The sequence below is a fragment of the Mirounga angustirostris genome, unplaced genomic scaffold (genome assembly GCF_029215605.1).
Source record: "Mirounga angustirostris isolate CCGP_5_RB_7025 unplaced genomic scaffold, mMirAng1.0.hap1 SCAF_12, whole genome shotgun sequence".
NCBI classification, from domain to species: Eukaryota; Metazoa; Chordata; class Mammalia; order Carnivora; family Phocidae; genus Mirounga; species Mirounga angustirostris.
The window spans coordinates 69745372-69989164 of NW_026991720.1; the positions used below are offsets into that span (position 1 = coordinate 69745372).

At 37.4% G+C, this 243793-nt stretch overlaps 1 protein-coding gene and 1 long non-coding RNA gene across 2 annotated transcripts; one reads left to right on the forward strand and one right to left on the reverse strand.

The window, feature by feature from the left end:
* Positions 1-122495: 122495 nt before the first annotated feature.
* LOC135362113 (uncharacterized) lies at positions 122496-174223 on the reverse strand. The gene is made up of 8 exons (XR_010406537.1): positions 173776-174223; positions 171635-171688; positions 167629-167711; positions 165382-165578; positions 151172-151286; positions 145728-145796; positions 138281-138334; positions 122496-122590 (listed from the first exon to the last, which is right to left on the reverse strand). It is a non-coding gene; the product is annotated as an uncharacterized LOC135362113 (long non-coding RNA).
* Positions 174224-174245: 22 nt separating this feature from the next.
* Positions 174246-239115, forward strand: CALCR (calcitonin receptor). The gene is given in 13 exon segments (XM_054505292.2): positions 174246-174296; positions 182052-182208; positions 184534-184644; positions 190661-190773; positions 193913-194008; positions 200460-200500; positions 201610-201736; positions 219904-220057; positions 225226-225286; positions 225372-225438; positions 227782-228000; positions 228706-228747; positions 238879-239115. Coding segments are annotated over 13 exon segments (1476 nt in total).
* Positions 239116-243793: the final 4678 nt, after the last annotated feature.

Sequence of the window (243793 nt, forward strand, 5' to 3'; positions counted from 1 at the left end):
ATGGACCTTAATGATCCCAATTCTTCATCTCTGGAATAGAATTGGACAGCTGTACCCTTGCCATCCATGGACTCAAGGTGTGCAGAGTGAACTTCCTCACCTCCTTATGAAAGTATATGATACTTCAAAAGCATGGGCCAATCACTACTCAGGCCACAGTGGTTTTGTGGGTTACATGTTCATAATCTTAGATCAAAGCTACCAGTATCACAGATCCTGCATATCCCTCAAGGTTCAGGAGGTCTTTTAATCTCTATGAGACTTTAGCCAACAAAACCACTAGTCTTAGATATCAATTCAATAAAGCAAGAATTTTAAAAATTAAATAACTGTCTTTGTTCTTTGTGGAGAGTATCTAAGTACACAAAACAAGATGAAATTTTCCAATGGTCAATTATGTAGAAAAAAGTGAGTGACATTTTCCTGATAATGAGAAGAGAGGGATGTGAAGTGGGGAGGAGCCTAAAATCGGGCATAATGTCAACTTTGTTACAATCCTCACATTTATATTTAATATAAATTCTATTGGGCAAATCACTTAATTTCTGTCAATTTAAAGTGAGAATTTAAAGAACCTCTAAGTTTGCTTCTACCTTGTACATTTCAAATCTCTAAGACAGTTCTTAGTTCTTTTTGAAATTTTGGCTTTCTCAGTAAAGAGGTCTTCCAAAGCCTTAGAAACTTGGTGAAGTCAATCAGGACTTGAAACACAGAGTTTCAGGTAGGAAATGGAATATAAACACAAGCTGAGTATCTCAGTGACCTTTCAAATAGTGGCACCATGCTGGTTGCAAAGTAATATCATATCACAGCACTGTCAGGACCATGAAACAAGACATTTAAGCTAAATACCAACAAATGAAAAAAATAATAAATTAAAAAAGGAAGTGCACCACTGAATCATCTCTTGCACTGCATTCAACTCAGAATCCAAATAGCAAGTTTTGGTAGTCACAAACTTGTCACAGGCAATTTCAACCTCATGTACAGTCTATTGCAGGACTGGAGAAAAACAAAATATTTCCTCTAGCACACAAGTAGCTCCCAACATTGTTGGGGAATTCTCTGGGCTAAAAGAGAAAAGGCTGCAAAAAACATAGGCTAATAGCCTTCATTTGCTACAGAATGTGCCAACCTCCCATAATAGGAAGACGGTTTGATTAGGGCAAGTGTGCTGACCATCTGAGATCCCTTAAGGCCAATCCTGGGTTGGATGCTTTCTTCCCCAAAGTTAAAATGAATGGAGTTGGGCTACCAAATGGGTTCTAATGGGAATGGGGGCTTGAAATGCTTACCAAGTGCCAAGATATAGACAAAAATGGAATAGAGAACCAGGAATATAGGCTCAAGGAATGTTAGATTAAAATGGAAAAAGAAAAGGGAATGTGAACAAATTCTAGAACTAGAAGGTCATTGTATGTGATAGACACTGCCCTCATATGTGTGCAGAACTCTGGGGGTAAAGGGAAGGGATAAAGCAGTAAATATCGCATCTCTTCACTATCCAGGTTTTGAAAAAGTTGAGAAATAAACTAATTCTGGAGGGCAAATTATCATTTGTGTTAACCAGTGGCTAAGTTCCTAGGAGGACCGTTAGATGGGATAATGAAGTAGGATTGCCAATATTGGACACTTGAATTAGCAGACAGGTACCCAGTTGTGAGTAATGCTAGGCCACTGAGGGCCTCCCTGCATTGTGAAGATTTGCCCAAGTAGCACTCACAGTGTAGAGAAGTAGAAGAACTTGTCTTGTTATAAGTAGGCTTGGTCTCAGAGAGAGACAGATGGAGCTGAGCCAAGCCTGTCTAGTTATCCTACCCAAATTTGCCACTCAGATAAATTTTTCCAATCCCTCAGGGCAGAGTAAGTAAAGCAGAGGAGAGAGATCTAGGTTATACTGATGGAGTTCCATCTACAGGAAGGAAACATTAGGGATAGCGGTGGTACCATTGCCAAAGGTATGAAGTGGCTGAGTTTGAATGAACTGGCTGGGGCCAAGGTGGAAAGAGTTCAGAAAATACAAGTATCAGCTAGGGAAGGTAGAAGTCACAGTACTGTGCTCCCAAACCTGGAAGGAAACAGTATCCATCTCAATCCAACATCCATGTAACTGACACATTTTTAAGAGCCTTGAAAACTGAGCCAAGGATGAAAAATATTAATCAACCCCAGCACTTTCATCATTGTCTTCTCATATCTACTGGGGCACCAACACTTCCCCAACTGTTGGGTACTTTATACTTTTCAAAATACTTCCACATATTGTCATTTTGTTTATAACCATAGTCATCCTTTTTGAAGAGGCAAGACTATCATTATTATATACATTTTACAGAAAGGTACAGAGAGCTAAAATATTTTCTTGGGAGATATTTTAGAAGAACTAAAACAAGAACTTAGGTTTCCTAAAATTCTTATAACTAGAATATGAAACTTTTTATTGATTTGATGGTACAAGTAGAAGCTAACAAAGAAAATGAAGATATGTTTCTTAACATATTGGTCTTAATCTCAAAATATGGAAATTCAGATACCTGGAGCTTCAGGTCAGGTCAAAGTTAGCATTAACCATCTTGTGTGAAAATCTTTGACCCATTCAGTCCATGAGGTAAAATTTTACACAGTATCATAGAGAGGAAAATCAGTTTTGTTTTGTTTTTTTTTTTTACACAAACCTATTAAAGATAGGTTTACAAATATTTTGTTTCAGGTTTCTTTTTTGCTAAACTCATGGTAATATAGAAAAACCTATATAACCATTCTTTTTCAAGGAAAAAGTACATTTGTGTGTCAGTCACTTACTCACTATGCTGCATGAACTTAAATAAGTACCAGGCTCTATACTAGGTGCTTATTTATACAAAGAAGGAAAAGGCTTGTCTTTAGTTGAGCATATTCAAGTCAGAGAAATGGGAACATTAATCAATGTAATAAATTACTGCAGCTGAAATGATAGGGGGATATATAGCCTGCAATGGAAGCACAAAGAATTAAGTAAAGAGAATTTATTTTAAAGTCTAAACTTTTAGAACTTTTCTTGGAGATTTTATATAATATATAAATTCTTTTCTACTGAATTTTACTTTACAAATCTTATGGGAGCTGGGTTTACACTATTTAGCTTGTAAATAAGAATTTATCTTTGCCAACCATACATATTTTTGAAAAAAAAAAGTATAAATGATCAATATTAATTATAATTGCATGAATGATCACTTCAGCATTTTCCTGGTTATCACAGTATCATGAAGTTAGGGACTAAGAGAGAAATGCAGTCAGATCACAGAGCAATTAGAATAATATAAGGATGGAATGATATGCTTCTGAAAGACACATGTTCCATTACCTTAGCTGAGAAAGAGTGACAAGTCCCTACAGTATCTCTGCACTGACCTGGCAATAAGCTAATAGTTTTATGAAAGAACCTACTTTTAAGATTTTTCTCTGTGCCTTCTGGGGTATTTTCACTGAAATACAGGATGTCCCTAATCACACAGAATCCTGTGGAAATGACTGATACCATGACTGAAATATTGAGTCATCTTTCAAAAAACATAAAATTTTTCTGGTAGTATCCACTCTTGCAAGACTCTTTATCTGTGAAAACTTCTTTATAAAGGCTTATTCTGGATAGGAAAATGAGTCTCTGTTAGTTTGTTTAATGAAGCATTCAAAATCTCCCGTCAATTGAATAATTTATTCCATTCAAGCAGAGAAGATCCCATGGGGTCTTGTTTATCTTGTGATGGGAACATAAGCCATAGATAGTTATGACACAACTGTCCAGTTCTGAAGAACTCAGTTCTAAAAATATTCATCTCTGTCAATAGAGGACCCACCTTAGGGCACAATTATCCACAGTTTTATAAGGGCACTTTCATCATGATTTACTTTCTTTGTCCAAATGGGTTTAAACCCCACCTTTTTCTTTTTGAAATGAATAACCTGTCCAATTTGTGTTTCTTAGAAACAACTGAGATATAAGCAGCAAGTAATTCATCTATTTGATTTCCTGAGTTTGGTAAAATGCCTGAGACAATCACTGGCCTTAGCACTAACAAATGTACTGCAATATAGGGCATGAGATTGGAGCAAGCTCCAGTGAGGTCATGGGTGGCCCCACAAAGCCTGGTAGGGGAATAACTGTGGTACAAAGCATTCCTAGAAATGACAGGCCACTTGTCATATAGTTAGGACTAAACAGCATCAGGCTGTAGGTATAAAACTGGTGGTAGAAATGATTAGAAGCCTCAGCAAGAGCAGACAGAGAAGTAAGAATGAATTAAGTCACAGGTTTGATTTGGGGCATTCATTAACAGTCAGTCTGATAAGGTCAAGCTTCACAGTACCCAAATAAAGGAATTTAATAAGTAGATAATCAGTGTTAGTTGATGATAATAGGCTTTGAGGATAGAACAAGCCAAAGGTAAAATTATTATAGGTAGTACTGAGTATAGAGGTAGTATTGAGGTTAGTAGTGAGGGTTCCAGGAATGAAATCTCTGGGACAGGAGAGAGGAAGTAGGAGATCAGCAAGCGTTATGGACTGAATATATGTTTCCCCCAAAATTCATATGTTGAAGCCATAATCCCTAGTGTGGCTGTATTGGGATAAGAAAGTAATTAAGTTAAATGAGGTCACAGGGTAGGATACTGATCCTATTGGGTCTTATCTCTTATTAGAAGAGACACCAGAGCTCACTCGTGCTTGCACTCACTCTTTCTCTCTCTTAACTTGTGCACACACAGCTTAAGGGGAAAGCACACACCAGACACCACCCCAGCTGGCACATTGATCTTGGACTTCTAGTCTCCAGAATTGTGAGAAAACAAATTCCTGTTTCTGTTTAAGCCACCCAGCCTGTGGTATTTCATTATGGCAGCCCAAGCAGACTAATGCAGGAAGCATTAGTAGGCCAAGAACTTTAGAAGGGGAGCTACATGATTTTAGGTTTTAGTGAAACCTGCAAGCTAAAGAATTTGATATTACAGCTTTAGATTTTATATTTCCCAATAGGATGTAAGCTGCAGGAGAGCAGGGACTTAGTCATTCACTCTATCCTCAATTCATAGAACACAGCAGGCATTTAATAAATATTGGTTGAATGAATTTTACCTTACCAAAATCGGCCAAACCTATAATAAGGGCAACTGGAAACAAAAGCAGAGAATAAAATAGCTCTGAGTACAGCATTTTGCACACAAAAGACACTGGACTGATGTTGTACCCCAAACAGAGACAGTTACAGAAGCCATTACACCTTTTCTAAAGTTTCAGAATGAAAGTAATTCTCTAGACTACAGAACAAATGCCTCTGGGCCAATTTGGTTGTGTTTTGAAAGGCAAGAGGTAGAAAAGGCTGTTGATGAAAGGCAGGATGAACATAATGAATTTCATTTTTCCATGAAAACAGCCACTGAGTGATCATGACCCAACACTGAAAAAAAAAAAAAAATGTGTGTGGTGTGTGTGTGTTTACATAATGTGTTTACGGGGGCAGCGGGTTGGCTCAGTCAGTTAAGCTTCTGCCTTCGGCTCAGGTCATGATCCTGGACTCTGCTGGGACCAAGCCCCGAGGGGGGCTCCCTGCTCAGCGGGGAGTCTGCTTCTCCCTCTGCCCCTTCCCCAACTCGAGCTCGCGCTCCCTCTCTCTCTCTCTCTCTCTCTCAAATAAAATCTTTAAAAAAATAATGTGTTTATTAAACATCTCAAAATTCACAGATTGTTCATTGACAAAGCAAATCCATTCAAAATACAGATTATTGTGAATTTGATATGCTATATGTACATATAAATTAATTTTATAGGGAACTACAAGAGCTTAAGGAGCAAGCTCCACAGTATAAACACAACTTAAACCACTATTTATGTCCTGTATACATACATTCCATTAGTCAAAGCAAATCCTAAACAACAAGCCCAGAGTGAAGGCCCAAGGACATTTTATACACTAAGAAGCCATGGGAAGAAGGCACATGTACAATTATATTATGGGGCAATAAAATGTTGGAACCAATAATTCAAACTAACACAACTGGTATTTTCTGACTTAAATTTTTTAAAAATCTTTATGATTAGTAGTGTTATGCTAATACAGTGTTATTTTGTTTATCCTTGATTATTAAAGAGATTAAACACATTTTAATAGTTTTTTGGGGGGCCAAATGGATTTCATTTTTAAAAAATATGTGGGAGTGTTATGTGTATATTCCCAAACAAGTCAATTGTCCATTATATGTTTTGTACATTTCTTTTCTTGCATCTCCCAAAGTAGCTTTTCTTCACCTTCTTCTGATACTTTGGAGACTAAAAGATTACATTTCTATGTAATTGATTTATCACTTATGGTGAATGCTTTTTCTACTCTTTTTTTTTTATTATGTTATGTTAATCACCATACATTTCATCATTAGTTTTTGATGTAGTGTTCCATGATTCATTGTTTGCGTATAACACCCAGTGCTCCATGCAGTATGTGCCCTCTTTAATACCCATCACCAGGCTAACCCATTTCCCCCACCCCCCTCCCCTCTAGTACCCTCAGTTTGTTTCTCAGAGTCCATAGTCTCTCATAGTTTGTGTCCCCCTTCGATTTCCCACCCTTCATTTTTTTTTTAAGATTTTATTTATTCATTGAGAGAGAGAGAGAGAAGAGCATGAACGGGGGATAGGGAGGGAAGAGACAGAGGCAGAAGCAGAGTCCCCACTGAGCAGCAAGCCCAACGCCAGACCAATCCCAGGACCCTGAGATCATGACCTGAGCCAAAGGCAGCCATTGACTGAGGCACCCCGGCGCCCCACGCTTTTTCTACTTTTTTAAAGAAGTTGTTCGCTACTTCAAAAATCACAAAAACATTCTTCTATATTGATTTCCTTAAAATAGCAACTTTGCCTTTAACAAAGAAGATCTTAAATTCATTCACATGGGAATTTTGGGGGGATATGATACAAGGAGGTGATGATCAGATTTTATTCCTCCATATGGATTTCAATTGCACCAACACCTTTTGTTGAAAAATATGCATTTCTCCACGAATTTGTTATGCCACCTCTCCCATAGATCAAGTGTCCATTTACGTGTGATTTTTTTTTCTGAGCTATTTGTTTTGCCCATTGTTCTATTTCTTAAAAATAATAATTTTTATATATAGTAAGAGAAGTCCACCTACATTGGGGATAGGGCAAGTTAAAGATTTTATTTATTTATTTATTTAATTGACAGAGAGAGAGAGAGAGAGACAACGTGAGAGGGAACACAAGCAGGGGGAGTGGGAGAGGGAGAAGCAGGCTTCCGGCCGAGCAGGGAGCCCAATGTGGGGCTCAATCCCAGGACCCTGGGATCATGACCTGAGCTGAAGGTAGACGCTTAATGACTGAGCCACCCAGGTGCCCTGGGGATAGGGCAAGTTAAAGTGTCACAAAATTCATTGTTCTTACTGAGATTCAACTGTTTTTCTTGAATACATGCCCCTCCAGGTTGTTGCAATCCTTCAGTTAATTTCCAGAGTTCTGGTAAAGTGGATCATGAAAATTTTTGCCAGTGTTCTATTGTTTTTATAGATAAGAGGATTTCTGGATGTCCTTACTCTGCCATTTCTGCTGACATCACTCTGATAAATAAATTTTTAAGTACTAAATTTATATCCAACAATTTTGAACTCACCTACTAATTCTAATAATTTATCTATCAATATATTTGAAATGCCTATATGTATAATCATCATTGATATCATTATATCATTGACATAATCATATCAATCAAGTGAATAGTGATGATATTATTTCTTCTTTTGCATTCCTTATGTTTATTTTTTATCTTATTAGAACCTCTAATAAAATGCTTAATAGAAGTAATAAAAGCAAGCTTCCTTGTCTTGCTGACAATCTCAAAACAAAACTTTGTGCTACTAAGTATAATGTTGTTGCTATTGATATTTTTATTTACATTAAAACCTCTACCAGATTAAGGAACAGCTCTTTTTCTGTTACGTAAGATTTCTATCTTATATTAATATTGGATTGTTTTGCAAATATAGAAATGAAACTATAATTATTATCCTTTAAACTTTTAATGTGGTAAATTACACGGATTTTCTAATATTACACCAAACTTTGATTCCTTAGATAAATTCAACATGGCTGTAATTTTTTATTTATGTTTCTGGAGTATTTTTGCTAATATTTTGTGTAGGATTTTGCATCTCTTACGACTGAAATTGGCCTGCAATTTTCCATCATCATTTTAGCCTTTTCAGGTAGTGGTGGCATTGGTATTATACCAGATGCAACAAATAACTTGAGAAGTTTTGTCACGTTATCTGGAAGATTTTAGGTAAATTGGAACACTTTCCTCCCCGTGAATTTGGCAATACTCACCCGAGAAATCACTGAATCTTGGACTCCCTTTGTAAAACAAGTTTTTATTTCAAGTCCAATTCTTTAATTCAATTCAAATTCTTTATTTCCTCTTAGTTGGTTATGGTAGCTTATATTTTTCTAGGAATTTATCCACTCGGTCCAAAATTTTAAATTTATTAGCATAAAGATTTCCGTAGAACGCTGTCACAATTCTTTGAAGTTGGTATCATTTATAATGATGTCACCTTTTTTATTCCTGATATTTGTGCCTCTTTTCTATCAGTGTCACTGGAATTTCATCAGTTATCTTAGTTTTTTCCCCCAGGAATCAACTTCTGTTCTTGCTGACCTTTTCACTTGCAGGTTTATTTTTTATTTTATTAATGTGTATTAATTTCCTTAACTTTATTAATTTTTAGTTATTCTAACATCATGAGGAATATTTTAGTTCTTTAATATTCAGCTATTCTTTTTTTAATACTATATGCATTAAAGGTTATTTTTCTTTTCCTTTTTTTAAAAAGGTTTTATCTATTTATTTGAGACAGAGAAAACACAAGCAGGGAAGAGGGTCAGAGGGAGAGGGAGAAGCAGGCTCCCCACTCAGGACCCTGAGATCATGATCTGAGCCGAAGGCAGCTGCTTAACCAACTGAGCCACTCAAGCACCCCAAAGGTTATTTTTCTTTTAAATACTACCTCTCGATGCATTTGAAAACATATATTTATATTTTATCCAAAATTTTGAGTAATTTTCAAGCAGAGATTTAATTTGAATCACTTGGCCCACCATTTTTGCCTAAAGAAGAAATCAATACTCATATTGATGAAACACCACCTTCTGACTTATTCCATTCTTAAAATTGTTTAAAAATATAGCATTCTCTTTCTCCAGCTTGTCTTTGTTTTTCCTAATTCCTCTTTGATTTCAATAACTTATTATATTCTATCTCCACTAAGTAAGCCCATTATAACTTCTCTCATCCTATATAGTAGACTTCCCTTCTGATCAATTCTATCCAGCAGCATGATCTTTTGGGATCATTTGCATAAAGCTCAGAAAATAATTCTGGATTTCCTTGTACATACAAATCTCTTTAATATGTACAAATATTTTTGAATCCTAACATCTTGAAATTCACTAATTCTCATTATCTTTACTGTGAGATTTGATGTATTTAATTTTAAATATAGAGCTTCCTAGGTTTTTCTTCTTATTCAGATTTTTCAAAGTCACAAGCCATCATGCTTATCCAAACACCCAAAACAAAGTAATTTGAACAAGTTTCAAAATCATTCTAGGCTAAAGACACAATGAAATACAAATGAGTTAAGCTACAGGAAGCAACAGGACATTCATACTCTTATAGTGAGAGGAAGAAGAATATGCCATATAAAAGGCAAGGAGAAAAAGCCAAATTTTTAAAAGGCCAATGTGACATACTAACATCCTAAGGAATCTCAGCTACAGATTGAACCTGCCAATTATTCTCCTCAGATCTTCACCAATACAATACCAAATCCTGGGAACAGGGAAGGGGAGCTCAGGGAAATCCTAAGGTGTGAGGTGCTTCCCACATGTTCAAGGCAGCAACCTTCACAGGTGGGAGGTCAGGAAAAGAAAGATTAGAAAAAAATTATCAGTGGCACCTCACACTTTCAAACGTCAGAGACTGGGGACACACCAGTAGAAATGAGAGAAATATGTCCAGGGCAATCTAGGTCTTCACAGTGTTGAGAGCAGCTGCTCTCTGCATGCCATGATGAAACCTCAGGGCTCAATAAGATCTACCAAGGCCCAGAGAGCAAATGGGGTGATACTATAAAGCTAAAACAAAAACTCCACAGCTGCTCTAAACCCTAGCAGCTGGGATGTAAAGCAGAAAAAATTCCCACATTTACAAAAACTGGTAGCTCAATTGTAAAACAGGCAGATTTCCAGAATGTCACCAGTCCTAGTATCCCAGATCTCACCAAAAGGAATGTCCTGATCTTAGCCTCAGATGTTTAAAGTCAACGGTGAAATAAATCAAAGCTACGACAAAGCTCATCTACAGATTTGAATGATTTAGCCACCTCTCTAGAAGTCCGAAAGAAAGGATATGCCTGTTCTAGAAGTAAATATTACTTACTTCAGTCTCTACTTATATTCTACACAAAATTATCGGTATAGAATAAAAAAAGTATAGGGCACATGAAAAAGAAATTTTGAAAATGAGACCCATGTTCAAGAGAAGAAATAGTTAATAAATACAGACACAGAATTCCCAAGATGATGGAATTAATTGATAGGGATTTTTTTTTAAGATTTATTTATTTATTTATTTATTTGAGAGAGAGAGAATGAGAGAGAGAGAGAGCATGAGGGGGGGAGGGTCAGAGGGAGAAGCAGACTCCCTGCTGAGCAGGGAGCCCGATGCGGGACTCGATCCCAGGACTCCAGGATCATGACCTGAGCCAAAGGCAGTCGCTTAACCAACTGAGCCACCCAGGTGCCCAATTGATAGGGATTTTAAAAATAATTTTGATTAAAGTGCTACAGGATCTAGTAAAAAATGTGGACAGGATGTGTAAAGAGGTGGATAAATTAATCAAAGAGATGAGAGGTATAATCAGAGCTAAATGGAAATACGGTGAAAATTACCATGTCTAAAATGAAACATTTGATGGACTTAACAGCAGAAAAGATCAGAAAACTTGAACAAAGATTACATAAAAAGAATCCCAACTAAAACTCAAAGATTTTCTTTAAAGGGAACATAACAAAACAATTATGTATGATTGTGATCCCAAAATAAGTGAAAGGATGAGGCAGAATACAAACAGTTGAGATAATGTGAAAACTCCCCAAAACTGGTGACAGACGTCAACCCATTCATCCAAAATTCTCAGTGAGGCAAACAGGATAAATACAAAGAAAAATAGCATGATCAAATTCCTAAAAATCAAAGATAAAGAACAATTCTTGAAAGTAGCCAGAGAATGAAAGTTGCAATTATAAAAGAAGAAAAGAAAAGAATATAAATGATGGCTACCATTTTACCAGAAATGATAAAGGTCAGATGACAATGGAATAATGTCTTTAAAGTACTAAAAGAAAAAAAAAAGATAAAATTGCCAAATCTAGAATTCTATCTTCTATTAAAATATACTTTAACTATGAAAACAGTATAAAGATGTTATCAAGTTATCCAAGAACTAAGAGAATTTGTCTCCAGGAAATCCATATTCTACAGAAAAAAAAATATATTAGAAAAAATTTAAAAAGTGATTTAGGCTGAAAAGAATACCAGAGGAAATGCAAGATCTTCAGGAAGGGATGAAAAGTATCCGAAAGAATAGCTTAAGTAAACATAAAACACCTTTTAAATTACCTTTCTTATATTTATACATTTTTTTAAGTAGGCCCCACACCCAGCATGGAGTCCAATGTGGGGCTTGAACTCACAACCCTGAGATTAAGACCTGAGCTAAGATCAAGAGTTGGATGCTTAACCAACTGAACCACCCAGGTGTCCCTATTTATACATTTTTAAAAGACTCAGTGTTTATTCAAAAATTGTGACAAAGATTTTTGGAAGTTAGAGTATATGTAGAAGTAAATTATAATAATCCAGAAAAGAAAAAATGGGGAAAATAAATGGAATCATACTATTATCATTTTTATAAGGTTCTTATTCATATTCTGATGTGATACACTATTATTATTTAAAGGTAGGCTGTTACACTGAATGATTCTTTTTGTAATTCCTAGAGCAACCACTAAAAAATAAAACACACATAGCTAAAAATGTCAATACAACAGATAAAGTGAGTAAAAAAATGTTATTTGCCAAAAGAAGGCAAGAAAGGAGAAACAGAAATAAAGCACAAATGAGACAAACAGGATACTTATCCCAACCATACTAATAATATTAAATGTAAATGGAATCACAATTCCAATTAAACGACAGACATTACTACACTAAGGAGAAAAAAACAAGACCCCACTATATGCTGTTTACAAGAAATAAACTTTAAGTATAAGGCACACACAGGTTGAAACTAAAAGTATGAAAACTACTCTCATGCAAACATTAGACATAAGAAAGCTCGTAATTTCAGACAAAGCTGACTTCAAGACAAGAAAATTACTAGAAACAAAAATGGGTATTTGATAACAAATAAATAATTTATCAAGAAAACATAAAATCCCAAATATATCTGCACCAAATTCTAGCAGAGCTCCAAAATACATTAATCACATTTGACAAACCTAATGGAAGAAAGAGATATATTCATAATCAAAGTTCAGAATTTCAGCAACCCTTTCTATTAGAATAAGTAGACAAGAAACTCAGTTAAAATATAGAAGATTGCCAGGGCGCCTGGATGGCTCAGTTGGTTAAGCGACTGCCTTCAGCTCAGTTCATGATCCCAGGGTCCTGGGATCGAGCCCCACATCGGGTTCTCTGCTCGGCGGGAAGCCTGCTTCTCCCTCTCCCACTCCCCCTGCTTGTGTTACCTCTCTCGCTGTCTCTCTCTCTGCCAAGTAAATAAATAAAATCTTTAAAAATATATATATAGAGAGAGAAGATTGCCAAAAAATTGTAAAACAATCTGACACAGATTTGACAAATGCAGAATACCACTCCCAACTGCAAACTATACCTTCAAGTGCATCTGGAACCTTCACTAAGACCATACAGTGGGTCTTAAAAAAATTGCAGTAAATATTAAGTAACTGTAATCTCACAGGATGTATTCTTAGACTGCAACAGCTTTAAATTAGAATTCAATAAATATATCTAGAAATATATTTATAATATATAGAAATTACACAAATTTTAATACATAGAAAATTTAACAAATATGTATTTAAGTAACACATATTACTTAGAGTAATAAGAATAAAGGTCTAAAAGCTAATATTCTACCTGAAGAGGCTAGAAAAAGAAGAATAAATTATATGCAAAGTAAAAGAAAAAATTAAAAATGACTGGAAACCATTGAAATAGAAAATGAGCAAAAAATAGAGAAAATCAAGAAGGTGAAAATTTGGTTTGCTGAAAAGATTAATCTAGGTAGAATGGTTAAGAGAAAATAAGAGAAAATTCAAATTACTATCAGAAATAAAAAGATTAAAATGATAAAGACATATTGTGGACAATAAAATAAAATGCAGCTAAGTAAGCTATAGCATCCAGCAAATGGATGGATTTTAAAACACCATGATAATTTAAAAAGACAGGCATGGAAGAATACTTTCCAATAATTCCATTTAAATGAATTCCAAAACCAGATAAATTAATAGTGACAGATATTAGAAAGTTATGGGGGTGATTGAAAAGGTGTATGAGAGAAATTTCTGGTGTGCTGGAAATGGCCTATATCTTGTTTTCGTTGGTGTTTACACAGGAGTATAGATTATTAAAACTGAGCAATTAAGATATGTGCATTTTATGCCTTATTAACTATACCTCAATTAAAAAAAAAAAACCCAAACTTAAAAGGTAGACCTTCTTTACTTACATCCTGTTTTAGAAGAGAGATTGAACTCTGTCATTGCCTTACTTTTGACATCTTTATGATCCAATATTCCTCCTTTGCTTAGCTTTCTCTCAAGCCACTAGCTCTATATAGCCTCCCTAAATATGATTTTCCCTCTACAGAAGCTTTTCCCAAAGTTATTTGTACATTCTCGAATACTGTCCTCCTTGACCTATATGAATTCTTCTGATTCCTCAAAAGTCACTTCTAACCCCCCTTGAGTTGTGCCCATCTATTCCTTCTGTTATTATTATTATGACTACTAATTATTAGCACTTACTAAGCATTTTATATGCTGCGCCGTGTGCCATTTCACGTTTAGTTACTTCTCCTAGCAAACAAGAGAGATGTAATATTATGCCCATTCCTATAGAGTAAGCTAATGGCCAAAAACAATTTGCAAAATATTGCACAACAAGAAAAAAGCAGAGCCAAGAATATCTGACTATGAAGACTTGTGTTCTTAAGCCTATTGTACTACATTCAATTTTGTGCTTTCTTTTGTTTAGTACAGTAAGCACTTGAATATAGTGGGGCTTTTTTGTTGTTATAGCTGTACTTAAGAAGAAACTAGGGCTATTGTTTCTCTTACTTCTCCTAAAATACTTAACATATTTGTAGTCACACGCCAACTAGGGAAATTGTTGCTGACTGACTGAAAATGAGGTTATTGTCTCCAAGGCTCTGGGGCTAGATCTTTGCCTAAGTAAATAAAGGAAACAGCCACACTAATTATGACTGAAATAAGGGGAGTTTTGTTGATTTATAATTAAATTGCTGCCAATACTATCACTTGGCAGGCATATCCTGCATAGGATATACCATGGTAATGATTAAAGCCAATCTCTTAAACATTAACATGAATATAGGATCATAGTTATTATCTGTACAAATACTCGGTATTTATTAGAGCTATAATGAAAGCAAGGCTAAATCATCTGGGTTAGAAGCTTTTAACACAAAATTAAAGCTGGGGGTGTTTTATTATACTTCCTTGTATTAAAAAACAAAGCAAAACAAAACAAAAAGTGACAAATGTTTCTTGTTGTAATTAGAGTTGGCTCTTGCCAAATTGGTTGTGTGGAAATTCCCGGTCATCCTTTTTTTCTTTGCTTAAAAGATAAATATTGTCTTTCTGAATATCTCAAAGTGTTCTTATTTTATGTATCAGTGAATACTCATTGTGTGCAAGTTTTCTTCATCCGCCACTCCTGATGTTCTCAATATCAGGTAACTGCATTTATTTGTCTTTCCCTTGCACTCCCTGGCCAAGCAGGCATGGCCAGAGAGGCTTACCAAAAGACTGGAGGGCAGACCCAGAGTAAAGTCCAGAGTATTTCTATTCTTCTTCTCTCTCTACTTCTGGTGACATCTCCAGCAGGAGTCACATACTCTGCTGGCTCCAACTTCCATCGCGCAGCCTTCCACTTGCCCCCATGACTTTAATTCCCATAGAAAGATCTAGCTTCTAGTCTCTGGTGGTATCACCTCTTCATCTTGTGTCTGTAGCTCTGGGGTGGTGGCACTATCCTGCTGTTGTTAACCTCTCCATAACTTCACCTTATGCTTTTTGGTGTCTTGGTTTCTCTCTCTAGTAAAAAATAGTAGGTAACCAGGTTCCACTAATTGTTCCCTGCTTTAAATCTCCCCTCTTGAAAGACCTGGAGAGGTGTCTATTTTCTTACTTGAACTTTGACTGATACACACATTAACCAATGTCTTTAAAATTTGTATTAACCCAGTGCCCATATGTTACAGTAATACATTTTCAAAAACTTCAAATGCAAGAGGAAAAACTTCTCAGAAAACAAGTAAACAATTTGTGACAATCTTTTTATTTCCTGTCTTGTTCATTCCAGGTGTGATGACAGCATTAATAACAACACGGAAGTCTCATTGTCCCATTCTTATTGGTAATACAAAGCTAAAAGTCATACTGATGAACATAATAACACTAATTTCTCTGTTTTGGTGCTTCCTCTTCATAGGAATTTGTTAGAAACACTTCAATTTCTGATTGGATTTGTCAGGAACTTTAATTGATATGCTTAACATAATAAATTATCAATTAATTAGTAGCCAGTAGAAGTCTTTCCTTAAATAAAATGAAATAGACATATGTTTTTTTTTTACTTTTTTTATTATGTTATTCACCATACATTACACCATTAGTTTTTGATGTAGTGTTCCATGATTCATTGTTTGCTTATAACACGCAGTGCTCCATGTAGTATGTGCCCTCTTTAATACTCATCACCAGGCTAACCCATCCCCCCACTCCCCTCCCCTCTAGAATCCTCAATTTGAAATTTCTCAGAGTCCATAGTCTCTCATGGTTCGTCTCCCCCTCCGATTTCCCCCCCTTCATTCTTCCCTTCCTGTTATCTTCTTCTTTTTTTTTTAAACATATAATGTATTATTTGTTTCAGAGGTACATGTCTGTGATTCAACAGTCTTACACAATTCAGAGTGTTCACCATAGCACATACCCTTCCCAATGTCCATCACCCAGCCACCCCATCCCTCCCACCCCCCACCACTCCAGCAACCCTCAGTTTGTTTCCTGAGATTAAGAATTCCTCATATCAGTGAGGTCATGTGATACATGTCTTTCTCTGATTGACTTATTTCGCTTAGCATAATACCCTCCAGTTGCAATGACATGGATGGAACTAGACATACGTTCTTAAGTAGAGATGACAACCAAAATAGTGCTTCAAAAGAGAAGTAGCCATACTTTTGAAAGATGAATCAGCCTAAAACAGCACCTTTTTTCCCCCTATGGATTTATTAATAAATTGGCAAACTCTGTTAATTTATCTAATTTTTTACAGCATGAATCTATATTATTAAAAAATTGTGCTCTTCTAAAATAATGCATCATTGCTCTGTCTTGAGATAAGTCAAAATATATTTTGTTAAACTAACTGAAATTCAGGACTCAGTAGGTCAACTGTGCCCCTGACACAGATACCTGGGGCTACATTGAGTGATGTCACTGTGTCATAGATAGGTGGCAATTCCAGTAAAGCCAAAACTGAAGCATCCTATTATCAGCAATAGCAAACTTAAAAGTGTTCTTTGTTTCTACTCTGGTATGAAGAGATTAGAGTAGCCACATTTCACACCAAGGCCAGTGCATTCTCTGATAATCTGCCTGATGTATAGCAGCATTGTTAGCCCAAAGCAAGTTAAATGTCCAGGAAGTGGGTCAGTGAAAAAAAGGCCTGAACCCACTGCTGCTATCTTTTACTTGAATAACTCCATCAGTGTCCTCTATCCACAACCAAATAAAGGAAAGATAGCCTAACATGGACATAAGTGATGACTTGGAAAAAAGATTTAATGTCACTTAGGTAATGTGTGATCTTGGAAAATGTACTTCATCCTTTGGACCTGAGTTTACTCATCTATAAAGCAAAAAGTCTAAAGCAGCTGATTTCCAAGTCTCTTTTACCTCTAATATCCCCTGTTCTAGAATCTTCCATCTCCCTTTTTTGACAATATTTTCTCCTTATTAACTGGCTAGACATGTACAAAGGAAAATAAGAATAAGACTCTCAAAGACTTGTGATATGGAAAAAATAAAATTGTGGGTATTTTAAGGAGCCAGAACTAATATTAGTGGAAACCCTAAAGAGAAAAAATGTTAAACTATGCGAAAGGAAGGAAGGAAGGAAGGAAGGAAGGAAGGAAGGAAGGAAGGAAGGAAGGAAGGAAGGAGGAAGGAAGGAAGGAAGGAAAAAAGGATAATATCAGGAAGTAAGGCTGAGTGGGGCAAGAATCAAAGTTGGTACTCAGGGCACAAGCAAAAAGAAAAGCACCAAAGAGAACAACCCAGCAAAAAAAAAATAATAATTTTCTTGTGTTCTTCCTTAAGCATAAGGGTCAGGAAAGCCACCCCCTTCATGTTCAGTCTTCTGAGATAATGACAAGTAAATGCACAGAAGGCAATGACCTTTTTGTTTCTTTTATATCTCTTTATATTTTTTAAGTTTTTATTTAAATTCCAGTTACTATACAATATAATATTAGTTTCAGGTATACAATATAGTGATTCCACATTTCCATACAACACCCATAGTGCTCATCACAACAAATGCATGCCTTTATCTCCATTACTTATTTATTTTGTTAACTAACTGGAATTTAAATAGAAACTTTAAAAAATTTCTTTAAAAAGACAATCTTTTAAACCAGAACCGACAGTGGAACAAATGTGGAATAGCTCCTTTTCCTATTTAATAAGTATATACTCTCATCCAGGGAGCAAATTCTTTTCTTTCCAGTCTAGCAGAAAGGAATTGCTTGAGCATCTCACAGTCACTCTCTAAAATATTTCCAGCCTCTTTTCCCCTCATTTTTCATTTTACCTCATTCCCAGGTAACTGGAAGTTAACCAGGAGGAAAATCCAATCTCTTACGTAGTTTCATTTAAAAACAGAAAACAGTTTATCAAGTTGAGTAGGTTCCTTTGTACATTTTTACTCTACAAACAATTAACTCCTGAAGAATAATTGAGAAGTAACTTGTGGGAAAGAATGTCATACAATAAGGAAATCTCTATTTGGAGAGAAATTTACTTTGCAGTAGTGAGGGAAAATTAAGTTGCTCAGTATTTTGGTCAATGCATACAATTATAAAAAGTGTTATGAAAAAGCCAAATAGCTTCCAAATTTCCCAGTACTAGCTCACTGTTTAATCTGTAAAGTCTTCTGTGTAACCTCAGAACTTTGGGGGTCTTACCTTTTTAACATAGGATGGGGCAAGATACCCAGTTATTTTGTACATAAATGGAGGACTCAAGGCATTGAAAATAAAGTGGAGCTCCAAGATTCCAGTGGTAAAATGTCACTCACAGCATGTGACCACAATGACCATAGTAACATTATAGTGAATAATTTGTTATTTCCTCCCAAACCTCCCCCATCTCTTGACCAGTCTACCACCCTGAATGTAGAAAAGAAAGTATCTGATCACTTAGAATCTGTCCCAGGAAGTATGGACTAGTAATTAGTCCTATATGATCAGGGATTGTCAATGCTAGATATGATCATCAAAATAACAATTAAATATTTTATATCAAATACATAAAATATAAAAATAACAAAAAAGCAACAATAGTGGTTGTCAGAACATCTAATACTTGAGGACTTACATGCATTACCTAATTTAATTTTCACAATTTTTTGAAGTAGGTATTATTATGGTACACATTTTATAAATGAGGAAGACAAGACTTGGAGAAGTAATAACAGCTACGAGTATGGTTTACTTCTTTCAGGTCTCACCCACTGGTAATGAGTATGGTTTACTTCTTTCAGGTCTCATCCACTGGTATTGCTAGATATTTTACCAATTATACTATACTGCAAATCATTTCATGTGTTTAATTTAATGTTGTCTTTCAGAAGAAAAGTTTCTGAGACTGTGGAAGCAAGTTCTTCATTATTTCATTATTCACTACTTTCAGAACAGTTCACAAAAATTTCTAGAGGCGCTTAGAGTGTTCAAATAATGCAGTATTTCCATTTCTATTTTTTCAGTATACGTAATAAGTATTTAGATTTTGTTTGAAAAGAGTTTGTGAGCTGTGTTGAGAGTATATGAATAGAGATAAGCTGAATATATTCATGGCTTAATCACTCAGTTTATAACACAACTGAACGATACCAGCCATCATAGTGATTGATTTTTTTTTTTAAAGATTTTATTTATTTATTTGAGAGAGAGAATGAGATAGAGCATGAGAGGGGGGAGGGTCAGAGGGAGAAGCAGACTCCCTGCTGAGCAGGGAGCCCGATTCGGGATTCGATCCTGGGACTCCAGGATCATGACCTGAGCCGAAGGCAGTCGCCTAACCAACTGAGCCACCCAGGCGCCCGTGATTGATTTTTTTTAAAGATTTTATTTATTTATTTGACAGAGAGAGAGAGAGCACAAGCAGGCAGAGCAGCAGGCAGAGGGAGAAGCAGACTCCCCACTGAGGAGGGAGCCCAATGCAGGGCTCAATCCCAGGACCCTGAGATCATGACCTGAGCTGAAGGCAGTCGCTTAACTGACAGAGCCACCCAGGCGCCCTGTTAGTGATTGATTTTTAAACAGCTTTGACATGTAACTCATATACCATACAATTCACCTATTTAAAGTGTATATTTCAACATTTTTAATAAATTCACAGGGTTATGCAAAGGTCATCTCAATCTACTTTAAAATATTTTGTCTTCCCTAAAAGGAATCCCATGCCCATTAACAGTAAATACCCATTCCTCTCCAACCTCCCTCCCCCACCTCCACCAGCCCTGAGCAACCACTATTTTATTTTATGTCTCTATATATTTTCCTATCCTGTACATCTCATACAAATGTAAATATATAATCCAGTCTTTTGTGACTGCCTTTGTCTACTAAGAATATTGTTGTAAAGATTCACCTATGTTGAATTGTTGAATCATTACATTGTATACATGAAACTAATATAACACTGTTAATTATATTAAATTTTTAAAATAATAAATAAATATTCATCTGTTGTAATCTGTATCAATACTTTGTTTCTTTTTATTGCAGAATAATATTCCATTGAATATACAACATTATATTTACCCACTCATCAATTAACGGATATTTCAGTTGTTTCCACTTTTGACTATTATGAATTATGCTTTTATAAACATTGTGTACAAAGTGACATGGGTTTTCATTTCTCTTGGGTATATATCCAGGAGCAGAATTGCTGTGCTATATGGTAACTCTATTTTTAACTTTTTGAGGGCCTGCCAAACTGACTTCCACAGCAACTGTACCATTTTACATTCCCATCAGCAGTGTATGAGAATTTCAAGTTCTTTATAGCCTTGCCAAGAGTTATTATCTATCTTTTTTATTGTAGCTATTGAAAATTTTTTCGTGTGCTTAATAGTCATTTATATGTCTTCTTTGGAGAAATGTCTATTTAAACCTTTTGCCCATTTTAATAATTGCTATTTTTTTTTGAGGTAAAACTGACACAACATAAAATTAACCATTTTAAAGTGTATAGTTCAGTGGCATTTAGTATATTCATAATGTAGTACAAGAACTGTTTCTATCTAACTCCCCCTCAAAAGCAAGTATGCAACATAAATCCTATTATTTGTATAAACTATGTAGACAAACTGGTATAGTATGGCTCAAGGCCCTAAGTGTGCAAAATATCCTTACCAGTCAGAGCATTTCATGAACTCACTTGAGAGCTGGCCAAAGGCCAGTAATGAAAATAGGTCCTTCATGGGAACATCTAAGATTTGAACAACTCAGCCCTGCTGGATTAATTCTTTCTCACACAATTTATATCCAAAATATATAAATAACTCTTAAAACTCAATGATAAGGCAAACAAACTAATGGAAAGGGTAAAAAGCCCTAAACAAGCATTCAGTAAAGAAGATATATAAATGGCCAATAAGAGTGGAAAAGATTCTCAGTATCTTTACTCATGATAGAAATGCAAATCAGATATGAGATACCACTAGACATGAAGAAAATAAAATAGAATTGAACAGACTGACAATACCAAGCACCAGCTTTAAGAAAGAACACTTGAAGTCTCATATATTGTTGGTGGGATTGTAAAATGGTGTAAGCACTTTGGAAAAGAGTTAACATACACTTAACATAAAATTCAGTCAACATACACTTAACATAAAATTCAGCAATTCCTCTTTTAGTATTTACCTAAGAAAATTGAAAATATACGTCAACACAAAGACTCAATTGTTCCTAACAGGTTGTATAATAGGCCCAAACTGTCAATTATCCAAATGTCCATCAACAGGTGAACGGGTTTACAAATTGTGGTATATTCCCACAATGTAATCCTACTCAGAAATTAAAAAGCTTTACTTTTATACAATACTGATACATACATCATAAATGAATATCAAAAACATGCTGAGCAAAAAAATCCAGCCATGTCTGATAGCTTATGAAATTCTACAAGAGGCAAACCAGTTGAAATGTCAGAAATACGATCAGTGGTAGCCTATAAGGCTGGAAATGGTAGAGAGAGGTTGATTGAAAATACCAAAGAAGAATTTTGAGAAGTAAAGAAAATGTTCTATCTTGATTAGGGTTGTGGTTGTATACATTTGTCAAAACTTACCGAACAGAACCTTTAAAATGATTGTATTTGACGGTATGCAAATACATATACAAGTACCTCACACAAAAGTAGATTTGTAAAAAATGAAGCTGGACCACTAGATTAATGCTTAATTGCTTTTTGCCACTTGTCTTCCAATTGTATGACTAAATAAATCTCTTTACTTTTAAACCAATTAGAGTTGATTTTCTGTTACTTGTTTCTAATAGCATCTTTACCAATACATCTCATCAATCATAAAAAATATATAAATATATGCGTATAATCCAGTTGATTATTTTATGTACAAAGCTCATGTATATCAAACAATTAGGTTTTAAAAATAGTTTTCATATATTTTCACAGTTTCAACCACAATTACACTTTAATCTACATATTCAGTTCCTAAACAAAAATGATACCTTCTTTTAAAATTTATTCATTGCCAAATTATGCACTTTCTCTAAAAAATGGAATTTAAGCTAAATTAAAATCTTTAATTGTTAAATGGTATATATGTGAAATTTTCCTTTAAGTACATATTAGATACTTAACTAAAAAATATATACATAGAATTTCTGATCTGAAATTCTATAATATATTTTCACTTAAATATAAATAACCAAAAATACTAATTTTTTAAAAATTTCTAATATGTAAAAAAATATTTTACATAGATAATGATGGATAGATGGATACCTTTTTCTAAAAAATGATAAACTTTTTTCTAAATTTGAAAAATGTTGATTTGTGGTATTAAAGAATGTAAGTATTACGGAAAAAAATTATAGTCACAGGTTATAAACATCACAGGTTAGTACATTTAGGGTTTTTTTCCCCTTCCTTGATTGTTAGTGACAAAATGAAATGACTGGAGCTCTCTCTTCTCTCTTTCATCTAGTGCTCTTTGCTATCAATGAATTGCTTAAAGAAATAAGTAAAATGACACCTAAAATATAGATTGCATAATCAACCCAGTAATGATTCACATATAAGGAGTTTTCATTTATTCCTAAATTGTGTTCTTTATCTTTGAGTCTTTTTTCCTCTGTATTTTTCCCCTAAAAACAGTACACTGGAGAATAGCAACAAGGCTGCCATTTTGTCACTTCATTTGGATTGGGTACTTACTTACATTTCAGTAATGTGTTAAACCACTTTCCAAACAAATCTTAGAAACTGCTTCTAAAGTGATCCAATTTTTATCTGACTAACCATGGGATCATGTTATGCCCTGGAATAAGAGTTGACTTCTTTTTCCTTTTTCATTCATTAATTAAGCAGACAGTCATGCCTTGCCAAACTAAGTTGTTTTATATTCTTCTTGTATGATGTAGTAATGGCGATACTGAGTTTTAATTCAGTTGATTAGTGCTATGAATTGAATTGTTTGTGTCTTCCCCAAATTCATATGTTGAAAACATAATGCCCAAGGTGACAATATTAGGAAGTGGGGCCTTTGGGAGGAGACTAAGTCCTCTAAGAATGTAATAAAAGAGGCCTGACAGAGCTCCCTAAACCTTCCAGCAGGTGAGGACACAGCCAGAAGTCAGCAGTATGCAATCCAGAAGAGGGCCTTCACCAGAAGCTGACCATGCCAGCACTCTGATCTCAAAATTTCCAGCCTCCAGAATGGTGAGAAATAAATTTCTGTTGTTTATAAGCTACCCAGTCTGTGGTATTTTGTTACCAAACTCAGACAGCATATTCCTACATCAATTCTCTCTTGCAGTAGTTTTGCAATAGAGCTCTCTCTATATAAAGTCCATCTATAGAAAATAAATAAATGAATTTGTCTTTTTTCCCTTCAACAGGTTAAGGAAGAAAATTTTCTAAATATTCAGTAAAAACATGTCCTGAAATATAAGAAACTTACTAAATAAATATCCAATAAGTATTACAGAAAAATAAGAGAAAATAGTGGTCAAAGTGTGGGATTCTGAATCAGGCAGATCTGAGCTCAAAAGGGTTTTCCACTTAATAGCAATATTACCATGGAGACACTTAACCTCTCTAAGCTTTATCTTCCTTATCTATTAAATAGACAAATGAGAGAAACTGTAAGGATAAAATTAAATTACAAATAAGAAAATGAAAATCTACTTAAGCAAACTGAATGAAGTGACACATGTTAGTGTTCAATAAAGGGTAACTTTTATTATTAAAAATTACTGTTATTGCTTGTATTATTTTTTCTAGGCCCTAATAATACTATTTTATTTTCATTACTTGCTAAACCACAGAAGTTCAAAGATGAGGCATCAGAAATGGTCTTATGTGCATCACAGTCTATTGCAGGAATAAGACATGTTAATGGGTGGTTAGAATACAGTAAGATTATCTCTATCACGGTATGAAAAATGTACCATGGTATTTCAAGGGAAAAAGATATTATAGGTGAGTTCTACCTCAGAGTGAGGGAAGGTAAAGGGTGACAGATGTGGCAAAGATGACAGAAAAATCCTCAATTCCGTTAGGACATTCAAGCTTACTCGTAAACTACCTATATGAGTCTGTTCAGTTGAGTCCCCCATTTTCCACAATCACTACTTTAAACTTTATCCATCCCTCTTCACATTTATAGTGCCTCCTCTCCACCCCACATTCTCAACAGACAACAGTGATTCATGGGTTTGGAGGAAAGGGAAGCCATCGGGTTAGAACCAATTAATTTCATTTTTCCTAATATGTGAATCTGTATATACTAGAACCTATCAATATCCCTTCATTTCTGTCACACTGAAGGAACTTAACTTCCATGTATACTCTGGATCTCATCTCCCCAACACTTTCAGGAAACTACCGTCTATTCCTCCTTCTCTCAACAGCTCTGTTCAACTGGATCCTTCTAGTTGGCTTTTAAAGGTTAAATGTCTCCCATAGAGAAAATAAAATAAACCAACATCTCCAGACACTTTCTGACTTTCTTCCCTTTACAAGCAAACTTTAGAGTTTTCTATGCTGAGTGATTTCTTTCTTTTTTTTTTTTTTAAGATTTTATTTATTTATTTGAAAGAGAGAGAGAGAGCACGAGCAGGGGAAGAGGGAGAAGCAGGCCCCCCACCGAACAGGGAGCCTGATGTGGGGCCTGATCCCAGGACCCCGGGATCATGACCCAAACCGAAGGCAGACGCTCAACCAACTGAGCCACCCAGGCACCCCTATGCTTAGTGATTTCTCTTCCTCACTCTCACTCATCGTATTCTAGTCTGGTTTATGTACCCATCACTACAAGAAAATAGCTCTTTTAAAGGTAGCCAATAAACTTCATTTGACTAACCCAAGAGAAATATTTCTTACTTGACATCTGGGGAGCATTTGTCACGTGGACAATGCTCTTTTCCTTGAAACACTTGTTTTCTTGGCTTCCAGGATACAATATTGCTTTTGTTTTTACAACTGATTACCTGTCTCCTGTGTGGGCTTACTGACATCCACTTGGCCATTAAATTATTAGGATTCTGAAGTTCCATCCTCTTCTCATGTCATAGTCTAAATAAGTGATGTCATCCATGTCTATGACTTTAATTATCACCAATATAACAATGACTCATATCCAACTGTACACTTGGCATCTCCTATTAATTGCCTTAAAGACACATCAAATTCTACACATCTAAAACCCAGTATATCTCCTGTAGTCATTTTCTATTACCAAGTAACAAGTTATCATAAACTTAGTGTCTTATAACAACATCAATCTAGTAGTTCATAACTGTGTAGGTTAAAAGTCCAGCATGGGGTAAGCATAGATAAGTTCTCTGTCCATGGCATCAAAAAACTGAAATCAAGGTATCAGGTAGGCTGAGTTCTTATCTGTGGGCTCTGAGGGGAAACCTACTTTGAAGCTCATTCTTGTCATTGGCAGAATTAAGTTCCTTGCAGTTGTAGGACTGAGGTTCCTATTTCCTTGCTGCCTGTCAGTCAGGGACTGCTCTCTGCTCCGAGAGACTTACTTTATTCCTGTCCTTCCATCTTTATGCCATCAATGACACATAAAATCCTTCTTGTGCTCTGCATCTCTGACCTCCTTTTCTGCAAACTGCTAAAGAAAATTCCCTACTTTTAAGGTGATTTTAAGTTGAAATAAGATCTACACAGATAATCTACCTATTTTAAGGTTAACAGATTTGAGGACTTAATTTATCTGTAAAATATCTTCACAGGAAAATATCAAGATTAGTATTTGACTGAACAACTGGGAGAAGGTATATGGACACCAGAGAACAAGAATCTTGAAGGCCATCTAAAAATTCTGCCTACCACAGTCTCTATAGTTATTCTCATTCCCTCTTACAGTTCATTCATGCTTCAGCCAAAGTCATCACTCTACATTCTATCCTTGACACTGAATACATTCCATGGGGTTTTGTTTGTTTGTTTTTTGGTGAGAGCATCTATGTAAGATAAAATGGAAAGTAAATATCTGAGTCTTTGTATAATTTTGATCAAAAAAGCATAATATAATTTGTGTACACACGGTGCATAATCATCTAGCCTAAGAGTCATCAGCAAGGAAGAACTGCATCAGGCCCAAACACAATAGCCTCAAATATTAGACCATTCATTTTAGAATGACATGATAGTTCAATGATCCAAATTATAAATCTAATTTGAGTGTGTAAGTAGACGGTTTCGGGAACCACCTTAGAGAACAGTTTGTATAGACAACCCAGTGAAAGCTGAGTGGAAATGTGGTAAAATAAAAAATATATATTGAACAAAAAGAGGGTTGGAGTTTGGCAAAAATAAAAAAATTCAAACATGCATATTTAGAACTCTGTGATACTAGAGACCTATTACTTTTCCCACTGACACAGTTGCTTATGTCAATGTGAGCAAATCATATTTTCATTAGCTAAACCATCAACCAATTGGTATGCTTACAAAGACAGTTTTTAAGATGAGGAGAAAAAATGGTTTGCTTCCTTGAAAGGACAATTAATTGAAATGGGATTTTCACGTTGTAGACAGCCAGTAGCTACATGCAACAGTTCTGTTTAATTGTTATGGTGACCAAGGACAGTAAGGCTGCCCGGCAAATGAGCTAGAAAATTTACTGTCAACGGAAGTAATGAAGTATGGATGTGCAGAATATGGGAGGAACAGCAAACAGCTTGGGATAAAACAGAAAAACAACATGAAACTTGGGAGGTTACAAAAGCATATTTGAAGTATATGGTGAAGAATCTCATCTTCCTTGAGTACCTCAAAGGCTTTAGTATAGGCTGAAACTTGGGCAGAAGTGCAATGATTTCAAAGATCCTCCATCTCTCAGCATGCTATGACATTGTTTGCAGAGCTCCCTGGGTGCAGGACACGCCATGTGGCTATGCTTTAGCAGAGAAACCACACCACTCCTTCTCTGCCCCACTCCCACATTGCTTTTCTTTTTTTATGGGGGCAAGCTGAGCTAGTCTTTGTAGAATTGGGTCAAAATGAACTGCTCTAACATCAAAAAGTCTGAGCTTAAATGCCGGCTGCTCAGAAGAGTAGTAGAAAAGCCAGGTGCCTACCACCTGGAGACATTGGCACTCTCTCCCACTAGGAACAGGAGACCTTCGCCCCTTAGTTGGGCAACCCAGAAAAGCCATCTAAGATGTTATCAGAGAAATTCTGACTCCATCTCTTCATACCATGCTAACGGAAGTTCACTTTATTCTCCAGGCTGGGAGAACCATTGGAAGTTTCCAAACACGGGACAGACATGATTAAGTCTGCAATTAAAAGAATTACCAGCAACAACATGAGAGATGGATTTGGTAAGAGAAGATACATGAGAGGTACAGACACTACAAAATAAGCCAGACCATGAAGTAGGCAGATATCCTAGAAAAAGGGGATGGATTCTAGAGATCTATACTGAGTATCTGACAAAACTTTAACTCAGTCATCCTAATTTTCATTAAGACACTACTCAATCATCCAATCAATATTTCCATATAAACTCTTCTTGGATCTACAATTAGGCTTGTTGCTAGGACATTAATAGCATTAAAGACCCAAGTAATCTTCTGCAACTTTTCCATACTTAATTCTTTAGACATCAATCTAGCCATGAAGTATATAAATAGAATCTAGGTTTTATATAAAATCAACACCTAAACAAAATATATATTAGTTAAAGCATTTTGAAAGCTGTACATCATTAAACAAATGTAACAAATTCCTGATGCTTTATCTGTCCTAGGCAGACTCAACCCCACTTCCATCTGATCACCTAAACATGCAAACCCCAGAGAATAAGATTAATCTACCCATGGTCCTTTGACTTCTCTGAGTATCAGGATGGTCCTTGAGGTAGCCCAGAATACTGACCTTTATTGAATGATACTCTAATCCACAGTATTGTCCTTTGGTCATTTCTATTTTCTCAGTAACAGGGGACTGTTCACTCTTTCTGATCTATTGGCAGCTTCCTAATCTGCTGATAGAATCACAGAATCATTCAATTCAATCCAAAGAATTTTTATTGAGCATTTACTATCTATGCAACATGACATAGTAGACACAGTGGGAGAAGCCATTGGTAAGTAAGCAACTAGTACTATCCTCAAGTAATCCCTAATCCAGTTAGGAAGATAGAATCAATTAAATGTAGTGTCAAAAGTGAAAAAAAAAATGAAAGTATATATAAAGTGCTATGGGGTATAGAGTAGATATCAAATTGTTATGCCTTCTTTTTCCTATAGCAGTTTTCCAGACAGCCTTACCAAAAACTGACAACTGAATTTATTTCAGAGGCAATTCATATTGCAATAAAATAAACTGAAGGAAACAGTGTAAGTTATTCCTAACATTATCAAAAACCAAAATTTCCAAGTATCTCTATATGAGAGTAGTTTTAATTTAATTTTACATTGTTTGGAAAACTAAGAATGACAAAAAAGTTGCCTTTAGTTTGGTCAATAATTTACAAATTAAATTTTACATGTATCTATTAGGAAAAATACACTGTAAAAAATCTTCTTAATCATTAAGGTATTTTCCTTAAATTAATAGATATTTGAAATTAATTATTTTAACTTTAGTAATCACAGGAACATCCATTTATATTTGAAAAATCAAAGTACATGTATAAGAGCCACTTTCAATCTATAGAAACTATTTGATGCATTCAAAGATTTACATTTTCTTTATAACTCCAATGACTTTACAGGCTTCCAAAGATTTGAGGTATATAATTGGAGAGTCACTGGTCCAGGTGGCCTATAGTTCAGAAAAGGAATCAGAACCATTTGGATCTCTGGGGCACTGAGAAAGAATTAGAAAGTGTGTGGGAAGCTAGAATTGAATTAAGAATAATCATAGGTGTTTTACACTCAGGAAGTCTGTGTGACTTACTAAGATGTTTTTTTCTCATCTAAAGTAAATAAGTCCCTTACATAAAATGTTAAAATTAGTGGAGCCATTAATGATTTTCTTTCTTGGTCCTTCTTATTTTACAATGAAGAAACTCAGAGAAGTTAAAATACTGCTAAGAGTTACTAGCAATATAGCCAAAAGTATGACCTAGGTTTTTTGAATCTAAATATACTGTTTTATCCAATTGATTAAATTAAAAGAAAATACTTTAATGATTAAAAAGATTGGTTGTGGGATGCCTGGGTGGCTCCTTCAGCTCAGGTCATGATCTCAGAGTCCTGGGATCGAGTCCGCATCGGGCTCCCTCCTCAGAAGGGAGTCTGCTTCTCCCTCTCCCTCTGCTGCTCCCCCTGCTTGTGCTCATTCTCTCTTTCTTTGACAAATAAATAAATAAAATCTTAAAAAAAAATTGGTTGTAGTGCATTTTTTCCAGTAAATGATGTAAAATTTAATTTGTGACTTATTGACCAAGCTAAATTTTAATGTTATTTGTACAGAAAAAAGACAAGTTATAAAGAATATAAAATCTATATTGATAGCAATTTGTATACACGTAAGTTTGTCTGGAAGCACAAATTGATATATTATCCTTTCCAAGAATGGGAACCCCAAATAAACCACAAATTAAAGCTTGTTTCCTCCAAGAAATTTGTGTCTGAAGGATTCGTGAGTTCACTAAGCATTTTAGCTCAGCATAATTATTTAGGAGAAGAAATATTGGACAATACAGGGACTGACACTTCATCCTTATTTCTACAATAATTACTTGGCTTCATTTCCTAAAGTCTTGGATGAGGAGCTAATTTCCTTTCTCTTGTTCTGACTATAAATGAGATTGTCATTTGTTTCTGTTTAACTCTGATTAAAAGTAATAACCACTTAACTATAACTATTTAATCAAGTTTTGATCAAAATCACCTGTCACTCTGGGGAGGGTATGTGCTCTGGTAAGCGCTGCGAATTGTGCAAGACTGTTGAATCTCAGATCTGTACCTCTGAAACAAATAATGCAATATGTGTTAAGAAAAAAAAAAAGAAGAAGAAGAAGAAGAAGAAGCTAGCGGGAGGGGAAGAATGAAGCGGGGGAAATCGGAGGGGTAGACGAACCATGAGAGACGATGGACTCTGAAAAACAAACAGGGTTCTAGAGGGGAGGGGGGTGGGAGGATGGGTTAGCCTGGTGGTGGGTATTGAGGAGGGCACATTCTGCATGGAGCACTGGGTGTTGTGCACAAACAATGAATCATGGAACACTTCATCTAAAACTAATGATGTAATGTATGGGGATTAACATAAGAATAAAAAATAAAAAATAAATAAAAATAAAAAATCACCTGTCACTGACAATAACAGAATTCAAAATATGTATTATATGATATATTTATCCAGGATTCTATGTTGTGTTTCAAACAAGAAAACAAGTCCTACATTGCATGTCTTTAAAGAGCACTCATATTCTTTTACAGAATTAACCAATGCTGGGTTTTGTCACCAAGGGTCTAGTAGTTCAAAGTTCAGGAGAGAGAAGGCTTTTGCATCATGCAAAAGAAAAAGCTGGGGCTGAGGGCCCTGTACAAAGATGTGTCACTCATTACAACACTGGGATAAGACTCCCTTCCAAAGCCACCAGACATTGTAACTATTGAATCAAGACTACAAAATAAATATTTAAAATAAAGGCATAACAATTTGAAATAGAACAGGAAAAAATACAACAAAATTACAAACATAATGAAAAGTTAAATCACAAATAGATAAAGCTGAAATGATAGTTTTAAATTAGAAGCTAGATAGTGAATTAGTGAGGTATAGAAAATACTTTAAAAATTAGGAAATACAGACTGTATAAAGACAAAACCTATTATAAGTTAGTAGGAGTCCCAAAAGGACTTGTCAGAGGGAGAAAATAACAGTGGGAAACAAAATTTAAAAAAACAAAGTACAGCTTTATTAGGTAAAGTTCTAGAAATCTTGAGTTCAGACCTGGGAAAGAAGATTAAATAAAGGGGAAATCTTGGCAGTATAAAAACCAAAGGAAAGAAAAAGCAAAATTCAGAGTATAAACTTCCCAAATCACTGCTAAGAATGACACTACGAGCAATGGGGTAGATCTCAAGGGACACAGAGGAAAATCTAACAGAGACCACAAAGGACATCTACTCTTGACTTAGAGCTACATCCAAGAATGTCAAACAACTCCAAGCAAAATTTAAAAATAAAAATAAAAGCTCTTTTAGACACATACTCAAACTGCCAACAGCCAAAAATAAAGAGAAAATCTTAAAAACAGAGAAAAGTGGCATATTTTATGCAGAAAAATAATAATCATATAACATATGACTTATCAGAAACTCTTGAAGTCAAAAGACATTGAAATAACATATTTATAGGCCTGAAGGAAAAAAGTTGTCAATCAAGAATTTCATATCCAGAAAAGATTAAACTCTAAAGATGAAAATGAACAAATTTTCATATAAATAAAAACAGATTTTATAGCTCACAGATCTGTACTACAAGATATACTAAAGGAAAATAGTCTAGAAAGCAACTTGAGTCTACAGAAAAAAAAAATTTTAAACCCAAAATGGTGAAGGTGTGAATATGTATCAGTAAAGATACAGAAGATCAAATGACACTAATAACCACATTTACTAAATAGTAGCTATGTGAGGTCATGGATATGTTAACTAACCTTATTGTGGTAATCATTTTGCAATACATATGTATCAAATTATCATGTTGTACACCTTAAACCTACACAATGTTATTTGTCAATTATATTTCAATAAAACTGGGGGAAAAAATAACCACATTAACCTAATTGTCAGTTATATACCACTATATTCAACAACTGAAAATACATATTCTTTTCAAGTCCTCATAAAATATACATGAAGATAGACCATGAGGGCTCATAAAATAAATCTTAAAAATAGTTTAAAGGATTAAAAGTTTATACAATGTGTTCCCTGACCAAAATGGAATTAAATTACAAATCAAAAAAATAATACATATAGAAAAGCCCCAGATATCTGGAAATTGAACAACTTACATTTAAACAACTCAGGGGTCAAGAATTCACAAAGAAAATTAGAAAATATTTGAACCACTGATAAAAGCACAACACATCAACATCTTTGGGATGTAGCTAAAGCAGTACTTAGAGAAAATTTTAGTCATTAAATGCTGAAAAGAAGGTCTCAAATCAATGATTTAATCTTTTCCACTATAAACTAGAAAAAGAACAGCCAACTATACCCAAAGCAAGAAGGAAGAAAATAATAAATACAAAGGAAACTGAAAACAGAAAACCAATCAATAGAATCAATGAAACCAAAGTTGGTTCTTTAAAAAGATAATAAGAGGTGCACCTGGGTGACTCAGTAGGTTAAGCGTCCAACTCTTGATTTCAGCTTGGGCCATGATCTCAGGATTGTTAGATCAAGTCCGACGAGCGCAGCATGGAAACTGCTTGGGATTCTCTCCCTCTCCCTCTGCTCCTCCCCGCCCACCAAAAATAAAAGATAAAAAGATCAATAAGATTGAAGACCTCTATTAAAGCTCATCAGCAAAAAAGAAAACACAAATTATCAATACCGGGCATAAAATAAAAAGGAAATCACTACAGAGCTTGAGATACTGTGAACAACTTTATACCAATAAATTAGAAAATTTAGATGAAATGAACAAATCCTTTGAAAGACACAAATTGTAAGAGCTCAATCAAGAAAAAATACATAACCTTATAACCTGAATAAGTCTATACACATTAAAGAATGGAATCCATACTTGAAAACCTCAGGCCCAAATAGGTTTACTGGTGAATTCTACAAAATATTTAAGGAAGAAATACCAACTTTACACACTATCTTTATCTATCAGAAAATTGAAGAGAAAGATATATAGTTTAATTTATTTTATGGGGTAAGACTTCATTGTGATATCAAAAATCAGACAAAGATATTATAAGAAAAAAGAACTATGGGGCGCCTGGGTGGCTCAGTTGGTTAAGCGACTGCTTTCGGCTCGGGTCATGATCCTGGAGTCCCGGGATCGAGTCCCACATCGGGCTCCCTGCTTGGCAGGGAGCCTGCTTCTCCCTCTGACCCTTCCCCCTCTCATGTGCTCTCTCTCTCTCATTCTCTCTGTCTCAAATAAATAAATAAAATCTTTAAAAAAAAAGAAAAGAAAAAAGAACTATGGAACAATATCTCTCAAAAAATATAAATGCAAAAAAATAAATATAAAACACAAAAGTTTTTAAGAAAATTACAAAGGAACAGAAAGAATACAAATGAAAGGAAGCTTTTGGATGCCCAATTTCTACTGGAAAGAAGCAGGCTGGTACAATTACTCAGATATATGCACATGCTACCTTTCATAGAAAAGGGAATATGACTAAGACGGTGAAACCAAGAGTGGATAGAACACAGCCAACACCCTCCAGCCACAAATGAGAACTCAGGGGGTAGATCAGAAAGCTGTGAAGGATTATCTCCAAATCCTGAAACCTGATCAAGGAACTCAGGCTAAAAAGTTGTCCTGGCCAAATTTCAGAACTGCGCTGGACCAATGATTCCTTTTTACTTTCCATGTTGCCCTCTTTGAATTGGAATGCCTGTACTGTTAACAGTATTAATCCTACAGTTGTATGTAGGGAGTGTTGGGGTCATATAAGTTCTCTCTTTAGTTTTACAGGTCCACAGACAAGGATTAATTATGCCCCAGGAGTTACACTTAATGGATTATGCTCAAGAGCCTCATTTGCATATGATTTAGATGACTTAAATGTTGAGAGTTTAGCCTTTGGAGCTAATGAGATTTAGAGGAGATTCTGGATGTGAGCCAATGCTGTAATGGTGTGAGACTCGCAATCCTCAGGAGGCACTGAATGTGTTGTGCACTTGGCAGGGGCTTGAATCTTTGGGGGCCAGATGGCAGACTGCGGTAAGCAGAATTCTAGGATACCCCTCAAGAATTTCTACCCCCCTGGTGTACATGCCCTGCATAATACTTGGGACCTTGAATATGATAGATTTTACTCCAGTGGTTACATTATAGGCAGAGTTGACCTTAAGATACGAAGATTATCCAGGTGGGTCTGGCCAAATCATATGAGCCATTAGTAGAAGCAGCGAGTTTTTTCAACTGGTCACAGAAGAGACCTGCAGATTGTCAAAGCGTGAGAAGGATTTGATATGTCATTGCTGGCTTGAAAATCAAGGTTATTAACGTGCCTTACCTGGAGTGACAGAATATGGAAATGTGGAAAAAGTAGCAGAATATGGAAATGGAGGACAGAATAAGGCAGGAAGAGAAAGAAGGACAATTATATGATCCAATTACATGTAAAAGTATGTGTCTAGGAATGTGGGTGAATGCACAAAAGATGCATTAGGAGATTAACTAAAATATTAGCAGTTTTATATAGGGATGGTGAGATTTCAGGAGATCTTAACTTTCTTATATTTATGTGTATCATTTGAATACTTTAATGTAAAGATATATTATTTATTTAATACTGAAGAAAATGTAACTGTTTTTAACATGAGGGAAATAAAATTTAAATATAATTGTTTAAAAAATAACCTACAAAACCATGGGATACTACAAATAACAAAATAAGATTGGAAGTTGAGGGAGTTAAGATGGGAGACAGATATTCTGTAAATCAATAAGAATAAAGTCAAACAACCAAAAAAAAAAATTACAAAGGGTATGAACAAAAAATTTTCAGAAAAACAAAAACTAATAGCAAATAAACATAGGGCAACATGGTGGTGATCACATAAATGCAAAATAAAACCATAGTAAGATACAATTTCATACCTGGCAAAAAATAAATAAAAATAAAGTCTAATAATACCAAATAGTTGATGAGATCGTACAATACGAAGAACACTTTTATACATGGCTAGAGAAACTATAAGTTTAAGAGTAATTTGGGGATATCTGATAAATTTGAAGATGCATTTCCTATGATGTAACAATTCTCTGTTAGAGACCCTCTCACACATGTACACAAGGGGACATGTACACAAATGCTCATAGCAGTACTACTTGTAAGAGAGACCAATTATAAACCACCTAAATGTTCTTCAGTTGAAGGCTGGATAAATAAATAGCACTCTACTCATCTATGTAAGAGTTGTATCAATATGGATGAATCTTATAAAATTTAATTTGAATTAAAAAACAAGCTATCAGAGAAAATACTGACTATGAGACCATTTATTATAAAACAGGCAGAATAACAACAAATGTAGTAAAAACTTACATGAGAAGGTAAACACTAAACTCTGGAGAATGATTGGAGAAGGATAAATAGGAATGACATCAGGATGATATACATAGGGATTTCCAGCAATAGTTTCTTTAAAAAAAAAAAATATATATATATATATATATATACACACACACATATATATATTTATATCTCTATATATTTTATAGATATGACAAAATGTTATGATTAACAAACGTGAATGAAGGATGAATGATGATGAAGACAGCTCAAATTTTTCATAATGTAGAAAATCTTATATTATGAAAATAGGGCGCCTGGGTGGCTCAGTTGGTTAAGCGACTGCCTTTGGCTCAGGTCATGATCCTAGAGTCCCGGGATCGAGTCCCACGTCGGGCTCCCTGCTCAGCAGGGAGTCTGCCTCTCTCTCTGACCCTCCCCACTCTCATGCTCTCTATCCCATTCTCTCTCTCAAATAAATAAATAAAATCTTTAAAAATAATAATAATAATATTATGAAAATATATTTTCTAAACTTCTACTAATTTTTAAAATGGAAGTATTTTTAGAATTACCTGGCACTTACTGGTTGATAAAGCCTCACTTTATTTTACTAATTGAGGATAATCTATTAAGCTGTCAAAGCTCTATTAGGGGTCATTTATTTGATCATAATTTCATGAAGAACAGAACTCTTAGCACTAGGTCTATACTTAACAATTGACCAAACCAAGGCATGGTTGAGCCAGTCATTTCAACTCTTCAAGATCAATACCAATCACTACAATATTGATTGGAATACAAGACCAGATAAATTGTGAAGCTGGAGGAAATGATTGGCTCAATTTGATTCCATAGCAAGTACAGAAGTGACCCAAGGGAAGGGAAACCACAAAATCCTTCCAATGTGTCAGATGAATTAAATTAATTTAGACTCCTACTCTTCAACTTTTTTTTTTTAATCCTCTACTTCCAGGAAAAGTTTTGTTTTTAATTCCACCTTTTGGGGCTCAAAAATGACTACATTATTTCTGAAGTTTTCCTGTACCCATTTTCCAAAGAGCAGGTCCAATCTATTTAGACTATACAATAATAGGGATGTAGGTTCCCCTATGCTGAATTAAGAACCAGAACGTAAAATCCAGAGAAGAAAAATTTGATAGACTCAGATAGCTGCATGCAAAGGGAAAAGATTGTAATATATTGAAATTTTATAACACAAACCATAATATTATTATCTAATATATATCTTCTTGAAATCTGAAAGCTTTTGTAATGAATAGATACCTTTAAATACCCCCTGACATATGAAAATGTTTATTTATTTCCATATGATTATGATTCATTACTAGAACTGAAATGCATCAACATTATGACTGTAATATATGAAGAGGAGATGATGCGCTTTTATGGGCATTTAAAATGCAGAAGATAAAGATATTACTATTCGGGCTTCTTTTATTATCCTCTTAAGCCAATCCCCATATTGCCACGTGTAATTGTGGAATGCAATAATTGGTGGTCAGTTAAGAAGAGTGAAATAACATAATCTGGGTATTCAAAGTAGCAGAGGGCGCCTGGGTGGCTCAGTCGTTAAGCGTCTGCCTTTGGCTCAGGTCATGATCCCAGGACCCTGGGATCGAGTCCCACATCAGGCTCCCTGCTCAGCGGGAAGCCTGCTTCTCCCTCTCCCACTCCCCCTGCTTGTGTTCCTGTTCTCGCTGTCTCTGTCATATAAATAAATAAAATCTTTAAAAAAAAAAAAACAAAAAAACCCCAAAGTAGCAGAATTCTGACTATCCAGCAAAGCAAATGAATGCCTCTATTATTCTGCTAACAAGTAATGCCATCCAACTCAAATAGTAGAGTTATACGTAATATCTGCTGTTACATAAAATGTAGCAAGCAGCCCTCCGAAAGTCTTTTTGAAAACATCGTCCCACCCCCCAAGTTAGGGGAAAGAAAGAGAATATTCCTACAGAGCTCTCGCCATTAAGCCTCCGCACAGCAGTGTGGGGAGAGGTAATCTGATCACGCCTGCAAAGGCAAAGATGTAGATCACATTACTCATGGATACCACCTGCTGGTAGACATGCGGCGTTGCTACACAGAGAAAGGCACAGAGGGGAAATACACACAGAAATGGAAAGACCAGAGCATACTGAATAGAGAATTAATATTTAGGAAAAAAAAGCAATGAAACTGAGTAGACTATATAGCAAGCTGGTGACAACATCTTACTCCTTAAAAAACTTTTGGAACAAATTTCTATGTTTTAACTTTGAAACGTCTGTAGTAGTAGTGACATGTAGCAACGGGCTCCACTTTATAACTTTTAACTGCTAATAATTATACATAAAGATCTACAGACTATTAATTCTTCCATCAAGAGCAATGATTCTCAAAGGGGACAATTTTTGTTCCCTCGCCCCCATTGGGAAATATGTCAATGTCTGGAGAAAATTATTGTTGTCACAAAGGTGGGGGGGTGGAGCTCTGCTAATGACATCTAGTGAGTAGAGGCCAGGGATGCTACTAAACAGGACAGCCCCCACAACAAGATATAATCCAGCCCAAAACGAAAACACCGCCAAATCCTGACCTACAGGAACCAATTCAAAAACTAAAATACAAAAAAAAAAAAAAAAAAGAGTTTCTGATTTTTTCTTTATTTAATAAACATTTACGTAGTGCTTACTATGCAACCAGTGCTCTTCTAAAAGCTTTACAAGCATTAATGAATGTTATTATCATAACAATCCTAAGAGGTATATATTAATAGCCCCATTTCTAAAATGGGGAGACCATGGGCGCCTGGGTGGCTCAGTTGGTTAAGCGACTGCCTTCGGCTCAGGTCATGATCCTGGAGTCCCGGGATCGAGTCCCGCATCGGGCTACCTGCTCAGCAGGGAGTCTGCTTCTCCCTCTCCCGCTCCCCTCTCTTGTGCTCTTTCTCTCACTCTCTCTCTCAAATAAATAAATAAATAAATCTTTTAAAAATTAAATAAATAAATAAAATGGGGAGACCAAAACACAAAGGGGTTACATAGCTTGTGCAAGAGGTAACAACTAGCAAGTGCTGCAGTCATAATTGGAATCCAGGGACCCTGGCTCCATAGTCCATTTCCTAAACTATGAAACTATGCTGATCACCTTTCTGTGGCCATATTCTTTCAGCCCAAGAAGATATCCAAAAATAGGATTGCCATTTCAGTGATTTTTCCTGCCCATCTTGGGGTCTTCTGATAAAACCTGATGATTGTCAGTCACTGCACCCTTTGGTGTCCCTGTTTCAAGGGAGTAGGGTGGTAGAGTGGCAGGGAGGGAAGTCCTTTCGGTTTTGAAATTTAAAAGATTTGAGTTCAAACTTTACCCCTATGCCTTAACTCTATAGCCTTTACCAACTTCTAAGCCTTAGTTTCCTTCTTATAAAATAGAATTATTAATACTTGCAGTCTTTTTGCAAGGAATAGAACTATGTGCTGTGCATGCACATAGACAGCACTGAGAGCCATAATAGCCAATAAAAATGATTATCATTTTTTCTACTTAATAGACCAGAATTCCTTACTAGTATCTGACTGATTCCACATTCCTTCATTCTTATACTTCTCTATCTTCCTGCCCATCCAAATTTGATTATCTTGTTTTAGAAAGATTTTGACTCTCCTAGGATACCCCATTAAATGAAGTTAATACTTGCATTCCCTTAGCTATGTAATAATTGAAGTCACTAGGAAAAAGCATACAGGAATACTGGTTTTGTGGCTATAGTTCCAGTCTCTTGAAAGAATATTTCTTTATTCACCTCGTTGCTATGTTGATTTCTTTACTTTAGCCAGTTCAGATACAAGTGCACGTCTCCTATAGTATTCCTTTATCTGAAGTAAGACAACTCCCTGGTCTCAGATAGTAAATAACATGATAAGTGGTTCAATTTGTATTTACAATGTCAAATAGGACTCATTAGATTGCCAGTAGCAGAAGACCCACTCAAGCTAGCTTGGGAAGAAAAGGAGCTTATGCATGAATTCTTATCACTGGAAAGTTCAGAAATGTAGGTAGGTCCTGAGGTTTCAAGCATGGTTAGACAGGGGACACTGCCCCTCTGGCCATCTCTCAGAACCTTCTGTCTCTGTTGGCTTTTTCTTCGGTTTCTTTAGAATGGACAAGATTATCAATGGCTACCCTTATCAGTGTTACCCACTTACAAGCTAGTAGCTTTTGTTTTGTTTTGTTTTGTTTTGTTTTGATAGACTTCCTTACTATTTCTGGCTGGAACTTCCCTGAGAGTCTCTAATCAGCCTGAAGACGTTGTCATTGAACATCGGTGGCCAGGGAGATAGGTTACTTTGATTTGCCTGCCCTATGCCATGTTCCCTGTCCCTCCATAGCCAGAAAGGAGAGAACTAGCCTCATATAATTAAAAAAAAAAAAAAAAAAGAGTTTCCAACAAGAAATAAAAGTTTCATCACCAGAGGAGATTGAAAACACGTGCTGTCCACTACAGTCACCAAAGAGCTCAAGCTTGGTTTGTAAGGAAACAAGGTTTGGTTCTGTATTTTCATGGACTAGATTCCTAAATCAGGGTTCTCATTGTCTTGAGAATTTGTCTTGATCCAAAAGACTAAATGTTGTACAAGTACTTAACATTACTGAGAAAAATATATTTAACTGCTAAAACAGGGCTAACACTGATGGCAGGAATGGGAATGGATGAGAACTTTATTGTCAAGAACAGCATAGGATTTAAAAAATACGGTGACAGGTAAAAAATTGTGTCCAGTTAAGCAGTTGCCATATGAGAAGTTAGATAAGCCCAGCAAACTGAAATATGTGTGTCGGCAGGCATCTGTAGCAATACTAAACAAGTCCAAACACCCACCCCACCTCCACTTGACTGTTTTCTAAAACCTGGCACCCACAATGGCTGGAGTACTAGAGGAAAACCTATAGTACAGGGAGCAAGGTTATAAAAGGAGGATATAGAAGGAACCTTTCACAATGCAACCCAGAGTGGATTAGGAGACATTCTTTCAAAATAAAAACAGAAAAGAATAGCTCCTAAAGGGCAGATGTATTTGTAATGCTGTATCACCAGCTCTTTGATTAACATAATAAAGAAGTGAATGACAATCCCTATCTGCAAAAGTAAAGGAATACTAGTCTTTCAAATTCCCCACTTTGGCAATGTCCTTACAGAGGCTTCTGTGCCTCCCCACCCTACTTTCAAGATCTGAAAACCCTCTCTCCCACTCCCTACCCAATGACTGAATTAGAAGTGACTGAGGAGGACAAACAACCCAGCCTCTAGGACAGACTTTTCAGGAGGAAACCAAAAAGTTAAAAATCACAGAGCAGCTCTAGGGGCTGACAGAAAGAAAGGATGATAAGGAGAATATAAAACTAATCATGAAAGCCAGATGACAAAAGCATGGGGATAAGCTAAATGTGTGAGGGAAACCACTTTTGAATATCCATCACCCTGTATGTGTGGAATATGACATCTGAACCTGAAGTAGAAGACTATTCTACTTAGACATTCTTCAGGATGCCTTGCATAGGCTTAGCTAAGAGTAAGATGGTTTTGTGATGGATTTAGTTACTCTTGTCTTCTATAATAAAGGAGCAGAAATCTAGGGTGACACGTTCACTTGAGACAAGTTTATTGAAAACCTGATATATATGTATGTATATATATATATACATACACACACACATATATATATGCTAGCGCGTGTCAGCACTAGGAATATACAAATAGTACAATACATTCCTGACAAGATAGTGATAGCTTCGTAACAGAAGGGAAAAAGAGAAAGGGGATGAGACAATAGAGAGAAAGAGCTTGGAGAACAGCATTTGGACACGGACCCTATATTTTAGGAGCTGGGAAACTAGGAAGATGTTAGGACTCAAGTAATTAAAAAAAATAAGAAGAAGAATTTGTTATAAATAGGTGTTTAAAATCTAAGAACAGAGCAGAAGCCCGGGTACTAGAACTAAGGAGCCAGGGTCACATCAAGACTAACAAAATTGACTTGATCTTTAGTGTCCCAGGCATAGATCTGTATTTCCTGAAATCTCTTCCCTGATAAGATGGGGCAGATCTCAGAACCTGAAGATGGAGATGGACCCACAGGGTGATGATGGTATCATATGCAGTAGGAATAAAGTTGTAGAGACAGTTACTAAGTAGTCTATTATGACTAGACAATGAATAGCTACTTACTCATTTGGGTTCTTCTTTGATACTTTTTATCTAGGCTACCAACAGTTTTTAAATATTAGCCCTGGTGATCACAGGGGTGAAAATACTGAAATTCTTAATCAAATTCCTATTTTTCTTAGAGCATTACCTCTAAAGCATTTCAATGCAATTAACACAAATGGCAGAGAATATGTATACATGCCTTTTGTTGTTCTGACGGCCCAGCTCAAAGTGATTCTCCTTAAGCGTGAGAATTTTGCATTGCCGTTATTATTTATCCATATTTGTATAATTTGTGTTGTTATAAAAATGTTTGCCCCCAAAATATTTTAGCAAGAGCTATACACTGTTTATCAAGCAGCTCTGGGTACTATTGAAATCCTGCCGTATGTCACCAAGGAAACAGACTCAATTTGAAAACCTCAGTTTTAGAGCAAAAGAAAATTATGTTTTGATCTCCAGGGGAATTGGTACAATGGCTACATTTGGATAACAGTACTACATAATGCTCCCCCTCTCCCCTTCACCCACCACATGATATAAACATTTTAAATATTCCTCAGAAGTTCATGTCACATACAGTTGTATAGAACATTGATTCTACGGGTTTAAACAAACTCCTTCTCAAGAGGCTTTTCAATCTATTCTGATAATAAGTAAACTCATTCCTGTTAGAGTTACACTGCAAATTTAAAGCGTAACTTCCAGGAAAACAAACAAACAAGCAAAAACTATCTTGTAATCTTGAAGGACACCTGGTTCTACTGAGATAAATTTTTTGATGAACCCTTCGAGGAAAAAAATCTCATATGTGTTTTGTCAATTATTAATTTATAAGGTTGACTTCGATCTTGCATGCCAGACTGCTGAAAGACTCTGATACTATGTAAGCTCAAGGCACTTTGCCTTCAGCCTCTAAACATACCATAATGCTTGGATCTCACCATTGTGTTTTTTATAATTATGATTCCTTAAAGCCAAGAGATGAGAACCATTTTAACAGATGTTGGGATTTGTTATAACAAATATTGAATGGAATGGTCTCTCAAAGTGGCGATCTTGCAAAATTTGCCCTTCACTTTCTTGACTCTTTAAGTTGGAGGCTAAGAGATAATAATAGATCATAAATAATTTCCACAAATCCAAGTTGAAAAATTATGAAAATATCTCATGCATGTAGCCATATTTTCAGCCCCTTACTTATTTCCATTATGAGACACATCGCTGAGTAAAGATTTCATGGAGTCAGTGTAACAGACTCCTTTAATAACGCAATCATTTTATTTTGAGTCTCGGTCATGAAAAAGTAGGGACATGATACCCATAATATAAGAACTTCTCAGCCTGTCACAACATTTTCTTTAACCTATTTGCTTCAGAAATAAAGACGACCCTTCTGTCACAGATTCACAAGAAGCAAAGATTAAAATTACAATTTTTTTTTTATCAATAGACACTCAAGTTTCTGTTAAGGTCTCGATTCAATGTACAGATTTACGAGTTTCCGGTTCAAGATGGCGACGGAAAAGGATGCGAACTCACCTCCTCCTAGGAACACACTGAATCTGCTGTTACAGAAAGAACTACTCTCTCTGCAAAACCTACTGTCTGAGCCACCCTAGCCTGCGGCAAAAGAGAGAAGGTCGAGGCGAAGCACGTCGGGGAGGCTGAGACCCAGTCTCGCCAAAAGCCCCATCACCACCCCGAGGATCCTCCGCAGCTCCCTGGCGGACACCCACGGTGAGGAGAGAATTCAAACGCCGCAACCTCTCACTGAAGCGCAGAGGGTTTCAACCCCACATCAGACACCCCCAACTTTTACAACCGGCACCTGAGAGACAAGCCCCCAAACATCTAGCTTTGAACGCCAACTCGGGCTGGCGTCCACAAGACCCACGCGGCTACAGTGACCGGGGCCCTTAAAGGGCCCGCGCTCGGACTCACCAGCTTCAGGACCGGTGTGGGAGCTGCCGACCCCGGGGTGCCCAGCCTCGACGTGGGAGAGGCGCACATGCTTGCCTGGGAGCGTTGGCCCGAGGGACAGACACCTGATTCGACACACTTCTGGGGGCCTGTTCAGATGCTTTCCAGGGACAGAGACTGGAGGCTGCCACCTTCGAGTTTTCCCTCTGCCTTGCTCCAACCGGCAGGCACTTTTTAATTTTTTTTAACTCAAGATTTGTTTCTTGTTTTTTCTTTTGTCTCTGTCTCTGTCTCGTGTTTTTTTTTTCCTTTCCGTGCGGGTGCCATCTCTAAGGTTCCCTCTGCCTCAGTCCAGCCGCTGCGCGCCATTTTCATGCTCGCCGGCTCGCCCTCTGCCACGCTCTCTGCCACACTCCAGAGTGCCACTGTCCCCTGGAGGGGAGCTTTTACACATGTCTGGTGTCCTGGTCTTTTTATGACTGCCACCCAGGAGATGCCCCTTGCTGTCCCTGGCTCTGATGCCCAGGGGGCTTGTATTCCGGGGTCCCACGGGACGGTAACCCTCAGAGACTTAGGGTGCTGCACAGGCTGGAACGCGTACCCCGACCCCCGCCCCGCTTCTGAGAAGAAGGCCTGTCTCCACTTCCCGGAGCTTTGGCCTGAGGGGCAGGCTTCTGGTGTGGCAACACCCCCACGAGCCTACGAGCAACGTGAGCGTGGGCTGGTGCGCACTGCGTTTTCACGCCCTCTCTCTTTGCCTCCCAGCCGGAAGCTTATACACGGGTCTGGAGACACGATTTGGGCAACTACCGCCCAGGGAACACCTCTAGATCACCAGGCACATCTGCTTGCAGTTGCACAGGACTGTATGCGCTTGTCTAATTCAAAAGCTGCTGCCTGAGGGTCTGGCTTTCAACCACATGTCACAATATAGCATATTTAAAAAATCTCTAAATAAGAAAAATAATCTTCCGCACTCTCAGTAGCAATCCTTGACTTTTTCATTTATGCCACCCTCCAGTCCTTGTCCACATTCATTTTCAGAATATGTATTGGCTTTAATCTTCTAACATTGTACTTTTAAAATACAATATTTGCCTTAGAAAAGATCTCTCTTAAAGAATCATAAGATTCTTAAAGAATCTTAAAAAAATCATACAGCATTACTTTCTAATATACATGTCATGAATAACTATGAATATCATAGGTTACCCTCCTTATGTTTCTTGTGCTCTCCTGCAATATTTCATGGACTGACTTTGCTAATCAGTGCCCGTCAAAATAAATATCTTATATTTATTCCTTCAATTGCTGCTTATCAAACTTAACAGATATAGTCAGTGGTTCCCCATGTTATATTAAAACCAAACAATTGTCATTTTATTTAAAAACAAATTTCTGACTTCAGAACCTCTGCATGCATTTCCCATAATCATGTGAGGATTTTTAAAAATCTCCTTTTCAATCTTTCGATGAAAACTTCCAAATATAGTATTAATACATACCCATAATAATTAATTTTAAACAACTTTGCTTTTTAAAACATACCACTACCTCTTCCATTACCGTAAGACTTAATGATTATGGTCTTAAGGTAACATTCAAGATTTCTTTTAGTAAGCCGTACCAGATTATCTTTGTGAACATTTAATTTTTTTTACTTGGAGGCAGGGTGAGGGATTGGTGACTTATGTGATTATTTACATCAGATTAATTCTAGCATGTGTCCTTCTTTTAAGTAAATGAATTACCCTTATTACACCTTATTTTGTTTTAAATGCACTTTGTGGTCTTGACTATTTCAATTACACATACCACATTATAGCACATTAGAAAACTCTAAATAAGAAAAATAATCTTCCACACTTTCGCCAGCAATCCTTGACTTTATCATTTACGCCCTTCTCCAGTCCTTGTCCATATTCATTTTAAGAAGTTGTCACAGAATGGTGAACATTCCAGGCTCTATGGCTGGAATGTAAGGAAGTTATTTTTCATCAGACGTCTTTGCATCATTCTGCTGAAATTTCATGAATACATCTTTTAAAGACCTCTTTTCTTCTGATACTGCTTTTATTTAAAGAAATCAATTCCCATTACTGAGGCTTACTTAGGACAGGTCTTCACCATTGGTTAACATCCATCTCCCCATCCAATGGCGTCTCGTTTTTCCTGGTCCTGCATTTAATAACCTACTTAGATTTTTTTTTTAAAAAAAAAAACATGGTTTTGGGACAGAACACAAGGACAAACAGGCCCAATGTCTTTTTAGTGATTGTCATTTTTTCCCACTTTGTTGTGAAGAAAAGGTTTATGTTTAAAGGAAACTAATTTCATCTCTCCTGCTCTAGCCTATATGGGAAAGGGAGAGTTATGAAGGAAGACAGTTATTGCTATATCTATTAGAGTAACCGTAATATCTGCTAATCCTTTTTAATTATAAGTTGAAAATCTATTTATATTTTAAACAAGTTCTACTACAACTCTTTATGCCATCCTTAAAAAAATCATACAGCAGAAGTAAATATCCCCTCAAAATTATTCAGACAAGATATAAACCCAAGACTTGGTCACTATAAAAACCCATTTTCCTGGTATCTTAACTTCATTTCTTAACCAGATAGGACACAAAACAGAAAATATTATTAAGTACTATTCTAATTGCTTTTCACATGTTTTAACTTTTTTAATATTCACAACAATCCAATGATGTAGATACTATTATTAATCCCATTTGCAAATAATGAGGCAGAGAGGTTAGGCAATTTTCCCAATGCAAGCAATCTGGCTCCACGGTCTTTGGATTTAATCATTGCACATAATTCTTCTTTATATGGTTAACATTATCTACCTTGTCTTCACATTCCCACTTACCACATCCACAGGACTTACTTGTATTTGAGCGTAGCTAAATATACATAAGCAATACCACCTTAGAATTTTCTAAAAATTTTGAGCTAAAAAAAATCAAAGATTACATTTTCAATATTCTAGACTTTAAAAAGAATTTCAGGCAATTGTGATTCAACTTCAAACTTTTTGAGAAAAGATCAAGGAGACTGATGATGTATAGAATAGTGTTTTTCATCTAATTATAGTACTATACATGGTACAGCAGACAAGGAATTAAACAAGAAGTGGGAAGACCCAGCTCTAGTCTTGGTGCTGCCCCTAGACATCTGTGTTAGTTTAGATAAGTCACTTTCTTTTTAAATTAGTTTCTTAATCGTATAAAAAAAAGTTCTGAACAAAAATAAATGTTTTGCAGCGTTAGTTGGATCCAATTCACCACTGGATTCAGATATTTTGATGATGAGCTCAGGTATTTCCTGAACACAGAAAGATGCCAAAGATGTTTCTTTACAACCCAACTGCTAGTATTATGTAGTGCTGGGGAATTTTCTTTGCCTTCTGACTTTCTACATGGCTTCCCTGGCCCGAATTTTCCATGGTCTTATGCTTGGTAAAGGTTACATCCACCTCAGAGTCATGTCTCTGAACTCTCCTGCTCTGCCCTCAGCCTCTAGCAGCCTGCATCCTTGCACCTGATGAGGGCTCTATGCACCTTGGGGCTGTATCTCTTAGTCTTCTTTCCCTGTACCTAGCATTCACACACTGTTGCTGTGTTTCACCGAAGGCCCCATGGGAAATAATTTGTGGCTATGTGTGGACTTGTTTTGTGACTCATTTGGATTTCTTTACATCCTCAGCTCTCTGAAGAGCTTCTGAAAGACTATAATCTTATAGTAGCTTACATGACATGTTTTTGTTGTTAAGGATAGGAATGATGGTCTCTATCAATGCTCTACATCAGGAACTGATTTTGGATGGGAAAATTTTTCCTGCTATATATAGCATGACCTTACTCCACAATGTTAAGGGGCTGCGATGCAATTCTTCTATTGAGGCTCACTAGAGACTCCACACACTACATAGTTTGACAATATATCCCTGATTCAAGGCTATAAATTCTTGTTCATCCCAAGTGAATGTGAATGCTTCCAATCCTCTTTCTTGATTGAAGAAACACTCCCGTCAGATCATCAGTCTCAAACAATGTGCCAGAAACTGTATTGCTCTGATTTAATAAATACATCATATCTGCCATAGCAGCTATAATTGGGGCTACCACTTTATTAAGTTTTTGGAAGCGTAACATTATTCACCATGGTCCATTTTGGTTTTTGCAGAGGCAATTATCTGCATTCTTTAGTTTTTGAAAGTGGCACTAATCTCTGCTCTTCCACCTAGGATGCTTCTGGTTTATTATCTTGCACGGTGAGATGAAATTTCAGGGGCTTGTATGTGGCCTTTCCCACTCTAATGGATATTATTCCAAAGGTCAAGGATTCAATAGGGAAGTTCTATCAACTGCTAAATATATCCATCCTTTTAAGCACACAAATATTAGGTAAATAACTACAGGTTATCCATGGACCCATTGAATCCAATGTCAGATGGACTTAGGCCATGTTTCTATTTTCTATTTTGCACATGGCCTCAGTACATTTTACTCAAACAAGAGAGTTGTTACAGCTTTGATGTATCCCAGATGCAATCTCTGAGACAAGGTAAATTAGTTATTTATTGCTGTGCAACAAAATATTAGCAGTTTAAAACAACAAGCTATTTTACATAATTTCTGAGAATCAGGAATCCCAAAGTGGCTTAGCTATATGATTCTGTGTTAGGACCTCTCAAAAGGTTGCAGTCAAGATGTTGACTGGGACTGAAGTTATCTGAAGGCATGATTGGGCCAGGAGATCTGCTTCTGTGATGGCTGACTCACATGGCTGTTTGCAGGAGACCCCAGTTCCTTATCATATGGACCTCTCTATAGAACTATGTGAACATTCACATAACGTGGTAGCTAGCTTCCTCCAGAACAAGTGATTCAAGGGAAATAGTAAGGAGTACTTTTATCCCTACATTTTCACCATACCTTATTAGTTAGAAACAAGTTAATAAGTCTAGGTGAATTAAGGGAGGGAATTTGGTTCCACCTCTTAGAAGGGGTACTTAAGGGTTATGAAAATATTTTAAAACTGCTCCAAAATGATTTTAGTGCAAATAATTTAGTGGAAGACAACCCTAGGAAATACCAAAAGGAGAGAAGAAAGCAAGACAGAGATAGAAAAGGAAAAGATCCAATAAAGGGTATATTTCCAAGTAAGTTACCATTATAAGCAACTGAAGTGTAATAGCACTGAGAAACTTGGGAAAACATATCTCAGAGTTTTCTTACCCAAGGTGTGAGAGAACAGATTATTTATGCAACAACATCTCTTCAGTCATTGGTTGACATACATCGTGTATGTTCACAATTCATATCCAGAACTAGTTACTGGCCCCAACCAACTTTAAGGAAACAAGGTTGCTAAGAAGTTCATTTCTGCCATCTACCAAGAAGAAGAGAAAGATCTGTCTGAAACAGAGGGTAACTAGATATTGGTGAACCTAACTGGTGATGACCACAGCTCTTAAGATCAAACCTAATCCTAAAGAAAGCAAGGCCTAGAGTTTTTGCCACATTGAAAGATGGAAGAGATAATGGCATTGTAGGGTTGGTCCTGAGGGAAAGGGGATGATAACGTTTAAAATTTGAGTTCACAGGGCCTGAGGGGAAGACATCAGATCTGGCGGTTTTCCTATCCCTCTGTCACCTTTACCGGTGAGTCAGAGAAGGCCTGATCTAACACCTAGAGATTGACTCTTATCATCCTAGCATTCACTACATGTTTCCCTTACAATTAGCCATATTATCTATTCATACCATTATGTTATAGGGCCCTTAATCCACAGCTGCCTTCATTGCCAACAGAAGAAGCAATGCCTGCAACTGTGCTGAGCCTCTTCTAAACTCCCCAGGAGTATACCTATTTTCTGTTATCAAGTGTACATCCTTGATAATTAAACAGGAAATGAAAATAAGGAAAGGAAGAGTTCCCAGCCATTGCACATGGGAAGGATCAAAGAGTGATGAAAACCATCTCCATTATTCGCTACCTTTCTGCTAACCAAAACATCTGGCTAATGTGATTCCCCATTTCCCACACCATGCTAGATATCTAAAAATGTATTATATCAAGGAAGTACATGTGTTAAGCTTCTAATAATCCCATTCATTTCCACCAATACTAGTAGAGTATCTTCCAAATGAAATGTGAAGTGAAGATCCAGACCTTCAGTGATCATCAGAGATTTCATTATACTTCCCATGAGATTGACATTGCTAACCCCAGTGACTTGCTCAAGTCAAAGGAAAGTAATTATATTTTGTCTCAGTCCACCTTTTTGAATTTGTAATCTTAGAGGGAAAATGATTTCTTCTTTTCCATACATTGGGCAATGGTTTTGTGCATTTTAGAGAGTTCCTATGTTTGTCGATCACTTCAAGTTTCACATAGAAGTCTTGACTTTTAACCAAGAGAAGAAAAAAAAAAAAAGATGGAGGGCATTTCTTTAAAGAAGCCATAATTTAGCAGTGTTGCCAAATTACATCAACATATTCAGCATTCAGTTTTTGTGTGGATAGATGGATATTACTAGCCTCCACATTACCATAGAAATAATCATCAAAATATAGTAAAAGATAGCACGTTTCTCTAATATGGGAAACAGGGTATATTAGCCAAAGATCTAGCAGGTTCAGAGCATATATTCCTCTAATCAAAACAGAATTAAATCTTTGAAACAAAGTAATGGGGCTAGACAGAAAATAGATCGTTTTTAACTGACAACTTCATGACTTAACCTCAGTTTTTAGGTTTTGTCCAACTAGAAGTTTCCTAGAGAAACTTCTGAGAAAGCAGAATTCATATTAGTCCCTACTCTCTCATACCTCATACCATTGTTTCATTTTTAAATATTGCTCATCACATTTTGGGACGATAATTCAGTGTCATAGTTTATGACATATGGCATAGAAAGGGGAGATAAATAAGGTTTGAAGATTGGATATTAACCACAGAGATTTTGCTTTCATTCATTATTAAATTCATCTTTTGTTTACATTATATTGATAGGTCATCTCTTTTCTCTTTCCTGAAAACCTTCTCAAGACCTAGGGCGCCTGGGTGGCTCAGTTGTTAAGCGTCTGCCTTCGGCTCAGGTCATGATCCCAGGGTCCTGGGATCGAGTCCCACATCGGGTTCCCTCCTTGGCGGGAAGCCTGCTCTCCCTCTCCCACTCCCGCTGCTTGTGTTCCTGCTCTCGCTATCTCTGTCTCTGTCAAATAAATAAATAAAATCTTTAAAAAAAAAAAAAACCTTCTCAAGACCAGAACTGTTTAGAAATATGATTTGGTGATGTGTTTCTAAAATTGGCTCTATTGTAAATATTCCTTTCATGGATCAATTTTTTTTTTAATAGGTTTGTAGTGAGAATGAGAACATAGAAAGGGGAGATGTTGGGGGATGCGCCTGGCTGGCTTGGTCAGTAGAACATGTGACTCTAGATCTCAGAGTTGTGAGTTCCAGCCCCACATTGGGCATGGAGCCTACTTAAAATTAAAAAAAGTAAAATAAAAAAAGGGGGGCAGATATTGGAAATATATGATAAACATCACAGCCTGGGCTCTGACCAATTAGAATGCTGTTACGACCAATGTTGTAATCAGTGCATCTATATTTGTACCATCTGCATGACTATGCAGTCTGAAGATGGGGCCACCAGTATAAATTGTTAGGATGTAGGAATAATGAAGAAGGCATGTAGACATATTTTTTAACATCTCAGCAAAGCTCTAAACATGTAGGATTAAAAAGTATAGTAACATATTAAAATCCATATTCTCTTGCAAAAAAAACAGTGAAAGAAAAAAATGGTTTATAATTATTAACATGGAATGATGGTCCTCATTTCTAGTTCTCTTTAAATTTATGTTAAAAGATTTTATTTTGGGGGCACCTGGGTGGCTCAGTCGGTTGAGTGTCCAACTCTTGATTTCAGCTCAGGTCATGATCTCAGGATTGTGAGATCAAGCCCCTTGTCAGGCTCCACACTGGCCTTGGAGCCTGCTTCAGACTCTCTCTCTCCCTCTCTCTTGGCCCCTCCCCCTCAACTCAAGTACTCTTCTGTCTCTTAAAAAAAAAAAAGCTTCAAAAGATTTTATTTGGTATGCAATACATATCCACTGTGTAGATGGTCCCATATCAGTAATCATTTCTCTCTCACATAGCAGGATTTACATAGAAATGAGTTCCATGTAAAAACTGACTTTGGTTTATTGCTAGCAATAGATAATTTGGTGAAGTCTCCAATTACGCAAAGGGGCCACCCATGATGAAAAGGACTCATTAATGCCCCCTGAACAGTGCCTGAGATGCTTAGTACTTCCAAGAAACTAACCAAATTTCAAAATAGAAAAAATAAGGTGACGACGGAGGAATAAGATACATTTTGAAGTTATTTCAAAAGAGTAAATGCCCTAATCTTTCTTTTGTGTACTCAAAATAAAAAGAATTTATAGAATTTTTTAAGCTTTACATTGGCTAAAAATAGGTCAGAAGATTGCAAAGAAAAAATGAACAAGAAATGAAAATGGTCACTCAGTAAACTCTAGGCAGTTTAAATTTTTATTTGAGAAAGTAACCACAATTTCTCACTTGACCTTCCATCAATCCCAGTCACTCACCAGACACATATGTGAAGAGAATATGCTTTGTCTGAAAGAGAATTTCACTTTGTGAGATCCTGAACAACTTGTGCTATATCCGATAGGCATGGAGAAGACAGAATGTGTGTATTCTGAGATAATGGCATATTTCATTTTCTTTCCTTCTTGGTAACTTTGATAGAACTCTGGTGTATCAAACTCTTTACAAACAGGAAACTAATATATACAACACTCTCGGCACTTGGCTGTGTGTCTATCCGGTTACAGTGACAATTTTTTTGAGTTGAATCACTGAACCTTTGTAAAGCATAACATTTATAGAATCATATTGCCATAAAACACTTTTTCAAGACTTTTTTTTTTTACTACAACTCAGTAAAAAAATACATTTTTCACCATGGCCCTGTAAACATATTCATATGCATATATTTATGTATGTATAAATAAAATCAAAACAAAGACCCTTACTATACAGTTAATATTCTCTATTCTGTTGTAGTTGGGTCACTCTTAAGCTGCTATATTTTATGTTTCAATTTTAATTGCTTGTCTCCACCTTACTAAATTGATATTACAACCCATCCATAGCTTGGGTTCTTCAATTTGGGAAACATTGCTCTGAAGATCTCAAATTATTATCTAGGACTTTTTTCTGAATGGGAAGAAATCAAGAAAAGGAGCTATCTCGTAGGGATGATGAATTCTCTTAAAAAAAAAAAAGTGCTCTTTCCTCTAAGATAACCTACTAAGCCAAGTGAATAGGTATGTTTCGGGCACCAGGACATGTCTAATTCCATACCATTTGACAATCTCTAAAGCTTGATGGCAAAAGTCCAGAACATCACAATGTTGTGGGAACTCTACAGTATTACACTTGAATTAACCATGCAGTTCCTCTTTATTGCTTCCAGAAATGAAGTTCTGCATTAAATATAGAAGGACCAAAAGAGGCAATTGCCTCTGCCTGGAATAAGGGCTTGAGGAAGAACAAAGGAAATCTTAAGGCCTGGGAAATGCCAGTGTGAACCGGATGTGGTGACGTTATTATCAACGGTGTGACGTTAATATCAATGTCAAATAGGATGGGTGTTACTGTAGGTGGTTGATGGAGGCAAGATGATCTCATAGTTCTATAAACCTACCAGGATGTACTTAGGACTATCTTTATGACAAAAAAAGCATATTTGGAGCACCATCCTAGTGCCTAAAATTGGCTAGTATTTATCTCATTTGAATTTGCCTTTGCTTTTTTCTAATGTTCCACTCTATTCTTACACCACAAGTTCCCAGGCATGCTGCCTCTGTTTTAATCATATATATATATGCATATATATTCTTTTTAATTACAATTTAAGTTTTATGGCCTCTGAAGCCCTTCAAAAGAAAAAATATGCACAGAAGACAATGTTTTTCTTCTCTTCCTAAAGAAAAGACAACAAAACAGCATGACTAGAAGATTTTCCCCTCATGTGAAATGTTTTTTTTTTCTGGGAAAAATATTATTTGCAGGGTCAGTGTAAGGATTTGGTGGCATTGTTTACTTGATATGGTACATTGTCCAGCATTACACATTATCTGACTATGGGTTATATTCTAGTGAAAAGGGAGTAAAGGGATCAACTTTTTAGAACTACATTATCTTATTCAGGCTTTTGAAGTTTTCATGCATATTGAAGAGAGAGCTTTAGATTCCCAAAGGTTTAATGCACCCATATTAAATAAAGAGAGTCTCTTCTTCCTAGTAGGGCTGATGCAGAGAGAAGAAAGACCAAGAGTCAAGAAAATGCAATAACATAAGCTATACTGAATTTAATACAAATATGTCCAGTCATTCCAAACAAATATGCTTGATACACACTAAAATTCTAATAAACTGAAAACAGTTATGTGAACACCGAGGTCATCTTGTTGCACAACTTTATGCTCTCTTTGGGATAAACTAGGAAAGTATAAAAAAGAAGACACATATAGATGGATAGGATATGAATGTACCCTCATCTCTCAATAAGATACACAAACCACATCATCTTGCTGTTTTTTAAAACTTTTAGTAGACTACCTCTGTTTGAAATATGATTTATTTGCAATTAAAATTTTTATATCTAAAAGGGTATAATTTGGTCAAATCAACTAAGCATATTTTTTTTAAAGATTTTATTTATTTATTTATTTGCGAGAGAGAGAATGAAAGACAGAGAGCATGAGAGGGAGGAGGGTCAGAAGAAGAAGCAGACTCCCCGCTGAGCAGGGAGCCCGATGCGGGGCTCGATCCCGGGACTCCAGGATCATGACCTGAGCCGAAGGCAGTCGCTTAACCAACTGAGCCACCCAGGCGCCCTACTAAGCACATTGTAAATAATCACTTATTCAACAAGTAACTTGAGATTTATCTTATATCCTTTCACAACCAAATTTTTATTATACATTTGAGTGAAAGCTACTTGTTACTGTAATAATACTGGAATTAATCTGGATAAGAAAAATATGTATTTGATGTGAATTTATACTTTAAATATATATATTCTATGGTGTGTGTGTGTGACTATTACTTTTTAATGTAAAATGAGAAATCTTTAAAGATATCCTTGGCAATTCTAATATTGCTGAAGTTAAATCTTCTCAGTAGTAATACTGAGAGTCTTAGCGTTAACTGGATATTGAAAACAAACTTAATTACATTAGTCTTAAAAGAGTCCCTACATCATTTCTCACAAAGACATTTCAAGTCATGTGTGACTTGGCTCCAAATACTATAGGTCTGTATTATTAATCTTTGAATGCCAGACCAAAAATTAAAATTAAAAATCTCCCAACTACAAACCTTTATCTTTAATCATTAACAAATATTTATGATATAAGCTTGGTAGAATATCTAAGTTTGCTACCTGTTAAAGTAGTTTGCTTAAATTAGAGAGGCTTTGCTCATTTTCTTAGACTATATAAGCCATATTGTTTATTAGTATCATAAAAAGGCACCCATTGAATGGACAGGAAACATTAATATACATGTGCCATTTGCCATAAATGATCCATGACCAAGGAGCTCTGTTCAGGCATTTCCATGTGACCTCTAAGAAGACCTGTTTGAAGTCTAAGCAAATCCAAATCAGTAGGTATTAGAGTAAAATCTAAAATCCTACCTTTACTGGCTTGTCTTTCCTTGGGGCTAAGAACGGCATTTCAATGCATTGGAGTGGCAGATTCTGGGAAGATGGAGGAATTGAGCAAATCAGGACGCATAGCCTCCTTTGGCTTGAAGCTATTTGGGTTCATGGGGTTAAGAAAAAGGACTCCTTCACACAAAGCAGCCTAGAACTCTTGGATTTTGAGACAAAACCCTAGTTATTATAAACTATTTTGCCTATTGCCTACTTTGTCTCCTTTGTGCTTGGATTTCTTTTGGGAGCTCATGGGGGACTAGGGGTGTTTGGCCTAATACCACGTTTAGCACTGGGCCCAAAAATTATGCATCTGGCATTGTTTCAGTAAGCCAGCAAGAACATGCCTAGGAATGGACTTTTGGAGAACAAGTTACAATGTAGACAGATTCCTATACCAGAAGTGGCTTCTTTTTAAATTTCAAAATGCAAGTGCACTTTTCTAATATTAATAGCCTTGGGGATCCAGAAAATTCTGGGATTTTAAGGTGTTAGACCATTTAAAAACTTGTGATTGAGAATCACTTGGAGGGAACAGGCATCTGGCCATGGCCAGAACTAAGATTTGCTTAGGAGGAATACAGAGGACTTATTCTTAAGCCTCAGACCAAAGGGGAAGCTCTTGTTCTTGTAGCCCAAATCCCAAAAGGAGTCAGCAGAACTCATGCTAAATCATCAGTGGGTACTGAAGGCTGGACTTTGTTTCTAGGGTCAGGGCAGCTTCAATCCAAATGAGGGACATGGGCATTCACCGGTGTTCAGGATTTTGCTAACCTGCCTTATTTTGTTTTTGTTTTCCCTATTTGTTGATTAAAAAAAAAATTAGTACTATGAACTTTCATATTTCCATATGGGAAGTCAGGTTGTGTTCCAGTTAGAAAAGAAGATGTGGTAGAAAAAGAATATTGTATTCTAATAAAAATGTTTTTTTTATTCATTCAACAAATACTAATTGAGCACCTAGTATCTGCTAAAGTTGGAAATTCATTCATAGTCCAAGAGAGTTGAGATGAGTTCAGGAAATGAGAAGATTGGAATTCAGGAGATGTGAAGGAGTAGGGTTTCAACATGAGGCAGAGGATATATTGCTTTTCATTTGGCCCTGAGGAACCAGTCTCCTGAGGGAAGTATGTAGGAGCACAGATTTTTGGCAACAGAGACTTGACAAGCTTCTTCAGGCTTCCAAAAGATTGTAGGGAAGGGCAGACAATAGTACACTTAACCTCTTATTATGAGATTTCTCTCAAATCTCAACATCTGGAAGATTGACAGCTGGAAAAGCTGAAGCTGAGGGACTCTGTATATTTTCTACATATTTTTGCTGTCTACTTTATTTCTTAAAATGATGTTAATGCTCTTTTAGCTATCAACTTCAGTCTGGACCTAGATTTTAATATGTACTAATTTGGGGAGATTCCTTTGCTTGGGGATTATTATTGTATAAGAGAATCAGTAACTTAAAGTATAAGTTACTACTTTTAGATTTTGGGGTCTTGTTGGCTTCTGGGAATATTTATAGTTAAATCAATGCTATAGTCCTGGGTTGTGTTGACATTTGGGAACCTAAAAAAGTTAGACTATATGAGAAACTGGTCATGTTAGTTAACTATTGCTATACAACAATCCCAAACAACTTTTATTTGCTCATGATTCTGGTTTGGGAATTTAGGCAGGCTATCTGGGATAGCTTGTTTCTATTCCATGTGGTGGCAGCTGGGCTCATTCATGTGTCCATGGTCAGTTGGCAGCTGGGCCAGACTCTGGCTGGTCCTGGATGGCCTCACTCTCAAGTATAGTTGTTGGCTTGGGCTTTCAGCAGAGGCACTTCAGTTCTTTCCCACATGGCCTCTTCATATGGCTAATTCAGACTTCCTTACCCAGTGGCTAGATTTCAAGATGTGATGGCCCAATGCACAAATGCTCATCAAGCCTCTGCTTGCACCACATATGCTGGTGTTTAATGGAACAAAGTAAGTCATGAGGACAACTCCAGAGTCAATATGGAAAAGAAGACACAAGGGCATGAATGGTTAGAGGCATGACTCATTGGGGGGCATTAAAATAACAAGATAGTTATCATAGTTGTGGTGGGAAAAATCCCTCTTCAGTGATAGCAAAGAACCCAGTATAGTTTTGTGCAAAATGACATGAGCTAAACACACACACACACACACACACACACACACACACACACACTCATTCACTTGAGCAAGACTCTTTTTAGGTAGGGCCAAATAGAATAAGAAGAAATGTTAAAGGGTAAAACTTTGAATTATCATTCCATTGTGAGGAAAAGAGGGATCCATTTGTGAGCAAATTTCTCCTTAGCAGAAAAAAAATAAGAAAGTTAATTTGTCCTTCCCTGTGGAAATAAGCATTTTCTTAATAATTAAAGAAGTTTGATTGCATTATTTGGCCTATATATCTGTATCACAATGTATACCACTGTCTGGTGAGTGTGACCAGACAGCAAGGAGAATTATTCAAAGTAGGAAAGAGAAAAGATGACAAATTCCTGATTTGATGTCACCTTAGAGTTAACCTAATGTTTTATCTTGACTGATGGCAGAAACTTCTGAAAGGATTACAAAAGATTTGAGGGTGTGGTAGTTTAGAATATGTCCACAAATTCTTTGATAGCCCTTCCTTCAAGTGGCAGAATTTTATTTCCCTCCTCTTTAGTCTGGGCTGGATTTAGCGACTCACTTCTGATGAATAATGTATGGCAGAAGTGATGGTTTATGCTGTGCAAGATTAGGACATAAAAGACATTTTGGTTTTCTACTCCTGGATCACACACTCTGGAGGAAGCAGCTGCCATGTCATAAGAACTCTCAAGGAGCTCTATAGAAAGGTCCATGTGGTGAGAGACTGGGCCTACCACTAACAGCTAGGTGAGGATGCCATTATGGAAGTGGATATTCCAACTCCAGCCAAGCCTTCAAATGACTGTCATGCCACCTGATAAGATTGAGTGCAACCTTGTAAGAAACTCTGAACCCAAACCCTCCAGCTTAGACATTTCCAGATTGCTATCTCCCAGAAACTGTGTGAGATAATAAATGTTTGTTGTTTTAAAGCTGGTAAATTTGGGGATAATTTGTTATACAACAATAGAGTACAGAGGAGTTGAACTGCCTCTATCATTAACCCTGGATGCACAAAATAAAGTACTTGAAAGTGCTCAAGAAAATAACTCCATGATGAAGGTAGGACTTACTGATGTTGGTTGACATCATCCCCCATGAGAGACAGCCTCACCCTTAGCTAATCATAGACTTAATCTTTAACCCCAGGAATTAACAGAACAAATACACAGGCAGCATTTTTGGCTTATAGAGAAAGAAACTCTTCCTCAACCCCTCTTTTCCTTACTAAGTCTCAACGATGAATCAAACACTGGTAAAAAGTACTCTTCCACCAAGAAAGTTCATGTACTATACTGAATTTTGGGGGGGAGGAAATACTGGTTAACAAATCTGGCACAGAGAGGGGTGGCCCCATTTAGATAATTCCTATGAAGCCTAGATGGTGACAGTCTTGAGGTTACTGCCACAGAACAGGGCCACACACTGTTTTTCTCACTACTCTTTCTCTTCTATCCCCAAGTTTGAGAGAATCCCAGAACTTAATCTCCTTCAAAAAACAAATAAACACACTCTAGTTATCTCTTTCTCTCTCCTCCCTCTGTTCTTCCTGCAAACTGGAGTTGGCCTCTTGTTCCACCAGGAGAACAGCTAGAGTGGACTTCTTGGTACAGCTCCATTCTAGGCAATGGAAGCAAATATCAATCTCTAATCTCTCGTTCGCTCATGCTCTCACACTCTTGCTCTCTCTCTTGCTCTCTCTCTGAGCTTCTCTGCTTTTTCTTAAATATAAGCACAGGTGTTGCCATCAGTGGGAAGATGCTAGATTCCAATGGGGATCTTGAGAGGAAGTAGCCTACCATGCATAAGGAAAAGAGCTTTTCTGTGAAGCTCAAGCTACCTATTACAGCTTTACACTGGGTTCTAAAGCAAAAACCCTAGCCAAGAACGAAATATCACCTTGTCTTCTTTCTGCACATATATATCTTTGGGACTTTCAAGGAAAGAGGCAGAAGCAGGGTTCAGATGTTAGTTGGTTCTAAGTGACCAGGTTTTTTAAAATTCATATACAACTAAATGAAGTGTGTAACTGTTTGTTTGCATTAATTGGGATATCAAGTTAAAAAACAGAAACAGTGTCATCAGCCTAGACAATCTGGTTGTCAAATAGGCTAATGCTCTGTGAAATGTGAGGAAATACAGAATTATTCAAGCAGGAATTGGGCATTGTAATAGCAGACAGTGTCAAGTTTAAAGTAAGGTACATTGGAAATAGCAATTTAACATCCTTTGTCCCAATTTTGTAGTTTCCGTACCCAACTCCCATTATTTGCGGAGGCAGTTTTGCCTGAGTATGAACTGTAGAATTGGATCACAGCTGATAAGCTGTGAAATAATTTAACCACTTGGAGAAAGAAGAATAAAAAAAGACCCAAAAGTTATCACTGTCATGACAGCTTAACAAAATCTTCTGTTTGGTGTGAAAAGAACTTTTAAAAAAGCAAAACTCTAGTCAGTCTAAAGTGAATATTATATATTAAACGTATGCTTTGAGCATCTGGTATATGCCAAATTCATTACATGATTATCTCATCTAATTTTCATTAAAAATGACTGTCAGGGTAGCACTATTATCATTCCTGTTTTACAGATAAGGAAACCAAGGCTTAAAGAATTTAAATGTGGGGCGCCTGGGTGGCTCAGTCGGTTAAGCAACTGCCTTCGGCTCAGGTCATGATCCCAGGGTCCTGGGATCGAGTCCCACATCGGGCTCCCTGCTCTGCGTGGAGCCTGCTTCTCCCTCTCCCACTCCCCCTGCTTGTGTTCCCTCTCTCGCTGTGTCTCTGTCAAATAAATAAATAAAATTTTTAAAAAAATTATTTTCAAAAAAAAAAAAGAATTTAAATGTGTTAGTGATGATCACACCAAGAGTCAGGAGGCAAATCTAGGTAGGCTGATCCCAGAATGTCCATTCCTAACCACCTCACTGTAGTATCTTGAACAGGAAAGAACCCTGAAAATACTGAAGTACTATTAAATACAGTTAGATTTCACTCATGAGAATACTTAAGACCTAGTGATTTCAAAGGAGAAAAATGAAGAATATTTATTTACTAAGTCTTTTCCTGGCTACCAGCCTGGTAATATAATATTCATCTGTCTGTCTCTCCCTCTCTTACTCTAACATCATGGCTTATAGGAACTCCCATCCTTTCTCTCTGACTCAAAGCTGGGTATCCAGTAGATATTCTTTGTGTAAGTCAAAACTGCCACCTTCTTCCACATTCAAAACACAGTCTCAGGTCACTGTGGTCATTGTCCTGACTAATAGTTCCCAGCGACCAAGAGAAAATCTATACTCTGTACCCATCATTGTTGTCCAGTGAAGCCATTGTAAAATGTTCTTCCCTTACCTTCATCATTGAACAGATGGTTTTCCTGTCCACATCAACTGTTGTGGTATTGAATCCACAAGATAACATTGCTCTGAGCCCTCAGCTCTGAGCAGGAATATCAGCGACATCTGCTGTTTGACTCTGTGTTATTTCCTTCTTGCTTTAGAACTCTAGCATTGAGCCTGAGGGAGCTAGCTAGACAATGTGAGTATCACCTCACCATGACAAAATGAGAGTGTGCTCTCTTCATGTCATGAAGATATTTCTTCCCCAGGCCTTATGACAACCAGGGAAAGTGGAGCAGGGCTGGCTGTCAGCCCCCAGAATGGGTACTGGTTTTCTCAGGAACCGGGCTCCTTGGAACCTCATGGAAATAGCCCCTGGCAGGTCCACTAATCAACCCTCAGAACATGTCCAGATAAAACTGAATCTGCAAGAGATAGAGTTGGGGTATTATTCTGGCATTCTGGATATGTTGTCAGAGACCCATCATCGCTCAGTCAGAGGATGGCCAGTATATTATAACCTATTCAAGTGTCCACCTGCATGCTCTAGGGGCGTCTGTGTGGCTCAGTCGATTAAGCGTCTGACTTGATTTCGGCTCAGGTCATAATCTCAGAGTTGTGAGCTCAAGCCCTGCATCAGGGCTCTCAAGGAGCCTGCTTAAGATTCTCTCCCTTGGGCGCCTGGGTGGCTCAGTCGTTAAGAGTCTGCATTCAGCTCAGGTCATGATCGCAGGGTCCTGGGATCGAGTCCCACATCGGGCTCCCTGCTCGGTGGGAAGCCTGCTTCTCCCCCTCCCACTCCCCCTGCTTGTGTTCCTGCTCTATCTCTCTCTCTGTCAAATAAATAAAATAAAATCTTTAAAAAAAAAAAAGATTCTCTCCCTCTCCCTCTGCCCCTCCCTGCCCTCCTCCTGTCTCCCTCTCTAAATAAATAAATAAATAGATAGATAAATAAATAAATAGATAAAATGCATGTTCTAGCTTGGTATCAAATAGTTTATAATAATATTGTTAAGTATTTTATTTATGATTAAAGCTCAACAATTCTGTATAAATTACAATCTTTATATTTAAGATATCTTCCAATTTCATTTCACTATAAAAATATTGTAGAAAACTATAATATTGCCAATGTATTTATGTGTCGATTAAGGCATAAATATCAAGCCAGTAGAGGACATGTCTAATCATAGAGGCAGCACTGATAAGATCTTGGTTCAGAAAGAAGCCACTAGAATAAGCCTTCTTTGTTAATGCAAATAAGAGGTAAGAGTTAAACATATATTTGCAAGGCAAGTTTGTGTGGGAAGGATGTAAAATAACCCTTTTTTGACTCAATTTGGGCTGTTTTTTCTGACATCCCCAGTATGCAAACTCACCAAGTGGGAAGAATAGACAATATGCATAAGAAATAAAACACCCTTTGGGAAAGAAGAATTTGAGAACCTAACCTCTGCTCTCCAAGACTCAAATTAAGGAAAATTGGCAGAACAGACCGAGTTGCCCTCTCTGAGGTCCACTGGCAGAAATGGATTCTGAAGATCCCCAAAAGAAGTGAACCAAGTGGGAAAGGGCAGTTTGGACTGTCAACATGGAACCTTTGGGTTCACAGGAAACAGGCCAGGACTGGTTATAGCAAAATGAGTTTGGAGCTGGAAGTCCTTTGGGACCGAGCCAGCTTGCTTTGGGAAAGAAATTGTTGAGCATGCAGTTATTCTAAATCAGAACCTCTTGGTCCTGTGGTCACCACAGGGCTGGCAAGGGCATCTCTACAGAGTGGAACTAGCATTCTAGGTCTTGTATGTGACCTATCATGTACAGTGTCACTAGGTACAAGAAGCAAGAACAAGAGTAGACTCAAACTTCCAGTTGTCTCTCAGTCTGGCATTTGGATATAGGATTAAAATTTCATGCTATTAGAATTAAGTAAATCCTAGGGTTCTTGGGCAAATGTAATGTAAAAGGATGCAAGAAACATTTAGTGGCTTTCTCGCAATTAAGAACATTTGGAAGCATTAGCTATTCAATTTATAATAGAATTATTTATACATATATCCCCCCAAAATGATGAAGCGTCCTTATATTGGCTTTTTTGCTTACACATCTTCCTGTCCCAGCTGCCTTACTCTTGTTCCTCAGGATTATCTCCCAGATGAACCACCTATACCCAAGTCCTTGTCTCAAGTTCTGCTTTGGCGGGGGGGGGGGGGGGGGGGGGGGGGGCACAAATTAAGACAAGGACTTTGAGAAGCAACAGTGAAATAACCAAATTCCAAGTGGGGATAAAAGCTTGAGCAAGAGCACAAAAGTGGAATAGGGGGTGTTATCTAGACCATCTAAGTAGACTAGCATGGCTCTAACGCAGGCTTCAAAGTAAGGCAATGATGAATAGTACACTAGATAGAAAAATTTTATGAGAACTCAAACTAGAAAATTCCAAACTAGAGTGATTTGTATGTCAAGCTGAAGAGTTTGGACTCTATTTTTTTTTTAACATGTAATGATTCATAGAAGGTTTTTGAGCAGTGAAATAGCATGTTCAGATATGTATTTCAAGAAGACAGCTCCAACAGAGATATGGAGGACAGAGAAAACTGGGGAAATAGACAAGTTAAGACTATCGTGTCCCAGGTGAGAAAAAAAAATAAGGCCTTGAACTAAGGTAGTGGCAGTAGAAGTGGAGAGGAGGGTAAATATTGAGATATTTAAGAGAGAGAATCAACTGGAAGTCATTATAATGTGATGGCTAATAGTGCAAACTCTGGAGTCAGAGTGCCTAAATTTCAATCCCGTCTCCCAACACTGCTCAGATATTGCTTGGGGCAGGATCTTAAACTTTCCAAGGCCTGGTTTCCTCATATGTAGTATAGGGATATTAATAGTAAATTTCTTATAGGGGTATTGAGAATTAATTGAAATAATGTTGAGTTCTGGGCACAGTGTCTGGCAGATCATCATCATCATCATCATTGACTGAGTATAGAAAGTTTAAAAAAATAGTTGAAGATAAATAATATTTCTATTGGTCAAAGAGTACCAGATTTTTTTTTTCAGAATGCTTTTTCAGAGTACTACATCACCATAGTAAAATATAAAATGATTTCTGTCTATATCTCCTCCCAGAAAAAGTGAAGTCAAGTGTTATTATTCCAGTTGAGATTCATGTAGAAATAACGATTTGCCTAAGGTCAAACCGACTGCAAGTTGCAGGACCAAGATTTGAACCATGATCTTTTAAGATCGACTAACCCCGATATGCCTCTGAGTACTAGCAGGTGCATGTTCTGTGGGGTATGTGAAGATAGGAGTTTCCCCTTCTACAGCAGTCATTTATGAACAGCCTATTCTGTTACCAGAAAATCTCCTAGAGGGTCATTACATAAGACATTGTACTTGCTCTGATGACTACCACAGAGATGATTGGGATGGGAAGGATATTGGACAGCTACAGTATCCTGGGGGTGTCTTGGTTAATTCTCTCTGCAATTCAGTGAGGTGAAGTTGTTCATCATTGTTTTCCAGAATGAGGAAATGTATGCTGAGAGAAATTGATCTACTTACCTATAATCACAAGAGCAAAATGATAAGATGTGGACCTTGAGTTGCATAATTCTAAATCTTAAGATGTGGTGTTTCCAGGAAAATGCAAATTCTAAAGATGCATTTAGATGAACACAGACCAAAGTGGAGTGGAGACTGAGAACCTTAGAATCAAAGATACCAAAAATTGTTGAAAGTAGATCAGAAAATAGATGATGAAAATCCAGAGGACAAAGGCAGAAGTTGTCATGGAAGTCAACAGACCTGGGTCAAGCACTGGTTATTGAAAATGTGGGGGCAGGGTTTGTGTGAGAGAGGGTGGGGTATTCAATTAGAAGGTAGACAAGTTTGGCAATGGGTTTTATAAGTGGATAGTGGGATTTGAAAGAGGAATTCTTTTTCTTGATGGCACTTCCCAAAGAGTTAGGGATTTCTTGCCATACTATATTCTTGCCATACTACAATCAATGCCTTTTTTTCTGAATTAAGTAATCTTACAGATTATACTGCACTGAGTTTCTGCCATTGGGAAACAAGAACCTACATTATTTTGTAAACTGAATTATTTTCTGAAAACACTAATTTGGAGAACCGGATACTATAAATTCCCATCATTGGCTTGGAAATTAACTTCGTGATTTTCTTATATTTTCTATTAATATAACAGTGTGCTGATATATTGACTGTGAAAGCATTGCTAATTGTCTTCCTTCAAATCTGTTCTTTCCATTCACCCTTAGCAAAAATAACCCAATTTTATTTGGGTGATGATGTTACTAGCTAAAAGGTGACATGTTGCACATTTTCTTGTGAAAAGATATAGCTCAAGTCAATGAGATGTGAGCAGAAGACCTGTGTGAGACTCCTGAGAAACTGTAGGTTGCCTCTGAAGACTCCTAAGGATGACAGAGTGGCAAGATAAAGGGAGATTAGATCCTTAATAATCCTGGAGCCATCACACACCAGGGGCTGCCTGCCTCTAACCACCACCACTGTGAGTGAACTAGGACTTTCTTGTGTGTTAAGCTCCTATTACTTTAGGTTTTCCCATTTTATATGACCAAATCTGATTCTAACCAATATAGGACTAATTAGATTGAACCATCATTGACTTAGTTATTGTCAAATGTTAGGTAATCTCACGTTAAAACAGAAGTAAATAGCGATAAGTAGATGATTCAAGTAATTAAAATTTATAAATGGAATTTATAGCTGAGTTTGGTCCATGAAGATGAATATAATAATTGTTTGAAAGCTGATCTAGGAGGAATGAGTCAAAGTTAGGAAATAATAGATAAACACTGTCTTGAATTTCTTCTACATTTCCAGTATTACACACACAGAGCATAAGGAACAAAGACAACAAAGTGTTTGGACTATCTCCATACATAATTACCATTCTTAGGATAAAAGGGAAATGCTTAAATAAAACAGAAATGCAGGAATTCATTTTAATCTCCATTATGCACTGAAGTATCTATACTTTTCTTTTTTTATACTTTTTTATTATTTTGTTGAAGAAAATGTGCCATTTCTAAAGGTAATATGAATCTTAAATATAAATCTTATGATAATTTACTATACATTTGATTAATAATAAAAGAAATACCAGATTGTGAAAAAGTCATGAATATGCTTACTAAAATCTCTTCCCAAAATTTTGCTATAATTTGGCTATAATTTTTCTGTTTTATCATCTGTGTGGGGTTCCTCACCTGACTGCATAATTCCAGACTGAAAAAATACATCAAGAGGTTTTGATCACACAACATGGTACTTCCAGAAGGAAAGAGAGAAGGTAAGAAAGGGCTGTGGACAATACTAAGTGGGACAGCAGGCATAGTTTTAAAGTCTTCTTGTTAATTGGGAGAATGAAACATAATTAATGAGAGATCAGATAAAGATAATCAGACTCAATTTCTGTCAGGAAATGGAGAAGGGAACTCCAAATAGCAAGTTTCTTGGCAAAAAGAAACAGATCCATTGAAAGTGTCACACTAATCAGAAAGTATCACTTGTATCTTCATTTTATCTTGCTTTATGCTTTATTACAGAGTAATTTGTCTAACCCCACAACCTCAAATCATCACTTGCTTACAAATGAGTCTCAAATGTCTATCTCCAGGCATCACTCCTGCCCTAAATTCTCGACCTGAACACCATTATCTTCACGTGAATGTCAAATAGGCCTCAGTAACCCAAAGACGTTAAAAATGGAAAGTAACTTCTCCCCCCACCCTACTCCCAACTTACATACTCTCTACCTTGGTTAATGTCATCACCTTTACTATCAATTTCTACCTACTGTCTCTCTCATCCCCAGATGGACTTCCCCCTGCAAGGTTCCTCCTTTTCATTGTCATTGCTAATGATCTAAATTACCCACCATTGCCCCAATCTCTTGGACCACTGGACATCCTTATAACTGGTCTCCATCCTTCCTGTCTTTTTCCCCTTCAAGTGAAGACAATTTATTTTCTAAAACTCATATTTAACCTCCTTAAAAAGCCTTCAATGACAATCCATCCCTTACCACCGTTATATTTTTACCTACTGTCACTTATTTCCCATGACCTTATGCTGCGATGACATGAAGCAATTCGTGTTTCCTCAAAAAAGATAATGCACTTGGGGCCTTTACGACTTGCCTGGTGCTCTTTCCTCTGCCTGAGATGCCTTTACATCCCTTCTCTGCTGTTCATATTGCCTGTATACATACATCTGTGGCACCTTCTTTGTGCTTCCCTGTCAGAATGAATTGTTCTCTCTTCTTTGTGCTCTTAACGCATTTAGTAAACACATCTATTAAGACACTTATATCCTGTGTGGTGCATAACTTTTTACTTCCCTTTCCACCACTGGGCTGTGAGCTCTTTGAGAGCAGAGACCTTATTTTATTCATTTTTATATCCTTAACATATAACTCCCTATCTTGTACATAGTAGGTATTTGGTTTTTCCAAATTGATATAAAATATACTGCCATGTTACCCAAATAAAGGTTTTTTGTTTTATACATATTCCTCTCTCTCTGAAAAAAAAGTTATCCATGACTTTAGTCGTATTCTCAAAAGGTAATGACTTGAAATGAGCAGGGACTCAAACCTGGGAGATACTCGTACTATTATTGCATTTACAGAGCACATTTTAAGTTCACCACAGTGCTTAATAATCACCCTAATTATTTATTAAAATTTAACTCTCTTTTCCAGTTAATTAAACTTGCATTTGGTAAAGCTATCCAATTTTGGCAGATAAGCAGCTTTTCTATGTGTATGTATATGTGTTAAAGGCTGACTGGATACAATTTTAATAGCAGTAGAAGTTTTCAAATTCCTCTCTCTTCTTAAATACATTGCAACACCACTTCTTTAATATAGGAAGGCTCTCCCAAGGAAACAATGAGACCTATTGCCTCTAAAGGGGTAAATCTTAAATAATTTAGAGAATTGTTATTTTCTTCCTTTATGTATCCACATGCTTATAGAAGTACCTTTAAAAAAACACACACACATAAATATTAAAAGTCTATAGCATGGGTTTTGGTCCTCCTAAATAATTTATCCTACTATGAGTAAATGACCTGGATTTTATCCTAACAACAAAAAAATGCAGAGCCCTTGTTACTTCAGACATTCCCATCTCAGAAATATACTAATTCCAACACAGTGTGTTCCTTTTCTAGGAAAAATTTGCCTTCCTCTCTGTTTTTGGATGTAGGTGCTATTTTTGGAGTCCACAAGCAGAGGCAGACACATCTTACAGATGTGCAGAGTCTCTGGAACTGCTGATATGATTCTGGAGCTTCAATCACAAAAATATCACACTCCAGTAGGAGTCAATCTGCTTGTGCACCATTCTGTAAGTGGCTTCCTCTGGACATCCAAATTGGAATGGCATTGAAAGTCGATTACAGGTTCTCCTTTTCTTAAGAGGGCTGTGATTTTTTTTTTCTTTTTTAAACAGTTTGTATTATGTAATTATAGAATATTTTAAACATAACACAGAAATACAGAAAATAACTTAGCCTTTTACATAACCATCATCTAGATTTGACAGGTGTTAATATTTTGTCACAATTTACTTCAGATTTGTTTAAGAAATCAAACTGTTTGATATTCTAACTCCCACTCCCCATCCTTTCTCCCTCTCTCTCATCTAAGTGGAAATACACTAAATAGTGGTATATCTAATTTATGGATGGTACCTTAACATAATAAAAATATAAAGGGCTTCTTTTAACTAGGAACTTGACGATTACAAGAAAGAATGGATTCATTTAAATTTGCGAATCCATATGCTAGAGTCTAGAGCAGGAACTGGCAAACTTTTTGGGTAAACAGGCAAGTTAGTAAATATTTCAGGTCTTTGTTGCAACTGCTCAACTCTGCTTTTGTAGTGCAAAAGCAGCCATGGACAATAGACAAATGAATGAGCATGGCTGTATTCCCATATAAATTTATTTACAAAAACAGATGGCAGACCAGATTTGACCCACAGCCTATTGTTTGCTGACCCCTGCACTAGACAGTCTAGATTGAACCATTTAATTTTATTAAAGTTACCTAAAACACAATTATATTTAGAATAAGCTGCAAGTAATTTTCACTGCTGTTCTTGTAATAACTTCTCCAAAAGAGATAAAAATTGCCTCCAATATCCATTCTCCCCTTCTTTTATAGTGATACAATCTTTAGTCCATGGTGGTCTGGAATAAAGAGTGATTTCCCCGTGTGATTTTCCCATACTTCTTTGTAATTTGTGGCCATATGACTAACTTGTACCCAATAAGCTCTCAGTACAGGAGTCACATGACAGCATCTGTGAATTTCCCTTAAAAGAAAGCTGGCATATACCCTTTGATACTTTTTCCTATGCCCCCTGTATCCTGCTGCTTGAAATGTGGTTGCAATCACTGGAACTCTATCTTAGCTCAAGAGGACATGAGCCTCACCCTAGGAATGAGAGAGCAACAAACTGGAAGGTCCTTGGGAACTTGATAGGAACAGATCCTATTAGCCATGTTATCCTTCAGATGCCCACCTCAATATACCTTTTGATGAGAGAAATAAACTTTAATATTATTAATCATAGTAATTTGAGGTTCATGCAGCCATACCTAATTCCCACTGATTTAACTTTCAGGCCTCCTCTGTAGGCAATAGGCCTCCTCAGGTCCACCCAACATCAATACTCCTGTCTAACAGAGTCTCCTCCCTACACATCCAGATTCTGCATTGTTCACTTCTCTTCACCATGGAACCGGCCTAGGGCTTGATCATACTTACTTTAGGAAGTTACACAAAATGTAAAAAGAAGTTATCAATCTCCTCTCCACAACTGTTCAAAAGCATAGAACTCAAATGCTATACGGACACTTTAGCCCTTTTATTTCCCTAATTCTGATTAATACTAATACCGATAGTAGACTCAAATAGTAAAAATTTCAGTGTGCTTTTTCTAAATGCTTGAGCCTATTACCCTGAACAACAAACTTCCTTTAGCTATGTTGTTAAGTGTTGTTTCTACACTATAATGGCAGTTGATGTTGTTACTTAGGCTGCCACAGTTGGAGCTGGAAAAAAACAGATTCCAGACTGGGCAAAACCTGAAAAGAGTTACCCCAATGCACAAAAACCATGTAATCTGTACTTTGAACTTCCTATCACATGTCACCCTAAATATAACACCCTGGGCTTGGAGGAATTCACTTCATTCCTATTTTTATATAAAACACTTTTACTCATCAGATCCTAGACGATGACTGGAGGAGGTAAGTTGTAAAGAGAATTACAATCCCAATTTAAATGTAATTTAAAATAAGAGAAAGATAAGCAGATACAATTAATATTTCAAACATGGAAAAACTACTGGGGAGAAAAGAGCCAGAATGTTAATGTTGCTTATCTCTGACTGGTGAAGTTATAGGTGATTTATTTCTTCCTTTTGATTTTCTAAGTATTCTACAACAAACATTTATTACTTTTGAAAACAGAAAAAAATGTATAATTCAAGTTCCTGAAAAACTCGATTAAATAAAGAAAACACGTAGAATGAAAAATATGAGGAAAATCAACGTGGCACGGCAATTAAGAGCAAATAATAGATCAACAGTTCTCATTTATCCGCATTAAAAGAAGACAACAAAGACGTAGCTCCCCTGGAGAGCAAATGACCCAATGTTCAATTTCGCTTTGGTTAGTTTTGAAACACCTGTGCAATTAACTGTCCAATCTTCTCTTCTCTGAGCCTTTGAACCTCAGTTTCCTGCTCTGTGAAATTGTACCCATCACTCAGAGCTGCTGGGAGGACTGAAAATTGATGTGAAAGCACGTGGATTTCAATTTCTAGCAGATGAATAATCAGTTCCTATCACTGTAATAGCAGATTTTCAATCAATTCCTGAAATGCTATGTAAGTGCACACTGAGCATCAGTGCTGTGTGGGAAACAAAGATAAATGGGAAAGTCTCCCTGCACCCAAGAACATCACAATTGAGTTAGAAGGATAAGACATATACCCAAATAGTTACAATGCAATGTTCCTCATAAGAGAAGAACACAGCACAATGAAGTTCAGGGGCAAATTAAGAAAGGTTTTATGTGGCAGAGTATTCCAGTGTAAAATAAAGAAACATTCTGGTAACAGAAATGCAAATTATGAATTCGAGAGTTGGCTGTCCCAGCAACTCTGTGACCCAGGACAGGGTTACAAACCCTTTCTGAGTTTCAGATTCATCATTTTTCCAATTAGGAGGATTTTCCCAGATGATCTCTAGGGTAACTTCTGCTTTTATAACAAACCCTGATACAGTATTTCATGTAAGAACTGATCTAATTTCTTCATAGCTACAGATATATATAAAGATAGCATGTGTGTGTGTGTACGCGCACATGATATATAGAATAAGGGCATATATATGTTTAATCCTCTCATATTAACCTTAAAATACAAATGCAGTTATTATCAGTCTCATTTTTCTGCTGAGGAGCTGAAGCTCAAAAAGATAAACCGCTTAAAGTGACATGACTAGGATTCAAATCCAGGCACTCTCCAGTCAGTACCATCTGAGTGAAGCCTCGAAAGATTTTTAGGATTCTATAAGTAGTAATGAAAAAAGGAGTACTTTCTAGAATGGAAACTCAGCATGTTGCAAAGGCAGAGAAGTAGGCGGGCAAGAGGGCTCTAGGGAGGCAGCATGTGATCCCAGAAAGAGTACACCCTTGGACCTGAATACAGGAGTTGGAATATTTATTCATTTTGTGTCAGTAATAAGTTTGCGTCAGTACTCTAAGCTTTAATTATCTGTAAATTAAGGATAACAGCATGTACCTTGTAGGGTTAAAATGAAGATCAAATAAGAGCATGTAGAATGCTAAACCCAGTATCTGACACATGGTGGGTAACTGAAGCTATTACTACTAATGGATGAATAGCCTAGTTTGGCCAAAACATGTCAGGATAGTGTGAGAAGTGGACAATGATTAGCAACAGAAGTAGTGAAGATAAACTTGGGAAGATCTTAAATGTCTGGCCGGAAAATTTGGATTTTTTTATGACTTAATTCAAGGAAGGAATTTTGTATGTCTGAAGTCAGTATTAAACTTGTATGAGTTTCATGAGCACTCTTGTGGTGGTGAGGAGGAAGATGGTACTGAGAGAGGATTCCTGGGCTAAATAATAAAGATGTATGGAAAATAATCCAAATCCATTTACGAGGACACTGACTCTGACCTCCCACTTTACAGGACTGTTGACTTTTCTGGATAAAAAGATACATTATTGTGTTCTGGAAGTGTCGATTTCTTAAAGGCTGAAATTATAGAAAGGAATTTTTAAATAGGAAATGATTGAACTGCCTTTATTCATTTATCATCTAAAGGTCAATGTCAAATCTACGACTTCTCGTTTTGAGCAAATAAGGATGTGTCCAGGAAAAAAAAGACAGAAGAAAAAAAAAAAAAACCCATAAACTAAAAAAAAGAAAACTGTCTGAATTCAACCTAGTTGGATGGTCACAAATTAAGAATGAATGTGGAGTTAGGCAACTCCACCGGTAAATAATCAACACGTTTATTGAATATGGACTATATGCCTTACGCTTTGCTGAAGGTGTCACCTACTTTATTTTGATTAAGCCTCACAGCATACTCATAGCTAAGTATTTTTTTTTTTTAAGATTTTATTTATTTATTTGAGAGAGAGAGAGAGCACATGAGAGGGGGGAGGGTCGGGAGGGTCAGAGGGAGAAGCAGACTCCCCACCAAGCAGGGAGCCCGATGTGGGACTCGATCCAGGGACTCCAGGATCATGACCTGAGCCGAAGGCAGTCGTTTAACCAACTGAGCCACCCAGGCGCTCGCTAAGTATTTTATTTATCACCATTTTTCAAATGAGAAAACTGAGGCTCAGAAACAGTAATTGGTCAAGCATACAGAGATGTTATATAGCTTGAACCAGGACTGAAAACCAATCTTTGCTGCTTTGCTAGTTAGTGCAAACTGATAACACCACTCTCAGTGCCACTTCTACCCACATCTTCACCACCACCACCACCATTACAACCACTAGGAATACGGCCATCACCATTTTGGCTACCACAACCACCTCCTCCTACATTATTACTACTATAATGACTATCACCACTGTGCCCACAACCACCATCACCACCCATACCACCACTAACTAGTTAATACCAAGCACCTTCACCACCAACACTCCCTTCTTCTCTAAGAAAGACTAGTTTCTTCAGACCAAATATCTTTCCAGAAAAAATAATTGATATTCATAACATCTCCTAAGAGTAAGTTTCTTTCCCAAATTTCTCCTACATGAGGGGTATGTCCTCATCAACAACATTCCCTTCCCAGGACAACTGTCTTACAAATAGTTGCTAAGATATTTTTGAGATCAAGAAGATTGAATTAATCCTATTTTCAAAGCCATATGGTAATGTATTTTATAGATAAAGAATATTTCTAAATTTTAAAAGAAAAAGTTTATAAGATAAAGGGCATATTTAAGGGAAATGATTCTAAAGCCTTACTACTCAAAGGACGATCCATAAACCGCATCATGGGCATGGGAGCATGTTAGAAAGGCAGGGTCTCAGGCCCTTGATCTGATAAATCAGAATCTGCATTTTTAACAAGAGCCCCAGGTGATCTGTAACACATTAAAATTTGAGAAGCCCTGCCCTAAATCCCTTTAATCAAATCTATCATTCTGCATATAACAGTGGGTGATTTTTATTTGTCCATTTTTTTGAAGAGCTCACTCGGACTCATAGGAACATAAAAACATTTACTTTTAAATAATAGTATACCGCTGTTTTTAAAAAGCTAAGAATCTAGCCGGCTGATCACTGAGTGATGGAAGTGAAAACATGTATTCTTTCTTAGAAAGGGGAAGGCAGGCTGCTCTAAGAGGAGAAATTTTGAGTATATGGGAAAGCAATATCAGAAAAGGGTTAAAAAAACAAGGTAAAATATGAACAGTTATTTGAAAGAAACAATAACAGAGAAAACATTCTTTAATAGAGCAGAAATAAAGAGGACATGGGAAAATGCTGCCCCCCTTTGAAGTAGAGAAGGGAAAGCTGGTAAAAGCTGACGCTAAAGTGGCAGAGGCTGTTAACGAGGTTCTAAAGACATGTTTTTCACTCCCGCCCCGCTGTATCTAGTGATCTGTAATCAAATTAGTACTCTGTAGTCCATTTTTAAGAACAACAACCTCGGTGACTAGGGTAGCTTAAGAATCACCCCAGGGATGAAAATACCTGATCTCATAGCCCCTTCGTCTCTGTTAATCCTTGCTCCTGGTCATGCTCTTTCTCTTTATGTGGAAACTCTCCTTTATCTTTTTAGTTTCCACCTTTGAAACATGTGTGCACCCTCACTATCATCTTCCTCTCTGAATAACATATGCACTTAAAATCAGATTTTGAAATTTGTATAGGTGCCTACCATGGGCCTGTCCTTCAATGAATCAGGATTTTAGGAAATTAGAGAGGCCTACCTGACGTAAAAAGGTCCATCAGGTTTTTCATCCCATAGAAAGCGGTGTCTCCGTCGTCTACCCCTATCTTCTCCTGCCACCCAGGATTGGTGCTGGTGGGGCAGCAGATTCCAAATTCTATAAAAACATTGTCCTGCGTTTAAGTCCTCAACTTTAGCAATTGGGTCAATTGTTTCTCTGCCTATTTTTATTTTGCCTTTAAGTATCTTCTTCTCCGTGTTTTATCCTGATTTCATTTTATTTTCTACCCTTTACGTGCCCTGGCCATGCAAATTATCATCAAAATAACATTTTTGTTTAAACTGTGAACTGGAAAGAATCTGTTATAAATGGTTAAACACAATAACCAAAGAAAAGTTGTGTGGACAATATATTCTACTGTTACATGATTTCATTCATGTATATTTACCATGTAATTTAAGATGTCACCTCTTATTTTATACTAAGAAAGGAAAATTCTATTTCCGGGGCACGTAAAGCTCCGTTTTTCTAACACTTGCCTACCCACACCAGTCTTTTAGTGCCAGAGTATTAGATTTCAGAGAGACGATAACTAGTAAAAACAAATCTCTTCCCAGGCAGAATTAATCCCTTCTCTTCTGAGCTCCCAGGGCACTGGAACATACTTCTGCTGCAGATCTTTGTATTATTATTAATTGTTTAAATGATTTGACTCCTCTATTAGGCTATACTGTGCCTAGAAGGCAAAAATCCACTGTAATTCAGATGGCTAGGTGTTCAGTCTGTGGTTGGCTGAAACAGAAAATTATTTATTGAAAGATTTTTTTTGGTTGTCATTTAAAAATATGTGAATCCGTATAGAATTGCCTATTAAAATAATCTTATGCCTCACTATTTTTAATTGATAAATAAATATATATATATATATATATCTGTGCTGAGTACTGAATCAAGGCTGTCAAATATATATTAGTATATATATAACTAGTATATATGCTGCCTGTGTTAGAATCATTTAATAGAATCAAATCATTTAACCCATTGAACATCAGTCTCTGCATCTGTACAATAGGGATAATAACTATACCTACTTCACAGAATTACAATGAGATAATGCATTAAAATGATTAATACAATGCTTAGCATATAGTAGGTGGTACGTGTTCAATAAAGCAAAAATCAATAAAGCTATTGATTTTTAATCAGAAAATGGAAATCTAAAAATAGTAGATATTAAAGAGAAGTCAAATTTTGTTTTAGTTCTGAGGCAAATTGTATATTGTCTCGTATTTTAGCACTCTGCCAATATATCCTGAGACAATCCAAACCAAAAGGCTACTGCCATGTGAGGGTCCTCTGCTAATTTAATTCATATGGACCAGCCCCCAAAATACTGAAATTACCACTACTTGTCCCACTTAGTGCAAGCCAAAAACCTCCCATGTCTCAGAATCCTGGTCACAGGCTAAATACGACTACATTACAGAGAACACTTGACAAAGGCACACACAAACACACACACACACACGCACACACACGCACAGACAATTTCAAAAAGAGTAGATTCCAGACCCCAGTGGTATTTATTTTCATTTAATGGCGGGGGGGAGGTGAAACAGCACTATGAGAATTTTACAAGGGTGCTCAGAATGACTGACTCCTCATTCACATTGCAGCTCAGGGAAAGCCTTCCCTGAGCATCCTAGGCCATCACTAACCCATGCCTGCCTCTCAGTCATCTGTCTGTGATCTGTATAGCATTGTCAGTATCTGAAATCAACAACTTATTCTTACTTTGTTTATTATCTATTTCCATCCTTCAACTAGAACGTAAACTTTTAAAAAACTCAATTGTTCATTATTTATGAAGTGAATTAATGAATGGGTATATGCATTGATACACTTCTGCAGTTTTTCTCCTGGTTCCTGAGTTTCCCTCTAGAATTCTCTCTAGAAGCTAGAAAATACCTGGATATTTTCAGTTAGTGTCCATTGTTACTACTGAATGCTGTATGCCCCTGCCATCCCCTTCTACCTAAAGTTAACAGTTAACCCAAGTGAGGTTTATGTAAGTAGAATCTAGAAAGACACTTCCTAGGTTAAGAATTTTTTTTTCCTGGGGCGCCTGGGTGGCTCAGTGGTTGGGCAACTGCCTTCGGCTCAGGTCATGATCCCAGGGTCCTGGGATCGAGTCCCGCATCGGGCTCCCTGCTCCGCGGGAAGCCTGCTTCTCCCTCTCCCACTCCCCCTGCTTGTGTTCCTGCTCTCGCTGTCTCTGTCTCTGTCAAATAAATAAATAAAAATCTTTAAAAAAAAAAATTTTTTTTTTCCTGCCAAGAGACATATTCTGTAGAGAAACACAACTGTGTTACACCTTCGAAAGATGAAAAGGGAAGAGAGACTTATAAGTGCATCAGCTCCTCTTTCTGGAAAAGAGGCGGAAAATCGAAGCAGGAGACTACCCTCAAGAGAGCTTGATCTATCCGGGGGAAGTTCAAATGGTTTCAAAAGGAAAATATTTATTTTTCACGAAGGTAAATTATTATGCTCTCTGTCAGGGTGAGGTCGGTAAATCTGTGAAGGGTAATATATAAAAGATAATCACCAGCTGCTGTCTATTTGGAAAGAGGCTACAAGAGGAAGAAACGAATGCCCTCAAACAGATTGTGGGTTCCTTGCGAGTAGGGGCTGCAGTTTATATATATTTTTGGGTCCCCCTTGAATGACGACCCCAAGGTGTTGTGACATAAGATAATAATTAAGCATGCATTGAATTGCCTGCATATACATGTGAGGAACTGGGCTGTATTTCAATGCAAGGAAAAATTCCTGATTAGGGAGTTACCTAAAGCTAGAAATCGGGTTCCTGAGAGAGGCCAGAAATTTCTTGTTTGAATTTCTTTTCAGAAGAGGAGAAACTCCTAATTCAGTTATCCTGATAAGTGATTCCCCCCCCAAATATAACAAAATGAATACATTTTTCTATGCACGACTTTTCTCAGTCCCTCCAAAATATGACCTTCCCACACATTACCATAGTTAACAAAAACAAGTTGTAGTAGAGTTCGTTTTTAACAAAAAAAAGGGCAGTCTTCCTTCTACTCACTGCAATTCAAAAACAGCATGATTTTATAGAAAAGTCCCTGGATTCAAGACCCATAAATGGCACTAAAGTGATACGAACCCTGGCTTTCCAGGTGAGAAACCTTTGTTTTGGAGAGCCAGAGTTGAGAGGTCACACAATCTTTCTACAGTTAGCGGGAGGACTTCACTTCCTCAGCAATGAGAATGGAGGGTTCGAGGATCCAAGTGGAGTCTGCATCTAAAGCCTGTTCTTTTGTATCCAAACATGAAACACAAGATCTACAACAGGATCCTCCCTAAATTAATATCTGCTGAAAGGGGAAAAATTTTAAAAAGAAGAGGGACAGAAGGGGCAAAGTCTCATTAAGACAGAGAATTTTATTTTATTTTTTTAAAAGGTTTTATTTATTTATTTGACAGAGAAAGACACAGCGATAGAGGGAACATAAGCAGGGGGAAGTGGGAGAGGGAGAAGCGGGCTTCCCGCCAAGCGGGGAGCCCGATGCGGGGCTCGATCCCAGGACCCTGAGATCATGACCTGAGCTGAAGGCAGATGCTTAACGACTGAGCCACCCAGGCGCCCCAAGACAGAGAATTTTAAAGTCCTAAGGGATCAGTGAAAATACCAGAAATGTGTGTTACCACATTTTAAGATGCTTATTCCCTCAATGTCCCTTTGATGAACTAAATTCATCTAGAGGCTTATCTGCAAATATAAGGTATTCTATTTGAAGAGTGGCTTATAACCAAGAATCTGAAGATACTTTTGATTGTGAGTCACAGAAATATATTCTGCTGTGCATGTGTGTACACAAATACATATTTAGTACAAAACTAAGTTTCAAGAAACTACTCACACTTGTCACAGGAAATAAACTCTATTATTTTCTATTCCACTTCATTTTTAAGATATAGCTTGTGCCCACTACATTGATTTCAGAATCCATGAATAGGTCTCATGGCATTTCCAAAAATGCTAATTACTCTTACTAGACCATCCCCAGGTTAATATTTACCTTCCAAGGATCTATAACAGTGTTTCTACATAGAAAACATTTTGATGGTGGTAAGACAGCTGTAGAGTTAAATTTCTGTAAATCCTAAGTGCTTCTAACAGGTGTAGACCCTTTTGGTGTCAATAAACATCTGATGCTGATAAAGTTAATTTTGGCTTCTTGAAAGACAGGAGGGTCTCATCTTTGATCCCACTTGTACCATGTCACCTTCCCTGAAATCTCCTGCCTACAGAAAAACTCTCCTTTTCCTCCTATTATTATCTCTAATAAAATTAGCACTTTGATCAGTCCAGGTCTTGCTTGGATGCTTATACAACACCCAGCTTAGGGTTTGTAACATACTTATGCCGTTTTTCTCACTGGTTTTTAGACTTTGTCTCTTAGTTGAGGGCTGTGTCCCACACATCTTCAGTAGCTTTACCAAAGCAAGCCCATCTTGCGCTCGGAATACTGATTGTCAATCAGTGATGTAGGATGCCCTAGCATTAACTTGCAGCAGCAGAATCTCTGTGCTTGCTCTGTGTCCCAATGCAGAGGTCAGCAGCACCCTCCCCTCGACAAAAATCTCTCTGATGCAATGTTATTTCCATGATTTGGGTTACAGTGAGGAAATTCTCAATGGTTGGCCCCCAGCAATTGACCATAGTAGATACACAAACTACTTTAATAATGTTCTGCTTGTTTTCAACAGAAAAAGGGTAATTAATGTTCTGAAAGAATTCTTAAGGGAGGGTATGGTCAGGTGTAGGCTGGTTAGTAGCAGCTGGGATGCAGGAATCTACTGAACCCCGGACAGATGTCAAAGCACAGAATGAATGTTCTTATTAAATCCTGAATTCAGAAGGTTTCTTGTGTTTTATTTTGTGTCACTATGTGTGTGTATGTGTGTGTTTCTTTGCAAGATATTTCTCCCATTGCCTGGGTTCCTTTCCTAGTCTCATTTTTTACTACTAACATCATTCCCATCTAGATCACAGGAATGAAGGGACTGTCGAATATTCCCCTGCAGTGGGGCTGTGCTGTAGGGTTTGAATACATGGTGAGTCACACAGCCCTCTGGGTCACCAGACTGGAGGTGGCAGGGAAGAAGTGGGGGGGGGGGGCTATGGAGGGAAGAGAGAGCCTGAAAAAACAAAACTCCTAGAAGGTAGTGAGAGAGCTGATCTGCCCCAAACTCTGTCTTCTGTTGGGTCCCCTGAAGACCCCCATACACAAAAAGTGGGGTCCTTGAAGTCCCCCTGGGATGCAGAGTGGAAGGTCAAAAACTAGGACAGAGACACACACACCTCTTTGCCTATAGTGACTAACCTCTCCAGGGAAGGGATTGGAGAACAGATGGGTGCAGGTTGCAGTCCTACTCACAGAACACTTCTGTCTCCTAAGTGCTTAGGAGAAACTCGGACTACCAGGAAAGGGTGCTGTCAGGTTGCCGTCTGGCTTTCTTCCCGTCCTATTATGTTGTTACCATCACTTCTTTTGCCGAGCACCTGGTAACCTGGACGGTGTATGGCCACCTTGCAGTCCCGGGACGCGCGAGATGCCGCTTTCTTAGCCCAACACCCCTTCAACAGAGTTAGGAAAAAAAGTGTCCGCAGCTGCCTTGCTCTATCCAGAGGTGGGCTAAAGGATGTTAAGGGCTGTGAGTCCTTGGAACCAACTTGCCCGCCTCCCAGGGCGCTCCAGCCAGCCTGGTTTGCGCTTTGCCTGGAATCGGATTGCCCCGGGCTCCTCCTGGTATCCAGGGCTTTAGGAGGGAAGAGAGAGGAGTCGCAGTCCCCAGTACCAAGTCTCGCACTCCAGACCCCCGTCTTCCAACGCCGTCCTCACTGCGCTCACTCACCCTAGGTTACTGTGCCCACCATCAGTCCCCTGTGTGGAGGGCGCTGTTCCCCCAAATGCAGCCTGCGCCCCCAGCTCCGGACAGCTATCCAACTCCGAACGCTCTCCCAGGGTTTGCCGGACCCCCATGGTTCCTCTTCTTACCTCCTGTCTCCCCGCTCCTTTTCTTGCCTCCTCTCATCACCCCAGCTCCTAGCCAACCGTTTTCGCACCCATCCTCATCCCATTTTCACTACCTCGCCCACTACCCACAGGCTCTCAGGTGGTGCTGTCCCCCGAGTAGTGGCTGAAGGAGCCAGGGTGGCACGGTTTCTGGGTGTGGGTTCTTTTGGAAACTCACCTCCCTTCGGAATTTGCATCCACCGGGGAAGGGATAGGGCTCCCAGAAAGCTGCCTCCGGGGACTGGCTACGAATCTCCCATCCCAGACTGTCGCCCCCCCCCCCCCCCATTCCTCCCTACCCAAGGTCTAACAAGAGTCCCTCTCCCGCTCCCCATGTTTACGCCGCGTTTTGGTCTCTGGACTCGGGGGGGATCCCCAGCCGGGACCGGAGCAGGGCAGCTGCCGGGGGCGTAGCCCCACTTGCGGGCCGGGGCTAGAGGGGCTGGCACCCAGGCGCTCGGAGCTCTCCTGCTCGCCCCTCCCTCTCCAGGGACCGGAGGGGGCTGGCGGGGGCGGGAGGGCTCGGGGGCGGGGGGGCTGGCGCTCATCAATTCCGCTGCCACCTCCTCTGCAGCCCGGGGGGAGGCGGCCGGGGGTGGGGCGGGAGCGCGGGCGAGGATTAAGACTCTTAAGTCAGGAGAAGTTTGCGCACAGCTCACAGCTGGGCGAGGGAAGGAAGGCGCCCGGAAGGTGAGCCTCGTGGACTTTGGGGAGGTGGAAATAACGCATGGGGGAAAAGCAGTTACCTTTTAGCCTCTAATACAAGCTGGGTCTAGGTTTAAACCATCACTTAAAGCAGAAGTAAAGTGTCAGGAAACAGGGAGGGGGGCAGGAGAGGGAGGGCTCTGGACTAACGCAGTTTGCTCTCAACGTCAAACTAGGAAAGCCAGCCCCCCAGACACTGGGTGGGCTGCGCCGCGCGGCTCGCGGACCTTCCTGGGTCGGAGGGGTGCGCACGGTCTGCACCTCACCCTGCGGCTGGCATCTCCTGCTCAGGAGATGGGCGCTGTCGCTTGAGTTCCTGAGTCTCTGGAGCCACCACCTGCGAATGTCCTTCGCTTCTACTGAGCTGTGCCCAGCCGCCCTGTGAGACTATTCCAGGTAAGGAGGGTCTGGGAATGAACGGAACTTAAAGCTCTGGGATGTTCCCCGGGATGGTTAACAGTGGAGGGGCACAAGGTACCTTGTTTTTTTATTGCAAAACTGCAGTTTGATTGTGGTGCTTGAGGTTCAGATGTAGGGTCAGCTGAGTCTCAGTCGCCTCACTTTACCCTTGATTAGAGAAAAGATAGTTGTGCTGGGAAGGTGCTACAACTTAGGATTTCATATTGAAGACTCCTGATTTTTTTGTGACTTTCTCTATGTTACTAATATCAGTTTTCTCTCAAAAGTTTTATTTTCCAACTTATTGGGCATGAAAATTACGGGGCTGAGAGTTGTGGATTTTTTCCAAGGTGTTTATTAGCTAACAAACAGATAATATCGGCATCTATGTGATATGTCATGGTTGTTCTGGATATTGGAAATGAGTACAGTGGTGAATGGCGTTGCTTGTTAAGTCATGTTTTACAGAGAATTATTTTTCCAACAATCATTTATGCATAGCAGCCATTCTTCACACCTATTAGGAAAAATATGTTGTGTGCGTAGTTTCCAAAAGGGTACTCTTTTTTCATGATGCTTTTTCCAAGCCTGGGTGAAAGACATCAGGAAAAGCTCTACCAAATTAATTCTTCTTCCGAAAACAGTCATTCTCCTTGAGGTGCAAGGAAATCCAATCAAAGTCAAAAACCAAGAATCCAGTTAGATTTTTAACCCATTATTCAGGCTTTACTTTGCAAATCTACCTAAGTTCTATCTGAAAGCTTTACCTAACATTATATGGTATATGCAAGCCTAGAAGGCAGGGTTCCATTTGCCGATCTTCAGGAGACCCCCAACGATTTGGTGGCTCTAGTTAGCCTAAACCAAGATATCTGTTCAAGGCTATTTGTTGAAATTATTAGGTGATGGAAAGTGAAATGTTCAAAAGAAATCAAAGTGTGACCATGTATTTACTGAAACTAATCTTTAAACAGCAGAGTGTCCCAAGTTTGAGTGTGTCTTAAATGATGAAAAAGTAAATATTTTATACATTTGGGCCACTTTGGCTTACCAGTAAAGACAAAGTAGGAATGCTTTTTAGTATTGTGGGATTTATAATAGCATGTTGCTAGCCTACTATGTGTTCAGTTAAAGAACTCAGCTTTTAAAAGTGGAAATTGCTGGTTTTCTACACTAGCATTATGAAGGGAACTAAGGTGATTGGATTTGCAAACATCTTTGCAGTTTAAGTCAGTATTCTCAGTGGGCACTCATTTCTACTCAATATTTTAACATAGCCGAAAACATCCGTCAGCTGGCATTTGTTTTGGTTCAATGCCTCTAATCTACAGTTAATTTTAGGAACTATAGCCACAAGAATAATATTCAGTCATATTGTAAAATGCTCTAAGATTGTTTATTGACCACACCAATACACTGAGTAAACATGAAATCCTTATTATAACTTATTCACAAGAACATATAAATAATCTTAGAGTTGTATTGTTTTCATGATGCTTGGAGTTGAAGAAAATTAGCTGATATAAATACGGCTTCTGTTTACCATTTTGTTATGTTTTTGAATTCCAGATAATGAGTGATGATGGATGGATAACATTTGCCTCAGTCAGTTAAAGAGATGGAGCTAAATCTTAGTTAGCATAGTAGTGTTGTGGCAACTCTGTTCTTGGTGAACTTCTTAGACTCTTTAAATGTTGACATGAATGAAGATATTATCTAACTGTTGGTTTTTATTACAGTAAAAATAAATTGGAAGTAAGAGACATGATATTTTCAATGATAAGCTAAACCAGTGTTCTCAACTCAGGCTACAAATTAGAATCAATGGGAGAGCTTTCAAAAAAATAAGTCTATCCAGACCCTTCCCTAAACCAGTTAAATCAGAATATCTGAGGAAGGGGGTCCACATTTTTATTTTAATTTTTGTTTACATGATTTAATGTGCAGCCACGATTTGGAACCATTGATTGAGATGGTTCCCATTGGATTTGGTAGAGCCTGTTAATTTTGGGGGGACTTGGTGAAAATAAATGCCATATGTTCTACTGTCGGTCTAATCTTTTTTTCTTTAAAAAAAAAAATATATCTCATTTGATTTCCCAATTAGAAGAAAAAGAAGTTTATTTTCCCTGATGGTAGATGTTTAAACCATAATAGCTTCCGGGAAAAACATTTTTTTTTTTCCTCCAGAAAGCAAGCTATTGAGTTTGAAGCTTACCTGACCATCCAGAAAATGCTTTAGTAAATTAGCTCTAGCTTTAAGAGATGCTGGAAATAATGCTTTATAAAACATAGAATTTGATTTCATTTTTTCTAAGACCCAAATGATGTGTAATGTGTAAATATGTACCCTTTTGAAGGATAGAAGGAGGAAAATACTACCATCCTTTTTGGCACACCAACTAACATACCCCGGATGCCAACTATGTTCTAGCATTTTCACATAAATTATTTTATTTAAGGCTCACAATAGCTTTGTGAGGTACCGGCTATTATTTTGATTTTACATATGAGGAAATTAAGGACCCATTAGGTTAATGAACTTGTTCGAAGCCACAAACCAAATAAATTTAGCATGTATTTGAACCCAGGTCTTCTTATACTATGTATTTATATAAATTTTTTTAATTTAAAGGTGGCATTTTTTAAAAAGCAGTATTGGTTAAGAGCACAGATTCTAGAATGGCTCTGCTTGTGTTTTAAGCCTGGCTCCATAATTTTCTAAGAAGCTGTATGATTTGGGGCAAGTAATCCAACCTCCCCGTTCCTTAATTCCCTTTGTAAAAGGAGGTTTCTCTAATGAGAATTAAATGAGCTAATATTTGCAAGTCACTGTGGGTAGGTGCCTGGTGCATAGTAAGTTCCATGTAAGTGTTATATTTTTAAAATGCCATTCATTAAAAATATTTTTTATTGTTTATTATATGCCAAGCATTGCATTAAGCCTGAAGATAACATAAACAAATAAGTCATGCCCCTATACTCAAGGATTTTGTGTCTAATAGAGAATGACCAATACATAAATAATTGTTCCACTCTGGTGTGAGATTTTCTTCCAGTTTAATTATAATCAAAAGCATTATTTTGTGTGACAACTGTGTGCTTTTCAATGTTAATATGATCTTTCAGGGCTCCATATAATGAGTATTATGAAACCAATTGATAATATGTTGTATTGTCACGATGGTATTCATTTGTTTTCAATTCTATCAAAACACAGGAACCAACAGTAATTAATGTCTGTTTCTGGTTTTACTTTATCAGTTTAGAAAACTGGTATGGAAAGGTTTGGGGTCTCTAGAATTTTATTTTAGAGGTTAACAATTAGAGGCAAAGAATTGGTAGAAAATGTCCTCGGAACCCATTCCTCAATACTTCTAAGTGCCATTTTCTTGAATTGGTTTTCTGAAAAGAATGTTATCTGATTGGAATGTAGTTTGGGGTTCTTGGGGGTTGTTTTGTTTTGTTTTTGGAAAATCATTTTAGGGTAGGAAATGTTGATCAGGGAGTCCAGTGAAAGGTCTCTAACACCGGGCTGGCTGGGCAAGAGTATCTCATTGGAGCTGGCTATGCTTTTCTTACCACTGTGCCTTGGGCTTCATGCCCCTGCCCTGTGCCACATGATAGCTCCAGGGTATCTGTGAATACCTGCAGTCTAAGAGTCTTTGTTCAAATGAAAAACCTCTCTTTATTAAAAATAGTATATATATTGGTATTCTTTGTAAAAGAAAAACACAATACTCTAAACCTAAGGAGCTAGTTCTCAAAGAAATGGAGTACCTAGCTCGGTGAAATATTTTCTGTTTTTGCAATCAGTATTTAACCATTCTATCTCATTGAAATTTCTGTTGCAAATGTCTGTCTGTCTTCTCTTCTTATCAAGTCTCAAGGCTATTCCCGGTTTTTCCCATGGATGCTGCATGGGGTCTTCCTCCTACTTTTACTGCCATCCCTTTATTTTGATCTTTTCTTATTATTTTTAACAAAATAATTAGATATTCTCCTAATATTTGGTCACATTCAGCCTCTGTGACACATTCAGTGCTACACAACAGAGTCGGACTTATTTTCTATTCTAAGCTCCTGTTTTGTCACCCTTGACTCATATTTATTCAGTAATTGCTGAGGGACCATAAGACTTAGAGCGCCCCTCGTTAGCCTGACATTTTAAGATGTTTCCTGATATAATTCCATTTTCTCTTTCCATCCAAGTCAAGTGGGAAACCACAACCACTCCCTGACTCCTGTTTGAAAGCCATAATGACGCTGCAAAAATTGACTTCCGGTTTGGAGTCCATGCTTCACTTACAACCATTGTGCCCTTGCCTGTCAACCTCCGTTTATATTCTATTGCCTCAGAATTGAGGTGGGTAGCGGGGGGAGCCCTTTCCATCCGTGGTTCAGTGGTGAAGCTGCGTTGCTTTGATTTTTGCTTCTTCCCACAGCTCTAGTCCCCCTCCCTGCCTCCTCCTTGTCTGCTAGTTCAAAAGTCAGCATTTCAAATCTTACCTTCCTCCATCCTGCAAAATGTCTTACTCATTCTCCCATAACACATCCAACAAATTTCCATCCTTAGAGCTTTGTTCGTACTTTTAAGCTCAGTACATATTTACTAAATGCTTATTATGTCCTAGTCAGGGGATATTGTGACAAGTTACAGTTCCTGGCTTCCTGGGGACTGCAGGACATAGACCAAGAGAAAGTTACACAACCGTGTGGTAAGTACACCAATAAATGTCATGAATGTTCTGGAAGTAGGGAGGAACAGCACCCAGCGGGGCATCTAGGAAGCTTTCTGAGGGAGGTTGACCCTAAAGGGGACATGATTCGGCATTGATGTAACAAGGCAGAATGAGCCGAATAAGCAGGGGAAGAGATGAAGTGTGTTAGAGGCAGGACATGAGACTCTAAAAGTCCTGGAAGTTTGAAACAACATGGTGATTTTGGGAAACCATGGGCATTTGGGCTGGTGCTGGTGAGGTCAGCAGGGCACGGGTCACCAAGAGGCTCACGAGCCTGTCTCGCTAAAGGATTTGCATTTTATCATGAAGACAGTGGGGCTTCTTGAAGGAGTTAAAGTAGGGGACTGAAATAATCAGATCTGCCGTTCTGGTAGATCACTGCAGCAGGAAGATAGGAGGGATATTAGATTGAAAGAGCAATGGATACAAATTAACTGGAAGCCCGGAGCCTTATTGCACTAACAGAGGGGAGAAACAGTTAGGGTCACCTTGTGGGAGATAGAAAAGGAAAAAAACAATCAGGAGATTATTGTAGGGATAGCTTTGGTGGAAGTGGGTAAATGATAGAAATTGGAGGGGGCATGAATGGGGGAAATAGCCGATAGTATGATCAATTCTAGGTTTCCTTCTCAAATAATAGGAGAGATGGACGTCATTCACATGGACAAGGAAAATCTTAGGGATGGAAGGTAAATAATTTAATTTGGAACATGATGCATTCAACTTATTCATGCATGATGTGCAGTAAAAATAGATACAAAAATTTGTGGCTGGAGACAGAATTCTGTATTAGAGATATGGATTTGGGAGGCATAAGTCTGTCTCTCTATTTCAGCCGATGGTATAAGAATGGAAGATTTCACCTTTGGAGAAGTAAAAACTGAAAAGAAAGAAAAAGGAAGGGGGGGGGGAAACAAAGCCAGGGACTTTTTTAAAAAAGATAAACATCTAAGACAGAATCCCAGGAACACCAGTTTTGTTTTGTTTTAAGGGACTAGAGTCTGCAAAAAAGATGGAGATAAAAGGCTAGATGAAAGGAAGAAACACAGGAGCAAGTGGTTTTGTGGAAGCCAAGGAGAAAAAAAAGTGGGCATCTAAGCAGGACGTCACAAGTAAATCAAGTGGGATAAGAAGTGAGAGATTGCAGTTGGATTGAATTAAGAGCAATTTCAGTAGTGGGTTGAGGAATAAAGGAGAAGGGAGGAAACGGAGACACTGAGTGTCCACAATAATTTCAGTCACTTTGACATGGACTCTTTACTTTGTCTCCCTTCTTTGAAATTTTACAGTCCGCTAGAGCTTAACTTAAATGCTGCTTCCTTCTTTTAGCTTTACCTAGATGGTCAGTGACACCCCCCCACCCCACCCCAGGCAAGATGTAATATCACGTCCTGAGATCTCTTTCCCTAGAGCTTCTAGAGGTACCATGCATGCACACCTCTGTGTGTGTGCATGTGTGTGTATAAAGTATTCTTCCCTTTTGTCATTCATTCACTGAAATAAACTCTCTTAATCTCTTTATTATAATAGTGTACTGGGGGGAAAAGATGGGTTTCATAAACCCCTACCTTCCGGGATTACAATTTAGAAATCCCAGTATTTCAACATCCAAATATTTCTTAGAATGTTTGTCCAATTTCTGTTGCATGGGTGAATTTTTCAGGGAAAAATATTACCTTTGAATCACAAATTATACCATTTTATACTTGTCTTCTGGCACTTTATTCTCCCTTTTCTGTTGTAGAGATCTGTTAATTTTTCTTCTTTCCTTGCTAGATTAAGAAGGACAGAGTCATCCTCTTATCCCGTATTCCACAGCAAATAGAGGAGACTCTCTTCTCTGAGTGAAATGAGTTAAACTTACCTAAATGTTGCCCTAGATATGGTGCTTTTGTTTTCCTGAAATTATTTTTGTCACGTTAAGCCTTAAATTTTTCCTCTTTTAAGGTATCAACTACCTGTTAATCCAGAGATTTCAGCCCCTTCTCTCTGGCATCCTCCAAATCAGTAACCCATCCACATTTCTCACCCTGGTACTGTTATTTCTGGCTTGAGTCATTGTTGACTTGAAGAGCCATCTGTTTTCTTCAGCAAGCCTTACCTGGATGGTCAGTGACGCCCCCCCCCCGCCCCCGGGCAAGATGTAATATCACATATTACATTAAATTAAATATCACATATTACATTAAAACATAGCTTACATATTCAGAACATTGCATTCATCTTAAGCATGCAGATCTGTTTTCCAACTGCCCCCCTTACACTTGCTTAGGCACAAAGTATATACCTCTATGTCTCCCATCCCTCTTGCACTAGACTGAAGCTAGTTAGCTAGTATTTTTACCTCTGTAGGCAGGGGAAAAGAAATGGGACTTTCCTTCTCATATTCCCTGTATGGACCAAAGCCCTGGAAGCAATTAATCTTAAATTGTTTGGATAACTGATCGTCAGCAAGTTAATGTCTCCGAGACTTTAGGAATACAACTAAAATAATAACAAAAATAGCTACAGTTCATTGAGCCCCAACTGTGTGCTGGATACAGAGATGCTCAGTCATTATCATGACAATCATGTGAGGAATTATCCGGCCCATTCCATGAGGAGACAGCCTCAGAAAGCTTACGTGACGCACATTTACACCTCTCCAAAGCACCAGGGCATGAATTTAAACCAAAGTTTACCCAATGCCAGAAGACTGTGCTCAACTACTGCAGTCAGATGACATTTTGATGGTGATTTGGGGATCTTTTTGTTACAATTTGTATATATTAATGGTCTGGAATGATCAGAGCCTTCAGTAACAGAAATAGGAGCCCCCCCTCCACACACCATGGACTTTTTTTTTTTAAAGATTTTATTTATTTGTTTGAGAGAGAGAGAATGAGAGAGAGAAAGCACATGAGAGGGGGGAGGGTCAGAGGGAGAAGCAGACTCCCCACCGAGCAGGGAGCCCGATGCGGGACTCCATCCCGGGACTCTGGGATCATGACCTGAGCCGAAGGCAGTCGCTCAACCGACTGAGCCACCCAGGCGTCCCACACCATGGACCTTTAATTCAATCTCTCTGGAAGCTTTAAGCTCAGCTTTCCAACCCAGTGGGGCTGCGGGAGCTGTGGCCATAATACTGACCATCACGACCCAGCCTTTTGGAATACCCTGCAGTAGTCCAGGCTCATGCTCTGTAACAAGGGGACATTCTAGAAGGCTACACACATGAGCAGGAACGTGCTGCACCACAATAAAATCGCGGAAAGTGATATAGTTCTAGAAGTTTAGGCTTTCTCGCCCGACCCCAACCTAGTTTTATGAAGTAGACCTTAAATTAATTGATTATAAACACAGATGAATTTGGTGTCAGCCAAATATGAAAGCTATATTTATCCTTTCCTGGAGCCCAAAAGTAATGGCACTTATTGCAGGACTATCATAGGGGGAAAAAAACTCTTTGATAATAGTCATTGTTAAAGGAAAGCTCTGCTGTTTGAGGAAATTTCCTCTCTAACGGGGTGTTCATAAAGTCAACTGGGGCAGCAAGGGAAAAAGGAAAGGCAGATTGCACTGCCACCAAATTTAAATTTCAAATGGACATGACTCATATATTAATTAACCCAAACTTCAGCATAATTATTTGTTTCTAACCTTAAGTCTGACAGATTTCTTGCAAGCAGGAAGGGTGTTTTGTAGGAAACGTCGATGTTTACAGACATTGAGATGGGATCTCTTTAGCCCAAGATTCAAAGAAATTCATGACCCAGAGAACACAATAATGCAAATTGCTTTAGCACCTCATTCCCTGGGCCTACTACAGGGCTAAAAGGTCAGGATGATATTAGAACACTTTTTCATTCCTAACATCATATAGACTGCAAAGATGGCATTAAGGCAAAATCCCAGCAAAGTGGTGAGTGATCATCGTTGCTTGAGGGCCAATTCAGGAAAAACAAGAATTTACTGGGTTGCTTTTCTTCCCATTCAAAACGAAAATAATTTCATTGCATCCTATGAGGAAAATGTATATTCTTGCAAATTAGATATATTATTTTAGTAAATAGAAGGTCAATGAGAAACTTGGCATTTCTTCTTAACTACTAAAATATTAATAATCTGGGCAAATTTGAGGAGTAGCAACTTGGAGTCAGCAAATATCAAAACTGGAAGTTATAGCCTCATTGAGCTGCATTTTAATTTGTTAAAGAGGCATTCCTCGTATATGGGGTAATGTCATACATCTTCTTGGTAACTAGTATTTTATCCTTATTATTGATCTGGAGTCCATTGCTTTCTTGAAAGAGGACCTGAGGTAGAGACGACATATTTCTCATTGGTAGGTGACAGTGCTGCCTTGAGAACTCCAGCTTTTGGACTCCATGTCCAGTGCACTCTTTGAAAAGCCTGCAGAATTGCAGGGAGTCGCAAACATTCGCAAAAAAAATATTCGCATGAATGTCCTCATGCATAACCACAAGGAAAGTTGAACACATAAATAAGAGAGGCCCCCCACTATATTGTATAAGAGGCAGAGCCTGTCTCTAGTGTCCCTTCTCTTCTCTTAGCTTCCCGAGCACCTCCCACTCATTGTATTCCCATTTATTCCAGAAGCCTGCTTTCCTAAGGAAAAACCCCACTGCTTGAGTCTTTCCACAACCTCCCTCTCAGCTCCTTTTGGCTTGCCAAAATCAATTGCTTTTCTTTTACTCTATTCCTATAAACACTGCTCCCTGCGGGTAATATAGTAGTGGAATAAACCTTTATTCCCTTTAGGGAAAAAAAAAAATTTGCATTATCAATGATTTAGTAGCTAATTCTTGAACCTGGCTTTTCCTGCTGTGTGTTCTTCGGTCAAATCAGTTTGGATCTTTATTCCCAAACTTGAAACATTATACCACACATCAGCCTATTGAAAACCATGAGAAGTGGGCTTTGCTGCATATCCACCATTTGTAATGTAGACCCCATGCTCTCATCTCTTGCCCAGGCCACCCCAGCAGCTTCCTATGTGGCCTGCTCAGGAGCCGTTGTGCCTCTCCCCTACATGTTCTCTGCTCAGCACCCAAAGTGAATCCTCAGATGTAACCCAGATCAGGTTTCCCCTCTGTCCACAACCATATAACAGCTTCCAAGGACACCTGAACCCATGCTCACACTCATCACCGTGGCCTCGGGTTCTTCTTTGACCCGGCAGCCTCAGCCTCATCTACCTGGACCACTCACTCCACCACACTGATCTTGATCCAACCAGTGGGAGACACCACGTCCTTCCCCCACACACACACACCCTCCTCTGTGCCCTTCCCTCCATCAGGAATGTTCTTTCACCCATTTTCACGTGGCTAGCTGCGTCTCTTACTTCAGGCCTTAGCTTAACTGTCACTCCCTCGAAGAAGCCCGCCACAGTCCCTGCACTTTCTGAAGTATGTGTTGCCCTACTAATCTCTATCTCAGCAACTTCCTTATTTCCTTCTTAATAGTCAATACAGTTTGTAAGCGTTTTATTTTTGTGTCTGTTTCTTTTATTTTTCTATTACCTGCATTAGACTATAAATTCCATGAGGTCTGTCTTGACTCTTTTAATTTCCAGCAGTCTAAATATCTATTCAACAAATTGAAGTAATACGTCCATTTAATTTTGTCCTATCCACAGCATTTCTCAATTTATGTGACCTAAGACCCTTTTATGGTACACCAACTCTTGATATCCGGCTGAAAATCTTTGGAAAATCTGCCTTTTTGAGAGAAAGTAAAGATAATAGCAGGCATTTTAAGTGCTGATGCAAGTGTGACTTGGGGGCAGGTGAGCCTTTTTGGTAAAATTCAAATCTCTGTGAAGCTTTTCATATATTGACCATCTGGTGTCATATCCACACGATTAAAGGGGGCCAGTACCTGCTAAGGCAAAACCATACCCAAGCTTATAAGAGTTAATTTTAATCTATATCACCCTTGGAGGATATGGAGTTTTTAAAAACCAAATCACTTTTATGAGTTATTGTAACTATATCTACTGTTCATGGCCTTTATTGAATCTGAAGTTTTTACCAACTATGTATTTCACCTGGCTGCCTTCTTGCCTGTATATAAAGGTAGACATTTCTAAGTAAGAACTTTTCACAAATTATTTGGTTCAAATGAGATTTTTTTTATAAGTATTTCAAGTTATAGTATGCAAAAGTAGCTGGAAAGAGGACACCCCTTCATAAATGACCAATTTATACGTGGTAGAGTCTTAGAAAGTAAGTTATGACGTTGGGGTTGACCAGACCATAATCTAAATAGAGCCCAATGTGAAATTTTGATCAATATCAGATTCCCAACAGCGTAATTTCCAGTTTTTAAGAAAAGTATCTTTTAAAAACCTCCTAGGAAACTTGGACAAAAAATAGATTTATTGAAATATTTTAATAATGGTGATAATGGTAATAGTAACACTTACATAGAACTTCCTATGAGCCAGTGATGATCTTATATGTATTACATAAATATACTATGGATATTAATATACTTGATCTTCACAGCAGCCCTCTCAGGTAGGTACTATTATTATCTTCTTTACACAATGAAGAAACTAAAGCGCAGAGAGGTCAGTAACCTATGGAAGAACACACAGCTAATCCATGACAGCTTTGGAAATGAAATCAAGGAGGTCTGGCTCCAGAGGGTAAGTAAATGCAAAAGGGGGAATGTGCTTATTGTAAATTAATGTTAAAAGCTCAACAGACAAAGTTTGTTATTATGATGTAAAATGTCTTCAGTTTTGCATTTTTGTGTCTTTCAACAGCAGATCCATGGATTTCTCACTTTTTCATAGAAAATTAAAAGCATTAAATAGTGGTTTTCCTAATTTGTTCTAAATATGAATCTCTACAGCAGTCATGAGATGTACCCATGCTAATAATATTCCACTCTGCCCTGTGGTTTACAAGAAGAGGAAATTGTACTTTGCCAAGTTGACACCTCATTCATAAGAAGCAGAGTCAAATTTAAAAACTCAATCTGTTTTTATTATTTTAAAGGTACAATTTCTGCTGCAAAAATGCAAAACACACCTCTTAACAAAATATGGCTTTAAATAGAATTTCCAAACTATATTTTTATTACTTCCATGAAAATTAGTCAGAAACCCATGATATATATGGTCTTAATGATGTGGGGGGAAAACGTGGTCTAAAAATGGCAAGTACAAATACATTGAATTTTAATTAGTCTAAAAATGGTCAAGTTTCCTATTCACTCACTTGGAGATGATAAACTTTCCAAGATCTATTTTGGAGCATGCCAATTCTTTTCCATGTGTTCTAAGTGGTCTCATTTCCCTATGTGATGACTATGTTGGCACTCGGAGTACTTGTGCAAGGGGAGAGATCTGATCAGATACTCAAAGGAAAATCTGTGTGTACTTCCATGTTCAAGATGCTCAGCCATTTGCAAGTGATTTTTATTTACCATCTCCAATACGTTTTAATTTATTTGCCATATCCAAGGTTATTTTATTTTCTAATATTATAGTTCTTATTTACTGCTCTTAAATTTTTCATGCGTTCTATTGTGTAATGTGTTTTACTCTAAAGCTTCCCCCCTCCCGCCCCCCTTCACTGTTACAGCTCATTTTAAGAATAATGAAAGAAAGAATGGGAAAACATGTGTCAGGGATATTTCACAGAATATTGCTCTAGAACCTAACTGCTTTACATTAGATTATCCAATTTCCCTGTGAATCAAGTCATTTTTCCAGCAGTAGATTATCATTTTAGAGGCCAGGAAATGAATGCACCAGAAAGTGAGAGGCTTTTATCCTCCAAAGTTGCAAGAAAGTGTAATCAAATTCATGGAGAAAAAAGAATAGAAGAAAAAATGTGTATACGGTACAAGGAGATACTTTTATATGTTTTACTTCAATGTGGTTGGAAGAGAAAATCTACTCTTAACATTTCTTCTGTCAATTTGACATGATGCTGTATTCTAAGCACTAAAGAAAAAAACACTTCAGGATCTTTGCCCTTTCTCAACCTCAGAATATTACAGAATAATATTTATATTGCCCTCACTAATGCAAAATATCCCCTTAGGATAGGAAAAAAAATAAAATAAAAACATTTGGTCTTTAACACAGAAATTCATCTTGAATGCTTTTGAAGATTGATCAGTGTCCCTAATAGAAGAGGACAGTCATCATTCCATTCAGTTTAGGTAACCCTCAAACAAGTAAATTAGTCAAATCAATTTAGCAGAAGCCCAAAGGTTCATAAACATTGCATTATAGAATTCATTTATACCCTGCCTAAATTTTTCCCTTCCAGAAATCCAAAGTTGACAAACTTAGAAAGGTTATGATTCAGAGCAGACTGACTGGTGATAGCATGTTGATCCTCGAAAGATGAGACACAGCCTACTTTCTTTGCTATTTCTCTCTTGATTTAACAGTCATGGATTTTTCTGAGCTCCACCCCCCCCCCCCCACTGTGCCACCTCTTAGCATAACAAGAACAATACATTTGCGCTCTTCTTCATATTTGTTAAAAGAGCCCACCTCAAAAGTTCAGGATAAAACCTCTAGTTTTAATACACCAGGGTTTGCCAATAAAAGTTCTCTCTCACCATCAGCTTTACATATGTATACCCATTCCCAGGCTTCATTTGGATTTTTAAGTTCTACTCATGTTAATTTATGTTAGTCCATGATTTAATTGTGTATTTGAGGAATTTTCAAAAGAACATAATACCTCCCTATCATGTTTCCTCTTCTCACTTACTTGTAGTCTTCTAAAATAACCTTGTACCATTCCCTACTCCTTAGTACACATGTTCTTAAGGATGATTAGAGCAGATCTTAGAGGTCCTAATCCAACTCCATCATATAAATGAAGAAATAAAAGAGACAGGACTTCTCCAGTATCACACAGGTATATCAGTTCCATCCCATGGTGGATTCAACAATTTTAGATTTGAATAGGGAGATGTGTGTTGGAAAGAAAATAAGACATTCTTCATTGAGGAGCCACGATTATATCAATATAACAATATAGGCTGTTTATCCCTCCTTTTGACTCTGTCACTGTCCAGAATCTCAGACTACACCCTAAAGTGGAGGGTCAGGACCCCGGTGACTAGTGGGTGAGAGGTATGGGAGATACCTAGCATCTCGGGTGACTTCCTGAGTTGCCCAGGTTGACGAATACCTAAAAATATAGATTTAGGTAGGAAAGAAAGCAAGCTTATGGTCTTACCATTACTCATTGTGTTCAAGCTGGAGATTTTTTTATTGTAAAGCTTTCATCTTGTTTTCTTTCCTCTTCATAATACTTTCAAGCAGAGCTCCAAAATAGACAACACCGAGTTTTTTAAGTGATCATCATGCATGTGTTTTGCTTTTAGGATTTTTCAGTGTGCTTGTTTAAGACTTTCCCAAGGTGATATGCTGATGAAATTGCCTTCATTGCATTCAGGACTTTAAGGGACAAATAAATGGAACAGGTAACATGACAGAGAGACTGGGTGGAGCCTGGGACAGAATTACAAGTAGGGCACCAAAGAGGGGTTGGGAGGAGCCAAAGGCAGTCTGACAACTGTGAATGCTCTATGGGAGTAAGGAGGGGAAATGTCACAAGAAATAGCAATGACTACCACTTTTTGGGATTCTGATATATGCCCGTCTGTGTGAACACATGCATCATCTCATTTAGGCTCCACAACAATCCTGCAAGCTAGTTATTTTTATCTCCATTTTACAGATGGGAAAACTGAAAATCAAAGAAGCTAAATAAATTAATAATAAGAAATAAGAATAAAATAACAATAATTGTTAATAATAATATGTTAACAATAAGTTAATTTTGAAACTAAAATTTTTGAGGGTTAATTATGTTGGTTCCTGGACAAATTATCCCATTTAATTTTCACAATAATCACAGGCATTATAATTATACCCATTTTACCTGCAGAGAATGGTGAGATTTAGGAACTTAAAGAGAGCGGTATGTCTTGAAGAAGAGGGAGGATTTAAGCCTGGACAGCCTAACTTTGGAGCCCATGGTTTGAATCGCTATTCTGAATAACTAAAAGCAAGCATGCATTCTCACCTAGGTCTGTTTGCTTCCCTTCCATAATTTTTCAGCATCCTTCATGGCTTTTAAAATGATGGTCTTCAAATTTGGTCTGATGACCCATGCTGATCCATGATGGAGTTTCCCTGTCTGGCAGCAAAGTAAAAAGATCAAAGACAATGTCAAGAGTTTCTCCTACCACTAAGTGTGTTCAGTGTCAAGGATGACACTTTGTTCTGAGATTACATTCTTCCCTTTCTGGAGCAAAAATACCCCTTCTTTTTATCTAATGATGATGATAATTGATAATCTTTTTAAAAAACATTCTTTATTTTAAAATTATAAATTGATCAACCCTATGCCCCTGCTCCCTCACATCAGGGACAAAGGGCAAGGAATTGTATGTATTCATAAAGTTTAAAATTTGGGGCTCTTTTAAAAAAGGAAAAGCCTGCTTTTAGGGAATGAAGGGCGGTGCACGAAGCAAACTACAAATTTGCCCAAGACTAACCCTTACGTTTGTGAGTGCCACTTGATAGTTTTTAAAGAATTTACAAAGAAGCATGTTACCCTTAAATTTATCAGTGTATAAATATATTTTCCTAGAATAGCACACTCCATACACAAAACACCTGAGCTTTGGTGGACTAGTGTGTACACAGTCTAGGAAATGCTTTCATATTCAGTATCTCAACTGCCCTGTACACAAACTTCCCGGCCCCAGTGCCACTTTAACAGGAAGGGTATTGTCTTTAGAGAACACAACAGGATATATTCCTTATTAGTATTGTTTGGCCTCTCTTAGCCTCAGTTTCTTCTAGGAAAGGAATTATTTCTATCTCACAGGACTATTTCACGGATTTTTAATAAAGTAGGAAAAGTGCCGCACGTGGTATAAGGCATAGAGCAGTCGGTACTTGCTCTTTATTCTTATAACTATTATAATATTCATTTTATAGAGAAGAAAACTATAGTTCAGGTTAAAATGAGCCAAAATAGCTCATCTAGTTAAGTAGTCCAGTGATGGAGTTGGGCTTGGACCCACTTCTATCCATATCCCAGAGCTGCTTTGGCTTATTTCTCAGCTGGAATTCTGTGTGAATCCCAAACGCTCTTCTCGCTATCCCACACCACAGGTCCAGGAATGGTAAAAACCCGAGAAGTGCCTTTGATTTAAATGTGCCTCCGTCACTCCGTAGATGATGCTGTCCATAGGGACACAGCACGTAAACTCAGAAGGAGAATCAGATGAGATTTAAAATGATATATTGTATATATCAGTCCAATAAAACTAACATTAAAACGAATACAAGTCGGAATGGAAATTGTAAAGATCACCAGATGATATGAAAAGTAAGACCCCGCGGTGAATAAAGGAGGCAGTAGCTAAAGGTCATCAGTTTAATGGGAAGATAAAATTTGAAAGTGGACCCATAATTTTTATATCTATAAAAAGGGCTCATTGTGTGACTAGTGCATACCAGCAGATATATTTTCCTAAATTACAAGACACTGGTAGTCAGTGTGTTGTTTGTTTTTTTATTTAAATTACCTGAAGAGTGGCTTGATCTCCCTGGGATAGAGAGTGGCTTTAATTGTCAATGGCAGATTAGGAAAAGTGGGCATCTCACTGATTCCGTAGTCAAAAAAGCTTTGTTTTCATCACAATCCTAAAGAATAAGAAGTTTCTGTCTTTTTAAAGAGAAAGGAGAAGTATGACATATTTCAGCCCTCAGAGGCCAGCAAATGAGGAAGGAAAGCCAATTCCTTTTCTTTTCTTTCAGAGGGATTTTCTCTTAATATAGCACACTCTAATTTAGAGTTCCATCTCTTGTTTTTTTTTTTTTTTTAAGATTTTATTTATTTGAGACAGAGAGAATGAGAGACAGAGAACATGAGAGGGAGGAGGGTCAGAGGGAGAAGCAGACTCCCTGCCGAGCAGGGAGCCCGATGCGGGACTCGATCCCGGGACTCCAGGATCATGACCTGAGCCGAAGGCAGTCGCTTAACCAACTGAGCCACCCAGGCGCCCCCATCTCTTGTTTTGAGTTCATCAGAAATCTGGATCTTAAATAGCTGCTTCTAATATATTCAGAGACAAGTGTAGACTGAATATACACTGTGTTGTGAGAATGCATATCTTGAACTTAAAGAATGTAGCAGTTATTAATTGAGTTTCATATCTTCCTGTGATTTAGGGTGTAAATTTGCAGCAGAGAGCTTGTCACATGGTGTGTGAGCGACCAGATGGGGACAATAACAAGGCTGGATCTCCAAAGGGGAAGTCAAGAGTTATACAAGAGATAGGGACACCAGTGAGAGTGAGAGACAGCAGGAGATAATGTTTGAGACTCTTACCTGCTGCACCAATTTATGAAAATGGATTGAAAATATTTATATTCAAAGTCCAACATATTTCTTTAAAGATTAACTTTCCTCCATTATTTTTTTAAGATTTTATTTATTTATTTGACAGAGAGAGAGAGAGCATAAGTAGGCAGAGTGTCAGGCAGAGGGAGAGGGAGAAGCAGGCTCTCTGCGGAGCAGGGAGCCGGACGTGGGGTTCGATCCCAGGACCCCAGGATCATGACCTGAGCTGAAGGCAGCCGCTTAACCGACTGAGCCACCCAGGCGCCCCTAAAGATTAACTTTCCTCCATTAAAAGGAATGAGTAGAAATATTCAAACTTTTTTTTCAGGTACCTGAGTATCTTGCCAGCAACTCACCACCACTCCTAAAGTGACAAGGTGGAGAGAGTCAGAGCATATCGTTTTGGGCCTTGCAAGTTTATTTCAGGTAATGGAAATATTTTAGATGAAATAGTCAACTTGACTTATAATACCAATAAATCATTTTGCTAAGCCACAAAAGGGCAGTGGCCTCGGTATATAATCCATGTGGATGGGGAAGGCACTTCTTTTTTGTCTCTACTCTACATCTTTACTTTTTTTTTTTTTTTTTTTTTTTGAGAGAGAGAAAGAGTGAGCAAGCATGGGAGCAGGGAGAGGCAGAGGAAGAGGGAGAGAGAATCCCAAGCAGGCTCCACTCCCAGAGCAGAGACTGACTCAGGGCTAAATCTAATGATTCTGAGATCATGACCTGAGCCGAAATCAAGAGCAGGATGCTTAACTGACTGAGCCACTCAGGTGCCCCTACCTTTTTTTTTTTTTGTAAAGAGAATGCTGAAGATCCACTTCCTTTGCAAATTTCAACTACACAATACAGTATTATTAACTATAGTCATCATGCTGTATGTTAGAAGGCACATCTCAATAGGCAAGCTATGGAAAACCATGACAGCCTAGTTTTGCTGAACAGCAATCATGGGAATGGTTTGTTGTCTTGGGGTCTGGGACTGGAAGCAGAAACGTTTCGGCTTATTAGAATCCAATTAAACAGTTCTGCCCTATGGACTGTGTATGTGAATCTTGCTCAGAAGGAGGCACTGTAGAAAGTACCTAACTTGCCTACCAATTATTAAAGTGACAGTTTACTGCCAGTCTTACAATATTTTCTCAAATAATTTGTCTCAACTTCTCTTTTATCCTCATGACATGGAAGTTGATGAGGGGGACAAGGATTTTATTAGTTGTCAGATTTTGTAACTCCCCATCTCCCCTTCTTTTGCACTGAAACGGTAGTTCTCCAACTTCAGCCCCCAACAGAGTTACTTGGAGGGCTTGTTAAAACATGGATTGCTGTTCCCACCCCTGAGTCTCTGATTCAGTCTAGGGTGGGGCACCAAAATTTGCATTTCTAGTAAGTTCGCAGGTGATGCAGGTGATTTTAGTCCAGCTATCAAGCTCACAGACACCTCTCAACAGGCTCTCTTCCCCATCCCTTCCATAGTTCAAGGGTTTTCAGTTTGACTACTTCATGCCCATGTCTATCCAGCCTTACATCAGCCTGAGCATTTCCCTGGCCAGTGTCAGCAAAGCATCAACAACATAAAGCTGTATTTTGAGTGAAGCATTTCAGAGGCTTTGCCTCTTCACTGCCCATGTCTCTGATATTTTCTTTCCTTCCAATATTTCCAGTACTTTCTTTCCAATATTTCCAAATTGATATCAGAAATAGCCGGATGAATAGGAAAAATGAATGGTTTTCCTCCCTTGTTTTTCTTCATTCCAGTTAAATGTTAATATAATAAAACTTATTATTAAAATAAACTTTTATTTAAAAGATTATCAAGAACAGAAAGACATATGAAATCTTCCCTCTGCTCTAAACATCTCACCAGTCTTTGAGAGATACAGAAGGAACCTGAAGCTCTATTTATTTCAAATGGCATTCGTCTAGCCCACTAAAGGTGGAAGTTCCAGGAAGTAGCTATTTGTTCTTCCTAAAACAAATAGCAGAGTAAATAATATCCTTTTAACTAGTCAGTACAAATAAATACACAATTGCCAAACCTTCATATACAAAGAAATAAAGATCTTACCAATATCACTGTTTTTAAAACTACTAGAGCTGGTACAGTAATTATATAGAAGGCAAGGATTGCTTTATTTTTTTTCTAAAGATTAGATATAGGATAGTAGTTACAAGGGTGTTTATATTTTCGTTTTATGTTGTTTTTTGTGTTTACTTAACAGTAAAGTTTTAAAGGCAAAAAAATGTATGGGTGTAAAAAAAAAAAAAAGACTACTAGATCTAAGTTTGTTTATTCAAATCACATATATTGAGTGCCTACTCTGGGCTAGGTGTTGTCTTAGTCAATGGAGATGCAACAATGAAAGAAAAACAAAGCCAAGCTTCTCTGGAAGCATTCTAATGTAGAAGATAGGTGATGAATAAATATAACCAAAAGATTAAATGGAGTTAGGGTCTTGCCTTATTGAGGTCAAAACATACCATGAGACAAGTAACTAAAATGCAACGGTATTGACCCAGAAAAGGATAAATAGGTAAATGGAATAGGATAAAGAGTGCAGAAATACCTTGGAATCTGGTAGATGATGACATCTGCATTTCAAATCAGTGGTGAAATGATGGGAAATTCAAAATACAGAACTACCTGGCACCATGCTCAGAAACAAATACTGGTCTAAGTGTAAAAAATTCGAACTGTAAATGTACTTCGAGGAATTTAAGAGAATATATTTGTTCATAATCTAGGTATTGTTATTCTAAGCATTACACAAAACCCAAAAGCCCAAAAGGAGGGGAGGGGTAGTGAAAGATTTGACTGTATCTAAATGCAAAATTTCTATAAAGTGGTAATTTCTGCAAATAAATTTATAAGTCAACTAACAACATGAGAAAAGTAATTGCAACATAAAGAACAACTAATATTTATTGCATATATACTCTGTACCAAGCACCATCTTAAAAATTAACAAACACTGTATTATTTTTAAAACTCAAGAAAAACCTATCATGTATGTAGTCTTATTATCCTTGTTTTATATATAAACAGTCTGAGGATTAGAGACTTTAGACAAAATGCCAATGTCATCTAGTAAGAAAGAAGCAAAACTGGGACTTAAACTCAGATCTCCCTGACTCCAGAGTCTCTTACAAAACATTGAGATACAAAGAGCTCCTATAAATCCAAAAGAAAAAAGAAAGATAACTCATTTTTTAAAAAGTGACAAAAGGTTATAAATCCATGGAAGATGAACCAAATGGCCAAGGTCATTATAATAAGGCATTCAGCCTCACTAACAATCAAGGAAAAGCAGGCGATTTAGTATTACTTGTCAAAATTACAAATGCTCATATGCTTTGGTCCAGCATTTCTATTTATTATCTACTGTAGAGAAATGGTCTTTCTGTATGTATCCTTCAGTATCTATAATGTTCCTTGCAATATTATTTGTAATACTTCGAAGATCGGTATTCCCTAAACACTAATCAATAGGGAATAGCTCAATGTATTACGGCATCCCTGTACTGTGCGATCCTATATAGCCATTAAAAACAATGAAGTAGATCTGTATGCACTAATAGGGAAAAGTGTTCATCGTATACTAAGAAAAAAGGAAGTTTCGGGAGAATATATCTAGATAGATAAATAGATCCTGTTTTGTAAAATTATACATTTTACTCACATCTATGTGCACAGAAAAGTATCCAGAATGGTAAACTTCAAATTGTTAATGGTTCTTACTTCTGAGCAAGTAATACTGGAAAAGTAGGATTGTTATGAGGGAGAACTTTAACTTATATATTTTAAAAACAAATTTTATTTTATTTTATTTTATTTTTTAAGATTTTATTTATTTATTTGCGAGAGAGAGAATGAGAGACAGAGAGCATGAGAGGGGGGAGGGTCAGAGGGAGAAGCAGACTCCCCGCTGAGCAGGGAGCCCGACGCGGGGCTCGATCCCAGGACTCCAGGATCATGACCTGAGCCGAAGGCAGTCGCCTAACCAACTGAGCCACCCAGGCGCTCCTAAAAACAAATTTTAATAAAAAGTAAAAACATATCAAAGACATTCTAAGTAAAACAGCATAGACCCTTTCCTTTTGAACAAGATCTCTGAATGCAAGGAAAATACTTCCCATTTATATCTGACTGAAGGATTTCAATACCCTTGAGTGCCTCGCTTTGCTTTCATACTTTTCCAAGCCACTGATAATAAAAGCCATCCAAATTCCATTTCCATGTTCATCCTCCATCCCTACTCTGCTGCTACAAAACAAAAGCTTGCCCTGAAAAAAAAAAAAAAACCCACGAATTTAACTATCCCCAAATATCTTGAAGACATAAGGATAACCTTAATGGATTCAGAAAGAATTACATGCCCATGTTAATTTTCATTTTTTGTTTGCAGGATGTAAAGTATTTGGTTAAGGTAAGCCATGCAGTATGAACTATCGGCTCCTAGCATTTGGCCACTCACCTCTGTTTTACAGATCAGTTTCATTCTTTTCACGATTAGTGAAAAGGACCTCAGTGAATATGGGCCGTTTTAATTAGATTAAAATTGAGCAGAAATATTTGTTCATTCGTTAATGAATAAGATAAACCTTGTCTGTCTACCACTCAGCCTCTAGTTTCGCTTCTTCATTGTCAAGTTCTTATTTATCAAGACCTGTTTTTAAAGATAAGATTTCAGATTAGATGTTAGCTTGATATTTCTACCTGTTTTAATAAACCTGTGATAAACTCAGTGCTGTGCTTAATCTGTGCCCCTTTGGTAGAGTCACTGACCTGTATCAAACTATTTAACAAGTTTGGAATACAGTATTTCCCCTTTGATAAATTCCTATCCCTTCAAAACTACTTGAAGGGAGACATTATTCTAAATGCTTGCATTTAATGTGCTCCATAAGTGATTTTTGCTGTTAAAACCACTATCAAATTTATTCGGGGCTACCAGCCCTAGTCCCATCTGGGCTATTGCAGATGATCCCAAGGGTATACAGGCCTGTCATTTCTTCTTTACAGCCAGTTTGAGGATAATAAGTCCATCTTTCTCTAGCCCACCCACAGTCCCTAAGGGCCCTGAGTTAACAATAGCTGCTTTGCTTTGGAGCACGGAGGGCATGGAGCATTGCTGAAGCCTAATCAGATCAAAATCCTCTCTGACTGTCAAGTTCCTGACCTTCTGTTCATCCAGAAGTTTCTCCAGCCCCATGCAGAGTATTGACACCTGAGTAATAGTTGTGTTTGACATTCTCTGTCATCTGGCTAGGACCTGCCTGCGTAGAAATTCCCACTAGCCATTGAGACCTAGCAAGATGGGACCTGGCAGTTATCCCATAACCACAAGGACCCTCAGTGTAGCTAAGAGCAGAGACTCTGGAGTCAAGGATTCTAAGTCAAGGATCAAGTCCTAACCTTGCCTGTTACGGGCAACATGGCCTGAGGCAGGCAATTTAATCTTCCTATGCCTCAGTTTTTTCATTCATTCAACAGGAATACTAGTTCCTACCTCTCAGAGTTATTGCGTCAGTAAAGATTGAATGAGTAAGACTCTTAGCACAGTGTCTGGTACAGAATAAGTGCTCAAATATTAATGATATTATGTATTTTATAAAATGACATATACTTATGTTTGGCCTGGCAGTTGGACTGTTCACTAGCTCTACCTTTAGAATTCTGCCATTTGTCCCATCCCTGCAGCTGAGACTTCCCTTTGGAATAGACTGCTTAGCTTACACTAGAAATAGCCTGCTGCTACTTGGTCTTAAACCTTCTGCTTTTCCATCAAGTATGTCTTAGCTGTGCTTTTTAACCATTGCGGAGGAATGGGACCCCTAGGGGCTTATTACTCTCAGGGCAGAGAAGACAGAATGGCTAGATTTTCTGCTCTTCCCAACAGACTATAGTTCTCTTACACCCCTCACTCCCCTAGGTTTAGCCAAATTGTTCTTAGCAAAGGCCAGTGATAAAGATCAATCTCTTTGTGGAAACAAATTATGACCAGATCATCTTTAATAATTTAGATCGCTCCTGCCATCTAAGTTTTATTTCTTGATCTCTGTGCATGTAGATTCCTTTCTTTGAGAAAAGTGTGCATCTGTAAGATGGTTTTTCATTTATAAGGAATAGGGACAGATCTCTTCTAGCAAGTGTTGAAAACCTTTCTTTCCAATCCCTAAAAAATAGAATATCATGAGAAATGAATATACTGTCAAACAGATGACTTCTAATAGAATTTGCCTCTAACAAAGCACAAAAGCACATTTCCACACACCAGTATTCATAATGGCTCATTAAAAATGCACATCTTTGCATATGAAAAAAATAAACAGATAAAACCAAAATCTTGTGGCAATTTACCAAAGCCACCATGAAAAATACTACACTAAAGCAACAAGTGGAGTGAATGTGTCAGTCTTAAGTTTGTCTTTGGATCCTGACAAAGTTTAGATTCAAACGTCGTGAATACTTGAACAGAATGGGTTTCTTCTCACTTGTCTACTCTAGAGCTCTGTGTTGAGAAGGATGCTGAGGTACCATCTAAAACACAGTGGCATTGAATGCCATGCTAGAAGATTAATATCTATCGTGGCTATAGGAGTGCAAAGTGATGGGATTTGGACCACACAGTTGCCACGTTTGAATCTCATAGTTACCTGCTTGATTTTGGATCACACGTATATTCCCTTAGTGTAGTCAAAGTATGATGTGCATTTTGTAGAAAGAGAGGCTGCACCGACATTTGGGGAGGGGGACAAGGACTATTCTGAATCAGGCAATATTCAAAGCACTTCACATTGTATTCACTCATTGAGTCAATAACCCTAAAAAGTAACACGCTATTATTAACCCCATCCTACAAATGGGGACATTCAAGCATAGAAAAACATCAGTGATTTGCCCAAAGCAACACAGCTAATAATGAGCAAAACTCATTGGCAGCACTGTCAGGAAGTCTGGTTCCCCACTCTGTCCTTACTACTATACTAATATGCCTCCAAAGTTTTTTTGTGCAAAAAAAACCCAATAGAGAGTACATTTTCATAAATGCTTTTCTACAGCATGAATTTTGTAAATCTAGTATCATAGAATCTTAGTGTAGGAAGGGATTTTACTGGTTATCTGGACTAAACTCCCACCTGTTAAAAAATCCAGTCCCTAGTACCCAGTCCCATCTCAGTATCTCCAGGTTCTCCCCTTATTGAACAGCTCCCAAAACCCTTTGCCATTTTGAGCCCAGACCTACTTCCCTGTGAGTCACACCTTTGACCCTACGTGTGTTCTCTATGGAGCAAACCAGGCTACACCCTCCTCCACGGAATGGCAGTCAACATCTTGTCAGTGAAGTCTCTCCACCATGAGTGAAATTTGATAAAGAGGCAGATTTTAAAAATAACCGATCATTTAGTGAAAGGCCATTTTATTTAAAAACTTTTTCCTTCTAAACCAATACTATACATTTCAAAAGAAGAAGAAGGTGGTTAGGGTTTATATTTCTATTCAGTAGCTAAAAAAGTGGGCACTTTTTGCTATTACCATAGAAACAGATTCTCTATCCCACCCAATGAGGAAGAACTTCTTTGGTTTTTCCCAAGGTTGTCATACTCCACTGAATATGATTCACCATGTCCAACTGGACAAAAGTAATCCCCTTTTCATTGGAGATGGGCTGCTATATAGGGAGGGGAGCCCTACTTGAACATTTCTTCTTATGATGTCCCTCAATTGCTTGTTGTTTGAGATTCACAAATTCTCCTTGATATAACAATCTATTAATGTGCTGTACTACATATTTGAAGATAATGCTAATTATCAAAGAGTAACTTTGGGAAATTAATCTGGTTATGTCCTCCTAAGAGGATGGAAATAGAATTACAAAGATGTCGTTTAATGTAAAGAATTAATATCAAACCTGATTGACCCATACTTCAGTCTATGAAAAGTGACTTTCCAAAGATGGGACTGAATGAAATATAGCAAATCAATTGATTCACAAAGGGCAAGCCTTGACCTTGGTTTAGTTGAAGTCATACTTACATGCCTATTCACATACATACCAATGAAGCCGAATCTTAGTTGTTGTTGTTGTTGTTGTTTTTTAATATTTTATTTATTTACTTGACAGAGAGAGACACAGCGAGAGAGGGAATACAAGCAGGGGAATGGGAGAGGGAGAAGCAGGCTTCCCACGGAGCAGGGAGCCCTATGCGGGGCTCCATCCCAGGACCCTGGGATCATGACCTGAGCCGAAGGCAGACGCTTAATGACTGAGCCACCCAGGCACCCCCTGAATCTTAGTTTTAAAATTCCTTAAGTGTAAGCCCTGAAACAGTGCAGCCTTGCAAAAGGCATCTAATCAACTGTCAGGACACCTGGGTTCTAGCTCCAGTTCTGCCAATAGGTTTTGTGACTTTGGGTAACATGTTTATTGAGCACCTGTTTGGCTTTGAGAAATCGAGCTGGGTATTTTATCTCATTTAGTCTTTATAGCCATTTTGTAAGTTGGATGATACATTTACCTTGTACAAGTGAGGGAATTAAAACTCCCGAGAGGCTAATTAACAACGGCCAAGATCATCCAGCTGGAAAATGACAAAGCTAGGGTTTGACACAGTCATTTTCTGCATTGAACTGTTTCCATCACTTAATATCTGGAGTCTTAGTTTCCTTCTTTGTAGAAGTGAGGCCACAGGCTCTCTATATCCTATGTAACTTTGATGTTCTTTGATTTCAGTGTAAATATTTAAATATGAGGTCCTATTCTATTATTAGTAGTACCCACTTCACTGCTGGCTGGCCTTTTTCTTAATTTGTACTATCTGTATTAAACATTTATTTCAGTCAGACTTGCCAACTTATGTAATTTCTACTTGGGTTGGCTACATATACCATATCATCATGATTTAATTTTATATTTGTTGTATCTGTGAAATAAAGTTAGATATTATAGAATTTGACACCTGAAGCTTCCAGCTATAGGTGCACTTTGCTGAAAGCGAGGTGCTGGCATCTTCTGTCCCCCTCCTCCAGGAGATGCCACTCCACCAGGACGGTCCTCTATTTGTTTTCCCAAAGGGTGAGGGGATAGAAGTGCCTACAACCTTTTGCCAAACTCCTCTTCACTTTCGCTGTCACTTTTGGCCGGATAAAGTTGTTATTGATGCTAAACTAGCTGGCACCAAAAACTCACTGCAGGAGGTTATTGTTGTTGTGTTGTTGTTGTTACTGTTTGAATGTTAAAAGGCTGAATCTGAACACAGGAATCACGTTAGCAAACAGCCTTTAGCAACAAATGGGGAAGTAGCTTGTTATCAAACGAGCTGGACAAGTTTGCCTGCGTATATCCCAGAGCTTTATTTCCTACCTAAGGCTTTCAGAAGCTTCGCTGTTGAAACACGCATTTCAAGTTCTTGGGCACATTTTTGGGAATTGACAAGTTGTCCAGTAGGTGGCAGAGTGTTAACACTCTGTTAATGGCTTTTCGTGTTGAAAGAAATTTTCTTAAATTTGATTGAGAAACAATCTCAGGAAGGACTTGCTGTATATTTATGGTGTTTAAACATACAAGCATAATACTTATTTCATTTTGGGGAATCCGTTTCAAGATAAAATACTTTTTGAGCTTATGTATCATGTTTGGGTTGCGTTTGTTAACTTTATATGCATTCGTTATGCCCTCTTCCTCCAAATATTTATATTATACACTTCTAATTATTTTTCCCATAGAATTAAGTAGAAGCAGATATAGACTGAAAGTGGATTTTTGAATATTTCAAGTAGCTGTTTTGCCATTTTAATCCACCCAGATACTGTACTTACCTAAATACCCTTTCCCGATTGTCCCAGGTCCCACATCTCATTTTCTCATGTGTATTTAGCCCAAATGGAAGTTCTCGTTTACAGTAAATATAAATTCTAAAGATACTAAAACCTGCCAACCTTGATCAAATTGGCAAATTTCTCCACTAATTTGTCTTTAAAGAGAAAATGAAACCACATAGTGCACTATTTAGTAAACACTGTCTAACCAAGTCATTATTTTGAGAAACAGAGCTGATTAAATATTCTGTACTGGGAAAAATAAAAAAGATTCCACCTCACATTTTGACACAGTGTTGTATTTAGCTAAAGTGCAACAAATGATGAACTCTATAATTGTGTTCTGAAGCAAATCATTGCACTTAATTATGTTGCCAGTCTGATCTCTCCAGAAGATAAGATCTTTAGTGATTGAAACCGAATTGCCTATTTGCCCTATTTGAAACACTGGTCCATCAGCAGCATGTGGAAGTCTGGGACAGATGAGCTCCTGCATAGGCCCTCTGGAATGTACTTGTCATTGTAATAATATTTAAACGCTGCTCATGGTCTTTACATCTCAACTGAGTTACAAAGATAAAGAACTGCGTTAACTTTGCATTTCCCATTAACTTGACTTAATAAGATCTTGAGCAAGGCTTCAATCTGCAGAGGGTTTATCTAGTCAGACGGTCTGAATGAATTCTAAGATCAACCTCTTAATTTTTTTTTCCTTTGATCTTTTCATATTAATACCCTAACCACAAATCTTAACCTAAAATTATTCTCCCGGGAAACTTTCTATGACAAACAGTGAATATCTTTAGCCTCCAGAGCTGTCTTCATATTATCTAATGTCCATTTCCTAAACTGGGTATTTTTTTTTATTATGTTATGTTAATCACCATACATTACATCATTGGTTTTTGATGTAGTGTTCAATGATTCATTGTTTGCGTATAACACCCAGTCTCTTCAAAGGTTACCGTGGCAGTCAGAGAGTGGCGGGGCCTTAGCTATGACCAACTTCCACTGAAGCATGCCCTCTTTAATACCCATCACCAGGCTAACCCATCCCCCCACCCCCCTCCCCTCTGGAACCCTCAGTTTGTTTCTCGGAGTCCATAGTCTCTCATGGTTCGTCTCCCCCTCCGATTTCCCCCCCTTCATTTTTCCCTTCCTACTTTTTTTTTTCTTAACATATAATGTATTATTTGTTTCAGAGATACAGGTCTGTGATTCAACCTAAACTGGGTATTTTAAATGGTCCACAAGCTGAGAATCTCAAGAAACACACTGGAAAATTCAGTCGTTGAGATTTCATTCTTTCTTTTCTACCAGATTTCCCATTTTCTCTCTCCACCTTCCCTAGTTGAAAGGGGCATAGAATTGAGAATTATGAAAATCACCTACAAAATGTTATTGCCCTTCAATATAGAAAACAGGAGGCCTAAGAGTACTTTATCATCATTCAGTCTCTAATGCGGACGTAAATCTTCCGGAGCCTCCTAGCGCTCATGCGGTATGTGGTCGTGTCTCATCGTACACTGGAGACAGAGTGGCAAGTGCTTTAATTAAAGTCAGAATATTAAAAATAACTCTTTCGCTGGTGTTTTAGACAAATTAAATCGAGTACATCAAACTGCACATTTCTTGTAATGAATCATTGGCAAATCCAGGAAGGTTTACCAAAAGCAAGCCCTGTGTTCCCTAGATGTAAGTAGAAGACCAACATAGTCAACATTTAGAATATCTGCTGTCACCCAGAGCAAAACTTCCCACCCCAGAGTCTACTAAATCCTACTTCTCGTCCTTGCATATCAAACAAAAGGGCCCATCACACCACCAATTAATACATGAACACATTCTGATTTAAGACTGCAGCACCACATGAGCTTGAAGGCTAGAAATATTCATTTCTTTCTTTCTTTTTTTTTTTTTCTTTGAGTCAGGAAGGGCCTTGTTGAACCCCTGGCCTCCAAATGGAGTCCCTTTCCATAGGAATTCTTCACTGCTCTTCAAAGGTTACCGTGGCAGTGAGAGAGTGGCGGGGGGCCTTAGCTATGACCAACTTCCACTGAAGCAACTCAGCTTTTTAGTCTCCACCTAAAATTCCGTCTTAATAATGAGCTAAGCAGCTAAAAGAATAAATGAATTTCATCCAACCCCTTCATTGTAAACATGAGAAAATGAAGGCACAAAAAGACCACATGATCAGCCAGACATCCTTCCATGAATAATAGGTAGAAATTTAACAATTGGAAATTCTACATCATTTATTTTTGTCATATGCTTTAACTCATATTTCCATTTCACTTTCTGAAAATAAGGAAATAACTTAAACCCAATGTAACGCTTTCTTTTTACTTGAAAATAATCTTTACTTGAAAATTGTGATAATCACATCATTATGATTCTCTGAAGGAAAAAAAAAATGTACAAATTTAAATCTTAATAAGAATCCCAGGGAATAAAAATTTAAATATACACACATGAAAATAATTTCTTCTGGATTGAATTGCCATTACAAGTATTATCAATTTATAGTTGTGCAAGACAACATAAATATATCATGAATTTTAATAATTACTGAATATCTAAAGTAAAGCTCTATTGCAGTTGCCTCTCTGACTGAGATGATTGAAGTATTTTGTTTGTGGGGTCTCATTTTTCTGTTTTTCTTGTTCTTATTAGTTCATATATCCATAGGACATATGGATATCATAATATATATCATATATATCATAATATATAAAGGTTATATATTGATAGAAGTATACAGATTTCAGCATCAATTCTATTCATATTTTTGGTTTTTCCAACTGAAGTGCTGAGAAAATTTATTTACATTAGAAAGTAGGATAGAGGAGTTTTATTACAGTTATATCCCTTGGTTCTTTGAATTCTTCCCTTGTTAAAAGTAAAAAATCACATAATTGATCCTTAAATAAGAATTATGTCTAATCATTTTTCAGCTTAACTTATTTAGATCCTCCTACAATTTTGTGAAAAGCAAAGGACTCCACCTGACTTGCAGAAAGATTTGTTAGTCAATGATTATAGTCATTCACTCTACCAACACCACCCCAATATTTGGAGCTAGGAAGGTTCTTTACATCCCAAAGGATGTGCTAGGGATGGGTGACAGGTGGGCTTTTGTGCTTTGTTTGTTCATTTGTTCTTTTGTAAAATGGGAGAAGGTGTTTGTGAAAAGCAGTTAGAGAAGAACTTGGTACAAGTAAGACAAATTCGAAGGCCTATCAGTCTTAGGAAAGAGGATGTATAGACACTGAAAATGTAGAAATTTACAGTCAGAGTTACTCGTAGGCGCTCCACCTTAGAAAGTGTTCATGTTGCCAGGTTGTATGTATACCCATTTGAGGACTACTTAGAGAAGCCTCAGGGTGAGCAACATTCTAGAGCCAGCCAGAGGAGTATGCCCATGGAAATAGCCATTTGTTGTCATACTTAGCAATCAGGGCAATCCCACAAACTCCTTTTTTAGAAGATTTTTCCTCACACAGTGTGTAAGGCCTTAATAAGATAACACACCTGAGAACCTATAGGACAGGGGTCAAATAGATCCAGCAATGGCTAATGCCAGCACATTAGTTATTGGGACCAATTACTTGCTTTGACTATTCAGGTGTGACTTTTCAAATATAATGAAACATAATTGCATGGGATTCGCCAGTGGTGTAATTGGGAGAAGAGCATTCACATTCTAATTCAAATTCCACATGATTGATCTGTGTGACTTCTAGTAGCTCACTAAACTTCTTAATTTTCCTGTCCATAAAACAGAGGAGTTAATTAATTATGGCCTACTTCAAATTCTTTGTTGAGTGAGGAATAATACAAATGTAGTTGTCATGGGCAAAAACGTACAAAATGAAAACTATTACAATAAAATATTATGCTACTCATTTTTAAGGCACTGGAAATTTTAAGGATCAATAAAGTAAGCTAGTTAACATAATAATAACTGACATTTTTTAAAATGCAATTTACTTAGTACTCTCCATTTTTTCTTCCTATACTCAAAAGAGTTTTCTGTATTCAGGAGTCAGATACAGCAACAAGAAGTAGCAGTATCCGTCCTGCTGTGTAAAATGTAAACTTCCAAAGAAAACGTGTTCTAGAAATTAACACACATTGTCCTCACACTGCACTAGCTGGGTGCCCGAACTACCAGCCAGAGTGTGCAAACTCTACCTTTTAATCCAAGTCAGCCTGCTCATGCCTCAAGAGTAGAGTTCTGGTACGCCACATAACCATTCCTGAGGGCTCTGTAGCATGAGATCAGGGTCTTTTCCCTTGCATCCTGCAAGTTGCTAGGGTCAAATGGGAGAATTTCCATTCCCGTTCTTCACTTTCTTCTCCAGGGGCAAGAGGACTTGAGCTCCTGAGAGCTTGTCCTCTCATTTTACCTCTGAGAGAAGAGCATGAAAGCACACCCAGAAGCTTATCCTGGTGAAGAGAACCCCAAATCTGAATCCAGATTCTTCTCCACTCTAGGAATGCACTGTAAATTAGAAGTCACTGCGCTTCAGGACAAATCTTGGGGACCCACCCTGATGAGCTCTGAGGCCAGACTGCCTGGGTTTGATTTCCAGCTGCTGCCATTTACAAACTGTGTGGCTTCAGATAAATTACTTAACTTTTCTATAAATCAGGAACTCATCTGCAAAATGGAGATCATAATAATAGCATCTTTCTCACGGTTCTCACTAAGAGAAAAGATAAGTCACATAGAAAATATGGCTATATAAATTATCGCTCAAACTGGTACACCTTTGTGAGTGAACAGGGATGTTATTAATCATTACGTCAGGACAACAGGAATAAGCCAGGACTTTCCTGGGAAATATAGGATGTCTAGGCCTATCGTACGGCACCTGGCATGATGCCTGGCATCTTCCTAGAATGAGCTATTAATATATACTACTAAATTGCCTGAGGGATTGTGGTCAAAATGTTTCTGAGAATAGGGCATTCCCTTCCATTATTAGTAGTTTCAGAGTTTGTTCTTTTGCAGCAGGGTCTTTTTGGAAACAAGGGGAAAGAAAGTGTGCTCACTTATTTAGCCCCTACCTACTCTCACTTTTTGCAAGACAAATGCAAGCATGGAGTGAAGCAAGGAGCCTCCTTGTGTTTGTTCCAATCCCCACCCTTGTCTGATGATGAAAGAGGGGTGACACGAGGTCGGTCTCACACTAGCAGGAGGACTAAGGCTTAACTTCAGGAAGTGGACAGTTATTTTTATTTAGACTTTAAAAATTAAAAACACTGTGTCAAAAATCTAGCAAAAATAATTGGTAATAGAAGCAAAAAAATTCCAGACTCAGAAGTCCCATGAAGTCATCTCTATATCTCCTGCCAGCATAGGGTCTTTTAAAAACATGTTCTCAAGGTCCTGGCCAGCCTCGCATCAGCTGCCCCAAAGATGGGGCTTCCATCATTTCTTTGGCAAAACAGCATCGAAATCCGGCAGGCAAGACCTTCAGACCTGGATTTCTCAGTTTGGTATAGTCCCAGTACTAGGAGATACCACACTAAGTTTCCGGTAAATGCCGTTTCTTTGCCAGTGTTTGCTTTGTTTGAGCCTGTGCATCCAGAAGCAGAATTTACAGTGCATAGTTCAAATTCTTTTAATATTTACCATCAAAATTACCTCACCCTTCCAAGTCTAAATTTAATGAACTAGCGCTCTACACTTGGCAAGAGGACAGGATTTGGGGGCTCTGTGACATAAAAAGCAACAGTATACACCAAAGTCACATTTTACTGAAGGGCCTAAGAGGTGTCTTTTTTCCTGATCATAATTTCAGGGCCTCTCAGTTTACAAAGTAAGCCAAGATACATTATCTCATGAGCATTTTATTCTTTCAGTTCCACCAATTTAACACGCAGCAGGTCCAGCCTCGTGCACGAGGCAGCCTACAAAGGACACCCAGACAGCAGGACCATGCAGCATGTTTTCAGCCCTTCTCTGGCAGGCCGGGGAGAGCGTGGGACAGCTCAGGAGAAGATGAGTTCATGCTCAGCCCTGGGAAAGCTGCACAGCAGCCTTTCCTGCTGCTCTGCATGAAATGAGCCATGAGCAGCATGAAATCACTGACCACAGGTGTAGAGATTCGCAGTGACATAAATATCTTTGCTGTTTCGCAGTTGGAAGAAGGCTGTGGGAAGAGCTGACAAGCCCCTCTTGGCCAAGTCGGCCTTTATAACGAAATGGTCATTTAGGCCACACCGTCGCCGGGGAGCTTGATGAGTCTCATCCCAACTTCCAATTAAAAGACTCATGAGAAAGAATTAGAGAAAGGTGAACATGTATCTCAGGCCATTCTAAGGAAAAGAACAAAAGAAAAAAAAAATCACAAAGCGCAAAACTGGTAGATGTGTTGGACCACAAACTCTTGAGATCTTCTATGTGTTGAAAAAAAAAACAATTCCATAAACAAAAATTTACACAAATAAAGGCAAAATTGTAATCTGTATGACAAATTATTAACAACACAACTATATAGTGTTTTAAAATTCTTTCTGAAAGTGAGTTAAACTGGTATGAAACTATGCAAAGAAAATGGAAAGCAAATCGTCAAAAGGGTGGAAAAAGTCTTAAAATATGTGAAATTCACTAATACTGAGAGATATGTAAATTAATATAAAAAATATATGTGCCCTACTTGCCCATAAAACTGAAGACATTTTTTTCTTTTTAAATTATAACATCCAACCTCAACTCGGATGTGGAAAGAGGAGACTCTATACCATTTGATTTCAATTTTCAACTTTTTCCATTTTATTTGGTATCAGACCATATTTTATCTGTTTTATTTATTCATTTCTGCATTTTATTTAGTTTCAATGTACAATTATCAATGTAAGCAAGATATAGTCGGATTTTATAACCAAACTCTGTTAATGGAGAAATATATTCCAACTATGTTTATTGTCATAATTGGCATGATTGATCGTAAGTTTCGCTGTTTATTTTCCAATTTCTCTCTACTCTGCTGTTTCTTTTTGTTGTTGTTGTTATGCAATCTATGTTTTGTTTAGTTTTAATTTCTACTGAAATGTAAAATTTGGAAGTCCTATAGTAATTGTTATCACATGTGGATATTACTAATTACTAGTTGTAATAATGATAGGTCATTACCAGAAAAAAATACAAATAACCAATAACAAAAAAGACTAAACATAGGAGGTTTAACAATTTGATATAATGTTTTGTAATTATTAACATTTTATTTTAAAAAATTTTTAGGACGCAAAAAATCTCATAGTATAATCAAAACTTGACCAAAAAAAAAAAAAAAACTAGTACAGTATGATCCCAAATGTATGTGTGTGTGTATATATTATAGTATTTATATAAGAAAGACTGAGAGGTAACTACATCAAAATGGCAACAGTGATTGTTACCTATTTATCAGTTATGGGTAGTTTTTTCTCTACCGCATTTTTCAAAATTTTCCAAATTTATGTAATGACTTCATACTATTTTTATAATCCCAAATCAACCACTAAAGTGACTTTCAACATGCTTATCAATGAACTCAGAAAGCAATGAGTTTCTCAGAAAGCAAAAACAGCCAAAACTCTTCTGACGCCATGTAGCAGATTATAGGGATTAATTAGAAGTCCAGGGACCCAGTTTACAATGGATGGTCACAGGCCAAGCCCTTTAAGAAGGGTGGCTAGTTCCAGCCACACAGTAAGCTTGGTATTTGTGGATGGACAAATGGATGGAATGGAACTTGACCTGCACTCTGCCAAACTGTTTTCATATGTTATTATATAGATCACAACCTTGAGATGCCCTCTCGCTCACAGATTGTTCAACATATACCAAAAGAACATAAAACAAAATACTCCAGCAACTGATTTTTTAATTATATAACTATGCGACATATTATTCTAAACTCAATTTTCAATGCAAATGCAGCAGGGAAAGTATATTCTCCCAGTTTCTATCACTTAGTTTCAATTCTATTGCTTTTTTATCTTAAAAAGAATTCAGTGCTGAGTTTCATGTTTCATTTATAAAGCCATAATTTGATTTTGTTACTTTGGAGTTTATAATCCAATTTATATCTATTGTTTAGCCCAGTGGAGTGAATTTGCATGGCAATCATAGGTACAAATTATAAACTCAAAACACATCTGAAATTTTACACTCTTTATAAGGCTACAGTGAGTTTTAGTACCAAATCACTTGTCATTTTTTTTAATGAAATAGATTTTTTGCTACCAATATTGAACTATTTTTTATTGAATCCTACCTTATTGATTATAAATGGAGAGAGATGTTGAACTAAGGTGATTTATAGAGGAATGCTAATATTTATATATTCCCATTCTCTGTTATACCACTTAAATATAATGAATACATACATCTTTAGAGCTGTCTTAAAGTTTGAGCATATTTTAAAAACAGGACAATTGGGGATAAAACAATATAATTGTTTAAAAGGAATAAAAGGTGGAGTTCACTAGGCATTTAAAATAAATTATCATTGGGTACTAAGTTTGCATCCAATTTTCCTGTAGTTAAATACAAATAAACACATTGAATTACATAAGAGATCAAAATAGGAAATATATCAGCAAAGATAAACTTTTTGCCAAATCTCAATTCAAACAAAATTTGATCATGTTTCTATTTATGAAAAATGTTGAGCATCAGCACAAAATATTTTCAACCAACTTTACCGAAGACTGCATTTAAGTAGAACCTTTGTACAAGAAAACCGTATCTTAACAGTTGACTCCTGTCTTCGTAGTTAATGTACTCATGCAAGTTTTTCACAAGTACCGAAAACTCACCAAGTCCAAATTGAGCTACCTGCCCCTCAAATCCTGTTGAATTAATCAGTGTTTTTTATTTCACACCAACAGAAACTAATTTGCAGTCACCTTAGCCCCTGGTGTTTAGTTGGAAGGATCATAGGGCAGCTTACAGAAACTACTCTCTAATCCCCCTGTGGCCCCCCACCCTAGGGAATGGAACTAGACATTGAAAGCTTTGAGGAAGCCTGGCACTACTCTCTAGCTCTCATCTCTGCTGCTCTCTGCTCATCGGCTTCATTCCACTGCAAACCTGTGATGTCCATGGCAGGAGACAATTGTCCCACAGATCCTTCTTTGACATGGGTCTTCCAGTTCAGGCCATAAAAGGATATGGACTGCCTCTTCCTTCTTACTCTCTGGAATCTTGTCATAGGAGGGCTTCTTTCAATTCCCAGAGCATACCATGCTCTCTTCCCATTGTAGCCTTTGCTATGGAATGCTCCCCTTTTCCCCTCCCCCGCTCAGCGTCCCTTTGCCTTGCTAACTCTTAAGGATCCTTGGGTTTTCAACTTAAAAGTCATTTCCTCCACATTCCCTTAATTCTTAGACAATTCATTCATTCATTCATTCCACAAATATTTACTGAGTAGCTACTATGTGTCACACACAGTGCTGGGTACTGGATGAACATTTGTCCCTTCCTTCATGGAGCTGTGGTCTATGAGGAATATGTAAGTATGCATTATGACAAATACAAGAGAGGAAAGTGATAGGATAAAGAATAATAGGAGGAGCTCAGGTGGTCAGAGAAGGTCTACCTGAGAAGGTGTTATTTCAGCTGAGCTCTCTGAAGGGCAAGGAGTCAGGGTTCTGATCCAAAGGAATCAGAATGTGTACCAGCTCCATAGTACATCTGAAGAACTGAAAGAAGGCCAGTGTCCCCCAAAACACTTAGAACATGAACTAGAAGAGTGCCTATGACAAAAAATGAGATCACCCTCCCCCCTCAAAAAAGGTGGTAGAACAGAGTAATCTGCACACCAGATTTGGCAATTTTGACTGATGGAGTTTTTAATTATTTTTTTTTTAATGTTAATACATTAGGCAGGGCAGCACTCTGCACTTCACACTTACATCAGGCCAGATTCAGACTTTCATGCTACTTTGCCGGTCCCCGGGATTCAATTCGGTAGGTGCTGGAAACAACTGAACTAGCTGTTGCACATTCTGTTTCTGTGGATATGCAGAAATCCCTAATGCAATGTTTAAAATCTTTGAGGTTCTAATATAGTGGAATGAGCTGAATGGAATCCTGGAGCTACAACAGAATTCAGCTCAAGATGGTAATGAGAACTGCAATGGACTTCTTGCAGGCTGGCCATTTTATTTCTCTGGATAGTAAATGCTCCCAAATGATTTATAAAGGAGATAACTTAAAGGAAGTGTTTTTAAAAGTTTTCTTTCAATCTCATACATATGTTCTCAGGATTGATTACTGATTTTTTCCTTCTTATTATACAAGGTTTCTGTATCACTGTGATTAACCACATCTGCCTTTACTTGTTTTAGTAAAATTCTAATTCAATATGTAGTCTCTGCATCTAATCTAGACAAATAATATATTTAAAAAACTACCTGAACTGGAGCACCTGAGTGGCTCAGTCGGTTAAGCGTCTGCCTTCAGCTCAGGTCATGATCCCAGGGTCCTGGGATCGAGCCCCATGTCTGTCTCCCTGCTCAGCAGGGAGCCTGCTTCTCCCTCTCCTTCTGCTCCTCCCCCCCTCCACCCTCGTGCACGCTCTCTCTCAAATAAATAAATCTTTAAAAATGAAAAAACTACCTGAACCAATGTCCATCAAAATTTTAAAGCTAAGTCTAACACATCTCAACTAAGTGATAATCTTATAGAACACTTAAATACAAATAATAATATTGCTTTCAAGATTATAGCTAGTTACACTTTTACTTTTTAAATATATTATTCATAGCTCTCTTTTTGTGTGTATGCTGTGTAATATTTTTCCTTATCGATGAAATTCCCATCATTATTTTCCCCTTATTTGTTCCTCCATGAGATTTTAGTGACACCTGGGATTATTTATGACCATTTTTTTTTATCAATGATAAGGTGCATTTTTTGGATAACAATATTGCCTGATGATAAAAAAGGAAAAACAGCCCACAGTGTTTTGTTATGTCTGTTAATTAAATCTTAGCAAAAATATTTGAGAAATACCCTGAAATGACAGTTGTCAGTTACAATGTGAAAACAAACAAAGAAAATAATACCCACTCAGACACTTAAAATGGTCAGAATTGAAACTGAGCTAAATTGGCAACTCTTTAAAAAACTAGTTCTAGCTCAATTTTTCTATGATATTTTGTCACATGATAGGGAACTATTAGCAGCCTCTAAGAGCTAAGAGAGGTCCCTGGCCTATAGCTAGCAAGAAAGTTGGGAGTTCAGTCCTACAAACTATCATGTGACCCTTGTCTTAGGCCCTTTTATTCTTTACTCTTTACTCTTGTTATATAGCACAGTTTAATCATGGGACTGAATTAGAATATATTCACAATCCAGCTCACACTCAAGGGGCATGTATTATACTGGAACAGTACACCAGTGGGGAAAGAATCTTGGGGGTCATCTTAGAATTTTGTCTACCACATGCTACAAAAGGCCAACATTGGGGCACCTGCGTGTCTCAGTCATTAAGCATCTGCCTTCGGGTCAGGTCATGACCCTGAGTCCTGGGATCAAGCCCTGCATCTGGCTCTCTGCTTAGCAGGGAGCCTGCTTCTCCCTCTCCCTCTGCCTGCCCCCAGCTCATACTCGAACTCTCTCGCTCTATCTCAAATAAATAAAATCTTTAAAAAAAAAAAAAAAAGGCCAACATCACCAAGAAATCAAATAATTAACTCTGAGTACCTTCCATATTCCAGCACTATTCTGTGCATTTCATTTCTATTAATTCGTTTTGATACAACAATTCTATGAAGGAAATTCTCTTATTATCCCTGTTTTACATATGGGAAAACTGAGCCTCTTTGAGGCATTCACTAACTTGCCCAAGAACACACAACAGGCGAGTATCACAGCTGAGATATAATCCTAGGTCAGATACGTCTGACTCCAGAGACCTGTGCCGTAAGAAATGACTCACTGGATGTCACTGGCCAAAGAATACATTGTCATAGACTTTTAAGGGGAATTACTGATCTCAGAAGAACATTTCTTCCCTTAATCATGCGCTTATCAACTAGAAAGATTTATTAAGTTCCTCACTTCCTGGGACACTGGGCTGAGCAAACAGTAGTTATACAGATCTATACTAGATCCTTGTCCTCGAAAGTTCATCATCAAAATATGAAAAATAATATACAATACAGTATTATTAACTATAATCACCGTGTTGCCAAGAGGGGAGATCCTAAAAGGTTTTTTTTTTAAGATTTTATTTATTTATTTGAGAGAGAGAGAGAGAGATAGTGAGAGAGAGCACAAGAGGGGAGGAAAGGGAGAAGCAGGCTCCCTGCTGAGCAGGGAGCCCCATATGGGGCTCAATCCCAGGACCCTGAGATCATGACCTGAGCCGAAGGCAGACGCTTAACCGACTGAGTCACCCAGGTGCCCAGATCTTAAGAGTTCTCATCAGAAGAAAAAAAATTGGTAACTATGAATGATAAGAGATATTAACTAGACATTATGGTGATTATTTTGCAGCGTATACAAATATCAACTCATTATGCTGTTGAAGCTAATATGTTATATATCAATTATATCTCAGTTTAAAAAATGGGCGAAATAAGATAATCATATGCTTCCCCTAAATAGCAATTAAGATCTTGAATGCCTAAAACATAATACACTTGCCAAACAAGTGGTGCAGTCAATAAATGTAGACCATTATGAGCTAAAAATTTCACAGAAAACTTCAGAAAGGAAATGGGACTTTGATGTAAGTGATTGGGTTTTCATAAATCCTTATGCTGGGGATTTGAATGAACTTTTTACATATAAAAGAAAATTATCTGGGGAGCCTTTGAAACACAACATGTTTTAGCGTGCTGTAAACTATATAGGTCCTCTAAGTTTAAATCTTCTAGGAGCTAAGAAACACAAAACCTGGAGAGGGCAGACAGTGGAGATTCTTTTTTTTTTTTAAAGATTTTATTTATTTGAGAGAGAGAGAGAGAGCACAAGAGGGGGGAGCGGGAGAGGGAGAAGTAGACTCCCCGCTGAGCAGGGAGCCTGATGCGGGACTGGATCCCAGGACTCCAGGATCATGACCAGAGCTGAAGGCAGTCGCTTAACCAATGGAGCCACCCAGGCATCCCGACAGTGGAGATTCTTCATCTGAGGCTCCTCAGTTCTAGAGGAGTCTTTCTCAGAGTGTGATGCAGTCTTCAAACATCATGTTTGTTAACATGCAGATGCTAAGTCCCTCTGCTGCTGTACTCAGTTAATATCTCAGAGAGTTGGTCTGAGGAACCCACTATTTTAACAACCACTTGAGGACATTCTTATCTCAATAACCGCTTTCCTGAAGGGTACATATACAGGCTACAAGGTAGAGCAGATCCTGAAACAGCATACAAAGTCTTGAACACATGTGCCCATCTGCCTGGAGGGAAGCTCCATGGCTTCCATCAGATTCTCAAAAGGGAGGCGCCTGGGTGGCTCAGTTGGGTAGCGTCTGCCTTAGGCTCAGGTCATGATCCCAGGGTCCTGGGATCAAGTCCCACATAGGACTTCTTGCTCAGCGGGGAGCCTGCTTCTCCCTCTCCCTCTGCCTGCCGCTCCCCCTGCTTGTGCATGCTCTCTCTCTGACGAATAAAAGCTTTAAAAAAAAAAAAAAAGATTCTTAAAAAGGTGTGCAATCAAAAAAAAAAATTATTAAGAATCACTAGAATACAGGAAAGAAGGCTAAGGCATTTTAAAGAAAGAGAAACAGGATGTTCTCAATGTTAAGGGGACCAGAACTATCTAGCCCAGGCTAGAACACTAACCTGAAGGTGGATCTGAGCACACAGTGATGTTAAATGGATGATGCTGCTGACCACATGTTCACCACCTCTACTGAAGAAGAATAAGTATCATAAAACTGTAACGGGAAGAATTGAGACAGGAAATAAATACTTTTTCACACAAAACTGCTGGGACTACCCCAGAGGGTGGGAATAAACTAGATAATCACCCATCCAGAAAGTCAGACGCACTAAAAGATTGATGATTCAGGTCTGTCTGCTTTTTCAGCAGAAAATAGAATTATGCATTTTTGGCTATTTTTTGTTATGACAGTAACCACAATGGTCCTAATAAAGGAAGAGACTTTATGACATTTAAGGTATTTTGAATGTTTAGGTTTATTAAAAATTAAATTTTAAGTCAGTCCCTTATTATGTTTTCTATGTCCTTCATTAATTATCCATTATCATAGCAAAATGATCACTGCTACAGTTTAGTGGATCAGTTAGTGATATTTTAAAAGGCATGTGTGAGCATATATTGCCTGGTTAATTTCCTACTAGAAAAAGATGTGAAAAGTTTTATATTTCATAGTACCCATTCTAAATAAAGTAAATTTACATTTATCAGTGGAATAGTATAAATTGTCTTGAGCTTTGGCTAAAACAATCCCATAACAACCAGTCAACTTCATTAATTTGGTGAGGAAAAAAAAAATCTATCAAACATGTTGTTGACCTTATGTAAGAGAACAAAAATGTTGATTTTTTCATTCAAATGGTTTGAGTATATATATTTGAAGAAAGTGATTCATTGAAAGAATTGTAAAGAGCTGGTTACATGACTGATAGAATTTTTTTTTAAAGATTTTATTTATTTATTTGCGAGAGAGAGAATGAGAGAGAGCACATGAGAGGGGGGAGGGTCAGAGGGAGAAGCAGACTCCCTGCCGAGCAGGGAGCCCGATGCGGGACTCGATCCAGGGACCCCAGGATCATGACCTGAGCCGAAGGCAGTCGCTTAACCAACTGAGCCACCCAGGTGCCCTAGAATTATTTTTTTTTAATTCTTAAAATAAAATTACAAAAAAAAGATCAAATAAGAAGCTAATCACATAGACTAACCTTAAACTAGTAGTAGGAAAAAAATGGAGAGAATATTTTCATTGTTACATTGAAAACCTATGGGATTCTATGAAGCTTAAGAAAAGGATGAGATGGATAGTTATATCTGTAAGTTTTCATTTATGTTTTAGAATGTTTGAAATATAATTTCATTTAATTATATTAATATCAAAGAGAAAGGTTGAAAAGTGGAATGGTGGAATGAAAAGTGGAAAATGTATGATATAGAATTAGACTAACAAAACTCTATACCATATGATACACAAAGGACCTTGTCCATTGCAGCATAGTAAAAGGGCAATAATAACCTGTTCCAAAACCTGAACTCTATTCTGACTTCTACCACCAGCTTTTCTTAATTTTTTCTGATACACCATGGTTCTATGGAGTAACCTAATGAGCACTTTCTCCCTCAAAGTGCTGAATCTCCCTAAAGCACTAAACATATTAGAAAATGCTGTCAATGAGAGAATTTCACTTTAGCCTGAAACCTGGAACAGAGTTTGAGAGAAAAAAAGTCTTTCTATTCATTCACTAAACTTTGCATTACTTATGGCTTAATAAATGTTTTACAAATGCTCATTTGAAATGAAGAAAACTGTTTCACAACTTTTTCTTAATATCAGTGTATTTCTTTCATTCATTTTCATAGAACCTCAAACTTAGAAAAAAGTCACAAGAATAATAAAAGGAACTCCTATATATATCCTTTACCCAGATTTACCAATCTATTTTCTTTATCTCCATTTTACAAGTGCTTTTGGGCCATTTGTGAATAAACTGGAAACACTGTGCTCCTTTACCCTTAAATACTTCAGTGTGTATTTTCTAAAAATAAGTATATCCTCTTACATAGCCACACATCAGTTCTCAAAATCAGGACATTTATCAGTGGTGTTTATTTAACAATACAATTATTTAATCCACAGTCCATATTTAAATTCCATCACTAATTCTTTATAACAAAAATGACCCAAAAGAAACTTTCTGAAAATATACAAGAAAATAAGGAAGTCACTAAACATGTTTAAAAAAAAAAAAAAAGCTTTACTCTTAGAGGGGGGAATGGTGCCTTCTTCTATTCCCTGTGATTTTTAGAGATTTGGGTTTTTTTTTTTAAATGTAATAAGAGTTCAGAGTTTTCTATAAGATTTCTGGTTTTTCTTTCCAAAACCAGTTAACCAGGAAACATTAACCTTTCTTAAACAGAAGTGCATGGCACAATAAGACAGATCTCTTTAAGCTGATCAATAGAGCAGGAACAAAATTAATGCCCAGGACTGGTGACAAAGTGCCACTCACTTCCATGAAATAGCATGTGTCCTGTCTGGAGGCAAAAAGCATTTAGCGTAGAAAACAACTATCAGGATTTATTTTGTACTTTTAAAATGCTCTTATACTTCTTCCATGCACTCACCACTTAAAATCGATGACTAGAAGCAAGAAAACTTCTGGACAGCCTTGCCAATTAACTTATTCCGTCTTAGACAGAATAGCAAAATGCTGACCTGAAGGAATTTTCTATCTTGGTACATGCACAAAAACATATATGGTATTAAACAAATAGGTAAAATTATTCAGCTCAACAAAGGTTAAGAAGATCGAGATTTGAGAAGATACAAATAACAAGTTTAAAATTGAAAATCCTGTTTCTAACCAGAGAACTTTAAATATCATGGCATTAGCTAAGAGAGTTCAGTCTGGTTTGGTATTCCAGGAGTCCCACACTATGGCTCAGTCTGCATCCAACTTCATAATTAGGTCAGAGAAGTCATCACACCGCCTCTTAGGCCAAGAGCAAGTGCTTAAAGAGTATTTACAGCCCTGAGTAGATAAGCCAAGGTTATTTACTTTGGGGTTTCAATATGAAATTCTTCCAATTTTGAAATTCCTTGGCAGTTCCCTGTATATCTCAAGTGAAAACTACTCAACCAAGGAGAGATAACTTTTGGTCTCTGTGAGAACATTAATTCATTCATTCACTCATTCAAAAGCTGTAAACTTGAGCTTATTGATGGAAGCAGCAAGATAATAATCATTATCTGTATACTAGTTTTCAGTTTATAAAAGACTTTAACATACATAATGTCATGTAATCCTCATACTTAACTCCTGTAAGACAGAGGTTCTCAATGTCTCCACTTTACAAGTGCTTATAAGAATAATATGTTTAAAAAGACAGCCCTGTGCACTTGAGGAAGTTAAGGTTGCATGGTAAAATACCTAGTTAGGTGGAATTTTTGTTAAAGATGAAGAATGAAATTTGCATTTCAGCTTGTTTGGTATGAATTATCTAGTAGATTTCAGTTATACAATTACCAGGGTCTCATATAAGCCATATATTGTGATTAGAAGAAGGGTTGATCATACTTGGAAAAATAGAGCGTAAGTATAGAGTTAAAGATTATAGGTCAGCAAGATTTAATGACAGTGATTTTACACTCATTTTTTGTATATTCACATGAATAATTACAGAATTATTGTGAATAGCCATAAAATAATCTGTAAATAATGTTGAGAGGCAATATACTGAATTAAGATTAGCATTACAAATCTATCATTGACTAAATTGGCAATGTTGGGCAAATTTTTAATTCTCTGAATCTGTTTTCTCATTTGTAAGATGAGGGTAGTAATAAGTCTCTCACTTGGTTTTTATATAGATTGACCCTATGCATAAAATACCTAGTATAACTCAGTAAATCTTATCTCTTTTGTATGAGTATATAAATAGCTCTATATGGGGTTATTTATACATTTCTAAATACCGTATGCTCTCTGGACTTGTGTAAAGGTGAATATTTTTTATAGTGTCTGTGTTTCTCTTCAGGATAGCCTTCTGATATAATTTTACTGAAAAATGAGGGAGGAAGAAACAATGTAATGAAACTTGTTTCACAAAAACATTCTCAGTTCTGCAACCACTGTTACATGTGAATTTAATAATCCCTCATTATTACTCTAAGAAATGCAAATTCTTCATAAGAATGGTTTCTTTTTATACCATACTTTGTAAAACTTTGGAATTTTGTTGGAAGGGGTGCTAACATGGATAGAAACAGAAATAATGTCTACCTACATTTGCATCTTTATTCAAAAGAAAGATAGTTTGGGTTTTTTTTTGCAATCTCTGAGCAAATATTTATTCTTTGCAATCTCTGAGCAAATCTGTGCACTTGGGACCAAAGAGATCATATCGTAAGAGGCAGCCTAGTACAGTGGGAAGCAAATGGGCTTTGAAGGCAAATTCCTCTAGTTTACAAATCCCAGCCCCTCCATTTACTCCCTGTGCAGTTTGGACCATGCTTCTTAACCTTGCTCAGCTCTACTTTCAACTGTTTCAATAGAAACTACTAGTTCATACTTTTTAGGGCGGTGGAAAATATTACAGGTAATATGCAATACTTGCCAAACATTTGATAGGTGTGTAATAAAATCATGTTTCTTGGTTTTACTTTTAGCTATTTTGATATAAAACTTTATGACATTGACAAAAATGTTCATAGTTAGTTTTCTTTTTTATATCATTCTTTTAAAAGTAGCATCTTCAAAATCATCCCTCTGTTAGATAAAGGGATCTTTTGTTAACCAGTGGTGCTTGGTTTGTTGTCCACTTTGAAATGTGGGATAGACAGTAGGTGTCTAAGATGATAAGAGTATGCCAACTGCTAAATAAACATCAGGAAGGTCAAAGCAGACTGCTACGAAACTCGTGAGCAATGACCCCCAGACTTATTTCTCAAAGAAATAACATAGGGGCGCCTGGGTGGCTCAGTTGGTTAAGCGACTGCCTTCGGCTCAGGTCATGATCCTGGAGTCCCGAGATCGAGTCCCGCATCGGGCTCCCTGCTCAGCAGGGAGTCTGCTTCTCCCTCTGACCCTCCTCCCTCTCATGCTCTGTCTCTCATTCTCTCTCTCTCAAATAAATAAATAAAATCTTAAAAAAAAAAAAAAGAAATAACATAGCAAAAAAAAGAGTACTTTCTGACTTTACTGGGCAAGGGGGGAAAAGACTCATAAAATTTTAATAGCTTATCTCTGTACATTTTAGATCTACTTAGCTACTAAACCTGTGAGCAAAGGACTCGTTTCCACTTTTCTTCAATCAGGGTAAACCCACAGTAAAAGAATGAAATGAGCAGCTTTTTATTACAGTGTCTCCCCACCCTCACTTCTCCGCATCCAACAGTGCCAAGTCTTTTTGATCTTTCCTTCAATATCCTCCCCCATTGAAACCTCTCCTCTGATGTTTCATTACCACAAAAAAAACCCCCCACAAAAACCAATAGCAGCTTAGTGCTTTATCCCTCCCACTGGTCTTTGCATTTCAACGGAGGTCAAAGGCCGATATTTCAATTGAAAACATGAAGCATAATTTGTTTAAGAAAAAAATGTCAGGCTTTTGGAGGAAAGATTGCCAGATTAGGAAGATGATTAAAACTTCCTGCAAAAATAAAGTCATATTGGATAATTGGTGCTGAGCCATCTCTTGGGCATTTTGGTTAATTCAAGGAAAAATCAAAGTGTCTATCAGACACACTTTTGGCTTATTCAAAATGAAAATCACATAACTGAATCCCATGGGAAAGAAATATTCTTCAATTTAGATTACCTATTTTATTGAATAAAACAGGAATAAAAATGAGAAAATCAGCACCACTTTTATCCTCTAAAATATTAGTTCCTGGGTTTAAAGAAGTATCATCATTAATCCCTCAGACTTCATAAGATGTGTTTCTAGGTATTGTCCCACTTCATATTTGTCCTGGGAGGTAAGCACCATTATCATCCTTGTTTTGTGAAAGCTCAGAAAAGTAGTTAAGGTTGAATAGGTAGTTATCAACAGAACTGAGGCTAGAATTAATTTATCATGTTCAGTGGACTGTTTACTGAATGCCTATTGTGAGCCAGGTCACCTACCATCCAGTGCCACTGGGCTTTCCTCATTATTATTGCAGGCTTTCCTCTCTGCTTGGCCTTGGTGTGGCAGAGCAAAAGGGGGTGTGCAACCATTCATTACACTAAAGCCATGAGTTGACCAAGGCGGAACAGGGAGGGCTTTGGTTCCTCCAATTTGCATTGCACCATAAAGCTCAGAAGCCCCAGCCTATACTGGGTGAGATCCCCCCTGAGCTATGTTCCCTGGGTTGGACTGCATATGCCTAAGAAACAATCAAACAAACAAAAAATTTAAAAAATCAAAGCTCTTCTCTTTGATATGGAACTGTAGATCCTTTGGAGGCTTCTATTCCATAATCTTTCTTTGAGCAGAAAGGTACTATTTGAAATTGGCAAAACTAACTAAAGGAGTTGATAGTTAACCAACTGGAACATATGATCATGTTCTTCCTGAATTTAAGACCAGCCCTAATTTTAACCATGATCCGAACAAGTCTTGGTTCTCTGTGGCTCTTGTGTGTACCAGAATCATATGAAGGAAAGCCAGAGTGCCATATTTTTCCCACTGGTTTGGCAGTATGTTGATCTTTTGTAAAGCATACCAGCCAAATAAATTGATCCCATATCTACTTTGCCAAGCATTTCTGCATTTACCAGGAAATGGGAAATTATCTTTCACACCAATGACATTGAATACTCATGTGTTTCCTGAGATTTTTCTGCTCTGGATGTAAGCAATCAAGGCTCTATGATGTAGATGTGTTTTAAATCCCTGCAAAATCCTCTCGGTCTTTTGGCAAAGGAGCACCTCTCCTGTTTGTTTTTATTCTAAAGAATTGCATCCGTAGGCCACAATCTGTCTACCATTCCAAAACCTAGCCAGATGGACTGTTAGCGGGTCTGTTCTAATTTGGGAACCATTCCAACTCTGAAATAAAGTGCCTTAATAATTTTGTTCCATGTGTATCAGCCACTGACTGAGGTTTTGGCCCACCACAAAGAGCAATTATGCAGCTTTCTCATTCCTAGCATTATCCATCTGTAAAGCATCCTGTCAATAAACTACATTTTCTGCTGCTTGGGGTCTTTTTTAACCTAGCCTCCTGAATATTACTCTATGCTGCCTAAGGTAAAAGGCGATGCAGCAAACACACTCAACAGAAGGATGTATAAAGATAGATTAGTGACCAGTGGATAGAGGAGCAGACTGTGAAAGACTGACAAGCGTTTTCTTCCTGTCTTTAGCAACATCCCACCCTTGGAGCTACACCCTTCCAACAACAGACATAACCTCTTCAGGGCTTGGAGGAATAGCTATTTATTATTACAGCCTGTACTTGCCTTTAGATAGAATTAATCATGCAGTATCTTTCCCCAAATTGAGAAAGGTGGAAGTTCTGAAGTAGTGAGAATATTGATTATTTTACCACTACTTTCTTTTATTCACACCACACAGTTATGATCGTGATTTCTGCGTGGCCATCTGTAGACAGTATTTGAGAGTACTCAGTAGTGACTATAGCAGTAAAACTCATACCCTTCCTACAGCTTGTATAAGTGGTTTTTTAAAATCTCAGAAAGAGTGACCTTTTTAATTTCGTGTGAATATTAATAGCATTGAGTTTTGTTGATTTATTTATTCAGTATATTAAATATTCTTCAGCTATAATTTAAAAACAACTTCTGATAATTTGTTGATGATGATTTCATCATATTAAAAGTTAAGCTAGGGGCGCCTGGGTGGCTCAGTCGGTTAAGCGACTGCCTTCGGCTCAGGTCATGATCCTGGAGTCCTGGGATCGAGTCCCGCATCGGACTCCCTGCTCAGCGGGGAGTCTGCTTCTCCCTCTGACCCTCCCCCCTCTCATGTGCGCGCTCTCTCTCTCTCTCAAATAAATAAACAAAATCTTTAAAAAAAAAAAAAAGTTAAGCTACACACTGAATTTTGATTAACACTTTGGCCACCATATTTTGGGGTTGTTTCAATTATCCTAAAACTAGAGGAGTCCTTTGTTTGTTTGTTCTTAAACTTCCAATAGCGGTGGCTTCCATAATTGGCACTGTTGATCTGGAAACCAGTACAAAGAATGAACAGAATAAAAGAAATAAGGATTAAAAGGTGAATATAATTGTATGGCCACATATATTCATATTGCCATGAAGTTCTGGAATTGCTTTGAAGAGTATGTAAAAATAAACTCAAGGAAAAGAAATATTTTTTCATACTGGTTCCCTAGATTGGTAATTTGCTAATTTTTCCATCTTCCAAGATGTTTTTTTTTTTAATTTTCACCTCTGTTTTGTGGTATGTAAAGGCAATGTATGATTGAAGGAAATATTCCTGAAGCCATAGGGTATGCAGGAGGGACACATGGAACACCAAAAGTGATAATTTAGCCATCTCAGGTCCCTGCCAATGTGCAAAGACTTTAACAGCAACTCAGTCTAGGTTCCCACACTCACTGACTTCCATCCTACCATTGCCTAAAGCAGATTCTTTGCATAGTGAAGTCACATTACTATCCATATAGTACTATGTATATCAATTATTAATTCAAATACATTAATCCTAATGAATTCAAAATGAAGAAATTAAAGATAAGAATTAAACATCTCGTCATGACCAAATAATGTTTTATAATTTAAATGTAATATAAATTGTAAGAATACTTTAATTTTTACATTCCTGTGTTCTCTCTGGAGAGCCCTTTTTCCAGACACCTCTAACCAGCTTACAGCAGGGGTTCTCGAATTTTCGCTTGCATGGGAATCATCTGGAGGGTTTGTAAAAGCACTGATTGCTGGGCCTCATCACCAGTTTCTGGCTCAGTAGGCCTGGGGTGGGGCCAGAGAATTTGCATTTCTAACCAGCTCCCAAGTGATGAAGATAATGCTGGTCCAGGGACTACACTTGGAGAACCACTGGCTTAAAGGACCATCCATCCTGCCAGGATTGGATTTTCCATCAATCAGCCATTTTGAAAACTCTAAAATGAATACTTTTTTTTCTCCACATTATTGAGATATAATTGACATATAACATTGCATAAGTTTAAGGTGTACAACGTGTGGATTTTAATAAGCAAAGAATTTATATAAGAATCTAGGAAAGTTAGAGTACCGATAGGAGATGCTTTGAATAGCATCTAATACTATGACTGTTTCTGGAGATTCAGAGGTTCTTTTCATGGATGGTGCTGCTCTCTTCAATCAAAGAAGTTAACCACCAAACACCTGTGTGACTAATTGCCATCTGTGCTCTCTGGAACCTTGCTAATAGAAGAACATGTCAGAGATCTTTAATGAATTTTAAAACACACCACTTGTGGATGATCTTAAGCACTTTTTATGTAAGGGAAATTATGGACCTCCTGTCTAATATATTACACTAATCCAAATAAATGAAATTGAGCCAACTCTTTTGTATGATGTGGTTAATTAAAAGGTGGGAATAAAGTCTATAGTTACATAATCTATATAGTTTCTAGAATGAAAAACCTGGTCTACCTGCTGAGTCCCCAGTTCAGCCTAGCACTCAGGGACTAGGGAGTATTCTCCACTGGCAGGAGAGCACATATCTAATGTTTCTAAGAAAATGGAATTGGTCATAGCTTAAACTAAGCAAAAATGTGAATATTTTTATTTATAAATTTACTACCTCTGTCTGCCACTGATTTCCTAATGAGGATCACCTAACCTCTCAAACACTGTATTTCCCCAGTTACATACAAGGGACAGTTATGTTCACCTGCCCATAATTTTGTGAGAACACGTTTAATAGAACAGAGCTCCTTTCAGAACTTAACTTTCTAGAATAAATAATGGTCAGAGCACTTATTACTATATCTTTGCTCAATTTGATAAATCAATTTACCTGAGAGTTCATGCTCTCAGGTAAAACTGCATGCTCTCAGTAAAACTGCATGAGTACTGATAGAGAGTAGTGAAAAAAAAAAAAAAGAACTGTTTCACATGTAGAAATAGTGACATTTGTGAGGCTTTTGCTATTTTAAAGGGAGTACAAATTGAACCATTAATCTAAACACAGAGGAAAATTTTGCCTTCACATATATTAATTTTATTGTACTATCCTTCCAATGGCCACTCTAAGTATTTTTAGAGTGGTAATTACTGACTTTGCCCAAACCTTAGTCATTTTTTCATTCATCCATTCATTGAATAAATACTAATACTTAGTGTTCTATCTGAACTGTGGTTGGAACTGTGCCATGACCCTACATTTTAATCGAAGTTATTATATAAGTCCCCGATACAAGATATTCAAACATGAAATTAAAAAGGAATAAAGAAGACAAATGAAAAGATATCTGTCACTTATGGGATGATTTAAAATAAGTGATGGGTATTAAGGAGGGCACATATTGAGTGGAGCACTGGGTGTTATACGCAAACAATGAATCATGGAACACTACATCAAAAACTAATGATGTAATGAATGGTGACTAACATAACATAATCAAATAAAATCTAAAAAATTTTAAAAAAATAAGTGAAAAATCAGATCAAATAAACGGTTTTGTGGTTCTTCAAATTGTTGCTTTCCTTTGATACTATGTGAAATACACAGTTATATCTTTATCATATATCTGCTTGTCAAATTTCATTCACTTAATAGAGTTATCCATGCATGCAATAGGCATTAAAATAAACTAATTTGCCTATGATCATATTTCAGGCCAGTGCCTACGGCCATAGAACACAACATCCCTCAAAGAGAATTTGAAGATCCTCATTTCCCACAGAAATAAAGCCAAACATTCCTCTTTCACAAAATCTCCAATAAAGTTGGTTAAATATTATATACATCAGTTTCAGGCTAAGTTAGCAATGTATGTGAGGGTAAATCAGAAGCTTTTTTCAGGGCAAGTATTTTAGGGTAAAATAGGTATTATGGAACTCTGACTTGAATGTTTCAGTGTGGCTTTTCCTTAGGGTTTAATTTGTTCTTTAAGGGCTAAATATGAGTAAGATAGGTTTCTAATTCTTTTCCCATTAAAGTCTATTCAAATTATCTTTTCAAAGAAAATAATTTTGATATATTTAAATGAAGAATACTGTTTTAGAAGCCATTTATATTACATCATAAAATTTAAAATTTCACAGCAACTTCCCAAACATTATTGAGGGTGTACTTTGGACCAAGTACTGAGCAAGGTGCTGGTAATGCAGAAATGATTGGAGTCTGGAGGTGTGCCTGAAAGTGTTAGGCTAGTGCTAATCTTTGTTAGTAACCTACAGAATTTATTTGAACAAAGACTTAATTTTTGGACTAATCACAGGTGTCAGGGTATTTCCTGAGCAGTTCTAGACTTTTTGAACAAAAAAAGACCAATATTTCACCTTAAATAAGCCAGCAGACCACTATGCTTTTTTAATAAGCCTACTAAGTTAAATTTAAAATGTTCATTTTAGGAAATGAACAACAAAAACTCCATATCTGTCATTAAAACTGAGCGGGTCTGTTTCCTGTGAAGATACATCACCTTTAATCATTTTGACTCTGTTATTTCCTTCCCCACTAGAGCAAACCAGTGTGAAGTACAGAATTCTGCCCCCTTGAGGTGAGCTTCTGTTTAGTGAAGTGCTTCTGTTGTTTATGTTTATCTTTTATAATGGCTGTGGGCCATTGTTTTGTCTCAGAAGCGTATATACAGAGCTAACCCTAGACGATGTTTTGAAGCGGGTATACTTTGTTGTGGATGCTTTTTTTCAAGAATCAGTCATTTTCTGAAGATGTCTACCTACTTCAGTTGTTTGTCATCTTTAATCAGAGGATATAAAAAAACTTTTTTAGGTAAAAAATTTATTACTTGAATAATAATAAGTACACAGTACTAAATAAGTGTAAAATAAATGTAAGTAATTAAATTTTCAAATGTTATTTTCATAAGTTTATAGCATTTATAGTTTAGAAGTGATTAATGTTTAAAACTATATGAAGACTTGGGACACCCTTTAAATAGAGAGATAAACAATATTTAGATAAAAAATTTAAATATAAATATATGCTTTTCAATGAATAGTATATAATACAAATTAACATAAAAATTATATATAAATTTGCATAAATTTATAAATTGATGTAAATATGTATTTATTTGAATTTGTATAAGTGTAGACTTATATGAATAGTTATTTTACTGTATATAAATATATATAAATATGAAATACAAATCAATATTTTGTATTTATATATATTCTTGATATTCACTCATTTGCCAAGCCACCTATTTGACAGAGAATGAGGAAGATATGTTATTGAGTGAATCTGAAGTTCTGCTAAAAGCTTTAGAGCTACTTTTGTATATGATCACTCCTTATAAATAAAAATACATTCCATAATACAAATCAAAATTTGGGAAAAAGAGAGCAGTCATGAAGAATAGATTCTTTTTCTCAAAACGATTTTATTTTGATTCATAGCTTTATGATTTTGGAACAATTTAGTTCATCTTGTATCAAAAGAATGGCTAACCTACTGTCATGTATTCTGAGAATGAATGACACAAAGATAGAATTTTGGTATCTTATGTTTGCTCATAAATTTACACCATCAAACAGAGACACTCTCTCTTTAGAAAAAATTTTGTTTAAGTCATAAGGAGCTATGCTGTTGAATAAACTTCTAAAACTTACATAGTTATAAAAACTAACATCGTGTATTCTCTCTGTATTGACAAATACATGGAGTCATTTTGTTTCTTTTTGCAATAATATAAACTACGATCTGCCTAATTGAAATAAAATTTCACAAGTTATCATCTTACATTATTTTATATTCTCTACATATCCTTAAAGTCTTATTAACATTCTTTATGACCATACTTCAATATAACCCATATACAAATCTAAGTGATTCAAAATATTCATTATAAATCGCAATCTAATTTTTTTCTTTGTCTTGTCTCTGAATCAGTATCAGTAATGCTTTATTTTTCCCCCTTCTTTACACTGTTCTATAGAGTGTATTGACCATTTATCTCTAAAGGACAATAACAGTATGTTGAATTGATACAAACAAAAGAATAAATGCCAAAGGAGGTGGTGTCTCTACCATGCCTTGCTACTGTATAACAGTGTCATCTTGGGGAAAATTGCTTCATCACTCAGGGTCCAAGTTTTTTCACCTACACAAACAAAAAACAATCCAATTCTCATAGATAGGAGCTAAAGGCTCTTTCTGTGTTTTACTACCAATGAATCCTTTTGAAATAGTGGTTTCTAACCTTTATATTGACTCCTCATCAAATTAGTTCATTGAGAAATGTCCATTGATTCCAATCACATTTCATCTGCCTTAGTTCATTTCCTATGTCTAGAAGTGACAATGAAAGCAAAAATGTGAATTCCAAGTTTGCTAACATGTTCCGCTAAGATTAAACACTGATGTTTCCCTACACAGAATAATTCTTTTCCAAAGAGCACTCACTGTTAAATTAACTTAATATGAAACAAGTTTCTAAACTCAGAAAGAACATTAACCAAAAGAAATACTGAAACCGTTACTGAAATATTCCATAGTCAAAGAAATAATCTGACAGGACGTTAATACACATTCTGCAATGCATGTAAAGAAGTGTTTAAGAACACTTGTAATAAAGATGTTTCTGAGAAAGCTAGGAAAGGAGGGAGGGAGGAAAACAACCTAAGGATCAACACCGATTAACTATTGTCAATCTAATTCCTAACTGGCCTAAATTCCTAAACTTTCAAATTGATAAACTTACTGACTTAAATCCCTATAGTAAAATCTCCAGCCTTGATATCAATGACTATACTGTGATACTGATGCAGAAGGGATAGATTGCCATGTGGCAAAGCAGACACAACTTGAGTTCCTGGCTCCTGGTTCCCTTTGCATTGTATCTAGCATATGCACTGTGATCTGCTCTGTATCGTCTTCTGCTCTCAACCTTAATTTGAAAGGCTCTCTACCTTTGGTGGGATAGTTATTTCATGTTATTAGTGTGAACATAGTTCTGAGAACTCCCACCAGGTACCTTCTGAGATAGCTTACAAATCCCTACTAGCCTAGCAACTTCTGTTATACTAAATCCAGATTCTGTAAGAAATGCAAATAATGGGAGAAAAGTACAGCAGAGAGTCAGTGTTAAAGGTCATGTTTTTGAATATTTTTTAAATTGGTCAAATTGGGAAGATAGGAAAGTATAGAACATGAAAGACAGGAATATTTAAGTGATTTCTAAAAGAGCATTATGACAAAAAAAAATTGTAATTTTCTACTTAATTGAAGCCAGGAAAAGAAAAAAATTCAGCCTCAAGATCTGAGATTACTATTTGACCACAAAACTTGCCCAGGAATGATAATTATAACTGACGTTTATGAAGCACTTTCTATGTATTCAGACACTTCTCTAAGTACATTGTAAGCATTAATTACTTTAATTCTCCAAACAAACCTATAAGGTGAATGTTTATATTATCCTTTAATTTTTAAAGATGAAGAGACTGATGCTTGCAGAGGTAATGACTTGACCTAAAAATTTCAGTTTTATAGTAAAAACCAACAGGTACACAAAATTCACTTCTTTAAAAGATACTTTATTGTGAGTACCTTTGGAATTAGTTTTCTGAAAAAGTTTGTGGTCTCATTATCTACTTAGGAACAAAGAGTTAGAGATACAGCTATCTATAAAAATTATACATACTCTCTGACACACATACATTATTTTCATATTTATTTCATTTTTCCAATATTTTGATAAATTCTTTGAGATCAATTGCATATATGAGCTCCTTGGGAGAGGAGAACACAATCAGTAAGTTTTGGGAATAATTTGGAATTAAATTTGCTTACTTAGTACTAGAAAGCACTTTTTTTCCCTTAAGCAGAAATAAACTTAATAAATAAAATATGAGATATAAGATTATAATTTGATTATAACTTAGAAGAGAAAATTATAAATATGTGTACAAAAAAAATTGGAAAAAATAGACCAAAATATTGGAGGTGGTTGTGTTGGGGTGGTGGGACTCTAGCCAATTTTCTTCATTCTACATATTTCTTCCATTTTATTTAATGAGTGGTTGTTATCTCTATGATGACAAATATTTAAGTATGGAAATAGGAAATGTAATTACAGAGTGCTATAATCAGAGAGTCTTAGAGTTATAAATATATTATCTAAAATAAATTTCTATAAAGTATGAGCATGCATTATAGAAATTTCTAAGCATTAATATGAATATTTGTTAGATTTGAGATCTTAGAAACAAATGACTTCAAAAGGAAATCTACATTATTAAAATATTAGATATTGGAGCTTGATATTGGATTTTTAATATCTATTTATTGAAAACTTCTTTATGTTGACCTAAATTTTATTTCACTATTATGGTTTAGACTTAAAAATATAGGAACTATCTCTAGGTTAAAAAAACAATCAAAGGGGGGCACCTGGGTGGCTCAGTTGGTTAAGCGACTGCCTTCGGCTCAGGTCATGATCCTGGAGTCCCGGGATCGAGTCCCGCATCGGGCTCCCTGCTCGGCAGGGAGTCTGCTTCTCCCTCTGACCCTCCCCCCTCTCATGTGCTCTCTCTCATTCTCTCTCAAATAAATAAATAAATAAAATCTTAAAAAAAAAAAAAAACAATCAAAGGGAATGTTTTGCATTCCTTCTTGCATTCATTTTGTTTGTTTGTTTGTTCTGGAGTGTTTTGCATTCTTTTTTGCATTCATTTGCATGAATGTTTTGCATTTTAGAAGTGTTGCTTTATTCAAGGCACTCTGCTAGCACAAGACAATAAAAAATGAGTCTTACCCTCAAAAAGCTCCTGGTGTAGTTGAAGACATGAGACACATAGCCAAATAAAAGCTGAAAAAAATTGAAGACATAAAAGTGAGAGACTTGATTCATTGGTTCATTCAGCACACATTATTGAATACCTACTAGATGATGGGAACACAGTGGTCAACAGGAAGCAGTCTCTGCTGTAGATAACATCATAGTCAAGTAGAATAGCTAGATAGGAAATCCAGTGATGAGGGGACAAATATACTCATTTATCCATCCTTTTATCTCTAGTTCATTTTTAAAGCTTTCACTAAGCATCCTTTGTGCAGCTACCAAAAACACCACCAGAAACAAAAGTGAGGGCTGAAGAAGCATGTCAAAATTAGGTCCTTATGGAGAGGAATTAGGCAAGTAGAATGAAGTAGGCAACTGTTTGTATTTGAAATTATTAGAGAAAAAGATTCAAAGCAATTTTTCTAGGTTTTGAGTGATAAAGGAGATAAATGAAGAACCTCATTGAGCCAGGGACACATTCATGGATGAAGTATTCTCTAGCGTTCATTTTAAGGGGTAACTTTTAAATTACTATATTCTATTACATTTCAAAGAGATCCCTATTGTGAAGCAACATTTTTAGTAATGCTAATTTAAAGCATTAATATTAATAATGGAATGGCTGAGTCATCTCAACTTTCTTAGCCTATTTTACACAAACAAACAAACAAAACAGGAATAAGCTAATTAAAAATAAGTTGATGATGCTCTAGCCTTTGTTTTTTGCCTCCAAAAGGTTTCTAAGTGGTCTAAGAAAACACACTTTTTAAAAATTTTGCTGACATTTACTTAAATACTGGTCTTTTTTCCTAATCACTTGCATCTTCGTAACCACAAGAGAGAAACTGTACAAAACAAGCTAGGATGACGGAGTTAAAGGAAGCACTGGCCTCAGACCACATCAGGTCCCCTCCTGCCTCGGCCTCCCATCAGCTTGGGATCTGTGCACACCTTTGACTCAGTTCAGTCAGCTTCAAACTGGGTAAAGCTGAAGGAAATTGTAAAAAGAAGTACGCTTCTATTTAAAATACTTTACTTTCATAAGGTACATCTTTGACTTCCATCCTTGCCTCTCTCCTTTTCTCTTTATCTTTCTTTTTAAACTAATTAATGATTTATTTATTTTTTGAGAGAACGTGTGTGTAAGTGGGGGGACAGGCAGAGTGAGAGAGACAGAATCTCCAGCTGACTCCCCACTGAGTGTGGAGCCCTCCCCGGGGATGGATCTCAGGACCCTGAGGTCATGACCTGAGCCACAATCAAGAGTCGGACACTCAACCGAGTCACCCAGCCCCCCCCCCTTATCTTTCAAACTCTGTCACTCTCTCTTTCTGCCTCTCAATCTCAAACATGCACACACATACATGTATTATGTATAAATACACACATGTACATATGTGTATATGTATGTACAAACACACACACATATCAAAAAAACAAAGCCATAAACAGATATTTGAGGTTTATTTCTGACACATGTTCTACTTTCTCATTTCCTATAATGCTTAGAATAACTCATCAAAGAAAATTGAAGCCATACTTTCACTTCTGATGTCAATTTTTAAATGCTTTCAGTGAACACCACCATCTTCAGTTAACACCTCCAAAGTTTTAATAATTCCTCAAAGTGCACATACCTAGTGGTATTATTTCCTCAAGGTCCCTAGGTATATATCCATGTCAATTTAATAATCAATAATCCGTCTTGACTCTTTTTAATGACTCTGGACTTGATGAGATCTGTTTTTGAATCGTTAGAAGCACAGTTTGAAATGTTTCTGATGAATTTTGAGAATGACTTATAGTATGTCATCCCAGAAAACTGCACTTTTGTTTGCATGGGCAGACTGAAATTTTCTGTTTGAAAATCATTAACATTTTATCAATACTTTAGGTCTTGAAATTAAAAGAACAGCAGGTATTTACAGATATCCTTGCTAGCTCAGAGAATAATGTGTGGTGTGTGTATTCACACAAACACTCCCAATCTTCAGTTCTGATAGTCCTTGAAGGACCCAGAGGAACAAAAACTGAAGGAGATAAAGAAAAACTTGGTATTCATACATTACCTAAACCAGTACAATGAAAGAGAATAAATCTTGTATAGTTTCAAATGCTTCACAAATCAATAAATGAATAGCAGCACTGAGAGGTTTAAAATTGTTTTCTTTTATTTTGCTAGATTTACCACCTAGAGAATGATAATACTCAATTTTTCAGTTGATGAGGTATCTGACTCCCTCCATGATATGAATGTTATGCTTTGTACTACTTAAAAAAAAAAAATCCCTGTTCAGGTACTACAAACATACACACAATGTCTCATTAATATACTTATATTTGGGATATTATCTTGGAACTGTTGTTTAAAAATTAAAAAAAAAAAAAAGACTATTGAGGGAAGAGAGGCAGAATTCACTGAAAATTAACAACTCCGGGAAGGTATGTATGGCTTTCTGATTTCTCCAAGTGGAATCAAGCAACATATTCCATTGAATGATTAATTATAATGTCAGTGAAATGTAAGGAAAATATCTGGGTAATGCGATACACATTGTTTGCACTTTACATCTAGATAGAGTAAAAAATACCTAATTTAACTGAGTCCTCACATACATCTGTAATCTCACTGACCCATCAGGTTGAATGACATTATTTCCTTTTTTTTTTGTGAACCCTCTTTGGCAATTTTGATTTAGGATTGATCTTCATCTCATTTTCTATCTTTATTTTTGGCATATTCGGTAATTTCTGCTTGAGAAATTAAAGGTAATATTCACAACTCTGATAGTTTTCAACAAATGAGAAACAGTTGCTTCATCTTCAGCATTAATAACAATTTGTTCTATCTTTATAAACATACTTAGGAGGTTGTTTGTACTTGAAGACCAGACTATATTGTAACAACTGAATTTGAAAATCTCTTTCAAAGTATTTTAATAATAATATAAATTATGATAATCTCAGCACATTAATTGAATATTTACTAAGTGTCAGGAACTGTTAAATCTTCTATATGCATTTACCTAATCCTCCAACTGCCCTATAATATAAAGACCACCATTCACCTCATTGTACAAGTGAGAAAACTGAGCAGTTAGGTAACTTTCCTAGGGTCACACTGCTAACAAATGAAGGAGCTGGAAAATGAATCCAGAAAGTCTAATTCTAGAATCATTGCCCTATTAAATCATTTTATTTAAAATTATTATATTGATGGTAGATATCCATTTTTATTTAGGCTAATTTATGTTATAGCAGATAATTATGACAATATAAAGAATTCTAAATAAAATGACAACCAAATTTATAAAGATTAAATTCATAGAGTAGATAAAGCAGAGGAAAAGATTGGTATGTATAAGTGAAGACTACAAATCTTTAAAGTCTATAGAAAAGGTCTTCACATAAGACTCGAAGACATCTAGAAGATTATGAATAGCAGTTAATGAGCGTAACTCACATTGATTTAGCATGGTTTAAACTTTTTATTATAAAATCAACATGGTCATTATCTAAAAGTAAATGATACAAAAGATTTACATAAAAATAAAAGTATTTTTCCTCTCAATTCTACAACTCAACTCCCCAGAAGAACCCACTATATATAATTTCTTTTGTACCTTTCTGGATGCTTTTTTGGTAAATGCAAATATATGTTTATGTTAAACATAAATGAGATCAAATATAAATACTGTTATATAGTTTTTTTTTTTTTAACTTAGTGCATCAGGAAGATCTTTCCATATTATCCCATAGAGATTGAGCTCGTCCTTTTTATTAGTCAATGCTCCATTTCACGGATTAAAAATAACTATTCTAAACTGTTTCTTAACTTTGCCTGTTTCAAAAACCACTGTAACCAAACATCCTCGATGCTCTACACATGCTGGTACTAGTTAACCCTACAGAAAAATTCCTGGAACTAGATGGGTTAAATTTTTATAGTTCTTGCCCATCAAGAAGATTGTACCCCTACACTCCCACCGACAGGGAAAAGTGCTGGATAAAACCAATGCTGGATAATAAGACATTTTAGTCTTTGCTGAACTAACAGGTGGGAAAGTTCCTCACATTAATTTGTACTTATTTAATTATGAATAGAGTTAATTAATTATTAATGAGTTAAGTATTTCTTTAATTATAAATGGAGTTTTCCCATATTTGAATTGGTCATTTGTATTTTATTTTGTCCATTTTTTATTGAGTTTTTCATCTTACTGATTTTGTTCTTCGTTTTGTTAAAAGTTTTAGACTATTTTCTGTCATATATGTTGTGAATGTTTTCCCTAGTTCTAATTTATGTTTTGCTTATTTATGTTTTGCTGTATGTGGTGTAAAGAAATTTTAAATTTCTATTTTGTCTGAATTACCAATCTTGTTTTTTATGCCTCCTGAGTTTGACATGCCTGGAAGGATTTTTTCTATTCCATCATTATAAAAACATTCATATATTTGCTATTTTTAATGTTTCATGTTTTACATTTACTTATTTTACTTATCTAAAATATATTTACATGTAGGGAATGAAGAAGAACCCAGTTTTTCCCCAAATGGCTTTGCAGTTGTTCTAGCACCATTTATTAAATAATCCATCTTTTCCCTACCAACATCATATGCCACCTTTACCCAATAATAAATTCCCATGTGGAGCTGGACTTATTTCTGGATTTTCTATATAGTTATATTGAAATAATCCCTTTTAAAGTTCTCCCTGGGTCAGTATTTTACTCAACAAGATTTCCTTATCTTGGATAGAAAATATATCCTCATTATAGCTATAAGATAGAAAGTAATCCTAAGGGGTCGATGAGTCAGGCTGCCTTCACAGTAACTATATACAGAGAAGTGTGTGCGTGTGTGTGTATTTAATATCTTAGATCTTTAAAGTTTTAGTAGCTTGAATATAAGAATAATTTAAAGTTTTCTTTTCTCTATATATAGTTCCATCTGCTCTTAGTTCTTTGTCTTGTAATCTTTCAGAATTCTAAAAAGGTGGCAGCACTGTTATGAATTACTATGCTATATTTAAAAAGTCTTTTTGAAAAATAGAAATAGTAATAATTTATGTACACTAATCATTCATAGTTTATCATATATAATTATTTAATCTTCCCAACTATGTGAAGAGGCATGATAATTATTAATATCATCTAAATTTTATAGGATTGATATCTGTCTCAGAGATACAGGTCATTAATCCAGGACCATGGATTTGGCTAGCAAATAACAAAAAGAGATCCCAAATCAAACCCAGATCTTTTCAGAGTAATAATGCAAAGCTCTTTCCAGTACTTCAAATTTCCTAAGTTTAGAAGCATTTTCAGAGTTTGGGCTATGTACTGGTACTATGATAAGACACTGGGTTATAGAAAAAAAAATCTTCAGTTCTAGCTCCCTATGTTAAGGTGGAATGACTCGTGAAGCCCCTTATAGTTTAGGCAGAGACAAAGCTGTAAATAATGGCTTATCTTGATACCCTGTTTGCAAGTTTATTGTCTCCTCTTCTCAAACACCAGCCATTTCATGTTTTCCTGGTTCTAATGGGCAAAAAACATCCCAATGTCCTGCCCAAGCCTGTCCTCCTTGGACTTACTCTCATGGTCTGATTCATAATTCCTTTTTACTCTCAATGCTATGACTTTACAGCTCTGCATCTTAAAGTGGTCTGCAGAAATCCATGATAATTTAAGAGTGATGCAACACAACACTCTCTTTGGGGCCATTTGTATTTTATGAAAGACTTTTAGTAACTGATTGTTACTTTTTTGTTATAAAAGAAATATATAGGGGCACCTGGGTGGCTCAGTCGTTAAGCGTCTGCCTTTGGCTCAGGTCATGATCCCAGGGTCCTGGGATCGAGCCCCAAATCGGGCTCCCTGCTTGGCGGGAAGCCTGCTTCTCCCTCTCCCACTCCCCCTGCTTGTGTTCCCTCTCTCGCTGTGTCTCTGTCTGTCAAATAAATAAATCTTAAAAAAAAAAAAAAGAAATATATAGTTCCTTTTGGAAAATAGGTAGCATTAGGGGAAACATCACCTATTACCTTTCAAAAAGAGATAAACAATCTTAATCTGTGTGTGTGTATATACACACACACACACACATATATATACATACACAAATATACACATACAATAGAACAAAAGAAAATGGGCCTTCAAATGGGAAGATCTAGGTTCTAGTCCTGTCTTTACCACTTACAAGTTGGGTAATAATGGCTATATCTAGCCTTTATGCATATGGTAAAACATGAGCAACTTCCATTTATCTAAGCCTCATTTCCTTATCTATAAAATGAATATATTTCTATTTGCTGTCCCCTTTAAGTGTTGTTGTGAGGTACAGTTAATAGATCATGTATGTAGTAATCAATTGCAAAATATAATGTAGCATAAGATTCAAAGATTCAGAGCAATGCACTCTTAGGGACGCTAATCTTCATATGAATCCTGCTTGTACCTTTCTGATCTCTGTTGGTGTGAGGGATCTACTCTTGGTATGTAGAAAGATGGAGATTGACACAAGCAAATGTGCTAATTATTCTGCAGAAATATTGGACCTTTAAAATAAAAATTCCATCATAACATATAATAACAAAGAAGTTTTCCATCTCTTCCCTTGCACTATGAGTTATAGTTTATTCTGATTATGTCAAAGGTGGGTATAATTCCCCTAAGTTAGGTCCTCTTTGTCTTGGCCACAACTGGAACTTACTAATTTTTTTATTAGGCCAGTATCACAGCAGAAATAACCCAGTCAGCAGACAGAGAGGAGCAGATTAGATCTATAGGATGTCAGTATCATTTTTTCCGTTTTCAAGGCAAATGAAATCTCTCATGCCTTAGTTTCAATGACTAAGACAAGAAGCTGGCCTTGTGGGTAGAGGTCAAGTACAATTTGATAAGGACCTTGGTCTCAAAATATATTAAAGACCAGAACATCATATAAAGATTAGGATGAAGTTTCCTGAGCTGTTATAAGAACTAGAGAATGTCAAGTTTCAAGGGACCTTAGATAGCAGCTAATAAAGCCCTTTCATTTTATAGATGGGGAACTAGAGCAGTGCATTGATTAGCCTGAGATGATATAGGTACAGTAAGTGGTAAAACCAGGACAAAAGTATGGATCAGTAATATCACTTGAATATTAATGTTTGTAACTCTAGTAGTTATTTACATTTTTTAAGTTTCCTTCTAGTTTTACTTATAAACACTACTTCATGAATACTTAGGGCCCTCCCTAAAATGCCTTCTCCATCTGCCCAGGATACAGAACTGGTTCTACATATGGATTATATACTCAAAGGAAGGAGGAAGAAGAAAGATAGGAATGCTGTATTCTATTGTTTTCATTGTCACTCTCCTTATTTAATTTGAAAGGTCTTTGCTCCTTTGCTTCCAGGATGTCTAGAGCAACATACCTTAATATTGATGTTCTCAGGACATATTTCAATTACTCCTTGTCTTCTTAATCTGTCTCATTTTTGAATCTGTAAAATGGAAGAAACAGTAGTACCTATCCCATCCATTACTGTGAGAGTTAAATGAGACAAGATATGGAAAGCACTTTGAACATTGCTAATACATAGCAAATGCTAATAACATCAGCTATTATTACCACCATTGTTACTTGCTAAATCCTTTCTTCAGACAGTGTCATTGAGATACCACTTTTTTAAAAGATTTTATTTAGTTATTTGAGAGGGAGAGAGAGCGCGCATGAGCACGTGCAAGAGCACAAGAGCTGGGGGAGGGAGAAGCAGGCTCCCCGCTGAGCAGGGAGCCTGACACAGGGCTGGATCCCAGGACCCTGGGATCATGACCTGAGCCGAAGGCAGATGCTTAATTGAGCTGCCCAGCTGCCCCAAGATACCACTTTTTAAGGTATAAGGCTATTCACAGGGCACATGGAAAAATCTGGCTAAATAGCCTCAAAAGAATATTTGAGATTATTTTAAAAGGCTGGTTTAACAGCAGAATAATTTTACGATCCCATTGAACTTTGTTCCTTATCATTATAATGATATAAGATGGTATAGAGGATAGTATGTGTATGAATAGAACCTTTCTTCTTAATGTGTAAAATTTTATTTGGTTATGAAAGGAAAAAATTTACCAGGAATATGCAAAAACAATCCCATAAATGTGTGACTCTCTCCTAATAATCTTACTGCACAAAGAGATAAAGTTTATTATCTCAATTCTATACGCTAAGGACTTTTCTACTTCTCTGACTGTATCTGGGCCTTCTCTCCCTGACTTATTAGGCTTTCTAGAGGCTACAGTCTTAAATTATAGTTTATTCTCAAAGAGAAATGGAACAGGCTCAGGTCACAATAAAAATGTGTCTATATATTGAATGCTTATTGCATGTCAAATGTTTTATGGACCCACCTCCTTGCAGTTCACATTAACACTGCAAGACAGGCATTATGATCCCCATTTTTCTTTCTTTTTTTTTTTTAAATTTTATTCTTATGTTAATCCCCATACATTACATCATTAGTTTTAGATGAAGTGTTCCATGATTCATTGTTTGTGCACAACACCCAGTGCTCCATGCAGAATGTGCCCTCCTCAATACCCACCACCAGGCTAACCCATCCTCCCACCCCCCTCCCCTCTAGAACCCTCAGTTTGTTTTTCAGAGTCTATCGTCTCTCATGGTTCGTCTACCCCTCCGATTTCCCCCGCTTCATTCTTCCCCTCCCGCTACCTTCTTCTTCTTCTTTTTTTTTCTTAACATATATTGCATTATTTGTTTCAGAGGTACAGATCTGAGATTCAACAGTCTTGCACAATTCACAGCGCTTACCAGAGCACACACCCTCCCCAGTGTCCATCACCCAGTCACCCCATCCCTCCCACCCCACCCCCCACTCCAACAACACTCAGTTTGTTTCCTGCGATTAAGAATTCCTCATATCAGTGAGATCATATGATACATGTCTTTCTCTGTTTGACTTATTTCACTCAACATGGTACCCTCCAGTTCCATCCACGTCGTTGCAAATGGCAAGATCTCATTCCTTTTGATGGCTGCATAATATTCCATTGTATATATATACCACATCTTCTTTATCCATTCATCTGTCGATGGACATCTTGGCTCTTTCCACAGTTTGGCTATTGTGGACATTGCTGCTATAAACATCAGGGTGCACATAGCCCTTCGGATCCCTACTTTTGTATCTTTGGGGTAAATACCCAGTAGTGCAATTGCTGGATGATCCCCATTTTTCAAATAAGAAAATGGAGCCTCAGAGAGATTGACTGATTTTCCCAAGGTTACACAGCTCATAAATGCCATAGCAGGGATTCAAACCTTGTTGGTCATTACATGATGCCATGAGGAAACTTTAAGAGGTTTTACTAAAAACAACATTCTAGGGGCGCCTGGGTGGCTCAGTCGTTAAGCATGTGCGTTTGGCTCAGGTCATGATCCCAGGGTCCTGGGATCAAGCCCCACATCGGGCTCCCTGCTTGGCGGGAAGTCTGCTTCTCCCTCTCCCACTCCCTCTGCTTGTGTTCCCTCTCTTGCTATGTCTCTCTCTGTCAAATAAATAAATAAAATCTTTAAAAAAAAATAAAACAACATTCTAGAAAATATTACCTTTTAAAACATATATAGAAATATTAAGAATAAACATAAGACAACAATTCAAATGAATGGAAATATAAAAACAGAAGAAATATCTTTTAAACCAGCTGTTCTCTCTCTCTCTCAGATAAAATCTTTAAAAAAAAATAAAATAAACCAGCTGTTCTCTAAGAAACCTGTGGTTCTTTATTGCAATATTCAGCAGAGTATCCCAGCAAATAAAAACATATATACTTTTACTCTGAGCAGATGTTGTTAGAAAGATTTTTTTTTCCATTTTAACTTGTATTAACATGAATGATCAGTTTGATCTTCTGTGAAAATAAATTTTTTTTCACATCCTCTGTGGAATATTTGAGACTTCTAATTGTCTTTTGGGATTACACATACCCCAGTTTCCTTTGAAAGCAGTATTACTTTAAGACCATCCCAGAAGCCCATGTGAGGAGGGGAGTCAGGATCCACATGCAGGTGAAGGCAAGTCTTGGCTTTCAGGGTGCACAGAGCACTGGGGAGGGGCAGCCTCCTGCAGCACCTCTGTGTCAGGATTTGGGAGTGGACATGTATTTGGAGAGTGTTAATGGTCACTCCTGGCCTTCATGGAGCCTCTGGTTTGCCCTAATATTTTGTTTGTTACATGGCAGGCTTACTGCCTGATTAGTGAGATGCCACTTCCTAAGTACAAAAATCATATGTTGGAAGGAAAGTAGTTATCATAATTTATGTCAGTGTTGCCATTTATTGAGGAAAAAAATTTTATGAGTGCTATTTAGAACCAGATCATTTTCCATGGAATCATATGATACTCTTGTGTATGTAAGGGGCAGCTGTTGCCAAATGCATAGAGCTCTTTAAAGAGTTGCTGAAGAGTCTCTTCCACGCTGAGAGTTGCTTTTTAATTAGACTTTTCAGGTTGTCTGTATAAGTCATAGTAATTCATAATATCAAAAATATAATTATCTTAAATATTTTAGGATATCCAGCTGGATTTAATTAAGCAAGAGGATACCCCCATGTTTATACTCACCAAATGATTGTTGATCCCATGTACATTGCACAAAAAGTCTCATGTATACTTTTAAGGCTCTGAATTACTTTTATTACAAATTGTGGGTACCATAAACCAAAAGAAATACTTTTCTAAAATGAGGAAACCATCATGAGGTACTGGGACAATGAAAATATGGGCTGTAGAGTCAGAAAAACTTGAGTTTGAATTTAGACTCTGCCTCTTCCTAAATGGAAGACTTTGAATAAATCTCTTAATCTCTCTGGGATGCAGTGTCTTCCTCAATAAAATGAAGATGCCATGTCTCACACTGGATTGTTGAGAAGATAAATAGCATGATGCGTGGCCATACCAGGTCTCCAACAGTTTTGAGTTTAAGAAGATCATGAGCACTACCCTATGACTCCCCGCCCCCGATCTCACTTCATTCCCTTCCCTCTTGGAAGCAACTATTATTTGTTCTTCTAAAATGTCTACTTATGATCTCCATGATTTTCTTAATTGCATGTGTTTTTGTCCTTAAGCAATAAATATTTTTTTTGCCCATCTCGCATATTTTTGCACTTAACTTTCTCTTCTCAGCTTAAGGTCACCTCCTCCGTGAAGTCTTCCCCAGCCCCCCAGGCTCCAGCTCCCTGACTGTCCCTGCCACTAGAATTGCTTTTCCCCAACCCATTCCCTGAAATAGAATCCTACCACTCTCCCAATTAACACTCTAGTGGCTCCCCAGTTCTCTTGGTCCAGGCTTAGAGATGAAGGTTTGAAGCAACCTTTGCAAACTGCAGTGTTATTCCTACCTTTTCTGAAAAGACTGACTGAAGCTCCCTTGGGAAAGCCCTGTTACTCCTGCTGGATGCCTCCTCCTGGAAGGTCTTAGCTCATGTTACTCTGAACAAGGAAAATGTGGAGCAGAGAAATGCTGACCTGCTCTGACTTCAAAATATAGTTTGTAAGGGAAGACACATTTCTGTATCATCCATGTAAATAACCATAGAGTAATCATGACTCTACTCTGAGTTCCACTCTGATGAGGGAAATAATATAAATAAATGCCCTTGCTTATGACAGGGAAATTGATTGGGAGAAAAAAACAACTCAAATCCTTTAGAAAAGACTTTTGGTTTTGCTTTTGTTTTTTTTAAGTTATAGACCATTCCAAATCAGCTCTGAAAATCCCTTCTATATTAAAAAATTAGTAAAAGTATTATAAATATAATGCCTAATTTATATGATTATAGGGAAGCTTTAAGTCAAACTAATGATGTAGGGAAACTATATGTTTTCAGACTATACGTATTCACATGTTCTAAATAGAATTAAATATTACTACTTTTACCATAGAGATTTTTTAGTTTTTTATTTAAACTTTCATGATATACTGATGCTATATATGTAATTTATTTGATGCTAAGTCCTTAGGGACGTAGTCTACAAATGCAACACTGTTCCTGGAATAAATAAGATTCACTTGATGGGATGATTTCCACTGAGGAAATAAACTAGGAACTTCTGTGTTTGGCAGAAAGTTAATCTCCAAATGTGAGTATTCCAAACGTTGCTTTGGCCAAAATCTTTAGAAAGAAAATAAAGCCAGTTTCTGCTTTGAAAGCAGTTGACCTCCAAAGTTTTATATTGATTCTAAATTGGAATTTTTTGCTGAGTTGTCTTGAAAGTTTTTTCATTTTGTTTTGTTTTTGTCATACGTACTAAAAGGTCCAAAAGGACCTAGGGCATTAGTTTATTTATACGATATGAGGTTAGGAAGCCTGTTAGCTCTTAAATACCCTATTAGGATCTTCTCTTATCCTGATAACAATATCACATTTCTAATAACGCGAGTCCCAGAGTTGCCAGCAACTCGAGAGAATGGCTCCCCAAATTAGATTTTCAGAAATGTGCAGGATAAGACTTATTATTTCCTGCCTAAAAATGAATATCACTGGGGACAATTTAAGAAATTTGGGGAAAAGAATTTTGCCTACGAATCTATAGGCAAAATTCTTTTCCCCAAGTCTGTGGGATTCCTCTTTGCCCTGCTTTCTTTCATCTGAACCAACACAGTACCACTGTGCCTTGTTCTGCCCTTAGCTCAGTCTCAGATCTCCCACAGGCAGAGTCTAACTCCTAGAACCAAAACTTTATGCTCTTTCACTAAAACCAGGTCATCTTTTAAGCAAAAACATTCAGTCTGATTTGCTGAAGGTCATATTTCCTAGGCTGGTGGTTCTGAGAATGATAAATTGATGCCCACTTACCTGGTGTAGATCTTCATTCTGGTCCAGCTGAGTCACAGCCTCACAGTGTGGTCTTTTCCTTTGTGTCCTACTCCGTTTCTGCCACATGGGATTTTTAACATAGAAGTTGGGTTTTCTGTGATCAAGAAAGAGGAATCATAGGATTTTAATATAATTTTGTTCCCTTAAAATAACTAGGTCCTTCATTTCAGTTAAGGATCATTTTGTTTCTGGGGCTCAGTTGGTAAAGCATCTGCCTTCGACTCTGGTCATGATCCTGGGGTCCTAGGATTGAGTCCCATGTCAGGCTCCCTGCTCAGCAGGGAGTCTGCTTCTCTCTCTCTTCCTCCCCCTGCTTGTGCTCTCTCTCTCTCTCTATCTATCCCGTCAAATAAATAAATAAAATCTTTAAAAAAAATTTTTTTAGGATCATTTTGTTTCTAAAAATAAAAAAGATACCAAATGCCTCCTCTGACAGAGAAGTTCCCTTTTCCTCTCTTCTCTGTTTCTCTTCAGGTAGAGATCTCAGGAGAAGTGAAAGGCAAGAGTAAAATGAAGAGCTAAAAGTTACTTTTAGCTCTAGCCAGACTTCTCCCTGGGAACTCAAGAGGATGTTTCCTTACCAACACCTGGGCCACACCCCGTGAGTCAGAGCCTCGAATGAGAGGCCAGGAAACCAGCGTGCTTTGAAAGTTCCCCAGGTGATTCTAACCTGTATCCAGGTTTGAGAAGCCCTGGAGTTTCCAATCACGACACAATACTGAATTGTGTCCTCAGCTTGCACTTGCTACTACATATTACCTGTGTGCCTTTTAATATTGTCTATCCTTTTTGTACCTATAAAAGGGAGGTGGTACGTAATGACAACTGGTCTATCTTTCTTTCATCATGAAAACCACAAGCAAAAACATTTATCTTCCATATAGCATTTCATTCTGTTTCAAATGTTGTAAATGTGCATCACTGTGTTTAGGACAATCAATATATTGATTCCACTCCATTCACTCTAAAGTATTTAGTTAATGGCTATTATATTATCTTATTTTTAAATTGTTCCTTCATTCAACAAATACCCATTGGGTACATCTCTTGATATTCCCTTATTTAGAATGCCCCATCACAGAATCTTGGATCCTAGGGCTGAAAGGGACATGTTCCGATTTTCTCAACTAGAAGATGAAAAAACTGAGACCCAGAGGGTATTGCGGCTTATGCAAGACTAGTTACAGTAGATTAAAACATCTAGTTAGTGGCAAAGCTAGAAATAGACCCAAATACTCTTTTTTTTTTTTTAAGATTTTATTTATTTGACAGAGAGAGACACAGCGAGAGAGGGAACACAAGCAGAGGGAGTGGGAGAGGGAGAAGCAGGCCTCCCGCTGAGCAGGGAGCCCGATGTGGGGCTCGATCCCAGGACCCTGGGATCATGACCTGAGCCGAAGGCAGACGCTTAACGACTGAGCCACCCAGGCGCCCCTAGACCCAAATACTCTTACTTAATCTTTTACCTGAAGTCCTTGAGCCGTATTTTAATATGGCTACCTATTGTTGCATAAAAAATTCCCCTAACATTTAGTAGCTTCAAACAATAAAAATCATTTATTATATCTCACCATTTCTGTGGGCCAGGAATTTAGACAGGGCATAGTGGGACAACTTGACTTCGTTCCTTGATGTCTGGGGCTTCAGCTAGAAGACTCATAGGTAGGGGACTAGAATCATCTGAAGGCTATTTCATTACATGTGTGGCAGCTGATGCTCATACTAATGATCACAACACCCATACTTGGCTCTTCCATGTGTTATGGTCTTGTCTTCCTTAGAGCATGGTGGCTGAGTCCAGAGCAAGTGTCTCAAGAAAAAGAGAGAGCCAAGGAAAAATAGATGAGCTTAGAAAGTCATGAAGAGTTACTTTTGCCACACTCTGAGGGCCAGGTCAGTTATTAGAGTACCCAGATTCAAGAGGAGGGACCATAGCCCCCACCTCTTGGAAGAGTGTCCACATCACATTGTAAGAGGATAATGTGGGATGATATATCTATCCTACTGGAGCCACCATCTTTGGGAGAATACAATCTGCCACAAGTCAGAGGTTATTTATGGGAGCCTGGTACAAGTTGAAAACCATGTCCCTCACTGTTTTATATAAATGAGGCAAGAGAGCACAACTCCCTCGAGAATATATCTCTGAAAAGCCTAAAGCCAATCATGCTTAAGCAATATATCCCCTCAAAAAACCCCACATATACACAATATTTACCCTCCACATTTAGTGTTCTGATTTTATGCTCTAGCTTCATGCTCTGGCTTATTAATGCTATATAAATGATGGTTAGGTAAGACTCTTGAAAAAAAAAAAAACCAATTTTCTCTTTATTATTTTCCATAGCATTTAGAAAATGAGAGGGACCTTAGCTTCATCATATGGACTCTCAAGAAGTCAGGAAATAATTACAATATATCTTGGGCAATTGAGTGGAGTAAGGCTACTAAATGTCTCCTGGACCCTAGAGCTTACCCCTCCCAAGCATATATTTTACAACTGCCTCTCTTCTTCTCTGTATCTTTATATAGAATGTAGCTCTCAGAGGGAATTGCTGTGCCTTTCTTACTCAGAGTGGCATTTCTAGTGCCAGCATAGTCCTTAGCACAATATGTATGTATGTTAATATATGTCAATATATATACTGAACCATTTTATCTTTCAGAAACATTGCAGAGTACATACATGCTGAAAAATATCAAAAGACTTCCTTTTATTATCATTGTAATTTTTTCTTCCTATTTATTCATGGGAGAGAAGTAGAATTTTATTGGCTTTATTTCCAATATGAATAAGCAGGTTCATAGTCCAAACCCACAAAAAACTTATTATATAAAGGTATATTAGAAAATATCTCTCTCTGGGGCGCCTGGATGGCTCAGTTGGTTAGGCGACTGCCTTCAGCTCAGGTCATGATCCTGGAGTCCCGGGATCGAGTCCCGCATCGGGCTCCCTGCTCAGCAGGGAGTCTGCTTCTCCCTCTGACCCTCCCCCCCTCATGCTCTCTCTCTCTCATTCTCTCTCTCAAATAAATAAATAAAATCTTAAAAAAATCTCTCATTATTTTAAAATATTAAAAAATATATATATATGAACATTGAAAGACAGGAATCATCGACAAACTTTAAACCCAACAGGATATTATTTTCCACTGTGATTAATGCAAAATAACCAGAAAAGTTAAAACATTTTAAATCATCTACCTAATTTGATTTCATGATGGAAAACCTTAGTTTTAGTTTTTATTTTCCAAACTTACTACAATGACATCTTGTTTTGGAAAATAGTCTGTTTTCTTCAGCCTTACTGTTGCTGGTATAGTTGGGCAAATACCAACATAATTTAGTAGATTCAAATGGTTTTGACACGCTGTTACCAATTTGGCTACTGACACAAGGAGCCACTGTTGTTACCTTATTCAACCATCTCTCATTATATTGCATATGATAACTTAAATACATGCATAAAGACACAGTATTAAAAAATAAGATGAAAAATCTTTCTAATCCTTTCAATTTGATGTCAGTTATTTTGTTGTATAGGTCCCAGAAGAACATCCTTATTAATTCATCCTTTCTAACCCCTAAACAAGTAGATGTTCCAAGTCCTTTTTGACACTTCTATCAATTTATTTTGGAAATCATTTTCTAATATTTTTAGAATGTAAAACATAGTCCTCAAATTAAAAATGTAGCTGGGACAGAGTCCTTGATTCAAGCATCATTAATTGAATGACCCTTAAGTCAAACCTCAACTGAAGAGTCCTTTAAAACTAACTTAATTCTAAAATACATTCCTAAAGAAGTACATGTATAAAATTTTCCTTGATGTTATAATATAAAGACAATGTTGAAAGCTTTATACATTACTCAATCATGATAACTATTATATATTATATCCTATAAAAATGAAAATCTTGGATCATATTAAATGTTTCTTATCACCTATTTATCAGAGTCCCTATAATTATGGTATATTTAAAATTTAATGACCTGTTTGGGAAAATATCTAGTGTTGTTCATCTATAAATGAAGGTCACAAGGCTTTTTTGATGGCTCATGAACTTCTTTCTTGTAGCATTGATGTTTATGCAATTTTGGTCTATAATCACTGTCCACACTTTCATTCTTAGCATGAACTAATAACATCTTTTTCCTGTCAATTCCAAAAAAGAATATGTATATAATGAGTACACATTTGTGTACACACACATGCAGTGGAAGACATAAATGGTGGGACAAATTATTCTTGAATTCCTTTGCCACTCAAGTCACCCATAAACTGAAAATGTGAGAACCACGTATCTAATATATAATTCCTAGTTTGTCTGAAATTTTCACTTCATTAATTGATTTACTCTCTCCTGGCACTTATTTGGGTATAATACAAGTGCAATCTATTTGAAGTTAATTCTCCAAATATTCCTGACTGCTGAGTGCACAGGTATGTCAGTCATTTCCTGACTAGTGAGAAGTAGAAAACTCATAGCCAATTTTTTCTGTATTGAGTACCTAGTTTGTTTAATTTTGAACAAGGGAGCAGAAAAGAGGAACCCAAATTCCCAACTTTTAACCCAGCTCTGTGGAAATTAATATCAGGGAGAGTTTACTACATATTTACTGGGTCCCTGGACTGCAAGATCTTAAGATCTGATACTGAATCCCAGATTCCTACTTTCTCACCACAAACCTCGCCTCTTATGGTTGTTGAGTTAATTAATCCAGGTGATGAGAGTAAAGGCCTTAAGCACTGCTCTAGGCACACAGTTATTAGCATACAAATAGCTCAATACAAGGGCAGCACTCTACCTGTGATGCCCTTGATGGATTTTCATTTCAGATTGGGTTAATTAAAAATATTTGAATGACCCTACCCACCAGACCATTCAACTACTATTCACAGTTACTACGACTTTCATTTTGTTTATTGCTACATGAGAATTCAATGCCAGTAGAAGCAGAACTAAGGAAAATAATTGCATTTAATGCTTTAATTGGAGTGTATTAAAAAAAAGCCCACCCTCCTTTGTCAGTCCACATGCCTTCTGGTAGCCACACTTCCAATATATCCAACTGGAAAATATACATTTTGCTTTGACTCATTCCTCTCTTTTGTTGACTAAGTACATTGGAGATTTGCTTTTGGTAAAATCCCCAATATATATAACTCTCATATCAGTATCTGTGCAGTAAATGTACACCTATCTTTCTTTGTGTATATGCCAAATGGCAATAGAGGTTTTAACTGTATGTAGAACTATGCTTCCATAAGATTTCTGAGGGTATCCTATGACATATTGTAGAACTTGATCCCGGAAATTATAAGTTAGTCAAAAATTTAAGTTTTGTGAGATTGGGAGCATCAATTCTTAACAGATGAAAATTGAGAAGAAGTAGTCAGCTTCGTCTTACCTATGTGAACCATTGCACAAGGGAATGCAGACTCCATCAGCCTATACAATGAGTAGGGTATGGTTTTTTGGTTTCTTCCACTTTTCTTTCTCATTGTTCCTTTCCTCGGCATCTGACTGAACTTGTAGGCTGTCTCAAACACCCAGTATTAAGGCCCCATATGCGCCCGCCTTACCTGACCATGCCGCTGTCCCTTTCAGTCCTGGCTTACTACCTGCCACCCCCTGTTCTTCATTGCTCTGCCCGCTGCCAACTCTTTGGCTAAATGATTCAACAAACAACTGAGCCAGCTAGATATTTAGTAGCATGTAGTAGTGACAACAGTGTCCTGTTTCTTTCCTACAGGGCCGTTTAGCAATCTTCTTCTGTAGTATCGATATATATATTTTTTACAGACATTTAAGGAAACACACTAAGGTATATTAACCACCGCCTCTGTGACTGCTCTTAAAGTCACAATGAGTTGGTAATATAGCCCTAAGTGTGCCCACAAGAAACCCATGTCTCTAGGAGAATGTGGCTAAGAAATTGTGAAATTGGTCTTTAATAAAAACCACTTCAGGTCCTAAACTAAACTTATGAGCCTTCTGACAAAACCTGATCAGCCTCCAGTGTACCCTATCTCAGTTAAGTGACACCCCCATCAGTCATGCTATAAAAGTCAGAAACCTAGGATTTATCCTGCACACCTTCCTCACCCTCACGTTCCCCAATATTTAATCCACAATATTTAGTCAATTTTACCTCCTAAATCATTTCCGAATAGGCAATGTCTCTCCTCTAGAAAATTGCAACCACTTCCTTAACTGGTCTCTTTGCTTCCATTCCCACCCCCTTCCAAATTTTCCTCCAAGTTACCAAGTTGCCGCCAAGTCACCACCCCTCCCTCTGCCCCCATTAAAACATGTTAAAGTCTTTTCCATGGATCTTAGATTATAGAGTCAAAGTTTTCAAGGGACCTGTATGGCATATTAGTTTGCTAGGGCCACCATAACAAAGTACCACAGACTGGGTGGCTTAAACAACCGAGATGTATTTGCTCACAGTTCTGGAGGCTGAAAATCTGAGATCAAGGTGTTGACAGGATCCATTTCCTTCTGAGGCCTCTCTCCTCAGCTTGTAGATGACCATCTTTTCCCAGTGTCTTCACATGCTCCTCCCCCTGGGTGTGTCTGTGTCCTCATTGTCTCTTCTTATAAGGACATCAGTCACATTAGATTAGGGCCTACCCTAAGGAAATTTTAATTACTTTTTTAAAGGGCCTTGCTCCAAATATAGTCACATTCAGGGCACCTGGGTGGCTCAGTCATTAAGCGTCTGCCTTCGGCTCAGGTCATGATCCCAGGTTCCTGGATTCGAGCCCTGCATGGGGCTCCCTGCTCTGCAGGAAGCCTGCTTCTCCCTCTCCCACTCCCCTTGCTTGTGTTCCTGCTCTCGCTATCTCTTTCTTTGTCAAATAAATAAATAAAATCTTTAAAATATATATATAGTCACATTCTGGAGTACTAGGAGTTAGAACTTCAACATATGCATTTTAGGGGGACATGGTTCAGACCCACAACACGTGGGCTTTGTGTAATCCGATCCCAACTCACTGTTTCAGCCTCGTGTCTCCCCTTAGCTCACAGGAGTCAAATTCATTACATTCTCCCACAGTGTAGCACTTTAAATATTGTTTCAGCCTGACTGAGGGCTCTTTCTCCACTTTGTAGTACTTATTATGATCTTGCATTTATTCTCCCAATTCTTTTGTTATCTGTCTTCTCAACTTCACTCTAAGTGCCATGTTGGTGAGGATCTCATATATTTTTGTTCACTGTATTTCCAAGATCTAGCACACTATATGGCACAAAATAAAAGATCAACAAATATAATTTTTTGTTTGAATAAATGAAATGACTCCAGAAGTTTACTGTGTTCATGTACACGTATAACCAAGCAAACAGGATTTAGCATAAGGAAATGATGCACATTTTGAGGTTTCTACAACCCTGAGTAAGAAATCAGAGACTTAACATAGAAATGTCTAGTTGTGGCCAAAATCTGTTATCTGTCCCATAATGATAGACTTTATTTAGTTCCCACACAGGCAATCCATCTGTAATAATTATTAGTAGGGTGATTGGGGACCTCTGGCCATTTGACTAGCTTCTGTTGAAAATCTTACTATCTGTCTGTCTTAGTTTGTGATTCAGTTTTGCTTTATGCTTTTTTTTTTTTTTTTTTGCTTTTTGCTTTTTGCTTTTTTCTGATGATTTCAGCACCCACCACCGATATGTTTATTGACTGGGCAAAACCACCCTGCTGAGGCATTTTGATGGCAACACAGCCCTCTGTTTTTGATGGTAGTGCAAGGCACCTGTGTCACTGCGTGTCCCTAGGGATTGCGCAATGCCCACAAGCGGAAGAGAAGAGCTATTAAAATAGCTAACAGCCCTGACTGAATGTCTTCTCTTTCTTGGCCACAGGCTGGAGCTATCCAGGAATGGATGTCCTCATGATTCTTTCCAAACCATTCCCTGCTGAAGCAAGGCATCTGCTCCTCTCTAAGCAGTGTCATGGAAGTGAGTTTTCAGTGTCTGGCACGCTGCCCTCCGGAGGGGAGAAGGGGACCTTGCCCCATAGGGAGAGAGAAGAGTACACAATGTATCCTCTAGGTCCTAAGATCCTGGCTACTGTTGGGAACGCCGGAGTTTTCTTCCCTGAGGAAATCTCTCTCTCTCCTCCTTCCTTTGTCCCCGATCACGGAGTATTGCAGTGCTTACTACTCAATTCTCTATTCATCATTCTCCATCTTCATACATTTGTAGAGTTCCTGGAAGTTAGAGAGCTTACAGTCCGATTTCTCACTGTACACATCCATAGTCCTCATCTTGCCCCAATTCCCACAAGTAGCAGATTGCAGGGCTGGGTCTTGAATCCCTGTCTCTAAACTGGCACTTGCAAGTACCCCTCAGCCCCACCCCAGCCAATTACTTAATCCTTTCCCATCATGTCAGTGATGAACTCGAAATGATACCAGTCATTCGGAGCTGCTGCTTTTTTTCTTCTGTTGTCTTTCTTTTTATTATTTTTATTTTTCACTGTGGTAAAATACACAGAACATAAATTTACCATCTTAAGCATTTTTAAGTACACAGTTCTGTGGCATTAAGTACATTCATCCTGCTGTGTAACTATCACCACCGTCCATCTCCAGAACTTTTTTTATCCTGCAAAACTGAAACTTTGTACCCATTAAACAGTAACCTCTCCTCCCATTCCCACTGAGGTAGTATCTCAACTGTGCTCTTGATTTGCATTTCCCTCATGATTAGTGATGTTGAACATCTTTTCGTGTGCTTATTGGCCATTTGTATTTCTTCTTTGGAGACATTTCTATTCATGTGCTTTGCTTATTTTTTTAATGTAGTTTTTTGATGGTGTTGTTGAGGGCTGTTTTGTTTAGTTTCGTTTTTTGAACATTTATATAACACCTCTCTCTTCCTGAGAAATGTCATGCTAAAAAAATACCATTGCAAGATATACCATGGGTATAATTTACACAGAGCTGCCAATGGGGCACTTTTTTTTTTTTTTGTCCAATATATATCACAAGCCTACTCATTGAACACTTTGAATATTTATCTTTTTGATCTTTTAAAACCTTAAGGACTGTGAGAGATATAGAGGCTTATCTTATTTACAAGTATTATTTGAGTGTCTGCCCAAGATGGCAGATCACAGATTTCACATACAGTGAGAGAAAGGAAAAGATACTGCTGAACAGAGAAAATAATACATGGTTAAAGAATTCCTGCTGGCCTTCTTTGAGTACCAGATATTGCTGAGGTTAGATATTGTAACTATCTTGTGGTCTATTGTTTCGCAGTCAGGCGTTGCCTTTATTTCAAGCACAGATGTTGCAAAATTTGACTATTTTTAGCTACATTTAAGTAATGTTACCATAGCGTTCATTAGGAAAGGCAAATATGAAATGTAAGATAGGATATGTTGTTTTTTCCTCCTGCTGGTGGGAATTTCCAAAGAAGCAAAACAGTGTTAAGAGGTAAAATGGAAAACTTGGGCAATTTTCTATAATATCACTGAATGTGTTCCACCTTCGTTTGCTGTTGTTTTTATGGGTGTATTATGACTATTCCTCATTGGCCACTGAGATTCATTTCCCTTAATAGTTTAGTAATTACATTTGTGAAATATCTTTTTAACAGCTAATCACCATCAGGGCACTCTTAAGAGATGTACTTAGAAAGACCAGCAGACATTCTGTCTTAAACGTATTGCTAATTTAGTACTAACTCATTGTTTTTTATTGCAACTTGCTGTTGGCATCATGAATGAAGCTTTAATTATAGAGACTGGACCTCTCTGAAATGGCACTCCCACTTGGTTTAAGTGTCCTCTTTTAATCTGTGGGGTATTCCTTATCAGAGATTATTGTCAAACATTTTTTTAAGTATTCTTCCAGTTACCAGAACACAGACTAAAGGCAGGGCCAAACAAGGTGAGATGATTATAACTTTCCCTTCCCCCCTGTAAAGCTGTCTTATTCTCAGCTCCAAAACTACACCACAGGGAACATCCCTATTAGCAACACCAAATAAAACCCAGAACAAATACAAGTTAGTTTATTTTGTCTTTTCTTTTTTTCCCTTTTCTATATTTCAAAAGCAATTCCTACATGTTATAAAAGTTAGAAAATGCAGATAAGCAAAAGAAAATCACCTGCAAACCCACCTCCTGGAGAGGTTTTAGTATCATCTTTGCGATGACTCTGCTGTGAAAATTTGTGCAGTTGTACTGGGTGTGTGTGTGTGTGTGTTTCTAATTATTCACTTTCTCTTTACTCAGACAAGGATTATTTGTTCCTGATACATTGACTTTGGGCTTCATGTTGTGACTTGCTTAGGTCAACGGGAGGTGACTGAGTAGCTGTTCTTACCCCAGCTGAGCAAAGTTTGAAATGCCATTTTGTAGTTTGGCTCCTCTGGCCTGACAACCCCCTGCCAGGAGAGCAACACCCTCAAGATCAGTGCTGCTCCTTCAGCCTTGGTCACAGAAAAAAAGCAATAGGAAGCAGACACACAGAGGGAGCTTTAGCTGTCCCGTAGCTCCATGTCACTTGAGCAAAAAAAAAAAAAAAAAAGAAATCTGTTCTTTTAAGCCACTGAGACTTGGGGGTGGGGGTTGTTTGTTACACAACCAACCTGACTAATATTTTACCTAGCCCCCTAGACTTCGTTTCCACAGCTACAAAATTACAGTAACAATAATGGTATCTACATAGAAAGGCTACTGAAAGGACTAGGGAAGATAGTATATTGAGAGTGCCTGTTGCATAATAAGAGCTCAGAAAATTCATTTTATTTTATTCTTCAAGCCTTTCTTATATGTATATTTACAAAAACAGTGCATTCAATTTGTAGACCTTTTAAAAAGTGTTAATGTAATAAATATCTATATAATAAGGTAATTAAATATGCTAATACAATTTTTAATGGCCGCACAGTGTTCCATGGTGTAGATGTACCAAAGTTTATTTAACAAATCCATTATTTTGAGCATTTAGATTATTTCCAAATTCCACCATAGTAGACAATATTATAATTAATATTTCTATAATTAAATATCAACCAATTTATGATTATATCTGTAGGAAAAAAATCACTGTCAAAGGGTCTCTATGTTTTAAGGATTTTGACACATATCGTAAAATTGTTTATAGTTTAAAAACTTAGGCAATTAATAAAGCAAAACTTTGCCGGAATATAGTTATATATCCCCATTAGTATAATGCTTATAATAGTTAAGATTTCCTGTGGTAAAATCCCATCAAGCAATTATGTTAAAATGCATGAATCCTTATGTTACAGTATTTGTTCCTGCTTCCACTAAATTATTTTAGCCAAAAGAGACATATTCTGTCTTGTTCTCTAAGCATCTAATATTTATGTTGATACAAGGAAAAATGTGCTGTCTGAGCATGATATTTTCATTGCTCTTAAATGGGGTGCTGTTGAATTTTGTGTCTTTGATAGTATTGTGTGAAAACAGCAAAGCACATTTTACCATAGGACTCATCTATACGACAATCAAATTCTTATTGTCTTCTTATAATAAAATAGGACTTTTATTACTTTATTTTTCAAGAAACACTGAGTTTTAATTAAAAATAACTTTAAAGGGACGCCTGGGTGGCTCAGTCGTTAAGCGTCTGCCTTCGGCTCAGGTCATGATCCCAGGGTCCTGGGATCGAGTCCCACATCGGGCTCCCTGCTCCGCGGGGAGCCTGCTTCTCCCTCTGCCTCTGTCTCTCTCTCTCTGTCTCTCATGAATAAATAAATAAAATCTTTAAAAAATAATAACTTTAAAGACATTTCTGAATGACTATGATAAATATCTTAGTCTTAAAAATAAATCAAGGAAACAGCTTCAAGACTATGTTTCCAATTGTGCTATTGATTTTGTTTCCTGTTCTAGTAAATACTATCAACAGCACCCCATTTAAGAGCAATGATAATATCATGCTCAGACAGCACATCTAGTAAATATTATCAGCCAACTTTTTAAAAGGACTACAGATTGAATGCACTATTTTTGTAAATATACATATGTGCACAGAGAAAGTTTACCTTTCCGTCAACTGGGGGTGTATATGTATATATATATGGGGTGGGTGGGCTTGTGCACTCTACAGTGATGTTTGCTGCCCGTTTCAAGTCTTGAATTTGTATATACACAGAGCTCCAAGAGAAACATCTCTGTTCTAGGGAGACAAATTAGAATTGAACTGCAATTAATCCAGTGCCATGAACTATGAAACTCCGTGGCATTTAACAAAGTATTAACTGATGGCAGTATAGCAAACCACTCCTAAAAGTGTTGCTTTTTATATTTGAAAGTTCACTTGTTATGTATTTGTTTTAATGGGCTTCTCTTTACACCTTTCTAAATTATTTCAGCATTTTTCTTGCCAATGCTTAATTAAGCTGACTCTAAAACAGCAGTTGATATGGACCAGATGGAAACATTTGGCTGGCTCTATTTCCCACAGTTCTTTGGTTTAGGAGAGCCCTGGGATCAACATTAGCCTCACCACTGATACTACGCTAAGAAGATCCTTGATGAATTGAGTATTTTGATTTTTATCTTAATTATCTCTGGTTGTATAGACTCTGCATTTAATTCTGATAGAAGGAGAGAATATAGTACTGCATTTCTAAATTACATATTTTAAGAATATTGAAGCAGTTAATCAAGGAGTATTAGTGGTAATCTAGTCCAATATTTACCTTGGTGGCCAACTCTAGAATTAGCATGATTCCACAGAGAGCAACTTTGAAACTGACACTGAAGCACTTGTGAATAATTGCTTCAATACAGTTAAGTTAGAAAAAAGAGCATAAATAATTTACATCTGTCTTTAAGCAATAATCATTCCAAAGTGTGATTATTAGTTTACTTGTATGATTTAGATAAAAGTCAATATAGCCAATATAGTTGACCTAGGAAAATAATATTTGTCTAATGGTTTTGTTTTGTTGGGGGGGGAGGGGCAGAGGGAGAGGGTTGGAGAGAATCTTAAGCAGGCTTCACACCCAGTATGGAGCCCAGTGCTGCACTCAATCTCACAACCCTGAGATCGTGACTGGAGCCAAAATTAAGAGTTGGACGCTTAAGTGACTGAGCCACCCAGGTGTCCCGTCTAACGATTTTAAAATGAGTAGTCATAAATCTCTTACTGCCTTTCAGATTTGGTTCTTGTGGTTATAATAGATTACTAATGAAAACTAAGAATCCTTATGGGCCTATAACCCTTCAACAAGGAATGTTCATGAAGAGACTCTAAAGGGAAATATATTGTCATTATTTGTAATTAATTATTAAACATGTATGACAAACTAGAATTCTATAACAATATAAAGTAAAATATCTATTAACCAAGAGAAAGAATGAAATGTGCTTAACATATTTAACAGTCTTCAAATTGTCAATTTAAGAGACAATAAATGTTTACCAAACTTCTATTTATTTTCCAAAGCAAAATTTCACATACTTTTTAAAGCACAATTATTTTTTAAAAAGAAAAATTATTGACAACTTATTCTCAAACTGTCATTACTTAATATTGATTTTAAATGTATGTATTTCTAGAATCAGTGTGAAATATGAGAAGAGCATGGTTTTGAAGAACTGTTTTCAAATTTTATCTCTGCCCCTCAGTGACTGTGAGGACTTAGTACTAAGTCACTTAACATCTGCAAACTTTTGTTTCCTTATGCCTAAAGTGGGGATAATGTTTATTTGCATTTGATGTGAGGATAATGTAATAAATATAATTACCTGGCTCTTGGTATGCACTCAGTTCATTTTAGTTTCCTTCTTTCCTTTCCCATCAGTTCTTTTTTAAAAAGTCCATTTTTTTAAATTTTATTTTATTATGTTATGTTAGTCACCATACAATACATAAGTCCATTTTAATACATATTTTAATTTGGTTAAAGACTACTATATATTCCTGTGTATCAATCAGCCATGATAATAATAGGTTTTCTTGATAAACATTAGGTTCCATCTGTATCTTTCCAAAGAATATCAAAACTTTCCTGAGCCTAAAGCCTTAAGTTCAAAGGTGTGTTGTATTTCACTCCTACAACAGAGCTCTGTTACCTGACTGCTTCCTACCAGCGGTTAGTTCAGGTCCCAGGAAGCCCTGCCCATTAGCTACCTTGCCCAATAGCAACAGCAGAGCAGTGAACTTACGTTAGTCAACTTACATTAGGGAAGAAATTGCCAGTCAAGGTTCCTTTGGAAAGAGTCACAGGTTCTGTTAGAGTAAACTCTTGGTCAACTCAGTTATTCCAATTCACTTCATTGGTATGACATGAATCCTAGCGCTTACTTCTCCAGTGTTTCCTTTAGCTACTATCACTGAATGCAAACCACCAGAGGGAGGCAGGGGAAGTACAAAGAGCTGTCATAGAAATTCAGTCAGAGATTGGGAAAATATGAATAAAGATTACTTATGGATGGAGATTATCTAGATGCCTTCCAGACACATTCTGAATTCACTGAACTTGGTTGCATGCTTCTCAGTCATTATCCCATCTACATCCCCAAACCAAATCACATGCATTAAGATTACTTCTTTGGTATTTCTAATTAAATGTAGGATTGGCTAAGTCTTATTTTAGGGACCAAAACTTCTTTACATATATAATTTTTAAAAATTGAATTGATAAAGTGAGTCACATGCAAGTTTTCTTTTAATAAAGAAAGTATTGGGGCTCCTGAGTCGGTTAAGTGTCTGCCTTCGGCTCAGGTCATGATGCCCCGCATCAGGTTCCTGCTCAGCAAGGAGCCTGCTTCTCTCTCTCTCTCTCTCCCTCTGCTCCTCCCCACTACTTATTCTCTCTCTCTCTCTTTCTTAAATCAATAAATAAAATCTTAAAAAAAAAAAAAAGGAAGTACCAAGCTTTCTTTAATAAAGCAAGTTGCAAAATGTTGGCTTCACCTGAAATATTAAATTGCCACATTGACATTGACTTTGACACCATCATTTTAGACAAGTTCCTTAGATCACCATCTTGAATATTAGCTGTTAGGTCATGGTGGGAAACAACTGCTATGATGAAAACTATTTGCATCATCATGGCTGACATTGAAGGTTGCAGCTTGGCTAGCCATCCCTGACGTCATTAATCTCACTTAATCTCTGTTTTTCAAGGGAATCCAGCTAATTTTACAGAAACTTTTGAACTGCTTGCACAGCCATGCAAAAAGGATAATTTCCAAGGTACTCAAATTTCAGGGAAATGGACCCTTAAATAATTTAATAGGAAGAAAAGGAAAGCTTTGTAATGATTAAATTATATTTGATAGTACTTTTCTCTATTAGTAAATATATGCTACTACAACTGGAAAAACAGGAACAGCCTTGTCCCTGGTAAGGTTCTCTGTGAAATATCTTTGTGTAGAACGCCAGAAATGGTGACGGGATTGGGAAGCATGTATAAATAAAGGGGGTACATAAGAGTGGCTTCCACTCAGGCATTCTCTGTAGTACCTAATGGCTCATAAGGGCAAAAAGTGCATCTGACTCAGTAAATACTTGATGAGTGAATTTATAAATACAGTAAGAGCTCTCTGCCTCATTCCACTCCACCTTCATTTCTGCAAACACAAACATACAGAGATACATGCACAGTGAACACCGGGGTTACGGGAGAGAGGAAGGAACTGGAGAACTCCGGGGCTGGCTTACAGCTGGTGAGCACCAGAGCCTGTGGTTTATAGCCAGCAATTGTTCTGATTGGTGGGTGTGGAAGTAGCAGCCACTGTTCTGATTGGTGGGTGTGGAAGGAGCAGCCACTGTTCTGATTGGTGGGTGTGGAAGGAGCAGCCACTGTTCTGATTGGTGGGTGTGGAAGGAGCAGCCACTGTTAAGCATTTTGAATGACACCACAGGATATTCCTTTATTTAATCCACTTTATTCAGGCCTGAGCATCTTCCACCCTAAGATATCCTTGAAATCAGAACCAAATGGAATTCCTGAAGGTGATTAAGAGGAACCAGACTGGGCAAAAGGATGAACTGCGGTTGTGGTTGACTTCTATCCCAACTAGACAAGACCTTACAGGCTTTACTAGCAGAAGATTGAAGCCAGCTAGAAAAAAACTTTTTTTTTTTTTAAAGATTTTATTTATTTATTTGACAGAGAGAGACACAGCGAGAGAGGAAACATAAGCAGGGAGAGTGGGAGAGGGAGAAGCAGGCTTCCCGCAGAGCAGGAGCCCGATGCGGGGCTCGATCCCAGGACCCTGGGATCATGACCTGAGCTGAAGGCAGACGCTCAACCACTGAGCCACCCAGGCGCCCCGAATAAAACCTTTGGTGTGAGGCATCCTAGGAGTTTATGGTGTACACTCATTTTGGGAATATAATAGGGGTTTAACTGGAGCTCTTCCACTAACCTTCTAACCAATTTGAGGGAAATCATTTCAGTAGGTTTTCATTAACTCACCTGTATAGTGAGAGGTTTGGGGAAATGTGAATTCTAGAGTCTCTTCCAGTTCCATCATCCAATGAAATCAGGCATATCTTTTTCTGAAAGAAGAAGTTTGTCAAAGGTGTATAAGGACACAATAATGTGTATATAAGGACTAAATCATAAACCCATAATTTTGAATTCCTGTATTTATAGAATGGTTTGATGTGCATCGGGCAGTGAATTCTACATAAATATTTTAAAGTTTGACTTAAAAGAGTTTATCATTTGAATTAACCAGTATAGCACCTCACAGGAAGTCTCCTGGGTAAGAGAGAAGGACACTTTTCATGTATCAGTATTTGTGAACGTGGACTTTCAAAACAAAGCACCAACATATTTTTTTTTTAACTGGCTGTATTCCCTATGCTGTAATAGCACCAACATATTTAACTCAGTCATCTATTCATCAGAGTTGCAGTAATCTAGGTAAGTTGTGGCAAAGTCCTGTCATATAATAAAGAAATGCTAATAAATCTGCAACATTTGCCTGTAACTACAGTCTTTTCTGCTAATAAGGAGAGAGCAACATACCTTTCATTCACTGAAATCAGTGGAAGTCAACTATTAGCTAAACTTGCCTGTCCCTTCCTTGAGTGTTAATTGCACATTATTATTGGTAAAATAATTGATAACAAGAGCTAACTTAAATGAATTTAGTTAAAGGATCCATTGTTGCAGGACTTCTCAGAACCTTTAGTATCCTAACATAAACATAATTTTTTTTTCCAGGAAAGAGCACATAGTATTCCACATTTCTCAAACCTTATCCTGGTGAACTACCCTTTCCCTTTTTTCATTATTAAATGAGTAGTCACAAGGATCATATTTTGGAGAACACAATGTGGAAAATGCTGTCTTTGTTTATTTTCTATTGGAGGATCACGAAGACCCAATATTTATCTAATTGCTCTGCTTTCTCTTTCTCCAAAATGTATTTTTTATATTTTATTGCAATTCAACTTAGAACCAATGTTGGAGTGAGAAGAACCCCTAATTATAGTCCAATTGTCTAATTTATAGATAATGAAATTGATGTCCAGAAAGGGGCAGTAACATGCTTAAGAGTCACATGATGAATTTGAGGTTGTTTTGGGGTTAGAATATGGATTCCTTATTCCTTAGCCCAAGATTTTTTTTTTCCATTACACTGCAATGACTCCTCTTCCCATATTCACCATAGCTGATCACAACAGAAACCATGAGCTTTAAAGTTATGAGCTTATACAGAAGCAGTAAACATGTTATTTACAATGAGGTGCATTTTGGGATGCCTGTGTGGCTCAGTCGGTTAAACGGCTGCCTTCGGCTCAGAGCAGGATCCCAGGGTCCTGGGATCAAGCACCGCATCAAGCTCCCTGCTCAGCAGAGAGACTGCTTCTCCCTCTCCCTCTGTCTGCCACTCCCCCTTGCTTGTGCTCTCTCTCTATCTCTCTAACAAATAAATAAATAAAATCTTAAAAAAAAAAACCAATTAGGTGCATTTTAGGTTCTCCATATAGATGACCCTGTTGACAACTCAAATTCCATTTGTCCAAAGCTGAGTATTCCTTTCATGTCAGATGGTAGTATATATGTAATGACTAAGAACATGAACTTCAAAATCAGCCCAGAGTTTCTTCAACATATTCAGTGATTCCCACATCCTCATCTTTGCTTATGCTGACCCTTTAGACTGGACTATTTTTCTCCCAACCTCTCACATATTGAAGCTAAACTTTATCTTGAGATGGTATTAAAACACACATAATAAGTGCATGATGTGTTTTTAATTAAATTGATTTGAAGCAAATAGTTTCTATCTCTCCTTTCTCTATCATGGCTGCTATTGCAGGTCCAGTACTAGAAAGTATTGATGAGGTCACAATGCCTTTTCCTCAAATTAGTCTAAATTAACGAAATCCTATCTAATTATTCATTAATAGTATCCATTTGAGTAATGTCACACTTTTGAACTACACATGATCCTGAACCACTTCTCCAAGATTTCCCACTGATTAATGTTGCCTAGCCAGCTGCTTAGAGGCAATCTATCTTTTTCATTCGATAAATGTTTATTGAACACTTACTATGTCAGGTCCTTGACAAGAGTCAAAGAAAAAGTCACTTTCTCCCAATATGACATCATTTTTATTCCACTACCCTTCTCATCTAGAGTCTTTTACATGATGTGCCAACCTGTTTACCAAAAACAGCTCCCCAATGCAGAAATACCAGTTTTCACTAACTAAACTTGGAGCTTGGAGTTAGATGAGCATTTTAAACTCACAATGAGGAGCAAGGTTATTCTGCTTTGCTCAATATCTCAACATAGATTGGGTTTATGACAACATTATGTCTTGGCAAGTGAGTTCCTGTAGAAATCAAGAACGATTTTCTAATAGATTGTGTAATCAAGGAGTTATCCAAACAGAAGGCATTGTTAAGGCAACAAACCAGCAGACCCTGTGGTTCCACACAGTGTATTTACCTGTTCACTTGGACTATATCTACAGAAGCTTACTGGATAGATCTGTCTTTAAACAAATGTCAAATTTCAAATTTGAAACAGATTCCAGGCCTTGGGTGACAAAAGGCTATATAGCTCTTCTGAGATAAGCAGTGCCTGCCTCTTCTCTTTCCTGCTCTTTGCCCCTACCCTCATCCCACTCCTGTTCTCATAGCCAGGGTATTAGGGGAGAGGTTCTTAACGAATAATGCTCCAAAGGAGCAATTGCCTCTGAGATGCCTTTTATAGCTTTGGGCTTTGTACCAAGGCTGGGGAATATTTAAGACCTCAGAAATTCCACTTTTGCTCCATGGAGAAGAAAAAAAGAAATTTTTAAGTAAAAGGGCAGCTCTTTCTCATGACTTGCAAACTTAATAGACTATGGTGGGTTAGAAATTGCCATTGAGCCAAAAGAGCATTTTCCAAAGTATATTCTGTAGATGGGTTAATAATTGTGACTGCAAAAAAAAAAATTTTTTTTTGTTTTTCATAGTCAAACAGGTTTGGAGAATGAAGATTTAAAGTCAAACTAGTGCTTTTGGTATAGGAAAATTAGGTACTTTAAAGTGCTAATGTCTATGGTAGATCTCTAAGAAGAATATAGGAAATGCTTAATTTCCTAAACATTTTTGGCCATGGAAACTTTATTTTATGCTGCTTCTCATGGGATTACTGCTATTCTATGGAATACACTTTTGGAAATGCTGATCTATGAGAATAGACACATTATTTTCAGACATTGACATTTCATATTCTTTCCACAAAAAAACAAATAAATAAAAATAATGTAACTTTACATGTCAAGGAAATTTGTTCTCCTTAAATGAAGATTATTCTATTCAATCATCATCACTGAATTAGTGATTTAGTCTGTGTGTATTAATAGAAGTGGTTTCCACTGACCAACTCATCCCTGCAACAAAGGAATACAATTTTCTAGAGATGAGATTAGTGATGAGTGCTCATTTGTGGATTCAGAGCAGTGCAGATTCTCTTGTCCCATCCAGTAATTGAACCACTGTCCAAGGTTATTTCATTTACATGTTCTGAATCACGCTCCACAATCAAGTTCTTAGATTCCACATTCATCTGGTTTATATATGGGGCTCCCATAAGAGCTTTTGTTTTGTTTTTTTTGTTTTGTTTTGTTTTTTAAAGGTGGCTAAAAGACATCTTGGAAACCACTCCCCTAGTAACTAGACTGCTGGACAGATCCAGGGGGATCAATATGCTTCACATATGGAAGTGTGTTCCTCTCCTAGTCAAGAAGGATTGGCTAAGGAGTCTTTCTATAGACAGGAAAATGGCATAGAGGTGAAGCTCCTTGCCCAAAATAAAAGAAATCATGAAAGTAAATGCAGAAATTAGAATCTCTTGGCTCTATTAGGGCTCTAATTAGGGCTCTTTAGGAAAAGAATAATGCATGCTGCCTTACCAAATTTTGACCCAACATCATCCCTTGAACTAAGCAACCAATATTTACTGAGCACTTACTGTGTCCCAGATTTCTTTCTAGGTTCTTGGGTGACAAAACTGAATAAGTCCTTCCTGTAGAGAAAGAATAGGGAAAACAACAGGAAGTAAACAAATAAATAATCTAATGTCAAAATTAAGCTTTGTTCTGGTTTTCTCGGAGTCATCTTCCAGGTATTCCAGATGACTGTCTGATCACAGGCTACCTGTCTCATCTGTACCCAATCCAAATTGAACATTTCCAAATTCCATTTTTATCTCCATTAGCTGCTATTTGCCTGACTTTGTCCTTTCCTGTTTGGGTGCAGGTTTAACTCCCTAAACCTAAGTCAAAACTGTTCTCCTCAGGGTCATTGAATTCTAAACCTTGCCTATTGGAAATTCCATGTTAGTCTTTCCATGTTAGTCTTTCCCGAGATTCCACCCTGCAATCTATCCATTCTTTAATCATCCATTCAACTAAGCTATAGGTCTCTGTTAGTTCATTTTGGGTTCTCCACGTCTGTCATTCTTTTTAACTTTCTTCATTCTTTTTTTTCTCTTTCCTTGGAAGAATCTTAGCAAAGGTGAATTACTTCATTCTCCATTCTGATTCTACTCTTCTTTGCCATGTTTTTCTCCCTTAAATTCATAAAGACCCGTCTTCCTTCACAATTCTACTTACATGTTCTTTCTGTCCTCTTCACAGATCACCACGAAATACTTCTCTCAAAGAGAGGCATATCTGCAAAGTACTATTTAACCCTGGAGAATTATAACTGAACTTTTCTAACTAGAGGCAGGTTTAGTACAGCCCCGATCTGCTATAAAGTTGCACATGAGAAATTTGTTATAGTTCAAAATAATGCAAGATTATTTAAAATTATTGACCTCTCCACTTAATAGGAAAAAGGAAAGGACTTTGTTTCTTGACTAAACCCCTCTGTCATTTCCAAATGTTCACTCTCAGATCCATGTTCATACTATTTTCATTCCCCTTAGTTGTTCATGGTACAATCATAAAAGCAGTGTGTGGGGCTTTGAAACCATGGGGCTCTCCTTTCCTACAGTAAAATGACTGTGCAGCCTCATTCACCTTCAGCAGGACAATTCTGCCAAAGCCTCTCATGTTCCCCATGGTAATGATACTGTTGAGCCAAAACCTAGCAACTCATACTTTATAAAATTTCAAATGACATCAAATATATTACATAGATAGAAAGAGCCAATTAACTGCCTAATCACCCATATTCACCTTCATAGAGAAACTGACTTCTCACTGTGCTTAGCCCTTACATTTGAAATTAATGAGTAGGACTTTCATCTGAAGAAGAGATCTGGCTTTTAATTCTGGCGCCTGTAATGTTCCATACATCCTGCTTCTCTCAGAGGCTAAATCATAGGACCACCATAAGCAGCAGACCTTTAGAAATTCAATGTATGTCTATATTTTCCTTCTTAAAAAAAAAAAAGCAGGATCTAGTTAAGAAAAGCTGTGTTAATTTCATGAGTACACATAATACATTTCAAAAGTCCTACCTTTCATTCCAGAAATAGGACTCATCTGATACTCAGGTAGTAATATTTTCCATTAAGGGAGAGGACAAATTAAAAAGTCCTTCTCTTTCCCTTACTTCCCTTCCTGAATCTCTTCACTATCCATCCTTGTACCCATGCTAGCAAGCTGAGAGAAAACTTTAATTTCTCCTTCTTCATTTTCTGATATATAGTACTGATATATAAATGGAATACAACTTACTCTTTTGGGAGCAAATATATCAGGCAAACAATGTAAATGCTAACTTATACCTAGCAGAATACATTAAGTATAAGACATATGATGCGATCATAACCACTCACCCTTAGGTGAAATAGTTTCACACAAATCCCACTGATGAAAAAAATACATATATATTTTAAATTTTTCTCTCTTTTATTATTTTTCCTTGGGTAAAATTATCTGTACAGTCATGCAAAACTGTTATTTGTGACACAGCAGCATGTTTCTGACTATTATATGCTTTTGAGAAGGAATGGTGAGCTGTTAGGTGACATACTCGATCCTTGCTATTGAAGAAATTTATTCTTAGTCCCAACTTGAAACTTGTAGAAAATTTTGTAGGAAAGAAAAATACTCAAGGCTCTAAATAAGACTACTTAAATCAAAGTTGGCCTTAAATTACCTAGAGGGCATGACTAACGGTCCTTTACAAATCATAGGTTGTATTTGTTCATGTCCAATGAAGTGATTTCTTTGTGGATGTTTCCATTGAAATTTTCAGCAGTTTTACTGATGCCGCGGGTTAATGGAGGTCCACACTGGTTGCTCTTGATTTCTCTGAATCCTTTGTTTTGGTCCTGATATGTAAATGTGGCTCCGGAATTTCTTAATAGGAGGGCTTTCAACAAAAACCAGACACCAGTCATTCCCGGCAGAAAGGAAAGGAGTGGAACATGCAACTGCATTTGCATCACCGGCATATTGCTTCCATACATGAATTTTATGCAGCGTGTCTTGGGACATGATCCTCTCCAAGTCAAATAGAAAAAAGAAATTGATTATAGTCAATATGAAAGCTATGTTTATTAATGTAAATGTCTTTTTTACTTTATATTTTTCTAGGACTTAGAAGATCATCTTCAAAAACCAAAAATGAAGTTCACACTCACACGCCGGTGCTTGGTACTCTTCATCTTTCTAAATGTAAGTAAAACATCATTTAAGCTATGTTAATCAAGAATGCTGAAATAGGGCGCCTGGGTGGCTCAGTTGGTTAAGCGACTGCCTCCGGCTCAGGTCATGATCCTGGAGTCCCGGGATCGAGTCCCGCATCGGGCTCCCTGCTCGGCGGGGAGTCTGCTTCTCCCTCTGACCCTCCCCCCTCTCATGTGCTCTCTCTCATTCTCGCTCTCTCAAATAAACAAATAAAATCTTTAAAAAAAAAAAAAAGAATGCTGAAATAGAGCGTACGATTGAATGGGCATTTGCAAGGGTAGACATCTTGCCAAAGCTAAGTTTCACCAGCCAAAAGTTCCTCAAAACTATTATTTTCTTGATATTTTGCTAATAGATCCCCACTCTGAAATTTCACAATTTAGATTACTGTTATAGTTCACTGAGAAATGTGAGCTTTGTTTACAAAAATTCAGCATTAACTTGAGACATCTCCACATTATCTTGGAATTTAACATGGAAGGTTAATAATGTTCTTGGGTAAAATGTTTTTGATGTTAGAAGGTGGATTTGAAACACAGTTTCTGGGCTCCTGTCGTTTTCAAACATCTGAACTCTTTCGGTCAGGTTATTGATTTTAAATGCGTCTCTCAAAAGAACTGACTAAGAATCTTAAGTCTTAACAGACCAATGTCACTCCATAACTCTTTCTCTAACCTTTTTTTTTTTAATTTTTTTATTCTTATGTTAATCCCCATACATTACAACATTAGTTTTAGATGAAGTGTTCCATGATTCATTGTTTGTGCACAACACCCAGTGCTCCATGCAGAATGTGCCCTCTTTAATACCCATCACCGGGCTAACCTATCCTCCCACCCCCCTCCCCTCTAGAACCCTCAGTTTGTTTCTCAGGTCCATAGTCTCTCATGGTTCATCTCTCCCTCCAATTCCCCCCGCCCATTTTTCCCTTCCTTCTCCTAATGTCCTCCATGTTATTCCTTATGTTCCAAAAATAAGTGAAACCATATGATAATTGACTTTCTCTGCTTGACTTATTTCACTTAGCATAATCTCCTCCAGTCCCATCCATATTGATGTAAAATTTGGGTATTCATCTTTTCTGATGGCTGAGCAATATTCCATTGTATATATGGACCACATCTTCTTTTTTTTTTATGATTTTTTTTTATTCTTATGTTAATCCCCATACATTACAACATTAGTTTTAGATGAAGTGTTCCATGATTCATTATTTGTGCATAACACCCAGTGCTCCATGCAGAATGTGCCCTCCTCAATACCCACCACCAGGCTAACCCATCCTCCCACCCCCCTCTCCTCTAGAACCCTCAGTTTGTTTTTCAGAGTCCATCGTCTCTCATGGTTCGTCTCCCCCTCCGATTTCCCCCGCTTCATTCTTCCCCTCCCGCTACCTTCTTCTTTCTCTAACCTTTTAAATCATGTCCAAGTTATATGATTTTATATTGTTTTATTCCTAAATGGTTAGCAAGTAGTCAGAAGTGCAATTATCTTAGAAAATACTACCAGGGCCTATCTATTTATTTGTTTTGATTTTGCTAACCCACCATCATATCAGCTTCCACAACACATGAAAGAGAGATGAGTAAATTTTACATAAATAAATTAGGAGTTGTCTTGATCCTTATCCTTTCTAGCACATCAGAACAACATTGGCCAATGAATCATAGAGGCAATAAAAGTAAGTCAGTACCTGATATTATTATATTCACCCAAACAAAACTTTCCCAGGGTTCCAGGATTTACATTGTTAATTCATGAGTAGTCATAGGCTTACAAGTTTGCATAAACTGTTTCTCTTAACATTATTCAGGGAAAAATATTACTAATATTCCAAAAATGTTCCTCTCATTTTTAAGGGAATTTTTATTTTGTAATGTTATACGTCAAATAAGTGGTTTATGGTTATGATTGTTAATGTAGCCCTCTTGTATCTACTTGGATATTGAGTATAGTTTATTATGTAATATTGTATTATTTTAATCTTTAGATAAAATACAGTATAATTTGCTAAAAGTAATCCAATATTTGGAAATGCAAGTAACTTCATGTCATTGTAAATATAATAAAAACACTTAAACAAGAATATTGTAGGAACTACTAGCATATTTTATTTTGTCTCTAAATGCTCAAGCCTTATATGAGATTCTATAGTGCAGAAATAGTGGTATATTCCATTCGTAATTGATATTGTTATCTTTAGAGCTTAAATTAAATTCTGTGTGATCAATTACATGTAAATATTTCTAAATAATTTTATTTCATAAACCATATAATTATATTAGACAGTGACAGAAGAACAGTTCTAAAGTAGTTACTAAGTTACTAAAGTAACTTACTAGATATGAATAAGACAGTTTGAGTACTACCAGAAAGACTACAGATCATTTCTGATGTGTTAAAAAACTAAAGTAGATCAATTCTATTGAAAACTTTTACCCAATATATCTTAAAATTCAGACATTAGAAGAATATCATATATTTGAGCCACGGGCAGAAATGTCTTCTGGTTTGTGGGCATCTCTTTGCTAGCAAACATACTGCACAGGACACTTTTTTTTTTTAAAGATTTTATTTATTTATTTGACAGAGAGAGACACAGCGAGAGAGGGAACACAAGCAGGGAGAGTGAGAGAGGGAGAAGCAGGCTTCCCCCTGAGCAGGAGCCCGATGCGGGGCTCGATCTCAGGACCCTGGGATCATGACCCGAGCCAAAGGGAGACGCTTAACAACCGAGCCACCCAGGCACCCCTGCACAGGACACTTGAGTGGCTTTGTGCTCTCTGCTGTGACAAACAGAAATTTGCTTCTCTACCCTATATTTGGATCATGTATTTGATTTGGAGAATTTTTCCATAAAAAAGTTTTGATAATTATCTGTTTCCTTCTAAAACATTCATTGTGTTCCACATGGATACTCTTCCAAGAAAATTAAATTTTTTTAAAAAATGATATTGATTTTAATTACTATAAAATATTACTTCTTAAATACATTAGTGTGAAAAACCACTACGAGTATATTTGTTGAATTCTATGAAATTGATTTCCAAATGCTCTTTAAAGTATCAGTTTGTCACCACATTCCATGAGTCTCAATTTACATTAAGCAAAACCACCCACTCACTTCCTCGCCCTTATCTGCAGTAATGCAATAGGCTTAGAACAGTGCTTGACACATAGTGAGCACTCAAAAATGTAGTGATGATGATGATAATTATAACAACAATGATGAGGACCTAGAAAAACTAGATTCTTCTGAGAAGCATTTTGTTGTTAACTAAGCTGTATTCCCTCATTTGCTTAGAATTTATCATCATGCAGCAGTTTTGTTGTTTATGTAATGCTTAAGTAGGAAGTACGTAGGACACCAACCATCTGATCCTACCTGGAAGAACCAGGGTTAACAGTCTACAAAGTTCTATTTTATCCATTGCTATTTTGAAAAGTATAAGTAACTGAAACATACAAATAATTCCAACATCTACATTGTCAATATTAAGGATGGGACATCAAAATCCTGTTGGTTATATCAATTTGTGGATTCTAGAATCATGTTCCTTTTAGAGTAGTTCTGTCTCTGGCAATCATTAAGAATATTTCCCGTCAACACTGTAGCGTGGGTTCCCACATTCATTAGGTTTAAACCATGGCAGAGATGGGCCATTTCTTAAAGGTCTACACAGAACAGTCCTGTAATTATTTTGTCTCTGTGCTTCTAGAAACCACCTGGATCCCAAAAGTAGGCTGGTTGTCTTACATCAAAGTAGGAATTGCTTGACTACATGACCATTCAAACCAGATTGCTTTCCACTGGACTCCATGATTAGTGTGCACGAAACCTAGAATGTAAGCCCCATGAGGGCAGGGACCTTACCAGTCTTGTTCACTGCTGAGTCTCCAGTACCTAGAACAGTACCTGGCATGTGGGAAGCAAAGTATCTATTACCCGAAAGAACCAGCGGTGTTTCAGCTGAGGACTACAGGTATTGGTGGCAGCTTGGTGGTCGTATGTGTGGCGCCATTTACTTGCACCTTTAGGAGTGACATCACATATACGGCGGCTAAACTGCTACATAGGACAACAATTAAGAGGTTGTTTTTTGTTTTGCTTTGGAAAAATCATGTTAAGATGGCTTGTATGCAAATCTTTGAACACCAATCTTTATCCACAAAAGCAGTGTGTCCTTAATAGCTCATCTCTATCCTCATGTGAGCATAAAATATTTATTTATGCCCCCAAATATATAATATAAACATAATACGATAAGTAAAATATGTTTAAGTCTTTCACATTGCTTGGTAGTCTTATCTAATCACTATGCTTCTATTTTGTCTCTATATTGCTGAAAACTACACTACCTCCTAGCCATTTTTATTGGTACAAAATCATCAGCAAAAAGTTTATATGTCCAATGAACTTTATGAAATTTTTATATGTATTATTGTCAAGCAGTAGTAATTCCATTGTTGGAATTATATATATATATATATATAAAATAGTTATCTGTCTATGCCCACATACATAGACAGAATGCCTCAATGTGTATGTTATTTTCAGAAGAAAATCACTGAAACATTCAGTTACCACTGGAAAAATTCCATCGTCAGTGCTCACACATGAACCAGACAAGGAGCGGACTCAGATCACTATGGCTCATCTACGACGGAAGTTCTAATTTCTCATTCCTTCAGTGTTGAAACAATCTCTATTGAACCAGGCTCCAAACCAAGTTCACTGGAGTTTGTTTCAATATTGCAAGAATGATAAGATTGATGCTACTATCGTCTACATGAACTACACCTGCTCTTTCAAATGGTCATATCTATACTGTTACTGATGTTAAAACTGCATTAAAACAAATAATGCTGTAATTGAAAAATACAAGCACAGGGTTTTCCTCTTGATATCCTTGCACATAATGCCTCCCCATGGCTTCCAGGAACATTTCTTAACTGGTTGCCCAGTCAATTTAAAGATAGAATTCAGAATATTACTTCTGGAAGGAATGCCAAACTTAAAATAGTCCCTAATATCTAAAATATAAATATTTATATATGACATCACATTCCATCTTCTAATTTGATTTGAATGTGGTGAGAAAATGGCCCATAAATAAATAATATATGAAATGGTAATTCTCGTGTCAATGAAAGATTCTAAGAATAGAGCCACAAAGAATCTAAAATAGATGCACAGTGTTAACCTATAATTAATATCTCTTATTGTGAGGACACAATGATCTATTAAAAACCATGGTTATGTGATGTCTAGTGAGATTATTAACACACACAAAGACACGTGCTTTCATACAAATGTAGGCTCATACAATCCAAAATGAAGCCTTAACATGAAATTGCTTCAAAATATGTATTTTTTACTCACAAACCACATTCCAATTCCTGAGGGAATATCTGAGCATTCAGTGATTGATGATTCTTTACCGTTCACAATTTCTGGTGTCAGAAAATATTTTATAATGTTGGTCTTTCTTGCTAGTCTGTAAGCTCCTGGAGGGCAGGATCTATGTGTGTTTTATTCAGCACTGTATCCTCAGTTTCTAGCATAATGCTTGACTTACTAGCAAATAATAACTATTTGCCAACTGATTGGTCTTGAAATGAGTAAGAAAGGGTCATATGACAACAGAATGATGTTCAACTACATGGGTAAAGGATTTGTACATTTTAAATAATTTCTGTCAGTACATTAATTTCTCTTTTCGTTGTCATACATCCAAGAGGCATTAAAATTAGAAATAATCCTAATATTCAAAGAGTAGTATCAGCCATCTTCACAGTGTCCATCTGGAATTATAAGTAGTAAGTATTCACCCTCTTCTGTTTGCAAGCAATTTCTACTTAGACGGCTTGCTGACACCTTCAAAACAAGTACAAAAGAGAACTTACCTTCTTCCCTCAGTAAGGTTTCCCTTTCCCAACTTCTCCCTTCTCAGGGCACTCCCATTTTTTCCATTATGTAGGTTAAAATATCAGAGCTGTTTGACTCCTAACTGTTCTCCTTTCCGTATATTCCAAATACATCTTTTTGTTATTTGAGAAAGTGCTGAGGGCTGTACTTCCCTGCTGCCTCCTGTGGTGATCTAGTCCCTGCCTTGGGCTTCCTGGCTCCCTCCCCAGCTCTGATCTGTGCACATCTGACGCCCACCACATGAATTTTACTAACACTCTCCTTTCGCAGCCTTCACTGATCAAAAACCTGCATGACATCTTTATTTTATTGTCATGTTGTAATAACATTAGCTAAAATGTATTGAGCCTTTCATTGCACCGCACACTTTGTATTCATTTTTTCAGGGCTCTGTGTTATCTGATCTTCCTTGACTCCATTTCTTACTAACCCCCAAAGATACTCCCCTCCAGGAAGGATGGTTTCCTAACAGTGACTCACACATGCCATTTCCTACCTCTAGGACTTAGACGCATTCCTTTCCTTCCATCCAGAAAGCCTTCCCTCTCCTCCCTGTGCAGGCATTCAAAGTCCAATTCCAGTTCTACCTTGTGTCTGTAGTCATCCCTGACTGATCTTGTTCCATGCCCTCTGTCTGTTCTGAATTGTTGTTGTATTATGCATTGCACAGTTTAGCTTTTAGCACCATGCTATCTTATAGGACAGGACACCCTGTCTACACAATGACATACGCTGGAAAACAGTGCAGTCCTACTATGAGTAGCCTGACGTATACAGTCCAACTTAATAAAAATGAGTTTGTTTTAGAGACTGTGAGGCATAGAGAAAAGTACATAACACTATTTCTGCCATCGATACATTTGGGGAAACTTTAATCTTAGAATAATTTAGACAGAATAAGGCCAAATAAAAAGTGTGTTTAACAGGTGTGATAGAAAGAGAGCAAGGAGTGTTCTAACTTCAGAAGAAGAAAAGTCAGTGCAGGCTGAAGCTTGCAGTCTTCTCTGAAAAAAGTCTCTACGCAGAACATGGATATAGAAAATCACGGATTCAGGCACCACCAAAAACATCATGGCCACAAAAGAGATTGAAATCTATGTAAACACAACTTAGGATGATGTGGTAGACGGTGATCATGACCAATGTCAGCCTGTACCAAAAATGCAGAAGCGCTAGGAGAAATATTTAAGATTTACATTGATTTTCAGCATTGAAAATAAATAACCCTGTGTAGGTCATCAGCTGATGAAGCCAATTTAAACATATTAAGGCCAATCATCCAATGCAGAATATCTCAGAAGAACAGATTTTGTTTGTTCTATGGAATAACTGGGGTGAAATTTTGTCAGTGTACATAATCTAAGCACAAATTTTTAAAAAGCTGAAATAATCTAATATAAAAGCTCATTTATTGCACTAACATATCTATTTTTAATAGCATGACTCATGATTATTAGAGGTTCCAAAGAAGGCAAAATTGATTTAATATTAGTATTTTTTTTTGGAAATCAGTTATTTGTTTTGTTTACTTCTAAACTTTACAGTGATAATAAAATTAAAACAATCTTATATGATAAAGAGGTACATGAGTTTGGGTGGGCACTATACATTTTCAGTAGTGAATGGGATGAATGCAAATATGAAATTTGTAGGTAGAATTTGTAGATGAAATATAAATATACTTTTTAGTTATGAAGAAAAACATCCTACATGGAGACCATTCGTAATTGTTGCTCATGAAGGAAAATGTTTTCAAACTTTTTGATTGTTTCATTTATCTCTGTATAAGTAACTGATTTTTCTTTTTAACACAGCACCCAACCCCGATTCTTCCTGCCACTTCAAATAACACCTATCCTCCCAATATGGAGTCCGAGCCATTTCTGTACGTCCTAGGACGAAAGAAAATGTCGGATGCACAATACAAATGCTATGACCGCATGCAGCAGTTACCCCCATACCAAGGAGAAGGTAAAAAGAAGGATGGGGGCGCCTGGGTGGCTCAGTTGGTTAAGCGACTGCCTTCGGCTCGGGTCATGATCCTGGAGTCCCAGGATCGAGTCCCGCATCGGGCTCTCTGCTCGGCAGGGAGTCTGCTTCTCCCTCTGACCCTCCCCCCCTCATGCTCTCTGTCTCTCATTCTCTCTCTCAAATAAATAAATAAAATCTTTAAAAAAAAAAAAGAAGGATGTATGCAAATATGTGTTTCAAATATCATAAAAGGCTTATTTCCTTCCGTGGATAAATATGTGTTGACTAATTTTAATATGCCAGCATTTTTAACAGTGGTTTTCAAATTATGGTATGTTTGTGTATTTCATGCTGGAGACATGTCTACTTTCTTTGCCTAAGTTCACCCAACTGGTTTTGGGCTAACAGCTGCACCTATGACAAAATTACTACAATAACTCAGTAGTCACACCTGGCAAAGAGGAACAATACAGGGCTAAGTGATGGAGAGGACCTGGAAAATGACAGGAAGGGAAGTGGAAAATAGAGGGCAGAGAATTAGCCTCAGGTGAATCCTGTCAAAACCCTGTCTTGCTTGGGTTAATTAGGCAGTATCTTCCCTTAACTGTCAATGGGTTGGCAACTCCTGCTATTCCTTCCTCTTTTCTACCCCCCGTTCCCAGAGGAATTAATACAAGCTCTCTCCTAGGCAGGCATTGTTTATCTATCACCTTCTCTAGAATGCTCTATGGGACTGTACAAATATTTTCAGGGCCAAGCACATTCTCTTAGCTATAGAAGGCTATGAGATGGCCAAACCTTACTACATCCATCCATTTCAGTTCTCTCCCCTGTCACCTAAAGCATTTGAAAAGTCCCAACAAGATCATGTACACCCTTGTATATTCTCAGATAACACTGCTTGGTAGGGTGGAATATCGTTTAAGTATATTCTGTTTCTACGCATGGTTTGCCTTCAAATTGTTAAAGTTTTAATTTCTAGTTCCTATTTTTAGCATTTTCCTTTAAACAAAACTCAAGACAATTAAAAGACAGATACATGTTATTCTTCCATCTGCAGTAGTTTCAGTGTTTTTTAAGAACCTGAAAAGTCATTAGATGCAGCTCTGCCCAAAGACAAACCATTCCTCTGAAGCAAATGAAACTATTTTCAGAGACCAAGTGAGAACAGCCTCCTTCACTTCAGTCTTAATCAGAGGTTGAACTTTCGTACTATGATCAGTATTTTAAGATTTCTTTTTTCTTTTCTTTTTCTTCTTTTAATCTTTTTTCTCTTTTCTATTCTATTCTTTTCTTTCTTCTCTCCTTTTTCTTTTTTCTTTCTTTTCTTTCTTTTTCTTTCTTTCTTTTCCTTTCTTCCTTCCTTCCTTCTTTCCTTCCTTTCTTAGAACTGACTTCAAAGCCTGAGGCTTATTCTTTTGAGTAGCTTTATAGAGGCAAATCTTCATGTTTTAGGGTAAATTTTGAAAGGAGGGAGAAACTACTTGGAGCCAATGCTGATAAATACATAAACTGCTCAAACTGAGCATTATTTTAGCCAATAATGAAGTGTGATTCTAAAATAATAAGACTAGTTTTATATGTAATCTATTAACTGTCTACAAATGCATCTCCAATAGGAATTTTGAACAATTGAATCTTAAACCCTTGGGTTAAGAATAGAATTATCCTAGGGACGCCTGGATGGCTCAGTCCATTAAGCATCTGATTCTTGATTTCTGCTCAGGTCATGATCTCAGGGTCGTGGGATTAAGCCCCGAGTCAGGCTCCGCACTCAGCAGGGGTTCTGCTTGAGGATTTTCTCTCTCCCTCTCCCTCTGCCCCCCCCCCCGCTTTTGTGGGTGTGTGTTCTCTCTCTCTCTCTCTCTCTCGCAAATAAATAAAATAATCTTAAAAAAAAAAAAAAGAATAGAGCCATCCAAGGCAACCTTTTTTAAGGTTAATGGTTAGTAGGCTGTATATGTTCTAAAGCTATATAGTTTTTTTCAAAGTAAGCCTCTTATCCAGGGGTGATATTGCATATATTTTCACAAGATTTCTTTGCAGCATTTCTGGAGATATTTTAAAGGAAAGATTTTGGAGGAAAGATTCCATACAGATGACATGTGTGTCTTTTGAAGAGCAAATGGAGAAAACCCTATAAAAATGTAAATTTGATTAAAATCTTTGTTTTGTTGCTGCGGCTGTTCTTTTTCATATTTCCATATGCATGTAGAGCGTTCCAGAATAACTATTAAATAGTTAGGTCCTATTGAACACTGTTAAATCCTGCTGATGATTCTGCAGCTTTTTCCAACTTTTTCCAATTTCTTTGTGAATCATCAGGTCCATATTGCAACCGCACATGGGATGGATGGCTGTGCTGGGATGATACACCAGCTGGCGTACTGTCCCATCAGTACTGCCCAGATTATTTTCCAGACTTTGATCCAACAGGTAAAATATTTCTTTTTATTTCATATTTTGCTATGAAGCTTTTAGAATTTTCATGATTCTGAAAAAAAAATCAGATATAAAAGATACCTATCTAATCATACTCTACATGTTTCAGCACTTTCTGAAGCATTTCCTTACTTGAAATATCACTGAGTTGTACAAATATTTCAAGCTCTCCTTATTTTTTAGGTCACGTTACTGGTCAGATGAGCACATTGGTCTTTAATTCTAAATGAAAGTTGAATTTTTATATATTTTAAATATTTAATATAAAATTTTAATAAAATTTTAAATTAATTTTTTTTAACTCTGTGAAGTTTTACTTAAATGTGGTTATCTTTCAGTTTTCAATTGTCGCACATTTGGTGGCTTATGCAAATACTTGATCTAGACTTTGGGTATACAGGACTGATAGAGCACACACAACGGAAATTTTATATAACACTGAAAGTTATATAAAACTGTCATGTGTAAGGGAAACTAAATCAGAAAATGGTAACTCTAGACACTTGCTAGATTTCTGTTCCAACAGTAGATTATTAATATATGTTCAGTAAATAAGACTAATGAAGTTACAATGAATGGATCATACTAACATCCAGCTCCATGCCCAGCACAACACAAGCAGTCAACAAATGTGTGTTAAGTAAGTAAGTGACACCAAATTCATTTTAGCTATAAAAGTAACATAGGAGTACTTCTCATTGAGTATCATTTTTTACTTTTTAAAACATTTTCATATATATTATCTAAATTTATATACTCACACAATATTTGACACAAAATTGCAAGTGAACAAAGTCTCCTGAGCTCTTACCTAACCCTCTCTTTATAAGTAAGTGCAACAGTCTTGGAAAAGCATTTGAGAAACAGTACTTCTAAATCCCCATACACACTTGCGCAGATTGAAGTACTTTTAGAACCTCCTAGGGAAGACATGTTTTTCCTTCAGGCCTCAATCTAGCCACACTGGTATAATTGGAAGTTGGATCAGGATGCATAGACAGGATAAAGGTCTGGGAGTACCAGCTACCAAGTGGAGTAAGTAAGAAGCAAGGGGGCTGATGGGATGTATCTCAGAAACATCAGCTATCCAAAAAGATTAGAGGTCTGGAATCCAAGATGCCCAGTGGCTAGTGGTCAGGAGCAATGCAAGGAATGTGTAAAGAGATAAAATTTGAGTTTGTATAACAGCCTCAGTCCAGAGACTAGATACATGGGGATCAGGGGATGGATTTGGATAGGTGTTAGTAGTGATTGATTCTCAATTTGGCTAAGAATCTTGGAAACTTAACAAAATCCTCATGCCTGGTACCACCCCAGACATTCTGAATTAGTTTGGAGTATAACCTGGGCACGAGGATCTTTTAAAGTTCTGCTTATGACAAAATGTGCAGCCAAGATGAAAATGTGTTAAATAATAAAGAAAGTCCAGATAAGAAAGTGGCAGATACCAGAAAAGCTCAACCAATACACTGAGTAGCTGCGGTGGTAGGAGGTGGAGGGCAGAATCAGATGAGACTGATACAATGGAGGAAGGTGGGTACCAGAGGGGTAAAAAGCAGTAGCCAGCCAGCTTCAGGGACTATAGGTGTTGGGTCCAGAAAAACTCTGTTCCAAGAAACTAGATAGAAAATCTGTCCCATTGAAATATTAACTGAGATTAAGAGACTGAAAAGGGACTATACATCTTAGTTATAAAAGAGGCACCTGGGTGGCTCAGTCAGCTAGGCGTCTGCCTTTGGCTTGGGTTGTGGTCCCAGGGTCCTGGGATCGAGCCCCGCATCGGGCTCCCTGCTTGGCGGGAAGCCTGCTTCTCCCTCTCCCAATCCCCCTGCTTGTGTTCCCTCTCTCGCTGTGTCTCTCTCTGCCAAATAAATAAATAAAATCTTAAAAAAATAAAAAAGAGACTCAGATGCTGAACCTAAGCTACAGGCACACCGCTTAAGCCCCAGTTAACAGGTGAGCTTTGTTCCTGAGAGTAGAGTGAGCCTGAGGCTGCAGAGCATGTTTAAGTTGCTCCAGATGTTGAACTGGCTGGCTGTGGGGCAGGGCTCCATGAAGCTGGTCCTTCCACCTCAAGCTCCAGACCTCGTCTGATGGGATGTGATATAACAGAACACAGTAATCCCTCCACACCTCACAGTGCTCATCTTTCTCTTTCCTTCAGTATCCTTTTGGAAGTGGTTCCATGGAAGAGAGTTAGAACATTCAGTCAGTGGAAGGGAATGCCAGGGTCCTGAAAGAAGGATCTTCATTGCATTATCTGGTCTTGACTAGAAATAGCATTTTGAAAAGAGGAATCAGTGTTTGTTTCATGCATAAGAGATGATGAAAAACAACCTTGCCTTTCAGATTTTTCCAAGAGTTGTTTGGTCAGAGTTTCTACCACATTTTGGGGTCAACCAGCCCATCTGTTTACCTTTGCTCACTGAGTATGAATGACAAGAGGTTACTTTGCATAGACCAAAAGTAAGAACATCAGTTAAGATAGAAAAACAATCATCAAATGGTAAAATCTAGGCAAGAAAGTTTCTGGAATCCAGATTAGAGCAGAGAAATCAGTCCATCCTCGTGTCAGTGTTTAAGAGATGCTTTGGTGCTTCCAACAAGGATGAGATCCAAAGTTCCACCCCAGTAAAACAGAGATAATGAAAATGAGATTACAGGGGACTACTTTAAAAACCAGTTTGGGCAGCCACTTCTGAAAATTTTCATTGTGCAAAGAGGAAGGTCTGAGTGTCCTGCCCTGCTCAGCACTACTTTCCTGTAAACTCTAACTCAGTGCTGTGTGATGATCATCTTTCTGGCTTTTATTGACTCTTCCCAATAAATGATGCTTCATTCATCTGGACTTGACAACTACATTAGAGATAACTTGATTGGCATAAAGAGCTTTTCTACAATAGAGGCTACAAGGCCATTCCAGAGCAGCAATGGGCTCTTGCCAAAGTGGCTGTAATTATTGACTAAAAGTCAAGGTTTTGGTCAGCAAAACAGGGATTTCCAGGCATAGATCCATCTTATCAGCCTTGTTTTTAGAAAGAACCTTCTCAAGTGGGGGACAAATCCACTTCAAAAGAAAAGCACATCTTAAAAATATCTATATTCAACAAACTTAAATTCGTTGGGATTTTACCATTGACCCAGTGCTATATTTTAATGATAAAACAGTTTAATGAAATGACAGAGATTTCATTTTAGACGAAGTGTTTGGTAAAAGACAGGTCATGATAGAGTGAATAACAGCATTGAAATTCAAAAGAGGCTGGTAGCCTGTAGGAATATGATAGAATGTAAAAAGCACATTTAACAAGGATGTACTTAAGGCCCTGCCCTTAATGTCAAACAATCAACATCAATGGCACAGAGCCAAGAAGGTCAACATATGGTTTAGGACCATGATTCTCAACCCTGATAGCCTTTGGAATTGGTGAGCTTTTTTAAAATGTTGATGCCTGGTTACCTCTTCAGATAAGCAAATTTGAATCTCTGGGGTTCAGGCCTCAGAATTTGTAAAAAGCTCCCCCATGTGGATCTGGAGTGAAATAAGCATGCTGTCCTCTTCATGGGGCAGTCCGAACTTAGAATATTTCAGAGGGAAATACCAAAATGGAGCACATGCAGAGTGGCTCTAGGTTGTGAAGGGACACCAAGCTGTGTAGTGTGAGTAAATGGGGATGTCTGGTTTGGAAAAGGAAGTTAGACCTATCCTTTCTTCGAATTTTGAAAGATTTGCCAGGTGAAGGAGGACAAGTTCTTATAGCCGCAATGGGTGGGTAGAACCAGGAAATGCCTAGACCCAGACTTCAGTGACATCGGAACAAAATAATATCTCCTAGAGTCTTGTCCATGATTGGAATGGATTTTTTCAGGAGGAACACCCCTTCCTCCTCCATAGAATATATTTTGCCTTATATAGCTAAATAACTTTGTTTAAAACAATAAGCTACTTTCTGACAATAGAAGATAAAATGCTTCGTTACAAACCACTTTTTTAAAATAGCAAATAAGCTTGGAATGGTCATCATCGACATCAATATCAGTTTTTCTATGCTGATTAGTGCTAACCCTTTTTGAAATATTATTGGTGTCCAATGGTGATTTGTTAAATAGTTTTTGTCCAGTGACTGTCTCAGCAAATTCACAATTTAAAATTTTTCTATTTAACTTTCTAACAAATTGACATTAAGCAATGATGATTCTAATAGGTTTCTTGAAAACATCTTTTGCTTGAAAAATGTGTTTTTTCAGCCACTTGAAATAATTGTTGGAGTACATACAGACAAATCTACAATTTTTAGTTTGAATCTTGTGTTTAGTTTGGTAGTACCTGTTTCAGTCATACAGTAAAAAATTTTGAATTATACTTAAAAACTGCCAAAGATAAAAGAATTTTCATACTAGCCATTAGCATATTGATTGACTAACCAGAACTACTGATAGAAAATTATTTTAAATATTATCAGACCTCAGTGATATTTCAGACAAGTTTTTTTACATGAATTGTCTTCTTAGCCTTTAAAACAATAATAGTAGCCTCCAAATATTAGTATGTGATTCAGACTTCCACATTTCTGCTAAAACAAATAAACAAACAAACAAAAAAAACCCCAGAAGTCATACATAAAAGGGTTATCCATTGGTGTGACAGCTCTTTACCTTTGCCAATGAAGAAAAATGCTTCAAAAATATTTTTCCCAAAAAATTATCAAAATTCAAAATTTTTGAAGGTTCCAAATACACTGGCAAAATCTTTTTGCATATTATGCCAATTTGGGGTTACTATATGATCTCTGAGGCAATAAACACATTGCAGAGGTACTTCGGAGAACTAGGGAAAGTCTGAATAACTCAGATTAAATTTGGCAAGTGCATTCATTTTAACGTTCACTTGTTCATTATTTCTATTTTATTTAATTCAATTTTTTTTCTTCCAATTGTGTAGCCAATCAGATTCGAATTTTAATACTATCTTGCAGTCAACCAAATTAGTTATGATTCTTTGGGTCACTGAATGAAGTGTAGATAACTTTGTCGCAGGACTATGAAGCTTCATACAGAGCTTAGTAGCCCCGCAATAGCTTTGGAATCAAATAGACTAGACCTGGATTTGACCCCTGGCCTTTCTACTTGCTATCTGTGGAAGGGGAATTCACTTAACTTCTCTGACCCTCAGTTCCCTCATATGTACAATGGGAAGACCAATACCCATCTTAAAGGGCCATTATTAACGTTGAAGAAGACGATTCTGCAAAGTGCTTAGCACAACACCCGGCCCATAGCAAAGTAGAGATCTTTAATATGCCAATCCAGCCAAATCAGCAAATTTCACTATCACCTAAGAGTTGATTCAATAAGTAAATAGTGAAGGCTAAATCTATAAATCCCTAATATGCCCTCTGTGGGATCAAGAGAAATAATTCAAATGAAATCTTTTTGAGAAGCATAAAAATGATTCCTTGATACATCCTTTAGTTTAGGACTTCTTTGTTTTATTGGACTTAACTATATGAAATTGCCAGTATTTGACCATCTGACCCACAAAAACTGCAGTTTCATACAGTCAACCTAATAAATATATATTGCATATAAATGAAGAAAAGTATGGTCTTGCCATTTTCACATAGTTCCTCTCTAAAATCAGAAACGTAAGGTTAAAAAATAGGAGGCACGGTATAGGTAGCACTTTTTAGTGCGATGGACCCGATATTAAATCCCAGCTGACCCACTCTCTAGTGATTTCAAACTCTATAACCTCTCTCACTCCCTGCTTCCTGCTTATAAAGTGGAGATAGCAACATCGGCTTTACATGGCTTTGCTGAAGATAAAATGAGACAACACATACTAAAACATCTTATAAAATGTATGATTCAGGGTAGTTTCCTTTGACTTATATTCACATTCAAGTTCTATAAAGTGATTAACTCTGTGGAATGGCTTTTAATAAAGCTTTATTTTTCCTTCTTGGTATTTTGAGATCACAATGTAATAACTGTTATGTTTCATTAACAGAAAAGGTTACAAAATACTGTGATGAGAACGGGGATTGGTATAAACATCCTGAGAACAATCGAACCTGGTCCAACTACACTATGTGTAATGCTTTCACTCCTGAGAAACTGAAGGTAAGTTCTATTTCACATTTCGGTATTGGGTGAGAATGCCATTATTTTTACATAGAAATGAATGCATAACTTTAAAATACCTGCTACCAAGAAGCCAACCTATTCTATAGAAGGAAATCAGATCATGGCCTGTGAGTTCTAGGGACTCTATGAAGTAGCATTAGAGAAAATGACATTTTACTTCTTGGTTGGCACTTGGTATCAAAGAGTTCCATGAGAATCAGGGCATTCATAACGAGGGAAATAGTGTCCATGGAAGAGAGATGGGATTCCCCATGATGCCAGATATTAGGCAGCATTTCCAGGGACTCTCTAAGATCTCTCTTCTACCGGAAGAGTCCCAAAATTACAGATCTTTTCCCCCAAGTCACAAAGTGACAGTTGCCTCCTATTCCCTGCCCCAAGATGCCCATTATAGTCTTACTATCCAGTCTTGAAGGAACCCTTAGAATCTGGCTTCTCATCTACCTATTGATACAGGTGTGGCAGTTTAGTCCATTCTGATTTGTTGGTATTTGTGTCTTACCGTCTGTTAAATATTCATAATATCATCTCTGCTTGGAAACATTTAAGCCAATGGGAAAAACCCAGATACCTACTCTCCAAGTACATGAGAAATCTGAAAAAAATCACTAAGCGCACAATCAGCCTCCTCTCCCCACCGTGCTGGCAGAAACGGTCAGTCAGTATTTAACCACACAGGCTATCCCTGAGCAGCCCTGGTGCTACAACGGAAACCTATTGTTCCCTTCAAAGATAGGCCTGGATACTAAGTTATTACTAAGTTGGAAGCTAAAAGCCCATCAGTGCTTCTGTTTGCTATAGAGCAGATTTAGGAGTATAGAAAAATTTCCTTTTGTTTAAAACAAAACAAGCAAGAACAAAAAGTAAACAAGACGAATAGGTAGCTTAGAGACCAGTTGACTAGAGACCAGAGGAATATCTTGTCACAGACACAGGCTGGGGGCACCAAATCCCGTCACCTCTTCACAAATTACTTAGTCACCCCCCTGAGAATCAGATGCATGTCTACATCCTAATGGAGAGCTATTTACTTAATAAGATCTGATGGAAATTACATGTCACCAAGAAAGGAATTTCTGAATGAGTCCTGATTATGATTTTACAGAAAAAAATTATAAACCTGTTACCTGAATTGTTACAAAGAGTGCTGATCCAAATAAATAATTCTTAGTGCTGCCATATTTGACCTCACTCTGGCCATGTCTGAGAAAATAGAAATAAAGTACTTTAAGAATAAATGTTCCCCTCCAAGAACCTAACATAATGATTGAAATTCTTTGCACAAATCTTCCAGCTATATCTGGGCAAAAAAAAAAAAAAAAAAAAGGTGGAGAAACCAACTTAGAATTTATCTAAAAAAAAAAAAAAGAAGAAGCACTTCTCAGTCTTAAGAATGACACCAAGAGGGCGCCTGGGTGGCTCAGTTGGTTAAGCGACTGCCTTCGGCTCAGGTCATGATCCTGGAGTCCCGGGATCGAGTCCCGCATCGGGCTCCCTGCTCAGCAGGGAGTCTGCTTCTCCCTCTGACCCTCCCCCCTCTCATGTACTCTCTCTCTCTCAAATAAATAAATAAAATCTTAAAAAAAAAAAAAGAATGACACCAAGAATGGCAACTAAATTATGAGCTGTTGGTTTAATCTTACACATTTAGACAACTTTATTTCAGAAGAATAAATATTTTTTAAAGTATTCTGGAGGCAACTGAAAGAAAATGAATTAGGTTATATAAAGTTTTCTTAGAAATAAAATATACAGAGATAAAAATAAAATAGTGACAGAGGTTAGGGGCATGGCTTGCATATCCAAATAAAAAACAGTATTTTAAATAGCAAGGGGATCTATATGGTGAACTATTTAAAAGGAAGAACTCTTAGAAAGTGCCACTCCTGGTTTTGTCTAGTGGTGAAGTTAGAAAAGTAGCCAGAAAATGAATTGGTGGGAGAAAAGACAGGAGCTGAGTATTTGTTTTCTTGCAAAGATTCCTAAATACTTTCTAAGAAAGGGAGTATCAGCTATTTTGAAGTCTTCATCAGCTCTAGCTATAAACCCATTATTCCAACTTGGTCATCATTTCTGCAAGGATAAAAAGGGTGCTGTTAGGAGAGTAGTTTATCAGTGAAAGTGGCAAATAATATGTAAATGCCCCATCAAGTGGTACAACAGCCACAATTCAGGAGACGTTGATTAGTTCATTTTGAAATTCTAACGCCTAGAAAGGCAATATTTTTTTCTGTCCAGCATTAATGCACATCACCAAACAAAAGACTCTGCAGGCTCCAAGAGCCTTTTAGCAGAATCAGTGCTTCCATATCAGGCTCTTCACAAGGAAATTGACAAGAATCAAATGTTGAAGGGTAATGCTTTGTACATAAATGCCACAATTCTCCCAGGAATTAAAAAAGCTTCATAGAAATTATCCAACTTACCTACACTGCATTTGTACCATATGTTCTATTGATTATTAAGTGGTATCAGCTTTTGCTTTATGCTTTATGTGGTTTGAGTTTATATTATTAGGTGAATAGAAATTAAAAATTGTTTTGTCTTCCTGACTTAACATCTGGACCTTTATGATATGATACTAGTTATCTTGTGGTTAGTGTTTACCTAGATCATCTTTTCCCATCCTTTTATATTCAGTATTTCTGCATCCCAGTAGTTAATGATGTTTCTTATAAGCAGCACATAATTGTTTTAAAAATCATTTAGTTTTGACCAAATTATTTTAGAGAAGAGGACTACTGAGATCCAGAGGGGGGAAGTGACTGACTTATGAGAGTCACACAAAGACTTAATGATTAGTACTCCAAGTAAAGAACAGAGTTGATGAATCCAGTCTTACGTTCTTCCCACCACATCATGCATCTTCTAATATAACTGGTAATCTTATAATATTTAACCTGTTAACCCCAAATACTATGATTCAATATAATTTCTCTGAAACATTTGTTATAATTTTAGAAGATTTTTTTTAAAGGATGAGAACAGTTGTTGGTTTACACTGATATTAAAAATAGAAACTATTTTCCCTCCTCTATTATCATTTATTTGCCTGTTTATTTTTATAACTGTTTTGTTGTTGTTGTTGTTGTTGTTGTTGTTGTTGTTGTTCCAGAATGCATACGTTCTGTACTACTTGGCTATCGTGGGCCATTCTTTGTCGATTTTCACCTTGGTGATTTCACTGGGGATTTTCGTGTTTTTCAAGTAAGTACCCTCATAGCATCTGCTTTTTATTTTCTTCTTTAAGGTACTGAAATAAATGGCAAACTGCAAGAGTTAGGGGAAGGGTGGTCTTCTGCAAACCACAAGAGAAATGCAGCACTGGGAGTTATGAAGTAGCAAGGAAAATGAAATTAATTAAAACATGCTTTTTAACGCTATCTCTAAGGAAAATAAGATGGATTCAGATAATTTTCAAAGGTAATATGATTCTTCCCAAAATGAAACAGTCCTGTGAGCCCATAGGTACACTGTGTTAACATGTGAAAGGCTCCACTTACCATGGCTAAGGTTGCAGGAGGAACTGAGGAGAGGCTCCTCTTCCTTCTTTCACCCTCATCCTAAAATATGGAGGCCATGGCCAGAAGCTCAAATGCACCTTGTCTAATTATGAGTTTATCATAGGTGGATTTGGCTGGAAGAGAAGTGTGGCTAGGGAGCCCAGAATAGTGTTTAGCCATAGAAGGAAGGTAAGGCTCCCTTCTGGTCCTGACTCACTCAGCTGGGACCAAGGAGAATCTCTGGAAGAAGAGTTAAGTGTCAATGTTTTGCCCTTGCAAACTGAGCATCTTCAACCACAGTTATCTTCTAACACTCTGAAGAGTAAAATCTCAATGAGGTTTCTATTCCGAGGCCATGTCTGTGCACTTGATTGCATTACCTATGGCAAAATGATTAAGTTGGTATAAATATTGATTTTGAAATAACGGAGAATTTAAAACATTGAATCTGTTTTTTCAGGAATGACTTCATCATGCATGTGAGATGTTAATGTATGTTAAATTCAGTCCTAGAAATGTCCTAAATTTAGTGTGATTTCTTTAAATCAAAGGCAGGAGGCACTACATTACCCTTTCGTGAGAATTCTGACTAATGTCTATACTACTGGGCTGTCTCCTTCTACTAATATGTTCTTTAGTCGTGGTGGTATTATACAAATGGTCAAGAAAAGCTCCTTCATAGGCTCAGACTAAAATAATCCTCCACACTTTAAAGATGTGATAATGTAACTAAATATATAATGTAACTAAATATCCAGTGATTCATACATAGTATAACAGAATCTTAATTTGATTCTTGTTAAAATATTATCATGATACTACTAAAGAAAATTAAGCCAAGGGGAGAATCACCTGTAAGCACACCCTGAACACAACTACTATTATTATTTTTCCCTTGATCCTTTTTAATCTTTGTCTTCATCTTATACCATTATCACATTAGGTCTATATCTTATATAGTCAAGGTTCTTACTCTGACCAAGCAATGTAACTGAATGCAATTTTTTCTTAACTGAATAATAAATAATAGTAAACAAATAAATAATAATTTAAATTAACATGAGGTCCTTCCATATATGGTTTAACTGGAGAAAGATAAACACAAAGCAACAAGATATAAGGGATTAATTCCTAGAATTAGAAGAGTATTTTCAATTATAATGATCAGAATGCATCAGAATAAACACATAGCATGATTAATCTTGGAATTTCTATTCATTTTTCAACTGCACTTGACCACGGTGAATAAATACATCATGATGGCTCCCATACAACTTTGATTAAAAAGTCTGTCACTAAAAGTCTAACCTTTAAAATTTTTAATATAGCCATTAAAAAAATTGAAAGAAAAAAATTGAAAGAAACAGCCCCCAAATTTGTAATGGTGCAGCTAATAAATGTATGCAGGAGTTTAAAGATAAAAAAATGTCAACCGGACATTTCTTAGTTCTTTATTTCTGCAGTCATTTAAATAAGTGATGAGATGTGAGAGCCAAATCAGCTAAGAAAATAAGAATATTCCTTCAACACTCATTTCTGTATGAAGCCACTGAAGATGTGTGTTTAAAAGTGCAGCACATAAGTAAAGTAAAATATTTCTCAAATCCAGTTAGACCCAGAACAAAATTAATCTGGTTGAACCCTTAAGAGAATTTGGGGGCAGATTGTCTAGAAAGCATCTAATTTTGTCCTCCTGTCTCTCAATTCCAAAAGCCTACCAAACAGCAACTTAAATCTTAGGAGGAAAATCAAGTCTTATTGATTTATAATCTGAATACGGTAATGGGAAGACAGAAACTGAAATAGTTTGTTCTCCAGAGTGCACACAACCGGAGACGGTTAGGATATGAAAAACACACATGCTGAGATCTAAAAGCAGTCACATCTGATTTTTATACTTGTTCTTAATTTTATCTTAAACCTACCCAAACTAAAAATATCAAGGGCATCCGTTTTCTTCAAATTAAAGTATGAAAAAAAAATTAAAGTATGCTTCTGAATCTTCAGATTTTTTCTGTACATTTGCATTTCATAAATATTAAGAGTGAAAAAATAAAAAAGGTAATTCTGATCTATCACTGGGTTTTATCTTTTAATTACCAGTATTTTCCCAGAATTGTTTTCAAATGCTCAACATCACCCTTAAAGTCTTTACTGCATATTACAATGGAAGCTTTTATGATTTATGTGCTTAAATGGTATCATCTGTGTGAAACCTGAGCAAAAATATAATCATCACTCCCTTGCTTAATTCTACATTCCCAGGCTTGAGTTTTTCTGCAAAATCTAATCAATTTCATAAAACTTTCATGAAACCAAAATGAGAAGTTACACCCGGCTCCACTTTTGAGACCTAATGCCCCATTCATAATCATCCCATTGAAATCTCACTCTCAACTCATAAAATGTGCCTTATAGGGTCTATAAAAAGGAATAACCCTGCAGGTGTCCCCCTCAAACCAGCAGGCTAAGAAAGCCTGCAGAGGAATTTAAAGTTACTAAATATATGGGAGGCTGTGGAACTGCCAATACTTTGCTGCTAAAAATCTAGGAAATTACTCATATATATACTCATTTTCTTTGCAGGAAAAAAATAGTTAGGAGCAACAATACAGAGAGGGATTAAATAGAAACATCAAATTTATTCAGCAAGACTCCTCACTACTAGATGCCAATAGTAAATGTCAACAAGAGAGTTAAGATGAAGATACCCTTAGGGAAGACTGTCTTGAGAAAGTCACATAAGTGGCCATTTATTTGTGTTTGTTCCCTGGCCATTTAAGCAAGTTTGCAATTAAATTCGCTTATCCCATCAGTTCCACTTAGAATGTATCAGTTGACATTTCTGTGGAATCGTCCTAAATTACTAAAACATCTCACTGTTTTCTCTCAAGAAAGCACCACAATCGAACATTCATTAACATCCATTTTGACTACTTGATACTCATGCCTTACTGATTGTTAAATTTTGAATATTAATTACTCTTGCCTGAAAATGAATAGAGATGTACGTTCGAAGGCAGGAGGTGTCTTTATTGCCTTGCATTGTCTATGTTACATTACATTAGCCATACCAGCACAAAAGAAGGATTTCCACAGGGACCTCCAGAAGCAATACTGATTCCTCTCTACTCACTCAGTATGCCCTAGTATTCTCTGTCACATCTACATAGTGGATGGAGAGATAACACTTTATCTTGTACTTGTATAGTAGCCACTATTCTACATCTCTGGTTGCCTTCCTATTGCTCCAGAAAACCCACTAAATCAATGGCACCAAGGATAGCTAGCCTCCTTTCGCCCAACCCAACCCTTGACCTGACTGGACACAAAAGATAACTGTCACTCACGTCTTAGCAAACTGTTCACTCATAGAACAGAAGTAATAGGAAAAGAAGCAAGAATTATGATTGAAAAGGAGTTCCTTAAGGATAAGGATTTTGTGCTAAATCCAAAGGTATAAAGTCTCTTGTCAGAGAGGAAAGATGTATAAGATACTGGGTTTCTAGGTAAAGGAAAGCTATAACTGCTTGTACCAGTCACAGCAGTTATACCAACGCATATTTTCGCATGCACCAGTAAACTCAAAACAACTTTTACTTGTTTTATTACTTGCTTCTTTCCTTATTTACTTTGAATGTGACTATCGAAACTACTTTGAATGTGACTTCGAAATGAATGTTCGATTTCAAAGTATTGAAAGTCACATTCAAAGAAATCCTTCTTTTGTGCTGGTATGGCTAATGTAATGTAACATAGACAATGCAAGGCAATAAAGACACCCCCTGCCTTCCAACGTACATCTCTATTCATTTTACAGTCTTATAAAGAACTGAACACTGCTGTTCCTTATGCTGTGATATCAAACTGGTTTATGCAATCTGCAAAACTCAAGGCAAATATTCAATGTCTCCTCATACAACTACAAGCTCCCCCAAATCACACACATACATACATACATAGGCTCCCAATTACTTGAAACATTTTTTAGTGTGGAAGATTTACACTAAGTAAACTAAAACCATGAAAATAACATTTAGTTTTAGCCTTAAAATATGGCATCTTGAGATTCATACCTAAGTAAATCATTATCTCTTCCTCACATATGAGTGACACTTTGGTTGGGCCAAGACAGAAGTAGATTATGTTGTCTTATCCTGCTATTAGAGAATCTATAGTACTTGGGGTTCCCTGTCATTCAAAAAGGAAGCAATGTTCGGTCTATCTAAATACCTATTTCTTTTCATCAAGAGGAATGAAGTATAGCTAACATCAGGTTTGTGCTATTTTCTACTTAAGACATTTCAGATCTGACAGATCATGTTCATTCAAGCAACAAGACATTTGCATTGAGAACAATTGAATACCTAATTACTTACGTTAAGTTCAGTTAATCTCTTTAGCATCCTATACCTCTCCTTCAGAACAGTTATCCTAATAAGAGTAAATAAACAATTATGTAGCATACAAGGTCCCTGTAAACAGAAGCTGTCTGTTTTGTTCACCCATATATCCCTAGCATCTACCAGAAGGTCTGAATCATACGGTAATGTGTGTTGGATTATTAAATGGGTACACAGTAATATGTGTTGGATTACTGAATGAATTTTAATAAACTTAAAGTACCTCTAACTTGCTTCAAAAAGCTGAGTGTAAATGTCATCAAGTAAGTGTAATAAAATTTTTTAAACTCAATAAGCAGAAATTATATTGAAACTTCAAGACACAGAAACTCATATTCTATACTAGTCATATTCTTCCTTTGGAGACTAACAGTTTATCTGGCTTTAAACCAGATAATTTTCTCATTATGTACATAATACTGCACTGGATATAGGTTTTCCCTACTGTTGAACAACAGCATAATGTCCAATATTAGTTAGCTAATACCTATAGCAAGAACTTGGCAAATGTTCAGTATGATACAAAGTATAAGATATGAGACAATCTAGCATTTAATGTAATTTTCTGATGTACTGGAAACCTGTTTACTGGTCACAGCTTGAAGAAGAAAACCACTCTTATGTAAAGATTTTTAATTTAAAAACATGAGTATCAAACCCTGCAAGGCATCAGACACTCCTCTAGGTGGACAAAACAAATTCCTTTAGCACCCCCACTCTGGTGAGAAAAAAAGAGAAAATAAGAGTCAATAAAGAGATAGATGTTATGTCAGGAGGTGGTGTTAAGAACAAAACATAATAAAGCAGGGATGAAAGGGCCAGGGAGTAATAAGCTAGCAGCAGAGGAAGTATATTTTTGATTTACACACTAGATTGAGCATTAACCAGTCCTTTAAACTGATGTCGTACACCGGCAGATTATTGAACTCTACCTAGTTAAAAGAAAACCAGGCACGAGAATAGCGGCACTGTTTGATGCATTCATCCATACTCTTTTTTTTTTTTTAAGTTTTTTTAATTTATTTATTTGACAGGGACACAGCAAGAGAGGGAACACAAGCAGGGGGAGCGGGAGAGGAGAAGCAGGCTTCCCGCTGAGCAGGGAGCCTGATGCAGGGCTGGATCCTAGGACCCTGGGATCATGACCTGAGCTGAAGGCAGATGCTTAACGACTGAGCCACCCAGGCGCCCCCCTCCATACTCTTTAGTTCTGGATAATGTCAACTGTTGTTGGTTTAAGCCAGGCTGAATCCAATAATGAGACCACAGATATTTGCCCCCCAGTGAGAAGAACTATAAAATGCCATATGACTCTATGGAAAATGGCAGGTCACAGGTTTAATGTAGCAGTTGCAATATTGAAGAGTTTATGCAATATAAATGGGTATGATGTTTCACATAAATAATTTTTTCTTTTTAAAGCCTTAAGTTTGCAACCTACTTTTAGAGTACTATTATAAAACCAATTAGGTTTGGTTTATTTAACAGAGCTTTCTGCTGCCAAAGAAAGTAGTACATGGATGTGTGTGTGCGTGTGTGTGTGTGTGTGTGTGTGTGTGTGGAAGTTCTTCTCTAAACCCTTCCTGGATATAAAGTTCTGCATTCTATCCCTACTCAACAAGTTGCAAATTTTAAAATATTCTGTATTAACAATTTATTAATGGTTTTGCTTCCTGAAAGTTGAAAGATGTAGCTACAATAATCAAAATATGCTCTAACAGATGCCCTCATTACTGAAACCTACTTTTTACTACAGGTAATTGCATTTTCTTTTGATTTGAAATTTAGGAAAGCATTGTAAATAAACCCAGACCATTCTCATATTTCATCTTTCCCCAGAATTCCCTTTTCAAAATTCCTGGAATCCTAACTTTCTTCCATGAAGATTTTTTAGGAATAGTTACTGTGATCAATCATTGGCATCATTAACTGAATGTTTTAAATTTTCACATTATGTTAAACATTTTTTGACTGGATCAATTATGGTAAATGCAAGATTTTTGTTCATCAAGGATAATCATTCCAATTTTGTTGTAGCCATCCTGCAGGGCTCTCTCCATTTGCATCAAAAAGTGAAATAGAATATTCAAACTAATGTTTATTTATGTGCTCATTCACACAAATACATATGTACAAGCTTATGAAGTGGAGGAGCAAGGAATGAAAAATCCAACAAATTGTTTAGTATCCAAAAGGTGGGAAATGGCTATGCCAACAAGCAGCAGCACTTGGATGGGTTTCATCAGATGCAAACCACAATATGCCTCATAATGAGATCAAATTTGAGCCTATTTAGAATTCTCTGTGTCTCAGCTCCACCATCAGGAGGATGTGGAAAGGGAGAATCACAGAGTTGATTCTAGTTGGAATATGAGAAATAAGATGTTAGAAGAAATGGCAAAAGAGAAGAATGACAGAGACTTAATGAAGTCTGGGATGGGTCGGGGACACAAATTCAGTACTTTGTCAAGGGCAGCCTTGGTTCTGACTTCATGCTCTGTTATCCCATTTGCCACATGATTTCTGCCTGGTTACATCAATGAATATTCGACTTTTCATCTGAAGCACACTCCAAACCCTAATGGTTTCTCTTGTAAGAGTCCTTCTCTTAATTAATTTCATGACATTTGTTATAATTAAAAGTGATTTTATCACTCACTCTTTCAGTTATTGTATGAAGTCACCCTGAGGACTGAAAACTATGAGCTACCGTGACTGGAAAACTGTTTGTAAAAATCAGGAAGTAAAGTGGTAATGAGTCTTAAAGATGGGACCAGCCTCACTTATTCCTACAGGTCTCTCACTGATTGCTAAAGGAAATATTACAAATATTACCAAAATATTTTTTTTCCAGGTCCTTCCACATTTTGGCACTGGTTAATGCTTTCTATTACATTTTCTTCCAGGAGCCTTGGCTGCCAAAGGGTGACTCTGCACAAGAACATGTTTCTGACTTACATTCTGAATTCTATGATTATCATCATCCACCTGGTTGAAGTCGTACCCAATGGAGAGCTTGTGAGAAGGGATCCGGTAAGCATTGCATGACTTGCTTGTGATTTACTCTTAAAGACATAGTCCCCATAAATAGTGAACATGCTGCTGTTGTCTGACTTAAACAGCTATTTACATGTGTGATCGGATTTACTTTTACAGTGGAATTTTGCATAAGGCATGGTGTGTCATTTCTATACAGTTATCGGAAGTAATTGCTATATGCAGTAGTAATGGGTTGGGAATAATTCAATCATAACCAAATAAGAATTGTACAACAAATCATGACTTTTTACTACTACTCAAAAAATGTATTCACATCTATGGGAAATTTACTGAGCACATCTTGTGAACATAGGCAGTACGAGGTGTACTAAGGCAGTGCCTCAGTGTGTCACTAATGGGTTACAGGTAAGCCTATATAGGAATGCCCTTAGTGTCCTGGCACTGGACTGGGCTTGTGCCAGTCAACTGAGCTATGAGTAGCTATGCATTTACTCTGGTAAGCCATATAAATACTGTCTTGAGTTGAAAAAGATTTAAATACCCCGAGCTCACTCACTCTCATCTCCCAGTCTCTGCTGATGATCCCCTTTAACTTAGCTTAGCCATAAATCAGAGGGCAAGGAAACCCTGATGGAGATGTACAGATGGGTTTCTCTGGGCCCAGGGCGGTGGGAGCAGGGTGGAGAGTGCATTTGAAAGCACAAACAGAAGCTATCTAGCACACAATGAATGACCAAGGGATATTTTCATTTTTGTTTCCCTGCTTAACTATGTTATGCAAGCATCTGTAGATAGCCTCATCTTTCAAAACTGGCATTTGACAGCTCTGCCAACCCAAAGACAAAAATGCATGAAATCTGCCCAGAGCATGCATCCTGCGTGACAGTGGCATGGCATGGGAAAGCAGCTTAATTTGGCTTCTAATGAATCCACAGTGTTAATAATTTTTGCAGTGTGAATATATCCAGAAGGATATTATGGGTCATCTTCTAAAACCATGGCATCTATTATCTGAGACAGTCTTATCTTACCTGCAGAATGTGATCCAATGCGTTTATCTTGATGAGTTTTCTTTTTTAATGTCAACTGATTTTAATAAAAATAATTTCATTTCATCTAGTCTTCCCAAGACCCCAGCAAAGAATGGATATTATTCCTATTATTAACTGAGAAAACTGAGGATCAGTGAAGGGACAGGTCCTCTGTACTGTGGTTATTTAGGGGTGGGATTCAAACCCAGACATGTCTCACTCAGAAGCCCACCCTCTCTTCTATATACCACATTGTGCCCTTGCTTTATTTCCTTAGGAAGATGTGTTCTTAAAGAAATGGGCTCAATTAAAAAAAAAAGAAATCTTGCCATTTGTAACAATGTGGATGGAACTAGAGAGTATTATGCTAAGCGAAATAAGTTAATCAGAGAAAGACAATTATCATATGACCTCACTCATATGTGGAATTTAAGAAACAAAACAGAGGATCATAGGGGAAGAGAGGATAAATAAAACAAGATGAAATCAGAGAGGGAAACAAACCATAAGAGACTCTTAATCATAGGAAACAAACTGAGGGTTGCTAGAGGGGGGCTGGGTGGGGGGATTGGGTAACTGGGTGATGGACATTAAGGAGGGCACGTGATGTAATGAATACTGGGTATTATATAAGACTGATGAATCACTGACCTCTACCTCTGAAACCAATAATACATGTTAGTTGAATTTAAATTTTTAAAAAAGTAAAAAAAAAAGAAAGAAAGAAATGGGCTGAACCATTCCAAAGTGGTAATTGTCCATATTTGGATACATACATTAGGGAAGCTGACTCCTATTAAGTGGTAGAAGCAATTAACTAAGCATTTCTCAGCAGAAAAGACTCAAATTTTTGGTTTCCCATATCCCATTAAGTGTGGAAATCCTTAAAAAGCTACTACTGTATGGAGGAGGCCAGGAAATGGCACTTTAGTCATTAAAGAATCAATGCAGTGCTCAGTCACAGTATAAAGTATTGTAAATTCTTGAGTAGGCTCTCTCCCATCACTCTTGTGGGGGTATCATACCCACGTGTCATTCCATCAGCCCACTCTCTAGAGGCTTGTAGGGTGAAGGGGGCTTCTCATCCATTGTAAGACCATACCAAACCTACTATCTTCCCTAATAGTCTAAATTCAGGATTTCTCTGGATTTGCTATTGAAATACAAAAGCCATTTAACCTTATCCATCAACAAGAAAAATAAAAACTGCCCTGTTTACTTCCAAGAGCTTGTCCTGGAGTCCCGAAAGAAGCATAAAGCTTTTAAAAATTCCCAAGGGCACAATATTGCAAATGATTGCTCACAGCGTTGCTGCTAACTCTTGCCCTATAACTAACGCCCTTGGTCTCTGCACTTGGCTTCCCTAACTCATCCATTAGTCGACTCATTGCTCTTAACAGTCTCATGAGTTATCATCACTGGATGTTTTCACGTTCATAGGACACTTTAGGGGCAGACGTGCCTATATACGTTGCCAGTCACCATGCACAGACTGCCTCCTAGCCACCACCAGGTCAACCCTGCTCTGCCTTGCAGCTTCTCTATTGCCTGGAAACCTATATTAAAGCCTCTAAGCAGATGTCTAGGGACCCAGTTCAACTACTATGCAGCTGATCTCCTGGGAGAATGTAAGTGTGAGCATAGAGGAGCCAGAGAAATTAACAGGAAGCTTTCTTATGGAGGAGTGAGGGTGGCTCTGTTGCACACATTAGGCACTCTCAAAGTGATCTAAGTTTGAAAATCAGGAAAGAAGCTTATCTTTATGGCATGACTAGCACGTGGTTCTGCCAATCAATATATTGTTAACCTAACAGACTTATTACTTTTAGCTATCCAAGAACACACTTCCTAGGGAAAAATTGTAAAATCTTGAAAGGTAGAATTTAATCCAATCAATCAAGTGTTTATTGAGTGCCCCAAACTCAAATTTTAGGCTTTAAGCTGAACTGAATTCATAGAATTTGGGAAACATAGCTATTTATGACAATCCCTAGAAATGGATCACACCTCATGTGGAAACGGTTTCCTATGTCTCGCAACCATACATGGGGGGTTCAGCCCTTTGTTTACCTATTTCCAAGTGTTTGCAAGATTTTTTTTAACAGAAAACAAAGGAGCAAAAAGACTGTGTGCCTGAAAGAGAAGCCTCATTCCTCTGAGGGCAGACCAAATGAGAATACACCACCAATAATAAGCCATTGACAGTGGGAAACAGGGAACGGTCATAATATGTGAACACCCTGTGCCTTCTTTCACATTTCCAAAAGTCTTTTTATTCCGTAAGACAAAATTTGGAAATTTGCACCTTTTACCAAATACGTATAAATAGTGTCGGCTAAAAAGAAATGGCTACAATGACAAAAATTAAATCATGTTTGTAAGTTGTGAAGCGTAATGCACTTGGCCCCCCAAAACTAGGTCATTTGTGTTTAGTATGTTTTCTATTTACAACAGTTATTGTTTTCCAGCGAGATCTTGCTAAATCTCTTCTCTAACTCTCCGTATGCAAACAACACAGGGCTGCTCTGTCTAAGCAAAGTTAGTTCAAGAAAGGGCAAGAAAGAACCCTCAAGTAGGACATGTCTTATATGTTATTCATCCTTGAAACTGCTTATTTCCAAAAGAGACACAATCTTGAAATCTGTGTTGTAGCTCACCTTGAAAATACATATTCTGTTATGAATGCGTTCATAGAAGCCCAATTTATTAAGTATCGTTTCCCATCCAGAAGACTCTGAAAGTGAACTGCAGTTGAAACTATAAATTCAGGCATCAAGAAAGGAGAAATTTTCCCTGTTGTAATATATTTAAATTTATAGGGGATAAAAAAGAAGTAGGAAAAGTTTAAGTAGGAAATCCCCATCTTTCCTAAGAGTAAAGTTCTCTACCTCTAAAGAGACAGACAAAATAACATCTCAACACTGAGAATCAGGTCATCAATATATTACTAAGTCACATGCAAAATTATATATTTAAAATTTACTTTAAATGAATTATTTGAAATACTGCATTTTTCTTGAAAAAGTGACATTCCAGAAAACTTAGATTAAGGTTCTCCATAGCCAAGAAGAGTGGAGATAATAAAGAAAAACCCAAGAAAAGGCCAAAAAATAAAAAAAAACCCACAGTAAATTTTTGAAAAAGGGTAGTTATTGGACATTGTCAATTACAAATATCGATTGAAATTACAACTAACAAAAAATATATAACTGAGGCCATAAATTAAAGCATATTTATCAGCATTCCATTTACCTGTGATTCAGGTATGTGTCTCCTTTAAAATATATATATATATATTTTAAGACACTTTTTCTCTTAAGCAAACTAAAGGCAGAGTTGTGGATTATTTTTTCATTTTGACCCAGTTCTTAGGTCACTGAATCAGCAGTTAAGAGGCAAAAAGATTTTCCTTCCCAGTGCCCAAGGGAATATATTAAAAAGAAAGTTATTTCTTGTAAAAGGAGGCTGCATCATCCCAAATGCTGTTGCACTGCTTCTATAAGAGTTTATTTAGTTGGGGGCAAAAGAAAACAATGTTCTCACTCCTCAGTAGGGAATCCCCATGGGTTTGTGGTCCCTTTCCCATCAAAGTAGCTAGTTTCTTCCCTTGGAAGTTTTTTAGATAGGCAGAGTCTCTCCTGTAAAACCAAGGGTAAGAATTTCATTCCTTGATATTCTTTTTTAAAAAGTTAAACTCAAAATAACTCATGGCATAAATAAGGGCTGAATAGAGCCTCAGTTTATTGAGTGATGTGAAAATTGCCCATTGTCATTTGTGTCATTTGAGCATTTCATTTCCATAATATCTAAAATTTCATTTTCTTGTTCTATCTGCTTATTTGATGATCTTCATGTAGAGAGTCAGGAGGCAGAATTAAAAGCATTGTTCTTACTGAATCTAAAGGAAGCTGGCAGCATATTTGTCATTTTCTAGAAAGAAATGTCTCTCTGCACTTTTTCTCTGGGTCTAAAAGGGACAATACAGGCAGATTAGTTTTTACTGGGAACCTGGGCACTTTGCACTTCAAAAGCCAAAATAATCCAGTCACATTTTCTGTAGCCTCTTATATAAGTAAAGTCAAATGAGCCCCAAGTTGTGAAAAACAAATTCTAATTCTAATTTGTTCGGGACAGATGAGCCACCAGACTGTCAGAACTTCATCCTAGTCACAGGAAGATCAGTTTGGAATGGATGCCCAGAACTGAGACATCAGAGATAGATGAAACCCAGGGTTGGAAACTGGGTTTCATCTCATACTCAGCCCAGAGGAGGCTGGTGCAAGGGAGGGCATCTCAGTGTGAGAGACGTGACAGGGACAGCAGAGTTTTTGAGATGAGAGAGATCAATGCAGGTAAAAATATATTGGAATTATCCACTTTAGTAGCTTATGGAAGAAATTAGACTGAGGATGAAAACGTATGATGGATTTGAGGGACAATGCAGAGAGAATGATGGTAAGGAAATATCCTACTCTGTCATTTATGCCATTTCACTTTTCTTATTTGTCAAAACCAATAAATGGTATTTTAACCAAGATCATATGGTGCAGAAAAGTATGGAGGATTTCTTTATTTCCTTTAAAATGTATTATTTATAATTGGCCATTTTCCCATATGGATTTGAGGAATTTTTTCCTAAAATGGCTATAAAACATCAACCCAACCTGTAGTTTCTCTCATCTGGCCAATCTGGGTGGTTCCTCAGCACAGGAAATCAGTGTCTTACAAATGGTACCTTGTGAGATGGTTTATGTAGTGAGGCTTCGTGTCAACATTTGCAGCTAGGCTATCATGAATTTCTTATAGATTTGTGAAACAATCTATATAGATTGTTATCTATATCTATATATCTATATATCTAAAATGAAATTTTAGATATTATGGAAATGAAATGCTCAAATGACACAAATGACAATCTTATAGATTTGTTTTCATTCTCAAAAAGCTTCTACTTGAGATAGAAGGAATTTTGTACTCTCCCTTGGTGGTACATTCTGTTGGTTCATTGCTAGAAAGCCATGGAGCAAGTCAGTCTGATATTTGCTGTGCTTAGCTGGATTGCTCCAAATACTATAGCATTGATCCTACTGATCTTACAGGCTCTCAAATCCTTAGCTCTTATACTTACTTACAGATCATTCTGCAATGTTAAGCAATGTACTTAACCTCACTTTGCTAATGTGTAAAGAGCAGATGATAATAGCACCTTCCTCATAGAGTCGTTTGTGAGGGTTAAATGAACTGATACACTTAAAAATCTTCAAAACACTGGCACATAACAACTCTCAAATGTTAGCTATTATTATTTATATTATAGTTGCTACCATTGTCGTTAGGCCTTAGGCACTTGCCATTTTCCCATGGTGGCACCTGGTTTCATTTCTGCATTAAACAGCACAGATTTGGAAACTTCAGAGCATTTGTAAAACAAACAAACAAACAAAAAACTGCTTAAATCCAAAAGGGACTAAGTGTAAAAACAGAATGCAGAGAATACTCAGAGGTTAGTAAATAGGAAATCACCAAAAGGGCAGTGGTCTGAGAAAATAAAACTAAGTCAATCATGGCTTGAGAACCTCTAGTGCAGAGTGACATAATATCCTCATTATACCATATAGAGAAAGACCCTTGAGCATAGCAAGCTGTTAATTGTATTCCCGTGTTGCATTCCTAACAGGCTTTTTTTCCATCATATGTGTATCCTGCTTTTCTGTTTACTGTGGCTTTGTTTTCAGAACACTTCCAGAGTGCTTCCTTTGCCAATTTGTAGATCATCTTCCAACATTCTTATCTTAGATGGGACTTTTATCTCCAGTGCATTTTTTCCCCCTAAACACACCAAATCCCAACTACCGTTCCATAGATTCAAGCTCATTTTCTCTGAGGCTTTATCAGAAATCAGCTCAGGATTGCATGACAGATTCACATTTAATTGAAAATGTTACATCCTTAAATTCCTCTGGAGAAACACTGCAGTACTTCCTTACAAAGTTATTTAATGCTGACTTTCTGACTGGGGGATTTTTCTCCTTCATTCAGCTAGCTTTAAAGACTGTACAAGTTGACAGTTTTCGAGTTGATATGAGTTCCTTTTGCTCCTTCATTTATCAACTGCACTGGCATCTTGACAAAAAGTACTGTAATTCCTTCTCATGAGGTTTTAGTATACATGTGCATCAAAGTCAGGACTTTCCCCACTGCATTGTGAGTCTACTGGAACATAGATAATTAGGATTATCAGCACTGGAAGGCCAGCGAGTAACCAAAACAGGAATCAGGTACTGAGGAAGTTCCTTCTATACCCTAAACCCATTCAGGGTGGCCCATGGACCAACAGCATCAGGATCCCCAGGTGCTCCCTAGAAATGCAGAATCTCAGGTCCCACGTTAGACCTTCTGAATCATGATCTCTACTACTGGGGCCCAAGAACCTGCCAGTGATTTTGATGCATCCTAAAATTTGAGAAAATCAGCCCCATAGGAAGATAATTACTGTAGACGCCTTTGTTATTTACATTTGAACTGGACATATTTGGAGGGATGCATTTTAAAATGCTTTCAGGAACTCAGACTCCTGTAAGTAAGCCATAGCCACCCCTTTTAGAATTTAATATCAAAAAGTAGATTAGGGGCGCCTTGGTGGTACAAGTTGGTTGAGCATCCAACTCTTGGTTTTGGCTCTGGTCGTGATCTCAGGGTGTGGATCGAACCCCACATAGGGCTCCATGCTCAGCACAGAGTCTGCTTGAGATTCTCTCTCTCTCTCTGCCATCTCCCTTCTAAAATAAATAAATAAATCTTTTTTAAAAAGGAGTAGATTAAAGGGCATTTTCAACCTTGTAAGATGTATGAAGGGATGGAGAGGAAAAGTTGAGCAATATTCCTTTTTAGTTCTCCATGTATCAAAATAACCCTCTCACTTCAATAGAAGAGAGCTGGGGAAATTACCAACCTAATTGGATGTCAGTCTCATTTAATCCATCCTCCCTGATAGACAAACAAAACGTTTGCCCACAAATTCACGGTGTTGTTTACTCCAGTTCCAAATAATTTGGGGAAGATCATGGAGATGCAGCTTCCATTTCCCAAAAGTTTGTGCCCATACAAGACAGAATGATCTGCACATCACATGGATACAGGAGGCAGAACAAGCCAGAGCCATAGTGCTGGCTGGTGCCTTGTTGACATTCATACATATGTTGGCCAGCTTTTCCTGGAACATTCACAGAAGAACAAAAACGTGATTTCCAGGAACTTACCAGACTCCAACAAAATCGACTAGAAGATCAGAATCCTTTTCGTTTTGGCTTTTAGTTGTGATTAACCTACCTCTCTCCCACAAGGATTTTCTTCTCTACATTTTTACTCACTACTCCTCCCCATCTCCTAGTTCTTCTGGATGGTTGCATACCAGTTTTCACCTGTAACCAATCCTGGCGGTCTGTGTGGAAGTGACTAGAATGTGGACAAAGTCCTAATCCGAGCAGTCATTCACAGAAGACTGCATTGCCCCTACAGGCCTGACTGCTTTTTCCAAAGGAAACCCCACATTGACTCTGAAAGTATAAAATACCTCTTCCGTTGTACCTGGGCCCAGTATGGCATGTTTCCCTAAAGAAACCGTAAGAAGCCCTTTCCAGCATTTTCTGATTCACACAACATCCTGAGACACCCGAGAATGACACAAAATACTTCTCTGGAGGAGCACTATCGCAGCTCCCCAAAAGTTCTAAAGAGAAAAGTAATCAAAAATCTCCTGGAAAAAAGTAATAAAAAATCTCCCTTATAGGAAGATAGAGACCTTGAGGATTTAGAAATAAAAACACCCCAGAAAAGAAAATTTACACTCTTGTGACTACAGCAAGGTAAATGCTAATCTGAAAAGCAGACGTATGATAGGCAGGAAAAACCTAGGATGAAAACAAGAAGGTGAAAATCTTCACTGAAACCTGAAATTTGAGGGCATGAGGCACCAGGCCAGATGTAAGTTACCTTTGAAATAAATATATCACATTCCAGAGAAACATTCTCATTTCTCCCTCTAAACTCTGCACATTTGGAATGCAGTTCAGGGGTTGATATGTTGGGGAAACAGATGACATTCCTAACAGCATGAAATAATCAGTCACCTAATAAAGAAATTGATTTAAAGAATATAAAGTTCTGGGGCGCTTGGGTGGCTCAGTTGGTTAAACAGCTGCCTTCAGCTCAGGTCATGATCTCAGGGTCCTGGGATCAAGCCCCACTTTGGGCTCTCTGCTCAGCAGGGAGTCTGCTTCTCCCTCTGACCCTCCCCCCTCTTGTGCTCTCTCTCTCAGATAAATAAAAAATCTTAAAAAAATAATATAAAGTTTTGCTTATAAATTTACAAATTATTTTCCTTAAAATGAAGGCCTAAACAGAGAAGCAGAATTGTGGATTTGTGCACTAGGGGTGTTGGGCATTATTAACATTTGCCTATAAAAATAACATTCTCAGATAATCAAAATTATCCTCCAAAATTCCTTAAATCATCTATCAAGTACAATATACATTCCTGTACAGAAATACTTAGGCACACAAAAGTTTGAGGATACTTTGGGTTATTTTTCTGGGCAACTTTCTCTGCTGGGAATGCTGAGTTCCTTGCTTTCAAATAGCTTCCAGAATGATAAGGGACCACTTACAAAAGGGAGAAAATGGCAGTGATAAATAACATCACTAATTTTTTGCTAAGTCTTTTTGGAAACTTTGTAAAACTGATATTGTTTTGGAAACTTTGTAAAACTGATATTGTTTTGGAAACTTTGTAAAACTGATACTGTTTTAGAAAAGAAAAGCAATAGAAAAGACAAAAAAAGTGAGTCCTTTTGGCTCTAAAAATGTAAAATAATTTACCTTCCTTTGATTATATGTCAAAATACTCAGATACTTCATTCTCCCATAACATGTCTCAAGACAATTCACAACCTCAAATAAGGGAAATAAAACTCTTCTCAGCATCCCTCATCTCATCAAATCTAGTATCTCCCATTTTGTTTTGGTCTTATAACTGGGTTCAATAGTGTTTCTAATGAATGAGAAATAAACACACACTTCCCATCATATTACAGAGAATGGGAACACTTGTAAACTTTTTCATGTAAAACCAAAAGCTAATCATGAAAACCCTTCTCCAATAATAATACTTTAGAATGATCCTGAAATCAAAATTCCTTCTCACAGATCAGGGGCAGACTGATGAAGGGCCCATAAAGTAGGACCTTTTTCAATCATTGGAGAGCATGTTTTCTCTGGATTTTCTGTTTTCTAAAGAAGTGCTATTTGGAATGATGGGGTGGGAAGAAGAGATACTGAGTATATTTGACTCACACAAAAGCTTGTTTTCTTTTAATTGAAATGATAAGGGAAGCAGCAAAAGACATACTTTTAAATAGGTCTCATACAAAGATGGCCATTGGAGAAAAATGTTTCAATTGCATACATAAATAGTACTTCAATAGAGAGCATCCATCTTCCTGTCACATGCCGTTGAATTCAGCTGATAAATAAGTCTTTCATCTCTCCTTTATGAGAAAACAAGTGATTATGGATTTTACATGTAATAAGCTCAAAGGCCTTGAAAAGTTCTGGATGATTTGCATGCAGTGTAAATAATTGAAAAATGTGAACCATTGTGACAGAGTAAAAAGTAGGTATATTATCAAAATTAAACTACCAGGTTTATAGGTGATTATAGTTTTAAATATGTTATTTAACCATTATTTCAAGACTGGGAATGTTTTAAGATAAACTGCAGGGCTCCTGGGTGGCTCAGTTGGTTAAGCGATTGCCTTCAGCTCAGGTCATGATCCCAGAGTCCTGGAATCGAGTCTCACATCGGGCTCCCTGCTCAGCAGGGAGTCTGCTTCTCCCTCTGACCCTAGCCCCTCTTGTGCTCTCTCTTTCTCAAAAAAAAAAAAAAAAAAAAAAAAAAAGATAAATTGCAAATCACGAAGATTGGAAGTGTTTTCAGAAAGAAGAATTTGTATGCTCAGCTTGAAGACTGTTGTGCAAAGAGAAGGAACTGCTTTAGCAGGGCTATAGGGCATAAATGACAGGGAATTGTTGGCCTTCTAAAGGTGCCAAAACTTAGAAGAACATGGCAGAGACTCAGAAGGGCACCCCTGCCGGGGATCCTGCCCAGCACTGTAAGTTTTTTATTGATGTCAATAGCCTGACCCCTTCAGACATTTGTGAGAACCATAGGTCTGTTAGAAAAAAAGGACCCTGGAATTTATTTGTCCAATCTTGATTAAGCAGCTCTTGTTTGGATACTTGAGAAATAATCAAATTAGGTATCAAAATGTTTTCAGTGGACAACATTATAAGCACTACCCAAAGCCATGTTCATTTAGATTTAATTGGCACCTACTGCTCACCTATTGTATAAATATTACTGGGTTTAAATCCCGAGGGTCAAGATAGGAGAAACAGCAGAGACAAAAAGATGATCAGGGAGACACATATTTAACAGCAATTACATGTTCACTCAATGTGTAATCTAAATGTCCATTAAGTAAAATGTAATAAATTAACCTGGTAAATTTAACCAATATAGACCACAAATCTTTCTTATTCACGGTTTTCAAAAATGTCTTTTCCTTCGAGCAAAATATCTAGAGATTGACTTATCGATTCTTCTTCCCTGGCTCAAGAAAATATGACTTTGCACCCTTCCTTCTGTGTTAGGGTGCCAGTTGAAATCCACTGTTCTACAAAGTCAGGCCATATTGTAGGGGGAAAGATTATAGTCCATGTTATAGATTTGGGTTATGGAATGTGTGTATGTTCATGTTTAAATTGTACCTTGACTAATGCACTTTCTAAAAGTCTTGCCATAGATTTCTCAGATCTGAAATCTTAAGGCAGCTGTATTATCCTCGAATGTTGTATAATAAATAATGAAGAAAAAGATGAGAAATTATTTAACAAAGCTAAATGTTCTGTAAATTCAGTAGAAAAATTCATTTCTTATTAACCCTGAACAGCTGACTTAAAACTTCAGGCAAGACTGGTGTCAAGTATTAATTTTTCTGAAAAGCAAAAACAATAAAAAGAATTACCACATTTAAAAAAAAACATTTTTAGAAGCTTTAGGGAAACATAAATAATCATGCTTAGTCACTGGAAATCACTCTGAACTTAGAGCAAACTTTAAACTTTCTACTTTAAAACATGACAAACCTAGCAGCTTTGACTTGACAGAATTAATATGGAAGCCAAACCTATTCACCTGATATTCCATTTTACCAATGAAAGGGAGAAATTGCAAGTATTTTTTGTAACAGAAAAGAGTTTTTGGTCACATACAAAATGTATTATGTGAATGAAGTATGCACTGGCTTGGCCCTTGCCAAAAATTTCCACTGTAGAAAGCTTACCTTTGGCAGCACTTCTCTGGGCCTTCAAGACTCTTAAGTTTCTTGGGAGTACAGTTGGTGTTTGACCACTTTAATCTTCCAGCCTAATGCCTGCATCCAGTATAAGATTAATAAGTATTTGTTATGCCACATTCCACATCTGTGTTTCCTATGGTTCTCCATCCCCATTCCTTTTTAAGTTCTTCAATCCTTCCACTCTAAGGTTTCTATGAATGATAGGATTAAATGTGTAATCCTTTCCAGAGGTATGGCATTTTAATAAGGAAAACAGTCTTAAGCTAAAGAAATGAAATTATGTGGCATTTCAGACATTATGAAGATGGTGGAGTGAGTTCTGGGAGGCAAGATGGTATTCTCTAGCTCCCTTTCAGACCTGGTAACATACCCATAGGGCAAATGGTACCAAGAATGGTTCATTGTAGATTCTTCAATGGCTTAAAGGTAGGATATAGGCTGTGACCTACTGTTGCCTGCATTGCTTCCATAGATCAGTGCTGATTTCCTTTCTACTTCTCATCCCCAAATCCCTCTCTTGTCCCCAGTACAACATAGGAACACCTCAAAATATTGACCACCTGTTCTAAGGTTGGTCTTTTCTAAAAAAACAAAAAATTCCAAAGCAGTTTTCATATGGAGGTACTCTTTACCCCACTGAATTTTTTTTTAAAGATTTATTTATTCAATAAATGGTGCTGGGAAAATTGGACAGCCACATGCAGAAGAATGAAACTCGACCATTCTCTAACACCATTCACAAAGATAAACTCAAAGTGGATGAAAGACCTCAATGTGAGACAGGAATCCATCAAAATCCTAGAGGAGAACATAGCCAGTAACCTCTTTGACATCGCCCACAGCAACTTCTTTCAAGATACATCTCCAAAAGCTAGTGAAACAAAAGCAAAAATGAACTTTTGGGACTTCATCAAGATAAAAAGCTTCTGCACAGCAAAGGAAACAGTCAACAAAACAAAGAGGCAACCCACATAATGGGAGAAGATATTTGCAAATGACACTAGAGATAAAGGGCTGGTATCCAAGATCTATAAAGAACTTCTCAAACTCAACACCCAAAAAACAAATAATCAAGTCAAAAAGTGGGCAGAAGAGATGAACAGACACTTCTCTGAAGAAGACATACAAATGGCTAACAGACACATGAAAAAATGTTCATCATCATTAGCCATCAGGGAAATTCAAATCAAAACCACATTGAGATACCACCTTACACCAGTTAGAATGGCAAAAATGGACAGGGAAAGAAACAACAAATGTTGGAGAGGTTGTGGAGAAAGGGGAACCCTCTTACACTGTTGGTGGGAATGCAAGTTGGTACAGCCACTTTGGAAAACAGTGTGGAGGTTCCTCAAAAATTTAAAAATAGAGCTACCCTATGACCCAGCAATTGCACTACTTGGTATTTACCCCAAAGACACAGATGTAGTGAAAAGAAGGGCCATATGCACCCCAATGTTCATAGCAGCAATGTCCGCAATAGCCAAACTGTGGAAAGAGCCGAGATGCCCTTCAACAGATGAATGGATAAAGAAGACGTGGTCCATATATACAATGGAATATTACTCAACCATCAGAAAGGATGAATACCCAACTTTTACATCAACATGGATGGGACTGGAGGAGATTATGCTAAGTGAAATAAGTCAAGCAGAGAAAGTCAATTATCATATGGTTTCACTTATTTGTGGAACATAAGGAATAGCATGGAGGACACTAGGAGAAGGAAGGGAAAAATGAGGGGGGCGGAATTGGAGGGAGAGATGAACCATGAGGGACTATGGACTCTGAGAAACAAATAGGGTTTTAGAGGGGAGTGGGGAGGGGGGATTGGTTAGCCCGGTGATGGGTATTAAGGAGGGCATGTAGGGAGCACTGGGTGTTATACGAAAACAATGGATCGTGGATCACCACATCAAAAACTAATGATGTATTGTATGGTGACTAACATAATAAAATTTTAAAAAAAGATTTATTTATTTATTTGAGAAAGAGAGAGAATGAGCAGGGGTAGGGGCAGAGGGAGCAAGAGAGAGAATCCCAAGGAGACTCTGAGCTGAGCATGGAGCCTGACGCAGGGCTTGATCCCACGACCCTGAGACCATGACCTGAGCTGAAACCGAGAGTCAGATGCTTAACCAACCGAGCCACCCAGGTACCCCCCATTGAATGGTTCTTAAACACATTGACACACAATATTTTCTATGCTATACAGATAAGAAGAATTTTCTTAAGTGTGGTTGGGAGATATAATTGGAATAAAATCCACAACTGAACATCAACATTCTGTAGAATTTTGAGGTTGACTTAATTTGTTAGACTAAAGAAAATCTTTGCTCTATAATTCCAATTCCATTTTTAATCAAATTACTATAAAAGCTCTTCATGCCATTTGATGGTAAACATAGATTTGTCTAATGAGTGTACCCAATCAAGAAAACTGTAGTATCTCTTCTCTTGATAGTGACATTATTGCTCAACAAATTTTATGTTTTATTGAAACACAAACAGATAATGAAGACACTAAATGGTGTCTTCTGAAGCCAAAGTGGATAGTATTGCTTTTACTTCTTAGGATACATATCATTCACAGTAGAATTATTTCTTTGTTGCCCATATTAGTGAAGAAAATAAAATAGAGCATAATTCACAAATTCCATATATTTTTGGCTTGGAACATTTGTTGTTTTACTTGGGAGTGATCTAGTTATATTTGAATATAGATTATTTCTTGCAACTTGGGAAATAATTATTCTAAACAAAATTACAGTATTATGACTGCTTCCTGGAAGAATAGTCAAAAAGCTATTTAGCTTATTTGATCTCAGAGTTAATATCTTATTACCTCATGCTGCTAAGCAGAAAATCATCCCAGAATGATGGGAAGGACTAACCTTAGGCAAGAGGACCTCTCTGTTGAATACCTGCTTTACTCCATCCTTGAGGGAAGAGTTATAATCAAGTCAGAGATTATATGACTATACCTTATTCATCTTGATATTCACAGAGTTAGTGTAGTTCCTGGCTCCTAATAGGTGCTCCATAAATGTTTGTTGAATGCAACTGAATGACCTTGAATATCTCAGGCACATGATTCTTCATTAGGAACCTACATTAGAAACTCCTAAAATATTTTGAAAATACACAAGGGAGATGAGGTCTGGTTATGTATATTTTGTAAGTGTTCCCCAGGTGATACTGATAAACAACCCTAGTTATGAACCACTGATCAAAGTGGTGACCAATTTTATAAAAATTTTAATAATCATCTTGATCATCTAGATATATCCAATTATGTCCATGATATATTGGGGAAAAAACTAATAGGCTGGTGATTTTCAGAATTTTTGTGAACTTTTGAGCCATTTATCCTCAGAAAATATCTTACCCTGAACCCAAATACAATTGATCCTCATTATTCAAAGATTCCATATTTACAAATTTGCCTACTTGCTAAAATTTATTTGTAAGTCCAAAATCCATATTCTCAGTGCTTTCATGGTCATTCACAGACATGCACAGAGTAGCAAAAACACTGAGTCACCTGATGTACATATTCCCAGCTGAGGCTGAACAAGGCAACACTCTGTCTTCTTATTTCATCTCTCATAGTGTAAATGTCCTTTTCACAGTCTATTTAATGCCATGCTTTTCACATTTTTGTGCTTTTTGTTGGTGATTTAATTGCTTAAAATAGCCCCCAAGCACAATGCCTAAGTGCTGTCATATTCCTAAGCACAAGTAGGCTATGATGTATCTTACAGAAAAAATAGATATGTTAGATAAGTTTCCCTCAGGCAGAAGTTATAGTGTTGTTAGCCATGAGTTCAATGTTAGTAAATCAACAATATATATTAAATAAGTTATCTTTAAACAGAAACAAATAAAAGTTATATATTGATTGGTGGATGAAAATATTTTGACCAGAGGCTTAAAGGAACCTAAACCTGTATTTCCCCTTGGAGCAATGGCTCAGCATTTGCTAATTCAGTTTTTGCAGTAACTTTGTAGAACATAACTACTGTGAATAATGAGAATTGACTGTCTATAAAACATGAAGCCAAACTGCTCTGGATGACAAAGAGCCACATATTTGCACAGGGCTATCATCTTTATCTTCTCCCTATCCCCTCCTCTACAAGTGGCAGACACCTAAGCATCTACACTGGGATTCTTGACCCAGAAGGTATAGGGCTTTGAAATAAGAGTAGTCTTCAAAAATGAATGCGGAGTATCGACTGAATTTCTTACTTCACCTATATGTTTGAGTTCATGTGCACCTAGCAAGTGTTTGCTTAGCAAATGCAAACTAATATAAAATTAAATCAAATAATTCCAGTCAGGAAGGTATTCAGATAGAAAAAAAAATCAGTGCCTTCCTAAGCCAATTATAAATTATTTTGGATTACCTGATGTTTTGAATTATTTGCACTACTGTTCCACTTTGGTCAGAATCAGAAGTTGCTTCTGTCTCTGAAAATGCAATATTTGCCTTCTTGTGGACCCAGCTGGCTTTTCCCTATGTTCTATGAGTCCCGAAAGGACTGAGCACATTGGATTCTCAGTAAATAAATTATTACTGCTATGCATTAAATAGAAATGTGCAGTCCTGAAAAGGTTAGTGCAGCACTGGAAGTCATGTTATGGCTATCATACTTTGTAAAAAAGAAAGCCTGAAATCAGTCAGATTCAAAATGCAATAGGGAGCAACTGGTAAAATAATAATGCAAACAATCATCTCTAATACCTAATGTCTTGAATAGTAGATGTTGTTGTCACTGTTGCTAGACAGAGTTAAGCACAGCTAAATATCCTAGGGTAGTGATCCTCAACCAGGAACATTTTGCTCCCCGGAGTATATTTGGTAATGTCTGGAGACATTTTTGATTTCATGAATGGGCCGGGCTGCTACTGGTGTCTAATGGACAGGGGTCAGGAATACTGCTAAATACCCAACAATGCACAGGACAGCACCCCACAACAACAAAAAAATCATCCAGTCCAAAATATCTGTAGTACTAAGATGAGAAGCCCTATTCTAAAGATGACTATGAAATAATTTAGGGTATTCTGTTATGTAGTTTAAGCAATGATTATTTCTATACAGACAACAATATGTAGCTGATCCGATTCCCCCAGAGATGTGGTTCCTACATCTGCACTGAGTACTAAACAAGGATGCTATTCCTAATCTCTGTGCACCAAACATGTGGATCCTAATATAGAAGCTAAGGCTCCCATAACACTCACATCAGTTGGGTTCAGCATAGCTCCTGGCTCATATATGAGAAATTTATCACTTGGTTCTCTCCTCTCTATTGCTAACGAGACATCACCAACAGATCAATGAACTTTAGGAGCATCATTAACAATTTCTGGGTTATTTGCCTCATTGGCCACAGAAAAAGGGCCATAAAAGTCATGTGAAAAATCCTTGGATGCTCTCAAAAATTATGGGCCTTAGAAATATTGCAGGGAAATCAACCTGTCTAGTCTATATATGTCCCCAGAATGTAACAGGAAAAGAACATTTTGAGGACAAGGCTTCCATTGCCCTAGATGGCTGTTTACCTGTAATACTAATGCTCTATGCACTGTCATTCTGATTTGAGGAGACAGAGGGTGGCACGTGTCCACAGATGCTTGGGGAAACTCCCTCAAAGGCTGAATACAAATACTTTGGCTCGTTTTCACATTACCCTCTGTTCACGGTCAATATCTTCCACTGACTTTCTCCATTTCTTTCTGACAGCTGAGCTGCAAGATTTTGCATTTCTTTCACCAGTACATGATGGCATGCAATTATTTCTGGATGCTCTGTGAAGGAATCTATCTGCACACACTCATCGTGGTGGCCGTGTTCACTGAGGAGCAGCACCTGCGGTGGTATTATCTCTTGGGCTGGGGTATGTATTTTTCCAGCTGAGTTCTGAGCCACCTTCACCTCTGTCTGCATATTTACAGTCTTCTTCTAGTCTTTCTGGTCTCAGAAACAGATCAGGGGCCTAGGTCTTGTGAGGAATGATGGGACACAGGTGGGGGCAGGAGTTCAGTCTCCAAGAGAGCTTGGTAGAAGCCCTTTAACAAGTTCATATGGATTGTGACCAGCATGGGAGTCAGTGCAGAGAAGGAGGGGTGTGATTATGCATTTCTCCAGGAAACAAACCCAGCTACCAGATGGACAAATGTGCCCTGACTGAGAGATCTGATTAGACCCTCCCTTCAGTTTTATTTATCATCCTGTTTGGAACAAAGGAGAGTTTCACATTCTGAATTCTGTATCTCCTCCATCCAGGCACCACTTCCCTTCCTCAGAAACATTCCTTCTTATCAATCCATCAGCAGGACTCCTCCAGTGAAAGGTCAGGAGGTAGAATCCCACCAAACAATAGACATAAATAACCTCCTGGGACTCCAAGTGCAGCCTACCTGACACCACAGTGCATGGCAATGACTTTGAAAAGCCTGTGGTTGGTTGCTTAAACCATGGCTGCTTCTGTACAGATTGACTAAGGTGGGGTGTTGAGGTCGATAAGGCCACTCTAGAATTTCTCCCCTTCCCCCAGGGGTTGCTAAAGTCTAGCTCACTCTGATGGAAGGAAACTAGGTAGGTAGTGAGACAGGGAGAGGCAAAAAGCTCTGGGACAAAAAAAGCATGCTGCCTTACCAAAAAAAAGACACATCCTGTGAACCTCCCATACCAGAGGAGGATCCCGACTGTAGAGCCAAAGGCTTGCCCTTATTCTCCACTGATAGGGTGACTATGGCTCTTGGAGCAGAAGCTGTGGATTACTCTCAATTAAGCCTGCTCTTTAATGCAGCATTTTGCAGAGCCCCTAAAAATATTGATAGGAGAGGAAAGAGTTAATGAGGAGAGAAGATAATCCAGAAGCTTTCTGAAAACATCAACCTTTGTATTTAAACCCCTACTCAACAGGCATTGTCACCAACTGTATGGAAATATGTCTGGGAAGTCATGTAAGTGACCTAAAATCTTTCACAGTCTACACCAGGCCTGGCCCTATGCAATATTTGTTTCCATAACACCCTTCCTAACAGGTATATATGGACTTTAGCAAAACACATGACCCAAAACCAATAGGACAAAAGTATAGTGGTGGGCTAGTGGGGCAGATATTTGGGGTGTGTCATCGATGAACTGATGATGCTTCGTCTCCTTGGTTGCAAGTAACAGAGAATAAGATTTTCTAATTTAAGCAAAAAGAGAGAAATTATCAGAATCTAGAGTAGCTCATGGAAGTCAAGGGCTGAAATGGACCAAGGCTACTACAAGTGTTGTACACTGGGACTAGAAAACCAGGAGCACTCTCCTTCTATCTTTTGTCTCTGTCTTGTGTGTGTTTTGTTTTGTTTTGTTTTTCCTAAGCATCTGTTTTAACCCTTCTCTTTCTCTACAGACCATAGATCATAGGGTCTCTGCTCCCCCAATCCTAATGGTCAATTAAAGCTACCCCAAATTTTCCTGAGCTCACATTTTTCTGTTCCAGGTACATAAAAAGACTAGGTGCTTGTCTTTAAGTCCTAATTCTGAATAGCAGGACAAGAGAATCTGATTGCTCCAGCTGAACTCAGGGGGCCAGCCACTGCTCAATGAATAATGGCCACGGACTTTGAGAGGGAGATTATCACATAGTGCAAACATGTCTGGAGATGGGTGACCCATCCAGAAAAAATGGGAGAGGGGTCTTTGCGAACTGGACAACCCATCTAGAATATACCCCAAACCACCTCACCACTGTTCCCCCACAACCCCCTTATTTTGTTACCTTAACGATCTAGTGAGATTAGAAAGCAGGCTTGTGACTGTCCTACAGTGCTGGGTTCTCTTGCTCTTCCTTGACCTCAAAACAGGTCAGAATACAAAGATCAAAATGGCCTTTTATTATTTTTTCTTTTAGCTGCAGCCTTCCACAAGAGGCTGATCTTACCTTTCCCTGACCTTCTCAGCCTCATATGTACCTTGTCAGAGATTTCTTGTTCTCCAAAACTAATCATACCAGGAATCAATTGAATACAGGTCAATGCCCCCAACAGTAATTCTGATCATCACAATAGTAATGATTGGTGCTGGTCAGATGCCTTCCAACTGAAGACCTGAAAATAACATCCCACCCCTGGCCTGCCACACACACACACACACACACACACACACACCCCATTTCTGTCTGATGTATTTTACTTATTTCCTTTAAAATAAAATCTATGGCATATTTCTTATACTGGTTTTGACTATTCAAAAACATCTATCTGCCATACTCAGAAAATTTCCCATGGAAGAAAAAGGTTGTAAATTTATTCTTGCCTGTGACATTCAGCAGAGATGAGGACACCCTGGAAGGAACAATTTATAACTACTCTTTCCATTCTGATGCATTGTGAATTAGTTATAAAACTTTTGACATCATCATAGACAGCTCGATGAAGACATCTGCTTAACACGCATAAACAATTCAAAGAGAAAAAGGAACAAGCTGTTCAGCTGTATCAAAAAGAAGGTAATAAAAATAAGTAAAAATATTTATGGGATACCTTAACCTTTCTTAATCAGAAAATACTTAAAACTTTATCAGAATGATTAAAGTGGGATCCTAAGGAACATTGCACTCAGTAAGGTAAGCATGGAATCATAAATTTAAAAGAATGAGGATTTGCACTTCCCTCTAGACAGATGTTTGGAAAGACAGATAGTCAACCGATATAGTTCTAAAATGTAATTATTTTTTAGCAGGCCAGACTTAAATCTATCTTTCTCTACCCCTGCACACACGTGTGTGCATGTACATGCTCCAAAATTCCACCCAACTCTTTACCATGTCTGGGAACAAAGTTGAGAGACAACCATGATGATGTGTTTTGAAACAATTGTTCTGTCTCAGAACTTTGGGCAAGCATTATCTCTGGGTGAGAGGAAGACAGTGAAAAGTACAACTGAAATAACTTCTCAAGAAAAATAGTGTCACAGAATCTTTAAAGAATTTAATGGAGCAGGGAAGAAGAAAAAATTTCTACTGGATAATATTTTTATTGTCCTTTTGAAATTATTTTCACACCTAAAAAGTATGATAGGTCCTAAATTTTATGGTACCATGAAATAAGACATAACCCGTGCTTTGAAAAGAGTCTGAAAGTGGTACGGCAGAAGATTTGGCCCAAGAAAGCTATGTCCTAAGACATAACTTTGTTTGCAGGTGACGTACATCCCATCCATTCATTTCAGCTGTGAATAATACTACCCACTCCAGGATCTGGAACAGATCCTAAAAATTATAAGAGACTTGAAGAACATCACCCTCTGGGAGAAAAGTACCCAGTGGTGCAATTCTTCCCAACAGAAAGTGAAAGAAGGCTTCTTTCGGTAGTTACTCCCTTACAAATCTGCACGGGGCCGCTTACTAGTTGATTTCTCTCAAATTGAAGCAACTTCAAATAGTGAAGTTTAGTTCTCTGAAAAAAATCATTTATTTTACAATACTCTCCAGATTGATTCTTCACCTTGCTCGTTCTCCTCTTGTTAAATTTCAAAGAAGGAAATTCCCCCTGTGGACTTTTACAATGAACACATAGAATTTATTTGGTCCCCCTAAAAAAAAAAAAAAAAGAATCCTAGGGAGAAGAGATTATTTTTACCCTCCCCAACTTCAGTGGCAGGAAGGGCCGCTATGGCCCTTGGTGCCTGGGGGATGAGAGGAAGAGAAAGGGTAAACAAACTGCATCAAAAGTGGTATCATGGCTAGAGCAAGGCAAAGAGCACCGGGAATGAACAGATACAGGGTCCGCGCTCCTCTGTATATTAAGGAACACATCTTCCTCTCTACAAAATGATGAGGTGGGGGTGGGGGGGAGTCTCCATATGCTTCTTCTGCTGTCTAATTCTAAAACGTATGTTTCAGAATAAATCAAGAGAATGAATTTCTGTTTCTAAAACCCAAGTGGGGAAATGATACGTTAGAACTGCTGTGAATAAAACACAATTATGTTTTGTGTAAAGAGTCTAACTCAAAATTCTCTCAGGCCAAGCATTTAATCAATGGCCCTATTGAATTATATGCTTCATGGGTTAAGAAGCTGAGGTTGTTCTCATGTGAAAACTCAATATTCTGAGGCATTCTCTTTCTGCATATAATTCACAGAAAATAAAAGTGTGGAGGTCTAACTCACTTCTGAGATACATTTCTTAATCCGATGATAGTTTTAAAAGCTCTTTCTACAAATGTCTCAAGCAATATTCTGTTGGGCTGGGGTACATCTGAGAAAAAAATCATTTTGCAAGAATCACAACTTTATTCTAGATGACACTTGAAAAATGATTTTAAAAAGAGGTACCCTGACCGAATGCATTGCCAGTAACGACCCCCATCGTTCTGTTTATAAATTCAAAGTTGCTTTTGACTAGCACTTGGAGTTTAGTCAGGGAAGTAGATGCTAAGCTGCCTTCATAGAGGTTCTGCAGGCAGAACTTACAGAGGGTGGGGAATGCAGTTGTGCCCTGAAATATTCTTATGGAAAGAAAATGGGATCAATATACGTGATACAAACAGACAGGAAAACAAAAAGCCTACAAGAAATACTATGAACATCAATAAGGCTTTCAGAGCAATCAGGCTTTTGTCTCCATAAGCTGCCCCAGGTCACTTCCCTCCATGGGTACCCAACTCCTCTCTATAAGAGAGTCCAGTTCACACACAGTGAAGAGCTTTCTGGTCTCAACTAACAGTCATCACCATCATCATCATCATCATTGTCATCACCATAGACATAACAATGGTATAATGGTCATAGAGTAATAAGGTGCCTACCATCCTGGATAATTTGTAAAAGGCTTTTAATTATCTGGATGCTCTTAATGAAACTCTGAAGACACATGATGTTCTAACCAAGAGACTTTTACCTGGTTTGACCACAAATAGTTTGTGTAAAAACATCAGGAAGTATCTTGACAGAGATATTACAATTTGCCACTATTTTTGAAAATAAACGACCATTTTCCATGCAATCACAGTTGTAGCTTATGACCAAGAAATCAGGTGTGATTTCTGCTTTTTCACATTTTCAGGGTTCCCGCTGGTGCCAACCACTATCCATGCGATTACTAGGGCGCTGTACTTCAATGACAAGTAAGTATTTTGGTGGTTTTTAAGTGAACATATTTGTAAAGAAAATGCATTTATATTCATGCATTCCCTCCCTCCTTTTTTTCAGCTGCTGGCTGAGTGTGGAAACCCATTTGCTTTACATCATCCACGGCCCCGTCATGGCAGCGCTGGTGGTGAGAATTGCTTTTTATTTATTTTGTTGTTGTTGAGAATTGCTTTTTAAATCCATTATTAAGTGTTATCTCTTTGTGAAGATTTCTGTACAGATGGCTCTGTGTCACATATGTATCATAACTTCAAAATTAGGCTAATATAATGATGATCTATAATGAGATCATCTGTAACAATTCAATTTGAGGGTCTTCAAATGAGAAAACTAAATTTTATTTAACACAGTTGGGGAAGGGGCATAAGTTCATTTGTACCCCCGCCATCACAAAAATACAGTTTTCTTTAAACAATGCTATACCTACATGCTCCTCATTAAAGGTAAAGACCAAGGGGCTAAAGAATGGTAAGAAGATGTTACTGATAAAGGAAGTGAAAAATCAGAGTCCCTCTGCACCTTTTTCCCTGGTCTCTGCCAAACAAAACCATCTTTCATTTCATCTTTGGTCCGTGAACCACCATCAGAACTACCACGGAGCATGCACTTAAAAGTATTTCAGGCCCTTCACATGCATTGCCAGGCTGTTCCTAACAGCAACCCTTCAAAGTAGATACATCAGGACTACTTTAACTCATTAGGAAAACTAGACCCAAAGGTTCAAGTAAACTCACCCCAAATCACATGACTAGTAAGAAGTTGGGTTTGGGGAGAATATGACCATCTGCATCTATTTCCAAGCTCTTTGTTTTTACCCAAGGTTTACTCTATGGTAGCGAGCATGACAACCATCCCATTTATTATTTAGACATTATTTTTCCCACTAACCTCAAAGACAGTGTTTTTTCTTTGGGTAGGAATGAGAAAAATGAAAACTTCTTCAATACGAAGTATCCATTAGTAACCCATTAGTAACCCATCAAACCGAGTCATCATCCAGCCTGACTTCCCACTGCTCCAGTCTTTCCAGTGCACACTCGATTTCTTTTACCCCTCTCCAGAGCAGTGATGGACGTACCAGCCCAACTGTCCAGTTATTTCCAATACCTCATAAGAGTTTTATTATTGCTAAAGGTCTCTTTCCTTTCTTGAGTTTTGGGGACAACAATGTTTACTTCTATTCTGGGTAGAAAAATCATTCTAATAACTTAAAAATAAATCATCAATTAAGTTTTAAAAACAACTTTGGTTTCAAAACTAATCTTCACAGTCAAAAGTAGTTTGGGACCTACCAGAATGGCTAATATTAAAAAGTGTGACCATACCAAGTGTTGGCAAGGGTAGAGAACAACTGGAATTCTCAACTAGAACTAGAGGGAACATAAAATGAAGCCACTTTTTTGGAAAATAGTTTGGCAGTTTCTTATAAAGTTAAATATATGCTTACCATATCAACAGGCAGTTACTTCTACTCCCGGGTACTTATTCAAGAGACACGAAAACATATGTCCACACAAAGACCTGTATACAAATATTCATAGCATGTTTATTCGTAATAGTCAAATTGTGAAACCATGCCAATTTCCATCAACAATAGAATGAATAAACAAATTATGTGTATTATCCATGTAATGGAGTACTACTCAGCAAAAATGAATGAAATGCCAGTATATACAACATGAATGAATCTCACAGATACTATGTCAAACCAAAGAAGCCAGACACGAAAGAGAACATACTGTATATAACACTCCACTTCTATGGTAATAGAAATTAGTGGTTGATTGAGGTGGAGGGGGTTGTTGACTGCAAAGGAGCAGGAGAGAACCTTCTGGGGTAATGAAAATGCTCTTTTCTTGTTTGGAGTGGTTGCTACCCAGGTACATACATTTCTCTAAACTTCTTGAATGTAAACTTAAAATCTCCAATTTACTGAATGTGCCTTATACCTCAATGAAGTTATTTTCTTTAAAAAATGTTATTAGAAAGAAAAGAAGGCTGGGTTAACTGTCTCTACTACATAAACTTTACAGACAAATTCTTCAATCCTCATTTCACTTTCCATGAAGTGGTCCTGCCTAAGGGGAAAATCTTTGTAATGAAATGACCAGAAAGCAAGATCTAAAAGTGTCATTTATGACTCTCCTTCATAAAAATAATAAAAATCAAAGTAAAGAATAAACCACCCTCATTGGAATTGAACCTAATATATTTACTTATACAGGAAAAAAAATTTTTCTCATTTGGATAAAAAAAAAAAAAGGAAATGTTAATTCAGGTCTGGGGAGGGTCTTTGGTTATATGGATGCTTCAGGCAATGCTGAGCGAATTACACCACCTCACAGGCTGTCTGTCCCATCCTGTGGGGTGACATCTGCTCCCAGGACGAGATAAACAAGAACCGAGGAAAGCAGGCATCCTTAAGTCGGTCCGACCTGGATGATTTGCTCATAACATCGCATCTTGGCAGGTCAATTTCTTCTTCCTGCTCAACATCGTCCGGGTGCTCGTGAGCAAGATGAGGGAGAGCCAGGAGGCGGAATCGCACATGTACCTGAAGGCAGTGAGGGCCACTCTGATCCTGGTGCCCCTGTTGGGAATCCAGTTCGTTGTCTTTCCCTGGAGGCCTTCCAACAAGATGCTTGGGAAGATATATGATTACCTGATGCACTCTCTGATTCATTTCCAGGTAAAGAAGCCAGTGGTGTATTTATTCAACTATTCGCTCAGCTAGTTGACATAGGGTGAAGCATTTTCCAAGGCCCATCTGTGATTGGCCTTTTCAAATAGATGTAACCTGGAAGGGATACAGCTTCTCTCTTTCTCATTACCTGTTTCTCCCTTTTTTTTTAATCTCAAAACCGAGGAAGGAAACAGGGGGAGTATGAGCTTTGAGAACACATCTTTCTGAGGACAAATATTTGTCCAGGGACGAACCCACTGCACAGTACTGAGTACTGAAGACAGAATTTCTATTCCCACTGTCCTTTCAACCTTTCCTTCCCCTTTCCAGTAGCTTGAAGGCCACATTTGTTTTGCCTTCATGAAGGGGAGTTTTGAAGATCAACATAACCAATGCCAATCAGTTTCCCAACCTGGATTGCTAGCATCATAGTCACCAATGCCATGAAAACACAGGGCAGAGAGGCAGATGTTCCTAACAGTCAGAAATGCCTCCACTGGACCCCAAGCTGGAAGCTACATCCCTCTTAAACTAGAATATTCTTAGAGTGAAGCACTGAATATGAGTGCGCTAGTAATCGTCTTTCATCAAACCTTGACTTGCTAGTGCAATAGCGAGATGTTCCTCTCTGGGCTGTCTATTTATATTGATTCCTAAACAACATAATGCACCCAAAAATAATTTCAGTTCTATTTCTCCTCCTCTTTTTAGGGATTCTTCGTCGCCGTGATCTACTGCTTCTGCAACAACGAGGTAAGCATGCATTTCACATAATACCATCACTCGTTGATATAAAGCCAGCACTTTACAGTTCCCAGAAGGCCTCTGGACACATTTCATTTGCTCTCACTTACGCAGTTGACCTCGTGGGGTTTCGTGACATGCAGGATCATGTATTTTTCCACTACTTCAAGCTGAATCTTATCTATGTTTCTATGGGAGAATTGCAGATATTACCCACACGGGCAGCTATGTTCTGATTTCCTTGGATGACACCTTAAGGTGGTCAGTCCCTTGAGCAGCAAGTGAGAGCTATTCTGGACTCCCATAGAAAGAGAAGTCATGCTGCCATCCCTTTGGAAGACCCAGCTCCTCACTGGGGCGGAGTCAGTATCCAGCCAGTTTGTACTGGTTCACTGCTATCTTGTCCCACTGCTTGGTGCTGGTGTCATACCAAGTCTTTGACATTGTGACAATCCCCTTGAAGTTAAGACCCCAAAAGAATTCTCAAATAAGTAATTTAATATCTGAATATTTAGCTCAAAATCTAGGGATCCATATGGCCAGTGTTGTCAGGGCGGGGTTAGCCAGAGTTCCCTTTCTTCCAATGAAATCTTCTTGCCTGGGACCCCAACTGGTGAAGCAGAAACATGGAGCTGCTTACTATCGTTGGGAATGCAAACAGGAGCAGCCACCGTGGGAAACAGCATGGAAGCTCCTTGGAAAATTAAAAATAGAACTATCCTATGATCTGGTAATTCCACTGCTGGGTATTTACCCAAAGAATATGAAAACACTAATTCAAAGAGATATGTGCATCCCTAATGTTTATTGCAGCATTATTTATAATAGCCACGATATGGAAGCAGCCCAAGCATCCATTGATGGATGAATGGATAAAGAAGATCTGGTATATACATACAATGGAATATTACTCAGCCATAAAACAATGAAATCTTGCCATTTGCAACATATATGTTAGTTATACTTGAATTTAAAAAAAAAAAAAAGTGGAGCTGCTTAAATTTGTACCAAAGAATATTCAGGGCTTTAAGAAACATGGTTTGTATGCTCCCTCATTTTTTAGGAAAGAAATCTACTCCAGGAAGAACATGTGACTTGCACAATGTCACAATCATAGTTGTATAACCAGGACTAGAACCAAATTTCCTGATTCTTAATTAAATGAACTGACTCTCCCAACTGCACTGTAATATGTCTATGATTCCTCCCTGGAGCTTTGTTAGTATACTTTCTCTAGTTATATACCACATGAATTGCAATGTACAAACATTTTTTATAATTTTACATTGATTCCTAGTAAAAATAATTCTATACCAAGGAAAATCACATTTGGTTAAGAGATCAACAAACATATGATTTTCCTGTTGCTAATTAGAAAGGTTTTCTAACCAGAGTCAATTGATATTTAATTGATTCTCTACTCTTTATTTCTTGAGGTAAACAGGGAGCACCTATAAGATTTTGCTGTTCTGTGACCTATTATTTATCTCCAACCTTGTCACTGCATCACAAGATTTTTGTCGTTCTCATTCTCCTTTTTAATTGGTACATTTTATTCCTCCCTTCATCCGTTCCTCCATAAACTCATCCCATCACTCAGCAGAAATATGCTGTGCATTCACTCTCACTAGGGGCTAGACTAAAGGCCTGAGATAGGAATGAAAAGACATCCTTCTGCTGCCAGCTGTTAAAGTCTCTTTGTCTTTTTCTTTGTTTGTTTTAAGCATAGCAAAAGCTAAATAAATAAATAGGGCTCAGGGCATCCCAACTTTCTATCAATTTCTGTGAATGTATATCTCTGTTTGAGTTGTTTATATCTTTGAGTTGTTTCAGGTGCCATACAAATAAATTTTTCCACCTAAAGCTGTATCTATGTAGGGCTAACGTAAAAATCAGATTCAGAAGGGCCATACCTTGAAAACACGAGAGGATTGCAGGCATTTGTAAAAATGCCTCATTTTTAACCATGACGCTGTCTTTGGAGCGTCAGGCCTAGGAAGCAAGCCAAGAAGTCCTCCTAACAATTGAATGTTTCTAGTTCATTTGAGTACGATATCTCCGCTTTTCGAAGTCAAGAAACCATCTCCCTTTTAATTAAGATTCTGTTACCGGGGAAAGCTATTAAGTGTGATGTTTCTAATAAGATAGAAATTGTGTACTGTGTCAAATGTAACCTCACAGCGCCATGAGTTTTAGGCCTGCGGCTCTCCACCCGGCCTTCTGTGAAGGTGCCGTCTACACCCCACGAACCTGGTAGGACACGCGGACCTGCGGGATGCCCTTGCAGCTGCAGCTGCCACAGAGCAGTGCTTGGGCTTTGCTGGCAGCATGCTGAGTTTTAGCAGGGGGCTAAAGTTTTAGTCTAGGGGCTGAGATGGCAGTGAGACGGTGCAGACTGACGTTTTCATTTTCATTTTTTACCTGTATGTTATCAGTGATTCCCATTATGAAAATGGATCAGAGAGTCGACAGAGAGACTAGAAGCAGGGAAGGAATTTGGAGAATGAAAGTAGTACAAGTGAGGAAGCGCCCATGAGACCGCACTTATGGGTCACATATTTCCTACATGTCTTCCAAGAGTGTGGACGTGGACCACCCACACCTTTCAGTAAATTAAGTATCTAAGGGACCTCAAAAAGATGACGGTGGCTCTAAAGATGCCCAGTGGTTCCAAGCTGCAGCTTAAAAATTGAGAGAGCACCAACAACACAGTGGATATTCTCCCTTTTCATGTCTCCTGCCATTGTCCATGCGTTGTGGGTAAAATCATCGATTTTTTTGTCGATCAAAGTAGCATGATCAGAAAGATCTCAATTTAACAGTAACAGATTGGAGTGGATGGAAACTACAACTACTTTTGTTTGTTGTAACTTATCCTGCTTTAGAGGGCCCATCCCACCAGCTTCTAAGAGACAGCAGTCTCTTTCTAGAAAATATTTAGTTCCAAAGCCTTTATCCAAAGGTGCAGTTGGCAGCCCCTGCTGACACTCAGGTGGCTCCCCTCACTTCTGAGGAGCCGAGAGATCCTTTGACTGTGCAGCCTCCTTGGCCAGGCCCCAGCCCTGTTCTGCAACACCAGTTCTCTCTTTCTAGCCACCCGAGGAGCCTGCAGAGTCAGCCTCCTTTCTTCACACTGTGAAGGGCCCGTGAATCCCTTCAGCACATGTCATAGCCATGACTATGAGAAGAGAAAGATTTGCTCTACTGGGGTGTTTCTATCCTTCTTGCTTTATGTTTCTCCCCATTTCCCCAGGTATTTCCACCATGAAGGGGAAATGCAAGGTTATTTGTGTTTCTGTATAGCTCTCTCCTCTTCCTTTCGGGATTGGAAGGGCTTTGTACTCACCACTGCTCCTTCCAACTGCAGGGGACTCTCCCTATGCCATATCTTGCATGTTCTCTATACTCTGGCTTTTAGTAAAATTCTATTTCCAGAGTAGTATGGTTTTCACTTCATATGCAAAGATAAGCTTTTCTACTTAGAAATTCTTTTTCTCACTCAATAAAACCTGGTTTTCAAAGCTGTTGTCCTAGAGACTCAAGAAAGTCAGCTTTGAGACTCAAAGCTAAGCAATGATTTCTTTTTTCTAGACCAGTATTCTCAAACTTTAATGTGCATCAGAATTGCCTGGAAAAGTTTGTCAAAACATAGAGTGCTTGACCCCTCCCAGAAGAGTTTCCTATTCAGCAGGACAGGGATGGGGCCTGAGAATTTGCATTTCTAACAAGTGTCCAGGTGATGCTGATGCTGCTGATCAGAGAACCCACTTTGAGAACCTACTCTAGACAAAATCTAATTTGTTCTTCAAGCAATGAATGACCTTGACTTAATGAATGAGGGAGTTGCAGGGGAATGTTATTTAGGAAATACAATAGTTAAATATTTTGAAAAATACTAACCTTATTATAGATGCTATTTATTTATTGTTGTCTTCTAGAACAGGAAAGCTTCTACAGACATAGAAGAGTACGTAGTGAAAAGGAATTAGAAAGCCTTGATCTTATAATCATGAAGTACCCAATTTACCTCAAATTGTAGGGCACGTACATTCTGTAAGATAAAGACCAGTAAAGATAATGCTCCAAAAGGGTGAAAGAAATATTAGTCACAACTTTATGAATAATATTCAGAAGTACCCCTCAGCATCTAATTAACGGGGTTTAATAGGGATTCCGCTTCAGAAAGCCATATAAAAGCATTTAAAGCATACTTCCAGGTGGATTTATAGTGTTTTTAAAACTTGTGATTTTTAATCTTAAATTTAGATTGCAGCAGGCCGGTTGAGTTGTGGCATCAGCAAGTGAAGGTGTGAGGGAGCAGGTCTGAAAATCTTGCTATCCATTGACTCAAAACTCCTGGGGGTAAATCCCACCTTCCATTCAACAGTATATAACTGCTGGTGCTTATACTGAACTTCAAGAAAACAAGGCCAAAGATAAAAGCTTTCAAGTCCAACCACGAAGATTCTGACCTGATTTTCTTTTTCACAAATGTAGAAACTGAGGCCCAAATATACCAACCTCATATAGATGGTTAATAATAGAGCCAGATGCAATAATTATGTCTTCATCAGACCAGGGCTCTATTTTTTTAAAGTTGGCAATAAATAAGTTGATATAATTAGGGAAAATGTAAAGTGATCTGTGTTAATTGCTTTTATAATGAGTGGTGAATCTATATAATTCAAAACTTTGTATGTTATATTTATCACATTGGCAATTCCTAACATTTCTGATGCTTTTCAGGAGCAATGAAAAGTCTCCCTGGTTTTTTTTTTTCAAACAGATTCAATGCCCTTATTGTAGTGATCAAAGCAGCATCAAGCTCAACCTGTGGTATTGTAGGAGATAATTGCCCTATTAAACTATAATTATTCAAGTGTCTTTTACATCCAGCTAAAGGCCTATTCTTATATGTGTGGTTTACAAATTGAAGCAGACTGCCATCTCCACACAAAAGAATAGATTATAATTCAGGAATGCAATTATAGAAGGCTATCAACATTTCTGTAATAATAATATTAAAAACATAAAATAGGCCTCAAACCCTTTGGCCTCATGCTGGGCAGGATACTTCATTAATATGCATGGATACTCCAATGGGGATTATTTTAAAAGAACAGGTGAGGAGAAACAAAGACTTTTTTTTTTTTTTTGGTCTGCTGGGCACTTTTACAAACTCTCTCTAAACTTAAACTGTCTGCTTTGGAATGCCTCTAAATATCTGTGTAAGTTTTAGTTATAAAGACAGTGTTGGTATTTGAGAGATGCTGAATCCACGGAAACTATCAGTTCCTTTTGTCTGGGGACATCGCTTCTCCAAAAATATGCCAAAGCAGTATATTTCCTAATTCCTCAACAGGGCATTTGATGGTTCTAAATTATAAACCTGGCATTTAAAGCATTTAAGGACCTACATTTAATAGACAGTACGACCCAAATAAAACCATGCCATCTCTTGACTAGTGCCAACAGAAAAATAAATTGTACAGAAATCCAAAAGAAATCCAGGAAGTAGCAAGCCCAGGCCATGGAGCACTCTGTGGAGACCTAGTTTAGAATGTATGAGCTCAGAAACTATGTGTGTCATTGAGAGGTCTTTGTATTTTCTTAGCACCACCACCCTCCAAAAAGAATATGACAGAAGAGTTTCATTTTCGTCGTCTGAAGACTTGAGGTCAACATCCTGCCCTAATAACAGTACAGTAATAGCAATAATAACAGTAGCCTCCCTGTATGGTACTTTAAAGCTGAGATGCCACTTTGATATATACTGTCACAATTTAATCCTTCCAACAGCAAGGTGAGGTAGAAGAGTTGTATTGAAGAAAGGAGTCTCAGAGAGGGTAACTATCCTACCCAAGATTACAAGGCTAATGTGAGCAGAGTGAGTTTCTTGACCCAAAGTTCAGTCCTTCTTTTCATGGCATTGAATGAGATCCTGTGAAATGATGCTGTAGGTGGAAAAAGAACAGAAAGGTGGTGTGGTGTTACCCAGTGACAGTCTTCCTTTCCCGCCCAGCTGGTTGCCCAGGCAATACAACAAGTACCTGCTTCTGATCATTTCCAAAAGTAATGACTCATTGGAGCTAAGAGCAGTTCCCAAAAACATACACCATGGCATGAGATAAGACCTAGAGAAGACCAAGCGACAGTTGTAGATGATCTAACACCCAGTGGCTTACAGTTCACCTCCGGAAGGAATTCAAGTTCTCAAAAAGCAGTGATTCTAAGTCTCATATCAAAACCCAGTGTTTCATGTTTGCATGAAAGAAAATTTTAATTTCTCCATTAGGTTTGCCCCAGATGCTTTCAGCTCCCCACCCTAGTACCACTGGATACCAGTGCACTAATTATGGTCATTAGTGATCACTTTCTTGGCTGAAAGAGTTATGAACTCATTCTAGAATGGATGTTGACAAGCAGTCAACAAGTGTTTGTTGAATAACTGCTATATGCCCAACAGCATGGCACGTTCTGGGAATATAAAAATGAACGAGACATGGTTCCTGCTTTTAAGGATTTCCCCGTGCAGGAGGAGAGAGAGACATACCAAGTCATGATGAGATAACACAGTAAGAGCAATAAGGAATATAGGTTACTGCAACTAGAGCACAGAAAAGAGACTCCTGACTCTTTATCGGGGGTCAAGAAAAGTTTCCTGGAGAAACAGAGTTGAGTCCTGAAAATCAAGTCTTGACATCAGTGAAGGGTGGGAGAGGGCCATCCCAGGAGAGGGAGCGGCGTGAGCAGAGAGCCCTGATGGGAAGAAACGATATAACTGGTGGAGAGAAACAAGCAGTTGGTTAATTTTGGAGAACTCTGGTCAAGGCCGTAAGTGGCTTAAAACCACTCTGGCAGAGAGATGAGCCAACTCAGACAAAAGCAGCAGAATGATGGGAATTTTCCACTCCTGCCTCTGACAGCAGCTCTGTGCCTGGTGTCTAAGTGCTCTTACAGGACCCAAATCCCTTCTGTATGTGCCTGGCCGGGTGGCTGAAATGGGGGCATTAGGGGTAAACCGCTAAAGGACAAAACCATCAGACCAAGATTTCAGGTCACTTTGGGTGTGGACTGCATTCCTCCTGAAGAGAATAACCCTGATCAAGTTCCGCCCATTTGGAGTATGTCACCCTACTGCTGTTTTGAATGGCAGTAGCCGAGCGCAGGAAGCCGGTGTGTGCACGAGCACATTGTTTCAATTAGAGAGAATAAATGGACCTAATCCTTCAGACTTTGTCTTCTCTTTGTGTCTTGACCTCTAGACAGAAATGTCTCAGAGGGTGAACAAACCAGTCAGTGCTCAGTTATTTAGCACTAAATGTAGATAAACTGTCCTAATTGCTTTTCTTCTTTACTGTTTCATTCTTCCTCATCTCTGCCTCTTCCATTCCTCCAATCCATCCCGTCCCCTCTAGCTATATTACACCTTCCATTTGTACCTCTTCCACGAAGGTGCTTAGGAAACCATAGGAGGCAAAACACTTACATGAATCAATTTTCAACCAGTAAATAGCCCTAATAAAGAACGAGGCCAGATAGGAGCCTGAAGGTGCCCAGACTATCATAAGGGAGATACTTGACTCTCTCAAATCCAGCCACATGGGGAAGAAGCTTGGAGGTGGAGGGAGGGGGGCGGTCAGGATGGGGAGAGAATAGGAGAAAAAGTAGGGAGTTGTTGCTGCTACGCACCAACACCATACAAGGTGATTCAGATCGCCTCAGTAAATCTTACTCATAACTCTGAATTCGTGTCCTGATCTCCTTTTCACAAAGGAGAAAAGTCTAAGAAAGAAAGAAAGAGAAGCGGGGGAAATAGGAGGGGTAGACGAACCATGAGAGACGATGGACTCTGAAAAACAAACAGGGTTCTAGAGGGGAGGGGGGTGGGAGGATGGGTTAGCCTGGTGGTGGGTATTGAGGAGGGCACATTCTGCATGGAGCACTGGGTGTTATGCACAAACAATGAATCATGGAACACTTCATCTAAAACTAATGTTGTAATGTATGGGGATTAACATAAGAATAAAAAAATGAAAAAAAAAAAAAGAAATGCATTATAACTAAACATAAAAATAAAATTAGGATGTAAAATAAATTGATTTTTAAAATGTGAAAAAAAAAAAAAAAAAAGAAAGAAAGAAAAAAAACACGCAGGAAACAAGCTGGGACCCAAACCCAAAGAGTACAGTCTTTGGAGGAGACGTGTCAACACTTAATGCTCTCATCCTGCTGATGCAGTGACCACAAGAAACAAGTCCTCTTTCCAGTTCAGCTCTGAACTTGATGGTCAGCTCTCTACAGCGTGTGCTGTGGCCAAGCAGCAAGGTCAGGAGCAGCACGGGCTTCCCCTGCCCTGGTGGGTCCACCACATTCCAACTGTCCAACCTGGACACATTACATCACCTCAGTCCCCATATGCAAAGTGAAGGGAACAGTAGTCATTAAATCAACAGGATTAAATGAGTTCATACCAATCGAGAGCTTGGAAAACGGCGCATGGTAAGCCCCGGCTACAGCTTTTCATGCCATCCTCGGTCCTGTGTACATCTTTTGTCAACACAAGGTTCAGCTGCATGGCACACAGCTTGACCATGGCACTTCAAGTTTTGGTCTTGGTCTCTTTTAAATGAAATTAGATAGACACACCTTAGAGAGTACGCCCACACACTCATCACCTCCAAAAAAACACAAAGACAAAACAGAGTGTGTTGCCGCAGTAATTCCAAATGATCAGATTACCAAGTTCCTCTGCCATTTGTCACCTTGAACTTGGTGGCTGCTCTGTTGTATGAAAAGGAACCTCCCAGTGACAAGTTTCATACCCTCTTGTCTTCAGTGAATCCTTTGACTGCTTTGCCTTTTTCTGCGTAAACTATTTTAAATGATGTGACAAATACTAATAATTATTTGGAAAGATTGTTCTGCTATGATACACAGAAAATGTATTTGCCACAGAAATTATTCAGCCTTCTATCGTACATATCGCTTTATAAGATTAATAGGTTGGGCCATCATTTATATCTTCTTTTAGATTCATACAAATTTGGTTCTTCACAATTAACTTGTTACACACTTTATCTCATGTCATACTATTTCCAGATTCCCCCTCCTGTGCCCCCATAATGGTTAGGTCTTACATTCAAGTTCGGTAGCAAAATAATGAAAGATGTATTAATAAATCGACACAAATATTTTTATATAAAAGCTTGTCTCATGTACTGACTGAACAAAAGAAATTCAGAAATGTAGAGTAGATATTGTAGCAATAATCTCCAATTATTTTAGTCTTGCTCAGCTATAGAGGAAAGCAAGAAGTTAAGAGACGACAGGGAAGATGAACTTAATGACTAAATTGAATTCAATTCTGAAGAAAGCCGAGCTCCACAAGCAGTGTCACTGCCCGTGGTGTTCTTTTCTGCTGTGGTTATTGTAGTTTTCATATTTAGAGCTTCCTGGCTTTAGCATCTTCTTCTCTACTGTATAGTTTATCATATTCGTGAAGCAAGTTTGGTAAGTTGGTTTACATATTAGAAGTTTTTCCACAGGAAGAGATTGAAATTTTATGCTTAAAAGCTTTGCACTCCATTAACCAGAGTTTTATCCGGCCCACCCCACCCCAAGCCGTGTTGGAGAAAGGAAAATCAACAGTATGAAGTCCTTATCATGAAACCCCCGAAATGTTCTGTGGTTTACATATATGTGTTTGTGTGTGTGTGTGTGTGTATTTACATGACCAATAATGTGTAGGTTTAGATTAAAGCTTCTGCATTATCAGAGGTGGTAGCAGATAACTTTTCAAAATCTTTTCCTCTGATAGGACACGTACACCATATTGGGTTTAAACCAAGGCAAATTTCATTCATTGGACAGAAGAGCTAAAGAAGACACTTTTTGCTCAAAAGGGCAAACGACCTTGCCAGTGGTAGCTTAGGCAAGCAGCTCGTTTCTCCGACTTGCAAATTCTTCTCCCAAGATGGTATATTCCCCAACCAAAGAGTGTATACTGCACGGTCCTTTGGATCAGAATTACAACTCGGCCTCCTCTAGCCTCTGATAAGCTCCACGAACTGTGCCCATAAGCTTGGCTCGGTCGTTTCTGACAATTATATGACAACAAGTTTCCCTTTTCTCTTCCAGGTCCAAACCACCGTGAAGCGCCAATGGGCCCAGTTTAAAACCCAGTGGGACCAGCGCTGGGGGCGAAGGAACCCCCGCCGCCGCCCGGCCCCTGCCGCTGCCGCTGCCGCAGAAGCCAGGGACATCCCGGTTTACATCTGCCATCAGGAGCCGAGGAACGAAGCCGCCAACAACCTGGGCGAGGAGGGTGCCGAGGTCATTGCTTTGGAAATCATTGAGCAAGAGTCATCCGCTTGAATGTGAAGCTAATGCAGCATCGTGATCACTGAGCCTCCATTTCCTGGGAGACAGACAGACCATGCGTTTAAAGTGATCCCCATCCTCCCAGGAGCTGAGCATATCATTTGTGAAGAATTATTAAGTGAATTTGTCCATAGTAAATCTGGAGAAAGTTATCCTTGGTACTATTGCTGTGGGAGACAGTCTAGGAATGGGGTCTCCCACTGCATTCCTTGTGAACTCCATCTTTCATCCGGGACTGAGATGCAGATGTCAGAGTAATGCAAGCAAAGTATCCAAGAAAAACACAATTAAATTGATCTAGTTCAGAAACAGGGTGCTCCTTGTTAATCTTGAGCCATTTATAACTTTGAAAAATTAAAATCACGGTCACTATTTTTCTTTTTAACTCTAGACTTTGAATTAGAATATTTCTGTATTTGGCTATGGATCTGATTTTTAATTTTTTTATTTCAGTCAATTCCGATGTTACTCAGATGTTTTACCATCCAAACAATGTAAACCGCACAAATTACATGACCTCTGCAAGACCAAGTGGCTTTCTAATATAGGGATGACTAAGAAGGTGGCGGGTGGGGTGGGGAGACCTGCATTTGGCAGGAAGATGTAATGCTTTGAATGAAAAAGAAATTTAGAGTCAATTTGCTCAAAACATTAGATGGGCCAATTTGTTAATTGGTTTATTAATATTGTATGCTCTGTGGTTTTGGAGAATCCTGTCCATTGAACAGGCCCTAACTGCCGTGAGGAACTGGCCTTCACATTGAATGTGCTTTGGTCACTGACGTTTATAAATTGGGAGGTCACAAAGAATCCATCACTAAATTTTTCACAAAACTGCCAAAAATATAATTTCTAGTGGAAGAGAATATTCTCTTTAAAGAGAGTTTTCCACTTTCTTAAGCTCCAGGATTTATAAAGCAAATCACTCTAAGGTTTATAAAGCAGATTACCTCTTGCCCTTGGGTGCTATCTAGCAGTAAAAGATAAATTTGTTTAAGACTGGTAATTAAAAGACTCCATATAAATCCATTAACTGCCTTCCACCCAGCTTCAAAGCTTAACAAGATCTCAGTCTTTTCCAGGAAGATTCAGTAGGGCTAATTAGAAATCAGTTTGTAGTTGACCTCTTGTTTGCTGCTATTAGCAAAACAGGAGGAGGAAAAGTAAGTGCTACAAGTTGAACCATCTACCAGTTCATTTAAAACAAAAGTAGAGGTTCTTATTAAAACCCAATATTATATTCCCACATCTCTCCTTACATCCTCAGTATAAAATCTTCAAAAATCCCTGAATAAACCAGTTCTCATTACTGGCACCTGAAGTCCATTTGTGGATTCGCAACAGTAATCAGAGTTATCATCTTTTGATTTTGTGCTAAATGGGGAAATCCATCGAAACCCTCCAAATCTCAGATCTCATCTATGTCGATGCCACTGCCTTTCAGAGGTGATTTAGTTGTGGAAAAACAAAAAGTCAGTTTGTTCTGGTTACATATTTAGTGCACCCAAAGAAAATTATATTCCTTCAGTGAAAATGTATTTTGGATACTAAAGTGGCTTATGTCTCCTTTACTGAGTGTAAGGGAGGAACTGAAAAGAAGGTATTTTTCCAATCACAGTGTTTATGTAGTGGTGTTCCTATTTTCGTTTACAAACATGGAAAACAGAGTATTTGAGGCAGCTCTAGTACAAATGTGATAATATATTGCTAAATACTCTAGACATTATTGTGCTATTATAGGGGCTGACGAAACAACACAGCTTACCATAGAATTATACATAGTGCCAAAATGATGTGAACTGCTTACGCTATGTATATGTATAAATTAATACAGAGTATGTTAAAAACAAAAAGATGTATATGTGCATATTTTTCTAAAGAAATATATTCTCATCTTTCATTCATTTATCTTGTCTCCTGCTCATTCCATGTTCATTTTTTCATTTCAGTCAAGGGCAGCTAACATCTCATTTAGTTTGGGTAGCAGGAGGGGAAAAGATAATCCAAAAGTATAGGTTAGAAAACCATATGCAAAAACATCGAGGTTATTGTCTTTGTCAGTGTAATCATCTTCCTTCTTCAACTTTACTATAAACTCCATAGCACTGTTCTCATACCCTTGATAATGCAAAAACCACACACAACTGTTGATCTCTACTGTGTAAGTTTTGGAAGCACAGCAAAGAAATCTAGGTCAAGAAGTATCACATCCTTTTATTGGTTCTTGACTTTTTTTTTCTTCATTATCCTGGGACCAGACTTGAACTGTCCAACATCACATCAGATCATTAGAATTGTTACAATCATTGATTTTTAATATAGTCTGGGAGAGAGACTAAGGTGGGATAAAAGGCAACTAATTAAATGTCATTAGAATGCATAAAGGCCACTATTGGAAAGATTTTCAGATCTGGAAAGCATGAAATGGAAAAAATGAGGATTAAATGAGAACTGTGATAGGCTAATAAAGGAGAACAGGAACAATTTGTAGGTTCTGCACACTATTCAACTATTGTCCTCGTGAGAGCTGGAGAACTTTTTCAGAAAAGATACATAAGGGCTACATCTTTCCTTTATGTCCCAGTAGGCAGTACAGATAGATATCATTACCCTTGTGATCTTGAAAAACAAAAGTAATTTTCCATCATACCATAAAACCTGATTCTTCAAGAGGGCAACTTGAACTTAGATGGTCAGTTGCCCACCTGCTTTGATTGTTACTACAAAACAGGCCTTTAGTACACACAGATATCATGGGTCTTGAAAGAGGGAAAGAGGTTGAAAAAGAAATGAGCGAAAGACTATCATCATGGAGCTCCAACCTTGCTCGTTCATTCCTTCATTCATTACCATTGATTCAACAGACATTTCATACACTTTTCATTTAGCTCCATGACAGATATTTATTAATAGTAGTTATCATGGCAAAGTTTCTTTGCCGTGGTGACTGCTCCTTTCCTGTGTCAATGGTACAAATCAAAACCTACTAAGTGAACCATTACCCTAAGACCATAACCACTAATATCTTTGGAGTGGGAGAACAAAGGGACCCATGTGGTTGGAACTGGTAGCTGAATGTGACCTTTTCTCCTTATTAGTGCTCAGTAGGACAGCTCAAGTTATAAGAAACATTCTCAGAACAAGATCTCTGCATAAACACTTAGTGAGGACTCATTTTCATAAGAACAAGGTCTATAACAGTGATTCTTCCATTGGCTAGACTACCATTCAACTCCTTATTGGGGGGAGTTAACACTTTAGAGTTTAAAATAAGGTTATACATGAAGAAGGGAGATCAGAAGCCATATTTAGAAAAGCTATCAGGTAACGAACTATAGAAATGATCCCTGAAAGTAAGGTAAACTCAGAAGAAAATTCCATTTACTATTTTGAGAGGGGAGATAAGATGCCTCACTCCTAGCTTAAGCTTACATAAAATTGATTTTAGTGAACTAATCCGTAGATAATTTACGTGTCTTCAGGGGGGCAAAAGGGGGGGAACAATAACTGGAAACATAAAACAAAGAATGATATGTGCTTGTGAGAATCAAGCAAAGTGGAAAAACCACATTTGAAAAGTAAGAACTATCCTTCTGATTATTTTTGTTCTTCTAGACATAGGATTAACATTTGTTTACTACCTGTGAATAATATGAAGCATTGAAGGAGAAAAAAACACAGTCTGACCCAGGTCAGGGAGATTTTCTAATAGCAAGTCTTCCTCCATTTGGATTAGTGAGCATCTCTGAAAGATTTCAGAGATTTTCCGTTATCTTAAGCATTGACCAGCCAGGCCCTCAGGTCACTGATCAGACTTACAGAAATTTCCACTTACAGAAATTCAACGCCTTCTCTCTAACTTTCCAGAAACCCTCTTGGCTGACTGACCAGCAATGCCACTGCATGTCACTGCCATCTCCTCTACTTAAGAGACTTCTTATCTTATTTTAATTTGGAGAAATTGCTTCCAAACAAAATCTCAGAGTATTACAAGTGAAGTGCTGAATAGAAATTCAGTGAAACCAGTTGAGATGTCCTTAATGAGGGGAGGAAAGAAAATACATTCAGAATAGACCAGGAAATCAGTGTCCATCCACCCCTGGCCGACCGGCTACTCAAGGCTAGTGCACGGGTCTCACACAGATGCCCTGCACCCAAACATACACCCAGCTGCAAACCCCTGACATGTGCACACAGCACTGTGGGTGGCTACTGTCAGGGCTGCAAGCATTTCCCTCCTGTGCCCAAGCATGACAGCTTCTGCATACTGTCATCACAAGAGGGGTACTATCATGGGGGTTAGTGTTATGGAGAGCATCCCTTAAATAGAGATGATTTAAGAAGAAAAAAAGAAAGGAACTCCAATCATGGGAACACCGTAGGCAATATGAATAGACTCCTAGACACTAGCTTACTTACTCTTTGTAACAACTGAACCTGTTTTAATCCCCATTTTAGTGATGAGAGAACTAAGTGATAGAGAAGTTAAATAATGCACCCACCACAGTCACACAATTAGTAGTAAGTGGCCAGGCTAGGATTTGAATCAAGAGTACCCGGTGCCTTTGCTTTTTAAATTGCCATCTTGGTTGGGTGGTTGCACCATCCTGCCTCTCAGAGTTAAGACCATTCCCCTCTTAACTCTAAAGGACACCAGATCATTGTCTCCTGT